This window comes from Pan paniscus, chromosome 17, assembly GCF_029289425.2.
Source record: "Pan paniscus chromosome 17, NHGRI_mPanPan1-v2.0_pri, whole genome shotgun sequence".
Classification (NCBI taxonomy): Eukaryota; Metazoa; Chordata; class Mammalia; order Primates; family Hominidae; genus Pan; species Pan paniscus.
The window spans coordinates 24,922,071-25,154,383 of NC_073266.2; the positions used below are offsets into that span (position 1 = coordinate 24,922,071).

At 42.1% G+C, this 232,313-nt stretch overlaps 2 protein-coding genes and 1 pseudogene across 4 annotated transcripts; all 3 read right to left on the reverse strand.

Moving 5' to 3' along the window:
- Window positions 1-2,906: 2,906 nt before the first annotated feature.
- On the reverse strand, window positions 2,907-136,606 carry CEP192 (centrosomal protein 192). Of its 2 annotated transcripts, XM_063597166.1 has the most exons (46): window positions 136,490-136,606; window positions 135,670-135,837; window positions 128,349-128,516; window positions 126,366-126,491; window positions 119,331-119,494; window positions 114,955-115,007; window positions 112,542-112,662; window positions 110,653-110,801; window positions 109,372-109,507; window positions 108,781-108,905; window positions 97,928-98,267; window positions 97,322-97,459; window positions 90,937-91,001; window positions 89,646-89,855; window positions 87,270-87,396; window positions 85,898-86,028; window positions 78,570-79,392; window positions 78,360-78,486; window positions 75,156-75,327; window positions 71,545-72,463; window positions 70,519-70,667; window positions 68,939-69,169; window positions 60,294-60,419; window positions 60,013-60,156; window positions 59,828-59,891; window positions 59,257-59,396; window positions 59,067-59,159; window positions 58,392-58,510; window positions 57,035-57,208; window positions 55,402-55,492; window positions 55,062-55,238; window positions 40,711-40,971; window positions 40,342-40,457; window positions 38,422-38,531; window positions 35,483-35,633; window positions 32,330-32,508; window positions 31,704-31,827; window positions 28,395-28,500; window positions 27,463-27,670; window positions 24,386-24,465; window positions 22,897-22,992; window positions 14,211-14,330; window positions 13,667-13,788; window positions 11,414-11,543; window positions 10,273-10,331; window positions 2,907-3,311 (listed from the first exon to the last, which is right to left on the reverse strand). In XM_063597166.1, the coding sequence occupies exons 2-46, from the start codon at window positions 135,774-135,776 to the stop codon at window positions 3,173-3,175; spliced, it is 7,710 nt and encodes a 2,569-aa protein (XP_063453236.1). In that variant the 5' UTR covers window positions 135,777-135,837; window positions 136,490-136,606; the 3' UTR covers window positions 2,907-3,172. The 2 variants fall into 2 exon arrangements, with proteins under 2 accessions (XP_063453236.1, XP_063453237.1); XM_063597167.1 differs by lacking the exon at window positions 135,670-135,837 and having other exon boundaries at window positions 11,414-11,540.
- Window positions 136,607-140,266: 3,660 nt separating this feature from the next.
- On the reverse strand, window positions 140,267-180,118 carry SEH1L (SEH1 like nucleoporin). Of its 2 annotated transcripts, none has more exons than XM_003817882.5 (9): window positions 176,799-180,118; window positions 173,130-173,180; window positions 169,438-169,584; window positions 162,095-162,306; window positions 154,197-154,295; window positions 146,555-146,695; window positions 145,243-145,400; window positions 143,729-143,879; window positions 140,267-141,058 (listed from the first exon to the last, which is right to left on the reverse strand). In XM_003817882.5, the coding sequence occupies exons 1-9, from the start codon at window positions 176,907-176,909 to the stop codon at window positions 140,863-140,865; spliced, it is 1,266 nt and encodes a 421-aa protein (XP_003817930.2). In that variant the 5' UTR covers window positions 176,910-180,118; the 3' UTR covers window positions 140,267-140,862. The 2 variants fall into 2 exon arrangements, with proteins under 2 accessions (XP_003817930.2, XP_003817929.1); XM_003817881.5 differs by having other exon boundaries at window positions 140,267-142,679; window positions 176,799-180,117.
- Window positions 180,119-212,295: 32,177 nt separating this feature from the next.
- On the reverse strand, window positions 212,296-213,056 carry LOC100993599 (eukaryotic initiation factor 4A-II-like; annotated as a pseudogene).
- Window positions 213,057-232,313: the final 19,257 nt, after the last annotated feature.

The following is a 232,313-nucleotide window of genomic DNA, read 5'->3' on the forward strand; positions in this document are numbered from 1 at the left end:
ACTTAACCCCTCTGAGCCTTACTTTCTTTACGTAATACAAGTATCAACTCCATGGGCCATACCAGCCCCAGCCCCAGCCCCCTATAAATCCGTCTGTCTGTCCACAGATGCCACTGTGGACGGACCACCATAGGAGGAAGGGCTCTGTCCCTCCTCTCCACTCTCAGGTCCCTCCGTCATAAAAAGCCCAATCTCTATAAAGCTGTTGAGAATTAAGTACCACAGCAGACACAGAGCACTTAGGACACCGCTTGGCACATGGGAGGTACCAGTAAACATTTAGCTGTTACTACTAGGAAGTATGTCCTGGAGACGCATAAGAAACCGGTAAGAAATCTTGGGGCAAGAGTGGAGGCTCTCCTTAGACAGTGTTTACTGGGAGTGGGGAGAAACAGCTGGGCATCTGCAGCAGGGCGGTGAGCAGACAGCCTTCCAAAACAGGAGAGTGTGGCAAACGCACCGGAGCCACTGGGTGGTCAGTCACACTCCTGCAGGCCACGCGAGGCTGTCCGGGTGCTGGGGATGCGGGTGAGCAGGGCCAGCCAGGTGTCCTGTCATGCAGAGCTCACATTCCACGGGAGGGAGAGCAAACAAGCAGGAACACATGCGGCAGACATGAGGGCCATATCACAATGGACAGTGTGATGTGCGGAGGAGGAGTTTGCCTTGGATGGGGCAGGAGAGCCTCTCTAAGAAGCGGAGCTGGCCACGCCAAAGCCTGAGACATGAGCACCGAGCTGGCTGGAAGAGCAGGGAGGCCACTCAGCTGGAGCTCAGGGAGGACGGCAGTGGCCGGGGTTGAGGACCTCTAGACCACAGGGAGGAATCTGGGCTTTATGCCACGTGCAAGCGACTATCCTCACATATGAGCAGTTACCTCTTTCAAAAGGTAACTCTGTCTTCTGTGGAGAGAAAGCTCTGGAGCTAAGAGCAAGCAGGTGGTCTGGTGAGGAGACGACTGCAGTGGCCTTAGAGATGACTGAGCTCAGGCTGCTGTGGCCACCGCTGAGACGGACGGATGAGGATTTGTTAGAGGCACAATTTAGAGGGAACAACATGAGGGCTTGAGAGTAAGGAAATGGGTTGGTAGAATGAGGAAAGCAAGGCGAAGCCCGTGAGGCAGGGAGGGAAATCAGAAGTTTGAGCCGCCTACATGATAATCAAATGGAAACATCTGGCTGGACCCAAGAGTCAGGAGCTCAGAAGAGAGGTGGAGACTCAATACATCAATGTGGGAAGGGATGGGAAAGAACAGAGACAGATTTCCGATAGAAGCCTTGCTAAAGCCAAGCTTCTGCTGCAACCTTGCCTGGGCACTGCTCTTTCATGTTGGCACTGTCTTGAAGGCAGCGTAGTCTGCATTTGCTTTAGGAGTGGCGACCGGTTGCACAAATCATTTGTTCATATCCACGTGCTCTTAAAATGCCAAGCATCATGTTTCCAAATCATGGAGGCACAGGACAAACTGCAGATCCCTTAAAGTCACTTTTAAAGAAGAGTCACCTTTGGCCAGGCATGGTGGCTCATGCCTGCAATCCCAGCACTTTGTGAGGCAAAGGCGGGCAGATCACCTGAGGTCAGGAGTTGAAGGCCAGCCTGGCCAACATGGCGAAATCCCGTCTCTACTAAAAACACAAAAATTAGCTGGCATAGCAGTGGGCGCCTGTAATCCCAGCTACTCGGGAGGCTGAGGCAGGAGAATCATTTGAATCCCAGGTGGAGGTCGTAGTGAGCCGAGATTGTGCCACTGCACTCCAGCCTGGGTGACAGAGCTAGACTCTGTCTCAAAATAAATAAATAAATAAGAGTCACCTTTACAGTTTTATGATTTAACCCTGTTTTTTGACCTTCTGAGTATAAACTAAAGGCAAAGTAACAGTTGCACAGAATTGAAACTATTATGACTGCTAGAAACTGACCTTGGCAAACACTTAAAAGACCATGGCAAACAGTCTTAAAAAGCAATAGCATGGTTTTAAAATGTTTAAGGCTGACTGTTGAAAAATAAGCACAAATTCAAGCATGAGGTCATCTCATATTTGATGCACAAAATCTAGAACAGAAGTCAAGCAGTAACAGTAAAAGTACCACCTGTTTAACTTGTGAAAACAATGTTTTTACAAATTTGATTTCTAAGCAAAAATTACTTGGCAAAAGTAAAGTGAAGTGGAAGAAGAAAAAAGGGATCTGTTTTTCTATCAAGCTCACAATCATTGCTCTTAAACCGTAATTAGTTTAAGTCCTCCGGCCAGCTTTCTGCAAGCCCTGAGGTCTTTCCACTCCACATAATATCCAATTGTGATCATCCCTGAGCTACTACACAATCTGGGATTTTGTTGCTTCATAGTCAAAGGCAATGAGCTGGGGGTCAGAAAGCTTCATCAGGAGACTCTCTAATAATGGTGAGAAGAGCAATAAATAACTACGTTCCTCCTGGGTAAAACTGTGTCACCACCTTGACCTCAAGCCTACCACAGACTGCTCTCGGGGCCTGCTGTTTCCCTCCCTGTATCCTGCTGGAACCTACCCCATCTGTACCAGCTTCTGCAGCAGTTGTTCTGTCTAGCTTTACATAGAGTATGTGAGCTCAGAGGAGAGGTAAAGACTCAAGATAACAACGTGGGAACCTCCTTCACTGTGTTTGCACAGACTATGAAGACTTCCCCTCAGTAAAATAACCAGTTGCTTGAAAAGTAAGTTGTCCTTTCTACTCTGGGCAACTGGCTAAACGACAGAGGAACAGAGAAGGAATTTCTCAGGAGAAAGGAAACTGTGTGATGGAGGATAAAAATCACAGAACAGACCCAGAAGCTGGAAAATACTTAACAGAATAAAGTGACATTCTAATTTCTGTATGACAGCATAGAAAAAGACAAGCTCACTGAAAAATTTCTGGATATACCACATTAAAATATATTCCATATTTATTCAGAATATCATAATCAATGCAAACACAGAACTCTCTTCTCACCTGTAAAAGTTAAGTACAATACTATGGGCTAGATACATAATATTTCAGTCGAGTCTTCAGTATTAGCTTGTAAAAAAAAAATCTACAATTATAGATATCCATCATACAAAATATATATACAAAAGCATAATTGTAGTGTAGAAAGATAAAGTTAACAAAATACAACTTATGTAATTTACTTTACACAAAAATGTATTCTAGTTAATTTTTTCCAAGAGCTTCACCAATTAGTCGAATAGCAATACTCTTGCCTTCATCTGTTTGAATGACAAGCAAAGCTTCAAATTTGCCTGCGGACTTCGGTTTGAACTGCACGGGCATGTTGATGTAATGCTGGGCTCTGGAAAGAGAGAGGCACATGACAGCAGCATGTCATGACAGCACCCGTGACCCTGTCCCAGGCAGCACAGTGCCTGGCTCAGGTGTTGAGGAAAGAGCTCAGTCAAGCCACATTCAGCTTAAATGTATTTATGATTTCTTGGATGCTATTATTTAATGAGAAAATAACACAAAGGAGAGAAAAATGTAAAACTGGATTAAAACAGTATTGCATACATATATATTCCTGGCTATCCAGTAACTATTAATATATAAAAAGGAAAATAAGAGGTCTAAACTATCATACATACAGCTTTGTATTCTGCCTGCAAAAACTATCTACCTAAGAAAGGGTTCGGGAACACCCTAAATGCCCGTTTTACTCAGTCCAGACAGCATATTGCACTGGAAAGATTAAAACAACTTGTCCCAACCCTATCATTAATGGGCTGTGCAGTTTTTGCTCTAAAATTCATATGATCCTTTTTTTTTTGAGACGGAGTTTCACTCTTGTAGCCCAGGCTGGGGTGTAATGGCATGATCTTGACTCACTGCAACTTCTACCTCCCAGATTCAAGCAATTCTCCTGCCTCAGCCTCCTGAGTAGCTGGGATTACGGGCGCCCATCACCGCACCCAGCTAATTTTTGTATTTTTAGTAGAGGCGGGGTTTCACCTGGCCTAAAGTGATCCACCCGCCTTGGCTTCCCAAAGTGCTAGGATTACAGGCGTGAGCCACCATGCCCGGCCCGAAACTTTCATCAAAAATATTCTAGAAACTTTACTTTCAGATTACAGTATATAGAGGCAGGTAACAAGTGCCCTATGGTTAAAAACAGTATTCTAGGGGGTTTGTTTTTGTCCCTAAAACTATGTCCTAAGAGCTTCAAAATACACCTCAAAATATGCAATTTAACAAGTTATTCACAGTGTGAATGAGGCTACACACACATTACACACAGCCCAGGTGATGTCATCAACCTCTAGGCTTAGGCGTTTTTAAGTGAAAGTTCTGAGCTCACAGGGAAGGTACTTCACCCCTTAGTCTCGTCTCACAGCTGTGTGTTTTAAAGCCTGGCAACCAGAAGTGATGTACGTTTCGGTTTCCAGCATCTGTCCTGAAAATCCCAGCAGTGTCGCTCTTGGGTGCACAAGAGTACACTGGGCATGAGGTTTAGAAAACAGCTTCAGTATTTCAAAGCCCTTTTCCTGGATATAACTGATAACACAAATAGTGTATGTTCTTAAATATATCTATATAGAGCAAAGGTGTGTATGTGTATCTCTATATGTTTTTATTTAAAGTCTGGGTTATTTTCCCCAAATGCATTACATTTGTTTTACCATGTCAAAGATAACGTACTTTTTAAAAAAAATCTAACCTGGCTCATGGCATTAGCTACAATTTTCTCTTTCATGTTGGTGGTCAATACTTGGATAAATATAGTACCATTTGCCTATTTAAGAGGCTTTATAACTTATGAATTACTAAAAATAATAAAATAGCCCCAAAAAAATCTCTGGAAGAACTCATTATTAATAAATTTCACCACAGAATATAGAATTGTTCTATATTAACCTGAAAATTTAAGTATATTGTGATTAAAAATATATCATCTGCTTTAGATTTACAGATACACTGAATAAAATGGAATGCAATTTAGAAAGAACCACAACATTTAATACAGCTATAGAACACTCCCAGCAAGATGGATATATTTTAAAAAGTACTTTGTAATACTATTATTAAGAACTAATTTAATCTCTACACACACACACACACACGGGAAAACGTAGCAGGAAAGTCCTCTGAACCCAGTGGGGAGGTCTAGTTCAGATCCTCTCTCTAGCTAATGATAGATGTAATTGCAAAGGCACGCAGAGCAGAAATGCATCTAGGGAGCAGAGAGGCCATCAGGCTGTGCACACTCAGCCCCCAACTCCCTGCAGGCCCCATCTACATGGAAAGGGCTTAGTGGAACCTACAAATTCTAGCAACCACACTTCCTTCCTTCCTTTCAAAACATTTTTTTTTTTCAGACGGATTCTCGCTCTGTCGCCCAAGCTGGAGTGCACTGGCACGATCTCAGCTCACTGCAACCTCTGTTTCCCTGGTTCAAGCCATTCTCCTGCCTCAACCTCCTGAGTAGCTGGGACTACAGGCATATGCCACCAGGCCCAGCTACTTTGTTTTTTTGAGACGGTGTCTCGCTCTTTTGCCAGGCTGGAGTGCAGTGGCACGATCTCGGCTCACTGCAACCTGTGCCTCCCAAGTTCAAGCGATTCTTCTGCCTCAGCCTCCTGAGTAGCTAGGATTACAGACATGCGCCACCTTGCCCAGCTAATTTTTGTATTTTTAGTAGAGACGGGGTTTCACCATGTTGGCCAGGATGGTCTTGATCTCTTGACCTCGTGATTCACCCGCCTCCGCCTCCCAAAGTGCTGGGATTACAGGCATGAGCCACCACGCCTGGCCTGCTTTTTGCATTTTTAGTAGAGACAGGGTTTCACATGTTGGCCAGGCTGGCTTGAACTCCTGACCTCAGATGACCCGCCCATCTTGGCCTCCCAAAATGTTGGGATCACAGGCATGGGCCACCATGCCCGGCCCAAAACATTTTTTTAAAGGAACAGTTTCCACAGAAAAAAAGCCAGTACACTAGCACATACAAGGTACCACCATTATCAAAGAAACTGAAAAAGGTAATAAAATTTGTTCCCACACATGGGTGAGAAGTCACTGCAGCTCAATGATAACTCTATTCCTTGGCTTGTCACTTTTCTAGGAAGTGTCCTTCTCTCCCAAATGACATGCAGGGTCTGCCAGGATTGTGCACCCTGCACTGTGCAAGGACATGAGGGCACAGTTGAGGTGAAACCTATTAGCTACAACACCTCAGCTGGGGTTAGATGCTCATAAAATAATAGGTTAAGAGAAAGATGCTTTTTGGGACTAAGTAGAAACATAAATTCTTTTAAAAAAGATATAAGAAAGAGATGATCCCTCAGAACCCTCAAAAAAGAACCTTTACAAGAAAACCTGTTAGTAATGTTTCCTTTTCCCTATTACCTTACTTATAATCTATCATACATTCGTGTTCACCCACCTCTGCACTGAGCAAAACCCCTGTACCTTCTTGGGGGAACTCTTCTGCCTCCTTAAGCTAGAATCAGCTTACAGCCTATAAGGAGCAGCCACTTTCCTGTGCTAGTGCTGGAGCTTTCGGAGAGCAGCCCCACCAGGCCTTCCGGTGGCCTTGGAAAAAGTGCATATTTGTAAGTAATCATCTCCTGTACCGTACAGATGACTACAATCCTATTATTACTTTGGAAATGTGTAGTTAATGGTGTCATAGAGCACACAGTGATCTAACAAATGAAAAATGTGATTAACTAAAGGCTGGGAATTGCTTCTCAGGGCTTTAAGAACACAGATTTTGTTCCACTGCCAAGGCAAGCTAACTGTTGCTCTCATCTGGCAATTATGTTTTGTGAACCTTTGTCTAAAGTCACAGTGTCTCGTGTTTGGGACAAATACAATAGCACACAATGCCGTAAGTCCCCATGACTTCAGTTCTGTGGTAAGAACTGTCACTGGGGTTCCTGTGGTATCTGCCTCTACTGTCCTGCTGCTTCTCCAAGGTCAACACAGGTCATTCTCTGTTATAAAGGAGCCAGTGTTTCCACCTTTCTTTGCGTAAAATAAAAAGTTTCCTATAACCCAGAGTTTAGTTCATTTAGTTAAACAGATCACAGAATTAGTGCTTTATACACATGATTTTCTTACTCATACTTTACCAAATTTACAATGAACTGCTGCTATTAAAGCTATTGCTGAAATCGGTACTATTATGCATTTACCCTGTAGTCCTATAGTGATAGTTAATATCGATGAAGACTTTCTGGAAACTCACCATAATCAGAATAACTTAAGTGTCCGCCACTAATAGAGTATAAAATTATTTCATTCAAATTTATCTTCAAAGCATTAAAGTTTTAAAAGATTTAAATATGTTCAGAGTACAAACTATGCACCTTGCAATACTATTTTAAATGCTAACTTAATTGAACTGTCCAAATTTTGCTTAATTTAAAAATATTTTCTCACGTTTCTAAGTTCCTTCAGATGCCATTAATGTGACACAGGCTGCACAGGAATGCAGGGCTGTAATTTATGACTCTTAATTTCAAGCACTGGAACGGCAAGTCTACAAGTTAACGTCCACAAAAATGTCTACTTTTACATGACCAGCAAGGAACACATTTCATATCTCAAAAGTGGTTTATAGAACACAAGTTGAAGCTAAGCAAAATGTCATCTCATTTATAAAATTTGAGTTTCTCATTAAAAATGTTTTAGGCATCTTTCAAAAATCCCCTTATCTGATTTCCACTCAGTTGGTCTTGTCCCTACACTCCATATCAGAAATAGACTCTGCCATCTGTAGCACTATTGTGATGAAATAGGTTTAGGTTCTTTCTCTGGAAAGAGTCAAATCTGAATTGGCCCACAAATTTTGGCAGAAATGCAATTCTTTAAAAAAAATCTGTGAAGGCAAATTAAGCAAAGAATATAACATCAAAAAAGAATTTGAAATGACAACATATTCAATAACGAAAGTTGGAAAATGACTGTTTAACTGCAGGAAAGTTTTGACTGCCTCATACCTAGCCATAAAATGAAGAACAGTGACATAAAGCCATAATTTGACACGTTTATTTTAAATAATGATGCTTTATCAAAACTACAGATGAGGATGAGGTATATGTAAATATTGTTTTTTTAAAGTTGGTACTAGACTCTTCAAGATAATTTTTTTAAATGAAACTTTGTTTAGAAGCTTTTAAAAATATTTTATTTATTTATTTATTTATTTATTTATTTATTTTTGAGACAGAATTTCACTCTTGTTGCCCAGGCTGGAGTACAGTGGCGTGATCTCAGCTCGCTACAACTGCCTCCCAGGTTCAAGGGATTCTCCTGCCTCAGTCTCCCAAGTAGCTGGGATTACAGGCGCCTGCCACCATGCGTGGCTAATTTTTGTAGTTTTAGTGGAGATGGGGTTTCATAATGTTGGCCAGGCTGGTCCAAACTCCTGACCTCACATGATCCGCCCACCTCGGCCTCCCAAAGTGCTGGGATTACAGGTGTGAGCCACCACACCCGGCCTAAAAAAAATATTTTTTAAGGTAAGAAGAGCTCCTTGAAATAAAAATCTAAAGTCCCTCCAATTTGTGACAGATGTATGCCAGTTTGAACAGAAGTATTCCATTGATCCACTGCATGTTTAAAAATATACCCTGCAAAAAGCTGGTGAAGATGTGGGATGTGAACCAATCTGAGGAAGCAGAATGAATAATGCAGTTATGATAAAATTTGAGTTTAGATAATAACAGTGTTCAGGATAATTTATTCAGTATCTATTTGTACTCAGTTACTAAAAATAGTTACAACAATTAGAAATTTAAATGATCTTTTTCTGAATAAACTAATTGCCTCTGCAGTTGTGCTACCATGTATTTTAGTAGTTCCAACCTATTATTACACACACTAGAGCATCACTAGTCTCAAATCAATTGGGGCAGCCTACAATAACTGGAGATCCACAGACTACTATGAGAGGAGAACTTGGAGAACAGAAGTTGGAAAACTTGGATTTGGCTGATTTTTAAACTTGGGCCTTTCTCTTCTATGTAGTTGTCATAGGGATTAAATGAAGACACACTGATAATAAAATGAGGTTCTATCAAAATCTGTAGAGTGAGTGTTGATGCATCCTGCCAGCCAAGGTCACCTACAGGGGAGATTTAATGATGATGATGATGATGTTAACACCTGACGCTTGCTATGTCTGGGCATTATTACCACGTCTCTTACATTCCTCACAATTCTATGCTGTCAGTAGCTAGCACTGGCATCTCTATTTTACAAATAAGGAAATTGAGGCCAAAGAGTTTATCAAGTTTATGACAATTTTTAGATGTATTCATTGTTGAATTTTCAGAACTAAAATCTATAGTTTGTGCCTTTAGGTCAGTCTCCTGGGAGGGAAAGGAAGGGTTTAGCCCTCAAGCATATTAAAACATTTTATAGTCCATAGGAGAAGGAAGAGGTGGTGTGAGAGATAAACGAATAAAAAGAAAGAGTAAGGTAGAAGGAACAGTCCTCAATCAAGCCATCTTCCCAGTATCCAGGGCTGTGAGCTTCAACTGTACAGCACCGCTGGTCTTAGTAAGTGCATAAATGGCAGGCCTAGAATGTTTGCAGAGTGGTCCAAATTTTCATAGAATAGAACACGTTTCTGGAATAGTCTCCTAATGCTAAAATGAGAGACTTTACAATAATTAAATGACTTAAAGATTCAAAGATGAAATTAAAATTATTCTTCAGCATTAAGCCCAACAGAACCCTAACTATTAAGTTCTAAATAACAGTGACAACCCAGTTCGAGGTTCAACCTAAATGTGCATCATATAGAAAAGAAAATTAGCAAGAGCGACAAGAAAATGAGGCCCTGATTAAGAACAGTAAGGAGTGTCTAAAGAATGGCAACTGGAAAACACCACAATAAAAGTTTTCCCAATTAACTCGGAAAGGTTTTTGTCCCAGTTAATGAAAATCTAAGTCCTTGACTCTCAGCATACCAGTGCAAATAACATTTCAAAGAGGAACTACTCTAAAAGTCAATCTTAAGATAATTACAGCTCTAAGATTTATGTGGCTGCAAATCCTGGGTGGGAGGAGTCACACCAGCCCAAATGCTGTGCACTGTGGCACCGCTGAGTGCACCACGGACGGTCAGGAGCTGTCCCCCTGCAGGCTCCTTTTCTCTGCTTCTACTTGCGGAGACTCTGCCTAATGCTGTTTGGTGCTGGTGAGGAATATGGAGGACCTGCAGCAGAGGAGACCTCACAAGCCCCAACTCCCAAGAGATGAAAGTCCTGCATCGCTGATGAGAACACTGTGATCTGCGATAAACTTACCTCAAAGAGTACTTGGAATGTTTGACATAGAATGGCTCTCTGGGACTCAAAAACTTCAGCTGGAATTTAATAGAAAACACTTTATAAAGTTATGAAAATTAGATCTTTTAGCATATATAAGCATACCAAGCATTTATTTATTACAGATACATTTTGTAAATTTAGGTATTGCCACAAAATTAGGTAGTACAATAAATGCTAATGTAATGAAAACATATTTAAGAAAATTTTAACATGAATTTAATCTAGTTTTAACTAAAGTAAAGGTTGTCCAGAAATATGTGGGTATAATAGTACAGAAGAAAAAGAAAAAGTTAAAAATTAAAATATAAAACAAATTTTTGATTTTCAAGTAAAGGGTTATAAACTTCCAGTGAGTTTATGTTCAAATAAAATATTAAGGAATTTCTGGGGGGATGGGGGCAGGGTCTTGCTCTGTCACCCTGGCTGAAGTGCAGTGGCACAATCATGGCTCACTGCAGCCTCAACCTCCCAGCCTAAAGCGATCCTCTCAGCTCAGCCCCCACAAGTAGCTGGAACTACAGGTACCTGCCACCATGCCCGGTTAATTTTTTTTTTTTTCTTGGTAGAGATGGAGTCTCACTATATTGCCCAGGTTGGTCTCAAACTCCTGGGCTCAAACAATCCTCCTGCCTTGGCCTCCCAAAGTCCTGAATTACAGGTGTGAGTCACTGCACCTGGCCTTATATTGCATTTTTAAAAATTACTTCATTATGGCCGGGCGTGGTGGCACACGCCTGTAATCCCAGCACTTTGGGAGGCCGAGGCAGGCAGATCATGAGGTCAGGAAATCAAGACTATCCTGGCTAACACGGTGAAACCCCGTCTCTACTAAAAATACAAAAAATTAGCCAGGCGTGGTGGCGGGCACCTGTAGTCCCAGCTACTCAGGAGGCTGAGGCAGGAGAATGGCATGAACCCGGGAGGTGGAGCTTGCAGTGAGCCGAGATCGCACCACTGCACTTCAGCCTGGGCGACAGCGAGACTCCATCTCCAAAAAAAGAAAAATTACCTCATTCTTACAACTTAAATATAGTCTATAGAATCATCAGGAAAATGTTTGTTATCAGAGTTGAATGCATGTATTTTTCCAAAACCCATAGTAATATTTCCAACTTACTGAGTGTGTAATAAAAGAATTATTTCGCAGATTGACTTTAAGTGTCCGTGATTCCCCCACACTAGTCGGCAGGAACCTGTACACATCCTCTGGGGCATAAACTCCACGAGCAGTCACATCAAGCTGCCTGCTTTGGGAATAGGTGTAAAAGTTAAGAATCTGAAATCCACAGTAACTTAAACTGTTTTTATATATTAAAATTATGTAGTATTGCATTAATTTATGTTTTCCTGGTGATTTATTTTCAAATATAAGTTTTGTAATGACGACTTATCTAATTTATGTGAAGAGGATGACAGCAGGAATCCTCTCATAAAGGGTGCTGGATAGGCCTCACTCTCCTCACAGCCTGGGTCTCTACCTGCCAGAAGCCCAGTTTGTATGAAGGTGGCCCTTTACCTCAGTTCATTTCGCTTGGCCCCGTCACGCTGCAGTACCGACTGTACTTCACTATCACAGGGACACAGGCTGCTCCAAGTGCCTGATGCAGGTGTGGCCTCCAGGCAATGTTTGCTGGTGGTGGCACTGGCTCTTGCCTGGGCTTCCCAAACCCTGCACAGCTGCCTCCCCTTTCTCCGGCCACTCCCGGGTCTCTGCAGGCTCCCCTCCACCCCCAACTCTCTGCACATCTGACCTTCCCCTCACACCTAGCTCGGCACCCCCCAGCAGCCCTGTCTATTCAGTCACTACACAATGGTCCCTCAGGATAGCTCAAACACCTTCAGTCTCCACAAATACAAAAATGAACTTGTGATTTTTGTCCTCAAACCTGATCCTCCACTTGTGTTTGCTGAATGGTATCTGGGAGCCGACCCTCTCACAGCCATCCCCCTTTATCCAGTCCATTGCAGAGGCCCTCCTATCTCCAGTCTGCCTGTTCTCTTCCTATTCCTTGACACTATTTTACTCCTGGACTCCTTTAAAATAGCCCCTCCTCACCTCCTTCTTATCAGTCATACCACAGCCAGGGGATTGTCCTACACACGCATACCTGATCATGTCACTCCCTGGCTTCCCAGCTCTCCAGAAAAGCAACCACCTCCTAGGCCCAGCTCTGGCCTTGCCCCCCACCGCTCCCCTTTCACACTGAACTTCTCCTGGGAACTTCTCCGACCCTCCTCACCTAGGCCGTTTCCACTCATCCTCCTCAACTTAAATGTCCCCTTTCAGGGAACTCCTTCCCAGGTTTCACAGACCAAGCTGCCTCTGTCACTTCTCCCAGTTTCTCATTTGTTTCCCCGCAGCCCGTGTGGGCTCTGGGTTGGCGAGGCTGTGTCTCCAGAAGGGAGCCGTGGAGGCGCGGGGCTCAGAGAGCAAGAGAGAAGCAAGGGATAACAGCCTGGAGGGAGTGTGCCAAGAACATGCATTCATTAGAGGGCTCTAATTTCTTCCAAATGCATTATTGGCTCCCATTAAAAAATAAATGACTAAATTTATATTAAATTCAGCAGATATTTAACATATATTGTCCTTCCAGGCATCCTCCTCAAGAACTTAATTAGACCTAATTACTAGTTAATTAAGGATTATAAGAAATATTTTCATAAGGTAGAATACTAAATAATATTCTCATTAAAGCTATATATGCAGCTGGTATAAGTTTTACATTTTAAAGCTTTTTAAGAATCTACTTTCATATGCTGCTTATGGGAACATAAAATGGTACAACTATTTAGGGAAAACTATTTGGCAGTTTATTTTAAAGTTCAACACATGGTTATCATGTGACCTGGCAATTGTGGGTAAAAGTAGGTATTTTTACTAAAAAGTAACAAAAATGTATGTCATCTTTAGAAATGCACATACAGTAATATTCATAGCACCTTAATTAATAATCATTCCAAATTATAAGACATCCAAAAGTCAACAGGAAAATGAATAAATTGTGATACGTTCATTTAATGGAATACTAAACAATAAAAAGGAATGAACTATAGGTACATTCAATAACATGAATGGATTTTTAAAAATAGTATGTTGAGAAAAAGAAGCCAGACACAAATAATATATACATACATATGTATATATATGAAGTTCAAGCAAAATGAATCTATGATGACAGAAATCAGAACAGGACAAATCTTGACTGCAAAGGGACACGTAAGAACTTTCCAGGCGAGAGGAATATTCTGTATCTTGGTTGGAGTGCTGGTAACACATGTGAACTCAGGTAAAGTCATCGAGCATTTTACTGACTCTATTCCTCAATAAAGTACTGGCAAAAAACTCATAAGAATCACAAAAACAACATACTCAGGTATGCGAGCAGAAGCCTCTGACACAGCTTGTCTTCGGGGCTTAACTAAATGATCTATTTTAATGAGGGAATCCGTGGAAAGGCATGCGTTTTCAGGCTCATTTTCTGCTTCGATGCTCTATACAGAAAAATCAGGGTAATGGAGAAGAAATGAAAACTAAGAAAATATATGGACATTTACTTATTTGAATTCTATCATTTCCTTTAAAAATTTTTAAAAGGCAATTTAAGATTTTTAAATCCCCTAAATTGCAAGCTCTGTACTCTGTCCTGCCTGGTTCCTCTCTCTCATGTGCCCACGTGCATACATGATGCACACGCACAGAGTTTCTTATATAACTAAGTCAAACATGGGTTTCATGGGCTGTATGAACAATACAGCCAAATCCAGTCCTCAAACATGTCAATTAATAAAGACAAACAAGAAAATTAAGATTATGGGGCTATATTCTGCATTTTCAGGCCAACTTTTCTTATTAATTTCCCTTTCTGTTTTTAAAATACATACAATAATTTACTTAAATTCAGTGTACTACTCACTTGTCCAGAGAGTTGGAATCTCAACGTGTGTTTCATGTGAGGCTCCTTAAGAGGGTGACATTCAACATCCCAAAACTGGGCATAATCCCCCCTACCTCTGGGCAAAAATGTGATGGAGACCTACGAAATACATACAGAAGAGAAATTTAGACACTGATCATTAAACACAGTGGTAGCTAGATCACCAGTTCAAAGATTTGGTATGAAAAAAATTAAAGGAACAAGTGCTTTTGCACTGGCTAGTTTTGCCATTAATTCAAAGAATTTGGACAATTTCATTTCTAGCGGGTTACTATACCAGATCCAAAACACATTTTTGCTTAAGGCTTTATATAACATATTTCTTAAAATGTACAATAAATGCTTTACTGTGGGGGGAAATGTTATCAGAAAGCACTAAAGCTGTGAAGCACAACACCTACACGAGGAAGGTCCAACCACAGACCCACAAGTGTCTTCCCTTGTGTGCTTATGGAACCCTCTGCTGGCCAAGCAGTACCAGGACAAAGGCCTCACAGCGGCCAGGAGCTGTAGAGGACTGACAACAGTGAGGGGGGCGGCGGCTACAGGAGGCAGAACAAGACAAGCACCAGACGCTCCACAGTGGCAGCTCGCATTATGATTAGCTTCCAAATGTCAGTCACAGCCAGTGACCCTGGGCACATAGCTCAGTGATAAACACCCTGCATGTGTACAACCTGTAAAAAGCTCAATCATGAGAAAACTGTAATGTTTAAAAACAGCATTTTATAACAACTACCAATATTAAGAGCCTTAGCTTTATCAAATAATTTAGTGTTGATAATACTGATCACTTAACAATGAATCAGTTAACAATGAATCAGGTTAACAACAAATCAGTATTCCTGAGTCTGGACTTAAACATTAAAACACATAGGTGGCCTAATTTCTGCCCACGCAGAACCTTAAACATAATAACCCACCCAGCCAGCCTGAGCTCAAGGCTTTTGAGAGCCTGGAGGCAAAAGCAGGACTGGTCAGGGAGAGGAGAGCATCTGACTAGAGAATTACACCACAAGGGGCTTGGACACTAAGAAGATGAAGGAAGGAAAGGGTGAAAAACAAAGGAATGGGTAAAAACCACCACTGGGGACTACGGGACTATGAAATCCTAACTATACCCCTTCAAATACCAAAAACACAACATAACACAGGAGGGGAAAACTAGTATTACTGCATGTTACACCCTAGGCACATACTGGGAACTTTAACATTCAGTATCTCAGCTAATCCCCTGGAAAGCAGGCTCTACTTTCTCTCTATAGATCTGCCTGTCCTAGACATTTCACATAGATAGAATCACACATCTGTGGGCTTCTGTGACTGGCTTCTTTGACTTAGCATAATGTTTTCAAGGTTCACCCATCTGGATATAGCATGTAGCAGTAACTCCATTCCTTTTCACTGCCAAATAATATTTCATTTTACAGATATACCAGATTTTGTTTATCGACCCATCAGACATTTGGGTGATTCCCACTTTTTTGTCTATTGTGAATAACACTGCTGTGAACACTTGTGAACAAGTTTTTGTTTGAAAATCTGCTTCAACTTTTCTAGTGTATATCCAGAAGTGGAACTGCTGGGTCATGCAGTAATTCTATGTTTGGCTTATTGAGAAACTGCCAAATTATTTTCCATAGCGGCTGTACTATTTCACATTCCCTCCAGCAATGCATCAGGGTTCCAATTTCCCCACATCCTCACCAACACTTGTTATTTTCTGTTTTTTTAAAACTCACAGCCATCTTAGTGGGTATTAAGTGATACTTCATTTCTCGTTTTGATTGCATTTTGCTAATGACTAGGAATTCTAAGCATCTTCTCACATGTTTATTGACCACTTGTATGTTTTCTTTGGGAAAATGTCTATTCAAATCCTCTGCTCACTTAAAAAATTGGGCCATTTCTTTTTACTGGGTTGTAAGAGTTCTTTATGTATTCTGGATACAAGTCCTTTGTCAAATATATCATTTGCAAATTTTTGTCCCTATTCTCTGTCTTTCATTGTCTTGACGGTGTTGTTTGAAGCAGAGATCTTTTTGATTTTGATAATTCACCTATTTTCTCTTTTGTGGCTTGTGCTTTACTGGTGTCAAATCTAAGAAACCAATGCTTAACCTAAGGTCATGAAGATTTATTCCTATGTTGTCTTTTAGAGGTTTTATAGCTTTAGGTCTAATGTTTATGGTCTATGGTTGATTTTCAGTGAATCTCTGTATATGGTACTAGGTAAGTGTGATGGTTAACATTAGGTGTCAACTCAGGCCGGGCACGGTGGCTCACGCCTGCAATCCCAGCACTTTGGGAGGCCAAGGCAGGTGGATCACAAGGTCAGGAGATCGAGACCATCCTGGCTAACATGATGAAACCCCCGTCTCTACTAAAAATACAAAAAATTAGCCAGGCGTGGTGGTGGGCGCCTGTAGTCCCAGCTACTCGGGAGGCTGAGACAGGAGAATCACTTGAACCCAGGAGGCAGAGGTTGCAGTGAGACGAGATTGAACCACTGCACTCCAGCCTGGGCAACAGAGTGAGACTCCATCTCAAAACAACAACAAAACCCCACAAATATTAGGTGTCAACTCAATTGGATCAAAGGAGGCCTAGATGGCTGCTAAGTATTGTTTCTGGGTGTGTCTATGAGGGTGTTGCCAGAGGAGACTGACATTTGAGTCTGTGAACTGGGAGAGGAAGGCCCACCCTAATGTGGGTGAGCACATCCAATCAGCTGCCAGCAGGCTAGAAGAGGCAGGTGGAAGAAGGTGGGATAACCTTGCTTGCTGAGTCTCTTGGCTTTCATTTTTATCCCGTGCTGGATGCTTCCTTCCGTTCCTCCTGCCCTTGGAAATCAGACTCCAAGTTCTTCAGCCTTTGCACTCTGGGATTTACATAAGTGTTTGGCCAGGGGCCCTCTGATAGTCAGTTTGGCCACAGACTGAAGGCTGCACTGTTGGCTTCCCTCTTTTGAGGCTTTTAGACTCAGACTCAGCTGCTACTGGCTTCTTTCTTCCCCAGCCTGCAGATGGCCTATCGTGTGACTTTGCCTTGTTAATAATGTGAGTCAATTCTCCCTAATAACCTCCCTTTCATATATACATATATCCTATTAGTTCTGTCCCTCTGGAGAACCCTAATACAGTAAGGGTCTACCCTAATTCTTTTGCATGTGGCTATCCAGTTCTCCCAGGCACTGTTTGTTGAAAAATATTCTTTCCCCATTGAACTGTCTTGGTGCCCTTATTTAAAAAAAAAAAAAAAAAAAATCAATTGATTATAAATATTAGGGTTTATTTTGGGACTCTCAATCCTATTCCATAGTTCTGTGGAACTGTCAATACCACACTGTTTTGTGTAATGTGGCTTTGTAGTAGGCTTTGAAAGCAGGGAGTGTAAATCCTCCAATTTTGTTCTATTTCAAGATCGTTTGATTATTCTAGGTCTCTTGTATATCTATATAAATTTCAGAATCAGCCTTTCAATTTTAAAACAAAACCCAGCTGGATTTATTTCTAAATTAGTTTTTCTGTTTTATTTAACGAAATTTAGATTTTAATTACAACTGTGCACTAAATCTTAGAATGAACAAAGAATAAAGTGGGCTTAGATTTTGGTGCAATTGTTTTGCAGAGCAGGGGACAAAGTTATACAATGGTATAAGGTGTATAAATTCTCAGGACAACCCATAAAGACCATTTTGGAAAACATATTCGAGGGGTTCATGAAAGAGGCATTTTAGAAGTCTTTGATATTTAAGTCATTCTTTTTGCAACACATTTATTTACCTTTAATTCTTTTAAAGTTTTTTTGAATTTTTGACTAATCTCATTCTGCTAGATTCTCACTTGACAAATGCTTTTCGTGTAAAATTGTCTCTTTCCTGCCTTGGTCAATTTTGCCAAAGGTTTGTCTATTATTATTATTTTTTCCAAAAAAGCAGCTTTGGAGATATTAATCTTCTCTCATTTCTTTAATTTTACTATGTTTTGCTTTAGAACTTTTTTTTCTTCTTTCTTTGGATTTATTATTTTCACCATTCTTCAAATGACTGCTTAGCTCATTAATTTCAATTTTTTTCTTTTTAAAATAGATGTATGACACCTGTATCTTTACCACTATGGAAAATGGGCTTATTGTTGTTCCGTTTTCCTTTTTCAACTTTTATTTTAGATTCAGGGGGTACATGGGCAGGTTTGTTACCTGGGTATACTGCACGATGCTCAGGTTTGAGGTATGAATGATCCCATCACCCAGGTACTGAGCATAGTACCCAATAGTTTTCAGCCCTTTTCCCACTTCCAGTAGTCCCCAGTTTCTATTGCTGTCATCTTTATATCCATGAGTACCCAATATTTAGCTCCAACTTATAAGTGAGAAAATGTGGTATTTGGTTTTCTATTCCCATGTTAATTCATTTAGGATAATCGCCTTCAGCTGTATCCATGTTGCTACAAAGGTCATGATTTGATTCTACGGCTGCACAGTATTCCATGATATACATGTACCAATCCACCATTTCTTTATCCAATCCACTGGTGATCAACGGTGGATTGATCCATGTCTCTGATACTGTGAATAGTGCTGTGATGAATGTGCAAGTGCATGTATCTTTTTAGTAGAACAATCTGCTGTCTTTTGGGTATATATCCAGTAGTGGGACTGCTGGGTTGAATAGTAGCTCGAAGTTCTTTGAGAAATCTCCAAACTGGTCTCCATGGTGGCTGAACTAATTTACATTCACACTAAGTGTATAAGCATTTTTTCTCTGCAGCCTTGCTAGCATCTATTGTTTTTTGACTTTTTGTTTTATTTTTTTGGAGACAGGGTCTCACCCTGTCACACAGGCTGGAGTGCAGTGGCACAATCTCAGCTCACTACAACCTCTGCCTCCTGGGTTCACGTGATCCTTCCACCTCAGCCTCCCAAGTAGGTAGAACTACAGGTGCGTGCCACCATGCCCAGCTAATTTCTGTATTTTTTGTCACCATGCCCAGCTAATTTCTGTATTTTTTGTCATCATGCCCAGCTAATTTCTGTATTTTTTGTAGAGACAGAGTTTTGCCATGTTGCCCAGGCTGCTGACTTTTTAATAACAGCCATTCTGACTGCTGTGAGACGGTATCTCATTGCGGTTTTGATTTGCATTTCTTGATGATTAATGATGTGGAGCATTTTTTCATGTTTGTTGGCTGCTTGTATGTCTTCTTCTGAGAAGTGTCTGTTCATGTCTTTTGCTCATTTTTAATGGGGTGATTTGTTTTGGGCTTGTTCAATTGTTTTAAGTTCCTTATAGATCCTGGGTATTAGACTTTTGTCAGATGAATAGTTTGTGAATGTTTTCTCCTCTTCTGTAGGTTGTCTGTTTACTCTGTTGATAGTTTCCTTTGCTGTGCAGAAGCTCTTTAGTTTAATTAGGTCCCATTTGTCAATTTTTGTGTTTTTTTATTACAATTGCTTTGGAGAATTTAGTCATTCTTTCCCAAGAATAATGTCCAAAATGGTGTTTCCCAAGTTTCCCTCTAGGATTCTTAAAGTTTGAGGTCTTATGTTCAAATATTTAATCCACCTTGAGTTAATTTTTATACATGGTGAAAGGCAGGGGTCCAGTTTCATTCCTCTCCATATGGTTAGCCAGCTATTCCAGTACTACTTATTGAATAAGGAGTCCTTTCCCCATTGCTTATTTTTGTTGACTTTGTTGAAGATCAGATGGCTGTAGGTTTGTGGCTTTATTTCTGGGTTCTCTATTCTGTTCCATTGGTTTATATGTCTGTTTTTGTTTTGCTACCATGCTGTTATGGTTACTGTAGCCTTATAGTATTTTTTTTTTTTTTGGAGATACTATCTTTATTTCTAATCGCTTTAACTCATTATGAGTTGAAATTAATTTGGAAACAATTATTTTTTAATAAACAAAGTCAGTATCACAGTGCTGTTTGCTCCATTTGAAAACAAACGTCTCTGGATCTCCATAGGAAAAATAAAAACAATTCAATTGGAGGTTACCTAAAACTAGTCCTTGTCATTCAGAATAGCTCAGGCTGCTCACATCATACATACCTTGGGCATATGCTGAAGAGAAAACAAAAAATCATGGAGAGATTAATTTAGGTACATTATTCTGATAATTCCTAGCAAAGGACAGCCACTTTTGTCTTCCGTGTCCTCTAAGCCTTTTTAGGAACTGATAGTTTGGAGCTAATGAAAACCAAGCTTTCAGATTTCTGAGTCTCATTTAGACAGTCAGTAGACTGTCAGCCCAGAGAGGGACATCAAGTGCTTTCCAAAAACATTCTTTAGTATGAGGTTGTGGATTTGACTATGTTAGAGAGATTGTGAAAACTGAATACAGGAATTTGCTTATTTATTTTATTAAAAAATTTTTTTGAGACAAGGTCTCACTGTATTGCTCAGCCTGGCTCAAACTCCTGACCTTAAGTGTTCCTCCTGCCTCAGCCTCTTGAGTAGCTAAGACTAGAGTCATGCGCCACAGCACCCAACTCTGGAATTAATTTTAAATCCAACTTTGCTACCTGATTGTATGACCTTTGGCAAAATGCTCGCTTAGTTTAAGCCTTACTACCTGTAAAATGGGAATGTGTACCTTTATGAAGATTAAATCTATATATGTACACACACACACATAACATCTGTTACATGGCAGACACTGCGTTAATAATACAGTAGGTAATATTACTGTTAATCGGAGTAGTATTACAGTTTCTTGTGTCTTGCTGGTGTATTTTCCTCAGTGACAGACAGAAAAGATCCAAAGAAAAGGAAACCCAGATAATTTTGGCTACAGTGGATGTTTTATAATAAGCTGTTTTTAAACTACAACTTGTCATATTTAAGCAACGTAGTCAATCATACAATATGATCCCTAAAATTTGTGGGGTGTGGTTGTAGTTGAGGGTTGTGTGGGAGATGATGATGGTAGTTGTCAGTGGTGGTGGTGGTGGTGGTGGTGGTAGCTGTGTGGGGTGTGGTTGTAATTGAACATTGTGCAGAAGATGACCGTAGTTGTAAGTGGGAGTAGTGGTGGTGGTGGTGGTGGTGGTGGTGGTGGTGGTGGTACCTGTGTGGGGTATGGTTGTAGTTGAGGGTTGTGTGGGAAATGGTGACAGCAGTGGTGAGTGGTAGTGGTGGTGGTGGTAGCTGTGTGGGGTGTGGTTGTTATTGAGGGTTGTGTGGGAGATGGGGGAGGTAGTGGTGGTGGTGGTGGTGGTGGTGGTGGTAGGAAACGGTGATGGCAGTGGTGAGTAGTGGTGGTGGTGGTAGTTCTGTGGGGTGTGGTTGTAATTGAGGGTTGTGTGGGAAATGGTGATGGCAGTGGTGAGTGGCAGTAGTGGTGGTGATGGTGGTAGTAGCTGTGTGGGGTGTGGCTGTCACTGAACATTGTGCAGGAGATGATGGTAGTTGTGAGTGGGAGTGGTAGTGGTGGTGGTAGTTGTGTGGGGTGTTGTAGTTGAAGGTTGTATGGGAGACGGTGATGGTAGTGATGAGTGGTAGTAGTAATGGGGGATCATAGTTGTATATATTTGGTTGAGGTGTGGGAAAAATATGAGCAGAGGTAATTATTCTATAGTATAAAGTCAGGTAGCACGATGCCTCCAGATTTGTTCTTTTTGCTTAGGATTGCTTTTGTTATTCAGGCTGTTTTTTAGCTTCATATGAATTTTAGCATAGTTGTTTCCAGTTTTGTGAAAAATGACATTGGCAGTTTGATAGGAACAGCATTAACTGTAGACTGCTTTGGGCCCAGCTGGGGTTTTGATTGGGACTGTGCTGAATATGTAGATCAATTTAGGGACTTAACAAGGTTAAGTCTTCTGATCTATTGGCATGGGATGTCTTTCTTGTTGGGCTTCTTTTTGCAATACTGCCTCATACGCTGAACTTTATTTGAGCAATGTGCTTATCCCCTGTTCTTCTGCTTTGCTTCTGTTGTGGTTTGGGGAACGAACTAAACTACACTTGTAGAACTGTGTGTCTTTCCAAAAAAAGTGAGAAACCCTCTGAAAGCCTGTTATACAGACCCAGTAAAGTGCACAGTTTGCAACAACTGCTACAGCTATTTCAAGATTCTTTTATGGTCAGTTCTGAGTTCACAGCTACATTCTATAACTTACTTTAAGTCTGAATGTCTAATAAATGAGCCAGTAAGTTTCGGCAATTAGAATGAAAAAGTATATTGCTGAGGCCAAGTGAGTGATTAGTGTTATTAGGAAACATTTGAAGGGAATATGTCAGGTATAGAAATGAATTAACATTTAAGAGGGTCATAGTAGCTGGAGGGATCTGTCACCCATGAAGATATACTGTTGACTATGCCACAAATACCGAGCTGTTTTTGAGTAATGGCAGGTTTTTCTGGCTACGGCTGATAGATAAAACTCTCGTCTCCATCAGTGCAGTATGACTGTAAGCACTGGCAGTCTGTGGTCTTTACTGCTAAGTGTGCCGTTTTGTTTAGCTGACCACTTTTTCACACTAAGACTATCTGCTACAGCGCATTGTAAGTGAGGCAGACTCTTCTCTCGTGTGCAGACTGGCTCTGTGAGTAGCACTGCTCCAGGTGAAACAAGCTAAATGGGTGGAATCCAATGAGGCACTCCTGGACAATTTACATGATGTTCCTATGGAAAAAAATATCAAAACCTACTTTTTGGATCCCATGGCTTTCCAGCAGACCAGAAATAGGAGAACATCTGAATGCTGCATAGGTAGCTCTAAAAACATCTCCACTTTCATCAACTCCCTGCAAAGCAATCATTTAAACAAATTAAAAACCATAAAGCCAATGGATCAATCCCACAGAGACACTATTACCTCTATGGCTGCGGAGAACACACCAACACACTTAGCAGTGGACAAGAAGAACACAAGGTATTCCCAAAATGGGAGTGCTACCTGACTGAGCTCTGCAGAAGGCCATCATGCTGACTCACATCACCAAAGGAGAGGTCACACAAGGCGACTTTTATCACTTCCCTGGCTATAGTGATCTTTATAGTGAGGCTCATAATGTCAAACAACTATCTTTTCCTCAAAGACTCTGAAGACCCTGTTGAATGTGCATTTTAATAACTTATGCAATACCAGTTTTTAATTTTTATCTATTTATTTTTTAAAGACAGGGTCTGGCTCTGTTGCCTAGGCTGGTGTGCAGTGGCGTAATCATAGCTCACTGCAGCCTCGACCTCCTGGGCTCAAGCGATCCTCCCACCTCAGCCTCCCAAGTAGTTTTTAATTTTTTCACAGTAGGTCCAGAAACTCTTTTTTGTACACATTTTGGTAGTATTATGGCTCAAAACTGTTACTATCACACAAAATACATGGCAGAGAGACCACAGTGTTCTAAACACCACCAATGACACACCCACTGAATTCAGGCAGTACCCTGGTGGAGACTACTGCCATAGATAGTAGGCTAGACTCACTAGCAAAGAGCGCTCAGCTCCGTTTCCTGCACCGCTGGCTGGGAACATACGACAGCACTCAGAACATGAGGGGAAAAGCCATGCATGTGCACATACAATGCTCAGAAATACAATGTTTACATATTTCTCAAAATAAAGTTATTTCAGATAAAATCAGGGCTAGGAGACAGCATTAAATGGAGCAAACATGTATTTCCACACATATTCTCTAATTTGATTCTCAAAACCACCTTGTGAAAAAGACTAGGCATATATCATCCTCATCTAAAGAGAAAACCAACTAAATGAATTGGTGGAACAAATAACCAGCAAGGCCAGGTGCAGCAGCTCACACCTGTAATCTCAGCACTTTGGGAGGCTGAGGTGGGAAGATTGCTTGAGGTCAGGAGATCGAGACCAGCCTGGGCAGTGTGGTGAGGCTCCATCTCTACAAAAAAACAAAAAGTTAGCTGGACATGGTGGTGCACACCTGTGGTCCCAGCCACATGGGAGGTTAAGGCAGGGGATTGCTTGAGCCTGGGAGGTTGAGGCTGCAGTGAGCAGTGTTCATACCACTGCACTCCAGCCTGGGCGACAGAGCAAGACTTTTTTGTCTCAGAAAACAAACAAGCAAATAACCAGTAATGTCAACCTATGCTCATAGTCAGTTTTTAGAACATCCTGGATAAAGTCTAAACATTAAAACGATTATCTGAGGCAGTCATGACTGACCTTGACATAAGGTGGCGCTAAAGATGACAGATGCCATTTCACGTCTGTGGTGCCATGATTCTCGAGTTCCAGACAGCTCTCTAAAAGGAACACATATATCATAACTGAAACTCGGAGAGACTGGAGAACAAGCAGATGACTGTGATAGGCCTAACTACCACATACTGGGGTTAAAAAACCCCAATCATTAGATCCCTAAAGGAGTTCAACAAGAACCACAGTATTTTCTTAAAAAATCAGGTATGTCAGATATTCTCTTTTAGGTTTTATTACAAGTATAATGCAAAAATACCGAAGGGCTTATGCAGAGGAGCAATAAGATGATTTACATGTTTAAAGCGTTACAGACTGCTCTGTAAAAAAGAGACTGCAAGGCATTGAAGGGGACGAGGAAGCCCAGGTAAGTCAGGGCTGCAGCAGTTTGGCTATGAGATGATGCACAGGGTGACTGCCTCCAGCTTGGACAGTGGCAAAGGGGAGAAAAAGACATGCGCATGTGTGGCCTCTACTTTGAAGACAGGCTTCAAAGGACTTGCTGATGGACAGAGTGGCAGGAGGGAGGAAGAAGATAAATCAGAAATAACAACCAATGAACAGATAGTGGTGCCACTTACTGACATGAGGCTGAGCCTGGAGGAGGCGTAGGGCCTCTCTTGGGCATATCACATCTGATGTGCCCATGAGATGCCCACATGTGGAAGCCAAGCAGGCGCCGGGGTGTGATGCCTGGGCCCGAGCACATGGGAAGTCATGAGAGTCACAGGCTACAGGCCATCATCGCGCAGGAGAACACAGAGAGAAGGAAAGGCACAGGCAGGCTGGGCCGGGACCCTGCCAGTCTTTAGAAACCAGGGAGAGGAGTCAGCAAGGGATCCGAGCAGGAGCAGGTGAGGCAGGAAAACTTGAGCCCTGGCGCACAGCAGCTGCACGGAGAAGTCCTCCAAAGTGGAAGAGCAGTCGACAGTGCTGGGAGATCAAGTCAACCAAGACACAAAACGGACCCTGGATTTGGCACATGGAGCTCTTAAGTGACCTTCACAGGACGGGGTTCCGGGCATGAGGTGACAGCAGCCATGGCCTAAGGAAGTGAGGGCAGGGGGCTGCTGAGACAGGGGTAGCCACAAGGAAAGGGTGTGGGGGCCGAGGAAGATGCTTCTTAACCTGGTGATGGTGGAGTGTACTGGGTGCTGGTGGAGACGAATCAACAAGGAGGGAGAAGCTGATGGCTCTGGAGCGAGAGGGGACCACAGGAAGCCCCCCGAGAGGCGAGAATGGACAGGCCTGGTTCCAGGCAGAGGGTTCATCTGTGATGGAAACAGAAGCCTTTCACTGAGTCTCAGGGCCTGTCTATTTTTCACGTGTAAGGCAAAGTCAAGAGTTAGGAAGAGTGACAGCAGGAGCAGGGGAGGTGGCAGGAGCTCCCAGAGGAAAGAAGGGCCCCCAGCTGTGGGGGGTGGCAGGAGCTGCAGGACACACACAGAGGAGCAGAGGCAGCAAAGCCTCATGTGGAGGGGCACCAGGAACCCCCAGCAGGGTGGAGTAGCTCCCTCCAGTGTGGTTTCACTGCAAGGGTGGAGGCAGGAGGAGCTAGGCTCCTGGGACAAGCCAGGGTTGGGATCTTGCCAGGCAGGAACAGACAGGGAGAGGAACACCCGGCAGTCATGGAAGCCTGTGGAACAGCAACTATAAGGACAGACTCAGGAGTCCAGAAGTGACAAGAGGAGAGGGGCATGGGCGGGCTGGGAGAGAGCACAAAACAGGCAGGGCCAGCAGGCAGGAGGTCTCAGGGAGGCCAGAGAACTGCTGTGAGCCCTCAGTGGGTGAGCTGAAGAGATGGGCGACAGTCAGCAAGTGCCAGGCTCAGAGCGGGGAGCTTCAGGGCTGAACAACAAGGTCCAGGAGGGAGACCATGGAAGCAGGAGGCTGAGGCTGGGGATAGACAAAATCAATGGAGAGGCAAGGAGCTAGAGGGCAGGTGAGAGATGCACCCATATCCTCTCTAACAGGTCCCCCGACAACACTGCTCATTTAGCCTGAGCCAGCAGTGAGGGAGACAGACAGGGACAAAAATAAATGATCGCAGGACTCTCGAGGAATGTGAGCAATACAGAGTGCCTAACAGACAACAAACACCATGCTAACTGCTGTACATATATCACCATTACTGAACACGAATGCTCCTCACGTCCCAGTAAACCCATCCTAAGTTGAAATTATCCTAAGTGGAAAATGCATTTAATCCACCTAACCTACCCTAAGCCGAGCCTGCCTTAAAAGTGCTGAGAACACCTACCTGAGCCCACAGTTGAGCAAATCCTCTAACACAAAGTTCATTTTATAACAAGGGGTTGAATATCTCATGTCATTTACTGAAGACAGTGCACTGCAGAATACAGTATCAGCTGTTCACCTTTGTGATCGCGGCTGACTAGAAGCTGTGGCTCAGGGCTGCCGCCACCCAGAATCACAAGAGGGTGCAGCACCCTGTGTCGCTCGCTACCCAGGGCAAGGTCAAAAATCAAAATACGATTTTCACTGAATGCACGTGGCTTTCACACCATCACCAGGTCAAAAAATGGTAAGTCAAGCCACTGTAAGTCAGGGTCTGCCCATACAGGAATTACTAAATTTATCCTTGAAGCCCTCTGTGGAAGAAGTTAATTCCAAAGGCCATTTTACAAATGGGGAAACTGAGCAAGTCTATTGGACCTGTCTGGAGCCTCAATGTCACGTGAGTAAGTGATGAAGCCAGGCTCCACCCACTGTCCTGTCTTCTTCATCTGCTAACTTATTAACAATTCTGGTCAAGGATCTGGTGACAGTTGCACAGGAAAGGTTCTGACCATCAAATAAAACCTAGGATTCCTGGAATACGCAGAGTTAGTAAATGCCAAGATTTCACATTTTAAGATTGTTCAGATCCCAAATCCAGCCCATCATTGAAATGACTGCTAATGACCGCTTTTCTCCTGAAGTAGGAGGAAATTTATATTTATCACCAACTTATGGCTAAGAATAAAGCATTAGACTCAATATATCAGCAGACATTTGAATTACATAATTTTGTGATACAATACCTGAAGTTTCACCAGGTTCTGTTGTAGGAAAAGTAATACTCTTGTTTCTTATTTCTACTTTTGTGGAAGGCGGTTTTGTCATTGGTTTGACCAAATGACTAACTGAAGGCTCAGATACTGGGGAAAGAATTCCAAATGGTTTGGAGGTCAAACGAGTTAAAAGTTCCACTTGAGTTAAATCTTCTCGAATTTGAACTTTCACAATTTTCTGAAATGAGCCAAATAAAGGGATAAGCTACAAACGTATCTATCATTTTAAACGAAACAATTCCATTTTTAAACCATGGTAGAGAAAAGAAATGCCAAACAAACAAAACATCAATAAATTTAGGAATTAAAGTTTATTTAGATCTCAAGGTAAATCTGTGACTCTATCTCCTCTCTCCCATTACCTTTGTTTTTAAAGCAAATTTCGAAAATCAGTAATCACTTCTAGGCTCCATTCTCCACACCCATTCCCCAAGAGAATTGTTCTGATCACTATGGAAAAATTCTATACCAATGCTCTAACTAGTTGGCCTCAGAATACAGATAATCATGCCTCGGTATCCATGGGGGAGATTAGTTCCAGGATCCCCTAAGGATGCTAAAATCCTCAATGCTCAAGTCCTGTATATAAAGTGACACAGTATTTGCACATAATCTACATACATCCTCCCATACACTTTAGATCATCTCTAGGGTACTTATAATAGCTAATGCAGTGTAAATGCTATGCAAACATTTGTTATACTGTATTTATTTGTATTACTTTTTCCCCAAATAATTTCAATCTGTGGTTGGTTGAATCCCTGGATGTGGAACCCACAAATATGAAGGGTCAAGTATGCTTTCATTTGATTTCTGAAATTAAGTGCTAATAAGGATTATAAAACTGAAGCTACAAACAGAATTGTCACTCAAAAAAAAAACCAAACCACTTTTAAAAGTACCTTCTGTCCATCGTCACAGTGTATATAGATCAAACCACTCCACGGGAACATTGACTGTTTTGTGGATAAGGAGGAATTAGGACTCACAAGAATTTGTAGTTTACTCCTTTAAAAAAAATTAATAAGAAAATTAAAAAGAGCCTGCATTTTAACAGCAGTAATCACAGGAGTTATAAATACTGTCTACCAGCCAACGGCCATTTCCTCACTGCTCAGGAAGAGCAGAGAACAGAGCTCACTCCCATGCGGCTCCCACATGGCTCCCACAAGTTCATCCCGCCTCCACCCGACTCAACGGGTTACAAGGAACTCACCAGCATGAACCCATGACGCAAGGGCAAAACTCATGCGAAAACAAACCATGCCGCCCTCTCCCTCTCCCTCTCCCCCTCCCCCTCCCTCTCCCCACGGTCTCCCTCTGATGCCGAGCCGAAGCTGGACTGTACTGCTGCCATCTTGGCTCACTGCAACCTCCCTGCCTGATTCTCCTGCCTCAGCCTGCCGAGTGCCTGCGATTGCAGGCGCGCGCTGCCACGCCTGACTGGTTTTCGTATTTTTTTGGTGGAGATGGGGTTTCACTGTGTTGGCCGGGCTGGTCTCCAGCTCCTAACCACAAGTGATCTGCCAGCCTCGGCCTCCCGAGGTGCCGGGGTTGTAGACGGAGTCTCGTTCACTCAGTGCTCAATGGTGCCCAGGCTGGAGTGCAGTGGCGTGATCTCGGCTCGCTACAACCTCCACCTCCCAGCCGCCTGCCTTGGCCTCTCAAAGTGCCGAGATTGCAGCCTCTGCCCGGCCGCCACCCCGTCTGGGAAGTGAGGAGCGTCTCTGCCTGGCTGCCCATCATCTGGGATGTGAGGAGCCCCTCTGCCTGGCTGCCCAGTCTGGAAAGTGAGGAGCGTCTCTTCCCAGCCGCCATCCCATCTAGGAAGTGAGGAGCGTCTCTGCCCGGCCCCCCATCGTCTGAGATGTGGGGGGTGCCTCTGCTCCGCCGCCCAGTCTGGGATGTGAGGAGCGCCTCTGCCCGGCCACGACCCCATCTGGGAGGTGAGGAGCGTCTCTGCCCAGCCGCCCCGTCTGAGAAGTGAGGAGACCCTCCACCCGGCAGCCGCCCCGTCTGAGAAGTGAGGAGCCCCTCCACCTGGCAGCCGCCCCATCTGAGAAGTGAGGAGCCCCTCCACCCGGTAGCCGCCCCGTCTGGGAAGTGAGGAGTGTCTCCGCCCGGCAGCCACCCTGTCCGGGAGGGAGGTGGGGGTCAGCCCCCGCCAGGCCAGCCGCCCTGTCCAGGAGGGAGGTAGGGGGTCAGCCCCCGCCTGGCCAGCCGCCCCGTCCGGGAGGTGGGGGGTCAGCCCCCGCCTGGCCAGCCGCCCCGTCCGGGAGGTGAGGGGTGCCTCTGCCCGGCCGCCCCTACTGGGAAGTGAGGAGCCCCTCTGCCCGGCCACCACCCCGTCTGGGAGGTGTACCCAACAGCTCATCGAGAACGGGCCATGATGACAATGGCGGTTTTGTGGAATAGAAAAGGGGGAAAGGTGGGGGAAAGATTTGAGAAATCAGATGGTTGCTGTGTCTGTGTAGAAAGAAGTAGACATGGGAGACTTTTCATTTTGTTCTGTACTAAGAAAAATTCTTCTGCCTTGGGATCCTGTTGATCTGTGACCTTACCCCCAACCCTGTGTTCTCTGAAACATGTGCTGTGTCCACTCAGGGTTAAATGGATTAAGGGCGGTGCAAGATGTGCTTTGTTAAACAGATGCTTGAAGGCAGCATGCTCGTTAAGAGTCATCACCACTCCCTAATCTCAAGTACCCAGGGACACAAACACTGCAGAAGGCCGCAGGGTCCTCTGCCTAGGAAAACCAGAGACCTTTGTTCACTTGTTTATCTGCTGACCTTCCCTCCACTATTGTCCTATGACCCTGCCAAATCCCCCTCTGCGAGAAACACCCAAGAATGATCAATAAAAAAAAAATAATAATAGTTAAAAAAAAAAAAAAAGAAAGAAAACAAACCATGCCTTAGGAATACCATTTTAAAAGCAACTCACGGTAAAAACTTCTAGAGCAAAAGACCAAGACTACAAAAGCTCTGAGCCACGTGATAATAAAGAAGAATGCAAGTACAGCATGGGGAGAATGAAGCAGTTGCAGAGGAAACTGGAAAAAAGGGTCGGGGAGATGGAGAAGAAATGAAGAAAAAAACGTGTTTCTGTATGACCCGGCTGCTTATATTTTCTGGGCTCAATATTCTCTTCAAGAACCAGGGGATGCCAGAGAAGAGTTTAAAAGTGGACAATGGGATCAGATTTGATTTTAAAGAAATCACCAGACTGAAAAGCTGTTTCAGTACACATGTCAAAAATGAAAGGGCAAGATTGTCTTCCCCTGCTAAACCCATGGGGCTACAGAAAAAGCGGGCTGTGAGGAACCTGTTCTACCATTAGCTGAAAGGGTGTGTGGCACATGAGAAACACTTGCTGCATGCCAAACTGACTGCTCTGGTCCCAGCAACGCTCTCTGGAGTGTCCCTGACCATGCCTCAGCTAAAAGTCTCAGTCAAGTAAACTCTCCTAAAATTTTAGCATATCATTTTGCAAAAACTAAATAAACTTCATGTTGTCTTTCTGCAAAGTTGCTAATCCCAGATATAAAGGAACGTGCAGATGTGGGAGTCATGTGCTGGCCAGATGAAGTCCTGAAAAGCTGCAGAACTGTGGCTTTCCCACCTATCAACAACCAGGCTGTGGACAGAGGGCAGCCAGCTGTGTATAAATGGCTGGCCCCAAAAGACTTCCTTCTGTCCTAGAATATTCTACATAGAAAACAGTTAGCAAGGTTATGGCTCATACATACTAAAATTGAGGAAGCTTTGTCTGAAAAACATCATTCAGAAAAAGCCAGCAGAACACACAACCCAAACCAAGGTAAGAAATGGCAGAAGTGTTTGGGCTCGGGACACATCGTGACCCCTCATCCCATGTCCAGTTGCATTCCTTGCTTTGTGATTTCATGGGCAGTCTTAAGAAGGAAACGCTCTGAAGTCTTCCATACCAGGGACTCTGTTCCACCTCAAATGTGTGTGTCCCTTTACCCTCCTGGGTGACAGCATAACCAGCTGTGTGCAGATCTCTGCTCCACTAGACCGCCTACCACTTGAACTCACAGCTGACCTGCAGAACCATGCACGTGCTTTGTGCAGAGTCAGCACGGTGCAAAATTTAACTGGATAAACTACAATGACGTATTATTTGATCTTTGGAAAGTCACCAAGCCAGCACCTAAGTAACAAGCAGAGCAACACAGAAGTCAGACTTACTCTGGCGCGACACATCCATGCTGCGGCGTGACTGTGAGGCAATGCGCTGGCCAGCACAGCTCAAATCTCAGTAACCTCACAGAGTTATTCACAATCTGGAAACATCCAGTTTTTGCCATGTCACCTATTTTGTCAGATACATAAAATGTTACTTACATTTAACAACAGTGAAAAAGACAAATATTAACAACTAATAAACCAGAACCCTAAATAGATATACAAGTATGCTACTGCTTTCTCAACTGCTCAATTATAGAAATTTCCAATCCTTGGTAGTAAACAAAGAGGAAAAAGGAATCCTGGAAATCGTCACTGCTTGGTCTTAACTTACGCACACACCCACGTAGCAGATTCACTCTACTCTGAACCAATGCTGTATCTCTGTGGGCAGAGGTGTGGCTCTGCCATTGGGGAACTGGGAGCCTCGTTGAGGAGTGTGGCCCTGGGACAAGGACTCTGCTCTAGGCAAGTCTGAGTGGGGTCTCCAACAGTGGAAGCAGGGCCGGGGCAAGTCACAGCTCAATTTGCAGGAGCCCATGTGTGTCTTGGATAGGCCATGGGCACAAAGGGAGTGCAGGCCCGGACGCCAGAACACACCTCTGAGGTGTCACAGTTGACATACTCACAAGGAGAAGGAGCTACCAGAATCAAGTGCTCGGGTAGGACAGTCCACGGCTCTTCGGAGGCCAGCTGATCCGGAGGCGGGCAAGCCGCCTGTGAGAGAAGAGGAGAACCCTGAGGACCTTTGACTGGTAAAACATCCAAAGAGACGTTGCCACCATGTTTCCCAGAAGCTCCCAAGTCGCTAAAAAATTATTTAAAAATGAAAAAGTTAGACATGAAGAAAGAGACTGAGAAGTTAAAAATGATAAAAGGCCAGATTGTATCACATATTTTTATATTCTTCATAAATCTAAAAACATTAAGACAAAGTTAAAAGTGAGTTATCAGGTATTTTTTAGTGAATAAAAGTTATTCATATTGTGTATAGTTTACAATGTGTACAGGATGGGTGTGGTGGATCATGCCTATAATCCCAGCACTTTGGGAGGCCGAGGTGGGAGGATTGCTTAAGGCTAGGAGTTTGAGAACAGCCTGGGCAACATAGCAAGACACCACCTCTACAAAAAGAAAAAAGAAAAATTAGCTGGGAGTGGTGGCAGGTGTCTGTAGTCCCAGCTACCAGGAAGGCCGAGGCAGGAGAATTACTTGAGGCCAGGAGTCCAACCTGGGCTACACAATGAAACCCTGTCTTTTAAAAAAATACGTAAAGTATAGGGGTGACAGGGGTGGGTGGTGGCACTGGGACTTGCAGGGAACACTCAGCCAGTCTGCGTCAGCAGCACTGGGCTCAGGGAGACAGCCGTGCAATGGGAAGATTAGTTAAAAAATAGGGGGATTAAGTAAAAATGTAAATATATTGAAGATAATGGGGCTAGGGTTCGAGTACTGGAGAAAAGGGTATAAATGTGGAAAGGCACTGTGGTGTTAGATTAGAATTGGAGGCTTCACAGTAAGCTCATTTAACATATTTATAAACAGAAGTAAATACAGAAGTGTGTGGATTTGTACATTAGTCCACGTTTCCTGGGTCTGTCCACAGGGAGGGCCTAGAAGCAAGGATACCTCAACAGCATGAGCACACCTAGTGCCTGCACCCTGGTTTCTAACACCATTCTCTACTCTCAGCTTCTGAGAGAAATGGTTATTCCAGGGTGGGGCAGGGAAAGTATACGATGAGCCTAAACATCCTGCTGTGCCAATGGGTAAGAAAGTGTGCAAAGAAGGACGGGGGACCTATCAAAAGGATCAGAAGCCAGAATGCAATGCAGGACCAAATAACGACAGTGAAGGATCAACACTGCACCCAGAGTCCACTCCAATATCAGTGAATAATTACATGAAAGGGCCAAAAGCAAACCTCTTCCTCATAGTAAAGAGCCAATTAATAAATGCAGAAAGATGGAATTAGAAATCACCCTTTGGTAACCATGATGAAAATAATTCAGGCAACAAGCATCAATGGATGCTCACAGTTTGATGAGGAACAAGATAATCATGATCTTTAAAGAACTCCCTCTTAAGATATTCATTAGTTTTACAGTGGAGAAATATGGCAGGCACCATTTTAAACTAAGTGATGAAAATAGTATTAGTGATAGGACAAATCAGCATTGTACGCTGCCTGAGAAGATGCACCGAGAAAACAAACAGCATCATTCCTACCAAAAGTGTGAAAATTGAATCTGCAAACTGAAATTGCGGGATATTTTACAAAGTAACTGGCCTGGACTCCATAAAAACATCAAGGTCATTGGTAAGAAAGGGTTAGCAATTGGCCTGCAATCTATTTTCTCCTTTTTAACCAGGGAATGCTCAAGAAAAAAGAAAGGTGATTTGGTGAAATCTCCCGGTGATCTTGCTAATGACAGATCTCCTAGCACACACACTAATGTCCTTATCTATGGAATGCTTTTTGCAAGATGTATCTGCTCTGTCTAGAATTATTTGTGGTAAAGAAACCTGAAGCTTCTGATTTTATGGGATGCAGTTATTTGAAAAATTACCACATAAGTTATGTAATTACCAAAGTGCAAAACAGAACTTTCATGCTCAATATAGCTCTTCCTTTTGGGTAAGCCATGTAGCACATGCACAATTTAGAGACCTTGTGTCAAATTTGAACAAGAGCTCAAGTATTAATGCTGCCAAAAGGACCTAGGAAGTGCCACTGCCAGTCCCAGACTTCTCCAGGCTTCACCTAAAATTACTAGTAAGCTTAATTCTGGATGAAGTCTTTGATTCTGTGGATCTGATACAATAATTGAACCTTCTGTATCATCTCAGTCAGGAAAGATAAGGAAAGGCTAAGGAACTCTATTCTGAAAGAGAGTAAGCAGATAGGATAACCAAATGCATCATGTGATGTTAGATTACACTCCAGACCAGAGAGGAAGCAGCAAAGAGGAAGGTTATTTTTGTTGTTGTTTTGTCATTTAACTATAACATAAAGGACATTATTGGAACAAACAATAACATGTGGATGGAACCTGTGGACTAAATGATTGTAGTGTATTGCTATTAAATGTCCTAATTTGGATGAGTTTTCCATGGCTATGCAGGAGAGTGTTTTTTGTTTTGTTTTGTTTTTGAGACAGAGTCTTGCTATTGCCCAGGCTGGAATGCAATGTCCCCATCTTGGCTCACTGCAAGCTCTGCCTCCTGGGTTCACACCATTCTCCTACCTCAGCCTCCCCAGTAGCTGGGACTACAGGTGCCCACCACCACGCCTGGCTAACTTTTTTTTTGTATTTTTAGTAGAGACGGGGTTTCACTGTGTTAGCCAGGATGATCTCAATCTCCTGACCTCGTGATCCGCCTGCCTTGGCCTCCCAAAGTGCTGGGATTACACGCAAGAGCCACCACGCCTGGCCGTAGGAGAGTGTTTTTAGGAAATTTAGGGCTAATTGGTTATCATGCCTGAAACTTACTCTTACGTGGTCCAGAAAAACCTTCCATACAAATAGAGGATGATAAGGTAAAGGTGGTAAACTGTTAACAACGGTGAGTCTGAGTGCAGAGTATATGGGAGTTCTCTGCACTATTTCTAAACTTTCCTGAAAGTTTGAAATTATTTCAACTTAAATTTTAAAATAAAGGTGAAATAAAAATTTTGAGACAAAATAATAATAATAGTGAAGTACAGGAAAAAAGATCAGCTTTGCTATGAATCGAATCATCCTGAAATCTGGTGAAAGATTTCTGTTCATTTATTTTACCTTGTAGATTCCAAGCTAGCTTTGGAAGAAGGCTGAAGGAATTCTCTGCTAGAAATGCAATCTCTGAATTCTCCAATTACTGAAAGTATAATTTTACACATGCTTCCATAAAAGAGCTGAACATCATTAGGTCGTTGGGGAAGATCATATACTGAAATAGAAAATAATGTTTGAAATACATGAATGTTCACACAAGCATACCACAAAGTAACAGATACATTTGTATATTTATAGCTATAGAATATTAGTTTCCTGGGTTGGGGGAGGTGACATTTGGATTAGCAGTATACCACCTGGCACAAAATTACAGTCAATTCAGCACCAGTGGCTGACAGCTCAGACTTGGAACCTGAATTTGAACTACCTTTGCCACTCATTTACTTTGTGACTTCTGGCAAGTTACTTAACCTCCCTGAACTTAGTTTCCCCAACTATAATATAGAGTAACGATCTGTATCAGGGGTTGTGAGCATTAAAATAAGAATGCCTTTGTAGATATATTCGGCAACAAACATTTATATGAAGCTTAATGTGGACATTGTTCTAATCCCTTTATATATATTAATTTAGTTAATTTTCAAAACAATTCTTTGAGATAGGTACTATTACCTCTACTGCAAAGAGGAAAAATCTGAAGCACAGAAATTAAGGGTCCATGATTTTTAAGTGGCAGTCTCATAGACATTCAATTTAAAGTAAATCTAGAAACTAGAACTATTCATTTAATTAAATATTTATAGATTAATGAAATAGTGCTCAAGATAAACATCTCTAGATTAGGACACCCAAATTTGTATAAACAAGAAATGTTAAATTAGATAGTCTTTGAGTCATATATTTTGACATGGAAATTTTAAAAGAACACGGTAACTATAAATTTAAATTTATAACTTAAGCAAGACTCCTGACTGAAAAAGTTTAAATCAACTACAAAAATATATGCCACAAATTACACATTTTGTAAAAGCAAGATTGTTACAAATCCTTGGAATAGTAACATGCTCAAGCAAATGTTACTGAAATTCATCACATAAAAGCTTCACCTGCAGTATACTCACAGGTGATCTATGGTACCAACCAACACGAAAAAGTGAAACTGTTTCCTCCATTCCTCTGGGCAATAAACTTATAATCACAAGGAATATAGTATTCCTTGAGGTGAAATTCTGGTGTCCCAAAGACCCGGCCTGAGTCCTAGCTCAACCTCACCTTAGATGGGCGATCTTGACAGGCTACTTGAGCTCTTGGTTGGCTGTGTCAACACAACTCTTAATACAATATGTGTACTTAATTTTTGGACATGCAGCTGTACCTGGAGCACTCTTCCTCATTCTGGTCTCATCTTCACCTTGCCAACTCCTCCTCTTTCTTCAAGTATACCTCAAGAATCATCTCATTCTAAGTGAGGTGCCCTCCCAGATTTGTAAACACAGCTCTGTCTGTAACAGCACTTTTCACATCACACCTGAGTCATCTGTCTTCCCCTGAGTCTGTAAGCCCCTCATGGACAAGGACTGCATCCAGTACCTCTGCATCCAGTGTCCATAGACCTACTGGCATCTTGTCCTCTCAGGACTGTTGCTATATGGTGGGGCAATGCCAGCTTCTGAACCACTGCAAACTCTGGTTCCCTACAATCTTCACCACAGTTGCACCATGTTACTAAGTGTTAGTGTTCCATCTCCATAGCACAGTTCAGCTTATCTCGTATTTGGATCCTTCCTATGAGGAAGAGGTGGGGCTGTAGTGGGACAGATGGGTCTTCAGTTTCAACTCCAAGTCCAAGGTTTTTTTCCTTTGCTCTGGTCCCTTAGCACACTCCTGACAAGTCCATTTGAAGTCTTTTTGTCATTTTTAACCAACTCATCCTTGCCTTCCCTTTGAGCAGATGATCTAGACCCCCACTTAATGAAAAGTTCACAGACTATTCAACATCACCCCTACACCAAGGCATAAATATCCTTTCATCACTTCATATTTCAGAAGCAAAATACATTCCATCACTAAAAAACTAGAAAATAAAAACAGGGAAAAGCTACCACGTGAAATTTACCACCAAAACTAGCCACTTATTATTTTGGTGTGTATATGCCTGTAATTTTACTTATGTAAATATATATGTAATAATTTTTAGCAAAATGAGACCTTACTATACAAACTTCAAAAAGGTTTTGTGATAAATGAAGAGCTTTCCATGTCATTCAGTACAGATTCATATTATTGTTCTAATGGCTTCAAATATACTACCACATAATTAAATAACTCCCTATTCTTGGGCATTAAGGTTACTTCTAGCTTCTTGCTATTATAAACAACACTATGGTGAAAATCTGTATATACATTTTAACACAGTCTGTATGTCTCAATATATTTATATTTTGTATGAATAATAAATATTGTTAAATATTTGAAATGTTTAGTGTAAACAGGGCTAACCATCTAGGTTAGTGTCACCTTATTACTATCTATTTTGAAGTTTTTTTGCCACCACTACATCTTCCATAAATCTTACAATAGGCACGATAGCACAGTAACCTCAAAATGAGTGCAAGTTTGCAATCAAATCTAAGTAGCAATTAATTTGATTTAATAATGACCATTTTCCTCTTCCTGTTTACAAGGGTGCCTAGAGAATAAGTGCAGAAAGTAACATGTAACATTTATACAGCAGCAAAGCTCTTTCATCGAATACTTATAACAACTCTGTATGGATGAAAAGCTAGATGAGCTAGATGTCGCTCTTCTTTCCATTTACAAGATAAGGAAACTGACATTCAATGATGTAATTTGTTCAAACTCATACAGCAGGGCTGTGGCTCAAACTCTGCCTGACACTGTATCTAAACTAACACTTCCTTCTTATATCACATAATTGGACATAGATAATACTATAAATGACCCAAAAGATTTACTACATCAAGACATGCTGGAATTCTTACCTTCAGTTACTAATAGCTCATCTTGAAATGCTTCAACAAAATTAATGTTTTGAAGCACACTATGTTCTGGAAGTATCTGTTTTATCATCTCTGGTTTATGTAACAGGGCCCTGCCAGGAGAGATTTTTTTTTATTATTTAAAAGTGACGTTATATATAAAATAACTTTAATTAGATTTTCACTAATGCATTTGGCAAATCCCACTAATACTGATATATTAGTACACAGACCTTACACCTAAAAGAAAAACCTGTTTTGGAAGTTCTTTCAAAAATTACACATGGTAGTAAAATTATCAGTTTCAGTTAAATATTAACATCAAACAAGAATTCCCTAAAAGAAGAGTAAAATTAGATTCTTTTCAGGTCCTACATTTTCATTATTTGTGATAATTTGGTTACAGCTAGAAATTTGTCTCAGAACACAAAAGAACATGCTAAAAATGGAAACATTTGAAGGGGAATACCTAAATTACCATATAACTATGTTTATCTGGCTCCTTCCAGAGAATCTGAGGTGAGAAAACTGAAATGTAAATTTCTCTATAATACTCAGATGTCCACAAAAAAAATCTCACTACTGTTAATTTTATGGCAAAGAGTTTGAAAACAATACACTGATTTCTATATCCCAATTGAGAGAAAAAAAAAACATCAGAATACCTCATAATGTGATTTCTCCAAATGTCAGTTTCTATTTCCAAAATAATTAAGAAACAAAACCAGGTTCAAAGGCAAGCTTTTTATTTGGTCTGTTCTAACATCATGTAGCAAGTCACCATTAAATTCCCTCTTGTAAAACATTCCAATGACCCTCAACAAATTAAAAACAAAACAATTTCCCAAATTCTGTATTAGAATAAAAAACAGTCAAGCACAAAGGGTCGGAAGGAGACAGGCGTATTCCTCCACACCCCCTTTCTAATTATTTTTTATTAGCAGATGACACACCATGAGCTGCACTCATCCTATGTTTAGGTCCTTTAATCTAGGAAGCTACACTTTACAATAAGAGAATTCATATCTTTAAATCACGCCTAAACCTAAATCAACATCCTAAATTTTCCAACAGTTCAGCATATCAAACTATGTTTCAATTATTTATGTATGTATGTATGTATTTATTTATGAGAGAGGTCTGGCTCTGTCACCAAGGCTGGAGTGCAATCATAGCTCACTGCAGCCTTGAACTCCTGGGATTGTGATCTTCCCACCTCAGCCTCCAAAGTAGTGAGGACTACAGGTGCACACCATCACACCCAACTAAATTTTCTATTTCTTTTCTAGAGACAAGGTCTCATTATGTTGCCCAGGCTGGTCTTGAACTCCTGGCCTCAAGCAATCCTCCCACCTCAGCCTCCCAAAGTGCTGGGCATGAGCCACACAGCCCGCCCTATATTTAAATTAGATATATCAGATTTTATAGTAGTTCATACTTTTTAAGTATCTACAAGTTAAACATCTTACACATTTCGAAAATTCAACTTGATCCTTTCAAATAATTCACAGCATTCCCAGAAATATTACTAACTAGTCATCTGTGTTTATACAATATAATCATTCAGTAGTTGTTAAATCTTTTATAAAACTGACACTGTCACTTAACATGTCATCAAGAGTACATTACGGAAATGGTCCTATTATGAAGTATGATGCACCTACTGAGTAAGGGAAGAGTGGCACAATACATTCACCTAGAAAAGAAGGCACATTCTAAGGAAATACAGGAGATGAATTTCCTACGGGTATTTTTTCCTCACATTGTGGTAGCTCATCACCCACATAAATTCTACCAAGATTTTTCATCTACCAGTTCACTAATAAATAGTGAAATATTCTAAAAATTCCAAATCCCAAGCCACAGAAGCCTTCATTATTTCTGCTGAATGGTTCCCAACATTATGTAAGATAAGTAATCTACCTGCGATACTGCTGTCTTGAAATTTCATCTCCACCAAATAAGTATACAGTTGATAGTTCTGTTGCAGTTTTATTATTGATTCCTCTGTCTGATGGATTATATATTAAAGTAACATTCTGATGCCAAGAAAAAAAAATCAGGAGTAAATATTAAATATTTTTAAGTAATTTCAATCTGATTCAACAGTCTTATGAGCCTAAAAATTCGACACAGACACAAGTGCATACGCATGGCATTTCCAAGATCACATAAGTACTTCTATTCCTACATTATTTTCAAGTATTATTTTAGCTTTTGGCTTTAAAATACATAATTATTAACAATTTTAAAATGAGTTGATGTTTTTAGCACAGAAACTTTTGTACTTACTTCTTGTGTTCTTTCCTTGAGTACAAATTTATCTGGAAAAATCCTCAATACTTTAGGATCCAGCAAAACTTTTTTCTGACACTCCTTAAAACCTACTGCTTTAACAAAAGCTGCTCGGGAGCCAGTGTTGCGGACAGAAAAAACAATTTTACTTTCTTTGCCAGGTACTAAGCCATTCACTGTTACCATGTAACTGTCAGATAATTTTTTAACGCCTTCCAAAATAAGATTGCTTGTTCCTCCATATCCAGACAAAGGTATCTAAAAAAGATATACATATCCAAAATTATTTTAATGTTAAGCAGAAAGCGAAACACTGAATTACAGTGAGAAGAAAATTCAGAAAGATTTAATACAATTAAAAATTTAAATGTTTGTGTACTTTGGGTAGTAGTTCCCCATTTCCAGTCCAGCAGTATATTCAAGACTTTGTCTTAAGGAAAAAACAAACCAAAGAGCTGCAAAAGTATCTGGCTTCTGATAGGCTAAGAATTAACTATTTCAAAAGCCAAGCTTAGATGACACAGGAATAATATAAAGATTAGTACAGATATGCTTGATTAAGAAGTTTATAGAGTAAAATATTCAAATATTTTTAATTTACTTTGAAATGCACTAAAAAGATGAACTGGTGGCTGGCAAGGTAGCCAAATAGGAACAGCTCCTGTCTGCAGCTCCTAGCGAGATCAATACTGAAGGCGGGTGATTTCCGCATTTCCAACTGAGGTACCCAGCTCATCTCACTGGGACTGGTTAGAGAGTGGATGCAGCCCATGGAGGGTGAGCCGAAGCAGGGTGGGGCGTCGCCTTACCTGGGAAGTGCAAGGGGTTGGATGCCCTCTCTCACCACTCCTATTCAACATAGTATTGGAAGTTTTGGCCAAGGCAATCAGGCAAGACAAAGAAATAAAGCGTCTTCAAATAGGAAGAGAGGAAGTCAAATTGTCTCTCTTTGCAGGTGACATGATTGTATATTTAGAAAACCCCATCCTCTCAGTCCAAAATCTCCTTAATCTGATAAGCAACTGCAGCTGTCTCAGGACACAAAGTCAATGTGTGAAAATCACAAGCATTCCTATACACCACTAATAGACAAACAGGGCCAAATCATGAGTAAACTCCCATTCACAATTGCTACAAAGAGAATAAAAAACCTAGGAATACAACTTACAAGGGAAGTGAATGACCTCTTCAAGGAGAACTACAAACCACTGCTCAAAGAAGTAAGAGAAGACACAAAGAAATGGAAAAACATTCCATGGACTCAATATCGAGAAAATGGCCATACTGCCCAAAGTAATTTATAGATTCAATGCTGTTCCCATCAAGCTACCATTGACTTTCTTCACAGAATTAGGGAAAAAAAACTACTTTAAAGTTCATATGGAACCAAAAAAGAGCCTGTATAGCCAAGACAATCCTAGGCAAAATGAACAAAGCTGGAGGCATCACGCCACCTGACTTCAAACTATACTACAAGGTTACAGTAACCAAAACAGCATGGTCCTGATACCAAAACAGAAAGACAGACAAATGGAACAGAATAGAGGCCTCAAAAATAACACCACACATCTACAACCATCTGATCTTTGACAAACCTGACAAAACAAGAAATGGGGAAAGGATTCCCTATTTAATAAATGGTGTTGGGAAAACTGGCTAGCCATATGCAGAAAACTGAAACTGGAGCCCTTTCTTACAACTTATACAAAAATTAACTCAAGATGGATTAAAGACTTAAACATAAGACATAAAACCATTAAAACTCTGGAAGAAAACCTAGGCAATACCATTCAGGACACAGGCATGGGCAAAGACTTCATGACTAAACACCAAAAGCGATGGCAACAAAAGCCAAAATTCACAAATGGGATCTAATTAAACTAAAGAGCTTCTGCACAGCAAAAGAAACTATCAGAGTGAATAGGTAACCTATAGAATGGGAGAACATTTTTGCTATCTATCCATCTGACAGAGGGCTGAGGGCTGAGGGCTGATATCCAGAATCTACAAAGAACTTGAACAAATTTACAAGAAAAAAAAATCCCATCAAAAAGTGGGCAAAGGATATGAACAGACACTTCTCAAAAGAAGACATTTATGCAGCCAACAAACATGTGAAAAAAAGCTCATCATTACTGGTTATTAGAGAAATGCAAATCGACCAGGCACGGTGGCTCAGACCTGTAATCCCAGCACTTTGGGAGGCAAAGGTGGGCAGATCACGAGATCAGGAGATCAAGACCATCCTGGCTAACATGGTAAAACCCTTTTTCTACTTTAAAAAAAAAAAAAAAAAAAAATTAGCTGGGTGTGGTGGCATGCGCTTGTAGTCTCAGCTACTTGGGAGGCTCAGAGGCAGGAGAATCGCTTGAACCCGGGAGGCGGAGGTTGCAGTGAGCCGAGATTGTGCCACTGCACTCCAGCCCGGGCAACAGAGGAAGACTCTGTCTCAAAAAAAAGAGGAAATCAAAACCACAATGAGATACCATCTCATGCGTGAGAATGGCGATCATTAGAGACTCCGTTTCAAGATGGCTGAATAGGAACAGCTCCGGTCTGCAGCTCCCAGCGTGATTGACATAGAAGATGGTGATTTCTGGATTTGCAACTGAGGTACCTGGTTCATCTCACTGGGACTGGTTGGACAGTGGGTGCAGCCCACGGAGGGTGAGCTGAAGCAGGGCGGGGCATTGCCTCACCCGGGAAGCACAAGGGGTCGGGGGTTTCCCTTTCCTAGCCAAGGGAAGCTGTGACAGACTGTACCTGGAAAATCGGGACAATCCCGCCCAAATACTGTGCTTTTCCAACACTCTTAGCAAACGGCACACCAGGAGATTTTATCCCGCACATGGCTTGGCAGGTCCCACGCCCACAGAGCCTTGCTCACTGCTAGCACAGCAGTCTGAGATCCACCTGTAAGGCAGTAGCCTGACGGGGGGAGGGGCATCCACCATTGCTGAGGCTTGAGTAGGTAAACAAAGCAGCCAGGGAAGCTCAAACTGGGTGGAGCCCACCGTAGCTCTGCAATGCCTACAACCTCTATAGAGCCCACCTCTAGGGGCAGGGCATAGCTGAAAAAAAGGCAGCAGAAACTTCTCCAGACTTAAACGTCCCTGTCTGACAGCTCTGAAGAGAGCAGTGGTTCTCCCAGCAGGACGTTTGAGCTCTGAGAACAGACGGACTGCCTCCTCAAGTGGGTCCCTGACCCCCATGTAGCCTAGCTGGGAGACACCTCCCAGCAGGGGCCGAATGACACCTCATACAGGCTGGTGCCCCTCTGGGACGAAGCTGCCAGAGGAAGGATCAGGCAATATTTGCCGTTCTGCAGCCTCCGCTGGTGATACCCAGGCAAACAGGATCTGGAGTGTACCTCCAGCAAACTCCAACAGACCTGCAGCTGAGGGACCTGACTCTTAGAAGGAAAACTAACAAACAGAAAGGAATAGCATCAACATCAACAAAAAGGACATCCACACCAAAACCCCATCTGTAGGTCACCAGCATCAAAGACCAAAGGTAGATAAAACCACAAGGATGGGGAGAAACCAGAGCAGAAAAGCTGAAAATTCTAAAAACCAGAGCACCTCTTCGCCTCCAAAAGATCGCAGCTCCTCACCAGCAACAGAACAAAGCCGCATGGACAATGACTTTGATGAGCTGACAGCAGTAGGCTTCAGAAGGTTGGTAATAACAAACTTCTCCGAGCTAAAGGAGAATGTTCGAACCCATCGCAAGGAAGCTAAAAACTTTGAAAAAAGATTAGACGAATGGCTAACTAGAATAAACATCACAGAGAAGACCATAAATGACCTGATGGAGCTGAAAAACATGGCACAAGAACTACGTGATGCATGCACAAGCTTCAATAGCCAACTCGATCAAGTGAGTGAAAGGATATCAGTGATTGAAGATCAAATGAATGAAATAAAGCGAGAAGAGAAGTTTAGAAAAAAAAGTAAAAAGAAACAAAGCCTCCAAGAAATATGGGACTATGTGAAAACATCAAATCTACATCTGATTGGTGTACCTGAAAGTGACAGGAAGAATGGAACCAAGTTGGAAAACACACTGCAGGATATTATCCAGGAGAACTTCCCCACCTAGCAAGGCAGGCCAACATTCAAATTCAGGAAATACAGAGAACACCACAAAGATACTCCTCGAGAAGAGCAACCCCGAGGCACATAATTGTCAGATTCACCAAGGTTGGAATGAAGGAAAAAATGTTAAGGGCAGCCAGAGACAAAGGTCGGGTTACCCACAAAGGGAAGCACATCAGACTAACAGCTGATCTCTCAGCAGAAACTCTACAAGCCAGAACAGAGTGGGGGCCAATATTCAACATATTAAAGGAAAGAATTTTCAACCCAGAATTTCATATCCAGCCAAACTAAGCTTCATAAGTGAAGGAGAAATAAAATCCTTTACAGACAAGCAAACGCTGAGAGATTTTGTCACCACCAGGCCTGCCTTACAAGAGCTCCTGAAGGAAGCGCTAAACATGGAAAGGAACAACTGGTACTAGCCACTGCAAAAACATGCCAAATTGTAAAGACCATCGAGGCTAGGAAGAAACTACATCAACTACCGGGCAAAATAACCAGCTAACATCATAATGACAGGATCAAATTCACACATAACAATATTAACCTTAAATGTAAATGGACTAAATGCCCCAATTAAAAGACACAGACTGGCAAATTGGATAAAGAGTCAAGAACCATCAGTGTGCTCTATTCAGGAGACCCATCTCACATGCAGAGACACACATAGGCTCAAAATAAAGGGATGAAGGAAGATCTACCAAGCAAAAGGAAAGCAAAAAAAAAAAAAAAAGCAGGGGTTGCAATCCTAGTCTCTGATAAAACAGACTTTAAACGAACAAAGATCAAAAGAGACCAAGAAAGCCATCATATAATCATAAGAGATCAATTCAACGAGAAGAGCTAACTATCCTAAATATATATGCACCTAATACAGGAGCACCCAGATTCATAAAGCAAGTCCTCAGAGACCTACAAAGAGACTTAGACTCCCAGACAATAATAATTGGAGACTTTAACACCCCACTGTCAATATTAGACACATCAACAAGGCAGAAGGTTAACAAGGATATCCAGGACTTGAACTCAGCTCTGCACCAAGAGGACCTAATAGACATCTACAGAACTCTCCACCCCAAATCAACAGAATATACATTCTTCTCAGCACCACATCACACTTATTCCAAAACTGACCACACAGTTGGAAGTAAAACACTCCTCAGCAAATGTAAAAGAACAGAAATCACAACAAACTGTCTCTCACACCACAGTGCAATCAAGTTAGAACTCGGGATTAAGAAACTCACTCAAAACCGCACAACTACATGGAAACTGAACAACCTGCTCCTGAATGACTACTGGGTAAATAACAAAATGAAGGCAGAAATAAAGATGTTCTTTGAAACCAATGAGAACAAAGACACAACGTACCAGAATCTCTGGGACACATTTAAATCAGTGTGTAGAGGGAAATTTATATCACTAAATGCCCACCCTAACATCACAATTAAAAAAACTAGAGGAGCAAGAGCAAACACATTCAAAAGCTAGCAGAAGGCAAGAAATACTGAAGATCAGAGCAGAACTGAAGGAGACAGAGACACAAAAAAACCTTCAAAAAAATCAATGAATCCAGGAGCTGGTTTTTTGAAAAGATCAACAAAATTGGTAGACTGCTAGCAAGACTAACAAAGAAGAAAAGAGAGAAGAATCAAATAGATGCAATAAACAATGGTAAAGGGGATATCACCACCGATCCCACAGAAATACAAACTACCATCAGAGAATAATATAAACACCTCTACACAAATAAAGTAGAAAATCTAGAAGAAATGGTAAATTCCTGGACACATACATCCTCCCAAGACTAAACCAGGAAGAAGTTGAATCTCTAAATAGACCAATAACAGGCTCTAAAATTGAGGCAATAATAGCCTACCAACCAAAAAAATTCCAGGACCAGACGGATTCACAGCTGAATTCTACCAGAGGTACAAAGAGGAGGTGGTACCATTTCTTCTGAAACTATTCCAATCAATAGAAAAAAAGAGAATCCTCCCTAACTCATTTTTTATGAGGCCAGCATCATCCTGATACCAAAGCCTGGCAAAGACACACACAAAAAAAGAGAATTTTAATCCAATATCTCTGATGAACATCGATGGGAAAATCTTCAATAAAATACTGGCAAACCAAATCCAGCAGCACATCAAAAAGCTTATCCACCATGATCAAGTTGGCTTCATCCCTGGAATGCAAGGCTGGTTCAACATATGCAAATCAATAAATGTAATCCATCACATAAACAGAACCAACAACAAAAATCACATAATTATCTCAATAGATGCAGAAAAGGCCTTTGACAAAATTCAACAGCCCTTCATGCTAAAAACTCTCAATAAACTAGGTATTGATGGAATATATCTCAAAATAATAAGAGCTATTTATGACAAACCCACAGCCAATATCATAGTGAATGGGCAAAAACTGGAAGCATTCCCTTTGAAAACTGGCACAAGACAGGGATGCCCTCTCTCACCATTTCTATTCAACATAGTGGTGGAAGTTCTGGCCAGGGCAATCAGGCAAGAGAAAGAAATAAAGGGTATTCAATTAGGAAAAGAGGAAGTCAAATTGTCCCTGTTTGCAGATGACATGATTGTATATCTAGAAAGCCCCATCGTCTCAGCCCAAAATCTCCTTAAGCTGATAAGCAACTGCAGCAAAGTCTCAGGATACAAAATCAATGTGCAAAAATCACAAGCATTCCTATACACCAATAACAGACAAACAGAGAGCCAAATCATGAGTGAACTCCCATTCACAACTGCTACAAAGAGAATGAAATATCTAGGAATCCAACTTACAAGGGATGTGAAGGAACTCTTCAAGGAGAACTACAAACCACTGCTCAAGGAAATAAAAGAGGACACAAACAAATGGAAGAACATTCCATGCTCATGGATAGGAAGAATCAATATCGTGAAAATGGCCATACTGCCCAAGGTAATTTAGAGATTCAATGCCATCCCCATCAAGCTACCAAGGACTTTCTTCACAGAATTGGAAAAAACTACTTTAAAGTTCATATGGAACCAAAAAAAGAGACTGCACTGCCAAGACAATCCTAAGCAAAAAGAACAAAGCTGGAGGCATCATGCTACCTGACTTCAAACTATACTACAAGCCTACAGTAACCAAAACAGCATGGTACTGGTACCAAAACAGATATACAGACCAGCGGAACAGAACACAGACCTCAGAAATAACACCACACATCTACAACCATCTGATCTCTGACAAACCTGACAAAAAAAGAAATGGGGAAAGGATTCCCTATTTAATAAATGGTGCTGGGAAAACTGGCTAGCCATATGTAGAAAGCTGAAACTGGATCCCTTCCTTACACCTTATTCAAAAATTAATTCAAGATGGATTAAAGACTTAAATGTTAGACCTAAAACCATAAAAACCCTAGAAGAAAACCTAGGCAATACCATTTAGGGCATAGGTATGGGCAAGGACTTCATGACTGAAAAACCAAAAGCAATGGCAACAAAAGCCAAAATAGACAAATGGGATCTAATTAAACTAAAGAGCTTCTGCACAGCGAAAGAAGTTACCATCAGAGTGAACAGGCAACCTACAGAATGGGAGAAAATTTTTTAATCTACCCATCTGTCAAAGGGCTAATATCCAGAATCTACAAAGAACTTGAACAAATTTACAAGAAAAAAACAAACAACCCCATCAAAAAGTGGGCAAAGGATATGAACAGACACTTCTCAAAAGAAGACATTTATGCAGCCAACAAACACGTGAAAAAATGCTCATCATCACTGGTCATCAGAGAAATGCAAGTCAACACCACAATGAGATACCATCTCACACCAGTCAGAATGGTGATCATTAAAAACTCAGGAAACAACAGGTGCTGGAGAGGATGTGGAGAAATAGGAACACTTTTACACTGTTGGTGGGAGTGTAAACTAGTTCAATCATTGTGGAAGACAGTGTGGCAATTCCTCAAGGATCTGGAATTAGAAATACATTTGACACAGCAATCCCATTACTGGGTATATACCCAAAGGATTATAATTCATGCTACTATAAAGACACATGCACACATATGTTTATTGCGGCACTATTCACAATAGCAAAGACTTGGAACCAACCCAAATGTCCGTCAGTGATAGACTGGATTAAGAAAATGTGGCATATATTTAACAAAGCATCTGCTTTGTTAAACAGATGCTTGAAGGCAGCATGTTCGTTAAGAGTCATCACCACTCCTTAATCTCAAGTACCCAGGGACACAAACACTGCGGAAGGCCGCAGGGTCCTCTGCCTAGGAAAACCAGAGAACTTTGTTCACTTGTTTATCTGCTGACCTTCCCTCCACTATTGTCCTGTGACCCTGCCAAATCCCCCTCTGCGAGAAACACCCAAGAATGATCAATAAAAAAGAAAAAAGAAAAAAAGAAAATGTGGCATATATACACCATGGAATACTATGCAGCCATAATAAAGGATGAGTTCACGTCCTTTGCAGGAAGATGGATGAAGCTGGAAACCATCATTCTCAGCAAACTATCACAAGGTCAGAAAACCAAACACCGCATGTTCTCACTCATAGGTGGGAATTGAACAATGAGAACACTTGGACACTGGGTGGGAAACATCACACACATGGGGGCCTGTTGTGGGATGGGGGGCAGGGGAAGGGATAGCATTAGGAGATATACCTAACGTAAATGACGAGTTAATGGGTGCAGTAAATCAACAAGGCACATGTATACATATGTAACAAACCTGCACGTTGTGAACATGTACCCTAGAACTTAAAGTATAACAACAACAACAACAAAAGAATGGCGATCATTAAAAAGTCAGGAAACAACAGATGCTGGAGAGGATGTGGAGAAATAGGAACGCTTTTACACTGTTGGTGGGAGTGTAAATTAGTTCACCCATTGTGGAAGACAGTGTGGCGATTCCTCAAGGATCTAGAACTAGAGATATCATTTGACCCAGCAATCCCATTACTTGGTATATACCCAAAGGATTATAAATCATGCTGCTATAAAGACACATGCACACGTATGTTTATTGCAGCACTGTTCACAATAGCAAAGACTTGGAACCAATCCAAATGCCCATCAATGATAGACTGGATAAAGAAAATGTGGCACATATACACCATGGAATACTATACAGCCATAAAAAAGGATAAGTTCATGTCCTTTGCAGGGACATAGATGAAGCTAGAAACCATTCTCAGCAAACTAACACAGGAACAGAAAACCAGACACCCCATAAATGGGAGTTGAACAATAAGAACACATGGACACAGGGAAGGGAACATAACACACTGGGGCCTGTCAGGGGGTGGGGGACTAGGGGAGGAATAGCATTAGGAGAAATACCTAATGTAGATGACGGGTAGATGTGTGCAGCAAACCACCATGGCACGTGTATACCTGTGTAACAAACCTGTACGTTCTGCACACGTATCCCAGAACTTAAAGTATAATAAAAATTAATTAATTAATTAATTTTAAAAAGATGAGCTGATGGATGGATATGTGGGAGAAGAAATATAGCAAAATGTTAACTATAGAATCTAAGTGATAGTGTATGCGACTGTTTACTGTATAATCCTTTCAATTTCTCAGTAATTCTGAACCTTTTCATAATAAAATGTTTTTGGGGAAAACTGTATTTATAATCCTCTTAGTGTGCAGTCTAGCCAGTGTCAGAGAAAAGCATGCAAAAGGGACTAAGCTAAAGATAAGAACTCAAACAACTTTTCAAGGACAGACACATTGTCAATGGAGGAAGCAGCACACTAGAGTTAGGCTTGGGGATCCATCTGCTGCTGCTTCCACAGGGCTCAACCCTTGCAGGAAGCAAGCCTTCACAGAATACATCCCATAAATTCGAATGTTAAGGAAAATATTCACCCTGCTGGAAACTTTCCATACTCTTTGAAATGCACACCTTTAAAAATTATCTTTCATTCCTAATTACATGTCGAGTATCCCTTATTCAAAGTGCTTGGGACCAGAGGTGTTCTAGATTTGGGAATATCTGCATTATACTGGCTGAACATCCCTAATTCAAAAATCCAAAATCCAAAATGCTCCAAAGAGCATTTCCTTTGAGCATCATGTTGGCACTCAAAAAGTTTCTGATTCTGGAGCATTGTGGAGTTTGAATTTTCAGATTAGGGATACTCAATCTGTACTAAAATAGGTGGCAAATACTTCCTTGCAAACTTGAAACCATCATAACTTATTCCGAGTTGTTATGTACTTAACTAAAATAACATTTTGAAAAAGTAGTTTCAGGCACCTCATCAGTTTGTACTATCTTGACTTTTAGTACAAGTAAACAGCATTTCAGGCTTGGCACAGTGGCTCACGCCCGTAATCTCAGCACTTTTGGAGGCCAAGGCCGGCGGATTACTTGAGGTCAGGAGTTTGAGACAAGCTTGGCCAACTGGCACAACCCCATCTCTACTAAAAATACAAAAATTAGCCGGGCGTGGTGACGGGTGCCTGTAATCCCAGCTACTCGAGACGCTGAGGCAGGAGAATCGCTTGAACCTGGGAGGCGGAAGTTGCAGTGAGCCGAGATCACGCCACTGCACTCCAGGCTGGGCGACAGAGTGAGATGATGTCTCAAAATAAATAAATAAATAAACAGCATTTAAAAGGGTTTCAGATTGGAAGCTCCTACAAATCCTCCCTCACTCAAAGTGACCTCTGGTAGTTTCAACAGCAAAAATGTTTCTAATTTTTCTTTTTCCATAGAAACGTACGAGTAAATTTTATCAATGAAACTAAATAGCAAAAAACAAGGGAAAAGGTACCTTTGAAAACACTCATTATAAGTATTCTGCCTATATTTTCAAAGCCTAAGAAATCACAAATTACTACAGAGTAACAAGGTTAAGAAAAAAGAATGATTGGCCGGGTGCGTGGCTCACGCCTGTAATCCTAGCACTTTGGGAGGCTGAGGCTGGTGGATCACGAGGTCAAGAGATCAAGACCATCCTGACCAACAATCCCATCTCTACTAAAAACACAAAAATCAGCTGGGTGTGGTGGCACGCGCCTGTAGTCCCAGCTACTCGGGAGGCTGAGGCAAGAGAACTGCTTGAACCTGGGGGGCAGAGGTTGCAGTGAGCCGAGATGCCACTGCACTCCCGCCTGGCGATGGAGCAAGACTCCATCTCAAAAAAAAGAAAAGAAAAGAAAAAAGAATGATTAAATGAAACAAATCTAACACCATAAATCCACAGATTAAACAGGAAAAACTATTGCTCCTAACCTCAGTGCTACTGAAATGTTGAGCTGTATGATTCTTTTTGGTGGGAACTGTCTTGGGCTTTCTCGGATGTTCAGCAGCCTCCCTGGCTTCTACCCAGTTGGTGCCAGTAGCACTCTTGTCCTGCCCCCAGTTATAACAAACGAAAAATAACTCCAGACTCTGCCAATGTCCCCTGGAGGTAACACAAGCTCTGGCTGAGAACCACTGCTCCAGATGACAATACACAGAGCTGTTATTAGCACCCTAGAGACTGCACAATACATAAACGTGGGCTCTGCATTCACCCAGACTGAATTTGAACCTTGTGTCTACCACTGACCAGCAAGTAAGATGCATGATAACGGCCACGTATCTCTCTCAGCCTCAGTTTACACATGTGCAAAATGGCAAGAGTAGTAGTATGTCGAATGGTTGTTTCGAAGATAAAAATGTGACAATCCACCATCTTAGTCTGTTAGTGTTGCTATAACAGTAACTATAGACTGGGTAATTCATAAAGAACAGAAATTTATTCTTCACAGTTCTGGAGGCTGGAAGTCCAAGATCAAGGTGCCGGTTTCTGGTGAGGGCTGCTCTCTGCTTCTTTTTGTTTGAGATGGAGTCTCGCTCTGTCGCCAGGCTGGAGTGCAGTGGCGCAATCTCGGCTCACTGCAACCTCCGCCTCCCGGGTTCAAGCGATTCTCCTGCCTCAGCCTCCCGAGTAGCTGGGACTACAGGTGTGTGCCACCATGCCCAGCTAATTTTTGTATGTTTAGTAGAGATGGGGTTTCACCATGTTGGTCAGGATAGTCTTGATCTCTTGACCTCGTGATCCACCTGCCTCAGCCTCCCAAACTGCTGGGATTACAGGCATGAGCCACCGCACCCGGCCGGGCTGCTCTCTGCTTCTAAGATCTCACCTTGAATCCTGCATGTTCCAGAGGGAAGAAATGCTGTGTCCTCGCATGGCAGAAGGCAGAAGGGCAAAAAGGCCAAACTCCCTCCCTCAGGCCTTTTTATAACAGCATTAATCCATTCCCGAGGGCAGAGCCTCATGACCTAAACACCTCCCAAAGGGATCCATCTCCCAACACTGTTGTACTGCAGAGTAAGTTTCCAATACAGAAATTTGGGAGACACATTCAGATTACAGCATCCACTTAGTGATTGAGGGTAGTGCCCAGAATACAATCAACATGGAATAATCAATACATTTTTATTGCAGTCCTATCATGCTTTATGGTATTCAAAACACAGATCATTTCATTTGTTCCTCACAACCAAATTGGCAAGTTGGGACAGCAAGTAGCTTCTGATGAGATGACAGAGGTAAGTAACAGAGACAGGGCTGGCTCCCTGGGTTCTCCTGTCATGTTAACAGCTCTTCCGCCACTCTGCAGGCTACTTTATCTTTACAAAGGCACAGCAATGTTAATACTCTGAGTCTTCTTGTGAAATAATAGCCATATTTATCCATAGCCCACAGGCAAACCCCATCCAGCCCATCTCTGTGAGAGGACAGGGCAGCCATCTATATGGGTAGGAATCCCACCAGGATCCGATTTGTCTTCAAAGGATGTCAAACCCCTGCTTGGTTGATTATTAAATCAAAGGTTCTGCCCTAAATCACCAGAGACTTACTAGAGATTCTTCCTTGAGAACAACCTCAAAATCATGGCTAGTAAACCTAAACAAATCAGAATATATTCAAGAAGTCTGAAAAATACAGCCCATTTAGTCCTCTCCACAAACCAAGCATTATCCTCACACAAAATCAGATCGTCAGAGAGCTTAAAGGCTCTGGCAGTATCTCCTGGGTGCACATGGAAGGACGCCAGTTTTTAAAATGACCACTAACATCTTTAAACAGCTTTGCCCACCCCATCTCATGGGGCCAATCAAGTGACCCCACAGGACACAGAGCTCAAGCTCCAGTGTCAAAGCTGTATTTGTCATACATACCTAATTCTAAAAACTTTTAGATATTGTTAATCTTGTAATTTATCACATCCCCTCTTTAACACTAGGATATAGAACAAAAATTTGAGCCCCAGCCCCACTGCCAAACACCTGTGCAGTTATAAAGCATGCACAACCATGTAGCTGGAGTTTCTTCTGACTGCCTTGCCGTTGCTTCCTTTCCTCTATGATTTATCACTTTTATCTCTAATTGCTTTGAATGTGTCTGTACAAATGGCTTCAAATCCTTTTTACATATTATGCCGGCAATTAAAAAGCATAAAAACTCTTGTCTTAGAGCTGGCAAATTCAGTCAATGGGTATTCGGTATGGTCTAAACGGTGATGTCCCCCCGCAAATTCACATGTTGAAACCTAGTCCCCAATGTGACAGTACTAAGAGGTGGGGCCTTTGGGGAAGTGATTAAGCCATGAGGGCTCCAGCCCCATGCACGGGCTTGGTGCCCTTATAAAAGAGACTGGAGGCAGCACTCTCGTCCTTCTCACCATGTGTGGGGACAAAAAGGCAGAGGGCAACCCTCACCAGATGCCGCATCTGCTGGTGCTCTGATCTTGGGCTTCCCAACCTCCAGAACTGTGAGCAATAAATTTCTGTTGTTTATTATAAATTACTCAGTGGTATTTAGTTATAGCCGACTGAACAGACAGAGACAGTATTTTTGCTGATAATTGAGAAAATAAAATTTAATGGGAAAGTTAATATCTTAAACAGCTCCACATGGATTTACCCAAAGATGTGTTCCTAAAAAGCTGGGTACATTTTAAAATCTCCAAATTAAAATGAAACTTAAAAGCATTAGAAAGACTAATACTTATAGGAATACTACGCTGGCTGCTATTATAACTTGCCAATTCTACAAAGCATACAAATTACTCCCTAACTTGTTTGTAAGTCTAGATAATTACATATTTTCACTTATAAAAGGCAGACTGTATAATTTACAACATTAAACCAATAGTTATAAAATGGCATAAACTCCAGGGGAAGGGAAAGGCAATAAAATGATCTTACTGTGAACTTAATGCCTGGTTGTGATCGATTTCCAAGTTGTTTGATTTCTAGTCTAGCCAACATGCAAGATAATCGAGTAGGTGCAAATAATACAGAGATGAAAATGTCTTCCTTTGGGTGAATTCTGATCTCACAGTTACTGGTCAATCGCTGTTCTGAACCAAAAGTGTTCTGAAGCTACAATTTAAAAACAGTTAACTGCATAAAACAAAGCAGTAGCACAAATAAAACATACCATTAACACAGATTCTTAAAAGCTAAATAACACAAAAAGGTCTGCATATGCAAGTGTTCCAGACCCAGACAGAAGACATAACAAGAATCCACGTACTCTACAAACCTGAAAGCAGTCCTGATCTTGTCCTCTAATAAGCAGTCGTAAATGTTGAGTTGTAGATGCAGAATTATTTCTTAAAGCTAGTTTCTGAAGCCTAAAAACAATTAGACATTTTAAATATGGATTTTCTCCATGGATATTGCTATCATTATAAGAATAAAGCCAATTAAAACCAACCACAATGTCTAGAGATGGACTAACTATACAGGCCATTTCAGTAGCCTGGAATTGTCTCCCCACAGTCCTAGGCTCTACGTTTCTGAAATTGTAGGCTCAAGACTCACCTTACAGAGGCTTTTTGGTTTAATCTCTCTCCAGTTATAGCTCTGCAGCTGACCTTACTATTAATACTATGTGTATAGGTATTATCTGTCATATAAAACATCAATCAATGAAAATCCAGGTGAAGAAATTCATCGAGTCATTAAGTCAATATCACACCTACCTGGAATACCTGGCTCAACCAAGCGAGCTTTCAGGGAAACAAGGGGTCCTAGGCTAAGAGGCTCATTTGCACAAAGTAGTCTTTTACACAGTATATTGAATTAACTCTACTTTTAAAGAAGCTACAATGCAAAAGAATGGACATAAAATAGCACCTGACTGATAAAAACACTTCAATTGTGGAAACTATGTGAATGCTGTCTTCATTGGAGAACAGAGAATACATGAGTAAATCTCTGTTTTACTCAAATTTGGGGAAGATCAGCAGCTAATAAATCAGCAGCTGAGGTCTACGTCTCATCCACCTTGTGTTAAGAGAAACACAGACAACTTTGGCTATTGACATCTCCAGGAAAAGCCTTCCACAGGTACAATGACTGGGGAAGAATTACGTGAAAGAAATATTATTTTGTAAAGTTTTCATTCTCATGTATTTATTTTATAATTTGTAAAGCACTGTGGTTATCATTTTCAAGTATAGAGTTAGTTATCAGGTGGGATGGGAGAGGCTAGGTTTCCATAGAGTCATATCATCAGTTAAATGTACTCAAAAGTCAAGAACAAGCCAGTTATTGCTTGAGTGAAGTGTAACTGTTTCTGCCATAGGCTTCTGAGAGATGTTTCTTCCAGAGATACTTTTAAAGATAAACCTGTACAATACAGGGAGTCTCAAAAAAAAACAACAACAAACAATTTTACAGTAAATACTACCTCCCATTTCCTAAGGTACCCCTCTCCCTTCGGTGCTCCATTCGGTGTGGTCGGGAAGTATGACACCCAAGTCTGGTGCATTAAAAACACTTTCATGGGTTTTGCTAAAACCATGTGGTTGTTGACTGAGAAATTTAGATCATTTAGAAGAATGGATGTACTGCATATTCTCTATGCAGCTCTCCATAAATCTCTCTCTCAGCTGGCTTTTGAAAAATACAGAGTGGCAGTGAATTTAAGGGGATACTCCCTCCTCAGCAGTAACTGTATTGTTGGTCATACGTCAGGTGCTCTTTGCAGGACTGGAATATATGTTAAAGAAAAGCTGAATCAGGACACGTGCCCATCTAGGTTTTTCCAGTTCTGCACAATTGAGCCTGAAGAGTGTCTATTATGACAAAATTTTCCTGCAAACATTAATTTGTAGTCTGCTCCAAAATACGTATAAATAGTGGACGATTTGTCAGTCTTTGACACTTACTGTGTTCTACCAAGAGGGACTCCTCCCCAAGCCAGAAATTGTTTGTTGGACAAAATCGATGGAATATCTAAGCAAGGTCCAGGTGACAGAGGTTTACTTCCTGAAGAAATGACTTCGCCTTTTAACACTACTTCATACTGAGGTCCAAATGGCTGCACAAATATTTTCAAGATCCTAAGAAAGAAAGAATTCTAAGTTGAAGGTCCTGTATTCAATTCTTTTCGCAACTATTTCCTATATGTTTCCATTGTCCAAAAGACTGAACTGGGTGCTGGGGATACGATGATATTCCCACCCTTAGAGCTTGTGCTGCAGAGAATACAGACAAGAAGAGAGATGATCACAATGGCATCTGCACAGGGGGGTGTGAGAAGCCATCGTGCTTTGGGAATGCTATTTATGAGACATTTGGGAGGAGTGGAGGAAAGTCTCCCAGAAGGCGCCAGCCCAGGGAGGTTGAGGGCTAGCATTCCAGGCAGAGGCATTCACACTGGTGCAGGCCTGACTCTCCTCTTCTGTAAGGTCACAAGAACAGACTGAGCACACGATAAAGTGTTCTATAACCCAGGCAGGGGGATAAGCCATGTGTGTCTCAGAGGAGAGTGTACTTTAAGCTAGGGTTACGCAAGCAAGCTCAGTACTCACGACAGTGGGGCTCTGACTCTAAGTTGATATTCACTTATGATTTGGGTGCCAAGAAATCATGGGCTTGGAGAAGAAATGGAGAAAGATATCTTAATAGCTGACAAGGTCAACTAATAGTTTCAGGAGAAAAAGTGAGAAACATCAAATTGATCTTTTATTATTTACTTTTGTCAGAATATACTTGAAAATAGTAATTTATTCATTTCGATTCAGCTGGTTTAAAAGAAGATTTTTAGTCAAAAAAAGAGAAGACAATCTGAACCTAAATGAAAGGAGATTAAACAGAGTCACACCATGTATTAGGTAAGAAATATATGGACTTTGTCATTCAGGCTGTGGAATTTTGAAGCACATGTGAGTGGCTGTTTTGAGAGACAAGTAAAACTGTGTCATTAAAACTTTTTTTTTTTTTGAGACGGACTCTCTGTCGCCCAGCCTGGAGTGCAGAGGTGTGATCTTGGCTCACTGCAACCTCCGCCTCCTGGGTTCAAGCGACTCTCCTGCCTCAGCCTCCTGAGTAGCTGAAACTACAGGTGCACACCACCAAGCCCTGCTAATTTTTGTATTTTTAGTAGAGACAGGATTTCGCCATGTTGCCCAAGCTGGTCTCGAACTCCTGACCTCAGGTAATCCACCCACCTCGGCCTCCCAAAGTGCTGGGATTACAGGCATGAGCCACTGTGCCCGGTCCATTATAACATTTTTATATTACCTTTCCTCGCAGGCTTCAGGATCCTTTGGAGTAAATGAAACAATAACCTCATGTTCTTCTCCAGGTTTAAGGAATAGATTCTTTGGATCCACTGAAAAGTGACTTCCTTGTTCTGGGACCTAAATATAGTTATATAATCATAATTGAATGCCGACTTACAAAAACGCAGTTTTCGCTCAGTGGCTCCTGCCTTACGTGCATTTCTCATTTACCAGGACAGGTTGTTTGTCCCCTTCTTGTCTGTCATGGTCTCAACTTGTCCTATTCTCTTGGAAAGGATATTTCTTTCTCTTCTACAACAAACCTTATCTTCCACCTCACCCGCAATTTTGGATCACTAACCCCCTCTCATTCACCCTCAGGTCTCAGAAATGATGTCAACGTGTGCGGATCATTCTTCACCAACTCTAACCAAAGGGTGACATGCATGTTTTTCAGGAACTAATCTAAGAACTTGGTTCTCATATTCAAGACACTGAACTTTAAACTTAAAAAGCACCACAGCATATATTTTATGCTATATAACACCCAGTTTTTAAAAACTCTCAGCGATTCTTTCATCTGAGGTTCAGGGCACTCTGTTGGGCCAGGAAGAGCACAACAGCCTGCAGAAAGCAAGGAGCTCTCACAGTCTGAGGAAAGACTATCTTATGGCACTCTCATGGAAGTGCATACCTTGATATCCAAATAAACTTCAATGTTCCCAGCATTTTTCAAAGGTAAGTGCTGCTTTCTTGAGGAAGCCACTTTGGCCAAGAAATGCATCGTCTGGAGGATGGGACAAGACAGACATTTCAACGAACTGTCACAAAGTGAAATCAGCATGAATGAAAGCAGTAACGGCAGAAAGGAGGACTGAGTCTACCTGCAAGTCCCTGGGAGCGTGGATCCTAGCTATTCCTGCTCTTGCTCGGAGACTCACACTTCTAAGAACGGGCGTAGGGTTTGGGCTGTCAACTTCGATATCAACTTTTGCCGAGAATTCTTCTGCTGAGTCCAGAATATCTAAAAAAAAGTTCATTCTTTTAGCTTGGAGACCAGAGAGTTATTTAATTCTAAATGCCATCAGCAGTCCCACACAGTGCCCTTAGGGGCAATAAGAAAATTTAGGCAAGCAGATTTTTTAAAGAGTTAAAAGAGAATAGAAATGAGTGAAGAGAAAGGTGATAAAAGAAAGAAAACATCCAACTGGTAAATGTGATAAGATCAATTAACAGAAAATATTCTAAAAGGTTTTCAGTGCTATCTGCAGGAGTTACCCATACTTACACAGGATTGACCCAAAACAGCATGCCATCTGCCTCAATTTCAAAAAAACATAAAATAGTTGACAGATTTCGAAGTACTGACATTTATTGACAAAGGAAATACATCTCAAATTTGTAGTTTATCTAGCTACAGATTAAAGCAATTCCCACACAGTGTAAACATGATACCTGAAGAGCTGATCTGTTTCTTTGGACTATGGAAAAGAACCCAAATCATCAGAAATTCTGGATCCTATAAAATTAAAAGAAAAATTTGTCTTAATGTAAACTGGTATTAATATTACTATCTTAATGAAAGAAAAGAGGTTTAGAAGCTTAATTTCCTCTTTAATTCTAAGCCAGTTCTCTCCCACCTGTCCATCATAACTAGCAGGCATCATGTGGTTGACCACAGAAGGGCCTGCTAGCCGAGTGACCACATCAGCGCAAGGAGCAACTTCCACAGGAGCTCGGACGGGTTCCTTGGAAAACGTGAAACAGCGCCAGGCTACAGCGTTCTGTTTAGAAATACAAGAATCAGTTCAGTAAAGCCAACAGTGTAATGCTAAGTTTGCTAACAAAATCCTTAAAAAAATGTACTTTCATAAGATCAGTGCATTCTGTAAATGGTTTCTTACTGTATGTTCATACTTACAGCATTAATAATCAGTCTAATTGGCACAGTGGCATGCGTTCGGTTTATCAATTTTAGTGGGAGGGCTTTCCAGCCTCCATAAGTCAAGTCACCAAAATCAAGAATGTCTTTCTTTTCTGTTTCTACCTAATTACCAAAAAAAGGGAATGATTTATGAAAAGCAATATATTAATAGCACAACATGTATGTTCATATCACTGCCATTTCTAGCCACAAATTATGAGTCAGCAGTAAGTAAAACTTAGCTACATTTTCCCAGGCTATTTAACAATTGCTTATTTTCTACAAAAATAAATGTTAAATTCTTCTTTTGAGGTAGTCTACGTACCCAAATATACTACAGAATTCAGCTGCTGTTACTTTGAAAAGACTGTATCTTAAGATGAACTGATATTTTTATAAAATTATAGACCCCTTTTCAATGAGTTCTATTATTAGAATAACAACTTCTCAATTCCTTTTAAAAAGATCATGAATATCTTGGCATTTTCAGATTTAATCTGCAAATGTTAAAATGGTATCAAAACAGACATATCAAAAGTTTAAAACAAGTGCCTCTGATCATGACAGACTCACTTCCCTAAATGCGGGAAACCAACCAAACTCAGACCCCTCACACACCCACATGTGGAAATGTTTGGCAGTACAGGAACCCCCACCGGATATCAAAACTCGTGGATGTCCCTGATAGGAAATGTCATAGTATTTGCATATAGCCTAGGCACATCCTCCTGTATACTTCAAACACCTAACATAATGTACCTAATATAATGTAAATGCTATATAAATAGCCATTATACTTTATTGTTAGAGAATAATGACAAGAAAAAAATGTCTGTACATGTTCAATACAGATGCAACTACCCCTTTTATTATTCTGAATATTTCTGATCCAAGGTTAGTAAAACACAAGAATGCAGAACCCACAGATACAGAAGACAGACTGTATTATACACGCACACACACACACACACACACACACACACACACACACACAGACGTGCTCACATTTTGTTTTGCTCTAGCCAAACACAAAATAAGTAGAGATCAAAGGCAGACCAGTAAGTAGGAGCTGATTTCCATGGTGGCCCAGAAAGGTCTGGGTTCCAGACTTGCGCTCAAGGTGGTAGAGCTTTAATATGTTCCAGAGAACAGAAGATGTGACTTCAAGCTTGTTGTGAGCAGGGTGAGGCTCGAATGGAATTTGAAATCTGCATATAAAGCCCAGAAACTCAAAGGAATGAACTGAAAAAACTGTCCACATGTCTATGGAGTCAACAAGGAACCTGTCCAGAGAGGGGTGGCATAGAAGATTATTTGCAAGAACAGGAAAGCCTACGCCTAGGCCACATGGGACATGGGAGCCCCAAGCTGAAAAAAATCACAAAGGCTTTTAACACCTCAAACATTTCTGCAAAAGTACTCTCAAGGGACGCTTCCAAAGACTAGGACACATCATTGGATTCCTAAAGCAAAAGGCAGCCTCAATGAATGTGAGCTCACATTAAAAATTTTTAAATATCAAAAAATCAGAAGCCACTAGAAGAAAATCAGGAAGACTCAGCAAAAGTAACTAGTAGAAGCGTTAGTAACCCAAGAACTAGAAACATGAAATAAACTTTGAAGTAAATTCACTTTAAATGTAGATAACAGAGTCCGTAACAAAGGGAAAAGCAAGAGATTCATGAAGCAATGGTTAGCAAAAAGATGTATAAATAGCTTGATAAATCTGTTAACAATGTTAATGTTGGGACTGTAAAAATTGTTTAGAACTAAAACATTAGTCAAAGGTAATATGGAAGGAAAAGATGAGCATTTAAATGAGATGCTGTCTTTGTCTTGTTGAAGAAGTTTGCTTTAGTTAGACATCTCATTATTGAAGTTACATATTAATGTTGAAAGTAAACTATTTGAGTGAGTTCAGATGGTAACATGGCATTTTGAATATTGACTTCCTTTCTTGCAGGCTTGATTTGCCTGGTGACCGAATTACTAGTGACTAGTTTACTAACTAGGCCATTCAAGGACGTCGAGTTAACATAAAAGAAACATGTCACCTAAATGCACTTGATGGTGTTGAAATGTCCATCTTAAACTGTGTGATGAGATTAGTTCTAGAGAAGACACCAGGCCAACCCTGTAGTACCCCCAGTTTGTTGCAGAATCTCATGTTTTGGATGTTATATAAGAGTCCTATTTGCCCCAGTTAATTTAACTTTTTTCTGCCTGTCTTGTGGACTGGCTGGCTCTTTTAGAACTCTGTCCAAAGAGTGCATGGAATATAACTTGTAAAGCCTCCCACAACTGCCAGTATGTATGTGTGTGTGTTTAAACCAAATCTCAAAAGCTTACAATAGAGCTGCATAGGAATAGTATTGATTAAAGAATCACAATTGTACACATGAGCACAACTTACGGATTCTAGTTTAGTTCTTTTGTAACTGCAGACTATATTTTTGCTGTTGTTATATTAGAATAATTTTTAAATGTCATCATGAAATAGAAATATGTATTTTAAGCACTCATGGAAAAAATGAACAATTTTTAAATGTGTGTTATTTTCTCCCTAAGAACTGTAAACATTAAACTAAACAAATTACCTATAATGGAAGTGATTAATGACCTCTGAGCAAGTTGGTTTGGCTGGAGAACATACACAAACTTTTATATACCACAGAATGCTATTACACTTGGGAAATTATCTTGTCTAACCTGAATTTACGTCCCATGGTGATAACATGGTATATGTATTGTTATTAAAGTAAGTGACCATGTTTAAAAAAAAAAAAACAACTATTAGAACTGATTTAAAAACTTTCAGTAAAATTACAGAATACAAAATTAACATATAAAAGTCAGTAGCATTTCTATATGCCAACACTGAACTATGTGAAAAAGAAATTTAAAAAGTAATCCCATTTACAATACTACACATAGAATTAAATACCTATGAATTAACTTAATCAAAGAAGTAAAAGACCTCTATAATGAAAAGTATAAAACACTGATGAAGAAAATTGAAGAGGACACAAAAAAATAGAAAAACATTCCGTGTTTACAGACTGGAACAATCAACATTGTTAAAACGTCCATACTACCTCACAGAAATAGAAAAACAAAATCTTAAAATTTACATGGAACCACAAAAGACCTAGAATAGACAAGCTATCCCAAGCAAAAAGAATAAAACTGGAGGAATCACATTACCTAACTTCAAATTATACTACAGAGCCACAGTAACCAAAACAGCATGGTACTGGCGTAAAACCAGATACACAGACCAAAGGAACAGAATGGAGGACCCAAACACAAATCCGCACACCTACAGTGAACTCTTTTTTTTTTTTTTTGAGATGGAGTCTCACTCTGTCGCCCAGGCTGGAGTGCAGTGGCACAATCTCGGCTCACTGCAAGCTCCGCCTCCCGGGTTCACGTCATTCTCCTGCCTCAGCCTCCCAAATAGCTGGGACTACAGGTGCCCGCCACCACGCCTGGCTAATTTTTTGTATTTTTAGTAGAGACGGGGTTCAACTGTGTTAGCCAGGATGGTCTCAATCTCCTGACCTCGTGATCCACCTGCCTCGGCCTCTCAAAGTGCTGGGATTACAGGCATGAGCCACCGTGCCCGGCCTACAGTGAACTCATTTTTGACAAAGGTGCCAAGAACATACACTTGGGAAAAGACTGTCCCTTGAATAAATGGTGCTGGGAAAACTGGATATCCATATGCAGAAGAGTGAAACTAGACTCCTGTCTCTTGCCATATATAAAAATCAAATCAAAATGGATTAAAAACTTAAACCTAAGAGCTCAAACTATGAAACTACTACAAGAAAACACTGGGGCCAGGCACAGTGGCTCACGCCTGTAATCCCAGCACTTTGGGAGGCTGAGGTGGAGGGATCACAAGGTCAGGAGATCAAGACCAGCCTGGCCAATATGGTGAAACCCCATCTCTATTAAAAATACAAAAATTAGCCAGGCGTGGTGGTGCATGCCTGTAATCCCAGCTACTTGGGAGGCTGAGGCAGGAGAACAGCTTGAACCCGGGAGGCAGAGGTTGCAGTGAGCCGAGATCACGCCACTGCAATCTAGCCTGGGTGACAGAGCGAGACTCCATTTCAAAAAAAAAAAAAAAAAAATTGGGGAAAATCTCCAGGACATTGATCTGGGCAAAGACTTCTTGAGCAATACCCCACAAACGAAGGCAACCAAAACAAACATGGACAAATGGGATTACATCAAGCTAAAAAGCTTCTACCCAGCAAAGGATGCAATCAACAAAGTGAAAAGACAACCCACAGAATGAGAGAAAATATTTGCAAACTACCCATCTGACAAGGGATTAATAACCAGAATATATAAGGGGCTCAAACAACTCTATGGGAAAAAATCTAATAATCCAATCAAAAACTGGGCAAAATATTTGAATAGACATTTCTCAAAGGAAGACATACAAATAGCAAATGGGCATATGAAAAGGTGCTCGACATCACTGATCATCAGAGAAATGCAAATCAAAACTACAATGAAATATCATCTTACCCCAGTTAAAATGGCTTATATCCAAAAGACGGGCAATAACAAATGCTGGTGAGGATGTGGAGAAAAGGGAACCCTCGTACACTGTTGATGAGAATGTGAATTAGTACAACCACTATGGAGAACAGTTTGGAGGTTCCTCAAAAAACTAAAAATTGAGCTACCATGTGATCCAGCTATTCCACTGCTGGGTAGATACCCAAAAGAAAGGAAATCAGTATATTAAAGAGATATGTTTATTGCAGCACTGTTTACAACAGCTAAGATTTGGAAGCAACCTAAGTGTTCATCAACAGATGAATGGATAAAGAAAACGTGGTACATATACACAATGGAGTACGATTCAGCCATAGGAAGAATGAGATCCAGTCATTTGCAACAACATGGATGGAACTGGAGATCATTATGTTAAGTGAAATAAGCCAGGCACAGAAAGACAAACATCACATGTTCTCACTTATTTCTGGTTTCTAAAAATCAAATCAATTGAACTTACAGACATAGAGAATAGAAAGATGGTTATGAAAGGCTCAGAAGGCTAGGGGTTGGGGGTGAGGTGGGGATGGTTAATGGGTACTAAACAAATAGAAAGAATGAATTAAGACCTACTATTTGACAGCACAATAGGATGACTATAGCCAATAATAATTGTGCATTTTAAAATAACTTAAAGTATGTAACTGGATTATTTGTAACTCAAAGGATAAATGCTTGAGGGGATAAGCTATTCTCCATGATGTGCTTATTTCACACTGCATGTCTGAAACAAAACATCTCATGTACCCCATAAATACATACACCTATTTAGGTACCCACAAAAAATTTTTTAAATAAAAGAAAAATTTTAAATTAAAAAAAATTCCATACCACTCCAGAATGATTAAAAAAAAAAAAAATCTAACAGTACCAAATGTTAGCCATAACAGGAACCTGCACACATTTCTTCTAGGAATGTAAGTTAGAGAGCAAATTGGCAATATCTAGCCAAAATAAAGGTGCATACACTTTAAACTGTAACATTTGTATTATGTACCTGGGAGACGCTTTATCACGTTGAGAAAGTAATCTAACAGTTTCTATGCATGTGGCCTCTATATAAAATTCCTGAATGCTCTCTCACAGGGAATGTTGTTCCCTAGTCAAATCCTACTGAACCATCAGGGCCTAATTCCTCTAGTTCCACTCCTCCAAGAAGGCAGCTTTTAACTGGCTTAACACTGAACTACTCCCTACACCAGTGATTCCCAAACTTGTCTGTTTGTTGGACTCAAAGCTCAGACACAGACATCAGTAGTTTTTGAAGTTCATCAGGTGATTCCAATGAGCACATCAGTAGGGAACCACTGCCTTCTACTACCAAACACCACTGATATATGTGAGCCGCTCGGGACACAGCAATGCCAAATATTGCATAAATGTGATTTATCATGTCTGCTACAGAAAGGTAAACTGCTTAAAGGTAGGCTCAACAGTCTGATATAGTGAAATGTATTTAAATGCAGGAGGTTAATAACACCAGTTCTCAGTGGTTCCTACCAGGGGTGGCTTGACCATGTTTGGAGACGTTACTGGTTATCACAGTGGGGAAAAGGGTATTACTGACACCCAGTGGGTAGAGGCCAGGGCCGCTGCTAAACATCCTACACTGCACAAGACAGCCTTTCCCACCCTCAAAAAATCTTCTAGCCCAAAATGGCAGTAGTGTTAATGCTAAAAATCCTTGACCTAAAGAAAAGCAAGCAGAGCAGAGCTGTCTGAGAAGTATATAAAATGGCACTTAGCCAAAAAGAAAAAGATCACTAAAAGTTTATAATATGTGCAAATATCAACATAAGAACACAGGAACACAAAAACATGGAAAAAAAACTTTATAAAGAACATTTCCAATCAAATTCCTCCTCCATGCCCTAGAAAATAAAGTCGTTGAGCTAGGTTACTAAGCATTCCCCTAGAGAACGTGTACTGTGGGGAAAACACTGGTGATTCTCACCCATCTCCCAGAGTGGCTGCCCTGTGTCTCATCCCCAACACCTACCTCTAAACTGCAAGTCACAGTTACAGCTTTGTGGAATAAAAAAACTAATTAACTTTTTTTTCAGGGAGAGACTTGCTCTGTTGTCCAGGCTGGAGTGCAATAGCGTGACTTCAGCTCACTGTAACCTCCGCCTCTCAGGTTCAAGCAATTCTCCTGCATCAGCCACCTGAGTAGCTGGGATTACAGGCGCCCGCCACCACACCTGGCTAATTTTTATATTTTTACTAGAGACAGGGTTTTGCCATGTTGGCCAGGCTGGCTGCTAACTCCTGACCTCAGGTGATCTGCCCGCCTCGGCCTCCTAAAGTGCTGGGATTACAGGCATGAGACACCGCATCTGGCCTGAAACAACTAATTAACTTTAGGAGGATATCAGTAACATCTGTTAAGTGTGGTTAGCTAAATATGTTAAGTTCAATTCACATATTAGGAAATTAGTTCATTTTTTTTTCCTTTTAAGACTGGGTCTCGCTCTGTTGCCCAGGCTGGAGTGCAGTGATGTGATCATAGTTCACTATAGCCTCAAACTCCTGAGCTCTAGTGATCCTCTCACCTTAGCTTCTTGAGTAGTTGGGATCACAAGCATGCACCACCACACCCAGCTGATTTTTAAAATTTTGTGTAGAGACATGGTCTCACTATGTTGTCCAGGCTGGTCTCGAACTCCTGGGCTCAAGCAATCCACCCACCTTGACCTCTCAAAGTGCTGGGATTACAGGTGTGTGCCAGTGCCCAGCTGAAATCAACTAATTTTTAATTAAAGTCACATGCTACATAATGATGTTTTGGTCAATGATGGACTGTATACAGGACAGTGATCCCATAAGATTATAATGGAGATGGAAAATTCCTAACACCTTGTGATATAGCCATCATAACATCATAGTATAATTTCTTTTATGAATTTGGTGTAGCCTAAATGTACAGTGTTTATAATGTCTCCAAGTGTGTACAGTAATGTCCTAGGCCTTTACCACTGACTCACAGAGAGCAACTTCGAGTCCTCTGGTAAGTGCCCTATAAAATGTACCATTTTTTAAATCTTTTATAATGTATTTTTTCTGTACCTTTTCTATGTTTAGCTATAGAAACACTTATCATGGTGTTACAACTGCCCTACAGTATTAAGTACAGTAACAAGCTGTATGGGAACAATGGTACATGGCCTAGGAACAATGGACTATCCCATAAGGTCTAGGTGTGCAGAAGGCTGTGCCATCTAGGTTTGTGTAAGTACACTCCGTGATATTCACACAATGACAAAATTGCCTAAGGACACGTTTCTCAGGGCATATCCCTATTGTTAAGCGACTCAGGACTGTATCAAGACCTGTTCTGCTTTTCCTCTATTCTGCACCCTCCCATCTCTCCCTCTCACATTCCTTAATTTTTTTCAATGTTAGTTCTGATTTCACCATCAACTAAGAGGAGATAGCTCTTGTAAAGCAGTGGTTGTTAACTAAGGCTATGATTTGTAATCATCTGGGAAGATTTGAAAACTACCGAGAGGCAGCCACACCCTCCCTCGCTCTGATTTAGTCAGTCTAAGTGGGACTCAGGTCTTGGGGTACATTTAGAAGCCCCCAGTGTTATTCCAATGTGCAGCCATGGTTGAGAGTCATCATGCTAAATGAGCATATAATCCAATGACCACTTATTATCCCAACTTGGCCAGACCTAATTTCTTTGGCTTCCAGAAAATAGGTGACTAGAGAAGGGAAACTTTTCTAGCTGGCAAATAATCTCCAGGTACAGAAATATAAAAAGAATATGAACCACTGGCATGTTGCTAAGTGCACATCTAATAATACAATGGAAATCAGTGGAAAATAGTGTTTAACCTTATACTCTGCTTTATAGATATCTAAGCAAGTATACTTGTGTTTCTGTAAAACTAAAAATAATTTTAAATTTTGAAATAAAAAGATATTAAGAACCAAAGTTCAGCTTGAAACTAATTTTGTGGCACCTTCGTACACAAATTTCTTTTTCCCAAATTTTACTTCTAAGGTTAAACAGTCTTCTTTAAAACGCCAGGTATGACAAAGATTCATTTTCAAACAGGTACCTCAATAACAGGACTCTCGGCAATGGCAGTGAGAGTGACGGTGCTGGCCAAAGCTTCTGCCTGTACGATGGTCTCAGCATCTGTCGAACATGGCCAAGAAGCAACACTGAATGTGCATCTGAAAACCCCAGGACTGGATGGTATAAAAAGCACTTTTATCTCTTCTGTGACATGAGGTCTTATGATGGCTTTATTCTTGAAAACTAAACAACGATATGTTGAAAGATCCACCTTCAAAAAAGAGCCATAAAGTTCATTATTAATGGCTTCACACTGAAAATCAAGTAGAATCACCTAGTTTAAGATTCCTTTTCCCAATCACTCAAACTGCAAAATTAAAACATTTATTATCTCTTCAAAAATGTCAAAACCTTGTCATTTATGGTCTCTAAAGTACAACGAGTCAAATGCTTCCTGAGTTGAATGTTCTTGCTGCACCAAGGCTGTCTCCCCAGTCCACCTCCAAGCAAGCACATTGACCCGTACACTCACTTGTCTTAAAAAGGACACTGACAAAGGTCACTCTTTCACAGCCCTGTAAGTCTCTCTAGCACACACAACACAGCAGTGGGCGGGGGCTGGGGGGAAGAAGAGTCAGGCTAACCGCTGAGGTCCCACAGCCCTGACTCCGCCTCGACTGCAGTGACAACTCCAGCCACCCTCCCTCCTCACTGTCAATGGGGATCTTCTTTTCTACTCCCCACTTCCATAGACAACACTGCTTCATTCACAGACTCCAGGATGCCCCCAAAAAGTCTTCACAGCTCACCTTCCACCCTTAATCCTCTCCTTCAATCACCTACTTTTCATCTAACCTGAGGACTGGAAGTAGAGGGGAAAAACCAAGACGGCGTAGGGGGAGGCGATCTTATTTTACCAGGCAGACGATGGCCACTAAGAGGCACGAGGGAAGCATCCACCAATGCTGATTCACAAGTAACAGTCGTAAAACTGGGACATTTCAAAACAGCTGCTGACCATATATCCCCCCTCCCCACTCACCAATGTTCAAATGGTCACTGTAACCAGGAGAGAAGATTTAGAGTCTAGAATTATAGCAACTGTAATTGATCATGTAAGAGACATCTGTCTTAAAAGTTCATATTAAAACTGCATTTCCAGGTATTTCAAAAGCTCATGTAAGAAAATCATCAGATAAACTAGTCAAAAAGACTTCCCTTGCCAAATGAAGGCATAAGCTCCAAGAGTAACTGCTTTCTTTTTTTTTTTATAAGTCATGGTTACTTATATTCAATCACCTTTAACAAAACTGACAAGTAGAAACAAGAAACTCAGAACTTTTGATGATTTAAATAATAGCACTAAAAGCAAATTTATAGGATTTTACAAATAAATAACAATAAAATATAAATAATAAATGATGGAAAATGCAAAACTGTTTCACTTTACACTCTACAAGCACTACAACAAAAGGGGTCTGAGAGAAAGATACCATGGCAATGACTGTGTGCATTATTAATAAAGGCGTGAAGGGAGAACCTAGCACTAGAGATGGGGGAAATCAAGCACCTAATCACAATGCAACTGTTAGGTTAAATGAGAAAGACATAGAAAGCTACCTTTTCACCATTAACACTAATGCTGAGGACCCCAATGCTGACTTGCAGCCAGCGGTCAGTTGGATTAAGCACACTGAGGAGGGTCTGGGAAGCGATCCCGACACAGCAAGCATGAGGAAGCTTCAACTCCTCGGGCACTCGGACACTCCCTGGGTGAGAATAAGGCACAGTCAAAAATGCAAGTTACAGCAAACCCCTGATTATAAGCCAAATCTGTTAAATGGCAATGAGTTTATAAGACGGCCTGTTTACACAGAGCTAGAGTCAAAGTGCTCCAGATGAAGGAGTCCTTGATGTTGCATGAGCCTCAGAGGCCTGCCAACAATTTTTTCCTGCTTCCATCCAGCGCAGGAAAAGAAAAATTAAAATTGGATCAAACTCACAATTACGGCTAATCAATTCTTTGAGGTTACTGCCTGTAAGTAATCTCCTTTTCTCTCATAAATTGTAAGTCATTCTTATCCTAAAAAAAAAAAAAAGACTCCAGAGGCTCTAACTTTCCAGATGTGGACACGTATCAGATTTTAATACTACCACCTATGTTCCAACATCCTCATGCAGTTGCTCCGGAGGGCAGAGAAGACAGCACCCCAGTGGCCGTGTGCACCATGTCAGTAAAAGCACAGCTCCCAGAGAGAAGCTGCCCCACAAATGCACCCGAGAGTGCTGCCTCTCCACCACAGCAGCCACCCAGAGACTCACAAGGTGGAGGCACTCACTCATTCTGGGATTCAATTCTAAACTGGACATTTCCTAGGGGAAATAATCACAAAACTGGAATGGCAGAGCAAAAGAGAGATAAGGAAGACAGAGCCATAGGCAGCCTGTCACCTGCATAAGTGTAGCGTTTTTCTAAGCCAACTTTAGGGACGCTTGCACAGAAATATACGGTGTTCTCAGTTTAGGAAGAAGCACAAAACTTACAAGGAATTAATGCTAACCAGTAACTCCTTGAAACAAACTAGCTTTGTGGTGTCATTTGAGAAAATAATAGCAAGCAATAATAATAGAGAAAAAGCATCTTACCCAATCCTGATGTCATTCCTGAATCCCATGGTTCAATTCCACAGTTTGTACTAACAGACGGCACAGGAAAAGGTTTTGTTGTGCTTAGCAGGTTCTGATTTAAGGTATTAGAATATGGGTTACAGAGGGAAGAGGTACCCATCCATCCAGAGCCGATATTTGATCCTAGACAAATTCCCACAGCCACAGAGTTCTGCACAGGCTCTCCTGCAACAGCTGGATAGGGAAGGCCTCCTGAGAAGCCACAGACTGTGGCATTGCCAGCATGGCACTGAGGCAAGGTGGTGCTTCCAGTTGAAGGGAGTGTTCCCAAATACCGCTGAGCAAAAGGAGCAGCGCTGAGAGAGGGTTGTGTCAAGAGTGCGTGCACAGCAGCAGGCATGTTCTGCATGTCAGCCACAGAGCTGTGAACTGTGCTGCTGGGAATAGGAGTACACTGGTTTTCAGAGGTAGTCTGATGAGAAACCTGGCCACTGAACTCACGGCCAGCAGTTGACTTATCTTTAGGAATTATTCTTTGATCTTCATCTATAGGCTCCTGGCAGGACACAGGGTGTGATGTGGCTGACCCCACCTGACAGCTCAGACCTGACTTGCCCAGGAGAGCCAGCCTGATCGGGTCCAATTCCTCAGGGTTTGATGTCAAACCTACCTCATTGGTTTCCAACAGATTTCCACTTTTGGAGGAAGGATCTTTACTCCATCTAAAGTCAGGTTTTACATATTCAGGCTTGCTACTCAGAGAAGTAGTTTCAGTTGCTTTTCTTGTATCAGAGTTATTCTGGATAACAGATGATAATGTTTCTTTTCCTCTATTCTGAAATGGAACTTTTTCTCTCAATTTTTCCATAGCCCATTCCTCCAATGCGGCTGGACTGCCTTGAATAATTGTGGTACTCAACTCGCTGGTGATATCACTCTGAGTGCAACAAAATTTGTTTTTAATAATCCACAGATAAACTTAATATAACAAATTGAAACATGCTGGCAAAAGCTCAAGTAACAAAGAGATGTGCATGAGGTGTCTCTTTGAAAAAAAATTGGTTTACACAAAAATAGTAGTCTTGCAGTTGTGAAATGCAGACTTAAATTAGAAAATTTGTGCTTGTTGTTTTGTAAAAAGAATTATACCATGAGGAAAATAAATAGGAGGTATACACTAATATCTGAAAATTTTGCACAGATAAACGACCAGAGTCTAGTAACTTTTTGAAGATTTAAGGGATTTCTGTAAACTTTACAATAAAAATCCAAATAAATTAGTAACGAAGGAGTGGGGGCTGAGCAAGCTTGAAACGATAACAACTTTGAGGTCAGGCGGCGGCTCAGCAGGCTGGCAGGGCCCCACCCCACCATCTGTCCGTGCTACTGCCTGGGCTTGAAGATTCAAAGATGTTAACTTTTTTTTTTTTTTTTTTTTTGGGACAGAGTCTCGCTCTTGTTGCCCAGGTTGGAGTGCAATGGCGCAATCTCGGCTCACTGCAACCTTCGCCTCCCGGGTTCAAGCCATTTTCCTGCCTCAGCCTCCCAAGTAGCTGGGATTACAGGCGCCCGCTATCATGCCCAGCTAATTTTTTGTATTTTTAGTAGAGACAGGGTTTCACCATGTTGGCCAGGCTGGTCTTAAACTCCTGACCTCAGGTGATCCGCCTGTCTCAGCCTCCCAAAGTGCTGGGATTACAGGTATGAGCCACCACACCCGGCCAAAGATGTTAACTTTTATGTGTTCTAAGCCCTCTCCCATTTCTAAACTTGTGTGGCTCTATGAAGCATGAAGTTAACAGTCCTGGTAAATGTCCACACTCATTTGTTTGTACATAATGCATAATCTGAGGAGTGACATCTGCAGCTCTGCAGGATGGACCAGCTGAAATTTACAGACTAGATAGACGTAACCGTCACTGATTGCTTTGGTACTTGGTTTATAAATTTCTCCTGGCCAAAGCTTCAGAAATAAAGACACTAAGAAACAAAGACTATATTATTTGCCAATTAATAATAACAAATAATATGTATCCAGTGGTGACTTACTAGGTGACAAGCACTGCCCTCACATACTATTCCTCCTTACAGATGAAGAAACAGGTTGAGGGAGGTTTAGTAATCTGTCTGAGGAGGCAGCAGAAGATAAGTTATCTGACACCATAACCCAGCTCTCAACCACTACGCTAAGAACATGCAGACTCAATATCTAACAACAACATGAAAAAGACAGCTTTCAAAGAAAGGGGTGTAATGCTCTCACAGTACGCTGTGTATTCAGTAACTCTTCAGTGGCTTGGTGGAGGAAGACTATGCAGCATCCCCACAGCAGTCATAGTTAGCTCATCAAAAAACTGCACACTGTCACATCCACAACGTCCACACACGAAAACAGCTAATACTAGCTTCTCCCACATAAATCTCTCTGATCTTCTATTCTATTCCCACTGCTACTGTCCTGGCCCAAGCGTGCACTGTCTCCTGCCTGAACCACTACAGTGGCCTCATGTCAAATCTCCGATTTTAATTTTGCTCCTACTGTTCCCTCCTTCCTCATTGCTGTTGGAGTGAGCTTTTAAAACATCAAACCAGCCTGGGCTTGGTGGCTCATGCCCGTAATCCCACCACTTTGGGAGGCCAAGGCAGGAAGATCGCTTGAGGCCAGGAGTTCAAGACCAGCTCTGGCAACATGGCAAGACCCCATCTCTAAAAAAATTTGTTTTAATTAGCCAGATGTGGTGGTAGGCACCTGTAGTCCCAGCTACTTGAGAGGCCAAGGCAGAAGGAACACCTGAGCCCAGGAGTACAAGACCAGCCTGAGCAACATGGCAAGAAGCTGTTTCTACAAAAAAAAAATGAAAAATTAGCCAGGTGTGGTAGTGCACACCTGTAGTCCCAGCTACTTGGGAGGCTGCGGCAGGAGGATCCCTTGAGACCAGCGGTCCCAGGCTGTAGTGAGCTGTGATCGTGCCACCATACTCCAGCCTGGGTGACAGAGCGAGATCGTCTCTAAAAAATACAAAAACAAAACAAAATCAAAACAGATCATGACAGTGACCTGCTAAAAAGCCTCCAAACTCCCGTATTTTAAACCCAGCACCCTTCCCGGTTTGGTACCCCCTCTTCTAGCCTCATACACTTCTCCCTATTGACATGATTCACTGTGGCCGTTCTAAATTTCCTGGAGTGCCCAGATGCAGTTTGTATCTTACAACTCTCCACCTCCCCATGTGTTAACTCTGCTTCCCCGCTGCCTAACTCCTAGCAGTCCTGCACGGTGTGGCTTCAGTGTATTTATCCCTGCAGAAACCTTTGCTGAAGCAAAGGCAGTCAGACTTCCAACCACCACCTTCTGAGTCCCCACAGTATGCGCGCAGCATGATGCACTTCATTACACAGCGTGCCTCACCAGACAGAGCTCTTCAAGGGCAGATCCTAAAATGTTTGTACCTCTGTGTCTACCAGCATGAGTAGGTATTTAATATGTGCACACAAATACAAAAATCATTTTAAAGATAAAAGAGCAACACTGAAGTTATATAGGCTTGAACTGTAGTCTGAATCAAACATCTGTTAACACTTTTAAGAGTTGAAAGCCTTAGTAATAAATAATCCAAGTGGCTGCCCACCTTGCGGTCCTCCAGGGCATCATCTGTGGCTGTGGTAGGATAGGAGCTCTCTGGTTCAGACACATACGTCAGCCTGCTCACCCCAGCAGGCGAGCACACCAAGGGAGACAACTCCTGCTCACAGGGAGGCTGCTGCTGCTGAGCTGCTGAACCAAAGGACTCTAACGCACACCTGAAAGAGAAGAGTAGCTCACACCTGGAGTTCTCCAGTCCTTCAACTATCTACATTAGCAAAAAACCATAATATGGGCCTACAATCTTGCAAATGACTCAACCACAAATTCAATGTTTACACTTAATTATCTAAAATTGTAAAGAATATTCCCATTGAATGAAGCATCTGTTAAACTAGTGTAAAATGTATTGTGGCATTTTCATTAATAAATACCATATAAAAACACACAGCAATTCATTATTAGCAATTAGCTATTCATGCTATAAAAATCTGCTAAGTATCTGATATAGAGAAATGAACAGAAGATTCCAACCCTCAACGAGCAAAGAGGAAAAAAAATCATGCAGATAAGTGCAAAGAAATGGGAACAGTCACACACCACTGTGGGACTATCAAGTGGTACAACTTTTGGTTGAGCAATTAAGCAGTACATATCAAAGGCCTCTTGACTCAGATATTCTACATTTAGGAATTTATCCTGAGAAAAAAAATTAATGATAAATATAAAGACTTCACAAAAAGGACATGTCCACATCACTGTGGACAAAAAGTGGGAAAGCTTAAATCAGACAGGAGGAACTGAGCTACAGAAATTAGAGCACAAACATGCAATACAACACTATGCAGCCATTCAAAAGCATGCTGTTCTAGCCTTGGTTCAGAAAGATGTCCCTGCTACACAACGTAAAATGAAAAGATCAGAAAGTGACAAATAGTGAGTCTCACATCTATCTGCACAAACACCAGGGTTACTTCCTCATTATTCTGTTCATTAAGCACCTTTCACAGGGCTGCCAGCCGAGATGCAAGGAGCAGGAAACGGACTGCACCTCTTGAGGGGAAGCGGCAAAGTCACAGTGCAAAAGAGCACAGGGGATAGGAAATAAGTGTCAAGCCACATTTGGAAACAGTCTCCACACCTATGCTCTGCCGGTTAGCTTGAATTCAGCCCTTCACTTGACTGGATTCCACCATCTTTCTTTTTTGTACAAAGTTCAGAATACTCAGCTAGGCAATGGACGTACACAGAAAATTCAAATTTGAATTCTGAACTTTTAAAAAGTCCCAAATTGGCTGGGTGCGTTGGCTCACGCCTGTAATCCCAGCACTTTGGGAGGCCGAGGAGGGTGGATCAAGAGGTCAGGAGATCGAGATCAACCTGTTTAACATGGTGAAATCCCGTCTCTACTAAAAATACAAAAAATTAGTTGGGCATGGTGGCAGGCACCTGTAGTCCCAGCTACTCGGGAGGATGAGGCAGGAGAATGGCGTGAACCTGGGAAGTGGCGCTTGCAGTGAGCCGAGATTGCACCACTGCACTCCAGCCTGGGCGAGAGAGAGACTCTGTCTCAAAAAAATAAAAAATAAATAAAAAGTCCCAAATCAAGACGGTATTGTCAAAATACCAGTTAGTAAGTTTCTAACCAACAGCAACAAAGTATTACTAACCAAATTGCTTCAGGCCTTCTTTAGCTCCCGCATGACATGAACCTACATGGGTTTCTGTATCCACATGCACTCCCGCACACACGCACGCACACACACACAAACACATACACACAGCATGATACAGCACGGAAAATGTTCTGAGTCACTGGATGATGTGTTGTATTAGTTTGACTCCTTTGGTTAACAAGAACAAATGCTTTTAGGTGAAATTATCTCAAATAATGAAAACTGAACTGCAAGAACACAGGCAAAATAAAAGGGAAGACATACCGAAAGGGTATACTGTATGACAGAGCAAAGTAACAATGAAGAATCAAACAGAGATATACCCTAATGCAATTATTAGACTAGAAAAATGAAGAATTTTGGCAAAAACATCAAGTCAATTCAAAGGCAAAAAGAATCAGGCTAGTCTCAGATATCCCTCTAGTCTTCCATAGGGACAGTAAAGCAATACCTATAAGAAACATAAGGGAAAAAACGTGTAAGCCAAAGACTGTAAACATACTACACCATGTCACAGCCAGATGATCTTCAAATTTGCTTTGGGCTGGATGACTAGTAATACATCTGTTAAAATATGCAGGCCAAGCACAGTGGCTCATGCCTGTAATCCCAGCACGTTGGGAGGCCGAGGCAGGTAGATTACCTGAGGTCAGGAGTTCAAAACCAGCCTGGCCAACATGGTGAAACCCCATCTCTACTAAAAATACAAAAATTAGCCAGGCATGGTGGCACGTGCCTGTGGTTCCAGCTACTCGGGAGACCGAGGCAGGAGAATTGCTGGAACCCAGGAGGCAGAGGTTGTAGTGAGCCAAGATCACACCACTGCACTCCAGCCTGGCCCACAGAGCGAGACTCTGTCAGAAAAAAAAAGAAAAAAAAAAAAAAAGAAATTAACTATTAAATAAGAAGTGACTGTGTATATGTATATGAAAGTGTTTCAAACTGAGGCATCCATAAGGAGTCATAGAAGGAACTAAGCTCTCCATTGACATTTAGCACTAGCTGAACCATACCATGTTGCTTCAGATGAACATGAAAAACTTTAATGGCAGCTTGGTAAATAGTTAACAGGTATCTTTGAAATCCAATATTTTGAAACAAATCAAAACTACATTTAACATTTTTGATAATTTTGCTGGTTTGGCAAGTTTTTCCATTTATTAGACTCTTTCAATAAACATATTAAAGATCTTTTATAAAGCCACAAAAGACATTCATAAAATTAAAATTTTATGAACAAAGTTATTCATCCCAATATCATTTATATAGCAAAACAGTTAAGATACAAAGTATTCACCAGAAGTATCAAGTGAACCATGACAGATCCATTATGCACTCTGTAACATTACTAGTTTTCTTTTAAATTCAGAGAATGATTGTTATAAAGAGTAAAAAAAAAAGCAATATACAAAAGTTTGCACAGAAAAATAGCTGGAAAGAAATTCACAGCTTACAAGAGTTACCTTTGAGAGACGAATGCACAGATAAGTAATTTTTCTTCTTTACACATTTTTTCCCCAGTTCCTATACTGAACGCATATTTTTATTTTTTAAAAAAGAAGGTACACACTTACCCTGATGAACTTGTTCCAGAAATTTCACTAGGAGAAGAATGACTCAGTGGTGACGTGGAAGGTCTGAAGCTCTCCTGCTCATCCTCTGAGCCACGTCCACCATGCTCAGGAGAGGTATTTTTCAAATCTATCAGAAAGGGGTATTTTCCAGTGAGAAGAGAAAATAAACTTTGTAATTTTATGAATGTGACCAACGACTCAGACACTTACCACTATTTTTAGGTGAGACTATGCGATGGTTTTCAAAAGTCACATGCTTCTCACTGTTGCTTATTTCACTGACACACTCATTTTGCCTCTGATTTTCTCTGTTATCTCGTATTTCTTCACAGTCTTTTAACAGACAAAGGGATGTTATTCTGGGGTTCCTCACTGATGAATAACTATCAGATGGAGTGGAAATTGAGGTAGCTTTTTCATCGTTACCAACATCTTGTAATTTGTTGTCAATGGAACATGTCTTCACATCAACTACTGCACTGTTATTCTCTCTATTTGTAACTGAATTTGAGGAGTTTATGGTTCTAAATGACTCTTGATTCTCACTCTCTCCATTTTCAACATAAACAATAGCTGCTGTGTTTTCTTCTGGTTCCCTCACACTTACACTAGTAGCACTTAAGTCTACCGGATGAATGTCTTGAGTAGTTTGTTCTTTGGGCAAAGATAAATCCCAAGTATCAGACATACTAGCCCTTGAAAAGTTTTCCAATGCACTTTCATATCTACTAACTTCTGTTTTTTTAAGGTATTTCTCCATATCAAATGCATTGGATCCATTACTTTTTTCTAAATCATTAGGTAAGAAATGACGCACGTGAGAATAGTCCTTTTGTTTCTCATCTTCCTGAAAAGTCTTGTCTCTGGTTTTATTTGAAAGTGCCTTGATCATTGCAGCAAGTTGGGAAGGATCAGTATTAACTGATGCCTCTGCAATGGCTGAAGCAATGGTGCTGATCCTAAGCATAGAATCACCACTATCTGGTAGCTTGTCTTTGTATCTTTGGGGTTTGTTGCTCATGAAGAAAGTGTCCTAGAAGTGAGAAAATTAAACATCAGACAAATTTACCCCAGTTTCATGAACATTCATTAGTCCCCCACTATCATTGGGAGATGCGTTTCAAGACCTCCAAGTGGATACCTGAAACCTCAGATAGTACCAAATCCGACTGCCGTAAATCAGAGCATGTTTCTGTTCCTATCTTCCACCCACAAATGTGGTGCCTTTTCCATCTTAACTAAGCACTTATCACTCACTGTGGCTGGAACGTTTGAAGTTTGGAGTGCAAAGCATGAATTTCTCTGTCCTTCTTTGTAATTACACATAAAAAAGATCATTCTTACCACAGACCTCAGAAACTTCAGCATTATTTTTTCTTTCCTTATTAAATCGAGAACCTTCCTCTTTTCACTTGAAGGAAGCACTTGATAGCTCCTCTCTGGTGTATCCAAATTGCAGGCAACACTACTCTTGCACTTTGGGGCCATTACGAAATAAGAGTGACTTTAACACAAGCACTGCAACATCCCTAGAGTCGATCTGATCACCAAACACTACTAAGTGACTAACGGGCAACAAGTGAAGACGGGTGAAGAAGCTGGACAAAAGAAAGACTCACATCCTACCAGGATGGAGCAAATTGGTGGGAAGATTTCATCACGCTACTAAGAATGACATATAATTTAAAACTTATGAACTATTTCTGGAATTTTCCACTGAATATTTTTGCACCTCAGTTGACCATGGGTAACTAAAACTGAAGAAGGCAAAACTGTGGAAAAGAGCAGGCTACTGTATTAGTTTGATCTTTATAAGCATGATGTAGGATCTAATGGCAACAAAAAAATTAAGGGCATACCAGTTAAATATCCTAATGAAAAAGACAGCTGCTATCAACTTTAATTATATAGTACCAGGTTATTTACAAAATTGATTATCATTTGTTTTTTAAAAATCATCAGGAATGAAAGACATGGTAAAATTGAATCAGATAATAATTTAAAACCAAAAACTTAAGATATTGAGATTGAAAAGCCACTGAGTCATTGTGATTGCAAGTATAATTCTTGGTAATTTCATTCAACTGTTAGAATTACTTATAAGCAAGACATAAATAGGAACCATGAGTAAAAAACTGAAATGGGCCCAACAGTTAAGAAACATAAACTATTTAACAACAACAACAACAAAAAATACATGTTAAGACTTCTGCCTCCAGTAACAGCAGACTAGGTAAAGCAAACCAACCTCTTGCTAAGAACAATTAGAACTGAATAGCATATTCAAAAACTTATCTTTGAAAGCACCAGCAAGCTTAAAAAGCAGTGTAAACTTATGGGGCCAAAATCTAAGAGAAGAAAGTAACCCAGAGAGGTAAGCCCAACACTGGGGATGCTGTTCCCTAAGCATATCTGCTGCTTCAAGAAAAGGCTAAGCAAAGTTGTTCTTGTGGGAGTGCAGGTATAAAAACTGAATCTGCCAATGAATGACTGGCATTGGGGGGTTAGGAGGTGTGTGTGTGTGTGTGTGTATGTTTGAGGGAGAGAAAGATACCACAGTAAAACATCCATGCTTTGGGATGAGACCACAAAGGGATACACCCCAGCAGTAAAGGTAAACCAGCATCCAACTGGTTCTCATAAGGATGAGGCTCAGCTCCAATCAGCTCAATTCCAATAAACGAATGAAAGTGATCTGCAATTGCCAGTGTTCCTTGCTCCCTGTCAGAAGCAGACATAAATCCAGTCTGGAAGATATCATCTCCCTTAGCCTCAAATTATTTCAACGATTTTTCCTCTAAACTGTAGGGTAAAACAAAAGCTACCCAAGCACATCACAGTAAGATGGATAAAAACCAAAGAGAAAAATAACAAAAGACTGACAGCCAACTTTTAAAATGAAATGACATGAAAAAATACATTCAAAGTGCTAAAAGTTGCTGCTAACAATTCTATAGTAAGCAAAAATACACATCAAGAGTAACAGGAAGATAAAGACATTGTAGAGAGACAACAAACAAAATTCATTATCAGCAGTCCCTTACAAAAAAAAAAAAAAAGTAAGGATATTCTTTAAGAAGAAAACTAATCTCAGATGAAAGATCAGAAATACTGGTTATTTATAAATCATCATCATGTCTTATTGGGTTAAATATAGAAATAAAACATAAAACAAGAAAAGCTTTTTAAGTATGGAGTAAATTGAGTATTTTGTGATCCTTGGAATGCCAAATAAGACATTTAAAAGAAAACAAAGAATTTTTACTAAACATCAGTAAGCCAAGAGACGGGTTATAATTATTTGGGTAATCATTAAAATAATATAAATATATATAATTACCAAATCAACAGAGGAGAAAATTGGAATCATATAAAACTCTTAAACGATCTAAAAGAATGCCAAAAGAAAAAGAACAAAGTCTAGGTGAAACAAATAAAAAGCAAATAAAGTGGGCAGATTCAAACCCCCATGCTGGAAATTCCATTAAGTGTAAGTAGAAAGACTGTGATATAGTTGGATGCCCCTCCAAATCTTATGTTGAGATGTAATCCCCAGTGTTGGAGGTGAGGCCAGGTGGGAGGTGTTTGGGTCATAGCGGTGAACCCCTCATGGCTTGGTGTTATCTTGCGGTAGTGAGTGAGCTCTCCTAAGACCTGGTTGTTTGAAGTGTGTGGCACCTTCCCCATCCCTGCTTTGGCCATGTGACATGCCTGCTCCCGCTTCGCCTTCTGCCATGATTGCAAGCTTCCTGAGGCCCCCCCAGAAGCCAAGCAGATGCCCACACCACACTTCCTATACAGCCTGCAGAACTATGGGCCTGTTAAACCTCTTTTCTTTATAAATTACCCAGTCTCAGGTATTTCTTGATAGCAATGCAAGAAACAGGCTAATACAGACTGTCAGACTGGTTGAAAAGCAAAATCCAACAGTATGTCCCTATAACATCTGAAATATAAGGATACAGAAAGATTAAAAGTAAAATAATGGCAAAAAATATAACATGCTAACACTAACCAAAGAAAGCTGGTATTGACATTGTTAATCTCAGACTAGATTTAGGAAAAAAGCATTACTACACACTGAGGAGAGACATGCTCAATAAAGGATTTGATTTGTTAGCAAGAACAATTTTTATGCACCAAAACAATTTTATGAAGAATTTAATGCAACAAATTTTATGCACAATTTGTATGCACCTAAAAATATAGCTTCAAATGTTTAAGGCAAATGTTGATATACCTATAATGATTAACAAACCCACAATCATGGTGGGAGATTTTAAAACAGCACAATAATTTTAAGAATGCAGGCAGCTTGAGCATTCCGATTTAAATCTCACCTAAGTGAAGCAGACATTAAGTCACATAACAGACATTCCCTACAAGCGTACAGAAAATATTTTCAAAAATTGAACAAATGCTGAGCTATGTATCATATTTAAACAAATTTCAAAGGCCTAAAACTAAAAATTCTCTGACTACAGTACATTTGGCCTAAATCAATTATTTCAAAAACCAGAAAATCTCCTACACGTATCCCATGCACTTACACCGCTGAAAAAGCAGGAAGGCAGAAAAATAAGCACACTAAGCATCCATCTCAAAAAGTTAGAAAAACAACACATTAAATCCATAGAAAGTAGAAGGAAAGAAATGAAGACCAGAAAATATGAAATAGAAAGACAAACAGAATTGAGAATAAATAAAATTGTCAAATTAACAAAATTGAAAGTATCTGGTGAGATTAAGAAAAAGAGAGGGAAAACAGTCAATTATAGAATGAACAAAAGAGACATAGCTTAACAACCTAAGATATTAATCACAAGAGGATATTATGGTCAGCATGATAGTAAAATAAATTTTCAAGTGTAGAGGAAGATTACAATCTAAATTACAATTTACTAAAACTGACATAAAAAATTAAAACATCAGAATAGTACTACAACTATTAAAGAAATTGAATCTGCAAGTAAAGGCATTAGATAAAGAATATACCAGACTCAGGTGATTTCACCAATGTATTCTACCAAAATCTTTAAAAAAGCACCAATCTTACAAAAACTCTTCCTGAAAACAGAAAAAATGAGACCAGTAAAACCTTGATACCAAAACCAGACAAGAACATTATAAGAAAGAGCATTCATCTCACTCAAAAAATGCAAAATTCTAAGCAAACTATTAGCACGCCAAATCCAATGATATATAAAAAGATAACACATTACAACCCTAGTGAGGTTTATTTCAAGTATAAAAGAATAGTTTAATATTCAAAAATCATTTGACAAAATTCATCACATCAACAAAACAGAGCAAGCTCATGTTCTTCTTAACAGATCTAGAGAAGCACTCGGCAAGATTCAAGGTGAAAACCAAATCCAAAACAGAACAAAAAACTAGTGAACAAAGATTAGAAGACCACGTTGTTGATCCAGTAATTTAAAACAAAACAAAACAAAAACCTTACACCATGCATCAAATTGAAAGATGAAATACCAAAAAGAGTTCCCAATGAATGAGGGAAACCCAACATCATGACATCAACACTCTTTTGAGGTCCATCCAGTCAAGGAAGGCAAGACAAAGAAACAAAGGTATAAAAATTAAAAATGAAGAAATAAAACTTTTATTCTCAGATGACAAAACTATGTATGCAGGAAATCCAAAGAGTTGATAGATAATTAGAGTTAATAAGTAAATTTGCTGGATATAAGGTGAGTATATTTAAAAAACAAATACAATTGTGTATTTGTTTAGCCAAAACAAACAGAAAATAAAGTTAAGAAACATAATATTGTTTCATTTGATAGCACAACAGGGTCAAAATAATTTAATTGTACATTTACAAATAACTAAGAGTATATAATTGGATTGTTCATAACACAGAGGATAAATGCTTGAGGGGATGGATACCCCACTTCCCATGATGTGATTATTACACATTGCATGCCTGTACCAAAACATCTCATGTACCCCATAAATATATACAACTACTATGTACCCACAAAAATTAAAAATAAAAGTTTCAACAACTTAGGAAGAAATCTAACAAGATGATGTGAAAAATCTGCACAAAACTCATAAAATACAAAGGGAAATTAAAACATATAAATGAAGTGATATGTTAGTTTCACGGATTAGAAGACTCAATATTATAAAGATGTCAATTTTACTGTTCCATAAATTAAATTTAATCCCCAAAAAAGTCCAACAGGGTTGTTGGTGGTTAGTGGTTGGTGTGTAGAAGCTGACCATGTGACTGTAAAGCACACATGGAAATATAAAGGGCCAAGAATAGCCAAGATACTTTTAAAGAAAAATACAAGAGGATTTACTCTTCCAGATATCAAGACTTATTATAGTAAAGTTACAATATTCAAGTGTCATCTTGACACAAGATAGATAAACAGACCGAAGAAGCACAAGAGAGACTAGAAATATACCCACGATGTCATGGTATTTGATTTATGACAAAGTTAGCACATTAGAGAAATAATGAAAGCATGGCCTAATCAACAAATAAAAATACCATTAAAAAAGTGAAAAGGCAAGCCACAGACTGGGAGAAGACATATGGAACACTCATAACTGACAAAAGGCTCCTATCCAATGTAAACAACACCTACAAATCAAATAAAACGAACTGTCCATTGGAAAAATGAGCAACAGACTTGGACAGCACTTCACAAAATAAGCCTCCTAATGACCAGCAAACATGAGCAAGAACCAGCTTTATTAGTAATCAGGGAAATGTACATGAAGACAAGAAGACCCCACTGTACACCCACCAGAATAACGAGTAATGCCAGGTGCTGGCAAGGACATGTGGTGACAGGAAGCACACACTCTTGAACAAATCTACATGGTACAACCACTCTGGAAAACTGTCAAAACCACTGAAATGAAAGTATGCAAACCCTACGACATACACACCTCATATGAACGTGTGCACACTTCCCAGGTACTAGGCTGTTCATGGAGCATTGTTTTATAATTGTCCAGCAGTGGAAATATCCCAAATTTCATCAACAATACAAATGGATATAAAAGCAACAGAATATTCATATAACAGAATACCATACAGTAATAAAAATAAGTTTCTATTATACTCATCTAACAAATGTAAGGTGAGGTGAAAAAAGCCAAAGAAAAGGAATACATGCCACATGGTTTCTTTTAAGTGAAGTTTAGAATCAGATAAAATTAATACAGGGTTAAAGGTCAGGTAACTGGAGGCAGCAAAAAAACTTGTTTCTGAGCTGTTGGCAATGTTCTCTTTCTTGATCTGAGGTATACACAAGTGTATGACTTGTGATAATTCATTCATTGACTACAAATCTGTTTTATAAACTCATCTGTGTGTATATTATATCGCCACAAAAACTTAAAAAGAAAAATTCAAAGGACACTTGCAAGAAATCTGAAGCCAGGAAAGAAAAGATGTTAAACGGCATAAATTTTTCACAGGTGATCTCGTCTTGATCCTAGATAAGAACTACAACAAGATAATCTTAGATTTCCTTACGAAAGGCTTAAGCTACCTCTGTTTTGCCTTTATCAGCCGTTAACGTCACATCATTTTCATCCACTTGTGAAGTACTCTCTACTGCTTCAACCTGAAGTGTAATTGATCCTTCACTTAGCTGTGCCTGGGACTGTTCATTTAAATCTCCTGCAGGAAATATATAATATTCAACTTATAAGTATACACTATTTGACAAACACAGTCTGTGGAATAAGGACCAGGCAAAATGACTAATTTACCAAGGAAGATGTCTTTGTACCCCAAATGTCAGTTGCCTTCACTATAACGGTTTAAACGTATAGTCACTTGGACGAGAACAACATAGTTAATTTGGCTCAATGCTGCAGAGTCCAAACTTTGAAGAAGGATTGTGGATTTTAATCTCTCCCTTGCAAATACACACATAAACTCATTTAATATTTTTCAGCTTGAAACATTTCACAAACATACAATAAGTTGAATTTAAAACTGAGTACTTCTTGGTCAGGTGCGGTGGCTCATGCCTGTGATCCCAGCACTTTGGGAGTCTGAGGTGGGCGGATCACTTGAGGTCAGGAGTTTGAGACCAGCCTGGCCAACATGGGGAAACCTTATCTCTACCAAAAATACAAAAAATTAGCTGAGCATGGTGGCGTGAGCCCGTGATTCCAGCTACTCGGGAGGCTGAGGTGGGAGAATCGCTTGACCCAGGAGGTGGAGATCGCAGTGAGCCGAGATCACGCCACTGTGTGACAGAGAGAGACTCTGTCTCAAAAAAAAAAAAGAGACTGTCTCAAAAAAAAAAGAGAAGAAAAGAAAGAAATAAGTGGGTGCATCTTTAGAGAAATGGAAAATGAGCTGACTCTGTATACATGGACCCTTTGTCCCAACTCCCCTACTAGAATACAGGCTCTTTAAGGAATGGAGCATATCTTATACAACTTTATATGATATGTAGCACAAGACATTGTACTAACAAAAAGTAGCTGCTTGATAATTCCAAGCTGACCAAGAATATTTGATTAAAATATTATATTTATCATAAAAATTATCATAGATTATCATAGTCTAAATCTCAAAACATCTCTTTAAAAGTCATCCTAAATAATAAATTATATCTACGATTAATTAACTCAATAATTCATTAGCCAACATTAACTAGCCCATCTGAAATTATTTCATTTACTGTGGTTTTTACAAATTTAGGTAGATTTTGGCTGACTTGTTTCCACTTTAGATTGAAAAGGATATATGGGGTTACATATGAATCAAATCTATAACCAACACTGAGAAACTACAAAGTGTTATATACATTTTCACTCGTAAAGAACACGGTCACACATTTAACCCCTAAGTTACACATTTAAGAAAAAAAAGATTCCTAAAAGCCCCTTCATTGAATCCATTACCTGAATATAGATCATGGTTAAGATGAGCCATTTCTTTTTCCAAATTACCTCTTGATACATCAGATTTTCTTATTAAGGCAATAGGTTCTCTCTTCTCTGGTGATCTAATAAAATAGCCAAATGATGGCTACAAAATAATTAAAAGTAAATTATTTCTTTGATTTTCAACTGCTTTGAGAAATTCTAGACTGTTTTATCTAATAGTGGTAAAACAGCTAAATGACATCAAAAAACTGTTCTTCCCACTTAACCTCAAATTACTAGAGATGACCTTCAAAGGTCCAGGTAGAACCTTTCATTTCCTTAATACTAGCTACCTTTTAACCATTAGAACTCACATTGTCAAATAAATTGCCCTTACTAAGAAATTCAAATTAAAACAACAGAAATGAGGCCAAGCGCAGTGGCTCACACCTGCAGCAGATAAAAACTCCTGCTTCCTGGAAATTACAATATAAAGGTACTTTATTTTGTAGAATAAACACATCCTTGAAAAATGTGTATTAAGATTAGGGACGCTTCTACCAACTTGCATGAAAGTTTCTGGAAGGTCTGCATTCAAGGAGCTTGCTAAAGGGTAGGCAGTTTCCACTTGTCTTTCTTATACAGCAGTCACATGACAGAACTAAAATGTGAACTCATTAAATACACTCAATTTTTTATTGGTCTTCACTTTCCCAAGTGATTAATTTATTAATTGTGATTAATATCTTAATTTCTTCCCTTGATTCAGTAACTTGAATGCAAATAAAACGTCATCACTTATACCACAACAAAAATTCCAAATAATAGATCCATTTTTTTCATGATCCAGTGCTTTGCCCACCTTATCTTTCCTTACTATAATTCCATTAATAAGGAATTCAGTTACTCTTCAACTTCTATGAATCAGCTGTGACTTCTAACACTACATCTGTTATTTCAAAATCATACTCTTAATGAAATCCAGTTTTGCTAAACAATCCCTCCAATAACCCTAATACCCTCTGTGGAATTTATCAACAAATTCTTTGACTCTATAGAATAAATCTTGAATTCTTGCCCTTTTCTCTGCTTCTACTAGGTCATCCTTGTCCCCAGCCTTCATCACATCTCTCCCATTTCCTAAGTGTTTGCCTGCTTCTTTCCCTCTTCTGTCTTTTGCTGACTTTCACTACCTGGGCACCTGACATATGGCGGCAGGCTGCTGCACCTGGAGATGGGCTGGCACCACAACAAAGTTGCCCTGTGCCTCTAAGCACTTCCTCCCAGTTCATCTGAGATAAAACCCCCCTCCTACCAGGAGCCCTCATGATTTGGCCCCTGGAATCATCTGCCATTCTCCCTTCATACCTGCCTACCCTGCTCCTCAGAGCAGCTCTGCCTGCCTGCTTTCCATTCCTCCAATATGCCACCCTGGTTCCTACCTCCAGGCCTGCACACAGACAAGGGCCAGGTCACTAATGGAGGGAAAAGTCTTATTTCTTCTCACAAGAAAAAAATCACTTTTTTTTTTTTTTTTTTGAGATGGAGTCTCGCTCTGTTGCCCAGGCTGGAGTGCAGTGGCGTGATCTCGGCTCACTGCAACTCTCCACCTCCTGGGTTTGAGCAATTCTCCTACTTCAGCCTCCCAAGTAGCTGGGATTACAGCCACGCACCACCACATCCGGCTAATTTTTTATAGTTTTGGTAGAGACAGGGCTTCACCATGTTGGCCGGTTGGTCTCGAACTCCTGACCTCAAGTGATCCGCCCACCTCAGCCTCCCAAAGTGCTGGGATTACAGGTGTGAGCCACTGCACTGGCCCTGCTGCCTCCTTTTCATCACTGAGATGCCAACTCAATGTCTTCCACCAAATGTCAGCCTGACCAGCATAGCTGAAGTAGCTCCTTCTCACTCATGCTTTACAGGACTTATCACTGTCTGAATAACTTGTCTTTTTAATTGTACATGCATTACATTTAATTAAATCAAAACACTTCTATATTTCAAAACATCTCTTTAGACAATAGTTTTTAAAAAGCAATTTTAGAATTCTTCACACCAACCAACAATAACAACAGCAATGAACAACTATTAAATACTTACTACATGTTGGTTTAGTGCTAAATGCTTTACATGAACCGTCACATTTAAATCTTACAAAGCCCTATAAAACTGTGCTGTTAAGAAACGGGAAATTAAGGCACAGAGGAGTTAAATTGCTCAATGTCCCAGAATTAGCTAAAAGACAGAGCTAGAACTGCAGTAAAGGTCTGACTGATGATGAAACCTAAGTTTTTTACCACTCTTCTGTCCCATCCTATTCTATCTCCATTTTAAAGTCACTGTGCCATCATAATACTCAAAATCTAAAATCTGGTGACTGTGAGCACTTCCAACAGATTCCATACTTACTCTTTTCACATTGTTACCACCACCAAGGCAACCAAGAGCTTCAGATCTTTGAGCAAAGAACTCTCCTAAAGACAGACGTAAATAACTGGCATCATCTTTATCCAAATCTGATGTGCTACGTGATTTCCTCAACAGACTGTAATTAATTGTAGCTCCCCAGGACGTATCGCCCAGTGCAACCGAAGTATTATGAGCATCTATGTTTTCTTCCTAGGGAGAAAGTAGTTGTTTCGTTTCTTTCCCCCAGCAAGTCACTTTTCTGTTGTTCTAATATACAAAAACTAAAAAAGTCTTACCAAGAAAATTTAAAAAGTAATTTTGAAAAAACTAGACAAAAAAAAAAAAAAATTGGACAAACTGAAGCATCATCAGCTACCACAGCTAATGAAGTCCAGAAAAGGAAAATGAGTATTTTTGAACACTTGAGTTATAATACACACGATCATGAGTTGCTCATGACAGTGCCTTCCTGTAATCCCAGCTACCTGGGAGGCCAAGATGGGAGACTCGTGTGAGCCCAGGAGTTCAAGACCAGCCTGAGCAACATGGCGAGACCCCATCTGAAAAATAATAAGAAGAACGTTATCTTCATCTGTTGCTTCATCAAACACTATCATAAATTTTGAATCTTCAAAATAAGATTGAAATAAGATTGTCATAAATAAGAATCTTCATAAAAAAACAAACAGGATTACCTCACTTTAAAACATATTTTAAAACTATAGAAATACAGCCCAGTATACTGGCTCACACCTGTAATCCCAGCACTTTGGGAGGCCAAGATGGAAGGATTGCTTGAACCCAGGAGTTCGAGACAAGTCTAGGCAACGTAACAAGCCTCCATCACTACAAAAAATAAAAAATAAAAAAATAGCTAGGCATGGTAGCACATGCCTGCAATCCCAGCTACACAGGAGGCTGAGGCAGGAGGATCACTTGAGCCCAAAAGCTTGAGGCTGCAGTGAATTATGATCACCACTGCACTCCAGCCTGGGTGACACAGCAAGTCCTGTCTCAAAAAATAAAAATAAACTATGGAAATATCCATTAATGCCATTAAAGCAATTCTAAGTGAATTAAAGATATATTTCAGTATGTCAATGATCTTCAATTAATAATTTAGAGTATTTTATTTAGAGTATGAGGGAAAAAGCAGAAGTTGTCTAGCCATAAGAAAAATATGAAATAATTCTATACTAACCATATATTCAGAAAGAAATGAACACTGTGCCTACACTTACATTAATACAGGAAAAATTTTAAATTTTGGATAAAACAAATAATTACAAACCTGTATAAATTGATGCTCTTTATTAAATTCTTCTTCATCTTGTGCAATCAAATCAAATGCTTCAGCTTAAAAAAGAATGTTTATATAAATACATTACACTAATGCCTAAACAAACACTAGCACACAGATACAAGTTAGGAAAATGAAATACTAAGGAAATAAAGTTGTAACAAGTATGTAAAAGCTTGCACTCATGACTCATGCATCTGTATTAAATGCTTAAGTCTGTGGTTGTCAAACTTTTGCTAAAGAACACCTTGCTGTAGTTATTTTGTCACTAACTTACCCCAATTTACTCAGGGGCTTTACAATGAAAGCTTTTTCTCTCTAAAATTAATGTTTGCTTTGGAGAGTTTGGCACTCTTGCATTGAAGCACTCATCCATGAATGCTGGTGGAATTTCATCAGGAGTCATCAGACTGATAAGCCCTCTATAAGCTTGTCATGAAGATGGCTACAAGCGTGCCCCAGGACCGCTTGCCCCCCATCCCAGGAAACCCCAGTCTGGACAAAGACTGCGAGTCCCCTAATGTCTGCCCTCAAGGCTGCTGCCGAGCACCTCAGCTCTCCCTGGGAAAGGAACACCAGCCTAAGCACACTCAACCTCAGGCCAAAGGCCATCACTAAAATGCCTCAGAGGGATGGGGCAAATGGGCAAAGAGGGCCAGGGCCAGAAACACAACTGGGAGTGGTGGATTTGTGGCAAACTAGGAGGCCCAAGACCCTGCTTGAGGCATCAGAATCGCCAAGAACTTTAAATGTGTTGGTGAAATGTATGCCAGCCAGATGCTAGACTGCCTGGCTGTAGCACTCTAGGCCTCTGCCTGGCACTACAGGGTTGGAGCAGAAAGGAGAAAAGTGAATGGTGACCCAGAGGGAACAGTCCACTCATGGCCCAAACATGACGGAGGCTCCCCACTATCATGTGTCCATGAGGGACCAATCAGATCCACACTGCTCCTTTGCGACCCTAGACTGTGTCCCACATTCACAACCTAAGACAAAAGAAAAGCAGACACAGGATATTTCTGTTCAGGAAAAGCAGAGCACCAAAGACCACTGAGGCTTCCTACCTGTCAGAACGGTGCTAGTTCTTTACCTTGTTAAGTGACCATTTCTTATTACAAAAAAAAAAACAAAACACTTTTTTTTTTTTTTGAGACAAGGTCTGGCTCTGTTGCACAGGCTGGGGTGCAGTGGCACAATCTTGGCTCACTGCAACCTCTACCTCCTGGGCTCAAGCGATTCTCCTGCCTCAGCTTCCCCAACAGCTGGGCCTACAAGCGTGTGCCACCACCCTCAGCTAATTTTTGTATTTTTTGGTAGAGATGGGGTTTTGCCATGTTGCCCATCCTGGTCTCAAACTCCTGGGCTCAAGCAATTCACTCACCTTGGCTTCCCAAACGGCTAGGATTACAGGCATAAGCCAAAATGCCCAGCCTAAGGAAAAACACATTCTTAACCTACAGCATAGAACCTAGGAATGAGCATCAGGAGAACCATGAAGCCCTCAAAATTACATGCAAAATCATACATTCCATATATTTCTATGAAGATTCATTGTGGAATCTATGACTCAAGCTAAGTTAAAAACCACTGCCCTAAAAGATGAAAGGAGCAACCAACCAAATCTGACAGCCAAGAGAAGGGAAGTAGGAAACTCGGCCCAAAAGAGGGTAATATGGTTTGGCTGTGTCTCCACCCAAATCTCAACTTGAATTGTTATCTCCCAGAATTCTCAAATGTTGTGGGAGGGACCCAGGGGGAGATAACTGAAACATGGAGGCCGGTCTTTCCCATGCTATTCTCATGATAGTGAATAAGTCTCACGAGATCTGATGGGTTTATCAGAGGTTTCCACTTTTGCTTCTTCCTCATTTTTTCTCTTGCTGCCGCCATGTAAGAAGTGCCTTTTGCCTCCCACCATGATTCTGAGGCTTCCCTAGCCACGTGGAACTGTAAGTCCAAGTAAACCTCTTTTTGTTCCCAGTTTCGGGTATGTCTTTATCAGCAGCATAAAAACAAACTAATACAGAAGGTAACCCAAAAGAAACTTAATTTACTTTGAGGAGTTAAATATCACCTGGTTTTTAAATAATTGACTGAACAGCTCAAAATAGGATTTATTATATTCCTAAATGCTTTTTCTCTGAACTATAAGGGATTCTTCAAAGAAACATCTATATTAACACTGTTATCTTGTCTACTCATCAGAAATCAATCACAGCCAATAAGAAAGCAGAACTTCACTTTTTATGAGAATCTATGCCAATTCTTTGGCATACCTAAAACAACAATCCTCTTGTACTGAATGCTTCTGAGGCCAAACGTGGAAGCAGCCCATTTGTGTTTCCCCCACTGTCAAACTCTCAGGTCATAAGCGGCAGCAATGCAGCACCTTGAATAGATGGAGCTGAGCTATCGGCAAGGAGGAAGGCAGGCATGGGGAAGAAGAGGAGGAAGGCTTTTTTTTTTTTTTTTTTTTTTTTGAGACAGAGTTTCGCTCTGTCGCCTAGTCTGGAGGGCAGTGGCGCAATCTCAGCTCACTGCAAGCTCTGCCTTCTGGGTTCACGCCATTCTCCTGCCTCAGCCCCCTCCTGAGTAGCTGGGACTACAGGTGCCCACCACCACACCCAGCTAATTTTTTGTATTTTTTTTTTTTTTTTAGTAGAGACAGGGTTTCACCATGTTAGCCAGGATGGTCTCGATCTCCTGACCTGGTGATCCACCCACCTTGGCCTCCCAAAGTGCTGGGATTACAGGCGTAAGCCACTGCGCCCGGCCGAGGCAGGCTCTCTTAAGGAACTGTTCTGAATAAAGTTTATAAGTAGGCAAATTTTCATTTAAAATGACTTGGACGTTACAAGATTACACCCTTTTTTCCAACCTTCCTTTTCTGAATATCTCCTTTTATTACATTTTTAAAGCTCCTTTCTCCTTTTCAGTAAAAAGGCTCCCATTTCATTAATGCTACCTCCACCCCTATTTCCCTGGATCTAGTCCATCCTTCCCAGCAGCCATGAGGTTTTCTGTCCACCAACCTTTTTAATAGCTTTCCATCTCCCCGTTTCCCTTTCCTCCCCACCCATGCTAGTCATCCTTTCCAACCAGACTAGTATTCATTCCCTAAGCACAAGGATGGTTTCATTCAATCTTTCCATTATCATTTTTTATTTTTTAATAGTAATACATCTAATAATTCAAATTTAAAGGGTGTATTTATGACACCACAATAAAGAGCTTTTCAAAGTTAACCAAAGACTTACAAGGGTATATACTGAAAACTATCTCCCCATCCCTGACCCTAGTTTCCCACACCCCCAGAAGCAACCAATAGCTAAAATATTTCTGAAATGTCTATCTGAATTTTTGATTTCTGAGTTCAAGTAACTAGACATTCCTGTAGTCAGTATCTTGTTTTATCTTTCCATTGTATGTATTTACAAATATCTGTATGTACATCCTCCCCTCTCCTACCTTTCTACACAAATGTTAGAATACTTTATGTGCTTTGAGGTGGACTTTATCTTTAATTTATTCCAGTGATCATTCCATTTGAGTAACTAAAGAGCTCCTTTACCATTCTGTATAGCCACAGGGTACCTCCTTGTATGGATACACCTTAATTTATACCCTATTTTGTCCATCTACATTGCTTCTAATGTTGTTATCACAGACAATGCTGCAAGTAATGAGCCTGCACATACACCATGTATCATTTATGCAAGTGTATCTGAAGAATACATTCCCAGAAGCAGAACTGTTCGGTTACAGGATAGTACATGCGTAACTTTGCTAGAGGCTGCAATGTCATTATAGGTAGATGCTGTGCCAAGAATGGACTAGCATACCTGTGTCCCTCACATCTTTGCTAAGACAGTTTTATCACCAAACTTTTGGATCACTACCAAGGAAATAACTGAAAAATACTATGACTGGGTGGATTTACACTGCATTTCTTTCCATGATTAAAAATGAACATTTTTTGTTGTACATTTAACGATCGTTTTTATTTCTTTTTCTATAAATTGTTTCCAATTTTGGGGTAGTTGGTCTTTTTCTTATTGTTTATTGGAACTGTTTATATATTAGGGGAATGGGCTTTAAACCTGTAATATGAATTGCAAATCTTTTATTCTCAGTTTGCTAATTTTTAAAAACTTTTTACGATAGAGAGGTGAAGTGTACAGCTCAAGGAATTTTCACAATCTGAACACATCTGCATAGCCAACAGCACAGATTAAGAAGCATAATACTGCCAGTACCCAAACCACCCGAGCCTGCTTCCCATGCTACCTGCCCATCCACATGTAGCCACTGCCCTGTGGCTGGCTCTGCAGGAGTGCACTGCCCAGCTGTATACAAATAGAACTATAGAGTGTGTGTTCTTAGTCAGCTTTACGTCATTCCACATGTTCCTGAGATTCATCCATGTTGTTGCATGTAACTTCACATCACTCATTCTCATTGCAACCTAATATTCCAGGGTATGAATAAACATAATCCATTCTATGGCTGAGGGAGGGGAGGGTGATTCTGCAGTGACTTGGAAACTTCCACTGCTAATGGGAATTTGAGAATTTGGGGCTGATACAACTAGTGCTGCTATAAACATTTTAGTATGTCTTTTGGTGAATACATACGCCCTATTCTGCTGCATATGTACTCAGGTGTAGAATTATTAGGTCATTAAGTATGAAGTTCATAAAGTTCACCCTTACAAGACACTGCCAAACAGGTTTCCAAAATGGCTGTACCAATTTACACTCCCACCAGCAACACATGAGAATTCCATGATCTTTTAAGTGATAAATATCCACCATTCGGTCTGCATCATCATTTTTAGATCAAGATATCATTGAGCAAGTCCTAACCGCAACTCAGCTTCACACTTCTGACCCCTATTTCCACTAATGACTACTTCTGCCTCAAACCACAATCACCCAGAATCTACACTTTCTTCTGACTCCCCGCCTCAGGTAATGGTATCGCTATTGCCCCAAGTAACTCAGACCGCAGACCCTCCTCTCTTCCTGCCTCTCTACTATCCCCTGAAATCCAGCCATCAAATCCTAACCATTTTACTTCTACGTCTTTCACTAGCTACTCTCTTCATTTTCACTGGGACATCTAGATTTCTACAACATCCTAAGAACCATCCCAAACAACCCTAACTACCAGGAGAAGACTCACCAAGCAAGTTCCACAAGCAACGAGTCCTGACGCTTTCCAGACAAGCCTCAATCTTGGGCATGGTGGTCAAAACTCAATCCACTCCCTGGCCCTAATGACCTCTCCAGCTCCACCTCCTAGCCTCCGGCCACTCTCCCTTTATCCTGCCATAAAGGCTGGCCACACTGGACCATGCACCTTCTCAAACATGCCCACACTTCACCATCTCATTCCTTTCCAACTGGGCTTTCTCTCCATTTGAAATTTCTCATGCCCCCAAAGGATTACCTGTGAAAACTCTACCTCAAAAGTGGCTTCCTATGTGAAATTCTTTTGCTACCTACTCGTGCAACATTTGTTTCTTCTCTAAATATCAGTGCTTTTGGTTTGAGTTTCTCATGATGCCGATGACTGTGTACTGCATTCTTGTCTCATCATTCTGGGCTGATAAACAGTTTCTTAAGGACTGGCATACTACCTAATTTATTGCTGTAATTCCACATTACGAGACTTTCTTAAAGAAGCTTAGCACAAGCAGTAGATGGGATAACTTCTTCCTCTGGCGCAAGCCTATTAACAATAAGGCCAGGCTTGACAGGCCCCTGAGCAGCGTGGCTCCTTCCAGTTACAGAAGAGCTCAGCCCTGAGGGTTGCAGCATAGCATCTTCACAGTCTCCAGCTCAAAATCTCGTGACCTGGCATTGTGTAGACCTAAACCAGTTTCTATATTCACTGTTGGGGATGATGCTAATCAACAACCTAACTGTTTCTTTTCACGCTTTTATCCCTTGAGATTTCATTATATTTTTGGTTACTTTTCTTCCATCATTTCTACCACACTTTCTACCTTTCATGGACTGGTTTTTGTAACTGCTGATTTATCAGGACATTTCCTTTGCTCAGGTCAGAAATTTTAAAGGGACAAGCAAAACCTAAAGTCCCTTCCAGCCCTGCAATACTATGGGGTCTACACGGTAGTATACGAATGCTATTCTCACTCATTGGCTTTGCTTAAGGAAATGGCTTGGCTCATTCTACAATGATTAAGACTGGCTAACTAAAACCTTGGGTCCTATAAAAACAAGTGAAGTGCTTCCAGAATACAGTGATAGTCCAGAAGGGATCTGATGTGGCTGACCAACATATACACAGTAATCTTAGAAAGATCAGAAACAGTGAAAATGTTATAATAAATGTTTATCCATATACTTACAACCAGATCTGAAGTCTTCATTCATCTCATCACTTAGAGACATATTTAAATTTTGTTTGCTATTAAAAGATGTGTAATAGGCAAGGTCTGTGACCCACCTACCCTCTTCATTTTGATAGACCACACTCTGTGGGAGATCTGTTTCAAAAAAAATAAAATTCCCAAAATATCAAATGACACATGTAACAACTAAAATGACAAAACATTCTCAATTTTTTTTTAATTTAGATGACTACCTTAGTTATCAACAGTACTGAAGTTTGCCAAAGCTAGTTAGAAAAAGGAAAACCCATTTCCCCAAAAGAAAAGTATCTCTTTGATAGAAAGCAAGCCAGGCTTACTCACAAAAAAGTCTATAATGGAGAATGAGGAATAAAGAAAGAATGCTAAGAGTTAGCTAGAAAGGTACATTTTCACTAGATCTGTGAGAAAAGATACATTTCTGAGCAATCCTCCCTGTACAAGTAGATTTAAAATTTTGTTTAAACTATAAAACACTAAAATATTTCAACAGGAAAGACTGGCACATTTCACATGAAAATATGTCCTATTCAAAATGTACGAACATCTATTTCTTTCACTCTATTTTTTAAAAAGTCCACTTACTGTCTTTATTCTTTTCGATGGACTCGTGACATTCACATGTTCGCCTTTCACAAGTTGGTGACCAAATGGCATCAGTGAAATTAATTCCACTGTCACTAATGGGCTTCAAAGAGGCTACATCCACATTTTCTTGAATGGACACCGTAGGAGTCTCAGTGTCTAAACATCCATCCATGTGCAAAACTGTCTTATTTTGATGAGGACACTCTGCCCCCTGTTTTACAGGGTCAGTCAGGTCAAAACCACCTCTATTGGCATTTGCATCATGAAAATTATCAGAGTTAAGTTTCACATCAATAGCCCTGAGGGTCTTCACCAGAACATCTTTACTTGCACATTCCTTTAAAACAAAAAATCAAATTTTTAAACAGAGCAACAGTAAGTCTTGTTTTTTATAACTTATTTTAAAATTTATGGGAAAAATTATATAGTTGATATAAAATGTTTATTATATGAAAGAAGAGAACACACAGTATTCGCTGTATTCTAGACTATATGTGAATATATGAACCAATGATAAGCAACTTACCAAAACCAGACTTTGTGATGTGGTCATAGGAAACACATCAAGAGATTTACATACCAAAAGTGGGCTCTATGTGTGCATTACATTACAGGATGATAGAAATGTTGTCAGCCCAACTTTTATCATTACCAATAAAAGTCTCCACAAACGTGGTAAGCCTATTAGTGTGACTAGCCTCATAAAATTAATATGGATAAACAGCCCTAGATATTAATATCTTTTAATAGGAATAAGGCAGTTTATACTACAAATGGCCCTGGCCAGTCCAGTAAAATTTGTATCAGACACAGCAAATTAATCCAGTGCCTTCAAACTATGCTCTCCAAAACATTTTTCCAAGTGGCACTTCTTATTCCTTCCTAAAATAACAACTGCTGAAAAGGGGCTCAAGTGTCTTCAGTACTGTTCGTGGACATTTGGCTGCCACCATGGTATCACATGCCAATGAAACTTATTAACAGCAGTCCTTTCTGCTATAGTAAGACAAGCAATAAGAACAACCTGGTAAGGCACAGTTTCTGAAAGTTACAACACTAAAAGGAGGTCGTTCTAAATAAATGATAACTTTCGAATAAGAAAGACATAGGTTCAAATCCTAGTGCCACCATTTATTAACTGGGTGCTTTGCCAACATTATTATATAAAAATAAACATCAAGGCCAGGCGCGGTAGCTCACACCTGTAATCCCAGCACTTTGGGAGGCCGAGGCGGACGGATCACCTGAGGTCAGGGGTTCGAGACCAGCCTGGCCAACATGGGGAAACCCCATCTCTACTAAAAATACAAAAATTAGCCGGGCGTGGTGGCGGGCACCTGTAATCCCAGCTACTCGGGAGGCTGAGGCAAGAGAATCACTTGAACCTGGGAGGCGGAGGTTGCAGTGAGCCAAGAACCCGCCATTGCACTCCAGCCTGGGGGACAAGAGTGAGACTTCGTCTCAAAAATAAATAAATAAAATAAATAAACAAACATCAAAATAAATTCCAGATGACTTAAAGATTTAGATATAAGAGTACTAGGAAAAAATACAGATGATTGTCTTATATTCTTCAGTGGATAACATCTTCTAAGTGTAACACTCTGATGTCTTGAATTGTTTCCCCTCAAAAAGATATATCCAAGTCCTAAGCCTGGTAACTATAAGTTGCGATATTATTCTGAAACAAGGTCTTTACGGATGTAATTAACTTAAGGATCTTGAGATAAGACCATCCTGGATTTAGGGACCCTAATCACAATGACCAATGTCTGTATCACAGACAAGAGAAGAAAATTTTAGACAAAGACACAGAGGACAAGGCCACGTGAACACACAGAGAGAGATGTGAGTGCTGCTGCTACAAGCCAAGGAACACCAGGAGCCAGCAGAAGCCGGGAGAACCAGGAAGGATTCTCCTCTAAGAGCCTTAGGAGGGAGAATCACCCTGCTAACACCTTGATTTCAGACTTTTGGCCTCCATAACTGTGAGGAAATAAATTTCTGTTGTTTTAGGCATGCCTGTGGTAATTTGCTCTGGCAACCTAGGAAGCTCATACACACATTAAAGCCTAAAATATATAAAGATCAATATATTTCCATAACATAAAAACCTTACAAAATTAAGTTAAAATACAAATACCCCAATAGAAAAAAAAAATGTCAAATAAAACGAGATAACTGCTTTTCATATACAACACTTGCAAAGATTAAAAAGAAACATAATGTGGAAAACTGGCTGTCTCATCCGTAAAGCAACTTAATCTTGAATAAAGAAGGCAGTTACAACTTCTAGCTTCCAGTTCTGAGTATAAAGGGCTTGGAAGTCGCCACTCCATCCCGACAACAAGTAAAAAGATGAACAAACTGACAAATCAACAACTCTTCTTAGATCCCTAAGAGAAGGTAACAGGATAAACTGGGGCCTCTAAAACTGGAGAGACAGGCAAATACAGAGAATCCTAACATACCAGGGGATATACTCCCAAGCAGAAACCTCCACAGTAACCAGCAGAGAAGGAATACCTGACATGTAACTGGTGAATTGCTGCAGGCTCAGTGTGGAAAAGTCTGAGAGTTAAAAACTCCAGAGGATCCAGTCATAGGTGGGCCCCATGCTTTTGTGAGTTTTACTTGCAGCACAACCAAGTTCTCACAGCAAATAATGGAGAAAAATCCCCTTGGGCTTCCACTATGGGGAGGAGAAAGGGGTAATTTTGAAATATAACAGGGCACTTTGTTCTTAGAAAAAACAAGAACAAACCTCAAGAAAAGCTAACCTGCTGGGGTTTTATCTGAGCCTAAGTAGCCTGGGGAAAGTTAAATACCCAACTCCAGCTCCCTCTAGCCACCCTGTCCATCCTAAGGGGAGGAAAAAACTGAGAAACACTTGTGGAGTGCACAGTCTAAAGACACAGGCTCACTTAAAGACTGAGACTGAATCACAGCATTATGGAATGCTTTCCCTCCCCAACACCTTACCACAACATAATGAAAGGCCTATTTACAGTAGTTCTTTTACTTGGTACATCACGTCCAGCTAACAAGAAAAAATTAAAAGGCATACTAAAAGGCAAAAAAAAACAGTTTGAAGAGACAAGGCAAGCATCAGAACCAGCAGAACCAGATATGGCAGGGATGTTGGTATACTCAGGCCAGAAATCAAAAACAATTATGATGAATATTCTAAGGGCTCTAATGGATACAGCAGACAACATGAAAGAACAGAGTGGCAATGTAAACAGAGAAATGGAACTTATGAGAAAGAATCAGAAAGAAATGCCAGAGGTCAAAAACTGTAACACGTGAGGAATGTCTATGCTGGGCTCATTGGTAGACTGGACACAGCACAGGAAAGATACTCTGAGCTCCAGGATATGCCAATGGACTTCTAAAACTGAATGCAAAGACAACAATGAATGAAAAAAACAATCTCAAAAAACTGCAGGACAACTACAAAATGTATAACATACGCATAACAGAGACATCAAAAAGAGAAGACAAACAGAAAGCAACAGAATATTTGCAACAATAATGACTGAGAATTTCCCCAAACTAATTCAGACAACAAGCCACATACCGGGAAGCTCACAGAACTCCAAACAAGATAAAGGCATACTGCAATAGGGCTGTACTTGGAAAAAAATAAATAAAAACCAAAACCAATACTTCACCTAAGCATATCATTTCAAACTACAGAAAATCAAAGATAAAGAAAAAATCCTAAAGAAACCAGAGAGGAAAAAAATCACCTTACTCACAGAGAACAAAGAGCGACATTTGGCATCTCCTCAGAAACCATGCCAAGCAAGAAGGCAGTGAAGTAAACTACTTTAAAGAGTTGAAAGAAAGAAACCATCAATTTCTAATTCTGTACCCTGAGAAATTATCCTTCAAACATGAAAGGGAAATACTTTCTCAGACAAGCAAAAATTGAAGGCATTTGTTGCCAGCAGACCTGCCTTGCAAGAAATTTTTTAAAAAGTTATTTTGAGAGAAGAAAAATATATAGGTCAGAATCTTAAATCTACAAAGAAAGGAAGAGCATCAAAGACAGAATAAGTAAAGGTAAAACAAACATTTTATTTTTCAAATTTTTAACTGGTCTAATAACAATTGTTCAGAAAAATAATGGCAACAATGTATTCAATTATGTATGCTTACGTGTATGTATGAGCATACATAGGTGAGGGTGTGTGTCTATATACAGACACACATATATGCTTATATATACTTATATGTAAGTGAAATGAATGATAGCAATGATACAAGGAATGGGAGGGAGGAATTAGGAATATTTTGTTATTATCATTACTCAAACTACCTGTTAAGCAGTATAATGTTATCTGAAAGTGAATATGGATTAATTTTAAATATATACTGCAAACTCTAGAGCAACCACTAAAAAAAGTGGGACAAAAAAGAATTATATCTGATATGCTAACGAAGAGAAAATGGAATCATATAAAATGCTGAATTAAGACCACAAAGAGACCAGGCACAGTGGCTGGCCCCTGTAATCCCAGCACTTCAGGAGGCCAAGGTGGGAGAATCACTTGAGGCCAGGAGCTCAAGACCAGACTGGGCAACATAGCAAGACCCTAGCTCTACAAAGAATTTAAAAGTTAGCCAGGTGTAGTGACATGTGCCTGTTGTCCCAACTACTCAGAAGGCTGAGGCAGGAGGATCTCTTGAGCTTAGCAGTTCGAGGCTGTAGTGAGCTATAATCCTGCCACTGCACTCCATTCTGGGCAACATAGAGACCCTGTCTCAAAATAGTGATAATAATAATAATAATATTCTTAAAATAAAACCACAAAGAGAAGAATAAGACTGAAAGAAAAAAATAGGGGAAAAAAACAAGAACAACATGGCAGACATTAATCCAACTATATCAATTAATCACTTTCAAAGTCAATGGTCTAAATACACCAACTGGCTGGGTGCGGTGGGTCACGCCTGTAATTCCAGCACTTTGGGAGGCCAAGGCGGGTGGATCACTTGAGGTCAGGAGTTCGAGACCAGCCTGGCCAATGTGGTGAAACTCCATCTCTACTAAAAATACAAAAAAATTAGCCAGGTGGGGTGGCGCACAATTGTAATCCCAGCTACTTGGGAGGCTGAGGCAGGAGAATTGCTTGAACTCAGGAGGTGGAGGTCGCAGATAGCTGAGATCGCACCACTGCACTAGAGCCTGGGCAACAGAGCGAGACTCGGTCTCAAAAAAATAAATGAATAAAAATAAATAGGCCAGGCACGGTGGCTCATGCCTGTAATCCCAGCACTTTGGGAGGCCAAGGCGGGTGGATCATGAGATCAGGAGATCAAGACCATCCTGGCCAACATGGTGAAACCCCGTCTCCACTAAAAATACAAAAATTAGCTGGGCGTGGTGGTGCATGCCTGTAATTCTAGCTACTCGGGAGGCTGGGGCAGGAGAATCAATTGAACCAGGGAGTCAGAGGTTGCAGTGAGCCGAGATTGCACCACTGCATTCCAGCCTGGCAACACAGCAAGACTCCACCTCAAAAAATAAATAAATAAATAAACAAACAAACACACCAACTGAAAGAGATTTTCAGAGGAGAATCAAAAAACAAGACCTAAGTATATGACGTCTACAAGAAACCAACATGTAGATTAAAAGTAAATGGATGGAGAAAGATATACCATTAAAACACTAATCAAAAGAAAGCAGGAATAGCTATATTACTTTCAGACAGAGCAGACTTCAAAGTAGGGAAAGTTATCAGAGATAAGGCAGGGTACTACATAATGATATAGAGGAATCAATTCTCTAGGAAGACATGACCATCCTTAACGTGTATACACCTTACAAGAGAGCATCAAAATACAGGTAGTAAAAACTAATAGAACTACAAAGAGAAATAGATGAACCAACTATCATAACTGGTGACCTCAACACTCCTCTATCAGAAACAGATCCAGCGAGAAGAAATTCAATAACAACACAGTTGAACTCAACACTAACAATCAACTAGATATAATGGACATCTATGGAATACTTCACCCAAAAACTGCAGAATACACATTCTTCTTACCAGAAAAAAACTCACGAAATAGATATACAATTTGAGTAGGCCCCTATCTGATAAAGAAATTAAGGCAATAATGAATAACCTTCCAAAATAGAATGCACCATGCCCAGATAGGTTCAACAGTGAATTCCACCAAACAATTAAGGAAAACATTATACTAATTCTCTACAACCTTTTTCAGAAAATAGCAGAGGGAATACTTACTAACAGATTCTATGGAGTCAGCATCAACCTAATACTCAAACTAAAGACATCACAAAAAAATAAAACTACTGACCAATTTCTCCCATAAACACAGATTCAAAGCTCCTCTACAAAATATTAGAAAATCAAATCAAATATTATATAAAAAGAATTATACATCATAACCAAGGAGATCCCAGGTATGCAAGCCTGGTTCAACAATCAAAAATCAATTTACAGACTACAAAAAAAACAAAATCATGTGATCATATCAATAGCTGCAAAAAAAAAAAAAAAATTGACAAAAATCTAACACCCATTCATGATAAAAATTCCCAGTAAACTAGAGAGAGAAACATTCTCAACTTGATAAAAATAAAATAAGTTTAAAAACCTTAAAAAAAACCTATAGCTAGCATCATACTTAATAGTAAGAAGCTAGAAGCCTTTCCACTAAGATCAGAAATAAGGCAAAGATGTCTCCTCTCACCATTACTTTTCAACATCATACTATAAGTCCTAGCTAATGCAATTAAGACACGAAAAGGAAATAAAGTGTATATAGATTGGGAGGAAATAAAAACTGTCTTTAAGTCCTATCTAATGCAATAAGACAAGAAAAGGAAATAAAATGTATACAGATTGGGAAGAAATAAAAACTGTCTTTGTTTGTAGATGACATGATTATCTATGCAGAAAATCCAAAAGAACTGACAAAAAAATTCCTGGAACTAATAAAAGATGACAGCATACATGTTTATTATATAAAAGTTAACTGCTTTCCTATACACTAGCAAAGAACAAGTAGAATTTGAACTTTAAAACAATACTATCTACATTAACACCCCCACATATGAAATAAGTTAGGTATAAATCTAACAAAATATATATAACATCTATGTGCTAAAAAACTACAAAACTCTGAGAAAGAAATAAAAGAAAACCAAATAAATAGAGAGATATTCAATGTTCATGGATAGGAAGACTCAACACTGTCAAAATGTCAGTTCTTCCCAACTTCACCTATACATTCAATTTAATACCAATCAAAATCCCAGCCAAGTTCTGAATTTGGATACTGACAAACTGATTCTAAAGATTACACAGGCTGGGCATGGTGGCTCATGCCTGTAATCCCAGCACTTTGGGAGGCAGAGGCGGGTGGATCGTTTGAAATCAGAAGTTTGAGACCAGTCTGGCCAACATGGTGAAACCTCATCTCTACTAAAAATACAAAAATTAGCTGGGCATGGTGGCGTACACTTGTAATCCCAGCTACCTGGCAGGCTGAGGAGAAAGGATCGCTTGAACCCAGAAGGTGGAGGTTGCAGTGAGCCAAAATCATGCTACTGCACTCCAGCCTGGGTGACAGAGAGAGACTCCGTCTCAAACAATAAAAAGAAAAATTAAAAAAAAAAATAAAGTTTACACAAAGAGGCAAAAGACCCAGAATAACCAACTCAATCTTGAAAAATAAGAATAAAGTGAGAAGACACTGTCCAATTTCATTACTTAATAAAGCTGCAGTAATCAAGACAGTGATGTATTGGTGAAAGAACAGACAAACAGATCAGCAGAATAGAGATTCTAAAAACTGACCCACATAACTATAGTCAAACTAATCTTTGACAAAGGAACAATGGCAACACGATGAAGCAAAGATAGTCTTTTCACAAATGGTGCTGGAACAATTGGATATTTATATGCAAAAAAATGAATCTCAGAAAAGACATTACACCTTTCACAAAAATTAACTGAAAATGGATGACAGACCTAAATGTAAAATGCAAAACTATAAAACTCCTAGAAGATAACAATGGAGAAAAATCTAGAAGGTACAAGATCAGCACACAAAAATCAGATGTTTCTAAACACCAGCAATAAACAATCCAAAATGTAAATTAAGAAAGCAATTCCATTTACAATAGCATCTAAAAGACGAAAGTACTTGGGAATAAATCTAATCAAGGAAGTGAAAGACATACTGAAAGCTACAAAACACTGTTTAAAGAAAGAAGACCTAAAGACCTAAACGGACAGACATCCTGTGTCTTCATGAATATGAAGACTTAACACTGCAAAGGTATCAATACTACCCAAAGTGACCTGTAGATTCAACAAAATCCCTCTCAAAATTTCAACAGCCTTTTCTAAAGAAATGGAAAAGCTGATCTTCAAATTCATATGGAACTGCAAAGGGCCTCAGCCAAAAAAATCTTGAAAAAGAAGAATTAAGTTGAAGGATGAAGGACTAACACTTCCCAACGTCCTACAAAGATATAGTGATTAAAGCAGTGTGGTACTGTCAAAAAGACAGACAAATAGACCAATGGGCTAGAGAAGCCAGAAATAAACCCTCACATACATGATAAATTGATTTCTGACAAAAGTGCCAAGACCATTCAATGGAGAAAGAACAGCCTTTTTAATAAATGGTGCTGAGAAAATTTAATATCCACATGCAAAAGAATGATGTTAGTTAGACCCTTACCTAACACTATATATAAAAATAAACTCGAAACAAATCAACAATCGTTTTCTTTTTCCCTTTTTTCTTTTTCTTTCACAAAGTCACAGATTAACAATCTAAATGTAAGAGCTAACTCTATAAAACTCTTAGAATAAAACAGGAAAATCTTCATGACATTGCATTTGACAACAATTTCATAGCTATAACAACAAAAGCACAGGTAGCAATATAAAAATAGATCACACTACATCATAATTTAAAATTTTTGCACATGAAAGGACAATATCAAGAAAGTAAAAGACAACCTACAGAATGGGAGGAAAATTTGCAATTCATACATTTGGTAAGGACTTAATATCCAGATGACATAAAGAACTCTACAATTCAACAATAACAAAAAAACTCAATTAAAAAGTGGGCAAAGGCCTTAAATGAACATTTCCCCAAGGAAGACATACATGAAAAGAAGCACATAAAAAGATGTTCAATATCACTGTCATCAGGGAAATGCAAATCAAAACCACAATGAGATACTACTTCATACTCATTAGGATAACTATAATTTAAAAAGGGAAAAAAAGTAAAGAGTGTTAAATAGGATGCGGAAAAATTGGAATCCTAGTGTTTTGTTGGTGGATGTAAACTGGTGCAGCTGCTGTGAAAAACACTATGGCAGTTCCTCAAAACATTAAACACAGAATTACCATATGACCCAACAATTTCACTCCTACATATATATCCAAACAAACTGAAAGCTAGGACTCGAACAGGTATTTGTATACTGATGTTCACAGCAGCATTACACTCAAAAGCCAAAAGACAGAAACACCCAAGTGTCCACAGAAGGATGAGGGGATAAATAAAATGTGGTATATATAATAGAACATTATTCGGCCATAAGAAAAAATGAAATGTTGATATATGCTACGACATGAACAGACCTTGAAAACATCATGCTTAATAAAATAAGCCAGACACAGAAAGCCAAATATTGTATGATTTCACTTATATGAGGTTACCCAGAGTGGGCAAATTCATAGAGACAGAAAGTAGAACGGTAGCTGCCATGAGTTGGAAGGCAGGAGGGAACTGAGGTTTGTTGTTTAATGGGTAGAGTTTGTTTTACAAGATGAAGAGTCCTGAAGATTGGCTGCACAATGTAAATGTACTTAACATTATTGAACTGTACACTTAAAAATGATTAAGATAGTAGCTGGGTGTGGTGGCTCACTCCTGTAATCCCAGCAATTTGGGAAGTCAAGGTGGGCAGATCACTTGAGGCCAGGAGTTTGAGACCTGCCTGACAAACATGGTGAAACTCCATCTCTACTAAAAATACAAAAATTAACCAGGTGGTGATGTGCGCCTGTAATCCCAGCTACTTGGGAGGCTGAGACAGGAGAATTGCTTGAACCTGGGAGGCAGAAGTTGCAGTGAGCTGAGATCACGCCACTGCACTCCAGCCTGGGTGACAGAGTGAGACTGTCTCAAAAAGAAAAAAAAAAAAAAGATTAAGATAGTAAATTTTATGTTATATGTATTTTACAAGTTAAAATTTAAATTAAAAATATATTTAACATGTACAAAATAGAGATGCACAGAATAAAGCAAAAAAGCCAGCATTATTTTAATCAATACTGGACAAGTGGGTCTAAGTGAGAAAAAATTAACCTACATGCAAAATTCAAATCACAGTTTCTAAAACTATAATAACACTATTTAAAAAGGGCATAATGAATAGGTATGAGTCAGAAATGACTACCAAGCTTCAGGCACAGGAGAAACGGGGTACTATTAACAAACAGAAAAAACTGAAACAATGAAAAACAAACATGTTTGAGCAAGGTAAAAGATCCGTTTGCTTTTTCATGTAATGACTGGACACTGGGCTAAAGAACTTTCCAAATGACTAATCTAAATGCAAGTCAATAAATATTTAAATGCAAGAAAATGTATATAATTGTATGAAAGATACTTATAAATATATCGAAAAATTATCAGTAGTGAGTTCTTTACTTTTTCTGTATTTTTCAGAAGTCAACAGTTACTGTTTCTTTGAAAAAAACTGATATCATATAAACACAAAAGACCCTTTATTCCTTTTTTTATAGGAAATCTAAGAAAAATGCATAACTTACGCTGTTAAGATCTGGAACAATACCCTTCAAATTTTCTATTTCTTTCTCAGTTCCCCAAGTACCAGAGGAAAATGGTAACATACCATCTGTGTGCCTTCTACTATCTCCAGTACCTATAGAATTACCTGAAAAAATAAAGAAAAATGTTAACGGAGCCACATCAAATCTGAGTAATCTAACATAATAACTGATTCTTGCCAGTCAAATTATTTTATGTAACCCTAATACTTAGCACTCCTATGACAAATTTAGCCATTTTCGTAGAGAGAAAATAAGCAACAGTAAGAGGCAATAATAAACATGATAAACTGCTACCATACCCAAAGAATTCATATTTAATTATCAATGTCTGGATAGAATACAATTATTTGTAATATTCAATCCAAGAAATATATACTATGGTATTTCTAGTAACACTAATTTACTCAGCTATTATTAAAAGCTCTTTTGAAAAGTTTTAGACTGTCTAAAGACCTGAGGGACTAGAAGAGTTAATATATGCTAAATCATACCAGAGAAATATTTTTTTTTTAAAAAAAGTAAAGTCAAAACTAGAACTTAAGAACAAAAGAATCATATTTCTATACTTACTAGTCCCAGGTAGATAAATAACTTGGCTTTCCTCAGACTCTTTGTGAGTTGTTTCAGAAGAGTGTGAGTCGAGGGAAATCAGAGAGCTGTTATTTTCTGATTGAAACTTGCAGTTTAAGCTACCGTTTTCATTTGCCTGTTGAAAGAATATCTTAGCTGTATTAATCTTTTAAATTAAAATGAAATATTTTGAGGGAGAAAATGTGGCTTTACTGAAGGATGCCAGAAAATAAGTGTAGAAGGAATTAGAAAAATCGCCATTGTCACCACGAGAGTAATCAATATTTCCAAGAGTCAGCGGCAAGGACACTGAAACCAGCAGTGAAGAGTTGCCAGGGAATAAGATGATCAAAGGGCTGATATCTCATCCCACAGATGACTTATTAATAACGAAGGGGAAAAGCTACCTTCACAAGGAGACATCCAGCTGACATCACCTTAGCCAAAATTATCAAAAACAGTATCACCAATTGTGGGAGAGATAAACGTCTCCCGGTGTAGGGCAATGAGAAGTACACAACACTGCCTGGTTTACTATGAATCCACTCATGAGAAACTGTTTAATCTGTATTCTTGCCAAAACGTTTAATCTAATCTAGTCAGGAGGGAAAACAGATTATGGTTATTTTTCCCTCCTGACTAGATTACAGTTCACTCTACAAAACAAAGGGCCTAGATTTTACAAAATAGATCACGTCATGAAAGAACTACTCCAAATTAAAAGAGAATAAAGAGACAGGACAACCAAAGGCAAGGTTAATCTTTGATTAAATTGTAGATAAAAAATAGTAAGAATAAAGGATATGCTGGGGATTATTGGGTAAATGTGAACATGGACTGTACAGTAATTTAAATTATTATATCAAAGTTAGGTAACAGAATTGTGGTTATGCAGGAAAATGTCCTTATCTACAAAAGATAAATGCTGAAGTATTTGAGTGAAATGTCATACTCTCTGTGACTTACTTTCAAATGATTCAGAGAAGAAAGTATTTATGGAGAGGGAAAGAAAATGCAAAGGTGGCAAACTTTAGCAATTGGTTAACTGGAGGAAGAGGGTGTAGATGTCCATTGTGTTACTCCTTTAATTTTCTGTAGGTGAGGGAAAGGTACCAAGAAGGAAGAAAGGGTAGGCATTTCTTATCAATTCATACCTCGGAAACACAGAGTCCAAAGAAAAGTCCAAAGTCCAAAGGCTTACATTTCATGTGAACATCCAAGGAGACCAATAGTAATTTTCTAATGTCAAATTTCTGAAAAATCATAAAGACTGGAACACACCTGTCTAAGACCATTTGTAGGTAACTTAAAACCTTTTTCTGGAGGTTCTGGTCCTTCTAGGTCTTCATATATCATTCCTGGAATTGCCAGTTGTTCAAAATAAGCCTCCAAATGATCATCATAAAACATTTCATCATCAATATCATCATCTATTGATAAAATCAAGAAAAAATAGGACATGCTTTAAAGTAGTGACTAAGCAATAATTTGTAATTAAAAAGGCCGATAAGACATAAATGAGTCAATGGACTAAGATTTTGGTGTTTTTTTTTTGACATGAGAAAACTATTGTAACTTCAGTCAATTATAAGCCATTATGAACATTTTAATACAAGATAAATATTTAACCTCTTTGAGAAGACAGGACAGAAACAGACCCTGGCATGTTATCAAAAGTCAGGATACAATAAATGTGGCATCACAACATCAATGAGAAGAAAGCAGACTTTCCAGAAAATGGTGTGGCAAATGGTTACCTCTTTCAAAAAAGTATAGATGAGCCTATCACAGGAGAAGTAAAAGAAAGAAAGGGAGGAAGGAGGGAGGAGGGAGGGAAGGAGAAAGGCCACTGCAGGGGTTTTCAACACTGTAACACCCAGCTCAGCAAGCACAAAATAAAACATGACCCCTCTGTCAGTCATGGTCTTCTAAGTTGGCAATGTCACTTTAGAGGTCAATTTTGCAATCAACATTAAGAGTCTCAACAACACTCATCACCTATGTTTTAGCAATTCTGTCTACAAGAATCCAGCATACTAAAGCAATCAAAGATTGGATACATTCAGGTCAATGATTATTTATCCACTATTCCAAAATCCAAAAAAGTCTGAAAACTCCTTTGATAGCAAAACCTGCTCTCCATGGATGTGATGCTCACTCCGCTCATCAGCCTGGCTTTCAAAGTCATGCATAATGTGGCCCCAGTCTACTTTTCTGGGCTTATTTACCAATGTGGCCTCCTATAGGTGCTGTAAACTTGCCACACAAAACCCCTGGCTGTTTCCCAAAACACAACCCACGTGCTTACAGCAGGGCCTTTGCTGATGCTGTTCCTGCTTCCTGACATGTCCTCCTCCTCCTCCCATATCTAAGGCCTGGCACAGGCTCTATCCTTTTTCTAGAAAGCTTCAGTACCTGCCTCAATCGGAGTTAATTTCTCACCCCCTATAATTCCCAGGCACATTTGGGGCCTGTTGGGTTTATGAAAACCAATCTGACAATTGGCTCTGCATCTCTTCTCTGCACCTGACTAAGGTGTCCGAGAGCAGAGGCCAAATATTTCATGGTTCCGGCCAGGCGCGATGGCTCACGCCTGTAATCCCAACACTTTGGGAGGCCGAGGTGGGCAGATCACTTTAAGTCAGGAGTTCCAGACCAGCCTGGCCAACATGGTGAAACCCTGTCTCTACTAAAAATCCAAAAATTAGCCAGACATGGTGGTGGGCACCTGTAATCCCAGCTACTCAGGAGGTTGAGGCAGGTGAATCACTTGAACCCAGGAGGCGGAGGTTGTGGTGAGCCGAGATCACACCACTGCACTCCAGCCCAGGTAACAAAGCGAGATTCCATCTCAAAAAAAAAAAAAAAAAAATTCATGGTTCCCCTAATTTCTAAACACAATGCTATATACCGAAGGGCACCTCCAGGTGACTACTTTGTACCCTAACTATGTTAAACTGAGGATGAGTATAATCATATCAGGATAGATATATAGAAATAAATTCTTCAATTCCATCACTTAATAGAAGTAGCCATTTGAGTGCTGGCAGGTAGGAAGAAAAGGTAAGGACAAAAAACCCAAAAAGTTGGCATCATAACTACTGCAACAAAGAAGAATAAAGTGGAGTGGCAAGGTGAAGACCAGGGAAACACAGGTTACTCTGTAGTACCAGAAGAATCTTCCAAGTTTGTCGGTAACATAAGTTTCTCATTTTCTAATAAGCTAGTGTGGCTTAGGTCACTCTTTAGAGTCTTGTCTTCAAAATGTTTTCCAGCATCAAGCACAGCAATCTATAAGAAACAAAATGGCAAGTAAGAGAAGCACATTCAGGGCTCTGAAGAGCATAGTACAAGGCTACAAAAAGGACCAAGTATGTTCTCAACCTCCACTGTGTTCAGTATCTGTAAATCACAGCTTAGGCAATAAAGGGCTAGCAATTGTACATGTATTAATAACTTCCCTTTCCCCCACGCCACCTCCCTCACCTGACCTGCCCAATAGAACATCCTTAAAACTTAAGGCTTCCCTCAAACTGTGCACATGCTCAGAGAGGCTCGTAATATAGTAAGTACACAAATAAATAACTGAACTTGAGCAACACAAGGCTTACGAGAAAGTGAAGATAACAGCAAAGCTAGACCCGGCAGCCTGTATCTAAGGAACTGTTTGCACCATTACATTGGAAAAATCAATTTCTCTGCTCCTCAACCACGGAACATATAACCCTAAAGGGCACGCAGCCATTTAATGATACTCAAGGCCCAGAATGAAAATGTAACATTTCCCTCTGTGATTATATTTCATATATATTACATATATATATGTAAATAACACCAGCATAGGAATTATATTGGAAAATGCGCACTGATTTTTAAGACAGAAACATGGAATCTTAATCCAATTTTACATTTAGAGAGTACAGTGCTGAGCTATTCTCACAAATATCTAAGCACCAGGGGCATCAAGGACTACTATAATCTACTGTTATTTAAAATAGATGATCACTTAAAATATGGCAAATGTTAACAGCTGTGCAATACAAGCTCTGAGCTTTGTAAGTTTTTATAATATAAAAATTGGGAAAAAATCTGTATGGGAAAGCACAATATGTAAAACATCCCTGTCTTTTTGGTCATGTTGGCTACTGAGAACACTGTGTACTCTGCCATGCTTGGTCCCTGGAAAATGTCTCCATTCTGATAAAGTGGCATAGCTCCACAGATGAGATGAGACCTACACGTAGTAGCAGCTCCCTTCAGTCTGTTTTCTAACACATTTATTTTCCCCTATTCTCATTTCTTCCTCTTTTTAATCAAGCATCTCATGTTTCTATACTTTTGTTGCTTTCCAGTTTTAAGGTCCCTTATATTATTAATTTCAAAAATTAATTAATTTCAACTTCACTACACCTAACTTCCTCTAAAAAGCATCTCTCGCACTTGAAACTTACTAGGGGTCACATACAGGGTGAGTGCATAGGGCAGGGTCAACAAACATTTTGTGTAAGGGCCAGATAATAAATACTTCAGGCTTTATGAGCAGTACAATCTCTGTCACAACTTCTCAATTCTGCTGTTGTAGCACAAATAACAGCCATAAACAAAACATACACAAATGGGCACAACCGTATTCCAATAAAACTTTACAAAAACAGCCAGCAGACTGGATGCAGGCCATAAGCTATGGTTTGCCAATCGCTGGCACAGGGAAATAACTTACTTTAGACCCTTTTGCATTCATTCTATAAAAATAAACTTTACACCTCTTACAAAAGGTGTACCTCCTTTTTATAAGTTTTAACAGTGTTTAGTTTATATTTTGTAAGTAAGTCTCATAAATTCATGACTGCATGCCTGAAATCCAGGTTTGGTGGTAATGTTGGGCATAAACTGTTTATCTTCTCAGCATCTCTCCTTTAAAGAGCTCATCCTTTATACTTCAGGTGGTCCAGTGGGGTTGTCACTTGCATTCCTCTATCTGCGCATGTATACACACTCATGCACAAGCACACACACAGAAGTGGACATTAGATCCAGGCTCATCCCAACCCACCCCTTGGCACAGTGATTTGCAGAGGGGAGGACATATGAGCCAAGGGAGCTCATTAGACCTGTCTTTTTTCTCTTTTCTGATCACAAGTGTTAAGAGTATAGGCTTGTGTTGCCAACAAATGAGACAGCTTCTCTATCATTTAACAAATTATTAAGTGACAACTAAGGGCCGAGAACCATTCCAGACACTCAGGCACTCAGGATACAATGAAACACATACACACACACGCAAAGAAATGCTTGCCCTCATGGAGCTAACATTCTAGATGAAGCCTGTACAGAGTGAAGCAGAGCAAACAGATGGACTCAGCTCTGACATCACCAAGCCCAAGAATACAGTCCCAGGCACCAGCACTACCCCTGAACCTTCTCATTACTTGAGAGAAACTCCCATTTTTACTGAAGCTGGAAAAGTTAGAGCTCTACTAGAAAAAAGTAGATGACATCTAACTAACAGTTATATATGCGAAATATGAAATTTTACTGCCCTATAATACTCCAGAAAATGATAACAAATATATAAAAGGTTACCTTGGGTTCCTTATTATTCATCCATGACTGTAAATGAAAATCAATAGGTGAGTCTGTATAAGAAAACAAAAACAAACTGAGAGACCAGGTTATTTTATCAACCAAATACCCAACGATACCTAAAAATAGCAAGAAATATTTTTCTCTTGAAATAGAATAAAAGCACTTTTAAATGATGTATATGAATCCATCATAGGTCAGTTACATGTTTTTAAATGTTAGGGCGGGGAATTCATAAAAAAAATTGTACCAAAGAACTTGAATATGTATCTAATCAAGACTTTACAGCTAAGTTTTGCTTTGAAGGAGATGTGGAGAGAGAAACAAGAGAAATGACACCTTGAGTAAGCAAAGGGACAAACCCAAATAGTGGGACAAACTACAGTGTGACTGACCTAGAGTATTTCAACAAGGCACTGACACACGAGACGCAACAAAGGTGCTGCAGCATAACAAAACCTCTCTCAGACCCCCATTCACACAAATCAATATGAACAACTGTATCAGATAATAAAAAAAGAATCACTAAGCTCGTTAGCTGTGTTAATAGCACCGTGGTTATGTAAGAAAATGTCCACACTTTTGGAGATGCATACTGAAATATGCACAAATGGCATCTAAAAATTTTAAAATATCAGAAAAAAGTAGTGAAAAGGAGAGATGATGCAAGTATGACAAAATCTTATACCAATGGGTAGGTACATGGGAAGTTTTTTTAATTGATACATACAATTAATATATCATTAATTCACTCTTTTAAGGTATACAGTTCAGTGGCTTTTAGTATGTTCACTAGGTTGTGCAGCCATCACCACTATTTTCATTATTCCAAAATGAAACATTATACCCATTAGCAATCACTCCCCATTCCCGCTACCTTCCAGCCTCTGACAACCAATAATTTACTTTCCGTTATTTGCCATTCTGTATCTATAGATTTCCCTATGGATAAACAGAACCATACATTTTGTGGCCTTCTGTGTCTTTCTTCTCTCACTTGGCATGTTTTCAAGGCTCACCTGTATTAAAGCACGTATCAGTACTTTGCTCCTTTTTGTGGATGAGTAATACTCCACTCATGTGGCCATACTACATTTTCTTTGTCCATTCATCAGTTGATTAACATCTGAATTGCTTCCACTTTTTGGCTGTTGTGAGTAATGCTGCTATGAACATTCATGTACAAGGTTTTCTGTGAGGTCGGACACAGTGGCTCATGCCTGTAATCCCAGCACTTTGGGAGGCCGAGGCAGGTGGATGGATTACTTGAGGTCAGGAGTTCGAGACCAGCCTAGCCAATATTTGTACATTTAGTAGCCCGTCTCTACTAAACATACAAAAATTAGCTGGGTGTAGTGGTGCATGCCTGTAATCCCAGCTACTTGCGAGGCTGAGGCAGGAGAATCACTGGATCTCAAGAGGCAGAGGCTGCACTGAGCCAAGATCACACCACGCACTGGGTGTGACAGAGCAAGACTCTGTCTCAAACAAAACAAAACAAAACAAAACAAAGTTTCTGTGTGGACATATGGTTTCCTTTCTCTTGGGTATATACCTAGGAGTGCAAATGCGGAGTCACATGGTAACACAATGTTTAACATTTTGAGGAACTGTCAAACTGCTTTCCAAAGTGGTTATGCCACTTTACATTTCTACCAATAATGTATGAGGATTTCAATTTCTCCATATCCTCACAAAGACGTTATTTTCCTTTTTTTTTTTATTACAGTTATCCTAGTGAGTGTGAAGCAGCATCTCATTGTGGTTCTGTTTTTATTGTTTCTTTTTTTTTTTTTTTGAGACAGAGTCTCTCTCTGTCACCCAGGCTGGAATGCAGTGGCGCAATCTCGGCTCACTGCAACCTCCAGCTCCCAGGCTCAAGTGATTCTCCCACCTCAGCCCCTCAAGTAGCTGGGACTACAGGCACCCGCCACCACGCCCAGCTAATTTTTGTAGTTTTAGTAGAGGCAGGGGTTCACCATGTTGGCCAGGCTGGTCTCGAACTCCTGACCTCAAATGATCCACTCACCTCGGCCTCCCAAAGTGCTGGGATTACAGGCATGAACCATTGTGCCCAGCCTCATTGTGGTTTTGAATTGCATTTCCTGGATGTCTAATGATACTGGGTATATTTTCATGTGTTTACTGGCCATTTGTACAACTTCCTTTTTTTTCTTTTTGAGACGGAGTTTCGCTCTTATTACCCAGGCTGGAGTGCAATGGCACGATCTCGGCTCACCGCAACCTCCACCTACCAGGTTCAAGCGATTCTCCTGCCTCAGCCTCCCGCGTAGCTGAGATTAAAGGCGTGTGCCACCATGCCCGGCTAATTTTGTATTTTTAGTAGAGACGGGGTTTCTCCATGTTGGTCAGGCTGGTCTTGAACTCCCAGCCTCAGGTGATCCGCCCGCCTTGGCCACCCGAAGTGCTGAGATTACCGGCGTGAGCCACCGTGCCCGGCCCAGTCTTTTTCCTTTCTTGATAGTGTCTTTTGAAGCATAAAAGTTTTTAATTCTGAAATCCAATTCATCTATTTTTTTCTTTTATTGCTTATTTGAGTGATAATACCACTCTTTTCTTTCATATATATAACATTTTTCATCAAGAGAAATACAAACCTCCCTTAAAATTTTTCTAACATATAATGTGTACTCATTCATCAATCTTACAACATATAATCAGGCAAGTTTGGAGTTACAGAATACCACACTATATAAGTGCATAGAATGTACTTTTCAATTTCCAGCTTTGATTTCTTTGATAAAAGACAGTGAATGTGGAGTACTTAAGAGGAATCAGACAGCAGAAGCCTGTGATTTTTTTAAACAACTTTCCCTATATTTTTATTTATTTATTTATTTTTGAGATAGGGTCTGGGTCTGTCTCCCAGGCTGGAGTGCAATGGCATGATCACCTTGACCGCCTGGGCTTAAGCAATCCCACCTCAGCCTCCCAAGTAGCTGGGACTTAAGGCGCACAGCACTATACCCTGCTAATTTTTGTATTTTTTGTACAGACAGAGTTTCACCTTGTTGCCCAGGCTGATATTGAACTCCTGGGCTCAAGCCATTCACCCACCTCAGCTGGAATTACAGGCATGAGCTACAGTGCCTGACCCCCCATATTTTTGTAGTTTCTTCTCCACATCTAATTTGAGAGCAATTTTTCTTTTTGAGACGAAGTCTTACACTGTCACCCAGGCTGGAGTACAGTGGCACGATCTCGGCTTGCTGCAATCTCCGCCTCCCGGGTTCAAGCGATTCTCCTGCCTCAGCCTCCCGGGTAGCTGGGATTACAGGTAGCCACCATGATGTCTGGCTAATTTTTGTATTTTTAGGAGAGACAGGGTTTCACCATGTTGGCCAGGCTAGTCTTGAACTTCTGACCTCAGGTGATCTGCCCACCTCAGCCTCCCAAAGTGTTGAGATTACAGGCGTAAGCCACCATGCCTGGCCCGAGGGCAATTTTTCAAATGACTTACCCTTGAGTATTTCCAATGCATTCAACCTAGTTTTCTTAGAAACAGTAATTTCTTTTAGAACTTATAATTCATCAGTTTTATTAAAAAAATAGGCTTAGAAACAAAATTGACTCTCGATAAGAATATAAATTAATTAGTGGGAGAAAAGTGGAAGATGCACTAAAAATAGGCTTGTCTTGAATATAAAGTATGCTGTGGCCATCCGACAGCATGGTTTCCAAAGCAAAGAGAATTTCAGCTTAAATGAGTCAACAAGGTTAAGAGGAGACCTTTCCTATAAAAGTACTGTAAATATGATATTAATAGGTACAATGCAAACCAAAGCATTTTCAGTTCACGGTATGATAGTACAAGATGAATACATCGAAGCCAGGAGTGACGATGCATGCATCCAGTCCCAGCTACTCGAGAAGCTGAGGAGGGAGAATTGCTTGAGCCCAGGAGTTCATGACCAGCCTGGGCAACACAGCTAGAACCCATCTCAAAATTAAGCAAAAAAAAAAAAAAAAAGGCCAGGCACAGTGGCTTAGGCCCATAATCCCAGCATTCTGGCAGGCCAAGGCACAGCAGATCATTTGAGTCCAGGCGTTCGAGCCCAGCCTGGGCAACATGGCGAAACCCTGTCTCTATTAAAAACACAAAAAGTTAGCCTAGCATGGTGGTGTGTGCCTGTAGACCCAGCTACTAAGGAGGCTGAGATGGGAAGATAGGTTGAGCAGCCCAGGAAGTTGAGGCTGCAGTGAGCTGTGATCACGCCACTGCACTCCAGCCTGGGCGACAGGAGTGAGACCCTGCCTCAAAAAAAAAAAAAAAAAAAAAAAAAATCCAAAGATAAGGAAATGAAAAAGGAAATTAAAACATATGCATTAAGAAATAATTTCAAATAGTTCAGTACCTTGTGATTGTTCCAGTGGTGAAGCCCTGTTGAAGAGATCTTGGCCCTGCAAGGATTCTGTAGCTCCGGCTGGCTCCTCTTCTGGTCCTGCTGTCTCCATTTGTAAAGCTGACTGTTTGCTGAGAGCATTTGACAAACGTTGACTTTCCACATAGCTCTTTTTCCTAGAGACAGAACTTTTTTATTAGGAAACAGAAGAATGATAAAATGTTAGTTACCTTGGGTAAATCTACAAAATATTTATTAATCAGTTATGTATTTCACCTCTTAAAAAGAAAAAATGGAAGCGATAAAAAGAAACATTTGAGTCTAGCCAGAAAACTACAACTGCTAACACTGCACTGTATTCTGGGGACTGAACCAACATTTTGGGTCCAGTGATACACAGTCTACCAAAATCAAAGAACGTCATACTGCTACTCTTTCAAGCAGCAAAAAGTGGTTTTTTTACTTCCAAAATAAGTATCCTTGAAACTACCAATCTACATAATTCAGCTTTCTAAAATCTGCAGACTTAAAGGATATTGGCATATTTGCCAAAATAGCCAAATCTCTGAATTAATAAAGGTTTCAATTGTTTTTACTTTTATCCCTAGTCCTAGTTCTTGTCCTTATCTTTCTTTCTACCTCTGCTGTTTTCTGTGTGGATGAAAGTATTTTTCTTACAGGCAATTTTCCTCCCACCCTACTCCAAAAGTTCTTGGGTCTAGAGCAGCTCACCACAGAAAGAGAGGGGTGGGAACGGAACTTCAGGAAAAAGCCTCTAAATGCAACAAATTCATTACATGACAAACTGATACCTAGAGCCAGACTCAAATTTGGCCAGGATGGATTTTTTTTTAAAAGTCCTTCCATATTTCTCAAATCCCAACCTTTCATGCCTGAGGCAACTCTCCAACCCTAACTACAATTTACTTCCCAGTTTCTCCATCTCTTTACTGGGGCTGCAGTACATAAAAAGTCACTAGCTTAAGCCAAAGGTGCACTCATGGGTAGGTACAGGAAAATTTCATTGAGTACAGGAAAGGAAAGGCATAGGTGGAAAGACTATACATAGTTACAAAGTCAAGGGGTAGCAAGGACAGAAAGGAAAAGAGGTGGGGGAGCAAGATGGTGATAGGAAATAAATAAACAAGTCAGGACAGTTAGGTCCATTTCCATGTTTAAAGCCCTCCCTGAGAAAAGCATGTAGTATGACCACCAGAACTTTAGAGTGACAGGGACAGTTGAGAGCAGGGCACTCGACATTCACCACCATCTCTCTAAAAATGCTACTTCCTCAAAACTACAGCTATCCCATATTTTTATTAGCTCAAAAAAAATTTTCAAACTAAGTCATAAGTTTCAAGTTAAAGAGGCAAGAGCAACTTCCAAGTGTCCAATAAAATGACAGTAAGGAAATCTATAAAAGTGAAGCAATCTGGGTAAGAACTACCAGTCCTAACCCACGCTTACCCCAGATTCTGGAAGCTGAAAAGCAGATGGGGTGTGCAGGGGGAAAGAAAGCCACAATCCAAGAACAGAAGGGCCCGGAAGCAGAAAAGGAAACAAATCTGCCAGGGAGAAACACAAAAATGTTCCGTGACTACAGTCAGAAAGAGGGCAGAAGGGAGTCGGGGAGGGCAGGAGAGTGGGGACGGAAAGCCCGGCATGAAGCATGGCAGGAGCACCCACCCTTCTTTCCCACTCCAGAGACAACAGCCATGCACACACGACAGTGAACACCTGACAACGGGGAGGGAAGGGCTTGCCTGCAATCAAGGCACAGAAAATGCCTGTGGAGAACGAAGCGATGGCAGTTACAGCGGCCCAGAAGAAAGCATTAAACATCTGGCATAAAATTGAAGACTCCAACCTGCACACTCTACAGTAAATGGCCAGGAACAACGTCCCTCTTGTGTGGAAGCCAGTGAGAAATAAGAGCTACATACACAACAGATAAGGATGCCCACACTAGGCAGCCTAGAAGACAGCCACAAATCAGACAAGAAAAAAAGGAGCAGTTCAAGAGACAAAAATAAAAATGAACAAACTACGCAAGCAGCCCCGGAGAACAGTTTACAGAACTTTCAAAATTTCTAATCAGAATCTTCAGAAGTATCCATGTAGCTGTTACAGTCAACCCTCAGTATACATGGGGGACTGGTTCCGGGACCCCCGCGTGTACCAAAATATGCAATATTCAAGTCCTACAGTTAGCACTGACTACACTCGGGTTTCACATCCACGAATACTGTATTTTCCATCCACGTTTGGTTGAAAGAAATCTGCTTATAAGTGGAACCACACAGTCCAAACTCGGGTTGTTCAAGGGTCAAGTGTACATCCACAAAAAGGGCCCATTAAAAAAAAAGGTCAAAAAAAGAGCTCTCATGATTAAAATTATGATTGCCAAATGATTTAATGAGCATGAGAAAAAAAGAAACTTACCTAGAACAATGTCTTTTTGCACTAAAACAGAAAAAAAGGAAAAAAAAAGTAGATATAGAACAACCCAGGCAATCCAAAACAGTAGTTCTGGAAAAAGAAAAGGAAAAACTAGAAGAAAAACCATAATTATCCAGAACTGATCTCCAAACCAATGCCAATTAGAATTCAGTGAATGGGGGAAAATAGCCCCACCCACAAGGGACTCAGACGGGATTCTAAAATTTCCAGAGAGAAAACATAGTTCAGATAAAAAACCAACTATCAAGATTATACCAGACTTCATGTACAATGTAGCAATATCTTCAAAATTGTGTGAAAATTTATTTTCATCCTAAAATTCTGTACTCAGCTAAAGTATTAATTTATTCCAAGATTAGAATAAAGACATTTTGAAACACAAATTCCCTCCTCCCCAAGAAGGGGTCAAAGAAGCCATCCCTCACCAGGAGACTGAGGCCATGCCTCTCCAGGCTGCTGACCCTCCAGTATAGTGTCCAAGGAAGCCCTATACTCAGACCAGCAACTCAGGGCTTCAGACTGTTCAAGAGTCAAGAGCTAGCTCTAAGCACTTACCTCTCCCCAGGCACTGAGTCTAAGACTCCACCTCCCCAGGCCTCCTGTCTTCCATTAACAAGGACCAACAAGACCAGTTTCCAGAGCTCCTGGCCTCCAGCAAGAGTCAAGAGGATACCCTCAAGATGCCCTCCCATCCCTGACATTTGCGGTTTCCTCACAGCAACAGGTGAGTCAGACTAACTTCACAATGCCCTTTACTGATTTTCAGCTCCTAAAAGCAGCCCAGGATGCCTCACTGCTGGCACTCCAAGCCCCTTAAGACTGCACAGCCCTTCTACTCCCCAACAAACAAAACCCTTCTACTGTGCCTTCTATAATTTACAGAGCTGGGTTGACAAGATCTGCCATTCCTGAATCTCTTCTCTGAACATTCCTTTCACCTTACTACTTTAATGAAAGCCTGAATAGCCTGTGAGGACATCCCCCAAGCTCTGACAAGTGGGGACCCTCATCTCTCCCACAGCCGTGGCATCATCACCTGGTGTGGAGATGGAATATATACGCCCTTCTTGCCCTCAGTGCCACTTCCAGGTCGCTCTCCCTAGAGCCTCACAGCTTTGAATCACCTACTACCCCTCTTGCCTCTAGTACCACAACTACATGATGCTAACCCCACCTGCACCTCCAACCCATCTGTACCACCACATCACTCTCCCTCCCCCTGTCCATACCCTCTCCTCCTCCTTAACCTAAAGCCAATCTTACATGGCCAATCTTACATCCTCAGCAACCTTGTCCCTCACTCCCTTTATAAACTACAACCCTGGTTAAATCCAATTCTCTGCCTCCTCTTCACCTGCACTCCTACAGCTCAATGTGGCTGGGGAAACATCACAATCACCCTCAACAGTCACGCTCACGGCCCTCAAGTTGGGCCCTTGATGTTGTCCAGGAATCCTAACATTTCAACTCTGTCCATTCATTTTCCTGTGGTCCCATGTGATAATTTTACATCTTTTTTTTAAACCACCAACTCCTCCTCCTCCACCCTCACGCTGACTTGATGACTATGCTTCCTACTTCACTAACCCTACTTTCAGCCTGAAGCACTGAAAAGGTAACTTCCACAGATTCTTACCACTACATGCACCCACCCAGGCCGTCCTCCCACCTGTTCCCGCAGAGGAACTGTCCGCAGTCCTACCCAGCTAAAGCCACTCCCTGCACTGCACATTGTGGCCTACCCTCTCTTACTGACACAGACGTTGCTGCAGCAATTCTCTTCCCTTTCTACATCAGCAAGTTTTACCCTTTCCAGGAGATTATTCCTATTATCACGTAAACATGCAGCAACTTCTCCCACCACAAAAAAAAAAGTGAAACTTCTCTTCACCCACTACAACCATCCAGCTGTCATAACCTCGTTTCTCTGCCCCCTTTCACAGTAAAACTCCACAAGCTGTCTACTGCCTCAAACAGTAACTCCTGTTCTCTCTGAAACTCATTCTGAGTAGGCCATGGTGCCTGTCCCTACTTACACCAAACTACTTATTGGGGTTACCAATGACCTAATCTATGCTAATTCCAAGGGTCAATTCTTTGCCCTCATTTTATTTGACATAGTTAGGTAACTCTTCTTTTATACATGCTCTTGACATGGCTTCCAGGATGCTTGTTTTCTCCTTCCTCTGATCACTAACTCTTAATCTCGCTGTTGATTCCTCCTGTCCCCAGCTTCTCACTGTGAAGCATCCTGAGGACCACGCCTGGTCGCTCTCTTCCATCTGCCTCACTCCCAGACAATGTGCCCATGCTGCTCCCACTCTCGCCTCCTACAGTCTCTTTTCCACATAACCACGAGAGTGGGCCTTTTTTTGAGATAGGGTCTCACTCTGTCACCCAGGCTAGACTGCAGTGGTGCAATTACGGCACACTGCAGCCTGGATCTCCTGGGCTCAAGTGATTCTCAGGGTGGGACTTTTAAAACACAATTCAGATGGAGCCCTCTAGTGGCTTCCCGTATCTCTGAGTCAGAGTCAAGGTCCTGCTCACCATCTCCCCAGCCTCCCTGGTGCTCTGTGAACCACATGGGCTACACTCCTGCCTTAGTTCCTTCAGGCTGGCCGCACCTTTGGCCTGAAGTCTGCTTCCCCCTGGCGTCCACATAGTTAACTCCCTCCCTCAAGTCTTGGCTCATATCTTCTTTTTTTTTTTTTTTTTTTGAGACAGAGTCTCACTCTGTTGCCCAGGCTGGAGTGCAGTGGCGTGATCTCGGCTCATTGCAACCTCCACCTCCCAGGTTCAAGCAATTCTCCTGCTGCAGCCTCCCAAGTAGCTAGGATTACAGCCACATGCCATTATGCTTGGCTAATTTTTGTGTTTTTGGTAGAGATGGGATTTCACCATGTTGGCCAGGCTGGTCTCGAACTCCTGACCTCAGGCGATCTACCCGCCTTAGCCTTCCAAAGTGTTGGGATTACAGGCAAGAGCCATCATGCCCTTGGTTCATATCTTATGTCCACAATGAGACCCATACTGACCACTGCCTTCAGCCTACCTAATAACCCTCCTTATTATATTCTATTTTTTTCTAGCACTTTTCCCTTTCAATATACTATAAAATTAGCATATTTTAGTGTCTTGTTTAACATCTGTTTTAGTCACTGGTATTTCCTAACCACCTGGAAAAGTGTGTGGCACACAGTAGGCACTCAGTCAAAATTACACACTGAAGGAATGAAAACATAAGGGTTAACATCTTTAATATAAAGAAAGCACTTATATATAAAGGCTATCAAGAGGCAATTCACAACATAAATATAAGTAATGAATAGACATTAAAGTAGGTTCAATCCCATAAATACGCAAATACAAATTTAAACACAGAAAACAAGATTGTCTATAATACCACCATTACCATTTTGGTGTTTTAGACTTCCAGACTTTCTTTCATGCATATATACATGTGTATTATATAAATTATTTTTACCTGTAAAAATCAAAGATTAAAAATAGCACCATCAAATGTTGGGCAGGGCTGGGAGAAGTCGGCATTCAGAATAAACTGGTACAAGTTTTCTAAAGAGCAATGTGTTAATTTGTAATGGTCTTTAAAACAAACTATTTTTACCTCAGCAATTTAAACCCTAGAAATCTTAATAATATCTTAGGTGTGAAAAATGTATATATAAATGTACATGTAGGGAAGTTCATTACCTTTATAATAGCAAAACTGCAATAATCTAAATGACCAACACAGACCTGAGTATAGTCATTAACATTATGACACAGATTCATATTAATTGTAATTGAAAACTGAACATAATACTGCATCTAATTTTTTGTGTAATAAACAGAATGAGTTTAATCTTATTTTGTAAAAAAAAATTTTATTTTCATTTTTCTTTTTCTATAGCCTCATATTAGAAGTAAAAAGAAGATTTAAAGGCATAAATGCACACACAAAATAGTATGGAAGACTACAAATAAAAACGTACTCAATGGCTGTTCTCTAGTTAGTGGGATTACAGGCCTTTACTGTCTTCCAAATAATTTTCTATATTCTCTATTTTTTCAAAAGCACGTTACTTTTAGAATCTAAAAAAAAATGTTTTGAAAGACTAAACGTGATTAAAATGCATAAAGAAAACTCTTGGCCGGGCGCGGTGGCTCACGCCTACAATTCTAATCCCAGCACTTTGGGAGGCCAACGCGGGTGGGGCGGTTCACTTGAGGTCAGGAGTTTGAGACCAGCCTGGCCAATGTGGTGAAACCCCATCTCTACTAAAAATACAAAAACAATTAGCTGGGCTTGGTGGCACCTGCCTGTAACCCCAGCTACTCAGGAGGCTGAGGCAGGAGAATCACTTGAACCAGGGAGGCAGAGGTTGCAGTGAGCTGAGATCACACCATTGCACTATAGCCTGGGCAACGGAGTGAGTGAAACTCCGCCTCAAAATAAAAGAAAACTCTTCAAGATTCTTAGAATTAATCAGAATTAATTACATACATAATCACATTGTCATTTTCCACAAGACTGCGTAAGACCCACTTTTAACACAGTACAAGCAAATGAAGGTATGAACTTACTCATCATCCTGGAAGCTAAGCTGTAACCTCTCTCTTGGTTCAGCATCACTCTGGCTTCCGGGAGATGACCCGGATGGAACTGAAAATCTCCCTTCTACTAAGTAAGATGCCTGGATATCAGGATACCTATACAAAAAAAATTTGTTTTAATTGTTAAGAATTAAATTACACATATTTAAATGTCATCATGACATAGGGCTGCGTGACAGTAAAACCAACCACCGGGGTAAAAACAAATAGGGCCCCTGTATTTCAAACCATCATCCTCTGTGCAAAGCACGGAAACCTGTGGCTCGGCAATAGGGAGTTTATCTGTATTCAACAATACAGTCACAAAAATCTTAAAGCTAAAAGAGCTGAGAGTGTTAATACAACCCCTTCAGCCCAAAGGTCAAGATGGTGCTCCTCACTAAATGTTTAGGTTGAGAGAAGACAAGAAAGTGGCCAGTTTAAGCATAGGCAAACTTTATATATTATGCAAGACCCTACATGTAATGGATGTGTAAACTATACACAATCCAGTTGAAGATACAAAACAAGGTGTATTTAACCAAACATCAATCTAGTAATAAAACAGAAATTTTAAAAGTAAAGAAAATAAAAGCTGGTTGAGTTTTGGGGGTTTTTCTTGAGACAGAGTCTCCCTCTGTCGTCCAGGCTGGAGTGCAGTGGCCCAATCTCAGGTCACTGCAATCTCTGCCTTCCGGGTTCAAGCGATTCTCCTGTCTCAGCCTCCCGAGTAGCTGGGATTAGAGGCGTGCGCCATCACGCCTAGCTAATGTTTGTATTTTTAGTAAACAGGGTTTCGCCATGTTGGCCAGGCTGGTCTCGAACTCCTGAACTCAAGTGATCTGCCCGCCTTGGCCTCCCAAAGTGCTGGGATTACAGGCATGAGCCACCACGCCCAGCCTGGTTGAGTTTCTAAGAAAGAGAAACTTGACTTCAGGAGCTGAAAGTTACTAGAATGACAAGAGCCAAGTTACCTCAGAAACCTAGGACAGATTGAAAGCTGGAAGAGAAAGAGAAAGACAGCCATACAAGTCCAGTAAAGAGTAAACCTGGCTGAAATGAATTAAAAAGTGAGGCTCTGTCATAGATCCAATGACCCAAAACTCTAGTCACAGGTGACTGGATTTGGAACAGACACCTAACCTAAGATGGACCAGAAACTCATGAGATATCAAGAGAGTTCAGTAGTCTCCTTGTGTAGCTAGAAATGTAATTCATAGATGTCTTTTGAGAATCTGTGTTGCCATATTCTGTAAAATGAACAGAAAAGCAAATAAAACCAGTGTATTAAAAAAGAGCAGAGGCCAGGTATGGTAGCTCACACCTGTAATACCAACACTTTGGGAAGCTGAGGCAGGAGGATCACTTGAGCCCAAGAGTTCAAGAATAGCCTAGCTAACACAGCAAGACCCTATCTCTATAAAATATTTTTTTAATTAGCAAAAAAAAAAAAAAAAAAAAAAAAAAAAGAGAGAGAAGACAATGAGTTATACAGAGAGAAATAGAGTGGGATGACAAAAACCCAAGTCCTGATGGCTTCCTAAATCTCAATTCCTGTCCCTTCTTGCAGCAAAGCTCTGCACTCCTCCCCTTGATGCCAAGAGGTACTCCTATAACCTTACGATTAATTTGCCTTTGAACTTCGCTAACACAACTTGTTTTACATTACTAGCCATTAGTGTGACTGAACTAATACAAATCCAAAACACTATAGACAAAAAAAAAAAAAAAAAAAAGACCAAAATAGGTAACTGGTGCTCAAATCCCAAACCCACCCAAACCTACCCACTGAAAAGGCAAAGCAATGGGGAAAAAGACAGTAAATTCTGTCTTTTCTATATTCATTTCACATATTTGGCCATCCCCCTCATAGACAAAACAAAAAGCTCAAGCTTGACTGAGAAACAGAACATAAATATCAGCATGCTATAGGCTTTATGGACCTGGAAAAAAATCTGCTCAAACAAATCTTACCTGTTATCAGTGCTGGATCTATTCCTAGCAAGTGTGGAAACAGCAACAGGCAAGCCAAGATTTGAAGAAAGAGTGACATTTTCCAAAATCCCACTGTTACCAAATAATGAATTGGTGAGAAAGCTTGGAAATGATTCTTCTGCTATACCTCGAAAATCTTCCATCTCACTGCAATAACAAAAGTATTTCTATAGGTCACATATTACTATAAAATGTTTTTAAATGATTAAAAGCATTGTCTTAGAAAACTAATAAATCTTAGGGAAAAAATCCTTTTTTTAGCATTAGTAAGGGGGAAATAGGCAAATAGTCTGAGGTAAAATAAATCTCAGAATACTTTGCTACTTTATAGATGAGAATAGAAACCTTAAACATTAAACTTACCTTCTTATAATTAACATAATAATGCAATACAACACATTTTAATTTGCCCTTTGCTTGGTGTAGCTAGGAAAATGAATTACTACAAACTTATCTAGTAAAGAAAGCAAAGATGGCATAACACTGATGGTATATACAAATGATTTTAGGACATATTTAAAAGTTTGGTAGTTACATACTCATTCTAATACGGAACAGAAAAAGTACAACTAGCAAAAATCTAGCCCGGATCTCAGTGTTGTTAAGACTGAATTAAAAAGTGAAACCATTCAAAGAAAAATTTTCAGTTAAAGTATAGTTGGCACATGGAGAAGGTAAAAGTGGTAAAAGGGGTACCCAAATGACTAAATCTGGAAAACACCAGCACAAAACCTATGCTATTACTAGAGAACCTGACCACGGTGCTCTGAAGATGTTAGCTGGTCTCAACAATTTTTCAGAGTACGTATCATATACACACTGCATGGAAATCAGTAAAGGAAATAATGACAGAAGGATAAAAAGATAAATAATCAGGAAAAGCTAAAAAAAAATGTGAGGATATTGGCAATGCGCCTTGAAGACTCAGAAGAACTTTTATAGGCAGAGTATGGGATGAGAGAGTTTATTTAGGATGATAAACATGAGCCAAGAAGGAAAAGAATTAAATTTTATTGCATATCTACTAACTTAGCTCACTGAATCCACAGAAAATCTTACAATGTAGGTATTATCCCATTTTACAGGTGAAGAAACAAACTGAGAGACTAAATTAGCTCAATTTTCCCAAGGTTGCAATTAGTAAGATTCAAACCCAGGTCTGACTCGAAAATCCACTCTAAGTGCTAGGTCTATGCTGGCAGTAGCAAATACTCCAATGTATTTTGGCAGCAGGTGAACAAAATAACACAGTAAACGAAGCTAGAATAACAGAATGGAGCCAGATTCTAAAAGTCTGAAATGGTGTGTTGGAAAGTTTGAACTGTATTCTGCAACCAACAAAGAACTGACACAATCAACCTATAATACAGGAAGGGAGAGGACTTAAAAACCTGGAAGACTATTCAAAGAGCTACTTCAGTAATAAAGGAGTATACTAGGATCAATGACAAATTGGATTAAAGCATAGATTTTAGACAGTATGGACTAATTATAAAATATAAAAAGAAAAAGAAGAAGTTTTATAACCACTAAAGAGATTATGAGGCCAGGTGCGATGGCTCATGTCTGTAATCCCAGCATTTTGGGAGGCTGAGGCAGGCGAATCACTTGAGTTCAGGAGTTCAAGACCAGCCTGGCCAACGTGGTAAAACCTCGTCTCTACTAAAAATACAAAAACTAGCTGGGCGTCATGGCGGGCACCTGTAATCCCAGCTATTTGGGAGGCTAAGGCAGGAGAATCACCTAAATCTGGGAGATGGAGGTTTCAGTGAGCCGAGATTGCGCCCCTGTACTCCAGCCTGGGTGACGGAGCGAGACTCTATCCCCCCCAAAAATAAGAAGAACTTACTTGTTTTGGAATAGGAGTTACAAGAAATTAAAGAATGTGTAAGCAGAAACTCAGTTCTATGTAAGAAAACCCAATTCCCCCTGAGAAAGAGAAAGAGCTGGAGCCCTTTAAAAATTATCTGCCTGTTTTTCTGTGGCTAGTAAGCCTTATCTCTCCTCCTTTCCCAGGCATTGTGAAGACCCTGTTTCTCTAGCTGTGCAGCTGCAAGGTCACTAGACAGATAAACTCAAGCCATAAAACACATTTTTCCTTGGAAAGTAAGAAATGATATAATGCATGTCTCAATTAATTGAATAATTGTCTTTGTTTCTTGCTTCTGTAATATGCTTCCTCCTGCACAGATTCCCCCCTGCCGCCCCATGAAATCCTTAAAAGGTAACTTAACTCTTTGTTCAGGGCTCAGACTTGTTCAGGGCTCAGACTTTTTGGATGTTAATCCGACTGGGCCGGTGCACCTAAATAATATATCCTCCTCAACCCCTCGGTCTGATTCCTAAATTATCCCACAACAGTTTATGAAGTGTCCATGCCCCTGTCTGAAGCCCACCTCTTCACTTTGCACTCGATCCCAACCCCTCACTGCACTGACAACCACTCTACCAATCGGCCCCCTTCCATAACATGATCGAGTCTTCTGTCTGTGCAAGCCCTCCCATGCTGGGCATGCTGTTATTTCTCCCACCTTTTAAAAAAAGCCTTCCTCTACCTCACATCCCCATTATCCCCCTGAACTGCCACCACACCTATCCATGCTCCCTTTATCACAGGCTTCCAGAGGAATCATGACTGGCATCCAGTTCCACTCCCATCTTCTCCTGAACGCACCCCACTCTGGCCTTCATCCCACCACACCATCAAAAACATGCTTGTCAGCATCAGCCCTGATCTCCCTGTTGCCAAGCCGTAGCATACTATAATCTACCTCCAGTCCTTCTTCTGTAGCCTAACATTCAGGTGATTTACTCCTTCCTTGGGGAAATACTTTCTTGGCTTCATTTCTCAGACACAGCTGTCTGGTTCTCCTCCAACTCCACCAGCTGCTGCTTTCCCTTCTCCTTGGCCAGTTCCTTCTTATCTCCTAGACCTCCACAGAGTGGAAGCCTCCAGGGCTTGATCTTCAACTTCTTCCATCAACTCACCCTCTCTGGGTGATTGCCTTCAATTTCAAAGCTTAAAATATCATGTAAAATGTACACCTCCATCTTGGGCCTTTCCCCGAACCTCAGGTATTCAACCGCCTCCACAACACTTCCACTTAGATGTCTAACAAGCACCTACATTTGAATCTTGATTCCAATTCATTCCCATCCCCTCAAGAAATGCCTGCCCTTCAGCCTTCCCCACCAGCGAAAATGACAACTCCAACACCTAGCTGCTTAGGCCAAAAACCGTAGTCATCTCTGAGATCCCTCTCACACCCCATCACGTGCAATCCCTATGCAAATCTCTAGAGTTACACATTAACAACCTGCCCAGGACCTTGCTGCATCCCCCCAACCTACTCCCCAACCCTGCTATGACCTTGGTCAGGCCACCACCACTTACTGCCTGGACACTCACTGCAATAGCCTTTGGTCTCCAGGCCTCCTCTCTGCCTCCCCTAGTCTACTCTCCACACACGAAAGTCACCCTATAACATTACTGAAACGTCCTCACTCCTTAGCTCAAACCCTCCCTCCACTGGTTCCCCATCTTATTCAGAGTAAAAGGCAGTCTTTAAGATGGCCAACCAGGGCCCAGATAATCTGTGACTTCGTCTCCTCTACTCTTCTCCCTTGCTCACTCCATTCCAGTCATCCTAACCTCCCTGCTGTTCCTGAAACATGCTAAGCCAGCTCTGCTCCAGGACCTCCACCCTAGCTCTGACCTCTGCCCAGCCCCTGATGCTCCAGCTATTCACACATTTTGTACCTTCACTTCTTTCAGTTCTTGGTGCAAATGTTCACTTAGCTGTCAGGCCTTGCCTCCTCAACCTACAGATTTGAACAGGGCACTTCCCAACCTCCTTTCCCTGCTTTCTCTGTTCTACAGTACTGACCACCACCTGCATGCTATGTAACTCACTTGTTATCTCTTTTTCTCCCCACATTAGAATGTAAGCTCTATGAGGGCAGGAACTTTGCCCATTTGGTTTGCCACTGCATTCCCAGCTAGAACAGTGCTGGCACGAGACGCTCAATAAACTTGAGTGAATGAATGAATAAAAATTTTCAAATTATGTCAATATACAGCAAATTCATCACCATCATATAAGCACTCTGCTCTCAGATCATGCCCCAGCATTTTCTTCTCTTTGATATTTCCAACTATTCTCTCTTCTTGATTTCCATAAACATGTTCAAAATCCTCCCATGAGGCCGGGCGTGGTGGCTCACGCCTGTAATCCCAGCACTTTGGGAGGCCGAGGCGGGCGGATCACGAGGTCAGGAGATCAAGACCATCCTGGCTAACACGGTGAAACCCCGTCTCTACTAAAATACAAAAAAAAAATTAGCCGGGCGAGGTGGCGGGCGCCTGTAGTCCCAGCTACTCAGGAGGCTGAGGCAGGAGAATGGCGTGAATCCGGGAGGCAGAGTTTGCAGGGAGCCGAGATCGCGCCACTGCACTCCAGCCTGGGCGACAGAGCGAGACTCCGTCTCAAAAAAAAAAAAAAAAAAAATTCCTCCCATGTTAGGATGGAGGAGGCAGGAAACAACCTGCCCTGATTTTTCATTTGCATGTCCTGCCACCACCTTCTCACCTTCCCTTCATGGCCAGGCATCTCAGAAGAATACTCCATAATCCATACTTTCACAACTCATCTGACATCCTCTTCATTTGCTCCTCATGTTAGGGTTACCCAGGATTCTGACCTCAGACTTTGCATCATGCAATTTACTTCTTACACACTAGGGATCTCAACTCAAATGTCTTCAGGAACAAATATTGTTAGAAAACAGAATTATAAGGACTGAGGTCAGCTGGAAATTACAGGCTTCACCTAAAACTAAATTAAATTCAATACACTGTTGTCAAACAAAACACATCTACTGGTGTAGTCCATTCCCGAGGGCAAAACATGTCTATGTTCCAAACACACCCTGAAATAGTCTATATCTTCCTATCTCCATTACTACCACCTTACCCTACTGAAAAGCCTCCTCACCCTTTTCCATGTTTTTATTCTTGCCACCCTACAATTAATTATCCAAGAAGCAAGCAAAAAGACCATTAACTATGAATCAAGTGCCGTGCCTCTTCTGAAAACTCTATGAGGCCTGTCACTCTCTCCCACCCTCTCAGGCTCATTCACCACATACTAGATTTTCTACTCTTGTAATACCCCCAAAGCCCACCCCTACCACAGGTCTAGAATATTCTTCTCCCAGATCTTTGCCTAGCTAGCTCCTTCCCGACATTCACCTCAATTTATATGTTACCTTCTAAGAGAAGTTTATCTCTTATTATTAAGTCAAACAGCGCCACAGTCAATCACATCCATTTAAATTTCTTCAGCATTTATCACTATTTATTCTTGTATTTATCTGTCTTCTTCCAATGAAATAATTTCTCCCTAAGAGCAGGGGCCTTGCCTATCTGTCCATCACTATTTCCTTAACACTTAGAACAATGCCTAGCACACAGCAGGTACTCAGTAAGTATCTGTGAAACGAATGAATGACAACATTCTCAGTCAGTGGGTAAACTCAACTTTAACTTTAACCCCTATAAATTTAGAAGAGCAGCTTCTTGGGGAAATGTCTATCTTGTTCATCCACATATTCCCAATACCTGACAGAGAACTGGAAATACAAATTGAAAAAACGAGTTTTAAGAAAGAATCTATAACCCCTAGTTTGCTGATACTGTGTCTATTATTAGGTAATGTGCTAATTATTTCACATACATTTTTCTAATCCCCATGTCAAATTTGTAAGGTAGCCATCATCCCTATTATTGAGGAAACTGAGGCTGAAAGAGAGAATTAAGAGACGTTTCCAGTCCACATAGCACAAATGAGGCCAGAGGATTCCCACCTAGGCAAGTCTGGCCCCAGGGTATTCTTTCCTCTGCACTAATTCCACCTCCTGGTGGCGCATGCCTTGGAGTCCCAGCTACTCAGGAGGCCACGGTGGAAGGACAGCATGAGCCCAAAAGTTTGAGGCTGCAGTGAGCTATGACCACACATGTGAATAGCCACTGCAATCCAGCCTAGGCAACAAAGTGAGACCCTGTCTTAAATAAATATACAGGAGCATATGCATCAGTTATATGTAAATACTACACCAATCTATGTAAGGAACTTGAGCATCCAGAGGATTCTGGCATCTTGGGGCAGGGGCAGGTCCTGGAACCAATCCCATGGATAACTTGAGGGAACGACCATACTTCCAAATGGCTCTCTGACATCTACCTTACCCCCAAATGCAATACAAAATACAAAACCAAACTTGTTACCTTTCCTCCATTCATTCCCGCCGTTATCTTTAGTCTTCACCCAAATCCATCCCTATTAACTGGCAATACAAGCCGGACACCTAGGACCATCCTGATCCCTCCTGCTCTCTCACCAAATTCTAACGCTTCTAACGTCAAATACACTTCTGGAGCTGAGACCCACTTCTATATTCCTAATGCCCGTTGCCCATCACTTTTTATTCTGAACTATCACACGAGTCTCCCAACTAGCCTCCCCAAGTCTAGCCTTGTAATTACTAAGTTATTCATTCATATACAGACATGTAAACTATTAAAATTTATAGAAAACTCTTCAACAGTTGTCCCTATTTAGAAGGGCCTAATCCAAAGAAAACTCAGAAATTATGCAAAGATCATTCATGCAACATTCATTATCAAACACAAACCATGAAGAACCCTCTACTTGGCACCAAGAATGCAAAAATAAATAAGGCAGCTCCCCTCAGGGAGCTGACAATCCCTGTCAACTACGATAGTGTTAAGTGCTTCAACAGAGCTTTGCTAAGGGTGCAAAGGTAACAAAACCCACGGGAAGATTCCTCAAGATGTAACCTAATACCTAGTCTCTTCTCCAGAAAAGATTACACTTGTAAACCATTCATGGACATAACACATTCCTAAAGGAAATTTCCTTTAATTTCTCACATTATTGCATTACCCACCCCTCCTCCATCATCTCAAGTGAAGACAATATTTTTCTTCTATCCTATTTGAACTGAGTGGCTATATTTGCAATTTCTCTTGCTATTTCCTTAAAGTAGTGACCTCAAATTTCACATCTGGACTCACTAATTACATTCCTAGGTACATAAAAAATTACTGACTATAGTCATTAATCGTAGGTCTATGTATACAATTAAACACATTTAAAAGCACACGCCGTGGAACCCAAAGCCGAGTCAAACTTCCCCAAAACTCATCATTTACTCTTGGCACTTTAAGATATACTTTAAAACTAGGTAGGCATTTGGTATATTATTGTTCAAGGCTTACCGTTTTTGCCTAGAAAACTGAAATTTGGAGAAAAAGTTGATTTTGGAGCAGTAAAAACGCCAGTCGAATGACCTCAAAATAGTAACAGCAAATGGAAATATGGTCATATAAACAGCTGTTCTCCAAACGACTGACCTGAAGAGGTCCTCATGTTTTACTAAACAAACTCTGAAAGTAACAGCAAAGTAAAAGTAGAGTGTATTAACATTCGTCTCATTTCACGTTCTGTTGATAATGAAATCATAGGCAAGGAATGTAGGTAAACTATTAGGAATAAATGAACGCAACCTAGCAGAAACCAAATCAAGTGAGTAAACGGAAGACAAGGGCATTAAGCATTAAGTTAACAAGGTTACTTCCTGGGTCAGAATTTTAAACAAAAAGGAGGAACAGAACCGCCCATCACAGTGCACATAAAGGAAACACCACCGGTCACTTCACAAGCACACTGCAAGAAACTCCAGAGGGTAGCACGGAGAGGGCCTGTCCCTCAAGAGATGAAGTCCCCAGACAAGAGGGGAGGAAAGAACGACGTGATCCCCTAACAGTCTGTCTCATCACGCCCGGCCAAAGCCCAATGACACAGAGGCGTGCAATTAATCCCAACCAGGCGGAGCTCAGCTCAGAGGCTGCGCCAGGCGCAGAGGCGCGGGAAGCGCGGCAGTCCCCCTGCTCGCGCCCTGAGGCCGCCCCACAGCCTGCGCCCCAACCCGGCCCAACCGTCACTGTCCCGTCGGTCCGGCAGCCGAAACGTAGGCCAAAGATGCATGCGTCTGCCTCCCGCCTAGGCGCAGGCCGAGGCACCAGCGTCCCCACTCACCGAGCCCGCGTCCCCGACTTCGGAGGGCAGTGTGCAGCGGGAAGGTCCACGGACTGAAGAGGCGTCCCAGGGCACTGCAAGTGCGCGTGCGCGTGGTCCCCGCACCGGCTGGAGCCCGGAACGGCCGTACCGCGCCCGCCTCTGGTTTACGTCTGTTCGCGGCACCAGGCAAGGGGAGGAGACTGAGCCGGCTTTTGATTGGACAGCACGAAGACATGGGGCGGGAAGAAGCCCGGTGATTGGTGGGGACAGCGCGTTCCTGGATTTGAAGCGAGGAAGCCGCGCGCCCTGCGAGTCCGGAGGAGGAAATGGAGCTCTGCGCTGCCTGGGACCCGGGGGACGGCTCCCGTTGGCGCCGCCTTCAAGGTCTTGGCGAATTTGAAAATAATGCTTACTTTATTCAGTTTGGGTCTCCAGGGCACCGCCAGTCACTCTATGCGCAAAGAAGTATCCCCCGCCAACAAATCCCCCCCGATAGGTTTCGTCCTTCCGTGGGCAGATGCGGACCTTTCCTGTTGGTAGGCGCTGAAAGGCGTCAGGTTTCACCTTCAATCAGCTAATTCCTCGGGATCCAAGTTTCATGACATTTCGCCACATCTAGTCGCCTCTTTGTGACAGAGTAGGCTTTGTCTCGATTGCTTCCTACTTTTCTCCATCCTTCTTAGGCCACAAAACCCATCACCGCCATCTGCTCGGCACAGGCCCTTAACTACTTCACTGAGACCATGCCTTTCACTCAAAATGTATCTCAGTCTTTTTCAGTAAGGTCCCTTATCTCAAAATTTATTCCATATAGTCACAGAGGGAAAAGAGTCCCTCTTTTCCAAAGCTAACTCCTTAACTTCGTTCAAGTTACTGAAAGATGTCCGGCGCACCTTGGAGGAAAGAAGAGGGAAAACGCAAAGTTTAGAAGTCCCTAGACCTGAGGTTACTTGGGGGAAAGACGTCTGTTTACTTGACCACTTTCTACCTCCTGCAAACATGGCTCACCTGTCATTCTTGGATATCCTCTCCACTGGTTTCCTTCTCTCTGCCTACAAAAATGCAGCACCTCTCTACCCAAACACACACACCACACACCCATACACCACACACATACCACACACACCACTCACACCACAAACCACACACAACCCCACACACCCACATATGCACCACACACACGTATACACACATCCATACACACACACCCACACACATCACCCACACACCACACACACCCTCCACACACAACCACTCAAACCACACACCCACACACACCCCTTCCTTGATTCTGTTTCATCACCTAATGACCATTCTTGTTTCCTTCCCTTAATGGTCTCCACTTTTTTTTCCATAGAGGAAGCCAGGCTTCCACTTTTTACACCTTATTTTGACGCATTTCATGGTGTCTAGCTGGGTCCTTAAAACTTTATCAGGAATAGACTCCTAATTGTCAAACTCAGTGATATCTCCACAGTTCGACACCTCTTCTTGGAACCCTGCAGCCTTGGTATTTGCAAAGAGTAATTACCTTTATTCTACCTTTGTCCACACTCAGTGAGCAAAGATAAATGCAGAAAATCTCAAGATTTTCTGAATCCCAAAAAAGTAAGCCAAATGCTTAGTCCTAGAGCTGACCTCTCTTAACCTCTTTTTCTACAAAGCGGTCACACATTGGAGGTGAACTGCTTAAATGTGTCTACAGGTTCCGGACTGTCACTCACACCAGATCCTTGTTAATAAATGTCCTTCCTCCATAAATATCCTCAAGTCACCACAGCACTCCCCACAACACTCAGTAACCTGATAGGACTCTATTAACAGAGATCTCTGATTCAGAGTCTCGGCAGCAGGAGAGCCTGGACTCTTGACGCCAGGCTGCCTGGATCTGAATCCTGGCTCTACCTCCCTCTTCCAAACTGTGTAGCCTTGGGCAAGTAGCTTTAACCAGCCGGTTTCCTTGTCTGTAAAGTGGGGATAATTAAAGCGCTTGCCTCAGAGGCTTACTGTGAGGATTTAAAGCTACTTCTGTAAGGTATCTAGAAAAATAATGGCCCATGGAAATACTCAACAAACATTAGCTATTATCTTATGCCTCAGTATCTCACCTCACTTGCCAACTGGAAAGGAGGAACAGAACTCCCACTGTGATTTCCAAATCTCTTTAGACACTGAGTAGAGCCTGCAGAGGCCCCATGACCAGGGTGCCTCCCAGGGAATTAGAAGTGAGGCCTATCCAGTTTTAAGTTCAGACATCTCTCAGCTCCCCTTTTACCAACTGCTTAAAGTGGTATGCCTCAGCCACCAATACTCAAAACCTTCTACAGTGTAACCACAAGGTATGATTTCAGGTTAATGTCCCAGTAGTTCCCTAAATGAACCCTACTCTTTCATCAGACTGTTACTTACATCCTATTCCGTAAACACACCCCGGCCCTCTTTTACCTATTGAAATCAGACATCCCTTCCAAATTCTGCCAGCTCAAATAACTTGTCTCTTTTATGCCTACTATACAATCTCTACCATTATTACAAAGCTGAACCCATTACCTTTTGTAAATTCTAAAAATGCCTTCTCCCACGAGTGTAAGTTTGTGTGCAGACTACCTATTTTTCTACATACCCCAGTGTTTGGCACAGTATCTTGCACATGGTAGATGCTCAGGATTCACTAAATTAAACTGGAGAATGGTCTCAATTTCATTATTCCATTCTTACCCAAGGTACCTCTATGTCTGAAAGCTCAAAGACATGGCTTCTTAATTCTGAGTTAGATTCAGCATTAAGACTTCTTGTTTGATCCTCCATAAGGCTACAAGCCTAGCAAGTCATTTAACCAGAGGAAGACCTTTGAGAATTATTTGAAAAAGATATTTACATTGAAATGCTAACTTTAGAGACAAAACACTTTGATTATTAGACAATAAAACTCAAATGTTCCTTAAACTAAAATGAATAGGCTAGGTGAGGTGACTCATGCCTGTAATCTCAGCACTTTGGGAGGCCAAGGTGGGATGATGGATTGAGCCTAGGAGTTTGAGACCAGCCTGGGCAAAAAGTGAGACCCCTCACTAAAAAAAAATTTTTTTTAAATAGCCAGGGCATGGTGGCGTGCACCAGCAGTCCCAGCTACTCAAGAGACTGAGGTGGGGGGATCGCTTGAGCCCGGAAGTTCAAGGCTGCAGTGAGCCATGATCATGCCACTACACTCTAGCCTGGGCAACAGGGTGAGACACTGTCTTAAAAAATAAAAAATAAAATAAAATGAATAGAATCTTTCTATCAGCTCTTAATCCTTTGCATATTAAGCAGTACTAGAGCTATGACACTATTCAAGGAAAGGCGTCTCTGAAAATTAGAATAGTTATAATAATTATGTCACCTATGTGATTACCTGGTATTTCATGTAATCTGTTACATGAAATACTGTTCAAAAACACCTCTCTCTCTAGCCCTGATAAGAGGTTAAACCCTTGACAATTCCTGACAAAACTGAACCAACAAGCATATTACTAGTTTTAACCATTTTACCACAATTATAATCAAGTACATTCTCATTTTAAAATATTCTAGAAAATATTCTAATGTTGACTAATTAGACTGAAAGTCAACATCTGTCCATTCTAAATGTTAGTAGTCTACACACTGACTTTCTACCTTTTAAATAAATGTAATATTTGCTCACATCTCCTAATTTTTGTTTGGGTTTTTTGTGAGATAGTGAAAGAAGAGTAAGCCTTGGCAATTATCTTAAATAAAATACATTCTGTTTTTATAAGGCAAGAGATTCATATATTTTTAAATATATTTTATTACATAACCTACTTGGATAATAATTACAAAAGCTTTAAACAGTAATTCCAAGTAGTGAAAGGCAATTTCCTTCAAAAAAAAAAAGACCAAAAAGTCCACATTAGGTTTTGCTGCTTTATACACAGGAATGATTTATTTTACATACTAGTCAGTTACAACATTAGCCTGTAAAATGAAATCCATTTTTTAAGGTCTCAAAGGCAGAATAAACTTCATAATAATATGCTTTCACATTAGCCAGTCTGATAAAGCATAAACAACTTAAGACTATGGTAACAGTTTAAAATAAAATTTACAGAACAGGCACTTTGAAGTCAGCTACTGTGTGTAACTTCACAGTTAACGTTACTTGGACATATCTCATTTCATCAAAGGTTATCACCCAGTGAAGCAAATGTTCCTTTGATGCAGACACACAAACAGATTTAGGTTCTAAACACTGTATTCTGGTTGTAATACATGCAAGACAGACCCTAAGTTAGAAAAATCTTCTGAAAGAAAATGAAAAACAAAAAGCAGCCAGAAATGAAAGCATTTACAAGCACTTGAATAAGGCCTTTCAATGTTAAATCAGTGTTTTAAACCCCTTCATTCTCAGGTAAGGGATTAAGAGGCCGAGAGAGATATCGTCTGCGAGGGTGAGGATACTGGAGGTTGGCAGTGTCAGCATCGCAAGAGTGCTCTACCAGAGGAGGAGGAGGAGGAGGAAGGAGCTGGGCATAACTGGACCATCTCGATCCAGCCCGTGGGGAATCCAGAGGGGGAAAGAAATACCTGAAACAATGAAGACAGGAACAAAACACCAAACAAAACAAAAACAGGAAAAAAAAAAAAAACACAAGAAAAAGAGAAAAGTAGTAAATACAAAGAGAACCAAAGAGGAGAAAACACATGCTAGAAAAAAAAAAAAAAGCTTTAGTATATTCATGCCAAAACTAACAGAACATAATAGCACAAATCAAGACCCTTACTCAAATCAAGATTGCTTAAGCAAGTATAGAAACTTGAAAGGAATACAATCTGTTAAACTTAAAATGTCAAAAAATATATATAAATGTTACAAAGAAAAACATTAATTTTATAAATTCAAAACATTTTCTAATCTCTCAGAAACATCTGATGCTATTCTGTACATTTACAAATCTAGTTAAGTTTTTTATCTTAAGCAATGGTTCACAGCAGCAGCAAGCACACATTTTTTTTAGTGCATACATGATACTGGGAATACACATAGTATGGCTGGCTACTGCAACATGCTTTTGAAGAACTACAAACATTGAACACTTATTTTTCTGCAAAAGCCTTAGAATAGCTACCAAATTTTGATAAGTAAAAGGATTCACAGAATGACTGTGCCCTACTGTTATTCTTCTTCCATCTTGTAACTTACCGATAATACTTACGCATATTAGCAAACTTAAATATTTATAGCTTTGTTATCAAGGTCAGAACTTTACAGGATATGAATTAATTTAAACAGCAAACTAAATTAAGAAAATCTTAAGACATGGAATGCTGACATTAATTTACATGCACAATTTTAGTAAAATTTTAATGGCTTCTCTTAATAGTGTGTGTCCAAATTTTGATTTGAAGGAAACTAAGCCATGGAATAAATAACACCATAAAAATATACAAATGTATATAAGAAACATTTATCTCTTTAGTGACTATGAATTAAAAACTTATAAAAAAGTGTTTCCATCTTAGTCCCAAATTGTAAATGAAACAATACCAAATGCTTAACCTGGCTACAAACTGTACAGTCAAGTTCCTTTCATTTTACTATTACTACTTTATTAATTCACTCCTTTACTAATATTTTTTAAATATTACAAAGAAATGACAGAGTTGTACTGAATATCATGGATAAAGCAAATCTACAAAAAGTAAACAAATCAGCACTCAAAACAATCTTTATAAAAAATATTTATTCAATCTTCAAATTAAAATTATAAAAGTTCATCATTTTAAGCTGTTTTAAGAAAGCAAAAGAAATATGTCTATATTTTCCAAATGAACTAAAGTGGTATTCCCCTCCTCCCAACTACTCAGATAAGAATGGTAACAACCCTTTTAATCTTTAAACCCAAATTAGTTTCAGGAACATTTCAAAAAATTGTTTTGGTGACAATGTCTCAACAGAAAGCCTCTCCGTTTATATTTCAAAAGTTTCAAATAGTGTCAATAAACTGACTAGTACAAAAAAATATACACTGTATTTTTAAAGGCCTTTTGGATTGCGTTTAGTAGTAAGCAGGCTGCTGGTGTATCTTGGGAGAGGTCAAACGGCGCTGGGGAAGGGGAAAAGGAGCTCGCTTTCCATTCCTGTGTGCATGCAACAAGCAGCAAAACAGCAAAGTTACTCCAGTTAGCTTGTACTCAGCTGTGCTTTCTGTTAAAGGACATAATACAAATGGAAAAGGGAAAATGCATCACAGATCTAACACAGATGGTTATTGGCACAATAAGAATACAGATCAAAAAATAGAAGCTATTTACAAAAGAAAATATGCAGTACAGGCAGTGACCAAAAACCAGACTTTAAAAAATCAACTCTAATATTATTTGTTTCATGAAATAATCTTTATAATCTGGTATCTTCCACGGTAACCTGAAATTGTTTTGATGCACGTACTTAAAACCTCAAAATCAAAAGCAGAACTTCTTTATGAAAACATAACAATATAAAAATAGTTGAAATTTTAAATACAATTTTTTTCTTTTATATAGGATAACAAGGGGATATAACCACAGGACAATTCATTAGGCTGTGTTTTGACGTTTCCTGAATTCTATTCCAAATTATTCACAAAGGCATATTAAAATAATTTTATCTTACAAATTCACATATTTAAAATTTGAACATGGAAACAGACTCTAGATGACATCAAATATTCCTTATTATGATATACAAGAACGTAACATATGCTAAATATTCTAAAAATCAATCTTGGGTTTTATTATTTCCTCTTATTTCTATTAAAGTTTTAAACACAAAAGCCAAATAACTTAATGTACCCTCTTCTAAAAAGCCTTAAGAAATGTATTTTATTTAAAATTTCAGTTTGACCTAATGCAAAGACCACACTACAAGCACTAAAAAACACTAATGTTCATTTGGACTAAAACTCTCACCATTAAACCGGATAACCTTCCTCTCACTGTTGCGGAAGCAAAGTTGAATCTTAAACCTGTAAACATTTCTACCAATAGACCACTAAAGCTTCAGAATATAATGTAATGACTTCATAACCTACCTGCAAATATTATGACCAAGTAAGCCAAATACAGAGCTAACAAAATGAATTCTTAAATGCTAATACAAGCACATGTGAACATTTCCACTCCATCTTATAATCCATGAAATAATCCACCTTAAGTATGGCTACCAGAATGATTTAAAACAAAGATGATTTCCAGCTTTCCCATGAAGCAGCCTACCTGCCAGCAGAAGATCCATTTAATGAATTCTGAAGACTTGGAATATTTGAACCTAGGGAAGGATTTGAGGTTCCCTGCTGAGAACTCCCATTGACTGGGCTCCCATTACCTTTCAAAATACCAGTACACTTCCAATTGTCCATATAATTAGCTGAAAGGAAAATAATCAAATACATTAACATGATTAATACCAATGCCTAAGGGCACAAATCTGTACCCATGTCCTTAAACTACAATTAAAGAAACGAGACAGAGGCTATGAGCTACATTTCTTTCAGGATAAACATTAAAGACACTTTTTAAATGAAAGACATATTATCTCAGTTTTAACAACTTTTTAGAAGTTTTCAAAGTATCACTAATTTTAAAAATATAAAGCTTTCACCACCCATCTTACAGATACTAGCAAAGACAATTCTCTGAGCTACCACATTATGAAGTTAATATTAAAATCTTCATTATAATATTAAAGTCTTCATTATAATGAATTTCACTTACATATGTATGTAAGGTAATGAAGTTGTCTTCTTAATTATGCAAGTATAAGTTATAAGGGTACCTAATGTCTTCTGAAATGGATGTAGGTAACAAAACCTTTGGAGCTTCAGTGGCTTATCCAAAATGGCCTTATTAGTTTGAATGAAAAATTGGTCTCTGAAGACAATGAGCCCAACAAAATCAAGTTAGGCACCCTGCTGGGGAGCATGGCAAGGTGGTCCTGAATAAAGCCTAAAGGCAGAAAAGGACAGCAAAGCCCCTAAAATCAAATTACACTGAGGAAAGGAAGGTCTGGGCTGGTTTTACCAAAGCCCAAAATTGAACATGGGAGGCCCTCAAGCTTACCCAAACTGCACTTTGGGAAACAATAACTGCTAAATGGCAAATAAACAAAGATAGCTATAATTTTGAATGCTAAGTATGGGACACCATTCTATGGTGGTGCACAAATCACAGACATCTCTGCCTAATGGATAATCATCCAAGGAGAAGTGCAGAACCAAGCTACAGAGACCACAGTCAGTGTCAACTGACCAGACCTTCTCACTCAGCCTGGCACTTAGAAGAAACTTACAATCAGGGCCCCCAAGGCTCTTAACTTATGGGAGCTGCAGAGAAGAAGCAGGGAAGATACTGGATTTTCTCCTATTAAGGATGGATTGTCTAAAGCAATTTATTTGATAAAATAGGAGCGACTACAGTCCTTAGCCTGAGTTTGTAGAGCAGTCATGTAAGGTACATATATGACAACTGGTATCTTTTTATTGGAGATATTGCATATTCTGTTGTAATTATTTTAGTTTTGAAAGCTGCTCTGTTCCACATAACTTAAAAAACAATTCAGTCATTAACTTCTATGAACTAGGTAAACTGATGTTCAAAATAACATAAATTAATATGACATTAAAAGTAACTGTAAAAGACCATTTTTAAAAAATATTTCAGAGTTTACATTTTAAGTAAAAATTGCAGAGCAGAAATATAAACCAACAATTACCCCTTCACTGAACTCTTACCTTTCCACAATCTTACACACCCATCATCTCCTGAAGATGCTAGCACCGTTCCTGTTATATTCCAACTCACTCGCCAGACCTGAGAATTATGATTATCGAACTGAGCCACTATATGGATTTCAAACTTTGTTGGCCCACCAGAGGAAGTCAGTTCTTTCCTGTTAATAAAAAACATTTTCTGAGGCATTCCAAACAAAGTTTTAAAACATATATATATATACACACATATATATATACACACATAAAATGCTAAATTAATACAAGTGGTCTCACCACCACATCACTTTATAATAATGTGCACATCTGCACAAACCCCACACCTTGGCCCTTGAGCTGGGCCAATGTCATTTTCATTTAACTCGCCAAGACCTGGAGTGATCCCAGCACATAAATGATACTCAGTGACTGTTTCATGGAAGAAAGAAACAACAAAACAGGATGATTTTATTCTCCCACACAAGGCCGAAGAATAAAATAGATGACAATAATTAATTTACAAAGGCAGGGCAAGGCCAGGTGCAGTTGCTCACACCTGTAATCCCAGCACTTTGGGAGGCCAAGGTGGACAGATCACTTGAGGCCAGGAGTTCAAGACCAGCCTGGCCAACATGGCGAAACCCCATCCCTACTAAAAATACAAAATAAAAAATTAGCCAGGCATGGTGGCGGGCGCCTGTAGTCCCAGCTACTCAGGAGGCTGAGGCACGAGAATTGCTTGAACCTGGGAGGTGGAGGTTGCAGTGAGCCAAGATCAAGCCACTGCCCTCCAGCCTGGGCAATGGAGTGAGACTTTGCCTCAAAAAAAAAAAAAAAAAAAAAAAGGGCAGGGCAGCAAGTAGGAAAGAATGAAAGAATGGAAAGAAAAGAACTGAAATTCACAATTCAAAATTAAAGTTAAATATGTTATTCACAAGACTGTCTCAATACTAATTTAGTTTTCCCTAAATAGACTGCCACTTGTCATTAAATATTTATAGATTATCAGTTATATTTGGAGAATTGTTAGTATTAGCCTAAATAAAGCACAGTTAAGAGAATATAAATCTGCTCTTGACTCAATTCCCCTTTCCAAAAAGACATATATTTATATATAAAATGTTCATTAAATAATCCATTCTTCAAAAATGACATTAATTTAAAAGTAACTGTAAAAGACCATTTTTAAAAAATATTTCAAAGTTTACATTTTTAAGTAAAACTTCCAGAGCAGAAATATAAACCAAATCATAGTTACCTCTACTCTCTCCTCCACAAACAAAGGTAATCAGAAGGCAAGAGTATTTTCAAATTCATAAATGCTTCTAAAACTCACCTCACAGGCTTTAATGTAAAAATTCTCACATCTTTGGTCGCTATTGCTAGAATATGGAAAGATCTTCCCAAATTTGGAGCGAATGCAATATCATGAACAGGATCAGTGACTGTCATAAGAGTTTCAGCTTTTGCATATTTCCTAATGGAAAAACAAACAATTCACATTAACATTTTAGAAATAAAATGTGCAAAAATCCACACATCACTGCATCTCACCTTTTTTTCACACTGCTCACAATCATGTAGTGCTCACCTCTGTAGTGGGCTCAACAGCAGCCCCCAAAAGAATATGTCCAAGTCCTGACCCCCAGACCCTGTGAATGTGACCTTATTCAAAAATAGCGTCTTTGAAAATGTAATTAAGGACCTCAGAAGGACATCCGAGATTTAGGGTGGGTCCTAAATCCAATGTGCAGTAAGTATTCTTTAAAAAGAGAAGAAACGCAGAGACAGAGAGGAGGCAGCCATGTGAACACAGAGGCAGAGATTGGAGTTATGCTGCCACAAGCCAAAGAACTCCCGGAGCCAGCAGGAGCTGGACTAGACCAGGAAGGATTCTAGAGGAAGCACAGCCCCAACACCTTGATTTCAGACTTCCGACCTCCAGAACTGTGAGTGAATACATTTCTGTGTTAAGCCACCTGATTTGTGGTAATTTGTTATGGCAGCCCTAGGAAATTAATACAACCTCCCACGTTTCCTCCTTTGATAATGTACATTTAGCTCGAAACGCTTTAATAAAAATTTAATTACAATAAGGTCTTGGCGGGCCACAGTGGCTCACACCTGTAATCCCAGCATTTTGAGAGGCTGAGGTGGGAGAATTGCTTGAACCCAGTAGTTCAAGACCAGCCTGCGCAACACAGCAAGACCCCATCTTTACAAAAAATACAAAAATAGCTGGGCATGGTGGTGCACACCCATTGTCCCAGCTACTCAGGAGGCTGAGGTGGGAGGATGGCTTGAGCCCAGGAGGCGGAGGTTGCAGTGAGCTGAGATTACGCCACTGCACTCCAGCCTGGGCAACACAGTAAGACTCAACTGCAAAAATAAAAAATAAAAAATAAAAAAGGGCTTGATTTATTAGCCATTAACATCTTTCTTAGGAAAAGAGTAACACATTGCCTAAGTATTTGAATGTAAATAAAAAAGTAAAGCTGGTAACAGGAATTGAGGTTTTTTTGAGACAGTTTCACTCTTGTGCTGGAGTGCAATGGCGCAATCTTGGCTCACTGAAACCTCCGCCTCCTGGGTTCAAGTGATTCTCCTGCTTCAGCCTCCTGAGTAGCTGGGATTACAAGCGTGCACCACTACGCCTGGCTAATTTTGTATTTTTAGTAGAGACAGGGTTTCACCATGTTGGTCAGGCTGGTCTTGAACTCCTGACCTCAAGTGATCCACCCGCCTCTGCCTCCCAAAGTGCTAGGATTACAGGTGTGAGCCACTGCACCCAGCAGGAATTGAGTTAAGTGATAATAAAAGGAAACTATGCAAAGGCTATTTCATCCTTGCAATTCTATTTCTTTATCTATAAATACAGAATAAGAGGATGATGAAGGCAGTGGTAGATCAGAGTTTTCTACTAGGTTCTTCTAAGATTGAATATCCTGGACAGAACGGCAGCACCTAACCCCCTGCATGTAGGAGACTGGGTGGAGACATCTCCCCATCCCACCTTTCTACAGCATTCTGCACTTGACCTTCTTTTCATCCCAACATTCTTCCTAAAATCTCTACCAAGCTGGTACACACCTCAAGGTTCTCTCCTTGATCTTTCTCACCCATCCCATCACCCTAAGCAATCTCATCCACATCCTTGCTTCTACTGTGTGGTCTGCAGCAGCCTGGGAGCTTCTGGGAAATCCAGAATCTCAGCCCCCTCCTGGGGCCTACACAATCAGAATATGCTTTTTTTTTTTTTTGAGACAGAGTCTGGCTCTGTCGCCCAGGCTGGAGTGCAGTGGTGTGATCTCGGCTCACTGCAAGCTCCACCTCCCAGGTTCATGCCATTCTCCTGCCTCAGCCTCCGGAGTAGCTGGGACTACAGGGGCCTGCCACCATGCCCGGCCAATGTTTTTTGTTTTTTTTTTTTGTATTTTTTAGTAGAGACAGGGTTTCACCATGTTAGCCAGGATGGTCTCGATCTTCTGACCTCGTGATCTGCCCACCTCGGCCTCCCAAAGTGCTGGGATTCAGGCGTGAGCCACTGCGCCCAGCCAGAATACGCATGGTTTCTACACCCATGGTTTCAGTACCTATAAACCAATAATTCCTAAATCTATCCCCTGCAATTCAGGGGATAGATTCTGGCCTTCTACCAAAGGCCAGAAATAGGACAGGCGGAGCTAAGAGCACACATGCTGCAGCCAGAACGTGTTTGAATCCAGGCTGTAACGACCTTCAGCAAGTTCTCCGTAAAGTGGGAGGAACACCAGTACTGTGGCAGAGAGATTCTAAGTGCCCCCATGACCCGCACCTCCTGGTGGTCCCGCCCTTGTGGAGGCTCCTCCCCATGAGTGTGAGTGGGGCCCGTGGCTTGTTTTCTACCCAGGGGACGGAACATGGCAAGGTGGTGGGACAACACCTGTGTGACTACAACGCACAAGCCTGTGACGCCTGCCTCATGAGAAGACTCTCCTGCTTTCAGGCCTTGCAGAAGCAGCTGCCATGCTGTGAGGACACAAGGGAGGGTCTTGTGGCAGGAACACGAGTGCTGCCAACAACCAGGTGAGCTCGGAAGTGGAGTCTTTCCCAGTCTGGCCTGACTCTTGACCCACAGACATTGAAATACCGAATCTGTACTGTTTCAGCCACTGAGTGATAATGCTGTCATGCAGCAATAGACAACTAATCTCAGCTATTCTATCCATCTGCCTTTACACATCCCCACCTGGATGTTCCAAACGCACCTCAAACGTATGTCTGAAATAAATTGTGCTTACCACATTCACTCCTCTTTGTTCAGTCCCCATCTCAACAAGTGGCACTACCATCAGCTAGGTCAGAAACCAAGACTCACGTGACCTACAGCTGGTGCCTCCTAGACAAGTCTCCCCGGTCCCTCTTCATCCCACGCCACAGTGCATGTCCTCATTCCACATCATAGTGGGCTACTGCATTCATCCCTGAGTTCCTGCTCCCAGTCCACACAGCTGCCAAAGTCATCTCCCTAAAAGGTAAATACAACCTTGTAACTCTACTGGACCCTGCAAAAGTCCAAATGCTGCCAGGATAGAGATCAGACTTGGCAAGCACCACTCTCCAAAATCTGCCTGGCCTGTTGGCCTGCCCCTCCCCTGTCTCTCTCCTACATTAGCCTCCCCACCCACCGCCTCGACCCCACGCCCTTGTCTTTGCTCCTGCCTCCTCTCTGCTTGCAGAACACCCTCTGTCTTTCAAGATTCATGCTCAAACATCATCAGCTGAAACTTCTCACCCTACCAGGCAGGTATGTGCTGCCATCTCTAGCAGGTGACCATCCTCATCCATATCCTAGGCGCTGTAAGCTCCTTCAGCTCTTAGTACAGTCCATGCTGCTTATGAAATGTTGAACAAGTGAGATTTTTTTTTCTTACCTGAGGCAAGCTATATATTGTAATTAATTAAGGTGGCTGGGCACGGTGGCTCACGCCTGTAATCCCAACACTTTGGGAGGCCGAAGCAGGCAGATCACCTGAGGTCGACAGTTCGAGACCAGCCTGACCAACATGGAGAAACCCCATCTCTCCTAAAACTACAAAATTAGCTGGGTGTGGTGGCACATGCCTGTGATCCCAGCTACTTCGGAGGCTGAGGCAGGAGAACTGCTTGAACCCAGGGGGTGGAGGTTATGGTGAGCCGAGATCACACCATTGCACTCCAACCTGGGCAACAAGAGTGAAACTTCATCTCAAAAAAAAAATAAAAATAAAAATAATTAAGGTTATCTAAAGCTTCTCCTATCAGAAGGAGCCAAATAAGATCCTCAATGAGAGTGTAAATGAAGGGAATGAACAAAAAAGACTTTGTTTCTGGTCCTGACTCTGGACCTTAGACTAGTCATTCACTCTGTTGGTCTCAGTTTTCTCATTTGTAAAACAGTGTTAATAAAAGCTGTCTCCCCTACTTACAAGGTGGTTGGTAGGATTCAAACTTCATAACACACATAAAAATGCCCTGTAACCTATATAAACACATGGCACTTCTATTATCACTATCAATCCTAGATCTGTTTTAGTATTTTCACTCACAAATAAAAACAAATATATCCAACACTGGTTAATTTGGCAAATGTCTCCTGTCTACTAAATGGTGATACTACTTAGAAAAAGATAAACAGGCCGGGCGTGGTGGCTCACACCTGTAATCCCAGCACTTTGGAAGGCTGAGGTGGGCGGATCACAAGATCAAGAGATCGAGACCATCCTGGCCAAAATGGTGAAACCCCATCTCTACTAAAAATACAAAAGCTAGCTGGGCATGGTGGCGGGCGCCTGTAGTCCCAGCTACCGGGGAGGCTGAGGCAGGAGAATCGCTTGAACCCGGGAGGCAAAGGTTGAAGCGAGCCAAGGTTGCGCCACTGCACTCTAGCCTGGAAACAGAGCGAGACTCCATCTCAAAGAAAAAAAAAGAAAGAAAAAGATAAACAGGTATTAATAACGATACTACATAGTCCACTATCACATCTCCTCCACGTTCAATCTAAATAAGAACCTTCAAACAATGCTTACCTCAAAGAACCAGCAACAGAACTCCAAAAAGTGCTGAACTTAATAGGTTTGATTACTTCCCAAGTCAATAGCACACACCCCCACCTGCAGACATTCTTTCCCCAACACCACTTCCCCTCGTTTTTGATGCTGAAAATGCCAGACACTTGCTGTCTCACTCTCTTGCAGCTAAGGCATGGCTGGATGACCAAACTCCAGCCGCCAGCACCTGATAAGAAGCCTGCTAAGATACTTCTAGGAAAGGTGTTTTTTTCTAGAATACCCTTCTTTGTATTAGCATGTAAAACCTGACATTGTGCAGCTCTTTTGTGATCATAAGAGGGAGCTGTCACCAATGTACTAAGCATGACAGCAAGAAAAAAGTGGAAAATATTTAGGTAGGTCCTTGATGTCATCATTGAGCAACTGAGTCACTACCTAACCCCAGAACTGCTCCACCCTCAGGCTCCTTGTCACATGACATAATACAGGGAATCCAGCCCCAGTCTAGATTTATTCTGTTAGCTAAGAGACTAGACTCAAATGCAATCTCAGATTATTTTTAACATTGGATTATTTAGGTAATTTAGAAATACTTAGGTAATTTCTAGGCCGGCCGTGGTGGCTCACACCTGTAATCCCAGCACTTTGGGAGGCCGAGGTGGGTGGATCACCTGAGGTCAGGAGTTCAAGACAAGCCTGGCCAACATGGTGAAACCCCGTCTCTACTAAAAATACAAAAATTAGCCAGGCGTGGTGGCACGCACTTGTAATCCCAGCTATTCAGGAGGCTAAGGCAGGAGAATCACTTGAACTCGGGAGGTAGAGGTTGCAGTGAGCTGAGATTGCATCACTGCACTCCAGCTTGGGTGACAGAGTGAGACTCTCAAAAAAAAAAAAATAGGTAATTTCTATTTGCCTGTATTTTCTTTCAGAACTAACTGCAAGTTATTTATCTTTTTACTCAAATCTTATTTATGAAATATTTTCTTTTCCTATGTTTTAGAAAAAAATCTTTTTTTGACACTGCTGGAGTGAAGTGGTGCAATTTTGACTTACCGCAGCCTCGACCTCCCAGGCACAGGTGATCATCCCACCTCAGTCTCCCAAGTAGCTGGAACTACAGGCATGCGCCACCATCCCCACAGCTAATTTTTGTACTTTTTGTAGCGAAAGGGTTTCACCATGTTGTCCAGGCTGGTCTTGAATTCCTAGACTCAAGTGATCCACCCACCTCAGCCTCCCAAAGTGCTGAGATGGCAGGCATGAGTCACCTCGCATGGCCAATGATACACCTTTTACGTTTGGGGCTTATGTCTACATATTCATTCTGCTCAGCTCAGGTTGAAATTTACTTTAACAACCCCAACACTTCATGAAGCCTCTATAAAATGTGCTATTAATAGGGCTCATAGTTTTTACAGCTTAAAACACCATGAAAATCTCTAAGACCATTTCCCATCACTGCAGCACGTTCTACTGGACAGCACTGTTGAAGACTGAGCCTCTCTGCAGACAACAACAATCTAGGAAGGTAGAAGGTGTAAGATCCCCTTGGTAACATTTGGAATTGCAGAGCCCACGGGAGTAACACTAGTTCCTTCTCTACTGCTGGCCCTGCCTAAGATCTGACTATTAGACCCAAGAATTTTGTCTAGTACCTGCGAAGCCCATCTGATCACCTGACAGGTGCTCTCTTCTCCTGTAAGACTGAGTAGTGTGCCTCTGAGACACTGCTTTTGGCTCTCAGAAGCTTTGCAGACACTTGTATCTCGGCATGACCAAAATTAACTTACCTTCACATGCTGCCACACTCTACCCAAATCTGCCTTGTTCCCAGAGTTCCTTATCTCAAGAAATTACACACATTGAAATTACACACTGAACTCTTAAGCCAGAACCTTGGAAATCATCTTAACACCTTCCCCCTTCTCCCTCAATTCTCAAAACCAATCAATCACCAGATCCTATTGATACCACTTCTCAATTATTCTCAAGTTGTCCACTTATCTCCATGCCACTGCTACTACTATCCCAAAGCCACGTACTCTCCCACCTGGACTGTCTTCATAGCATCCTAGCCGTGAATCCACCATGTTTCCCTCCAAAACACTTGTCACACCTATAGAAGATCCATCTGATCCCATTATTCCCTATTCACATCACCTGTAAGATAAAACTGAAACAATGGACATTACTTCTTATAGATACAAGTCTTGCCTATTTCTCTCCACACTCATTTTTGCCCAGCATGTTCCAACCACAGTATAAATATACTCCCTCTCTCTTGCTCACGGCCTTACCACATGCAGTTTTCTCCACCAGGAGTGCTTCTGCCCCCTTTGTCTGGCTAACTTCTACTCACCCTATAGGTCATCTTCTAGGTGAACCTTCCTAGCCCCTAAACCAGATTAGGTTCCCCAGGTATAAGCTCTTTAGCACCTTAATTCTTCCACTTCATAAGATTCATCACCCTTTTTTACTATTATTTTTTGTTTCACTGCAAGATGGTACATCATACTGGGAGATCAATTACCTTCTCCTCTTTTTTTTTTTTTTTTTTTTTTTTGAGGCAGGGTTTCGCTCTTGTTGCCCAGCCTGGAGTGCAATAGCGCAATCTCAGCTCACTGCAACCTCCGCCTCCTGGGTTCAAGCGATTCTCCTGCCTCAGCCTCCCGAGTAGCTGGGATTACAGGCACCTGCCACCACACCCAGCTAATTTTTTGTACTTTTAGTAGAGACGGGGTTTCACCATATTGGCCAGGCTGGTCTACTTTCTCCTCTTTATCACTCATGCCTGTGCTATCACAGCCTAGCACAGAACTTGGTATATTATAGTAAATCAGCAAACATATGATGAATGACACATAATTCTGTAAATGAATAAAGAAATAACATTTTAAAAAATTAAATGCAATTCTGAACAATTATTAAAACCAAAGCAGGACTGACCTGGTGTTTTCATTATATTCAAAAATCTGAACCTTGGCCATTGCATTGGGGCTACTGTCATCACTTCCTACGGCGATCATGGGGGAATGAGCACGCGAGCTAGAAACGGGGAGAAAGAACATTTTAGATAACAAAAGAAATACACATTTCATTCACAGAATGAACACACTGGAGGCAAGCAGACAACCAGCTTACAGTTAGCCTGTCACTACTAGTGACATCTAGGTCTCTGCCACATAGCTGACATGGCCACACTGCAAGTATGCACCTGAGAATGTCACACATGGGAACTGAAGATTCCATCCTTATGAACTGTTTTTAGCATATTCTTATGGCTCAGATAGAAAGGAGCTCTTTGCCTGAAAAAAAGCTTTCAAGCATTCAACATATTTTTAAAAGATACTTAAGAGGTCTTAGTAATTTTTCCTCCTGAAATTTTTGGTCATTAACTATGAAACAAAAAGTAACCCTACGGTGACTAACTTCATGACAAAAAGATCTTAAGTGCTTTGACAAAAAGAAGAAACACTGCGGCAGGGTGGCTCACGCCTGTAATCCTAGCATTTTGAGAGACTCAGGAGAGAGGATCATTTGAGGCCAGGAGTTCAAGAAGAACCTGGGCCACATAATAAGACTCTATCTCTACAAAAAAAAAAATTGTTTAATTAGCCTGGTGTGGTGGCATGTGCCGTTTGTCTCAGCTACTCAGGAGCTGAGGCAGGAGGATCACTTGAGCCCAGGAGTTGGAGGCTGCAGTGAGCTATGATCGTGCCACTGCACTCTAGCCTGGGCAACAGAGTGAGAGTCTCTTTCAGAAAAAAAGAAAAGAAGAAGAAAAAACAGATGGACAGGGGAAAAGTGGAAAAGACTACCCCTGCAGAAGTCACGATCCCCACGTCATTCCCCTCCCTAGACTCATCTGTGGTCAACCTCATTTTGAAAAAGGCAAAAGATGAGCAATGAAAGAATGGCTCTCCTGAACTATAAGTTGAATGACTTTTTAATTTCTATGCCTAATTAACATAATTTCCTTTGCCTCCCTCATCCAGATTAATTAATATCTCTGTAAACCTGGCACCCTTGCTTAACCTTTAGCCTCAGTATTGTGCACTACTAACCTCTTAAAGCTAAAAACAAAATGTGGTAACTGACAAAAAAATTTAGTTCTTTATTACTAAAGCTTCAGGTAATTAGATCAAATTATCTAATTAAGAAAAGTACCAGGCAAACTACAAAATGCTACAGTAATAAAATAAAATTATAAGTTATTCATAATAATTTTTGGCCATTCAAATAGATGTAAATTCCACAGCAATTTCTGTGTCTCACAAACTTCCTTTTGCGTTTTTTTCCTGTTTTTTTGAGACAGAGCCTTGCTCTGTCACCCAGGCTGGAGTGCAGTGGCGATCTCTGATCACTGCAACCTCCACCTCCTGGGTTCAAGTGATTCTCCTGTCTCAGTCTCCTGAGTAGCTGGGATTACAGGCGTGAACCACCACACCTGGCCACAAACTTCCTTTTTCAGTGTTCTACAAATACTTGGTTTTGATTTTTTTTTTTTTTTTTTTTTTTGAGATGGAGTCTCACTCTGTCGCCAGGCTGGAGTGCAGTGGCATAATCTTGGTTTACTGCAACCTCCATCTCCTGGATTCAAGCGATTCTCGTGCCTCGGCCTCCCAAGTGGCTGGGATTACAGGCACGCGCCACCACGCCCAGCTAATTTTTGTATCTTTAGTAAAGATGAGGTTTCACCATGTTGGCCAGGATGGTCTTGATCTCCTGACCTCATGATCCGCCCACCTCGGCCTCCCAAAGTGCTGGGATTACAGGCGTAAACAACCATGCCTGGCCAAGATTTTTTTTTTTAATTGAGACTGGAGTCTCACTATGTTGCCCAGGCTGGACTTGAACTTCTGGGCTCAAGCAATCCTCCTCCCAAGTAGCTGGGACTCCAGGTGTGCACCACCACACCCAGCTAAAAAAATGTGAGATTTTAAAAATTCTTTGTTGTTTTTTCTTTTTGGTGAGGCGGGGGGGGGGGGGCGGGTACAGAGTTTTGCTCTTGATGCCCAGGCTGGAGTGCAATGGCGCGATTTCAGCTCACCGCAACCTCTATCTCCCAGGTTCAATGATTCTCCTGCCTCAGCCTCCTGAGTAGCTAGCATTACAGGCATGTGCCACCAAACCCAGCTAATTTTGTATTTTTAGTAGAGAGGGGTTTTCCCCATGTTGGTCAGACTGGTCTCGAACTCCCGACCTTAGGTGATCTGCCCGCCTCAGCCTTTCAAAGTGCTGGAATTACGTGAGCCACCCCACCTGGCCTTAAAAATATTTTTAAATCCAGTCATGAAATGTCCAGACAGCAACCTGAATTGAGGATTACCTCAATTGTACAACCAGAAATAAGATATTCACATTTAAACCACTTTCTAAGTATGAGTCACAGCTAAACAGTGAGAAAAACCATCCAGCTTTCTGACTGAATAGTGTAGACAGATCACCTGGATCTCCGCCTCCCTCCAAAAGCCCACTGAAATGATGAAAGAATATTATCGTACAGGGCTAGAAATCTAGAAAGAGTGCCATTAGAAATCAAGAAATTTGGAGGGTTTCCAGGAAGTCAGGAAGCAGATCAGACTGAGAAAGGAAATACAAAGGAAAAAAGAGTCCGTATCACCATCAGTAAGTAGAAAATTCCAGAAGGTCCAACCTCCAATTAATAAATGCAAAGAATATAAATGAGTCACAGACAATCATGGAGTGATTTGGTCAAAAAACATTGTCTTAGTGAGACAATTAGAACTTGAAAAAGAAAAGGTAAGAGCTGGAAATAAAGGAGTACTCCAAAACCAACAGGGAAAGGGGCAGGGAGGAAGAAAATACGCTCAAATGGTTCATCGTGCTCAATGGAAAATCTTTCTTGCTTTGTCAGTTTGAGGGTGCCCCAGCCTGCTCTTGGCTCACACATCCTTAGGAAACCCTGTCAACCCACTCCACCCATTCCACAAAATTCAGTCAGCCTCCCTAGTTGAGAGAGTAAGTTGTTAACACAACAGAGCACCCAGCAGGAGAAAAATGCCAATACCAGTTTGCTCTAATAGCAGTAACAGTCACTCACTCATAAATATAAATAAGCAAAGATCAGCAGACACCCAAGAAAAACAAGTGGTGCAGAAGATAAAGACCAAGGCACACGAAAAGAACTGATATTTGAGAAAACACATATAGCCAATCCTCACTATTTAGAGATTCTGCACTTGTAAACTGGCCTAAAATTTATTTGTAACCATAAAACCCAATTCTCTCAGGCTTTCTTTTTTTTTTTTTTTTCTTTTTTTTCTCTTTTTTGAGACAGTCACGCTCTGTTGCCCAGGCTGGAGTGCAGTGGCATGATCTCGGCTCACTGCAACCTTCATCTCCCAAGTTCAAGCGATTCTCCTGCCTCAGCCTCCTGAGTAGCTGGGAGTACAGGCGCACACCACCACGCCCATCTAATTTTTGCATTTTTAGTAGAAACAGTGTTTCGCTGTGTTGGCCAGGCTAGTCTCAAACTCCTGACTTCAAGTGATCCGCCCGCCTCAGCCTCCCAAAGTGCTGGGATAACAGGCGTGAGCCACTGTGCCCGGCCCAGGCTTTCATGGTCATTCATCGGCAGGTGCAGAGCAGCTCTGCAAAAAAATCCAGTTGCCTGATGCAGTTTCCCAGCAGAAGTGCCTTCTTCCTTTGGCTGTCATTGGTAAACGAATGTCCTTTACACAGTTTAGTCAGTTCGCCTCACGTTTTTCTCATTTTTGTGTTTTTTAAAAGTGATTTCACAGTTTAAAACCCCGTGGATGCTGCTGAAGTGCTGTCTGGTGTTCCTAAACATAGGAAGGCTGGGATGTGCCTTATGGAGAAAATAGGTGTATTCAAAATGCTTTATTCAGGTCTGAGTAGTTTGTGTTGTTGGCTATGAGTTCAATGTTAATGAATCAACAACATAAAAGTTGTCTTTAAAAAGAAAGACACACAAAAAGGTTATACACTGATCAGTTGACAAAAATGTAGTGAGAGACTTGTGGAAACCCTGTATTTCCCCAAGGAGCAATTCGGTATTCAGTATTAGCTAATTCAGTGTTCATGGCAAGTTTATAGAACATTGCCAGTGCAAATGATAATTGACTGTAATTCAGCAAACAAATGCAAATTTTAAAAAATCTTCACTAGAAACCACAGGGAAATAGTGTAATACATGTAACAAAAACTGACTGATATAAAAAAGAAGTAATCAGAGAAAAAGAAACTCTGAACAATTAAAAATGATTGCCATTCATACAAAAATTCAATGACGGGAAAAAATGTATACCTGGAGAACAAAGTGGAGATCTGGGAGATGGAGTACTAAATCTCCAAACAATTTTGTTTTAAATGGAGAGTAAATCCTGGAATAATCAAATAGGAGTGCCAGAAAGACAGAACAGAGACAAGAGAATAAAAAGAAATGATCAAAGGATCATAAGATATCCCCAATTTGAGACAATAACATTTATTTTTAAAGGGACCACTGAGTGTCAAGCAGGATTGGCCAAGTGCAGTGGCTCATGCCTGTAATCTCAGCACTTTGGGAGGCCAAGCCAAGAAAACTGCTTGAGTCCAGGAGTTCAACACCATTCTGGGCAACAAGGCGAAACCCCATATCCACAAAAAATAACAAAAAATTAGCTAGGCACAGTGGTGAATGCCTGTAGTCCCAGTTACTTGGGAGGCTGTGTGTGGTGGGAGGATCACCTGAGCCCAGGGAGGTCCAGGGAGGTCCAGGGAGTGCCACTGCACTCCAGCCTGGGTGACATAGTGACACGTGTCTCGAAAACAAATACATAAAAAATAATAAATAATAAATGGTGACTGGGTGCGGTGGCTCACACCTGTAATCCCAACACTTTGGGAGGCCGAGGCCGGCAAATCACCTGAGCTCAGGAGTTCGAGACCAGCCTGACCAATATGGAGAAACCCCATCTCTACTAACAATATAAAATTAGACTGGCATGGTGGCACATGCCTGTAATCTCAGCTACTCAGGAGGCTGAGGCAGGAGAATCTCTTAAACCCAGGAGGCGGAGCTTGCAGTGAGCCAAGATCACACCACTGCACTCCAGCCTGGGTGACAGAGCAAGACTCTGTCTCCAAAAAAAAAAAAAGAACCATAAAAATAAAAATAAAAAACAAATGGTAAGTGCTAAGTAAGATTAATCAACAAAGGCCAACACATAATAATCCAGGTTGGGGTTTTTCCTGGAGAAGGGGAATGAGGAAAGTACAGCAGCAGCTTTGGGTTACTGTAGCTGGGAGATGAGTATGGAAGGGTCTGTCTACTGTACTTCTGTTACTTCTGGTGTATCTGAAATTTTCTCTAATGAATACACTAGACAACCCCAAGGTGGGAAAAACTGCTCAAATAAAACACAAAAAGCACTCCAACAATAAAGCCTGACAAATGTGATTACATTAAAACTCATTTCCATTGGCTATCAAAATCCATCATAAAAAATGTCAAAATATATGTGCAAGAGAGCTCAGAATAATAACGCAAAATCCTAAAACCTTCCAAAAAGAAAAAGCTACCTACAAAAGAACCAGCATCAGACTGACAACAGCTCATTAATAAAACCTAGTTAAAAATATGCAAGAACTGTATCTTTTGAAATTCTTACATTCGGAACTCTAAAACTAGCCAAACTATCAATTAAGCATGGAGTCAAATTAAGACATTTTCAGGTATTTGAAGAGTTTGCCATCCATTCCATCTCCATATTGGCATCTCAAATGAATACTTACATAATCTAGATTGTAAAGCTGGCTGCCACTTAGTTTTTAGAATCAATTTGTAGTCAAAAGACAAAATACTTACACATGTGTTAAATGTTTACAGAATGTAAATATTATAAATCTTGCCAGTATACAAGCAATATAAGAATTAGGAAATGGACTGGGCGAGGTGGCTCACGCCTGTAATCCCAGCAGTTTGGGAGGCCGAGGTGGGCGGATCACAAGGTCAGGAGATCGAGACCATCCTGGCTAATACGGTGAAACCCCGTCTCTACTAAAAATACAAAAAATTAGCCAGGCGTGGTGGCAGGCACCTGTAGTCCCAGCTACTCGGGTGGCTGAGGCAGGGGAATCACTTGAACCCAGGAGGCGGAGCTTGCAGTGAGCCTAGATTGCGCCATTGCACTCCAGCCTGGGTGACAGAGCGAGACTCCGCCTCCAAAAAAAAAAAAAAAAAGAATGAGGAAATGGAAGGGGCAATGTGAGGGGGAAGCAATAAACGAATTTCCTCTTTTTTAAGAGAGGGGAAGCCAGGTACAGTGGCTCACACCTGTAATCCTAGAACTTTGGGAGGCCAAGGCGGGCAGATCACCTGAGGTCAGTAGTTCAAGACCAGCCTGGCTAACATGGACAAACCCCATCTCTACTAAAAATACAAAAAAAACTAGCCAGATGTGGTGGCGGGCACCTGTGATTCCAGCTACTCGGGAGGCTGACACAGGAGAATCGTTTGAACCCAGGAGGCGGAGCTTGCAGTGAGCCGAGATCATGCCACTACACTCCAGCCTGGGCAACAGGGCAAGACTCCATCTCAAAAAAAAAAAAAAAAAGGAGACGGGAGTAAATATATAGTCTAAAAATTGATAAATATGTGTAGAGATATATATATTATTTGAAATTATAATAATTACCAATATAACTCCAACAACTATCAACATCACCACAAATAAGATATCTATCTAGTCATACCTTGGGATGTGGAAGTTGTATAAATGTGCTCTATTCATCTTTTCTATCAGTTTGGATATTCTTTAATGATAACATAGCAAGAACATGTGGAAAAATAGCAGAATAAAAATTTTTTAAAAAAAGATAACATAGCAAGAACCAGAGGTATAAGTAAATCCTTTAAAAATATACTAGTGACTACCAGAATTAAAGTCTGAAAACAGAACTATTGACAGCATTTGTTTTTAGGGGGTAAAGGAACTTTACCTTTCTTTTTGTATTCTTATGGATTATTTCAATTTTTTTCTTCACCAAGTGATTCTTATAATTGTTTAAAAACAGTTTAATAAAAAGCAACTATGGTAATATTCATATAGTCATGCTCTATGCAGCAGTTAAAAAGAAATGAGGTAGGACTAGATATATTAATATATGGAAAAATGCCCACAATGTATCTTCAACTGAAAAAAGCTAATTGCAAGGAAGGAAAATGTAAGGGTTTCTGGCTGGGTGCAGCGGCTCACGCCTGTCATCCCAGCACTCTTGGAGGCCGAGGCAGGCAGATCACCTGAGGTTAGAAGTTCAAGACCAGTCTGGCCAACATGGTAAAACCCCATCTCTACTAAAAATGCAAAAATTAGGCAGACGTGGTGGCGCATGCCTGTAATTCTAGCTACTTGGGAGGCTGAGGCAGGAGAATCGCTTGAACTCAGGAGGTGGAGGCTACTGTGAGCCAAGATGGTGCCACTGCACTCCAGCCTGGGCAAATGAGCAACACTCTGTCTCAATCAACCAATCAATCAATCAATCAAATGTATGGGTTTCAATATCTGGTGTTCTGTGTCTACTTGTGCTAGTAAATATCTGGGCGTGTTTGCATATATGTGTTTATGACAACATTAAATAGTTATTTGCATATGCATAGAAAACATCCAAAAGGTTCACATGAAAATATTTACAATGCTGGCTTCCTCTGTTGAGTGAAAACAGGGACAAATGACATGCCTGGGTGAAAAATGGAGAACATATACTCTATATATCTTGAGAAGAAGCACCTTTGAGAGAATAAATTATCAAATTGTTAGCTTAAAAGTTACTAGTTTATTTTACTAGGATGTTATCAGAGGTTTAATATGTAAACTTACCTTGAAGGGTTCCAAGAAATACAACTACAGCTTAGCTTACATGAGATCTCATGCTGCAAAGACCACTGGCTGAGATTCATAACATCCGGTGCCTCATAGATTCTTACTACACCATCTGCCGAACAGGTTGCTAACATAAGACCCATGTGCTTGGGAGCAAACTTCACATCAGTAACAGATGTTCTGCTATCCACCAGAGTTGTCCTTTTAACCTAAAAAAAAATAATAATAACAATTTAAATTATATACAAAAAGAAAGCATGGTAGAGTGGAAAAGACACACAGACTCTGGAATCACACAGAAACTCCTCTGTCATTCACTAGGTATATAAGCTTGGATACATCTCTGGGCCACAAGTTCCTACAAGTACATGGCAAAATACCACATATATAGCTGGGAATCACTAACAAATTAGTGAGCTATAATTAATTACTCCCTTTAATGAAAAAAAAAGTCTACCTCCAAAAGCCTACCTTTGTTATATAAGTAATCTCTCTTAAGCAAACTGATCACAAAAAAAAAAAGAAAATGTTAGAATTTTCAGACAAGTAGTTTTGTCATACAAAGCATGCTGCAAGCATTAGACCCTTTAACTGTAAATGAGTTGGGCATGATGGCTTACACCTGTAATCCCAAAACTTTGGGAAGCCGAGGCAGGCAGACTGCTTGAGCTCAGGAATTCAAGACCAGCCTGGGCAACATGGCAAGACACCGTCTCTACTAAAAACTAAAAAAAAAAAAGCCAGGTGTGGTGGTGCACGCCTGTGGCCCCAGCTATTCCGGAGGCTGAGGCGGGTGGATCGCTTGAGCCAGTGGGGCAGAAGGTACAGTGAGCAAAGATCGCACCACTGCACTCCAGCCTGGGTGACAGAGTAAGACCCTCTCTCAAAAAAAAAAAAAAAAACACTAAGAAAGGCATGCAATTTCTTCTCTCAAGAATAATTTTCTGTTAATCCCATTTGGACCACTATTATTCTTTTTTTTTTTTTCTTAGGGACAGGGTCTTGCTCTGTCACCCAGGCTGGAGTACAGTACCATGATCATGGCTCAAGTGATCCTTTTGCCTCAGCCTTCCCAGTAGCTGGGATGACAGGCACCTGCCACCATGCCCAGCTAATTTTTCTTATTTTTATAGAGATGGGGGTCTCACTATGTTGCCCAGATGGGTCTCAAACTCCTGGCCTCAAGTGATCTTCCCACCTCAGCCTCCCGAGTTGCTAGGATTACAGGTGTGAGCCACTGCACCCAGCTACCATGCACCTTTAAGTGAAGGCTTTTAACAGGGACCAAAAGAATGGTAGAAAGCAAGCTTTATGATCACTGTAAAATTCCAACATCACATTTACAAGTTATCTTCTGGCACATAGATAAGATGAAACTTTACTAAAAACATCAATAAGCTCAGGTGCAGTGGCTCACGCCTGTAATCCCAGCACTTTGGGAGACTGAGGTGGGTGATCACTTGAGGTCAGGAGTTCAAGACCAGCCTGTCCAACATGGTAAAACCCCATCTCTACTAAAAATATTCAAATTAGCCAGACATTGTGGCGGGCGCCTGCAATCCCAGCTACTAGAGAGGCTAAGGCAGGAGAATCGCTTGAGTGTGGTCGGCGGAGGCTGCACTGAGCCGAGATCATGCCACTGCATACCAGGCTGGGTGACAGTGCGAGACTTTGTCTCAAAAAAAAACTAAGTCAATAAAGTTTAGCAATCAACAGATTACTGTCTATGGTTACCAAAATCCTTCTTAAAGAGTCTCAACATTAAAAGGATAATATTACATAAACTTCAAAGATAACATCTTAGCAAACTTTTGTCTACAGACACCACTGAATAATTAATACAAACACAAATGTTGAGAAAATAAATGCATTTGTTACAGTAGGTAGTCAGACATGAGCAGGGCAGCAGAGGACCCCACCCCACCAGGAATGTCAAGCAACCATCAGGTGATGGTCAGGCAGTTGTTAAACTTTCTCTCTAAACTAATCATTGGTTGCAGCCAGTGCCAGGGAAAGGCAGTCTCCCAACAGATAGAAACACCTGAAACTGGTGATCAGCAGCTTCCTGATAAGATCTGAGGAGTTGGATGACTGGGCTCAAGCATGTGCACTAAGAGGAAAAATGGCGGAGCTTAACTGATCTATGACCTTCTAGGAACATTCTGTTAAGGGAAAAACGCCTCAAGTTTTCCCTTAACTTGAGTAACTGCGCAACTCCAGTAAACACACTGCACACGCAGCCCCTCCCAGGCACTAGTGGGCCACTGCACATGCGGACTGCCCACCCCAAGGGAAGAATCAGAGAAGAGACGCAACCCCTGGGAAGCATGCCAACATGTAACAACCCAAGTCCAAGATCAAACCATACATTTGACTCTCTCAAGTCACCCACTTGGCCCTCTTCCAAATGTATTTTACTTCATTTCTGCTGTAAAATTTTTTAACAAATTTCCACTCTGGCTCTAAAACTTATCTTAGTCTCTTACTCTGCCTTATGCCCCTAGGTGGAATTCTTTCTTTTGAAGAGGCAAGAAATGAGGCTGCTGCAGACCCATATGGATTTGCCACTGCTAATATATTAATGAAAGGTGACTAAACTAAATACAAATAAGTATCTTGAAATTCAAAGAAAAGTCCTTCTTATGCCACCACTCCCAAATCCAATCTATAGTATACTGAACTGACACACCTCAGACTTAACGCCAAAAAAACTTTTATAATTCTATGAATTTCTATTCCTTCCTCCCCATAAGCAGCTGTTTGGCTTAGGGAAGCCCTAGTGCAAAGGCAATCAGACATACTCCTCCCCTGAGAAGAGCTGTAAAACAGTCTGAATAGCCACTCAAGCTACAAAGCTACCGGAATTAAAACAGTGTGCTATTAGGACAAGGAGACATACAGATCAATGGTCCACAAGAGAGCCCAGAATGCAATCCTCCATATATATAGCCATTATTTTCAACAAAGGTGTCAAGACCATTTAACAGGGGAAAGAATGGTCTTTTCAAGAAATGGTGCTGGGAAAACTAGATTTCAGCACCCTAACATTTTTTAATGACTGAAATAAATAATTTTTATCAGGCCCTTGCTTGCTTGCACATGTTAACCACTCACTTTTTGCTGAATATCCCTTGTTGCCACAATATAATGATAAACTGTTGATGTACTGCTTCTTTGTCAATCAAGAGAAGACAACTTCAGCGTCATGTAAAGAAAAATGTTGCCAGAAGAAATGAATGGCTTTAAGGACACTGTGACCAGCTGCTAACAACCAGACATCTGGTTGCTCAAGGCGTTACCTGAGACCAAAGAAACACAGACTTTTCCACTGGATTCTGTGAAACTCCCCCTCCCTTACTAGATCTAGTCACATAAAATCTACCCAATGCTTCCTTTTGTTTAGATGGATTCGAGAGATCTTGCCCTCCCATCTTCTTGCTTTAGCCAAATCGACTAAACCTTTCTCTATCTCCAAGTACCGGTGACTCAGTGTTTGCTCTCAGCTCCACATTGGGGATACAAGCCTGAATTGAGGATTCTATAACAATCTTAGAAGAAAACATTGGGGAAAGTCTTCATGACACTGGATTTGGCAATGCTTTCCTGGATATAACACCAAAAGCATGGGAAACAAAAGAAAAAAATTTAGATAAACTAGACTTCAAAATTTTAAAATTTTGTGCATCAAAGGAAACCATCAAGAGTGAAAAAGGCAACCCACAGAATGGGAGAAAATATTTGCAAATCATTTACAGGTTGTGCATATCAAATCCAAAAATCTGAAATCTGAAATGCTCCAAACTCCAAAACTTTTTGAGCACTGGCATGATGCTCAAAGAAAATGCTTATTGAAGCATGCCAAATTTCAAATTTTTGGATTTAGAATGCTTAACTGGGGCTGGCCACGGTGGCTCACACCTGTAATCCCAGCACTCTGGGGGGCCAAGGTGGAGGATCGCTTGAACCCAGGAGTTCAAGACCAGCCTGGGCAACTCTATTAAGTAAATAAATAAGTAAGCGAATGCTTAACTGGTAAGTATAAATGCAAATACTGCAAAATCCAAAATCCAAAATCCAAAACATTTCTGGATCCTAGCATTATGGATAAGGAATACTCAACCTATAACAGATAAGGGATTAATATCCAGAATATATAAAGAACTCCTATAACAACAAAAAACCCAATTTAAAAAAATGGGCAAAGGATATGAATAGTATTTTCCCCAGAAAGACATACAATTGACCAATACACACATGAAAATAAGGTCAACATCAGTAATTATTAGAGAAATGCAAATCAGAACCACAGTGGAGATACCACTTCACAACACAGTCACTAGGATGGCTACAATAAATAGCACCACAACAAGTGCTGATGAAGATTTGGAAAAACTGGAACCCTTGAGCATTGCTGGTAGGAATGTAAAATGGTGTAGCTGCTATGGAAAAGTCTGACAGTTCCTAAAACCGTGAAACATAGAACTACCATATGAGCCAGCAATTCTACTCCTAGGTATATTTCCAAAAGAATTGAAAGCACGGTCTCAAACATTTATCTGTACAACAATGCTCATAGTAGTAGTATTCACAATAGCCACGAAGTAGAAACAACCCAAGGGTCCATCTACAATGAATGGATAAACAAAATGTGGTATACACACACAATGGAATATTACTCAGCCATAAAAAGGAATAAAGTTAATATATGCTACAAAATGGACAGACCATGAAAACATTTTACTTAGTGAAATAAGCCAGTTGCAAATGGACAAATACTGTGATTCCACTTACATGCAGTACCTAGTCAAATTTATAGACAGACAGTTGAATAGGGGGTAGAGGGAGGAGGAAGGGGGAGGCATTCTTTAACAATATGGAGTTTATGTTGGCAGTGATGAACAGTTTTGAGTACAGATAACAGTGATGGGTACACAGTACTGTGAACGTAATTAATTCTACTGAATTATACCATTTACAAATAGTTAAAATGGGCCAGGCATGGTGGCTCACGCCTGTAATCCCAGCACTTCGGGAGGCCAAGGCAGGCGAATCATTTGAGATCAGGAGTTCGTGACCAGCCTGACCAACATGGTGAAACCCTGTCTCTTCTAAAAACACAAAAAAATTAGCCAGGCATGGTGGCACATGCCTGTAGTCCCAGCTACTCAGGAGACTGAGGCAGGAAAATCGCTTGAACCCCGGAGGCGGAGAATGCAGTGAGCCGAGATCCCACCACTGCACTCCAGCCTGGGTGACAGAACAAGACTCTGTCTCAAAAAAAAAAAAAAAAAAAAAAAAAGTTAAAATGAGGAATATTATGTTATACATATTTTACCACAATAAAAAATTGCATCATGGCCCTCGTAGTGGCTCACGCCTATAATCACAGCACTTTGGGAGGCCGAGGTGAGAGGACTGCTTCAGTCCAGGAGTTCAAGACCAGCCTGGGCAACATGGTGAAACCCCATCTCTACAAAATAAAAAAATCAGCCTGTGGTGCATGCCTGTGATCCCAGCTACTTGTGGGGCTAAGGTGGGAGGATAACTTGAGCCCAGGAGGTTGAGACTGCAATGAGCTGTGACTGGCTCTAATGTAGTATCATGCCATTAGGGAGGGCAGGTGAGGGGTAATAGCAGGACACTCCCACTACACACTTCCTTTTGTTTCTTTTGAATTTTACACCATGTGCATGATTATCTATTACAAAAAAACAAATCATAAAGGGGGAAAAAAAGCATGCAGATGATAATACCTTCATATGAAAATGCTGGAAAGAGTCTTAAATATAATCTAGTTCAATGTTTTCACTTTATAGATGAGGAACTTCAACAGCACACAGATTATATTATGTTCTTGCCCAAATTCAAACATCCAATAAGGCAAAGACAGCGATAAAAGCAGATGTAGATAAAGGAGAGTGTATTTTTTTTTTTTTTTTTTGAGACGAAGTCTCGCTCTTGTTCCCCAGGCTGGAGTGCAATGGCACGATCTCTGCTCATCACAACCTCCGCCTCCCGGGTTCAAGCGATTCTCCTGCCTCAGCCTCCTGAGTAGCTGGGATTACAGGCATGTGCCACCATGCTCAGCTGATTTTTGTATTTTTAGTAGAGGTGGAGTTTCTCCATGTTGGTCAGGTTGGTCTCAAACTCCTGACCTCAGGTGATCTGTCCACTTTGGCCTCCTAAAGTGCTGGGATTATAGGCGTGAGCCACCGCACCAGGCCGAGGACAGTATATTTCCTAAGAAAACAAAAGTAACCACAAAACAAAAGAAACAATTTTTATAGAATTTTTTTTTTTTTTGAGACAAGTCTCGCTCCGTCGCCCAGGCTGGAGTGCAGTGGCGTGATCTCGGCTCACTGCAAGCTCCGCCTCCCGGGTTCACACCATTCTCCTGCCTCAGCCTCCAGAGTAGCTGGGACTACAGGCACCCACCACCACGCCGGGCTAATTTTTTGTATTTTTAGTAGAGACAGGGTTTCACCATGTTAGCCAGGATGGTCTCGATCCCCTGACCTCGTGATCCGCCCGCCTCAGCCTCCCAAAGTGCTGGGATTACAGGCCTGAGCCACTACGCCCGGCCTTTAAAGAATTTTATTAACCCTTGGCCGGGCGCGGTGGCTCACGCCTGTAATCCCAGCACTTTGGGAGGCCGACAGGCAAATCACGAGGTCAGGAGATCGAGACCATCCTGGCTAGCACAGTGAAACCCCGTCTCTACTAAAAATGCAAAAAATTAGATGGGCATGGTGGCGGGTGCCTGTAGTCCCAGCTACTCAGGAGGCTGAGGTAGGAGAATGGCGTGAACCCGGGAGGCGGAGCTTGCAGTGAGCCAAGATTGTGCCACTGCACTCCAGCCTGGGTGACACAGTGAGACTCCGTCTAAAAAAAAAAAAACAGAATTTTATTAACCCTTAAGAGTTTAAAGTTAAAAAAAAAAAAAGAATTTTAGAGTTAGGCACAGTGGCTCATGCCTATAATCTCAGCAACTCAGGAGGCTGAGGTGGGGCCAGGAGTTTGAGACTGCAGTGAGCCAGAATACTTTAAAATCATATATTACTATCATAAAATATACTAATAGGTAAAATCAAATACAATGCAAATATTCTGGATTCATCATAAAAGTTATAAACAATGCAGTGATGCTCCTAAGTATTGCTTCAGACCCAAGTTAAAATGAAATAAACAAGGAAGAAAAAAACATGGAAGAAAGAACTTTAGAACTGGTAAAACTACAGGGGAGTGGTGATATTTTACCAATTATCTGAGGTAGCCTTTGGACTAATGCTCCTTGGCTGCTCATGTCTTCCCGGTCCCCAGAATACTAATAAATGTCTCACCCAGTGGCTCTGTCCTCGCAGTTTATCATTTGATTCTCCTACTATTTCTTCCCATACAGCAGCTGTTCGGTCAAAAGAACAGGAAGCCAAAACCTGCCCAAATTCAGGATGGGCCCATGTCACACGCCATACAGATCCACTATGTGTCTGGGGAACCAAAAAAAAAAAAAGAAAAGAACAGATACTCATTATCCCAGGGCTTCTTTTTACCTAAATACTTATTCATATTTCATAAACACTGGTTTTACATCAGGAAACAGAATATAGTTTTACTTCTATGAGAGAAGAAAACTGATCAACATAACATGTAAATAAAAAGTTAAATTCCAGAATGTTTTAACCTTTAGAAGACATTCTATATTTAGGATTGTAATGCTTCTGAAGTCCAGTTCTTCTGACATTTTACTAATAAAAGAAAAATCTAGCCAGATAAACTTGACTACTTCCAGTGCTGATAGTTGGAGAGTTGCTTCAGTTTAGCGTAACCAACCTTTGAAACAAAGATTCTGTAAGTACACCATTTTACTTGCAAATTCTTTCTACAGAAAATACCCACCTAATAAAATAAATAACATTAGATTTATTTGCTCCAAAATCCATAGAGACAGAAAGTAGATTAGTGGTTACCAGCGGCTGGGAGCAGAGTAAACAAGAAGTGACTGCTAAATGAGCACAGGGTTTCCTTTAGAGGTGGTAAACAATGTTCTGAAATTAGAAGTGGTGGTGGTTGCCAATTAAATGAATATACTTAAAATCACTAAATTGTACACTTTAAATGGGTGCACATTATGATATGTAAATTATAGCTCAATTAAAAAAATACTTTTTTTTCATTTGATTCAACCAGGCATAGTGGCTCACGCCTGTATTCTCAGCCCTTTAGGGGGCTGAGGTGGGCAGACTGCTTGAGCCCAGGGGTTCAAGACCAGTCTGGGCAATATGGCAAAATGCCATCACTACAAAAAATTAGTCAGGCGTGGTGGTATGCACTTACGGTCCCAGCTGCTTGGGAGGCTGAGGTGGGAGGATCACTTCAGCCTGGAAGGTTGAGGCTGCAGTAAGCCAAGATTGTGCCACTGCACTCCAGCCTGGGTGACAGAGCAAGAACTTGTCTCCAAAAAAAAATTATTTGCTTGAAAAGTCTAACAATATATAGAGATTATAGCCATAGAATGCTTAAATGATTTTAACTGACAATATAGTCTACTGATAACAGACTATTGTAGCAAGAGCAAATATGGGGAAGCCCAAATCCTTACACCCCTCCTGTTGGCCAAGGGGTGGGAGGGGAGGTGGCTGGAGAAGGGATACAAAGGTCTTAAAGAATTTCACCATCAAAAGAATTTGCTAGGTGCTTCTCAGGGAAAATACTGTATAATAACAAATAACATTCAGAAAATGTGTTTCACACTGTATAGCTAACATTTTTTACATTCAACAACATAAAAATAGTTTAACCAATAACTTCTACATGGTAACAATGTCACCAACTAAAGGTACATTTTGCACCCTTTTTTTTTAACCTCGTTTTGTCCAGTCTTTTCTGTATCATCTTTAATTCTTACTTATACAGGGCTATAAAATTAAAAATGCACACTAAGGCAGATAAGTTTTATTAGATTTACAGTAAAATGCAATCTAAAGAATAAGGTTTGCACAAAGATGCTCATCACAATAAAATGGAAACTGAAATATCCACTAGTTAAGCAAAATGGTATATTTATTGGCTGTTAATAAAAAGCCTTTAAAGATATAGAAAAGTACATATGAAATATATTAGGCTTAAAAGCAAGAGATAGGGGTTTCCTTTTGGAATAATAAAAATGTTTTAGAACTAGAAAAAGGTGGTAGTTACACAACACTGTAAATGAAGTAAATGCCAATTAATTGTTTACTCTGAAATTATTAATTTTATAAGTTAACCTCACCTTAAAAGGGGGGGGACCTTGGATAGACCTTTCACAAAAGAAGATACATGAATGGTAAATAAGCATATGAAAAAATAATCAACATGAGGTATTAAGGAAATACAAATCAAAATCCAATGATTTTTGTGGTCACTTCTCAACTACTAAAATGGCTATAATAAAAAAGACAGATATTATCGAGTGTAGGTGAGGATGTAGAGAAACTGGAACCTCACACATGGCTGGTGGGCACAGCCACTTTGGAAGAGTTTCGCAGTTTCTTAGAAAGCTAAGTACATATAGCCCATCAATTCCACTCCTACGCATCTATCCAAAAGAAATGAAAATATATGTCTACACAGACTTACATGGCACGTTCTTAACATTACTCATAACAGCCAAAAACAACAACTCAAATGTCCGTCAACTGGTGAACAGACACAAAACGTGGCAATATACATACAATGGACTACTCAGTATCAAAGGAACAAATTGACACATGACACAATATGGATGAACCTCAAAACATGCAAAGGGAAAGTGGCCAGACACAAAGGACTATGTATTTCAAAATTCCATTTCTATGAAATTTCTAGAAAGGATAAACCAGGCCAGGCATGGTGGCTCACGCCTGTAATCCCAGCACTTTGGAAGGCCAAGGCGGGCGGATCACTTGAGGTCAGGAGTTCGAGACCAGCCTGGTCAACATAGTGAAACCCTGTCTCTACCAAAACTACAAAAATTAGCTGGGTGTGGTGGCATGCACCTGTAATCCCAGCTACTCAGGAGGCTGAGGCAGGAGAATCGCTTGAACCCAGGAGGCAGAGGTTGCAATGAGCCAACATTGCACCACTGCACTCCAGCCTGGGCGACAGAGCAAGACACCAGCTCAAAAAAAAAAAAAAAGAAGAGAAGAGAAGAGAGGGTGGGAGGGGAGGGGAGAGGGAGGGCAGAGGAGAGAAGAAACCTATGGAGACAGAAAATGGATCAGTGGTTGCCTGGGGCTTGGAGTGGGAATAGGATACAAAGGAATTTCTGAGTTTGAGAGAAAAGTTCTAAAACTGGATTACAGTGATGACTACACAACTATGTAAGTTTACTAAAACTCACTGAACTGTACATTTAAAATGGATGACTTTTAAGGTATGAAAATTTCTACTTGGCCGGGCACAGTGGCTCATGCCTATAAACCCAGCACTTTGGGAGGCCGAGGGAGGATCACCTGAGGTCAGGAGTTTGAGACCAGCCTGGCCAACATGGCGAAACCCCATCTCTGCTAAAAACACAAAAATTAGCCGGGCATCGTGGTGCACGCCTACAGTCCCAGCTACTTGGGAGGCTGAGGCAGAAGAATCACTTGAACCCAACAGGCGGAGGTTGCAGTGAGCCAAGATCACGCCACTGCACTCCCACCTGGGCAAGACGGCAAGACTCTCCGTCTCAAAAAAAAAAAAAAAAAGAAAATTTCTACTTGAGTAAAGGTTTTGTTTTTTTTTTTAAGAGAAAACTATGTATGAAACATCACAACAATTAAAATATGTAAAGGCAAAAGGAATATTCTGAATTACTAAGATAATTATGTTAGAATGCTACAGAATTACAGATTTTCTTACTCTCAAATTCTGAGAAACACAGTTGTTACTTTAATAGTGAAAAACAGTAAAATGTCTTCCCAGGAAAAGAACTACTGTATAAATGTTATTTTCTCAAAACAATTCATACATAACTATAAAATAAACAGTAAATATTTCTGTATTTTTAATAAATGTAAAAATAAATACTAACCTTCCAGCTAGCAGTACAATGCCAATCACCACTTTCACTTTTATCCCAGACCTATAAGAAAATAAAAGGCAGATATTTTATACAAAAATTCCTACAAATTGATACAAAAACTATAAGACTGAATCAGTGTACAAGGAAAGCGGTGAACATATAGTTAACAAAAGAATACAACCAGCAAGTAAACATTCATTCATTCAATTAAGTATTTATTGAGAGGCCGGGTGCGATGGCTCATGCCTGTAATCCCAGCACTTTGGGAGGCCAAGGCAAATGGATCACCTGAGGTCAGGAGTTCGAGACCAGCCTAGACAACGTGGTGAAACCCCGTCTCTACTAAAAATACAAAAACTAGCCAGGCATGGTGCCGCATGCCTATAGTCCCAGCTACTAGGGAGGCTGAGGCAAGACAATCGTTTGAACCCCAGAGGCGGAGGTCGCAGTGAGCTGACATCACGCCACTGCACTCCAGCCTGGGAGACAGAGCAAGACTCCGTCTCAAAAAATTTACATTGAGAACCTTGAATGTGTCAAGCACTGGGCCAAGCACCAAGGGATTCAGGAAGCTGAGCTCTATTAGGTAACAGAGACAATTAGTTACAGTCACTACGCTTGGAGGTCATTTTAAACAGCAAAATCACCAATAGAAAGAACAAATAATCATTGCACTAAATAAATCATGAAAAACACCTGCTTACAGTATGAGCCAAAATAGAGTATCGCCTGGTTTCACCTCAATGGGAAACGTCTGTTCTGAGACTCAAACTTTTTCACCACTCCTCACACATGCACAAATGACTGCAAAACCAGTGTGACTTTTGGGGTACAAGTAAATTTCAGAGTAGACAAATTCAAAAAATACAGAATCTACAAACAACAGGCTCAACTGTACATGTAACAAATGGTAAAGCAAAAATATTGAAACCAGGCATGGTGGTGCACACCTGTAGTCCCAGCTACTCAAGAGGCTGAGGCAGGAGGGATTACTTGAGCCCAGGAGTTTAAGGCTATGATCATGCCCGTGAATAGCCACTGCACTCCAGCCTGGGCAACATGGCAAGACTCCATCTCAAAACAAAAAAATTAAATCTTATTACCCAGAAAAAATATAGATTACAATAAGAAGGTGCCAATTTCACCTGTTAAAAATGTAACGAGGGCAATAACACTATCAAATCAATACTATCACTGGCGGCATAAAACGGTACGACCTGCAAAATAGCAATTTGTCAATTCTCTTCAACAGTTTTTAAAATATCCACTAATTTATCTTCTAGAATTAGCCTAAGAAAATCATTCAAAATACATAAAATGCTAAACTAATGAAAAATTTCAGTACAACGCTATTTCTGACAAGATATATACGTATATACACACACTCTACCATGACAACTTAAAACGTTAAAGGAAAAACAGAGGAAATCAATAAATATTAACACACATTAGCAATAAGTCTATAATTTTTTCACTTTCTAAAAAGAAAAATATATTACTTGCTCAATTAAAAATATATACAAATAAATACATGGCTCCTCCTTTAAAAAAAAAGTACTCTGGAATAAATGGACCTAAGAGGGCTGGGCAAGGTGACTCACACCTGTAATCCCAGCACTCTGGGAGGCTGAGGTGAGAGGATCACTTGAGCTCAAGAGTTCGAGACTAGCCTGGGCAACGCGGCAAGACCCTGCCTCTACAAAAAAAATTTTTTAATTGGCCAGGAGTGGTGGCGTGCACTCGTAGTCCCAGCTACTGGAGAGGCTAAGGTGGGAGGATGGCTTGAACCTGGGATGTTGAGGCTGCAACAAGCCAAGATCGCACCACTGCACTCCAGCCTGGGTGACAGAGCCAGACTCTGCCTCAAAAAAAAGGAAAAAGAAAAAAGAAAAAAAAAATTATACTAAGTGAAATAAACCAAATATAAACGGGCAAATATTCTATGATTCTATTTATCTGAGGTACCTAGAATATGCAAATTAATAGAAAGCAGTAGAATAGAGGTTACCAGAGGATGGGGTGGCGGAACAGGGTGCTCTTGGGTACAGAGTTTCAGTTTAGGATGATGAAAAGGTTCTGGAGATGGGCAGGGGCGACACTGCACAAAAATGTGAATGCTGTGCTCTATGCCACTGAATTCTACACTTTAAAACGGTTAACGTGGGCCGGGCGCGGTGGCTCATGCCCGTAATCCTAGCACTTTGGGAGGCCGAGGTGGGCGGATCACGAGGTCAGGAGATAGAGACCATCCTGGCTAACATGGTGAAACCCCGTCTCTACTAAAAAATACAAAAAATTAGCCGGGCGTGGTGGCGGGCGCCTGTAGTCCCAGCTACTTGGGAGGCTGAGGCAGGAGAATGGCGTGAACCCGGGAGGCAGAGCTTGCAGTGAGCCAAGATTGCGCCACCCCACTCCAGCCTGGGTGACAGAGCAAGACTCCGTCTCAAAAAAAAAAAAAAAAAACCGGTTAACGTAGTTTATTACAACAAAAATAAACTTGTTTTAAAAAAGAAACTACATCTTTTAAAAATTGCAACACTATTTATAAAAAGTTTATCTTTGAGAGATCACTGGTATCAAACTCGAATGTGAAAAAGGATAAACTATCCTTTAGATTTCCAGTTACTCTGGAGTTGTCGAGAACCAAATAATCCGCACTCCAGCTTTCATTCATCCTGCAACACATCTGGGAGGTTCCTAAATCTCATGTAGCATCCCCACATTAGAAATTCCGCTTGTCGGCCAGGCGCGGTGGCTCACGCCTGTAATCCCAGCACTTTGGGAGGCCGAGGCGCCGAGGTGGGTGGATCACGAGGTCAGGAGTTCGAGACCAGCCTGGCCCACATGGTGAAACTCTGTCTCTACTAAAAAATACAAAAAAAAAAAAAAAAAAAATTAGCCGGGGGTGGTGGCGTGCACCTGTAATCCCTGCTACTTGGGAGGCTGGGGCAGGATAATCGCCTGAACGCGGGAGGCGGACGTTGCAGTGAGCCGAGATCGTGCCATTGCACTCCAGCCTGGGTGACAGAGTGAGACTCGGTCTCAAAAAAAAAAAGAAAAGAAAAGAAAAGAAATTCTGCTTGTCGGAAGTGTCTACAGACGTTTACGGGAACTTCAAGAAACAAACCCTCCGATTCCTGGGCAGCAAGCAGGGAAATCATTGGATGTAAATGGTTTGTATTTTTCTTCCTCGGCGTAACAAAGTGAGCTTCTGCTCTGAACCCACGGAGAAAACCATGTGCCCTGGTGAGAGAACACCGGCGGGGCACAGAACTCGACGCAGCGCCAGCCAGGCAAAGTCTCCCACCAGGTCCCACTGCAGGTCGTCGGGTGAACAGCGCGGGCAAGACCCACGACGCCGAGGCTGACGGTGGGATGCCCCTGGGTTCCCGCCCGCAGCCCCGGCAGCGCGGCCTGGGAGAGGGCCCGGCGTACCCTGCGGCCGGGAGCGCGCACGTGGCACCAGCTGCGCAGGCGCACGGGAGGGCGGCCCGCGAGGCCGCCGTGACCCCACAATACGCGGGCGGGGAGGGCTTCCGCTCAGTCCAGCCAGGGCTCGCCCGCCACCCCATAGCTTCCAGCGGCGTCACTGAAACCAAGACACAGCCCCGTTCCCCGCGCCGCCCACCCACTCCCCCTCCTTCCGGGGTCGGCCCCGCCCGCAAGCGCCGCGCGCACCTTAACGCTCTGATCGCTGGAGCAGGTTGCCATCCGCCGCCCGTGGAAGTCGAAAGAGACATCGTGGATGAGATCCTTGTGGTCCGCCGCGATGCTGCGAGCCACAAACATGATTTCCGTCGGGCCCGCGCCTCCGAAGAGGACAGTGGCGGCGGCGGCGCGCGGCCCGTAGCCTAGCCAGACCTCGCAGCCCGGGAGCGCACGGCTCGTGCTGCCCACGCCCCCGCACCGCCCCTGCCTGTCAAGCCCCGCCCACACACCCTCCGGTCCTCCAAGCCCCGCCCCACCCACCGGCCCGTCAGGCCCCACACAGTCCCCTGGCCCCTCAAGCCCTGCCCACGCCCCGGCCCGTCATGACTCGCCCCACCTTCCGGTCCCTCAAGCCTCGCCCCGCCCCCAGGCCCGTCAAGCCCCGACTACCCCCCTACCAGAGCCGTCATGCCTCGCCCCACCCGCCCGCCCCCTCAAGTCCCGCCCTGTTCCCGGCTCGTCAATCCTCGTCCCGCCCCCGGCCCGTCATGCTCTACGATCCTGGTGCGGCTTCCTCCAGGCTCTGACCGTTCGGCGGCGGAGGCTGCTCTGCAAAAGGCGAGTTACCTGTGCTGAGAAGTAGTAAGAGCGTATTGGTATACCGTGCAAATGAAGAAAGATGAAAAAGTGAAGACTGCCTCTCACGGTCCTCGGCCCTGAATCATTTAAGTCGACGTTTGGATGTGTTTCCCCCCAGACACATGCGAGGCGCGCGGAGCAGGTGGAGAAGGCGAACCGTGGGTTTGGTCAGGAGCCGCGCTCCGTCGGGACGGCTGAAGAGCAGGGAGGGCCGGGGAGACGCCTGAGGGGATGACAAGCAGTCCAGGCTCGGCAGCCTAAGAGCGAAGGCTGGACGGGGAGGAAAGGACCAGAAGTAGTAGTTTAAATGTGTCAAGATTTTACAGGTAGAACAGGCCTGGGGGTGCTAGGAGCCACCACGGGGGTAGGGAAATAGTATGAATTAGAAGAGTCCGCCTGTAGAAACGTGTCATCCCGGGGGAAGGAAGCGGCCGGGGAAGTGGGCTGCTTGCTACCCGGGAGCCAGAGTCCTCCGGGGAAAAGGAAGTGAAGAGGGCCAGAGCCCCTGGGAAGAGGCCTGGCTCAGATCAAGGATTCTGCCAAAACCGGAAAGTGGAGGAGCCTCTTCCGAGACGCCAGCGACTCGGGGGGTTTTGCTTATCAGGAAAAGGCATTCTAGAGGGCGTAGTGGTAAAGTTAGGATGGGAGACAGTGGAAGCTTGCGTCAGGGGAGCGAAAGTACAGAAAAAAAAAATGAGGCTGCAGAAGGGACTTGCCCTTTGGATTTTGGCCAGGAATGACAAAAATGTGAGGTATGGTAAAATTAGCAGGCTGGAAAGTTTTTTAAATGATTAGTCCCAGCTGTCCCCTGATAGATTGCACAGAAACCTGCAAAGAGAAGTGGCGCAATGACCTGACCTTTTTCAACCATAAATAAGATTTTATTGCTACTTTAAGAGGTGGGCCCCACCTCTTATGGTAACTGATAACAACTATAACTTTTTTGAAGGTCAAAGACACTCATTTCCAAAGAAAGTGCTCACTATAAAAGTCCAATCAAAATATATTGATTATTATAAAAATATCAAAACAGTTTAAAAATTGTTTTAATTACATTTAAATACAGACAGTAAACAGATCATTGGTTGCCAGAGATTATCAGAGTGGGAGTGAAGTGTTGAATTAGGTGAAACAGTGGATTTTTTAAAATAGACTTTAGTTTTTAGAACACTTTCAGGTTCACAGCAAAATTGAGCAGAAAATAGAGTTCCCGTATGTACCCCTACTGTCACACATGCACAGCATCCTCCACTGTCAACATCCCATACCAAAGTGGTACCTTTGTTATGATCAGTGAACCTACATTGACACATCATTATCACCCAAAATTCAGAGTTTGCATTAGGGTTCACTCTTGGTGCTTTATTCTATGGGTTTTGGCAAATATATAATGACATGGATCCACCATTATAGTATCACGCGGAATAGTTTGACTGCCCTGAAAATCCTTAGTGCTCCTGTTCATCCCTTTCTTCCGACAACACCTGGCAACCGCTGATCTTTCCACTGACTGCATGGTTTTGACTTTTCCAGAATGGCATATAATGGGAATCGTGGAGTGGCTAGCCTTTTCAGATTGGCTTCTTTCCTTATAGTAATATGCATTTAAGCTTTCTCCATGTCTTGTCTTGAGAGTTCATTTCTTTTTAGTGCTGAATAATATTCCATTGTCAGGCTGTAACAGTGTTTATTCATTCACCAACTAAAGGGCATTCTGGTTGTTTCTGTGTTTGGGCAATTATCAATAAAGCTCCTACAAACATCTGTGTACAGCTTTTTGTGTGGACATGTTCGCAACTCCTTTGGGTAGATACCAAGAAGCATGATTGCTGGATCATATTGTAAGAGTAAGTTTAGTTTTGTTTTTTGGGGTTTTGTTTTGTTTTTTGAGACAGGGTCTCACTCTGTCATGGCAGACAATCGTGGCTCACTGCAGCTTTAAATTCCCTGGGTTCAGATGATCCTCCCATGTCAGCCTCCCGAGCAGCTGGGACTACAGGCACAGTGCCACCACACCCAGCTGATTTTTCTATTTTTTGCAGAGATGGGGTTTCACCATGTTGAGCAGGCTGGTCTCAAACTCTTGGGCTCAAGCGATCCTCTTGCCTTGGCCTCCCAAAGTGCTTGGATTACAGGCATGAGCCACTGTGCCTGGCCTGGTTTTATAAGAAACTTACAAACTGTCTTCCAAAGTGGTCGTGTCAGCCAGGCCTGGTGGCTAAATTACCCTGTAATCCAGCACTTTGGGAGGCCGAGGCGGGCAGATTATCTGAGCTCAGTAGTTCAAGACCAGCCTGGGCAACGTGGCGAGACCCCCTTCTCTACTAAAAATACAAAATAAAAATACAAAAAAATGCCCCAGGAGTGGTGGTGGAGCCGAGATTGTGCCACAGGACTCCATCCTGGGCAACGCAGGGAGACACTATCTCAAAAAAAAAAAAAGAGAGAGAGAGAATTTAACACAGGAAACTGGTTACATATATATCCAAGGGGTTAATTAAGAGCAAAAAGGGAACATGTGAGATTACCCAGAGACTAGTAACTACGGGAAACTCTGGGCTGGGAGCGTGAAAGGGAAAATAGTTTTACCCAGTGCTACCATCATTGACTCTGAGGCTGCTGACATTGGCACCTTTACCACCAGCAGGCAGAAAGCCAGGAGCCAATACTCCAGCTTACACTGCAGGCGTCCAACAGAGTAACAGCCATGGGAGCCCACAAGCTCTGAACAGCTGAGGTTCCTGGAGCCTCTGCTAGTACTGCTGGAGCTAGGGCTGAGTGCTGCTGCTACTGCTGCTGTTCACATCACCCCTGAGCAGGAAGCCAGGCTCACCCATTGCCACCACTACTCAGCTATGTGAGCTGCCTCCACAAATTGGAGAAAAGGTCTTCTTCCTCCTGCATCTGAATCCCCTACTGTCTCTCAATTCAGAACCTAACTAGAAATAGAGAGCTAATAAGAGTCTGGAAAAACAAGTTTGGAGGTTTCCAGTTCATATTCTGGAAAGAATACGACCTACAATGAAGACTGGGCGTGGCAGCTCACACCTGTAATCCCAACATTTTGGGAGGCTGAGGCGGGCAGATCACTTGAGGTCAGGAGTTCAAGACTAGCCTGGCCAACATGGTGAAACCCCGTTTCTACTAAAAATACAAAAATTAGCTGGGCGTGGTGGTGAGCGCCTGTAATCTCAGCTACTCAGGAGGCTGAGGCAGGAGAATCGCTCTAACCCTGGAGGCAGAGGTTGCAGTGAGCTGAGATTGCACCGCTGCATTCCAGCCTGGGCAACAGAGTGAGACTCCATCTCAAAAATATAAACAAATAAATAACCTACAATGAGTTAAGAAGCTTTCACATTTTTTTCCCTGCTCTGCGCCAGTTTAAATAGCATAGGAACTGAAAGATTCCTATGAAGATTTTGTAGAAGATTCCGTGAAGATTTTGTAGATGATGTTCACAAAATTTTATCAGCCTGATGCCTTGGGTGATGATAGGTATAGTTAATTTTAACTACCTTTTAAAATTATTTTATTCATGGCCTCTTCAGATTTTTTACCTTTTGTCAAGACAATTTTGATCATTTATATCTTCCTTTAAAAAATCAGCCATTTTGTGCTGGGCATGGTGGCTCATGCCTGTAATCTCAGCACTTTGTGAGGCCGAAGTAGAAGCATTGCTTGAGCTCAGGAGTTCAAGACCAGCCTGGGCAACATAGTGAGACCTCGTCTCTACAGAAAACAAATTAGCCAGGTGTGGTGGTGCACGCCTGTATTTCAGTTACTCAAGAGGCTGAGGCAGGAAGAGGATCACTTGAGCCCAGGAGGCAGAGGTTGCAGTGAGCTGAAATCGTGCCACTGCACTCCAGCCTGGGCGACAGAGTGAGACACTGTCTCAAATAAATAAATAATCAGCCATTTCACTGAAATATTTAAACTTATTAATATAGAGTTATATATGTTAATGTCTTGCAATTTGTAAAGTCTCCATATCTGATGTAAGGCTTTTTTTCTTATTTCCATTGCTTTTTGTCTTACTGCCTTTGTCCTTAACATTTTGCTTTTTAATGAAGTATAATATAGATTCCAAAATGTACATGTATCACAAGTGTACACAGCTCACTGGATTTTCACAAACTGAACACATCTGTGCAGCCATCATCACCTCGAAAAAGGGAGCATGACTCACACCCTTAAAGCTCTCCTGTGGTCCCTTCTGGTCTTTACACCCCTCCCCAAGCAGTAACTACCGACCTCCTTCCTAACAGCATAGGTTGGTGTGATGATTAATTTTATGTGTCACCATGGTTAGGCTATGAAGCCCAGTTCTTTGCTCAAACACTAGTCTAGATGTTGCTATAAAGGTATTTTGTAGATGGGATTAACATCTGCAATCAGTTGTGTTCCGTGAAAGGGTCGTATTAATATATACAAAGCGACCCCCAACTGCTGAAGGAGCTGAGACACCAAAGAAAGAGGCAGACAAATCCAGTTGGTCAGTTTTGGATGATTTATTAGGGGATTATATTTTGGGGGATTTATTAGGGGATTATATTTATTGACTTATTAGGGGAACTTACAGACAGAAGTCTTGGGTCTTGCGGTCTTGAATGGCTGCAAGATAGGTAGATCTCCACTCCACAACCCCCCAGACACACAGCTTGGGAAAAATGCATACGTGCTCTGGAAGGAATGTGTAGGTGGCTGTGGGTATCACAGCCTGTGATTTCTGCAACAACAAAGGTGGTTTTGGAGGCAACTTACAATAAATAGCTCTTCCTACATAAAGAGTAATACATCAACTAGACATTTTGGAGGCATTTTCAAACTCAGGGTTAGTGGGAACTTACATGGTAGATTGGCGTTTTAAATTGGCCAGGGGCGGTGGCTCACGCCTGTAATCCCAACACTCTGGGAGGCCGAGGCAGGCAGATCACGTGAGGTCAGGAGTTAAAGACCAGCCTGGCCGACATGGTGGAACCCCGTCTCTAATAAAAATACAAAAATTAGCCGGGTGCGATGGCGGGCACCTGTAATCTCAGCTACTCAGGAGGCTTGAGGCACAGGAATCACTTGAACCAGGTAGGCTGACGTTGCAGTGAGCTGAGATCACACCACTGCACTCCAGCCTGGGCAACAGAGCAAGACTCCATCTCAAAAAAAATAAAAAATAAAAATAAAAAGTCACTCTTGTCCCTACAAGTTGCCTTTAAGTAAAGGAGATTAACCTTGATAAGGTAGCTGGGCCTCATCCATCCAGTTGAAGGCCTTAAGATAAAAGACTCAGGTTTCCCAAAGAAAAAAAGAATTCTGCCTCAAGTCTGTGTAACACAGAAATCCTTCCTGAGTTCCTAACCTACCCTACATATGAGAGACTCAGACTGCAACATCCTTTCCTACCCCATATCCAGCCCACCAGTTTGTCCCAAGGATTTTAGACTTAACAGCCTGCACAATCACATGAGCCAATTGCTTTAAAAAAAAACCCTTTTGTATTCTTAGAAATAAAAAAGAAAGATGTAAATATTGTCTTATTTCTCTGGAGAATCCTGACTGATACAGATTTTACAGATTTTATACAAAGATTGGTTCTAGAAGAGCAGAGTCTTTTTTTTTTTTTTTTTTGAGACAGAGTCTTGCTGTCTCCCACCAGGCTGGAGTACAGCAGCGAGATCTCGGCTCACTGCAATCTCCGCCTCCCGGGTTCACGCCGTTCTCCTGCCTCAGCCTCCCAAGTAGCTGGGACTACAGGCGCCCGCCACCACACCCGGCTAATTCTTTTTTATTTTTAGTAGAGACGGGGTTTCACCGTGTTAGCCAGGATGGTCTCCATCTCCTGACCTTGTGATCCGCCTGCCTTGGCCTCCCAAAGTGCTGGGATTACAGGCGTCAGCCACCACGCCCAGCCTAGAAGAACAGAATCTTAAGGATGAGTTTTTGGAATTGGTTCTGTGGTTTCTGGAATTGGTTCTCTAATCTGGTTGGATTTTAATGCACTAATGACTCTACTTTCAGTGGTAAACGGAGCACCTATAGTGTGATATGGCAGTAGAGATACCCAAAATACCGCCATTGAACACTCCTACTCAAATATTCATGAGAGGCAAGGTTCTGGGTGACCATATATTTGCCACCTTAGAACATTTTTATCAAATTAATGAGTATAACAAAATTGGCTGTTGCTGTTAATTGTGCTTGACAAGATAGGGAAAGAAAGGATGAACTCAGGGTTTCAAACTCCCAGCTCAACCATTACATAACTGAATGGAAAGTTTCTGTGTCTGCCCTGAAAAAAAAGAAGAAAAGAAAAGAAAAGAAAAACACATCTCCTGTAGCCACAGAGCTGACGTTTCTGAAAGGCAAATCCAGAGTCTCATCCTTCAAGTCGTTGAATTATGACACAAATTGAATTCCCAACCTCACAGGAACGTCTGCTGTTAAAGTAAGGGCAGGAATTGGGAAGGAACAGGGTCCTGAATTTTTTCTGTCTCTCCTAGTGCCTTCATATGAGAAGTACACCTAAAAATTTGAATGGGGACCTGTAGGAAGATCCTGGTGAAACTGGCGACATTGAGCTCCTAAATTCTGTGGATTCTTCTCTGCCAGTAGAAGCAAGCCTTCCACCCCATCTGAGGATATTGACTCTGTTATCAAGCAGGAGCCTGTGGTGGCCTCTTCTGAGGTAGTTGCCTCAGAAGACAGTGCTGATTCCTCAGGACCTACCCTAGGAACCCCTTTTTGCTTCTAGAACTATGACAAGACTCAAGTCCCTACAGGCCCCAAAACGTGAGATACAAAGTGTGACTCAGGAGGTTCACTGAGATCCAAAAGAACTGCATGGTGGTTCCAATTTGTACAGACAAAATCTTGGGAATGAGTATTAATGTGTGGGATAATGATGCAAGGAACATGAAGTTGGATTGGGGGTAACTTATTGAGATGGGCCCATTAGTCAGATCTGGATTCAGTGCTGTACCTCCAGGGCTTAGAAAAGGGCTCTGACAGTTTGGTTTAGCTGAAGTATGGACCAAAAGGTGGCCCACACTAAATAAAGCTGAAATGGCAGAGCTGACTTTGTGCACTGTAGAGGAAGGTATAGGGAGGTTGGAATATTAGATTTAACATGTGACCCCTGCTCACCCACCCTAGGAGCATCCAGAGGACACACCTTTCACCATGACTGATAACTACATTTGTGAGGGGAGCCCCTGCATCCTTGAGGAGCTCCTGTGGTTGCTTTTCCTTGTAGGTCAGAAATTGCAGTGGGATCTACTGTCACAGAATTTGGAATCCTTAGGTGCAGTGCAGATCATTGGTTTCTGGGACAGAAGGGGACAAGTGGCAACATGTAATTGCCAAAAGCAAGGAGAGCATGGTCACCATAATGGGCAGTAGAGTCAAAACGGCAATAATAGTCTGACTGGCAGAGACCTATGGCATTGGCTGTTGATCGTGGTGTCCGTAGAAGAGAGTAGATGGACAGCCTATTAAATTCTTACTTGATCTGTATAATTAGAAGAGTTCTAGGTCAAGTGAACAAACACCTAACTTGAATCATAAAAACAAAGAGTCGCAGCTGTTCACTCAATTCCCAGACTTGAACCAGTTTACAGACCCAGAATCCCTTGAATGAAGGGAAATCAAGGTCGCCTTGAGGAAGGACCCTGATACACTGTCAAAAATGTATACTATTAATCTTCCTCTCAGGTGTCCCCAACGGGACCAACGGTTTTTTACCATGGTGATTGTACATTGTGAAAAATAAAATAATCAGACTTTTGTGGGATTACTGAACTGGCTCTGAACTCACACTAATTCCAGGAGGCCATTCAGAGTAGGGGCTTATGGAAGTAAAATGGTCGATGGAGCCTTGGTCCATCTCACTCTGGGCCAGCAGGTCCCTAAACCCATCCAGTGGTTACTTTCGCAGTTCCAGGATGCATAACTGGTATAGACCAGTTACTCAGCATCTGGCAGAATCCTCACACTGGTTCCTGTGGAGTGAGGGCTATTGTGGTAGGAAAAGCCAAGTGGAAGCCACTAGAACTGCCTCTTCCTAGGCAAAATAGTAAACCAAAAACAATCCCAAATTGCTGGAGGGATTTCAGAGATTAGCGTCATCATCAAGGACTTGAACAAAGCAGGGATGGTGACTTCTACCACATCCCCCTCAATTAGCTTATTTGGCCTGTGCAGAAAAAAAAGATGGCTCTTGGAGAATGACACCTGTATATTTAACCAGGTGGCCACCCCAATTGCAACTGCTGTTTCAGATGTGGTTTCACTGCTTGAGTAAATTAACACATGCCTTGGTGCCCTGGTACTTGGTGTGCAGCTATTGATTGGCAAATGCTTTTTCCTCAGTATCTGTTAATAAAGATTACCAGAAGCAATTTGCTTCCAGCTAGCAAGGCCAGCAATACATCTTTACTGTTTTATTAGTCTGCTCAGGCTGCCATAACAAAATACCACAGACTGGGTGTTTAAACAACAGAAATTTACTTTTTTTGTTTTTGTTTTTGAGACAGAGTCTCACTCTGTCACCCAGGCTGGAGTCCAGGGGCACGGTCTTGGCTCACTGCAACCTCCACCTCCATTCAAGCGATTCTCCTCCCTCAGCCTCCCGAGTAGCTGGAATTACAGGCGCACACCACCACGCCTGGCAAATTTTTGTATTTTTGGTAGAGACAGGGTTTCACCAAGTTGGCCAGGCTGGTCTCAAACTCCTGATCTCAGATGATCCACCCACCTCAGCCTCCCAAAGGGCTAGGATTACAGGCATGAGCCACTGCACCAGGCCCAGAAATTTACTTTTTCACCATTCCAGAGGCTAAAAGTCCCAGATGGAGGTGCTGGCAGATTTGATTTCTATTGAAGACTCTGTTCTTGGCTTGTAGACAGCCACCTTTTCACTGCGTCCTCACACAGCCTTTGTTCTATGCTTATGTGTAGAGAGAAATCTCTGTTGTCTCCTCCTTTTCTTATAAGGTCACCAGTTCTATTAGATAAGGGCCCCACTCTTATGATCTTATTTAATTTTAATTACCTCCCTACAGGCCCTCTCTCCAAACATAGTCAGATTAGGGGTTAGGACGTCAACATAAGAATTTGGAAGAATACATTTCAGTCCATAACAATTGTCTTATGTCAGGAGTAGATTAAACTCTCCGTTCCTATCACAGTATAGTCTTCAGGGATTTTGATCACCTTTCTTTTCCACAAGATATCACACCAGTTTAGTACATTTATGACATTATGCAGATTGGACCTGATGAGCAAGATGCAGCAACTGCTCTAGACTTATTAGTAAGAAATGTGCATGTCAGAGAATGGTAAATAAATCCAACTAAAATTCAGGGACCTTCTCCCTCAGTGAAATTTCTAGGGATCCAGTGGTGTAGGGCATGTCAAGATATTCCTTACAAAATGAAAGACAAGTTGTTGCATTTGGCTCCGCCTATAACCAAAAAAGAGGTACAATGCCCTTTTGGATTTTGGAGGCAAGACATTCTTCATTTGGGTGTGCCACTCCAGCTCATCAACCAAGTGACCCAAAAAGCTGCTAGTTCTGAGTGGGGCCCTTGGCTTCTAGTCCTGATACACAATCTTATCTGTTCCCGCCCCTATCTATGGCCTCATACAGAGTTTCCTACAATCAGTTGACTGAGGAAGACAAGACGAGATATACCAGGCACATAGGTGGTTCTGCATGATATGCAGGCACCCCAATATGGACAACTACAGCATAATAGTCCCTTTCTGGGACATCCCCAAGAAACAGTGGTGAAGGGAATTCCTCCCAATGGGAGCAATCCCCAACTTTGGGCAATGAATCCAGTGGTTTTTGTTTGGAAGGAGACATGGCAAGAGGTATAATCGTATATTCACTTATGAGATTTTGCTTGATGGTCAGGGACTTAGAAGGAACATTATTGGAAATTGGTGACAAGGAAATTTGATGTCTCTCTCTCTCTGAATGAGCAAAAAATGGAAGATATTTGTGTTCCATATGAATGCCCACCAAACGGTGACATCTACAGAGGAGAATTTTAATAATAGAATAGAATGACCTGTTCTGTGGATGCGAGGCGGTCTCTTTCCGTAGCCACCCCTGTCATGCCCAGTGAGTTCACGAACAAAGCGGCCATGGTGTCAGGATGGAGGTTACACATGGGTTCAGCAACATGGACTTCCACCCACTAAGGCCAACCTGGCTACACCCACCACCGAGTGCCCAATCTGTCAGCGGTAGAGACCAACACTGAGGCTCCAATATGGCACCATTCCCCGGGATGATCAGCCAGCTACAGGTGGCATGTTGGTTACATTGGACTCCTTCCATCATGGTAGGTCGGTATTTTGTCCTTCCTGGGGTGGACACTTAGTCTGAATATGGATTTGCTTTCCCTGTACACAATGCCTCTGCCAAAATTTATCCATGGAGCCACAGAATGCCATATTCACCACTGTGGTAGGTTCCACAAAGCATTGCTTCTATCCTATTCAGCCCGTTCTATTCTATTCACTGTTCTAATCTGCCTACTGCTTCAGGATGGTGGGGAACATGGTGAGACCAGTGACTTCCAAGAGCCTGTGCCCATTGCTGCACTTTTTTTGCCGTGAAGTGAGTGCCTTGATCAGAACAGTGAAACGGCGTTTTGAAGATTCAGATACAGTGTCAGGTAGGTGGTAATGCCTTGCAGGGCTGGGGCAATATTCTCCAGGAGGTTGTGTATGCTCTGAATTAGCACCCAAGGGGCTGGGGGTGGTGGCTCATGCCTGTAATCCCAGTACTTTGGGAGGCTGAGGTTGGGGGATCGCTTGAGCTCAGGAGTTTGAAACCAGCCTGAGACACATAGCAAGACCCTGTCTCTATTTAAGAAAAAAAAAAGTTTAAAAATTAGCTGGGCGTGGTGGCATGCAGCTGTACTCCCAGCTACTCAGGAAGCTGAGATGGGAGGGTCACTTGGGCCCAGAAGGCCAAGTCTGCAGTGAGCCTTGATCATGCCACTGTACTCCAGCTTGGGTGACAGAACAAGACCCTGTCTCCAAATAAATAAATATAAGTTAGCATCCAATATAGGGTGCTGCTTCGCCAATAGCCATGATACATAAGTCCAGGAATCAAGGGATGGAAATGGAGTTGGCACCATTCACTATTACCCCTATACTGACCCACTAGCAAAATGTTTTCTTCCTGTTCTGTAACCTAACGCTCTGCTGATCTAAAAGTCTTAGTTCCAAAGGGAAGAGTGCTTCCACCAGGAAACACAACAGTGATTCCACCAAACTCTCAGTTAACGTGCCACCCAGCCACTTGGGGCTCCTCATGCTTCTGAGTCAACAGGCTAAGAAGGGAGCTGCTGTGTTTTCTGGGGTGATTGGTCCTGGCTACCAAGGGAAAATTGGGCTGCTACTCCCCGACGGAGGTAAGTAAGAGTGCATCTGGAGTACAGGAGATCTCAATGTTACTCTGCACTGTGATTCAGATCAATGGAAAACTATAACAACCTAATTCAGGCCATACTACTAAATGGTCCAAACTCTTCAGGAAGGAAGGTTTGGGTCACCCCACCAGGTGACAAACCATGACCAGCTGAGGTGCTTGCTGAGGGCAAAGGGAATCTGGAATGGGTAGTGGAAGCAGATGGTTATAAATACCAGCTACAACCACATGGCCAGTCCCCAAAAATGGGGACTGTAATTGTTACGAGTATTTCTTCCTTATTTGGTTACAAATGTGTTGTGTGTGTGTGTGTGTTTAGAAAATATATTTGTCCTCTTCTCTCTCTTATTCCCTTATATTACATAAGACATACCTTAATATTTCAGTTATAGGATACCAAAGAGAAGAGTAAACATGACCCAAGAACCCTACGTCCTCTTCTGGGGAAGGGTTAGTGTGTCTCTGGTTTTACCCAAGATAGTTGAATCAGGTGAGGTGCAAGTATGATTTTGCTGTTATCTGGAGATTAAGTATAGTTTAAGGAGATATGTAGAGGTGCCACGTTGACAAACAGTTGACTGCAGTAGTTAATTTTATTTATTTATTTATTTATTTGAGACAGGGTCTTACTCTGTTGTCAGGCTGGAGTGCAGCGGCGTGATCTCGGCTCACTGCAACCTCAGCCTCCCAGGCTCAAGTGATTCTCCTGCCTCAGCCTCTTAAGTAGCTGAGACTAAGGTGCGCGCCACCACACCCAGCTAATTTTTGTATTTTTAGTAGAGACAGGGTTTCACCATGTTGGCCAGGATGGTCTTGATCTCTTGACCTCGTGATCCGCCCACCTCGGCCTCCCAAAGTGCTGGGATTACAGGCGTGAGCCACCGCGCCCAGCCTGCAGTAGTTAATTTTATGTGTCACTGTGGTTAAGCTATGGTGCCCAGTTGTTTGCTCAAACACTAGGTCTAGAAGTTGCTGTGAAGATATTTTGTAGGTATGATTAATATCTACAATCCATTGACTTTAAGGAGATTACCCTCAATAATGAGAGTGGGCCTCACCCATTCAGTTGAAGGACTTGAGAGCAAAGACTCTCAAGAGAGCAGGGAAAAAGAAGGAATTCTGCCTCAAGTCTGTAACACAGAAATCCTACCAGACTTTTTCTGGTTTGCTGACCTGCCCTACAGATTATAGACCAGCCAGGCCTCACAATCACATGAGCCAATTCCCTTAAATAAATTCCTTTAAAATATATCCATAGATCTCCCATTAGTTCTCTGTGAAACCCTGACGGGTACAGTTAGTTTCACTTGTTTTGCGAAGTTTCGCTTGTTTTGTGCTTCCTGTACATGAAATTACACAATCTATACTTTTCCTACCCAGCTCCTTTTGTTCTACATGACATTTGTGAGCTTCATTCCTACTTTCCTCAGGTTCATCCGTGAACTGTGTGTGCGCTGCGGGGACAGACCCACCGTCTGCATGTGTAGCATTCCTGTGAGACAGGAGCCAGCAGGCGGCACTATGACATCGCATATGGAACTTGGAAACGTCCTGTAACTGCAAATTCCTAGGTGTCAGCCACAGCTGAATTTTTCAGTGGTCTGTCACAGGGCAGGCAGCTTATCGTCAAACTGGAAATAAAATCTTTACATTTCTAAATTTGATGTTAATTGAGTTGATAAAATTTGGCCGGGCGCGGTGGCTCACACCTTTACCAGCAGTTTGGGAAGCTGAGGCAGGCAGATGACTTAAGGTCAGGAGTTCGAGACTAGCCTGGCCAACACAGCGAGACCCCGTCTCTACTAAAAATACAAAAATTAGCTGGGTGTGGTGGTGATCACCTGTAATCCCAGCTACTCGGGAGGCTGAGGCAGGAGAATTGCTTGAGCCCTGGAAGCGGTGGGTGCAGTGAGCCAAGATCACGCCACTGCACTCCAGCCTGGGCGACAGAGTGAGACTCTGTCTCAGAAATAATAATAATAATAAAATAAAATAAAATTGAAGTGCTCAGGACACGAGAGGCCTTCACAGAAGTAAGCTGTGGCAGGGGGAGAGGAGAGGGGCTGATGTGCCCTCAGCCCAGCACTAGGGAGTGTCAACGCCCTGGAGGGGTCTGGTACTTTACTTGCCAGCTAATGCGTTGGGCCGTCACAGACTAGTGGATATGGATACTGGCAGGAGCTGTGTTATGTATTTTTTTTTTTTTATAGACAGGGTCTCACTCTGTCGCCCAGGCTGGAGTGCAGTGATGCAATCATCGCTCACTGCAGCCTCAAATTCCTGGGCTCAAGCGATCCTCCTGCCTCAGCACCCCCAAAGTTCTGGGACTACAGGCATGAACCACTGTGCCTAGCTAGAAGCCGTGTTATTATTTACAACAATCACTATAGCCATATACCCACATTTCCTTGCCCTAAGTCCTAGCATGTGGGGCCGGATGACACCTGCACAAGCAGTGGCTTGCAATTCATGACAATCTCTGAGCTTGGCGACCCTGAATGTTTGACAATGGGCAGTAAGCCTGCCTACCCATTTGCTCTGGAAAGAGCTGCTCTTTCTATCTTCCAAGCAACTGCCCTTTGTTGTAAGCAGTGTAAGCAAACTGCCCATTGCTTTGGAGAAAGACACTATTGTTTGTCTTCCAAGGCTGTTCATTTCACCAACATTGTTGAAAAGGTAACCCAGAACAAAGGGAAGGCAGACATGCAAAGACTGCAAGGCATGCAAAAATGTGAAACACCCAGGGAGACTCGTCTGGCAACAGGAGTATAGAGGATGAGGAGGGTCCTCTTCCTCTGGGAGGTGTGGTGGGGAGAAAAATGTGCTGCTAGAATGGAGAAGGTGGCTGCAGAATGGCACCTCTAGGCTTTCTGAGGATTCACATCAGTCCTCTGCACCAGGAGGCTGCCATCTGCATAGTAACGGGCTGCCTGGGGCCCATGGCCTTGAGTGGCATTCCCCTCTGGAACTTTTGGGCAGTGGTGTTCTTCTTGTCTCCCCATAGCAAGCACTGGAGAAAATGTCATGCAGACATCCTTTGCTCCTCACTCCTGTGCTCTGGAGGGGAGAGCCTATCTAAACCAAAAGAAGCCCCGAGTGCATGTTTTCCTTTCTGATTGAGGTTGAAGGCGAGAGAAGGCTCTTGCAGAGCCAGTAGCAGTGCTGAGAAGGGCAGAGCCAGGTGGCAGGAGCCCAGGAGAGCCACCTTTCTACCTTAGGTCAACAGTCCTGCTGTTGAGGGAAACCCTTGCTATTCTAGCCTCTCTCTTAGTGTCCAAGCAGCAACAGTTGGGGCAGGGATGAAGGGCTCAAGAATTTAGTATTTAAGCAACACAATAAAAAATGGCTAGGTGTTCCTGTTTAGATGGACTTTGCTGGGGTGTGAGATTCATTTTGTGAGTCCTGGGGGAGAACACTGCACAGACAAGACGGGACCCCTGGTGCCAGACTGGAGGCCCTGAACTTCATCCTGTAAGCAGAGGAGAGCAATTGGCAGTCCATAAGCAAGGAAACTGGCAACCACTGCAAGAACTGCAGGAATTGCCTCTGGAAGACACTGGAAGAGTGAGAGAGTTAGGGAAGGAAGCACAGGGTCTTCCCAAGCATTATTTGCCTGGTACACAGTAAGTTCTTAAAAATATTTAGAGAGAGAAAGGGAAGAAGAGAGAATGCTTCACGATCAGTCCTACCAACATACTTGTAAGAATCAGCTGGGATCCACTTCAATCTTTCTGTAAAGGGAGAAATAGGAATGCATGCCGCCACCAGTACTCCTCACTGCTATTGTAACTAACGTTTGCATGTCCTCTTCCCCTTGTCACAAAGGGCAGTTAGTGTTCCCAAGTTCTTATGTTGTAATGGGGCTTGTTGTCCTGGGACCTGGGAAAGAAAATAGTTTTCGGTTAATGCGACCACTACCCCAGGGCCCGTTTATTTGGGACAGCTGATGTGTAATGCTATAGTCTAGGGAGACGTGGAAATTTTTTTGTAGGTCACTCTTAAGAAATAGTTTGAGATGGCGCTGGAAACTTTCTGAGCCCTTTGGGTTCCAATATTCTAGGTGGAGATTTAGTCCTCGCTCTGACATCTCAACCAAGTTCATTTTGAGCATCACAGTGTGGCGGCTGAATAATGGCCCCTCAAGTATGTCCATGTCCCAATCCCCAGGACCTGTGAATAGGTTACTTTACATGGTAAAGGACCTCTGCAAATGTGAGCAAGTTAAGAGCCTTGAGATGGGGAGATGGTTGTGGCTTATTTGGGTGGGCCCAGTGTGACGGAACAGTCCTTGTAAGGGGGTTGCAGGAGGGCCAGTGTCAGAGGAGGTGATGTGATTGGAGTGATGCGGCCATGTCTTGCAGTGGGACACTGGCTTCCCTTTGTTCTGGGTTACCTTTTCAAGAATGTTGGTGAAATGAACAGCCTTGGAAGACAAACAATAGTGTCTTTCTCCAAAGCAAAGGGCAGTTTGCTTACACTGCTTACAACAAAGGGCAGTTGCTTGGAAGATAGAGTCGCTCTTTCCAGAGCAAATAGACAGCCCTGGAAGCTGGAAGGGGCAGGGCAGGTGCTATGGTCTGAATGTTTGTGTCTCCCCAAATTCATGTGTTTCATTCTAACCCCCAAGGTGATGATATTGGGAGGTGGGGTCTTGGGGAGGTGATTAGGTCATGACGGTGGACCCTCATGATTGAAATTGGCATCCTTGTAAAAGAGATCCATCAAAAGAGCTAGCTTGCCCCTTCCAGTGAGAAGATGAGCCCTCACCAGACACCAAATCCATCTTGATCTTGGACTTCCCAGCCTCCATACTATGAGAAATACATTTCTGTTGTTTAGAAGCCACCCAATTTGTGGTATTTTGTTATAGTAGCCCAAATAGACTAAAGCAGAATGGATATTCTCCAGGGGCCTCCTTAAGACTAATTTTAAACTTCTGATCTCTAGAACTGTAAGAACAAATTTGAGTTGTTTTAAGCGAAGTGCGTGGCCATCTGTTACACAGAAAGCCATTGATTCTCATGACGGATGCTCTGTTGGTCTCCCCTCCCCCTGAGAACTGTGCTGGCCTGGCACGGTGGTCTTCAGCTTTACTTTCCCTTGGAATCCTGTGGAAAACTTTTGAAGATCCTCTTGCCCAGGATCTGCCCCAGATTAACTGAATGAGAATCTCTGGGAGCAGGACCCAGCATCGTCATCATTATTACTTTTGTAAATAGAGAAATAATCCACATGACACCGAAATGTACATATTATTAGATGTTTACTTCAAAGACCCTTGACAGTTGTAGACACCCCTGTAACCACCATCTGAAACGAGATACAGAGCATCCCCATCACAACGGAAGGTTATTTCTATAATGCCCCTTGCAATGAACTCCAACCCCAAGAGGCAACCACTTTCAGGCTTCCATCACAATAGATGAGTTTTATCTCTTCTTAGACTTCATGTAAATGGAATCACATGGCTTGCTTCTTTGGTGGGTCTGGCTTCTTTTGCTCAAAAAAATGTTTTTGAGATTCACCCATGTGGTTGTATGTTCCTTTTTATTGCTGAGTAACATTTGGTTACATGAATGTATCGTGATATATTTATCTATTTTGATGGTGATGGATTTTTGAATTGTTTACAGTTTGGGGTTATAATGAATGAGGCTGAGGTTTTGAAGCAGGGCCACAGTCTTTGACACTCTCATCAGAAATGGTTTCTGTAGCCCCTCCCACTGGAGCCAGGCAGGTTTGCGATTGCTTCAACTAATGGAGACTAGTAAAAGATTGAAGTGTCCCTCAAAATTCCCATGTCGAAGTCCTAATCCCTGGTGTGGCTATATTTGCAGGTAGGACTTTTAGGGAGGCAATTACAATTAAATGAGGTCATAAGGGTGGGGCCCTGATTCAAGAAGCCTGGTGTGTCCTCGTAAGAAGAAGAGGAGACACCAGAGCTCAGTCTCTCTCCCTCCCTGCACAGGTGCAGAGGGAAGGAACTGGGAGCACACAGCAAGAAAGTGGCTGTTCACAAGCTAGGACCTGACCCTGCTGGCACCTTGATCTCGGACTTCCAGCCTCCAAAACTGTGAGAAAAAAATAAATATTTGTTGTTTAAGCCACCCGTCTGTGGTATTTTATTATGACAGCCTGAGTAGACTACTTCAGACCCTATGTTACTTCTGAGGCTGTGTTACAAAAGGCCATGCAAATAAAAAGGCCAGGCAGCTTCCCAGAACTGGGAGTTCTCTGGGAACACTGGCTTTAGGGCCCTGAGCCCGCCATGCTTGGAGGCCACTGCAGACACCCCAAATGGAAGTCCTGGCTGGGCCCAGTCTTCAGCTGCCCAGCCCCAAGGCTGGCGTGTGAGTGGGAGGGCCATTGAGGACAAGCTGTGCCCGACATTGGCAATCGTGGGGCAGACAAGAGCTGCTCTGCTATGCCCCTTCTGAGTTCCTGACCACGGGCGGAATCGATGGGCGTGAAAAATGCTGGTTGTATTTCACCAATGTGGGGGGATTTTTCTAGTGACACTGGATAAACTGGAACAATGTTGTATGAGCATTCTTAGAGAAGTCTCTTTTGGGAACCTATTCATTTCTCTCCCCATTAAGTACGTAGGAAGGAATTTCTAGGTTGAAGATTAATGTTGTTATAAAGATTTGCTCTAGTTCTCCCACATGGCTGTCCTATTTTAAACTCCCCACAGCCATGCACAAGAGCTTCAGTCACCCTACGTCTTTGCCAACATTGGTGTGATCATCTTTTTGATGTTAGCCCTCCTAGTGAGTGTGAAAGGATGTCTCATTGTCATTTTATTTTCAGTCCTTTGATTACAAATGATGTTGAGCATCTTTTCATTTGCTTATTGGCTATTCGTATATCGTGTTTTGTGAAACATGTATTCAAGTCTTTTGCCCATTTTTAAACACTGTGTTGTTTCTCTTTTTTTAGTTGATGTGTGGGAATTCTTTATACATTCCATATACAAGACATTTGTCAGATAAATGAGCTGTGAATATTTTTTCCCAGTCTATGTGACGTTAGTAGTTTTCAAAGCTCCGCAGATGACTCCAGCATGTAGCCAAGGTTGAGACCATTGGCCTAGTGCTTATTTCCTTCTTTTCCTGGAAGGACAAAACTGGGGTCCAGTATGCGGGGTTGGGAATCAAATCACGTGGCTTTGACTTGGCTCCAACACTTGCCTACCATGTGACCCCAGGCAAGTCACTTAAAATGGCTTCATACCTCCATTTTCTCATCCCTAAGATGGAGTTGATAATCAGGCTCTAGAAAGAGTGTTTTAATAATTAAGTAATCATAAGCAGATGTCTATGATGTCACTACATGCACAGATTATGATATTTGCAGGACAGTATCAGGTTTCAACTTAAAAATTTCTCATAGTTACGTATAATATCTTCCATTTTAGGCAAAATTTTCAGGTCACCAATATTTGCCATAGATAAAAGACTAGGAGTGTGGGGGTTATTATAATGCTTTAGATATATGAGGAAACTGTACAACATAATATCTCCATGGGGTATTTATTTGTTTTTGCTTTTGGTTTTTTTTTTTTTTTTTTTTGAGACGGAGTCTCGCTCTGTCGCCCAGGCTGGAGTGCAGTGGCTCGATCTCGGCTCGCTGCAAGCTCTGCCTCCCAGGTTCACGCTATTCTCCTGCCTCAGCCTTCCGAGTAGCTGGGATTACAGGCACCTGCCACCACACCCGGCTAATTTTTTCTATTTTTAGTAGAGACGGGGTTTCCCCGTGTTAGCCAGGATGGTCTCGATCTCCTGACTTCGTGATCCGCCTGCCTCGGCCTCCCAAAGTGTTGGGATTACAGGCATGAGCCACCGCGCCCGGCCTTTGTTTTTTTAATGCCTTGTGCTTCAAGTTAAAGAAAGGAATGGAGGACAGAAACAGTGCAGGCAGCATGGGCTGGCAGTAGCACGGAGCCTGGCATCGCAGATATCCTAAATGCAAAACTTCGAGGCTGAAATTGGCATGAGACATGTCACATATTCAGCAATCCTAAATCAGTTCACTCTCATACTTGGATTCTCTGAGAATCAAGGCTCATGTCTGCAAGCAACTGTCTAGGCCTGCAACAACATACAGCTTTAGGTAACATCAACACAGGAATCAAATCCACACTAAACGTATGTGGCCTTATTATCGTAGTGCTTTAATCAGAGTGATGTACATTTACAGAATGCTTTCATATATTTATTTTAGGCTGATTTATAACAACCGTGTAAGGAAATGTTGGAAGAGATTATTAGGATCATCTCCATTTTGCAGATAAAGAAGCTGAGGCTCAGAGGTCACGTGGTTAGTAAGGCTCAGAGCTGGCACAAGGAACCAGATCTTCCAACTCCAAGTCTAGCACCTTTGCACACCACACCAGGGCTTCTCAAACTGCAGCTCACTTCTACAGCTCACCTGGGGGTCTTGTTAAAATGCAGATTCTCACACGTAGGTCTTGGATGGGACCAAGTGCTTCTTTTTCTGAGAAGCTTCAGGTAGTGCTGATACTGATCCATGGATCGTATTTTGAGTGGCCAGGCACTACACCACGCTCCATTTTAATCAATCAACTAGCCGTAGGCCTCATTATTCAATAGTTGCCATTATACACAGCTGACTGCTGAACAAAAATCACTTCCAGGTTGCCTTTCAGCTAGGTATCATCTTCCAAGGGTAAGTCCCACTGATGAGCCAAACTGCAGCTTTGTTTTCCTTAGATGTGCTCCCCTTTTCCTAGGAATGTCTAGGGGAGACAGAGCCAAAGACTGCATCCAGGTGAACAAAGGTCCTTTCACCAGGAAGCTTCCTATCCTAATGTTCCTCAAGGGAGGTGACTGGAGAAATGGTTGTGAGTCAGCCTTTTCCTCACGGGAGTTCTGTCTTGGAAGAAAGATAAATAATATAGAAAATGTGGCTTATAACCTGGGAGCCAAGTGCTTTTGTGGACGGTCAATTACCACTCTTGTTCTGGAATCTGTCTGCAAATGTGTATGTGTGCTGCTGCCACAATAGACAGCGATTCACAAAACAAACAGTGAAATGGCATAAGGTTTCTCTAACGGCGGCGGACACAGAAACATGTCCACCCTGAGAAGGCTACACAGGAGAGGAAGAAGTGTGGCATTTCTAGCTGGACATGCAGGTCCCTGGGTTCCCCAAATCCTCCCAGGCATATGCAGCTGCCAATCTCCCTGCCAGAAGAGCATATTGTCAGGCATATGAACACACCCTTTGGCACTCAGAGGGGCTTTACCCCCTCTTGTGCCCTCCTGCCTGTTCTGAGGACCATGCCCCAGGAGCAAACATGCAAAACAGCAGGCCCTTTAACTGCCCACTGCCTGTGAGATGAGTTGGACCACTCCAAGCTGTTGGGCGAGAGCCAGAGCAGATCATCTGAGTCCCTGCAGACCTGGCCCAACTGCATGTATCCCAGCAGCGGGGTGTGTGTCTATCTCCTTTTTCTTTTCTTTTTCCTTTTTAAGACAGAGTCTCTCTCTGTTGCCCAGGCTGGAGTGCAGTGGCATCATCTTGGCTCACTGGAGCCTCTGCCTCTCAGGTTCAAGCAATTCTCCCACCTTAGTCTCCCAAATAGCTGGGATTACAGGCGTGCACCACCAGGACTGGCTAATTTTTGTATTTTTAGTAGAGATGGAGTTTCTCCATGTTGGTCAGGCTGGTCTTGAACTCCTGACCTCAAGTGATCCGTCCCCCCGTCAGCCTCCCAAAGTGATGGGATTACAGGCGTGAGCCACTGCGCCCAGCCTGTCTCTATTTTTTTTTTTTTTTTTGAAACAAAGTCTTGCTCTGTCGTCCAGGCTGGAGTGCAGTGGCACAATCTCGGCTGACTGCAAGCTCCGCCTCCCAGGTTCACGCCATTCTCCTGCCTCAGTCTCCTGAGTAGCTGGGACTACAGGCGCCCGCCACCACGCCCGGCTAATTTTTTTGTATTTTTTTCAGTAGAGACCGGGTTTCACCGTGTTAGCCAGGATGGTCTCGATCTCCTGACCTCGTGATCCGCCTGCCTTGGCCTCCCAAAGTGCTGGGATTACAGGCATGAGCCACCGTGCCCGGCCCAGCCTGTCTCTTTTTAATTCTAATTTCTTTGGCACTTCTCTCTGTCTCCTACCTTCCTCCTTGAGGCTCATCCTCCCCTGTCATTTGTCCAGACCAGAATGCTGCTCCCGCATGTCTTGCCCTAGGCCATGTCTCCTGACACATTTGGCTACTCTTTGGTATCTAGAAACACTCTCAAGGGGCTGGGGTGGATGGAGAGCTGAGGAGGCAGGTTAGGGGTTAGCGGTCTGAACAGGGCTGACCATTAGCTGGGAAGTCCAGGTTCAGCTTACTGGTGGGCATCTCTTCTGATTCATCAGTGCCCTCACTGTCCTGGCCCTTACATATTTTGAGTATCTCCTCTAGGTTTGGGGACACAGAAGAAGGGCAAGCAGTTCCTGTGCTGAACTAGGAAGAGCCATGCCGAGCACAAGCTTTGCAGGCAGCACTGTGTCCTCAGACCCTCCTGTAGCAGGGTGCCCTGTCTCCCCTGTGCCTCCGCAACTATGTCTATGCTGCATGGAAAAGGGCACCTTCAGCTCCTGAGTGCAACAGAGAGATGGGAACAAACCGCGCTTAGCACAAGAAGGGCCAGGGCAGCTAAACTTAGCTAATTGAACGTCAAAGTTTTGGGAGAAAGATTGTGCAGTCTGGGCTTCTTTCCCTTTGGCCCATCTTTAGAACAGGAGGATCCTCCTTATTCAGTCCCCTGAGGTTTTCCTGCATCGAGCTCTTGAATACAACAAGAACAGCACTAGGCCATAGAGAATAATTTGCCAGGCAATTATTAAGTGTTTTCCGAAAGTGATGTTGCTTTGCAAAATGTTTTAAAATAAATTGAATGTGCATTTCCACTTAGAGATGAAGAGAAGCTTATCACTTGGCTTCATTTAATAATGATTTAGATGATGGTAAGAAGAGCAAGTAAATTCAAATCAGATTATTGATTTTCATGATTATAAATTAGAATCCAACAAAAATAAATGACAGATATTTTTCTATATGAATACATTTTAATTCTTAGAAAGTTGCATGAAAAATATATATTAGCCACTCTATGTGATGAATGGATATGCTGACATTGGTATTTATAAAGTCCTTGTAGAGTCCAGCCCTTCACAATGAATTATCATACAGGCATTTTTCTCAGTGACGCTGGAGGACAACGTAATAGCTTCTTCTGCATGGCTCCTGTTTCTGCCCGTTAGTGGCTGCCCTGTCTTAAGATAGATGTTTTCCAGTCAACTTACAGAACTTGTTAATAGTAACTCAATATTCATGGAGTAATCTGCAGTACTAATGAAATGAAATTAAAAAACAAACCTTAGTTTTTTTTAGGCCAGGTGTGGTGGCAGGCGCCTGTAATCCCAGCTACTTGAGGGGCTGAGGCAAGAGGGTCACGTGTGTGTGTGTGTGTATTTGTGATTCATCCATCATTATACTGATTCCATTTCTCACTGAAATTAAGGGTGTTTTCAATGTAAAAGATGGAGGTGAGAAGGGAGATTTTATCACCCACTCAAGGTCACTTCCAGGTGAGAGGTTTGGAATCAGGAGCTGCCACCTAGAAACAATGTTTCTGCCTCTGGACAGCATGAAGGCAATTGCTGCCAAGGTTTCTCATGCCTCATTGCACCCGGATCATGGTTTTGTCAAGGTAGAATAAGGGACTAATACATCTTGGCAAATGCAAATATATTTGTTCAAACCATAAATGAATGAAAGCCAACTCATACATTCTTTTATCTTAAAGGTTTTTTTTGTTTGTTTGCTTGTTTGTTTTTTGTTTTGTTTTGTTTTGAGACAGAGTCTCGCTCTGTCTCTCAGGCTGGAGTGCAGTGGCGCGATCTCGGCTCACCGCAATCTCTGTTTCCCGGATTCAAGCAATTCTTCTGCCTCAGCCTCCTGAGTAGCGGGGATTACAGGAGCACGCCACCACGCCCGGCTAATTTTTATATTCTTAGTAGAGATGGGGTTTTACCATGTTGGCCAGGCTGGTCTCGAACTCCTGACCTCAGGTGATCCACCTGCCTCGGTCTTCCAAAGTGCTGGGATAATAGGCATGAGCCACAGCCCCTGGCCCCAGCTAACTTTTTATTTTGTACAGACAGGCTCTCACTTTGTTACCCAAGCTGGTCTTTAACTCCTGGCTTCAAATGATTCTCCCGCCTCGGCCTCCCAAAGCGCTGAGACTACAAGTGTGAATCACGGTACCCAGCCCAAATACAGGTTATTTGGATGGCAGTACTTGTGGAGTGTAAGTTACAGCATAGAACTGCTTTCCCCTACTAGATCTGTCCTTCAGGTCCGATATTTTGAATAGGATAATCTTGGGTTTCCCTGCTACCTATTTTGTATTAAGTCCTCCAGTAAAGAGCGCCTTCTGCTTTCCTTGACCCTGTTTTTCAGTATCCTTTCAATATCCTTCAGTATCCTTCTTCGTTGTCCTACTTGGCCAATTCTACTTGCGACTAAATCAATATGCCTACCACCAACCTGTGCGTCTTCCTAATTGTCACTGGTGTGCCTTTTTTCACCTTGTGACTGTCTGGGACATCTCTGTCCATTGGAGCTTATGATCTCTGATAAGTCTTCTAATTACCAGTGTTCCATTCTGATACATATGTCAAGTGATGAGACCTCACTTTATTTTTAAACCTCTTAAGGGTTGAAGTAGGATTTGGTATATCAGGAAACAACCAAACTAATTCTAAAACTATACCTTTATAATTATATTGAACTGAAATATAATATTGTTTGTAGAATGGAATTGGTATAAAGTGAATTTGGTTTTTTACCACATTTAATATTATGTATCCATCAGCTTTTTCGGGTTGCAATCATAAACAGAGACAAGATTTACTGGAGAGCTTTTGGAGCTCACAGAATCAACAGGAGCCTAGAGAATAGGAGGGAAGCAAGGGAGCTTTGGAAACAATGGAAACTGTTATCATTCATGTATTCATTCAGTAAGCATTTAGTGAGCATTTACTATGTGCCAGTATTTTAACCAGTCTTCTACTGGCAGGCATCCAATTTGTTGCTGTTATAAACAGTGCAATCTAATGAATAAAATTTAAAAAAAAATCATTTTCTAGAGATGTATTTTTTTTTCCACGAATTATTTACTAAGCTTACTGGTATACTGTTTTTCATTTGAGGGGAATTTGAGGACAGGTCTTTGTATATGATCTTGAACTCTATAATGCTAAACTTCATTGCCTTGAGTGATACATTGACTTCTGCAAATGAGTCATTAAGACAAAATATTTATTTATTTATTTATTTATTTATGAGATGGAGTCTCACTTTGTTGCCCAGGCTGGAGTGCAGTGGTGTGATCTCAGCTCACTGCAACCTCCACCTCCCGGGTTCAAGTGATTCTCATGCTTCAGCCTCCCACGTAGCTGGGATTACAGGCGTGCACTACCACGCCCAGCTAATGTTTTGTATTTTTGGTAGAGACAGAGTTTCACCATGTTGGCCAGGCTGGCCTAGAACTCCTGACCTCAGACGATCTACCTGCCTCGGCCCCCCAGAGTGCTGGGATTACAGGCATGAGCTACCGTGCCTGGTCTATTGTTTATGGAAATGTCCCATAGTTAATTTTTTTTCTTAAGCAGCTAAAATATGAACTTTGATGTGCTTATGAAGGCTTTTTTGGTAAACACCTGCCTATTTTGCTGTTGAAATGCCTAAAAGATTACTGTAAGAGAGGCTGATTGATAGTATAAATGGGGAGTCTTTTCCTCCTTTACCAATCAATGCTACCTGCTTGGAAACTAATAAGCCTGTTATGCATCAAGAGCCTTATAAGTGTGACTTAGGCAAAGCTGGTGAGTAGACAGTTACTGTGGGTCATTTTCCTTGACAACACAGAGACCACTGAAGCTAACAGGAAGACGTTCTGGTGCTGATAGAGAGAGGAAAGTCAACATAAAAACGCTCTCAGTGATGTGCACATTCCATCCCTGTTCGGTGTCCTCCTTGTGCTACACGCAGATGGCTGAGGTGTCATGGCTTAGGTGCTGCAAGGTGACTGTATTAAGCCCAGACACCCTCGCTCTCATGACAGCCCCCGAGTATGATACTGAGAGTGTGAAAGGGAAAGTGTATTTTTCTATGACCTGTGGTTTCTTCTGGCCTCACAAAGCTTTAGGCTTGTTTGTGTTTGACTTTTTGCTGTTTTTGCACTTTCAGAGCACTGTTTGTGGTTTGGAGGTGAAACTTTTCTTTAAAGTTCTTGTTAACATTTAGTTTGGCACAAAGTTTGCAAATAGGCGTGAAAAACATAGCACCATTTTCACTGTGAAGGAGGCTGAGTGGTTTCAGCAGCTTTTATTTATTTTTTTTTTTAATTTTTATTTCCATAGGTTACTGGGAAACAGGTGCCATTTGGTTACATGAATAAGTTCTTTAGCGGTGATTTCTGAGATTTTGGTGCACCTATCATCCGAGCAGTATGCACTGCACCCAATTTGTAGGTTTGTTTGTTTTTCACTGAGTCTCGCTCTGTCAACCAGGCTGGAGTGCAGTGGCACGATCTCGGCTCACTGCAACCTCTGTCTCCCGGGTTCAAGCGATTCTCCTGCCTCAACCTCCCAAGTAGCTGGGATTACAGGTGCTTGCTACCACGCCCGGCTAATTTTTGTATTTTTAGTGGAGATGGGGTTTCACCATGTTGGGCAGGCTGGTCTTGAACTCCTGACCTCACCTCGGCCTCCCAAAGTGCTGGGATTACAGGTGTGAGCCACCGTGCCTGGTCTAATTTGTAGTATTTTATCCCTCATCCCCTTCCCACCCTTTCCCCTTTATCCCCCAAAGTCCATTGTGTTATTCTTATGCCTTTGCATCCTCATAGCTTAGCTCCCACTTATGAGTGAGAACATATGATGTTTGGTTTTCCATTCCTGAGTTACTTCACTTAGAATAATAGTCTCCAGTCTCATCCAGGTTGCTGCAAATGCCATTAATTCATCCTTTTTTATGGCTGAGTAGTATTGCCTTGTATATATATATATATATATATATATATATATATATATATACATATACATATCACAGTTTCTTTATCCACTTGTTGATTGATGGGCATTTGGGTTGGTTCCACATTTTTGCAATTGTGAATTGGCTGCTATAAACATGCGTGTGCAAGTATCTTTTTCGTATAATGACTGTTTTCCTCTGATAGATACCCAGTGGTGGGATTGCTGGATCAAATGGTAGTTCCACTTTTAGTTCTTTAAGGAATCTCCACACTGTTTTCCACAGTGGCTGTATAGTTTACATTCCCACCAGCAGTGTAGAAGTGTTCCCTGTTCACCGCATCTATGCCAACATCTATTATTTTTCAATTGTTTTTATTATGGCCATTCTTGCAGGATTGTGGTATCACATTGTGGTATCGCATTGTGGTTTTGATTCGCATTTCCCTGATAATTAGTGATGTTAAGCATTTTTTCATATGTTTGTTGGCCATTTGTATATCTTCTTTTGAGAATTGTCTATTCATGTCCTTTAGCCCACTTTTTGATGGGATTGTTTGTTTTTTTCTTCCTAATTTGTTTGAGTTCATTATAGATTCTGGATATTAGTCCTTTGCAGATGTATAGATTGTGAAGATTTTCTCCCACTCTGTTGATTGCCTGTTTACTCTGCTGACTATTCCTTTTGACGTGCAAAAGCTCTTTAGTTTAATTAAGTCCCAGCTATTTATTTTTGTTTTTATTGCATTTGCTTTTGGGTTCTTGGTCATGAAATCTTTGCCTAAGCCAATGTCTAGAAGGGTTTTTCTTTCTTTTTTTTTTTTTTTTTGTTTGGAGACAGAGTCTCGCTCTGTCGTCCAGGCTGGAGTGCAGTGGTGCAATCTCGGCTCACTGCAAGCTCCGCCTCCCTGGTTCACACCATTCTCCTGCCTCAGCCTACCGAGTAGCTGGGACTATAGGTGCCCACCACCTTGCCCGGCTAATTTTTTGTATTTTTAGTAGAGACAGGGTTTCACCATGTTAGCCAGGACGGTCTCGATCTCCTGACCTCGTGATCCGCCCGTCTCGGCCTCCCAAAGTGCTGGGATTACAGGCGTGAGCCACTGCACCCGGCCTAGAAGGGTTTTTCTGATGTTATCTTCCAGAATTTTTATAGTTTCAGGTCTTAGATTTAAATCCTTGATCCATCTTGAGTTTATTTTTTTATTTTTATTTTTTGTCTTTTTTTTTATTATTGATCATTCTTGGGTGTTTCTCGCAGAGGGGGATTTGGCAGGGTCATAGGACAATAGTGGAGGGAAGGTCAGCAGATAAACAAGTGAACAAAGGTCTCTGGTTTTCCTAGGCAGAGGACCCTGCGGCCTTCCGCAGTGTTTGTGTCCCTGGGTACTTGAGATTAGGGAGTGGTGATGACTCTTAAGGAGCGGTGATGACTCTTAAGGAGCATGCTGCCTTCAAGCATCTGTTTAACAAAGCACATCTTGCACCGCCCTTAGTCCATTTAACCCTGAGTGGACACAGCACATGTTTCAGAGGGCACAGGGTTGGGGGTAAGGTCACAGATCAACAGGATCACAAGGCAGAAAAATTTTTCTTAGTACAGAACAAAATGAAAAGTCTCCCATGTCTACCTCTTTCTTCACAGACACGGCAACCATCCGATTTCTCAATCTTTTCCCCGCCTTTCCCCTCTTTCTATTCCACAAAACCGCCATTGTCATCATGGCCCGTTCTCAATGAGCTGTTGGGTACACCTCCCAGACGGGGTGGTGGCCGGGCAGAGGGGCTCCTCACTTCCCAGTAGGGGCGGCCGGGCAGAGGCGCCCCTCACCTCCCGGACGAGGCGGCTGGCCGGGCGGGGGGCTGACCCCCCACCTCCCTCCCGGACGGGGCGGCTGGCCGGGAGGGGGGCTGACCCCCCCACCTCCCTCCTGGACGGGGCGGCTGGCCTGGCGGGGGCTGACCCCCACCTCCCTGCCGGACGGGGTGGCTGCCGGGCGGAGACGCTCCTCACTTCCCAGACGGGGTGGCTGCCGGGCGGAGAGGCTCCTCACTTCTCAGACGGGGCGGCTGCCGGGCGGAGGGTCTCCTCGCTTCTCAGACGGGGCGGCCGGGCAGAGACGCTCCTCACCTCCCAGATGGGGTCGCGGCCGGGTAGAGGCGCTCCTCACATCCCAGACGGGGCGGCGGGGCAAAGGCGCTCCCCACATCTCAGACGACGGGCGGCCGGGCAGAGACGCTCCTCACTTCCTAGTTGGGATGGCCGCGGGGCAGAGACGCTCCTCACTTTCCAGACGGGGCAGCCAGGCAGAGGGGCTCCTCACGTCCCAGACAATGGGCGGCCAGGCAGAGACGCTCCTCACTTCCCAGACGGGGTGGCGGCCGGGCAGAGGCTGCAATCTCGGCACTTTGGGAGGCCAAGACAGGCGGGTGGGAGGTGGAGGTTGTAGCCAGCCGAGATCACGCCACTGCGCTCCAGCCTGGGCACCATTGAGCACTGAGTGAACCAGACTCCGTCTGCAATCCCGGCACCTCGGGAGGCCGAGGCTGGCGGATCACTCGCGGTTAGGAGCTAGAGACCAGCCCGGCCAACACAGTGAAACCCCGTCTCCACCCAAAAAATACGAAAACCAGTCAGGCGTGGCGGCGCGCGCCTGCAATCGCAGGCACTCGGCAGGCTGAGGCAGGAGAATCAGGCAGGGAGGTTGCAGTGAGCCGAGATGGCAGCAGTACAGTCCAGCTTTGGCTCGGCATGAGAGGGGGACCGTGGAAAGGGGGAGAGGGGAGAGGGGAGGGTATAAGAATTTCTACAGGCCGGGTGTGGTGGCACACGCCTGTCTTGAGTTTATTTTTAGCAGCTTTTATTAAAGCCACTAAAGTTATAAAATAATGATTCTTTAATGTGACATTTTACAAAATCACAGTTCATTGTACCTTTCTCTCCCATAGTCGCGTATATGTATGTTTGAATTTCCAAACCAGGGTTCTCTTCAATTTATTTATTCAAATCTAATAAATTTTATAAGCATTATACCAAGCTGAAGGTTATTAACTAATTCTCAACAGAACTGGGTTGGAAATATCACTGGCTAGATTCAGGCTTTCAGTTCAACAAACGGACCTGCCTGAGTTCAGTACAATCAACCTTTCCTGTGTGTCTACATGAAGTCAAATAACTTACATGACTGGTAGACCCTACTTTGTTTTAAGGGCAACTCTGAGTTGAGACTACCACAAAGATCATAAACATAAGCTGTGAGAAGAGTTGCCTTAAAGAAAGAAAGGTTATAATTTCCAAGTAGAAGGAGAAAGCACCTTTTTTGGTTACATACCTGGCATGTTATGAAAAGCTGGAGTTAAGTATTTCATTATAAGAAAAAAGAAATGATAAAATTTCTAAAAGTGTTAGACTAGGAGGAGAGAGAAAGAAACACAAAAGCTTTAGGTACCAGAAATGGGCTGGGTGCAGTGGCTTACGCCTGTAATCCCAACACTTTGGGAGGCTGGGCAGGTGGGATCACTTAAGGTCAGGAGTTCAAGACCAGCCTGGCCAACATGGTAAAACCCATCTCTACTAAAAATACAAAAATTAACCGGGCATGGTGGTGCACACCTGTATCCCCAGCTACCAGGGAGGCTGAGGCAAGAGAATCGCTTGAACCTAGGAGGTGGAGGTTGCAGTGAGCCAAGATTGCACCACTGCACTCCAGCCTGGGTGACAGAGCAAGACTCTGTCTCATAAAAAACAAAACAAACAAACAAAACCAGAAATGGCACCACCTCATAAAACTGTCACAATCTCTGCCTGAGAACGGGCAACTTCAGGAGAATGGAAGAACATGATAGTCTCATTGCTAACAGGTCTGAGTTAATTCTAGTGTAGCTAACAAAGTGAAAATATTAAGGAGAAAGGTAGCGTTTATGAGACACCTTGAAATAAAGCCTTAGCACAACTTAAAATAGACTTTAAAAGAAAAGGCAGGCTGGGCGCGGTGGCTCATGCTTGTAATCTCAGCACTTTGGGAGGCCTAGGTGGGTGGGTCACCTGAGATCAGGAGTTCAAGACCAGCCTGGCCAACGTGGTCTCTACTAAAAATACCCCATCTCTACTAAAAATACAAAAATTAGCTGGGTGTGGTGGCGCATGCCTGTAATCCCAGCTACTCAGGAGGCTGAGGCAGGAGAATTGCTTGAACCCATGAGGCAGAAGTTGCAGTGAGCCAAGATTGTGCCACTGCCCTCCAGCCTGGGCACAGAGGAAGACTCCGTCTTGGACAAAAATAAAAGAGACAGAAAAGGCAAATATTAATACTTTTGAGTCTGGGAAGTGATCAATATAATTTTCTTTTGAGTTTTTTTTCTCACCACACTGAGAAATTAAAGCTTTTTGAGACTCAGATAAGACATTCATAGACTCATGGACTCAGAAGCCACCTTCAGACAACAACATCGCACCTCCTTGTCTCAAACTATAGTCAAATTATAGAGAGGAAGATGTGCACGCTAAAACCCAGGTTTTAAGAACACAGCACTGCAGAAATTCACCCACGTTGGGCCCTCTTCACTTCTCTTTATCTTAGACTACCAAAGTCGAATTACAGTCTTTTATAATTAAGTTTTATTTATTTAGGTTTTTTTTTAGAGACAGGCTCCCACTCTGTCACCCACGCTGGAGTACAGTGGCGCCATCATAGCTCACTACAACCTTGAACTCCTGGGCTCGAGTAGTCCTCCCGCCTCAGCCTTCTGAGTAGCTGGGACCACAGGCATGTGCCACCATGCCTAGCTAGTTTTTAAAATTTCTTTGTAGAGATGAGGTCTCTATAATTAATGACAAATGCTTCGTTGCCCAGGCTGGCCTCAAACTCCTGGCCTCAAGTGAGCCTCCTGCCTTGGCTTCCCAAAGCACTGGGATTATAGGCATGAGCCACCATGCCCGGTAAAAATTTTAAAACTTGAGAACAGGTGGTGTATGTTTACAAGTTCTATACAAAGCAACAGAGTAGAAATTTATGATCTTAGAGAAGTTACTGATTTTCTCTGAGCCTCAGTTTTTCATTTGTAAAATGGATATGACGATTCTTACTACACAGTGTTGTGGCAAGCATTCAATGAGATTGCATATGTAATGTGTCAAATACAGTGTTGTCACTTAGTGGAATCTTCTTAGACAGTAATTCTTATTGTTAAATATGATTAATGACAAAAGCAGTCATATGTCGCTTAATGGTATGTTCTGAGAAATGTGTCATTAGGAGGTTTTGTCATTGTGTGAACACCACACAGTGGACTTATACAAACCTAGATGGTATAGCCTCGTAGATACCTGGGCTATATGATATGGCCCATTGCTCCTAAACTATCAACCTGTACAGCATGTGACTGTACTGAATACTGTAGGTAATTGGAACACAATGGTACGTATTTGTGCATCTAGACATATCTAAACATGGAAAAGATAGAGTAAAAATACAGTACAAAAGATAGAAATGATAACCCTGTATAGGGCAGTTACCATGAATGGAGCTCGCAGGATTGGACGTTGCTCTGAAGGAATGTGAAGGCCTGGAACATCACTGTACTCTACTGCAGACTTCACAAACACCCTATACTTAGGCTACACTATATTCGTAAAAAACATTTTTCTTTCTTTAGTAATAAATTAACGTTAGCTTACTGTAACTTTTTGACTTTTTGGGTTTTTCTGTTTGTTTGTTTGTTTGAGACAGAGTCTCACTCTGTTGCTCAGGCTGTAGTAAAGTGGCGGGATCTCAATTCACTGCAACCTCCACCTTCCGGGTTCAAGCGATCCTCCTGCCTCAGCCTCCAGAGTAGCCAAGATTACAGGAACCCACCACCACACCCGGCTAATATTTTATATTTTTAGTAGAGATGGGCTTTCTCCATGTTGGCCAGGCTCGTCTTGAACCCCTGACCTCAAATGATCCGCCTGCCTCGGCCTCCCAAAGTTCTGGGATTACAGGAGTGAGCCACTGCACCCAGCCAGCTTTTTAACTTTATAAACGTTTAAAAATTTTTTAAACTTTTGACTCTTTTATAACACTTAGCTTAAAACACAATAGTTTGTATATCTGTACAAAAATATTACTTTTCTTTATATCTTTATTCTATATGCTTTTTTCTATTTTAAGAAATTTTTATTGTTTACTTTTTAAGCTTTTATGTTAAAAACTAAGACACAATACACACATTAGCCTAGACCTACACAGGGTCAGGATCATCAAGATGTCACTAAGCATTAGGAATTTTTCTGCTTAAGTTATTGCTGTTAGGTAAAAGAAATAAAATAATAAAAAATAAATGAAATAAGATTTTAAAATTATAAAATAAAAAAAGGAGTTTTTCAGCTCCATTGTAATTCTATGGTACCACCATTGTATACGTGGTCTGTTCTTGACAAAAACATCAATATGTGGCAAATGATATTCAAATAAAGTTTACTAAAAAGCTTATGTTAATTTAAGTGTGTATAATCATACGTTATTTATTATAGAGCAGCATTCTTAAGTGGTTGCTGAGCTGGTACTTTCTCTTTTTTTTTTGAGATGGAGTCTCGCTCTGTCTCCAGGCTGGAGTGCAGCTGCGAGAGCTCGGCTCACTGCAAGCTCTGCCTCCTGGGTTCACGCCATTCTCCTGCCTCAGCCTCCTGAGTAGCTGAGACTACAGGCGCCCGCCACCACGCCCGGCTAATTTTTTGTATTTTTAATAGAGACAGGGTTTCACCGTGTTAACCATGATGGTCTCAATCTCCTGACCTCATGATCCGCCCGCCTTGGCCTCCCAAAGTGCTGGGATTACAGGGCTGTTACTTTCTTTAACTTATTTGTTTTTTGTTGTTGTTTTTTTCACAGAGTCTTGCTCTATTACCCAAGCTGGAGTGCAGTGGTGCAATCATAGCTCAGTACAACCTCAAACTTCTGGATCCAATCAATCCTCCCACTTAGCCTCCCGAGTAGCTGAGACTTCACTCCATGCCACCATGCCTGGCTAATTTTTTAAATTTCCTATAGAGGTGGGATCTCGCCATGTTGCCCAGGCTTCTTTAACTTGTTAAAACAAAAAAGAGATATGCACCAGTTACAAAACATATTTACAAAAATCAATAGCTTTCCTATATCATCATTATTCAGCTAGAAAATGCAAAGGGGAATCATCCCACTCAACACGGCAACAAAAATATAAATTATATAGGAATTGTGTGTGTGTGTGTGTGTGTGTGTGTGTGTGTGTATACATATATATTTTTTCCAAGTCAGGTCTTTATTGAAATTGGCAGAGGCTTCTCAATGTTTTATGAAAACTAACATCTTAACCTAAGGATATTTAAGGAAACAAATTCAATTTTCTTTTTTTTTTTAGCACTAATTAAATACTTTATTGAATAAATATAATACCAAAGGCTGGGCGCCAGTAATCACACCTGTAATCCCAGCACTTTGGGAGCCTGAGGTGGGCAGGATCCTCGAGTCCAGGAGTTCAAGACCAGCCTGGGCAACATGGTGAAACCCTGTATCTACAATATATGCAAAAATCAGCCATGTGTGGTGGCCAGTGCCTGTAGTCCCAGCTACTGGGGAGGCTGAGGTGGAAGGACCACTTGAGTCCAAGAGGTCAAGGCTGCAGTGAGCCAAGATGGCACCACTGCACTCCAGCCTGGGTGACAGAGCGGGACACTGTCTCACAACAAAAAACAAAAAACACAATACCAAACAAAATGCATTCAAATGCTTTCTTAAAAAACAATTTGAAAGGCCTTTCTACTCAGGCTAATGACAAACGCAGTAAAGACAGATATGGTCATTTAACATAGTTAGCTGATTTTATACAGCACTTGTATCTTTTAGTCCACAAGTATAGTATTAAATGATAGAGAACATTGAATACAACCATTTCTACAGAACTAAGAAATAAATTACTAAAGAAGAAAGATTTTACAAATCCCATCTTTTATACCCACCCCAACAGTCTAACTCTAAAGAGGATAAAGCCAATGACTTTCCTCACAAGACCTCATGACTAATGTTGCTTTGCTATCAAAATCTGTATTTCTGGCCCATTATGAGCATTGAGACAAGATTCAAATATTCCCAAAGAAAGAGGCATAATGCAGGTTGTGATCACCCATTCAACAACATTGAGCACTGCATCCAGAACTATCTCATCCCAGGAATTAAATAAGGTCAGCCACATTTATGGGCATTTCCTCCACTGTAGTACTGTAGAAAGTGTCAGTGTCACCAAGAATCCTCCTGCCTTCTTCAGTAACAAAGTTTATAGCCACACCTTTCTTCCTAAATCAACTACCTCTGCCAATTCTGCAAATGTCGTTTTCACAATTGGTAGGTGGATCATAGCTTATAACCAAAGACACTTATTGCACATCAGTCCCACAAACCAAGTCAGTAGTAATCAGAACACGGTTTGACCCTGGTTGGAATTCCCGCATGATAACATGTCTCTCCTTCTCGTCCATGTCACCACGCAGAGCAGAAACTGTGAGGTCCGCGGCATGCATTTTCTCAGTCAGTTGACAGTGTGCTTTGTATTGAGAAAAATAACAGCCTGTCTAATGGTCAGTGTCTCGTACAAGTCACAAAGTGTATCCAACTTCCATTACTCTCTCTCAATATTAATATAAAACGGATTCCTTCAAGGTTAAATTCTTCCTTTTTCACCAGAATTCAAATTGGATCTCCCATGAATTTTTTGGTCACTTCCAACATATCAGTTGGCACTGTGGCAGAAAGCAACACAACCTGAATACTTGTATTTAATTTTTGGAAAATCTCATTATTTGATTCTTAAACCCTTGGTTCAACATTTCATCTGCTTCAACCAAAACAAAGGTTTTGATCCATTCTGGAGAAAATATCTTCTGTTTAACAAAGCAAACACTCTCCCTGGTGTACCAACAGCAGTATGTGATGCTTCGGCCTGCAGTTTTTGCGTTTCATTTCGAACATTGGTTCCACCAATGCAAGCAAGACAATGCAGGCTCCCATATAGTCTCCAGGTGCCGGAATTACTTTTTGGATCTTTAATGAAGAAAATAATAGCCCTCTGTCGAATAGCTGAAGGCTTCTCAAAACCATAAGCACATATGCCCCGAAGAAGAGACTCCTTTAAGTTCATATCATCAAAGTTATCAACAATCTCATCCCAGTTGCTCTAGATGACACCATCTGGGTCCATTCCCTCTGGGCCGCCATGTTCTCTGTTATAATCCGAGGATCCATCAGACGTGATCTGGAAAACCACTCAACACCCAACTGAAAAGACCAATTTTCTTAAAAAATGAAACATTCTGGATGACACAAGCACTTAAGAGCAGACACAGTTCCTGATCCAACACCACAAGGCAAATCTATGGCCATCACGGGCCGAGAGCACAGCTGCCCGGCGCAGGATAAGAAGGCCCGGCTGGGGCGCTCCTCTGGGGGCTGCCCTGTCGCCTCCCCAATAACCCGTGGAAGAAGGAGGCAGAGCTGCCCGATAGTTGTTGTGCTCCTTAGTCTGAGCAGCCACTGGGCCGCGCGGGTCCGCAGAGGGGTCGGGCTCCGCTGCCTGGTGTGGCTGCAGTGGGGCCAGGAGGGGAGGGGAGATGGTCGCAGGGACCCGCATCCCCGCGTGCAGGACGGCACAGCGCAGGGGTGGGAGGAGACGTGGCCTGTAGGCCCAACGCACACGAGGCACCTTCCAAGTCAGCACCACTGTTAACAGAGCTCAGACTCTCTCTGTCCCCGGCTCTGCGGGCCCACGTCGAGGGGATTCTGCCGTGTGCAGCACCGGCTCGTGGAGCTCCAAGGCGGGTCTTGCGGCCGCCGCTCTGCCTGCGCTTCTCTCTGCGCTCCCGGAAGGCGCGCCGCCCAGCGTGGACGAACACGGGGCCTCTCGACGGGCTCCGCGGGCTTCTGCGAGCCGTGCAGGGCCGTCCTCCAGTACAGCTTGCTGCGTGGACTCGGCCGGACTGTAAAGGGACGCCGGGGTGGGGGGAGGCCTGATCCGCGTTCTCTGCCGCGCTGGCGATGTCGGGATCCTAGGAGCTGGGCTCCTCGCCGTGCCCCTGGGATTTCCAGCGCCGGCAGCGCCCATGAACCCCGGAAGAAAAGGTGTTGGCGGAGCGCGCGGTCGCCTTGCGCTCCCGGAGCTCCTTGACAGTGTCAGGACGCGGGGTCCTCGTCGGGCCAGGCCTGCCAGCTCCTCCAAGGGCTTGCCGCGGTCCTCCAGCGCAGACGGGCTGCTCTTGGGGATCAGGAACTGGGCGCGCATGCGGTGCAGGTCGGAGTGCGAAGGCTCCTCCTTGGCTAGTCCGATCGGCGTGATCCCCAGGGGTCAGAAGCCTGCCTTGAAGTCGTAGGCCGCTGCTGACGACCTCAGACGCCCTCCAGAAGAGGCTGCCAAGAACTGTTCCAGTCGACCTGCGTGTCTGTGGGCTGCCCCGCCACCCCGGGGTCCGCTGGCTTTGCGTCGCCCTGCTCTGAGGGCAGCACGCTGGCAGCTTCGCGTCTCAGGGGTTTCTTGGTGTTGGGAGTGCAGACAACCGAGGCCCTCCGGAACCTCCCCAAGACCGTGGCGGGCAGGTCTCCTCCAGGGGGCCCGAGTTCTGCAAGTCTTGCGCGCTGCCGCCGCTCTGGCCCTCCGGGGGAAACTCACAGAGGGCAGCAAGAGCAGCGGTGACTCGGAGCTGTAGCACAGCTGAGCGCAGGGATCTCCTGCTGGGCGTCCTCGGCCTCCTCCGGGACCACTGCCCTAATGACTACCACCTAATTGGTGCGGAGGTCGATGCCCTTGCGCCTCTCCCAGAACCAGCCCTTGCCGATGCAGTGGAGCGTGGTGAAGAGCTAGTCAGGCCCCACTCGCTGCTGGCAAGTCCCGGGGGCGAGCCACGCGGCGCAGGCAGCCTGGGAGGCGGCTAGACGCGGCAGCAGTGCGGCCCGGGCCCGCTTCCGCTCCCGCTCGCGCCCCCGCCCACTCGCTGGGCCCCACCCGGCCTGCCCCAACCTGTAGCCTCCGTTCGCCCGGGGACGCCGGGCCTCCCAGTCTGCTGAGCAGCGCGGGCTATTATGTAGGAAGAATATTAATCAATGGAACTATCTGTAGGGTTGTGGATTAAAATGTTAATACACTTAAAGTACTTAAAACAGTTTCTGACATAGTAAGAGTTCAATTCGTATTCGCTGTTATTATTAAGAAAAATTACGCAGAATTCATATGTGGAGAGTTCTATAAGCACTGCACTATGCACAAATGATTTGAACAAGTGGAAAGGAAGATTCAATACTGTAAAAGCAATTTCCCCCAAATTAATCTATATATTTAAAAGAGTTTCGACCAACAAGATTTTGGTGGACTTTTAAAATTTGCTCTAAAGTACATCTAGATCAATAAAATTTGTATATATTAGCTAGAATTAAAAAATAGTATTGGCCGGGTGTGGTGGCTCACGCCTGTAATCCCAGCACTTTGGGAGGCCAAGGCAGGCGGATCACTTGAGGTCAGGAGTTCGAGACCAACCTGGCCAACATGGCGAAATGCCATCTCTACTAAAAATACAAAAATTAGCCAGGCGTGGTGGCAGGCGCCTGTAATCCCAGTTACTCGGGAGGCTGAGGCAGGAGAATCGCTTGAACCCGGAAGGCGGAGGTTTCAGTGAGCCAAGATGCACCACTGAACCCCAGCCTGGGTGACAGTGGGAGACTCCGTCTCGAGAAAGAAAAAACAAAACAAAAAACAGAAGGCACTCGTGTCTGGGATTTTTTCTTTTCTTTCTTTCTTTTTTTTTTTTTTTTTTTTTGACACGGAGTCTTGCTCTGTTGCCCAGGCTGCCGGAGTGCAGTGGCCGAATCTCGGCTCACTGCAACCTCCGCCTCCCGGATTCAAGCTATTCTCCTGCCTCAGCCTCTCGAGTAACTGGGACTACAGGCGGTGTGCCACCACGCCCGGCTAATATTTTGTATTTTTAGTAGAGATGGGGTTTCACCGTGTTAGCCGGGATGGTCTCGATCTCCTGACCCGTGATCCGCCCGTGACGGCCTCTCGAAGTGCTGGGATTACAGGCGTGAGCCACCGCGCCTGGCTTGATTTATGTTTGATAGAGATGTGAACACAATGATTTAATGGCAGTAGATTTACTGAAAATGAACTGGTGCTCTTCATTCTTATAAATACCAGAGTACCTTCTAAGTAAGCCCAGATACTCACTCATCCCCACGCAGTACTGCAATATAACGTGAATAAGAGTGTTAATAGCGAAGGTCTTTCTTGGCCACTAAATTCCTGTGTCCAGTTCTCTCCTTTGATGAAGCAATGAGTTCTTAGAATAACAGAACTATAAAAAGACCTTCGAGGTCTTCTATTATACAAAATGCCATTTTATATCCAAAACGTTGAAAGTTAGGACTAGAAATATAAAGGAATTAGCCGGGCGCGGTGGCTCACGCCTGTATTCCCAGCACTTTGGGAGGCCGAGGCAGGTGGATTGCGAGGTCAAGAGATCGAGACCATCCTGGCTAACATGGTGAAACCCCGTCTCTACTAAAAATACAAAAAATTAGCCGGGCGTGGTGGCAGGAGCCCGTAGTCCCAGCTACTCAGGAGGCTGAGGCAGGAGAATGGCGTGAACCCGGGAGGTGGAGCTTGCAGTGAGCCGAGATCCCGCCACTGCACTCCAGCCTGGGCAACAGAACGAGACCCCGTCTCAAAAAAAAAAAAAAAAAAAAAAAAAATATATATATATATATATATATATGAATTAGATATCTTTTTAAAACATCTTTCTGAGGGTGGGGCATATGCATTTCTAAAAAATGCTAACATTCTTGATTCTTCTGTATTTTTCAGTACCACCTTGCCTTTTATATGTTTGTATGTGGCAAACATACGAAAACCACAACTTCATGTCTTTTCCCAGCCCCACTATAGATGACACTGGTGTCATGAGATCAGGCTCTATCATTTGAAATGAATTAACTTCTAAAAGTCTTAGTTAAAATTTCAAATCTCAAATAAATCAAATATTGATTAGAAAAATATAACTTATTATTTGAAATTAACGTTAGTGAAAAGGGTGGCTTTCCTGGGGGTGGTAAGGAGTCTGTGAATGCAGCACACCTCTGGCAGTCTTCCTGGCGTGGGCAGCTGACATCAGGGCAGCATTTAACAGGGGAATTAAGCAGCTTGGCAGTGCGGGAATTACTTCTGTGACATCATCTACGTTATGCTGCCAGTAAATGTTCTGGAAAACTCTGCTCCAGAAAAGCTATGTCTGAATGAGAGAAGTCAGTTTTCCAAACTAATTCTCACCAACTCCTGCCCTCAAACAACGTAGCCATGTAAAGCAGAGAGTAACATACAAGTAGGCTTTGCAAGGCGGTGTCACTGAGAAATCAGGCTGAAAGCGTAGTGTGTTTGTCCTGTCCTTTAAACACAGACATAAAGTGGATATGATTAGCTAGGTGGTCCGTAATTATGAATCCAGAAGTTTCTATTTTCTTTCTCTCCCTTCCTCTCTTCTTCTTTGCTTCCCTCCTTCCCTCCCTCCTTCCTTCCTTCCTTCTTTCCTTCCTTCCTTCCTTCCATCTCCTCTTCTTTCTTCCTTGGAAAAACATTAGAAAGCCAAAACTGCTTGCATAAAGTTTTCATTTAAAAGCTGATGCTAGAGTCTAAAAACCCAGGATGGGTAAATACTTAAAATTTGAGCGAGTTTAAAAATCCATATAATAAAGAAACAATCACTGTTCACTCTCATAATGTATGGAAAATTTCTTTCCCGCTTGTAAAAGATGAAAAATCAGGTTTATTTTATTTTATTTTATTTTTTGAGACGGAGTCTTTCTCTGTCGCCCAAGCTGGAGTGCAGTGGCACGATCTCGACTCCCTGCAACATCCACCTCTGAGTCTCAGCCTCCCGAGTAGCTGGGACTACAGGAGCCCCTCACCACGCCCAGCTAATATTGGTATTTTTAGTAGAGACAGGGTTTCACCATATTGGTCAGGCTGGTCTCGAAATCCTGACCTCAGGTGATCCGCCCGCCTCGGCCTCCCAAAGTGCTGGGATTACAGACGTGAGCCACCGCGCTCAGCTGAAAAATTAGCTTTAAACAATCCAAAGTGCCCCACAAACAGTCCCTTAAGCCACATATTTTTGTTAATTAAATCATTACTTTCATTTTAAAAGATTCCCAAAAATGTTGTAGGAAGCATCAATACAGCATTTTCCACAATCCAGATTCTGAATCCTTTGTTTAAAAAAAAGTCATTACATATTTCCTGGAACTGTTATTTTAAAAAGTCATCCCTATCTATTTTGGCAAGCCCTGTAAAAACATTAGCCTTCCTTAAAACAACATTTTAAAAGTTAGTCTCAGAGCTTAGCCGGAGAGAGTCAAGGATTCAAGAGCCTATGAAGCAAATCTATAGCTAAAAGAGTATTACTAAAAAAAATAAGCATTCAAAGTTATTTTTAGTGGAGGAGAACGATGTGTTCCCGAACTTCTCTTTCTTTATTCTATAAGCCATTACTGTACATTTACTAACAGTCTGGCTAAACAGAGTGCTGGGGTACCTCTGGCTGGAAGGCACAAGGCTTTCCACATTTGCTCCCCATCCCCAACAGTGGTAATAAGAACAACCCCTCGCTCCAGTGAATAGACAGAAAAAGTCACCATTCAGCGACTGCTGCGGTTGGGACTCAGCCTTTAGAGGCAGGTGCTGTGCCTCAGAAGCCTGCTTTGTGCCACCTTCGTAACATGTTCCAAGCCCCCACTGGGTCTGGCCGACTGGGGGGGGCACCCCAGGCCCGGACCAGGACTCTCAGGGGTTTCTGTACCCATTTCTCTTCTTCAGAGCACACTCTGACCCTCTACTTCCCACCGTGAGTGCAGATCCACAGCCCAAAGTGCTGGCCAGGGCTGGAGGGGTGGGAAGAGGGTGGGGAAGATTCCCTGTCCATGGACGGTTCCTGGAGGGCAGTGAGTCCATGCAAGCTCTTACTGGTGCAGTGCCTCTCCCCTGGAATCTCAAGCGGCCGGGCCACCAGAGTGTCACCGACACACTGGCTTTGGTGACTCTTGATTGCCTCAGGTTCATGGCCAGCTCAGAGCACTGAGTTACTGACAGGCATGTGTGTGGACGAGCGTGGCCCATCTGGGTGCGATGCTGTCCATAGGCCACAGCACCTGAGGGTGGGAGGGGTGGCCGCAGTGTCCTATACCCTATGCCCCTGCCTCTAGCACCCAAAGGGGTCGCTTCAGCCCCTCTGCAGGCCACATGCTGTGTCCTCTGAGGACTTGCGTTACCTTTGCTATCCACTGCTAATGGGACCTGCAGTTGTCCTCTCTTGCCTGCAGTCAATGTGACCACCTCTCATTTTACCTGGTCAGGCTCAAGTCCTTCAGGATGAGCTTCTGGCTTGCTGGGAAGGTATAGGCTCCTTGCGACCCCCCACCGCACTGTGGCAGGGTGTGGACACCAGGGTGGGCTCAGCCTTGAGAGAGATCACTTTCTAAGACTGCAGTGATTATGCTAAAGAGTTCAAAAGACATGGATGGAAGATTCTCTTCTACCTTCATGCTATAAAATCCCAAGTGGTGAATTTACAATGACCAGAAGAGGCACCAGCCTTTGTATTCTCATGCATCCTGCAGGTAGGACTGGCATTGGTGATAATCAAGGAAGTCCAGAAGCAGCTTTGAGAGCATCAGCAGAAGCCAGCATGCACGACAGCAAGCGATGCTGCAACCTCACGAGAGGGGATGCCACCAGCAGGGTATAAGTCCCAGGCAGCTGCAGAGACAGGAAGGTCGACACTGCTTCAGCACAAACAGGTTCCTGAGAGCCACAGCATGGGCAGTGCTGATAGCTTTGCTACCTTTTCCTCCTGGAGATATGACCTTAGCCAGGAAAGGCACTTGACAATAAAGAGCAAGAAGAGATGGCGCCTGGACACTACAGAGAACCTTCATGTGCATTGGCTGGATGATTAAATACAGAAGTCCCTCTTATCTCTCTATTATTCTAAATCCATCATAATTTATCAATAAATCTATATACATCATGTGGGCCTATGAATGTTGCAACACATTTTAAAAACAAGTTGTGTACGTATTTGTATTAGAACAAGCTGTGTGCATTTGTCCGGGATGCTGCACACCAGGAATAGTCCTGGTGTTCAAGGCCGACTTGTATTTCCAGGCTTGGTTGCCCTAGTCACACAGAGCACACTACTGATTGGAAAGGGATGAGTATGATGTCTCTGTAAGGAAACTGGACAACGGGTATCCAAATGCTCTTAATTGTACTGTTATTTATTTATTTTTGAGGGGGTGGTTGTTTTGTATTTTTTTTGAGACAGAGTCTTGCTCTGTCGCTCAGGCTGGAGTGCAGTGGTGCAATCTTGGCTCACTGTAACCTCCACCTCATGGGTTCAAGCGATTCTCATGCCCCAACCTCCCCAGTAGCTGGGATTACAGGCACGCTCCACCATGCCCAGCTAATTTTTGTACTTTTAGTAGAGATGGGATTTCACCATGTTAGTCTGCCTGGTCTTAAGCTCCTGACCTCAAGAGATCCACCTGCTTCGGCCCCCCAAAGTCCTGGAATTACAGGCGTGTGCCACCGTGCCATACCTTATGTAATTGTATGCTAGACTTTTATATGACTGGCAGCACAGCAGGTGTGTTTACACCAGCACCACTGCAAACACATGAGCAATGAGCTGTGCTAAGATGTTACGATGGCTGCTCCATCACCAGGTGATAGGAATTTTTCAGCTCCATTATAATCTTAGGGGACTGGCGTCATATACGCAGTCTGTTGTTGAACAAAACCTTGTTATATGGCACATATTGTAGACACAGAGAGAGAGAGAGAGAGAGAAGAGAGAGATTATGAGGAACTGGCTTGCATGAGCATGAAGGTAAAAAGTGTCACGATCTGCCATCTGAAAACTCAAGACCCAGGAAAACCACGGCTGTAATTCCAATCCAAGTCCAAGGGCCTGAGAACAAGGGAAGCCAGTGGTGTAAATTCCAGCCCAACGGCAGGAGGAAACCTGTGTCCCAGCTCAAACAGTGAGGCAGGACCAAAAAAATGGGTGAGTTCCCCCACCCACCCCTTGTGGTTCACTCAGGCCCCTAACGAATTGGATGGAGAGCAATCGACTTTTCTGAGCCACCAATTCAAATGTCCGTCCCATCCTGAACACCCTCACAGACACACCAGAAATAGTGTTTAATGTACACACCCCATGGTGCAGTCAGATTGACACATAAAATTAAGTATCACCTCAAGTTTGCCAGGGCAAAGATGCGTGGCTGCTTTCTGTGGCCAGAGTGTGGGCCATGTGAAAGAGAGAGCTGGCTGGGGTGGTCTCAGATCATGTCTGGAGGAGTGAGGAGGCAACAGCAGGAAAAAACAACAAGGACAACAACAAGGACATGACCGTGTACGGCCAGATGGCGATGGGCTGAGAAAGGAGTCATAGGGAACCAGATGGAGGGCATGAACTGCAGCTAAGAAACCTCCAGCAGTGAGGGGAGGAGGGGCACCAGGATCTCGACTCGATGCAAAACCCGGTCGTGCTCTGGGCGCCACTCAGAATTGTAAGTCATCTGATAAATGGGTTGAAGTAAAGTTTCTAAGTGTAGCACATGATGCCTCCAAAATTCAAAGAGGACTTCCAAATGCTCTGCCTCTTTCTCAGTGGTAGGGACGGCAAGGTGCAATGATATGTTCTTTACACTAGAATGTTTCATCATGCTCAGACCATTTCATCTTTTAAAAACTTTAACAGGGAATGAATTTTCTTTTCTTTTATCTTCTTTTTTCAATACAGGGTCCTGCTCTGTCATCCAGGCTGGAGGGCAGTGGTACAATCATGGCACATTGCAGCCTCCACCTCCTAGGCTCAAGGGATCCTCCTGCCTCAGCCTCCCGAGTAGCTGCGATTATAGGCATGTGCCACCATGCCCGGCTAATTTTGTATTTTTAGTAGAGACGGGGTTTCTCCATGTTGGTCAGGCTGGTCGCGAACTCCTGACCTCAGGTGATCCGCCCACCTTGGCCTCCCAAAGTGCGGGGATTACAAGAGTGAGCCACCTCGTCCGGCCTGGATTTCTTAATATTTGCAGTGTACCTGCTACACTCTGATGCATACGTCTCACCAAGGCAGCCAGAGGACTTGCAACTTCCTGCTCACCAGGTCCAGTTAACAAGACATCCTCAAACAGTGGGCTGATGTGACATTCTGCAGATGCCAAGAAGATCAAGACCTTGGTGGGCTATGTTGTGACAGAAAGTAGAGGTTCTGGGGCAAGACAGTGAGTGTGATGAATGTTGTTCATTCCAAGTAAAAACTAACTATTTTGATCCTCTTTATTGGCAGATATTGAGAAGTATGATATTAATGGTTCAGTAGCCACATAACAAGCTTTGGAAACTGTGTTGATTGTTCATACCGTATACCACATTGTATAGTCCATGCTACAGTCCATACCACCTATGATTGGGGCTTTATTTAATTATTATTATTATTATTATTTGAGATGGAGTCTCGCTCTGTTGCTCAGGCTGGATCGCAGTGGCCTGATTCTGGCTCACCGCAACCTCCACCTCCTGGGTTCAAGCAATTCTCCTGCCTCAGCCTCCTTCATAGCTGGGACTACAGGTGTGCGCCACCATGCCCGGCTAATTTTTGTATTTTTAGTAGAGACAGGGTTTCACTGTGTTGGCCAGGCTGGTCTCAAACTCCTGACCTCGTGATCCACCCACCTCGGCCTCCCAAAGTGCTAGAATTACAGGTATGAGTTACCGCGCCAAGCCTATTTATTCATTTATTTGTTTATTTTTGAGACAGAGTCTCGATCTGTCACCCAGTCTGGAGTGCAGTGGCACGATCTCTGCTCACTGCAACCTCTGTCTCCCAGGTTCAAGCAATTCTCCTGCCTCAGCCTTCTGAGTAGCTGGGACTACAGGCGTGCGCCACCACAGCTGGCTAATTTTTGTATTTTTAGTAGAGACGGGGTTTCACCATGATGGCCAGGCTGGTCTCAAACTCCTGACCTCAGGTGATCCGCCCGCCTCAACCTCCCAAAGTGCTGGGATTACAGGTGTGAGCCACCGCTCCCAGCAGGGCTCCATTTAGTTAGGTTTACAGTAGTCCACCCTTATCTGCCATGATCTATGTAATTTTTGTAAGGGCCACTTGGGTAAATTGAAGGGGACTGCCACCCTCCATCCTTGAAGTTGCTTATAGTGGTGCTAATCTCTGCAATTCCTTCTAGTATTGCTTCTGATTTTTCAGGGACTTCTCTCCTGTGTCTTCCCCCCTATGTCTAGATGTCTAGAAATCATTGTAAGGTTTCTGCCAACTACTAGGTATATATCTATCCTAATTATACATGTGGGAGCTGAGAAAATAACCACAGGCCATGTTCCTGGACCCAGTGGACCCACTGCAGGGTATACTTGGGTCAGAACTCCATGTATCATCTGCCCTTCAAAAGCTCTGAGTGTAACTGGAGGAACATAACAGGATTTCAGGTCCCGTGGTATCTGAAGTTTCAACTCAGATTTTCTATCCATTTCCTTGGCACCATTGGGCTGCTAGGTGGCTGTAGGTTCCATTGGTGAAGGACTAGGGTAATAGTTATCATCTGTATTTTTAGTGGTGGTGCAGAGTCTTTCATTACAGAGAACTGGCAGGCTTCCCTTCAATCAATGTGCATTAGATCTGTGAACTGACTTAGCTTTGGAAATTGAATGAAGGATTGTGATTTTCCATTGCAGTGGCTAATTTCAAACTTCAGCTTCCCAGCACTTCTTTTTTTTTTTTTTTCAAATTGTCCAAGTCAAGTCACAACCTAATTGTTGTTCACCCGTCTCAGCCCCTGGAACAGAGCCCACAGACCCTAGCAGGTCACAGCAGCGTAACTGCCATGCTGGCCTTGCTGCTCATGATACTAACTTCATTCCCCTTCTGCTGCTGCCTCCTCTCTGCGATTTCAGAATCCCGTCATGCCCATTGATACCTGGCATCCATTGGCAGCATCTTCCACTGGCCGGCTCTGGCCTACAAAGGACAATTCCTACCAAGCTTCTCAAAGATGGTCATGCCTCCCTCACCAGTGGTCTTTGCGCTTTATGAAGGGAGTCTCCTCTGAGTCTTCCCAAAGAACACAGCCAGGAAGTGGGTTCTCTGATACCACATACTAAGCCTATTCTAATGTCTAATTTCCCTGAGCTCGTCTAGTATTCTGCCAAGGAAATTAAAGCATCCTCACCTCATTCATTGTAGGTCATCTTCCTGCCCAAGCTTCAGGAAACTATCCGAGCAGTGGATGAGAAGTGGATTCAGATGCCCTGACTAGGACTCCCAAACCAAGGGGTATATTCCTATATCAATAAATCCTTCTCTACTCATCCTTATATTTGCCTCTTCCTTGGCCCAACACCTTAAGCTTTATAATTGCCCATTTTCCTCTCCTTCCTGTTGGTCCACATTAGACAGGTCTTACAATTCTTAGGATATATAAGATTTCTGCCTGGAGTTTGGACTGTTTACCTAAGCTGTGTTGGGATCAGACCCTGCTTCTTAGTATGGAGGTAACAAGTGGTGGCAGGGGTTGCTTTTGGGGAGTTAGTGGCTAAAACTGAGTTTCCTTGCCCTTTGAGACACTTTCTCATGTGAGGGCTTCTGTGAATCTAGTAAGAATGGGGGCGCACATCTGCTGGCCTGGGGGAGTCAAAAAACCTGGGGTTGCAAGGTTCTCAGGCTGGTCCAAGTCCACCCAGGTATTTCTCAAGTCAATGATTTGAGGACGAGACCATTTATGGCTACGCATTCATGCTCCTTTGCATCTCTGTTTTCCTAATAACACAGTGCTGTGCCTGATTTTCATGCACACACTCTATGAATAAAATGAGCGTCTCCATGAATGCAGTTATGGAGCCCCTTTGCTTCCACAACCTGCCTCAAGCTGACAGTTGCAGGTGGAAACCTGTTTGACTTTTTTTTCAAGACGTCCAGAGCATTTAACAAAGACCAGGAACCTCCAAAATCGTTATAGTTCCCCTCGCCCCAATACCACTTAGGTGCCAGAGCTGCCACACAGCCCAGTGCTTTACCTTCCACCTGCACCTCATCCCAAGCCACCAGGGTGAGATCCTTAGCAATCGTGATGTTACCAGATGCCACTCACTCCAGCCTCGTGTTTCTTAGCTCTGTGTTTTCCAGCTCCAAAATCCCATCCTGAGAATCTGCTTCCTAGGCCCATGTCTGTGACTAATTACCTTAGCCTGAGTTCCCTGAAAGCAGACCCTGAGACCAAGGCTTGTTGCAAGGACTTTATTTGGGAAAGCGCTTCTAGAGAGCAGCAGTGCAGGGAAGGAGGATGAACAGGTGAGGAGGAAAAGCAAACATAAGAAAGCCTTGTCACGTCCATCACCAGGCACAAATGACGCTTGTTCACACTGAGACTTTCTTTCTTTCTTTCTTTCTTTCTTTCTTTCTTTCTTTCTTTCTTTCTTTCTTTCTTTCTTTCTTTCTTTTTCTTTCTTTCTTTCTTTCTTTCTTTCTCTCTTTCTCTCTCTCTCTCTCTGTCTCTCTCTGTCTCTCTCTCTCTCTCTCTGTCTCTCTCTCTCTTTCTTTTTAAGACAGAGACTCACTCTGTCACCCAGCCTGGAGTGCAATGGCACGATCTTGGCTCACTGCAACCTTCGCCTCCTGGGTTCAAGCGATTCTTCTGCCTCAGCCTCCTAAGTAGCTGGGATTACAGGTGCCTGACACCACACCCGGCTAATTTTTGTATTTTTAGTAGAGATGGGGTTTCACCATGTTGGTCAAGCTGGCCTCAAACTCCTGATCTTAGGTGATCCACCCACCTTGACCTCCCAAAGTGCTGGGATTACAGGCATGAGTCACCACGCCCGGCCCCCACTGGGACTTTCTAAGGAGCCATAAGAAATGCATCCGAGAATCGGCCACCTGGAGGCTCGGTGCAGTGGCTCACATTTATAATCCCAGCACTTTGGGAGGCCGAGGCAGGAAGATCCCTTGAGTTCAGGAGTTCAAGACCTGCCTGGGCAACATAGTGAGACCTTATCTCTACAAAAAAACTTTTTTTAAATTAGCTGGACATGTTGGCGTGCACCTAGTCCCAGCTACTCAGGAGGCTGAGGTGGGAGGATCACTTGAGCCCTGGAGGTCAAGGCTGCAGTGAGCCATGATCACACCATTGCCCTCCAGCCTGGGCAACAGAGCAAGTCCTTGTTTCAAAACAAAACAAAACAAAAGCAAAACAAAAAAAATCAAATAATTGCCTTCCTGGGGTGTGAAAGGGGAAATCAAGATCGGTTAAGAGTGGTGCCACTGGTGCTAACTCCTCTGCACATCTGAGTTAAGAATGTTTCAGTGAATTGTGTGTTTGTTTAGGTGTTGCAAGTCACAGCATCGGAGAAGCCCCAGAGCGGAAAGTGAAAGGTGCTCAGAGATGATCATTCATATGGCTATGAACTAATTAAGATTCAGGGATTTGAATGTGTCTCCTCATAACAAGAATATACAATATACTTCATGTAAATTTTTCTAATCAAAGAAATGTTAATTAAAACTGTCTGGACTCTGTTTCACCTGGGAGAAAGTATGTTTTTGCAACAATATCAATTCTTTTGTGTTTTTTATTAACATAATAGTATTTCACTTCAGAAGCAGCCTGATATGCACATAAGCATAAAATAGTAAGAAGTGGGAAGTAGTTGTGGATAAAAAGGAACCAGGCCAAGCACGGTGGCTCATGCCTTTAATTCCAGCACTCCAGGAGGCCAAGTCGGGAGGGTTCATAGGGATGTGGGCAAACATATAGTTCTATATCGCTGTGTATAGCATTACATTGATTCTATTCTTTCATACAGCAATTTAACAGTGGATTTCAAAAGCTATAAAAATATCTGGCTGGGCACAGTGGCTCACACCTGTAATCCCAGCACTGTGGGAGGTCAAGGCAGGTGGATGACTTGAGTCCAGGAGTTCAAGAACAGCCTGGGCAACACGGCAAGATCCCCTCTCTACAAAAAATACAAAAATTAACTGGGCATGGTGGCACACGCCTGTGGTTCCAGCTACTCAGGGGGCTGAGGTGGGAGGATTGCTTGAGCCTAAGAGGTAGAGGTTGCAGTGAGCTGAGATTGTACCACTGCACTCCAGCCGAGGTGACAGAGCAAGACCCTGTCTCAAAAAAAAAAAAAAAAAAAAAAAAAAAAAAGCAGCAGGTGCTTTAAGCACCTTTCCCACATACCTTCAGCATGTACTTCTACATCCAGAGGCTATTTTCTGCTTTAATTTTTTTTTTCTGGCCATGGAAACAAGCTCAGCTTACATACAGGGCAAAGTAGGAGTGGCAGAGAGCTAAGTAGCTCTAGAAACAGTCTTCAAACCATGACAGGTGAGGAGTTAGTGGTTAAAACTGAGTTTCCTTGCCCTTTGGTCTGGAAACTTTGACAATATGTTCTTTACTGCCCCCCACCCCCCAGAGTTTCCCAGCAGGCTGGAAGTCCTCTTGTTGCCCACAGTGCTAACTGGTTGTTAATAAACACGCTTTCTTCTTTTCCCTGTTTCCCTTCCCTTCTCCCTTACTAGTGTTTCCCGGCATCACCTCCCATGTAAGACACTTGCTCAAATCTCCATCTCAGGGTTTGCTTCTAGACAAACCCAAATGGAGATAACTAATAAACTTTTGGACCAATAATTACACTTCTGGGTATTTATCCAAAGGAAAAGTCCTTCAAAAGAACAGAGGTGGGCCGGGCGCGGTGGCTCACGCCTGTAATCCCAGCACTTTCGGAGGCCGAGGCGGGCGGATCGCCTGAGGTTGGGAGTTCGAGACCAGCCTGACCAACATGGAGAAACCCCGTCTCTACTAAAAATACAAAGTTAGCCAGACGTGGTGGCGCATGCCTGTAACCCCAGCTACTCAGGAGACAGAAGCAGGAGAATTGCTTGAACCCGGGAGACTAGGGTTGTGGTGAGCCGAGATCGCGCCATTGCACTCCAGCCTGGGCAACAAGAGTGAAACTCCATCAAAAAAAAAAAAAAAGAAGGGACGAGTTATGTCTGAAAAAGATATTACAACATTTTTATGTAATAGGAAATTTGGAAACAATAGAACGTCCAACAAAGATTCACTGTTATTCTTGCAATCACATTGACTTTTCTTTTCTTTTTTTTTTTGAGACGGAGACTTGCTCTGTCACCCAGGCTGGAGTGCAGTGACGCGATCTCGGCTCACTGCAAGCTCCGCCTCCTGGGTTCACGCCATTCTCCTGCCTCAGCCTCCCGAGTAGCTGGGAATACAGGTGCCCACCACCACGCCCAGCTAACTTTTTGTATTTTTAGTAGAGGCGGGGTTTCACTATGTTAGCCAGGATGGTCTCGATCTCCTGACCTCGGGATCCGCCCGCCTCGGCCTCCCAAAGTGCTGGGATTACAGGCGTGAGCCACCGCGCCCGGCCACATTGACTTTTCGTCTACTATAATAATCAGGCACCATACTGGTACCCAATGGTGGTACCCAAGGGAAGGTCGAGCATCAGGATAGAGCAGGAGACAGGAAGAGGATGAAATCTTTATTAAGGCAGCAGCAGGGGGAGTCAGAGAGCAGAGCATTGATTTGAGAGATTTCTTGGGAGGCAAGAAGCAATAGAAACCAGCGACCCATTAGACACAGAAGATAAAGGATAGAGAGATGTTGAAGATGACTTCCAGGTTTGTAGCTTGGTTGAATAAGTGATGCCATTAGCTGTGATAGGGAAAACAGGGAAAGAAGACAGTTTTATAGACAAGGTTTTTTTGTGTTTTTTTTTGAGATGGAGTTTCGCTCTTGTTGCCCAGGCTGAAGTACAGTGGCACAATCTCGGCTCACTGCGACCTCCGCCTCCCAGGTTCAAGCGATTCTCCTGCCTCAACCTCCCGGGCAGCTGGGATTACAGGGGCGTACCACCAAGCCCAGCTAATTTTTGTATTTTTAGTAGGATGGGATTTCATTATGTTAGCCAGGCTGGTCTCGAACTCCTGACCTCAGGTTATCCACTCGCCTCGGCCTCCCAAAGTGCCGGGACTACAGGCATGAGCCACCGCGCCTGGCCTATAGACAAGGTCTTGAATTCAGATGTGATAAGCTGAGCTGGAGAAGCTTTAATTGCTTCAACACTGTTTCACTTCTATGAGCCCTCATACTAGTTGAATATGAGCCAGGGCCCCTGGACTCCTTGGGGTCATTTGTCACAGCAGCAGTAGGAAAGGAATACAGTGTGTGTTCCTGCCAAAGCCATGGGCCTGCTGTGGCTGTGCTCCTCCACAGAAAGCCACATTGCCCATCTGGTAGCCCTCTCCTGCCCTCTCTCTGGGTTTTGGTAACTGCTCCTGTCCCCTGCACCTTCAGACCCATGGATTGGTAGAATTTCCACACAGTTGTTAACCCTGAGTGTTTAGCCCTGCTTTACTGATTTCTTCTAATCTTGTCCACAACTCTGTAAATCATTCTGTCCTTAAACTCTCTTTAATTACCTTTCTTAGTGTGCCAACGGTTTCACAACTGTACATCCTCTGGGACAGTGATGGATGCAGACTCAAAATTATCAAAATAAATAAAAAGCCCTAGATTTCAAGAATTAAGGAGACTTGAGAACCATCTAACACATACAAAGGAATATGGTTCTAACAAAGTACTCAAGAACTAATCATTTTAGGGACTGGCATGGTGGCGCATACCTGTAATCCCAATGCTTTGGGAGGCCAAGGCAGGAGGATCACTTGAAGCCAGGAGTTTGAGACTGGCCTGGGCAACATAGTGAGACTCCATCTCTACAAAAGAAATTTAAAAATTAGCCGGGCGTGGTACATGCCTGTAGTCCCAGCTCTGGAGGCTGAGATGGGAGGCTCTCTTGAGCCCAAGAGTTGGAGTCTGCAGTAAGCTATGATCGCACCATTGTACCCCAGCCTGGGAGACAGAATGAGATCCTGTCTCTAAAACAACAACAAAAGACACATGAATCATTTTTAGAATACTGATCAAAGTCACCTAGTTTTCATCTTCCTTTATCCATTATTTATTCTTTCTTCCAAGACTAATCAAGGCAAAATTGTGATATTTATCTTAACAATGTGGTAAAGTATATATCTGTCACTCTCTGGTAACTTCTCTTCCAACAGATTTTTGTGCCACCCTTTGTCCTCTGGAATGGTTCAATGCAGCTTGATTTGCTAGGACTGTACTTCTATTGTAGAACCCCAAACTCAGACCTGTGTACCCCATGAGCAGCTGGGGCCAAACACTGAGACACTGGTGCTTGGAGATAGAGAAAGGTTTATTCGATTTGACCAAGGCGAGAGGGCAGGAGGGCAAGATCTCTCAAATCTGTCTTAACAAAAAGGTGAAGCAGGGAGTTTTTGTGCAGCTAGACAAAAGGGAGGGGGAGTTTCAGGGAACCGATGGGAAAGTCTGTGTTTCTTCAGTCTCAGATAGTGCCTTGAACAACCAGACTTCTGGGCATCAACAGCCGGTCATGACATCCTTAACAGCATCCGTTCCCTCTGCAAAAATGTTTTGTGACCTTGAAGTTATCTTCTCCTCTTGGTGAAGAAACAGCACATCAGCAGTTTATCATTATATTGAGGGAGCAAGGGATATTGGCAGAAAGCGGGCAGTTAACATGTGCACGCAGGCAAGGGCCTGATCAGAATGTTCATGGTTTCAGCCACTAAAAATTCGGGGTGCTGAAATCTCAAAGGGCCCGGTTACACTCCTCACTCCCCCAGTCAACATTCATTCACCCCGCAGGTGTAAGACCTATAGCTGCTTCCAGTTCTTGCCACTCTGGTGGGGTGAGGTATTATCTCATTATAGGTGTAACTGGCATTCTCTAGTGACTAATGAGGGTAAGGTTCATATGCTTACTGGCCATTTGGATATCCTCTTCACAAAATGCCTACTCAAAAATCTCTTGCCCGTTTTCCTATTAAGCTATCTTTCTCATACTGACTTGTAGGCGTTCTTCATTTTGGGCCTGAGTCTTTTGGGGATGTATTCACTGCAAAACGTCTACTCTGCAGTTCACCCTTTTCCTTAATGCTGTCATTTGATGAACAGAAATCCTTACTTTTAAGGTACTTCCACTCAAAAGTTTTTTCATTGAGAAGCTTAAGGATTTTTTTTCATTGAGAAGCTGAGGGATGAAACTCTAAGGAGTCCCAGATCTTCTTAGAGAAGGCGTGCCTCTAGCCCGCTGCATGGAGAGCCCTCCCTGTGGGGGTGCATTTGTGGAACTAGCTGGAAACCTTGTAGAGCTGGCTGCCATATCAAATGACCATGGACTTGGTGGCTTAAGACAACACCATTTATCCTCACTTAGTTCTAGAGGCCAGAAGTCCAAAACCAAGGTGTCTGCAGGGCTCTGCTCCCTCGGAAGGGTTCAGGGAGGAGCCTTCATTGCCTCTTCCAGCTTCTGGGTGCTCCAGGTGTTCCCCGTAGCTGAGTGACTAACCTCTGCCTCCATCTTCATATGGCCCTTTCCTGTCTCAAATCTCTCCCTGCCCTTCTCCTAGAAGGACAGTTGTCATTGGATTTAGGGCTCACCCTGATAATCCAAGATGATCTGATCTTAGGATTCGTAGCTCAATCTGCAAATACCCTTTTTTCATAGAAGGTCACATTCACAGGTTCCAGGCAGACACATTTTTGAGAGGCCCCCATTCAATCTACTCTATTGCCCTCTGGGTGTATGGGAAAGTTGCTCACGGGGAGATGTCTCACGGGAGGTACTCTGCTACAGACGCACCCCCAGGAGCAAGGTGCTGGGGGAGGCTGCTGGTCACTGGAGTCAGCCCAGCAAGCACAGTTCCCCTGTGCGGTTCCCAGCAAGCCCTTTCTCCTTGAGTGTCTCTCCACTGCCCCTACTGACAAAGCTTAACACTGTGTCAGCTGGCAAAGGAAAAATATTTAAAGGGCCCAGATCCATTCTCATAGAGAAGGTGAAAAAGGAAGCCTTGAGCTTAATGTCAATAAATTGATAACTGACATATTTAGGGACTATGATAGTTCACTGGAAGGCCTACCACATATTCTGTGTAGTTGGGTTAGGTAGTTATTTTTGGAAGTTTTTTTTTTTTTTTTTGAGACAGAGTCTCACTCTGTCACCCAGGGTGGAGTGCAACAGGTGCCGTCTTGGTTCACTGCAACCTCTGCCTCCCAGGCTCAAGCAATTCTCATGCCTAGCCTCCTGAGTAGCTGAGATCACAGGCATGTGCCACCACACCCAGCTTTTTTTTTGAGACGGAATCTTACTGTGTTGCCCAGGCTGGAGCGCAGTGGCGCAATCTTGGCTCACGGCAACCTCTGC

Excerpts from the sequence above, each read along its gene's own strand:
- CEP192 (XM_063597166.1), bottom strand. The coding sequence starts at position 135,776 with ATGACCATATTTCCATTTGCTGTTACTATTTTGAGGTCATTCGACTGG. Across the intron at positions 28,501-31,703 it reads CATGGATGTGTCGCGCCAGA|GAGTAAACTACAAATTCTTG; the intron begins GTAAGTCTGACT and ends TTTTTTTTAAAG. Across the intron at positions 22,993-24,385 it reads TAGCGCCACCTTATGTCAAG|GGAGTTGATGAAAGTGGAGA; the intron begins GTCAGTCATGAC and ends ATTGCTTTGCAG.
- SEH1L (XM_003817882.5), bottom strand. The coding sequence starts at position 176,909 with ATGTTTGTGGCTCGCAGCATCGCGGCGGACCACAAGGATCTCATCCAC. Across the intron at positions 173,181-176,798 it reads CCAGCGATCAGAGCGTTAAG|GTCTGGGATAAAAGTGAAAG; the intron begins GTGCGCGCGGCG and ends ATTTTCTTATAG. Across the intron at positions 169,585-173,129 it reads ATTGTACTGCTAGCTGGAAG|ACACATAGTGGATCTGTATG; the intron begins GTTAGTATTTAT and ends TTGGTTCCCCAG.